The 260,104-nt window shown below is 37.5% G+C and overlaps 4 protein-coding genes across 13 annotated transcripts; 2 read left to right on the top strand and 2 right to left on the bottom strand.

Moving 5' to 3' along the window:
* Positions 1-76,570: 76,570 nt before the first annotated feature.
* NPHP3 (nephrocystin 3) lies at positions 76,571-120,405 on the top strand. 7 transcript variants are annotated; one of them, XM_057545892.1, is made up of 29 exons: positions 76,856-76,989; positions 77,215-77,274; positions 79,100-79,225; positions 79,802-79,952; positions 81,724-81,876; positions 83,274-83,407; positions 84,813-84,973; positions 86,997-87,153; positions 89,720-89,794; positions 91,115-91,288; positions 93,220-93,323; positions 94,301-94,415; positions 94,672-94,815; positions 95,297-95,394; positions 96,457-96,559; positions 96,988-97,070; positions 98,486-98,624; positions 100,694-100,858; positions 107,456-107,550; positions 108,131-108,253; positions 109,648-109,837; positions 109,990-110,231; positions 111,233-111,308; positions 112,522-112,649; positions 113,534-113,774; positions 116,605-116,730; positions 117,315-117,430; positions 118,011-118,187; positions 118,589-120,404. In XM_057545892.1, exons 2-29 carry the CDS (start codon positions 77,257-77,259, stop codon positions 118,635-118,637), a joined length of 3,663 nt encoding a protein of 1,220 aa, XP_057401875.1. In that variant the 5' UTR covers positions 76,856-76,989; positions 77,215-77,256; the 3' UTR covers positions 118,638-120,404. The 7 variants fall into 7 exon arrangements, with proteins under 7 accessions (XP_057401871.1, XP_057401870.1, XP_057401872.1 ...); XM_057545888.1 differs by lacking the exon at positions 77,215-77,274 and having other exon boundaries at positions 76,571-76,989; positions 118,592-120,405; XM_057545887.1 differs by lacking the exon at positions 77,215-77,274 and having other exon boundaries at positions 76,571-76,989; positions 118,589-120,405.
* Positions 120,406-121,834: 1,429 nt separating this feature from the next.
* Positions 121,835-143,497, bottom strand: UBA5 (ubiquitin like modifier activating enzyme 5). Of its 3 annotated transcripts, none has more exons than XM_007180923.2 (13): positions 143,034-143,496; positions 142,708-142,937; positions 137,125-137,170; positions 136,575-136,664; positions 132,888-132,997; positions 131,955-132,041; positions 131,200-131,284; positions 130,319-130,423; positions 130,003-130,130; positions 126,012-126,147; positions 124,730-124,805; positions 124,476-124,582; positions 121,835-123,919 (listed from the first exon to the last, which is right to left on the bottom strand). In XM_007180923.2, exons 1-13 carry the CDS (start codon positions 143,088-143,090, stop codon positions 123,836-123,838), a joined length of 1,341 nt encoding a protein of 446 aa, XP_007180985.1. In that variant the 5' UTR covers positions 143,091-143,496; the 3' UTR covers positions 121,835-123,835. The 3 variants fall into 3 exon arrangements, with proteins under 3 accessions (XP_007180985.1, XP_007180984.1, XP_007180986.1); XM_007180922.2 differs by having other exon boundaries at positions 142,708-142,940; positions 143,034-143,495; XM_007180924.3 differs by lacking the exon at positions 142,708-142,937 and having other exon boundaries at positions 143,034-143,497.
* A 65-nt stretch (positions 143,498-143,562) lies between these two features.
* ACAD11 (acyl-CoA dehydrogenase family member 11) lies at positions 143,563-239,359 on the top strand. Of its 2 annotated transcripts, XM_007180921.2 has the most exons (20): positions 143,566-143,844; positions 150,555-150,654; positions 158,923-159,048; positions 159,930-160,091; positions 161,706-161,870; positions 177,657-177,798; positions 178,387-178,508; positions 180,389-180,495; positions 181,827-181,953; positions 187,400-187,477; positions 188,115-188,253; positions 192,476-192,583; positions 194,664-194,762; positions 216,133-216,199; positions 216,827-216,912; positions 219,914-219,985; positions 220,884-221,038; positions 236,946-237,062; positions 237,955-238,064; positions 238,972-239,359. In XM_007180921.2, exons 1-20 carry the CDS (start codon positions 143,696-143,698, stop codon positions 239,084-239,086), a joined length of 2,346 nt encoding a protein of 781 aa, XP_007180983.2. In that variant the 5' UTR covers positions 143,566-143,695; the 3' UTR covers positions 239,087-239,359. The 2 variants fall into 2 exon arrangements, with proteins under 2 accessions (XP_057401876.1, XP_007180983.2); XM_057545893.1 differs by lacking the exons at positions 236,946-237,062; positions 237,955-238,064; positions 238,972-239,359 and adding an exon at positions 222,724-223,165 and having other exon boundaries at positions 143,563-143,844.
* ACKR4 (atypical chemokine receptor 4) lies at positions 194,284-199,446 on the bottom strand. Its single transcript, XM_007180920.3, has 2 exons — positions 199,181-199,446; positions 194,284-196,989 (listed from the first exon to the last, which is right to left on the bottom strand). Exon 2 carries the CDS (start codon positions 196,978-196,980, stop codon positions 195,928-195,930), a length of 1,053 nt encoding a protein of 350 aa, XP_007180982.1. The 5' UTR covers positions 196,981-196,989; positions 199,181-199,446; the 3' UTR covers positions 194,284-195,927.
* Positions 239,360-260,104: the final 20,745 nt, after the last annotated feature.

Raw genomic sequence — 260,104 nt, 5'->3', positions numbered from 1 at the left:
ACTTACGTCTCCCTGTCCAGAATTGTGTCAAATGCCTCCTTTGGCTTCAAGAGAGGTTGGGTATGGTATTTTTGTCTTTCAGCCTGTGAAATAGACATAGACCAGAAAGAAGGGGTTTGATATGAGAGTCAGGATTACTAACCTGAGGTGTTGGCCACCAAAGATTGAGGAGAGGTTTTAAAAAAGCTTTTCATTGAATTCTGCACCCACGAAAAATATTAGCAAATAAAGCAGTGATTTAGAATCCAAATGAAGCCACATCGCTTTCCTTCTCAATGTTGCATGGGAACCACCTCAGAGCCTCCTGATCCTGCCTCTCATGAGCATTAACTCTCCCCCAGCACTCACAGAGGCCTTGAGAGTCGGAGACACCAGCTAGAAAAACAAACCTAGTCTATTGCTGAAGGACAAGAGTGACATTGTGACCAGGCTACAGCATAGCTCTCTTTAATAAACTTTCAACGAAAGAATGTTGGAATTCAATGCATGTCCATGAATTGCCTGTTTCAGTCCCTGAATGGGGAAAACTTGGCATTTCTTCTTTTCTCTCATTCAGTAAATATCTATAGGGCTCCTATGTGCCAGGCACTGGGTGTTTTTTATTCTTCTTCCTTTTATTATTGTTCCCTGTCCTGTTTTCTTGGATTATTATTCTCTTCAAGTGTCTATGGGGATACATGTAAAAGTATACGACAATATGTCAAACCTGCAGAGTGCAGAGCACCGTCAGGGCCGTCAGAGCACTGCTCACACCCCTGAGAAGGAAAGCCTGAGAAGGCGTGAAAGAATCAGGTTGCAAGAGAATACCTGTGAGGAATGGTGTTTCTTACAATACTCATGTGCTTATTCACGCATTTATTTGTTCACTAAATATTTACTGAGTCCATTTGCTAGATTCTGGAGATATTCTGGTGAATATACAGATAAGGTCTCTATCTTCATTGAGCTTAAACTTGTCGTGGACAATATTTTTGAAATATGAACTAATGTTATTTCTCCCAATAGTTCACTTTTTCTTTCCCTGCTCCCAATCAAGTAGCTAGGCTATGCTCATTGCCTCAGGGGAGAGATGGAATAAGCAGAAAACAGAGGAAAAAAAAGGAGACTTCCTATACTTTAGGAGAATAGAAATGATATTAAGCATAAACAGTATGTTAGCATGAACGGACCACACCCACACAGACACCTCACTAGATGGCAAAGATTCATCTGAGCTGAAAGGGGGAAGAGAGATGGAGGGCAAGGGAATTGCCACAGAGGCCAGCGGGGAAAGGAAGGAGCACTCCAGACCTGAAAGGGCTGTGGATGAGCACAAGCTGTATCTCAGCCCAGGGCCAGAGTGAGGAGAATTTGTAGGCACCAAGGAACCAGATGGCAACCAGGCTGCATTTACCCAACACATAGGGAGCACCCACCACCCACACTGGGTCTATACCAACTATCCTTTCCCCAGGCATCCAAACTCCGTGCCCGCCTCTTCTTCCTGGGCACACAGTTATGCTCTATTTCCCAGCCTCCCTTGCAAAAAGATGAAGTCATATCATGAAGCAGGGAGTTCTGGCCAATGGTCTGTGGGAAGAAGTGATATACACCATTTCCTATCTTGTCCATAAATACTTCCAATGCAATCCCCATGCTCCCTCTTTCCTGTTCTGCCAGGTATAAATGACAGGTTACAAGGCCATAGGAAATGGCAGAGCCAAAAGATGGAAGGAGCCTGGGTCCCCAAGTCCCTTCTTGGAAGAGTCCCTGGGTTTCTGGCCCCACTCTGACCAGAAACATCTGTGTTATGTGAACCGAAGTTAATTTCTCTTGTTAAGCCACTAAAATGTTGAAGTTCGTTACAGAAATTTTAGCCTACTCTGACAAATATTCCAAGCAACACCCCCAGATCAAGTAACACTTTCCTGTCCCTGGACCTAGTTCACTCCTTACCCAAGTTAGTCCATGAGGACAGGCACCTCACTGCAAAATACCAGGACACGGTAAGCACCCTCCCCCAAAAGAAGGTGGGCCCCTCACAATCTACCATGTGGTACGATGATGAGAAAGGGAAAGGTCCTGCTCTTTTACTTGTGAAGCTAAACAGAACCTGCTTAAGATTTTCCCTGAGCTAGGAGATTAAGCACACAAGCATCACAGTATAGAAGGGGAAAGAAATATGCAACAAGCAAGTGTAGAGTTATATGCTGAGCTCTATGGAAGAAAAATACAAATAATCTGGAGAGAATAATAGGTGAGGATATAACTTATATTAGGGAGTGGGAATGAGTGAAGACTTCTCTGAAGAAGGAACAGTTGAACCAAAACCTAAAGGGGGAATCACAGCCAAGCAGGTTAAGAGCCAAGGGAATAGCATTCCAGGCAAAAGGAACAGAATGTGCAAAGGCCCTGAGAAAGGAAAGAGGTTGGCTTATGTGAGGATCTGAAATATGCCAGTATAGCTGTGACACAGAGAAGAGGAAAAGAGTATGATATGGGGATGGAGAAATAGGCAGAGGCAAATTCATACTGCCCCACGTAGACTTGGCTCTTGATTTTGCATTTTATTACAAGAGCCTGGGAAGGTGTTGAAAAATTTTAAGGAGGGATCATGTTCAGGACTGCATTTTTAAAATATCAAACTGGCCAAGATGGAGACTGCTTGGGAGGGAAGAAAAGAGGAAGGAAAGAGCCAATGTAGGAGGCTATTTCAGCAATCCAGGCAAGAGATTAATGGTGTGTTGAATTAGAGGGGTGGCAGCATGTATGTGGAGAGAATTGGATGAGTTTAAGATATGCTTGGGAAGCTGAATGGAGTGCAGCTCTTGCATTCAATATCTTTAAACTCTAGTGAGAGATGGGAGCAGGAATAAGTGGTACGAGACAGTTCTCAGCTGGGCCCTCTAAGGGTTGAGAGGATGTGGAAAATGACAGTAACAGCAGCTTCTCCTGTCTGAACCACCATAATTTGAGCAGGGTGGTTTGGAGGAGGTTGAGGCTGCAGGGAGAGCTGGGCTTGGAATCAGAAGGTTGTAGCCCAGTTGGGTAGGTGACTGTGTGCTCACTCAGTTGTGCTGTGCTGTCGTGCCAGAGGGATAGAGCCCAATTAGGTAAGCAACTTAGAAACCTAACAAATAAGGCCTCTGCCCGGACATGATCTAAACACTATGGAGGAGGGTGGCACTCAAATAATTTCACCCTTTACCCATTCTTGTTAGCTAATGATAATAATAATAAGAGGAAGAATAGCTAATATTATGGAGCTCTTTGTGCCAGGCCCTGTGCTAAGGAATGTGTTACATTCTCTCATTTCAGCTCACTAGAACTTTAGTAAGATAGCTATAATCATTACCACTGTTTACTAACACTAGTGCTTAGAGATTAGTACCTTGTCCAAGGCCATATCTTTAGTAACTACAGTAGCATATATTCAAACACAGTTCTGTCTTGACTCCAGAGTCAGGCTTCTACCTGTATCATCTAACATGTTGAGAAGGATTCTGAAGATGCATTTGGGTTCAATGGGGCAAAGTCAGGTAGATGCAGTCTGGTCAGTCATGTATTTGCCACCTCTGTACCAGTACTGAATGCCTCCAAAATATATCAATCCTATTTAAATAAAAGTATAATAGATGCTAGGATTAAACCTCTCTCCCCTAGCTGTCTTACTATAAAGTGAGTGCCTTATAACCATGCTGCCTTATTCTAAAAGATAAATCAATATGGATTGCATCCAACTTAGAATAATAAAAGAAAATTGTAATTATACTTTCTAACCTTATAGAATATCATATTCTAATATGTCTAATATGTCATTCTAATATGTCTAATGTCTGGTTATATTTTTCAGCCCAACTAACTAGAAAGAATATTATTTGAAGAATCCAATACACAGGGGCCTCTAGACACTTTAACACAACAATTCTAAAAACATTATGAAAGATTAAAAACCTGCTTTAAGATCCTCTTCTCTTTAGAGCTCAACTGGGGAGTCACATCAGGCTAGAAAATGGTTCTGGGGCAAAGCCAAGCTTTGAGCTGTCAGGGAAAAGCTGCATTGAAACAGAACTGCATCATCTCTAGGAACTCAATGTTAACTGGTAAAAACCAACATTGTTGTTCCTGAATGCTCTCATGAGAAAAGAGCATTTTAAACTACTAATGTGGTTTTCTTCTCCTTACCCCCTTTCCTACCCCCAGGGGAGAAAATGTTTATTCTTCTAATATAATTTCTTTCTTCTTTATGTCACCAACTGCCTCGTGATAGTATTACAGTTGACAGATCTCTTATTGAGAAGTTGCCAACAACCAAAAGATAATTAGCTTAGTTTTTCAGACATATAAAAATGCCAGAGAGCAGACCATGCACAATTAATTGTAAATAGTGTCTGACTGCTCATATCTCAATGAAATTTGCTGGGGTTGTAAACAATTTTGTATCTTAAAGAATGCTTTGTGCAATAGAATGTTTTGCTGAAAGGAGCCTTGTCCCTAACTTTTAGGGAATAGGATAGGGCAGGGAATCAGCAGACATTCATGAAATGTCTACTTAGTCGGGCACATTGCTAAACTCTGAGGATACACAGAAGAGAATTGACGGTGTAATAAAGAAGGGAGAGAAGATCTGTACAACACCTCTTAGAGTGAGCAAAAGAGATTAGTATAGATATTGGAGTAGTTCTCGAAGTTGTGATCCCCAGACAAATAGCATCAGCGAGGAGCTTGTTAGAAATGCAAATTCTCGGACCCTACATGAACCCTACCGTGAGGGTGGGCCTAGAAATCACCCTCCAGGTGATTTTAATGCACACTAATGTCTGGTAGCCACTGGTTTAGCAAAAGAGATGACAATAAAGTGTAATTGCTTAGATCTTGTATGGGTTACTAGTATCTAACCAATAAATAATGAACTTAGATGCTGGGGCCTTTCAGAGTGATGTAACTCAGCCCTTATGAGGCAGGTTTGAGGTTTCAGTCATGCCAACATCTAAGGCCATTGGGTGTCCCTCCAGCTTTGATTCTTGATACATTTCTGTATTAGTTTCCTATTGCTGATGTAACAGATTACCACAAATTTAGTGACATAAAACAACAAAATTTATTATCTTTCAGTTCTGGGGGTCAGAAGTCCAAATTCAGTCTCATTGGCCTGAAGTCAAGGTGTAGGCAAATCTGCTTCCTTCTGGAAGCTGAGGGAAAATCCATTTCCTTGTCTTTTCCAGCTTCAAGAGGCCACTTGCATTCCTTGCCTAATGGCCCTACATCACCTTGACCACTGCTTCCCTCATCACATCTCCTCTGACTCTGTTCTTCCCACCGTCTTCTTTATAAGGACCCTTGTGATTATACTGGGCCACCCACATAATCCAGGATAGTCTCCCCATCTCAAGATGCTTACTTTAACCACATCTGCGACGACCCTTTGGCCACGTGGGTGGCATACTCACAGTTTCCTGGGATTAGGACATGGACATCTTTGAGGGGCATTATTCAGCCTCCCACAACTTCCCCTTCAGTGTTGTTGGGAGAACAGGGAAGGGGGATGGGGCAGGAGGTATTGAGTTACAGAGTTTATAGGAGGATAGGATTAATAAGTTAGTTCATGTTAAATAAATAAATAAATAAAGTCTGTGGGTTCTGGAAAAAAAATAAGTTATTTCAGTTGTTAGGTTGTTTCACTGTGTTGGGTAGCCATTTCTCCAATAAAATCTCAGTCAAGCATGCGTGGCTTGGGGTACCCAAAAAAAGCAGAGTCAATATGGTCAGCAAGGCCCAGCCCTCCTGAGCAGGCCTGCTTATCCCTGTGTTCACCTGTCTACTGGACATCACTTGAGCAGACCCAGAACTAAACTCTTCATTCCTTGTCCCTATCCTGTCACCCCCACCCCAACCTGTTTTTCCTCCATGAGTCCCCAACCCAGAAATGTACACCATATCTTAGGTTCCTCTTTCTCTTTCACTCCCAAACACCCCCCCCCCACCACAGCCACCCCACATCAAATCAGCCACTGAGTTCTATCAATCCCATCTCCCAGATATCTCTCTTCATCTTCCACCACCCTAACCAGGCTTGTCTCAAGGGGCTCACCATTCCTTACCCTGAGTTTTTGCAAGAGCCTCCTAACTGGTTCCTCTGGCTCTGGTAGTGCCACCTTTATCACCACTACTGGGAGAGTATTTCCAAAACATAAATCTGTCACCCTTTTTCTATGCTGCTTAAAACTCCCCAATGTCATCTTAGAATAAAGACCAACCCCTTAACAAGGTGGTTAAGGCTCTTCAAGAGCACCCTTAACTTACCTGGTCAGCTTCATGTTAGCCATTCCCTCAACAAATTATTTACAGATCCCAGAATGTACCTTGATCCCTCACACCTCCTACCTTTTGGACAGACTCTTTTCTTTGCTGGAACATCCTCATTCAATTCTGTACCTGGCTGGAGTGACAAATCTTTAAGCCTTCCTCTAGGCATATTGCCCTAGCCTCTTACATCTAACTTAGCACCCACTACTCACCCTGGAAACACTTATTACCCTAAATTATAGTTAATGATTTAATTGTAATCATCTCTCAGACCATTAGACTGTGAGCTTCTTAAGTGTAAGGATTATTCCCAGGGCCCAGCACAGTGCAGGGCACATAGTAATTGTTCAATACATTTCTTAGTTGAATTGAGATATTACACTGGGAAATGCTAGCTAAGAAAACAAAAAGGAGTGGAAGTTAGGAGGATAGTTAGGGTAGAGTCCTAAGTGCCTAATAACTGGAGCAGATCAGAAAATTTTAGGGGACACCCATTGGGACATACACCCATGAGGACATAAAGAATAAAAAGAAAGGATTTTCAATAATGTCAGCTGTTCCTGAGGATCAAAGCCAGAGAATAGACAAGTAAGAAAGCCACCCATGCCATTCAAGACAGCAGCTTCAAGTGGAATATAGAAGGTACAGAAGAAGGTGAGGGAAGATGGTCTGGCTTACAGGGTGTCAAGCACTCTACTGTGCTTGAACTTTACTGTGCATCACAATCTGGGGAGACCTTATTCAAAATGCATATTCTGGTTCAATCAGTCTGGAGGTGGGGGCCCTCAGAATCTGCATTTTTAACAAGCGTTCTGACCAGTCACTTTGAGAAACACTTGAATATGTTGCAGTAAGATACTGACTATAAACTACATTCTAGAGAATGTTGAGATAAAAAAGGAAGAATGTGGGCAGTATATAATTTGAGGGTGTTAGGTAAAAATGTCAAGAGGTGTGTATCAGTAACAGCCAACCACTAGGAGATGTGTGTGTGCACACACACACACAGGGATTTTTTATGGGGATTTGACCTTATGGAATTATGGGAGCTGGACAAGCAGTCTCTGTGAGGCTGTCTTTGCGTCTGGAGCTGGAGTATGAAGTCCACAGGGTAAATAGAAGGGAAGATGGATGGAAAGTGGAGGAGATCAAGAGCAGTCCAGAACCCACAAACATGAGCTGGAGCCGCACAAGGATGGACTGAGACCCATGTCGTTTCTCGCTGCCTCTGCGTGGGGTGGTGTGGTTCCAACTTCACAACTTCAGAAGTTGGAACCTTCCTAATGGAGCTAAATTCATACAGGCTAAATTTCTAGGCCTGGCCTAGAAATGGGAGCACGGAAGGAGGGTCCAGGGGAAGGTAGGGCAGTTGCAGACCAGGCTGCTGCTTCACGGCAACCACGGCAACCGGTAAGTGGCAACGTGTGCAAGCTACAAAATGGCTGCTACTTCACTTCCACCCACCCAATCTCCCACAAGAATCTCACTTTGGCCCAGATAACTAAAAATATACATGGAGGAGAATTCTGGGAAATGCAGTTCAGCTTAGCCAAGTTAACACATTACAAACCCACCACAAGGGGGTGTGTGTGAAGAAAGGACAGGGATCACCAGATGGAAAGGCTGGGGAGTCAATTAAGAGGGATAATTGATGGAGCAATAGCCCAGCAAAATAAGGAAGGCAAGGGGTCTGGGCTTTGATGTTTGAAAGGAGGGACATCCTTCCTCTATCATAAATAGAAAGAAGCAGGGTAACAGGAAAAGGGAAGGCAGGGCTGGAGTGGGGAGGGCGTGGGGTATCTTGCACCAAAGCACAATTGTTAGAAGAAAAGGAAAGGAGGCAGACAACTTGAGACCCCATGTGGGGAGCACGGCCGTTCTCAAAGATAAAGAACAACTTGTGTCACTTTCATTCTGACGGTCCTCACATAAGAAAACTTTCAAGAGCAACCAACTCAAAGACAATCTGCAGTCTTCTGGTTGTGGATACAGGATGAACTGATGTTCTTCCAAAACCCAAACTGTGACATAATTTTGAAATATGGTTATTAAGCACATCACTATGAAGTTAAGGACGTTTACAGAGCTCACATCTTAGCATATGGTCTGCTTCTTCCTCGTTGAAGTTGTTGGCAGCATAGCTGCTCACAGCTTGGTGTGCTGTGCTAGCACCAGCATGAGAATTTAAGGAATGCCATGCCATGTCAGCCAGTCCATCTAAGATTTCTGGCAGAGAGAGGCCCCAAGGGGAACTTCATGGGGAAGGCAGAGCTCTTCTTTAAAACTTAAACCTACAAGTTAAGGATGTACCCAAACACCAACAAAACTTCCCTAATCTGAGTCTATTGTGAATGAATGGCCTAATTCACCTTCAGCCAATTTATTCTTTGTCTTCACTTCTTCTTGGGGTAGTGATTTGTCTTAGTTGACTTTCTATGCAAAATGGAACAGTTCCTCTTTTTATTAACTTTAACTCTTCTGGTTTCAGGCTTCAAAGAAGCCCCCCAGCTCTAATAGACAAGATTTGATGAACAAGACCCATTCAAACTCTCCTTACTTGAATATATGAACTTTTGTCATGTCTCCTTGACCTTTTACTTTCTCGACTAGAAAATGTTTTTTTTTTTTTTTCTCCTGAAAAGAATCCATTTGGAAAAAGAATTAGACTTGAATATAGATTATCTGGACTTCACTTGCAGTTTTCCTACTTGCTTGGGCAAATTAATCTCTGAATCAGTTTCTTCAACTTTAAATGGGGATATCAACAGATACCTCACATGTTAATTATAAGGATTAAATGAGAAAATACATGTATTAGGGCATAAGCTAAAAAGAACCTAAAATATAGAGGCTTAAGTAAGACAGAAATCTGTTTCTTATGTAGTATTCGGAATTAGTGGCTGGTAGTTGTCTCTACATTCTCAATATACAGCTCTCATTTATGGATGGGTCATCTCCCAGCCAGCGGTGTGAAGGACAGAGATAGTGGTGGCAAAGAGCTTCCTTTTTAAGGTGTGACCCAGAGACCACACACATCACGGTTGTTTATACCTCACTGGCCAGAATGTAGTCATGTGGTCACATCTAACAGCTAGGGGGGCTGGGAAATGTAGTCTCTATCTGGATGGACATATGCCCAGTTAAAATTGTAGGGAAGTGGTTTGTTATTAAAAGGAAGGATAGAATGGATATTGGGGGATAATGAGCAATTTATATTAGCTACCCTGTCACTATTACATAGATTTCTATTATGGTTTAAAAAAACATGACCTTCTATTTCTCATTCCCCTTCCTACTGACAAAGAATCCTATATAGCCAGCAACTTGAAGGAATAGAAGATGAGTTTTTTTTAAGGCAGAGAACCATGTCTTACTCATCTCTACATCTTCAGAACCTAACACAGAATTTTTCTTAATAAATGTTTATCAAAGTGAACAATCATAATCATTCCTAGAGCCCTCATCTGGGTTAAACCCTTTTTGTAACATGTGGATTGTAGACTTTCCAGCTGTAATGAGCTGTATATATGCCATATATATAACACTATTGGCTTCACCTACCATATGATCCAGTAGTTTGCATAGTGAAGCACTTAATATGTTCTTGGTGTGTTGTATTTTTGAGGAGAAAAGAGTAAAATCTAAAAAAAAAAAAAAAAAAAAAAAAAAAAACCTAGCTCCCAAAGCAAGGTCATGTTCTCTCAAGGTGACTATTTAAATCAAACATGAGGCCATTAACTTTAAAAATGTTTACTATTCATTTTCTTGGCAATCAGAGGAAACCTAACACAGGAACAGCCACTGGGAGCCATAATCTGGTGTACTTAGCTATGTGATAATATCCTGTAGACCCCCTTTCTTCATAACTAGTCCCAGAATGGAATTGTTTTGCCTGAGGTTGGGGAAACCAACTGTAAGTTTTCACAGAATCTCAAATCTTAGATTCTGCCAGTTATGTGTAGTTGCATAAGGTGAGTAGTCTGGGGAAAAACTGACTTAGCTACAAACAGGAAGGAAATATACCAGGAAAACAGAAAAGAATTTAACATTATTGGGCGTCTATCCCATATCTGACATTGTGCTAGAACGTTATTTAATTTAGTTCAGATAACAAGTTTAAATGAGATAGGCTTTGTTACAGGAAATTTAAGGTTAAATAAGTTAAATAACTTATAAAAGATCACTGTTGCACATTGGGTTTCTAGGAAGCAGACACTGAGACAGAGATTTGTGTTCAGAAAATTTATAGAGCGTATCCTCATGATTAATACCTAGAGAAGAAGGGAAGGAAGCAGGGTTGGACAGAGGGAGGAGTCTCAGTGAGGCCTCAGCTGATCCCATGGGGAGCCCTAGAGCTGTGATGGCCCTTAAGAGTTGTTCCAAGTTGGGGTGAGGGGGCCAGGATTTTATACTCCATGACAACAAGTTGGATGCAATCTATAGCACTTGCAGCAGCAGGAGAAAATAAATTCTTCAGTCCAGAATAGGGATCCGAGCAACACAACTCAAATTCCGCTATAGTTAAACAGCTTGGAAGTAAGTAACAAAGTCAGAATACAAACACAGCTCTGACACCAAAGCCCATACACTTTTCTACTGTGCTTGCTCCGGTAGGCAATCAGCTAGTTGGTTACTTATACATTCTACCATTTTAGAAAATGGTAAACAGGAAAATAATTTGCATCTGGTTCTGGAAATATGGACTTGGTGTCTTACATCATGAGATTTTCCCAAGTTTTATGTAAATAATTCAACCTTGGATCCACTGTTTTTTATGATTAACACCTTAACTAAGGTTATACACAAAAATTTCCTTACTCTTAAACTAGATCCAACCAAAACAATAAGTATGCTAAAGACTTAAAACATACTCTATCTAGGCTGATTCATTTGATAACTTCCAAATGCTTCATCTTAGAATTCTCTTAGAAATCGGGAATCATTGAGTAGCATAATTTGTGTCAGATGTGTGGCATTTGTTTCTAAATATACTTGATCACCTAAGGCCAAATGTTTAAGTTCAGATATTGGTTCAGAACTCCCAGGAGAAAAAAATGTACAAGGATTCAGAAAGACAATAAAATGCATATGCCTCTCACCTTGATGTGGAAGCCTGAAAAGTATAGCTAAAATTTATCAGCCATGTTCTTCAACTTGAAAGTTATCATGACTGAGCCAAAGTAAAACCCATGGTAGATAAAGCATTCATCCATTCAACAACATAGGTTCTCTATTTACAGAGAACCTATGGTATACAAGGATCAGTGTTAAGTACTCTAAGCACCCTGGCCATGACTTAGCTCTTTCAGAGAAAGCTGATCAGCTTTCCAGCTGCAACATAACAATATCTTCTTGCTGTCTTGTTTTAGAACAAACATTCTATGTAACAAGTGAAGCCAAATATCCTTGTCAAATGTTTTCATGTATATATAATTATATATAATGTTTCATATATATATTTTATATATGTAATTATATCTAATGTTTAGATGGTACAAAGTTCTGCAATTTGTGATTATGGAAATCAAAAGAACTGGCATGTTTGTTACAATCTCCCTTTCAAGCTAGCATAAGAAAAAGCAAGTCATGTATTTCAAAGTATACACTGAAAAAGGTTAAAATTAAGAACATCTGGAAAATTTTTCACTTGTATATGGCATTGTATTATAATTTGGTCCTGCTCTCCTCCACAGTATCCCTGCCCCAGACACTGAAATGTTTTCTTTCCTCTAGTACAGTGGTTCTCATAGTGAGGTCCCTGGACCTACAGGCATCAGCATCACCTGGGAACTTGTTAGAAATGCAAATTATTGGGTCCCTCCACACTCTCCTAAATCTGCAATTTGGGAGGTGGGGCTGAGCAATATGTGTGTTAATAAGCCCTCCAGGTGATTCTGGTACATGCTCATTTCAGAACCATGGTTGTAAGATTACACATTAAACTATGTTTTTCAATTTCCACTCAATAAATGTTTATTTGGAGTCATATAATAAGTGCTATACATTATTCAACCTTTGTCACTGGCACTTGTGCATCATGTCTCATTATTTTAAATACATATTTACATAATACTGCATATTCTGTATGTTGGACACAATTGTGTTTTCACAAGCTCTCCAGGCAATTCTGATGCATGCTCAAGTCTGAGAGGCACTGCTCTAACTCATTATCCTTTAGTTCTGCCCTAAACAGAAACCTGGCATGATCCACAGCAATAAATATAAACGGTGTACTCATCTTTAAAGAACAAGAGGCAAGCAAAGATCTAAGAATTCTTGGCAGCACAGAGCATAATTTTGCATTTCCAAGCAATGAAATGCATCAGCTAGAGTGGCAAATTCTGCATAAACATTTGGGTTTGAATCTCCATTCTTTAACCTCCTGTCTGTTGCTTCTCAGGAAATCATTTAATCTTTACGATAGTTTGTTTCCTTGGAGGGCTTTGCCTTGGGCATCTTTATGGTGCCCTCCAGCTCTTATGTTATGGGATTCGAAGCACCTCAATCAATATGTATATTATTATCATTTTTCAGAGATACCCATATTTTTCCATTTCATGTTGTTACTCAAAAGCATATCAAAACTCTTAGAACCCATAATAAGAATACAACCCAGTTAAAAAGTGAGCAAAGAATCTGAATAGATATTTCTCCAAAGAAGATACACAAATGGCCAATAAGCACATGAAAAGATGCTCGACATTTTTAGCCATCAGGGAAATGCAACTCAAAACCACAATGAGATACCACTTCACACATGGCTGTTGGGAATGTAAAATGGTGTAGCAGCTTTGGAAAACAGTTTAGCAGGTTCTCAAAAGACTAACATAGACTTCCCATATGACCCAGCAATTCTACTCCTAGGTACATACCAAGAGAATTGAAAACATGTCTACGCAAAAAGTTGTACGCAAATGTTTATAGCAGCATTATTCAGAATAGCCAAAAAGTGGAAACAATACAAACATCCATTGATGAATGGATAAATAAAATGTGATGTATCTATACAATGGAATATCCTCCAACAATAAAAAGGAATGAAGTAAGGATACATGTTACAGTATGGATGAAACTCAAAAATATTATATTAATTAAAAGAAGACAGTCACAAAAGACTACATATTGTATGATTTCATGCATATGACATTCCAGAATAGGCAAAACCATAAAAATCCGTAGATACAGAAAGTAGAGTCGTGGCTACCTAGGGCTGGCAATGCTGAGGGGAAATGGGGGAGGGAGGTGACTGTTAATGAAAAAAAAAAGTTCTGAAATTGATTGTAGTGTTGGTTGCACAGCCCTGTGAATATACTGAAAACCATTGAATTGTACTCTTTAAATGGGCAAGCTGTATGGTAGGTGAATTATATCTCAATAAATCTGTTACCAAAAAATAAAAGAATATCAGAATATTCTCTCCTGCTCAATTTCTCTCCTTGTCATATCAAATGGCCATCAGTGAGACTAAACTAATATCTTTATGAGTATAATAGTCTGGAATGAAGTACCATCCTACTGTTATTTAAGTCACTATTTGAATACTCAAGCAATGTATTAGATGCAATGTAGATTGGTCAACTCATGATAATTCTATGTTACTTTTAGTCAAACCTAAACTCCTAACAAAAGGCATTTACAAAGATAAATGCTAGAAGCCATCTCTTTTATTATTATACTGTAAATGACCACTGCAAATTAATGGCACGCTTTGAACTGGGCATAAACAGGACAGCTACAGAATGAGCAAACATTTCTCAACTCTTTCTTTAATCCTTGAATTCATTCAGTGTGAATTCTAAAAGTGGATGTGAGGGGGTTGCAAAAAGGAAACTTTATCTCTTCTGAAGCTCACTGCCTTTTTAAGTTACACACACACAAATGGTGCTTTGAAAACTTCAGCTAAATTATGCACATGAAAATAAACAACAATCTAGAAAGTAAATTCCTAAAAGACTACATTGATGAAGCTAATCACAATAACAAATTGGGCTTACAGAGCATGCTGAATGTCTGTGGCAATTATCCCTACCTGTTTTATTTGCTCAAGTTTCAGGTAGACCAAAAGACATTCCTTGTGAAAGTCTCCATGACTAATTTTTCCTTAATCAAATCAGGAATGCAAATTTCCTTTCCTAATAAGTAGCACAGAGCCAGAGGACATAATTTTCACGATCGAAAGGACTTTGGATACATGAGGACATTTCAGAAATCTGGGCCAAATGATATTTTAAGACTTTAAGAGCTAATAAGAATCTGTGTTATGTTTAACTGCACATTACAGTGAAACAAAATCTTTAAGCTGTGAGAACATAAATAGTTGATTGCTGCTGGTTAATTATGGCCTAGCCTATCAGACTGACAAAAAATCACATCTTCAGAGACTACTGTTTGTATAATTGTTAACATTTGAGGGAATGAGGAGCTGCTTTAAAAAGCTGAAATTTATACAGATTCTATCCTTATGAAAATGTAAGCAGGCATACATTTTTGCATATAACTTCATGAACATACCCCAAGAGGGTTCCACGAAACCCCCTTTCATGAGTTTAAGAACCCACGAAAACTTGAAAAAAGAACCAGAGATAGCACGACACACCCATAGCTATAACAAAAAAAAACGTTGGCAACACCAAATGTTAGCAAGGAAACGGAAAAATTGGAATTCTCACATACTTTGGGAAACCATTTGGCAGTTTCTTAAAAAGTTAAACATGCAACTACACTGTGATTCCACTCTTAAGTATTTACCCCAAAGAAATGAAAACATGTGTCTATACAAAGTCTTATATGAGACTGTCCTTAGTCCATTCTTGATAGCTAAAAACTAGAAACAACCCAATGGCCATTGACAGGAGCATGGATAAATAAATTATGTTATATTCATACAATGGAATCCTATACAGAAAAATATAAAAGAATGTGCTACTTATATCCACAACAATGTGGCTAAATTTCAAAAACATTATCCTGAATGAAAGAAGCCAAGCACAAGAAAGTATGAAGTTCTAGAACAGGCAAAACTAACACACTGCAATAGAAACCAGAATAATGGTTGTTTCTTAAGGGTGTGATGGACTAGAAGGGGGTACATAGGATCTTTATGGGTGTTGTAAATGTTCTATATCTTGATGGAAGTATGGGTTACATAGGTGTATGAATTTGTCAAAATTGATTGAACTGTATATTTAAGATCTATGTGTTTCAATTCATGGAACGTATACTTTAATAAAATATTTTTTAGAAACAGAGATGAATCAGGGATCTGTAAGTATAAGTAAGAGAATTCAGACTTTTTTACTACATACTTAGGCCAGTATTACTAAAAGCACTGGAAGAGATAGTACTGGAAAAGCACTGGAGAGAGAGTATTGCTTCTTTAAGTTGATTGCTCTAGTAGAAATATGACTGTATTTTGTAGAGTTTATTTAGCATTTTCCTACATCTTTCATTTGATTCTCATGGCAGCTCCATGGGGGAGGTAGTATGATCACCCTCCCCATTGTGCAGATGATAAAACTGAGGTTCAGAGAGGTTGAGGGTTCTATCCAAGGTCACACAGTCCATTTGCAGCAGAGTTAGGGCCAGAACCCCTATTTTCTAAAGGAGGTTTAGTGCTCATTTTACCTCTACACATTTAGAGAGAAGAAAGTTATGATAGCCAGAGAAATATCTGAGTTAGATTCTAGAACATGGATATTACTCAGTGAATTAAAAATCCAATGAATTTGACACACGTCATTAAGAGGTTCTAGCCCCCTGTTTTTAGGGTTTAATAATACTTAGTTCACTGAAAAAGCATGGCTGGACCATGACAACAACTCTCTGGGTTAGTGTGAGTTTCTCTGTTACTCACTATCAAGTTTCACTAATCATTTTAAGGATACATGCAATTAAGAGGCACAGGTGAAGCAGGGAGGAGTCCAGGATCTGGAGTGTGGTTCCCCAGGTCCTCTCTTCCTGCATCAGACATGTACTCTTTAGCCCATGGCAAAGAGATGTGTGGGTTACCTTACACAATAGGGAGACTTTAGGTTATGAATCATCTCCATTTTTACCCAGATCATTATGACTTAAATGGAATCCTCCAGGGAGCCATGATTCATAACTCAAAGACTCTAAATTAGTCTTCCATAAGCAATCCTAATCCAGGGTCGGTTTTGCTAAAAGTGTTCCATAAATGGTATGTCTCTTGCTAGTCAGTCTCATTAGTTTATTTATCAGGAGGCCGATTATCAGCATATTCATAAAGAGATTACATTGGGTCACTTGCTTTCTTTACCTCCCAGGAGTGTCCTCCTGGTTACACAAGATAAAGGATGGTAGGCTAGCTGCTTAACTTCTTCCCCCAGGACTGAAATCCAAGTGATACACCACAGACCACAGTCCACTGCTGCCACCACTTACTTCTCGAAATCTCGTATCATAAGGAGGCTTTTCATGAGGGGACTGGAGGGCAGAGAACTGGTGAGGCATATCTGAGCACAGCCATCCCAAGGACCAGGTAACTAGGCCATGACGCTGGAAGTGATTTAGAGGAGTGAGTGATGGGGGGACTAGTGCTATATCAATAAAAAAATTAAATGTTGGAGTCCACTTTTTTTTTAACATCTTTATTGGAGTATAATTGCCTTACAATGGTGTGTTAGTTTCTGCATTATAACAAAGTGAATCAGTTATACATATACATATGTTCCCATATCTCTTCCCTCTTACATCTCCCTCCCTCCCACCCTCCCTATCCCCTCCCCTCTCGGTGGTCACAAAGCACCAAGCTGACCTCCCTGTGCTATGCGGCTGCTTCCCACCACCTATCTATTTTACGTTTGGTAGTGTATATATGTCCATGCCACTCTCTCACTTTGTCACAGCTTACCCTTCCCCCTCCCTATATCCTCAAGTCCATTCTCTAGTAGGTCTGTGTCTTTATTCCCATCTTGCCCCTAGGTACTTCATGACCATTATTTTTCCCTAGATTCCATACATATGTGTTAGCATACGGTATTTGTTTTTCTCTTTCTGACACACTTCACTCTGTATGACAGACTGTAGGTCCATCTATCTCCCTACAAATAACTCAATTTCATTTCTTTTTATGGCTGAGTAATATTCCATTATATATATGTGCCACATCTTTATCCATTCATCTGCTGATGGACACTTAGGTTGCTTCCAAATCTTGGCTATTGTAAATAAAGCTGCAATGAATATTTTGGTACATAACTCTTTTTCAATTATGGTTTTCTCAGGGTATATGCCCAGTAGTGGGATTGCTGGGTCCTATGGTAGTTTTATTTTTAGTTTTTTAAGGAACCTCCATACTGTTCTCCATAGTGGCTGTATCAATTTACATTCCCACCAACAGTGCAAGAGGGTTCCCTTTTCTCCACACCCTCTCCAGCACTGTTTGTAGATTTTTTGATGATGTCCATTCTGCCCGGTGTGAGATGATATCTCATTGTAGTTTTGATTTGCATTTCTCTAATGATTAATGATGTTGAGCATTCTTTCATGTGTCTGTTGGCAATCTGTATACCTTCATTGGAGAAATGTCTTTTTAGGTCTCCTGCCCATTTTTGAATTGGGTTGTTTGTTTTTTTGATATTGAGCTGCATGAGCTGCTTGTAAATTTTGGAGATTAATCCTTTGTCACTTGTTTCATTAGCAAATATTTTCTCCCATTCTGAGGGTTGTCTTTTCGTCTTGTTTATGGTTTCCTTTGCTGTGCGAAAGCTCTGAAGTTTCATTAGGTCCCATTTGGTTATTTTTGTTTTTATTTCCATTTCTCTAGGAGCTGGGTCAAAAAGGATCTTGCGGGAGGAGGGGCAAGATGGCGGAAGAGTAAGACGCGGAGATCACCTTCCTTCCCACAGATACATTAGAAATACATCTACAGGTGGAACTGCTCCTACAGAACACCCACTGAACGCTGGCAGAAGACGTCAGACCTCCCAAAAGGCAAGAAAATCCCCACGTACTTCGGTAGGGCAAAAGAAAAAAGAAATAACAGAGACAAAAGAGTAGGGACGGGACCTGCACCAGTGGGAGGGAGCTGTGAAGGAGGAAAGGTTTCCACACACTAGGAAGTCCCTTCGTGGGCAGAGACTGCGGGTGGCAGAGGGGGGAAGCTTCAGAGCCACGGAGGAGAGCGCAGCCACAGAGGTGCGGAGGGCAAAGCGGAGAGATTCCCGCACAGAGGCTCGGCACCGAGCAGCACGCACCAGCCCGAGAGGCTTGTCTGCTCAGCTGCCGCGGCAGGCGGGGGCTGGGAGCTGAGGCTCGGGCTTCGGTGCTAGCCAGGAGGGAGTCCAGGAAAAAGTCTGCAGCTGCCGAAGAGGCAAGAGACTTTTTCTTGCCTCTTTGTTTCACGGCGCGCAAGGAGAGGGGATTCAGAGCGCTGCCTAAACGAACTCCAGAGATGGGCGCGAGCTGCGGCTAACAGCGGGGACCCCAGAGATGGGCGCGAGCCGCGGTTATCAGCGCGGACCCCAGAGACGGGCGTGAGACGCTAAGGCTGCTGCTGCCGCCACCAAGAAGCCTGTGTGCAAGCACAGGTAACTCTCCACACCGCCCCTCCCAGGAGCCTGTGCAGCCCGCCACGGCCAGGGTCCCGTGATCCAGGGACAACTTCCACGGGAGAACGCACGGCGCACCTCAGGCTGCTGCAACGTCACGCCGGCCTCTGCCGCCGCAGGCTCGCCCCGCATCCGTATCCCTCCCTCCCCCCGGCCTGAGTGAGCCAGAGCCCCCAAAGCAGCTGCTCCTTTAACCCGGTTCTGTCTGGGTGGGGAACAGATGCCCTAAGGTGACCTACATGCAGAGGCGGGTCCAAATCCAAAGCTGAACCCCGGGAGCTGTACGAACAGAGAAGAGAAAGGGAAATCTCTGCCAGCAGCCTCAGAAGCAGCGGATTAAAGCTCCACAAACAACTTGATGTGCCTGCATCTGTTGAATACCTGAATAGACAACGAATCATCCCAAATTCAAGAGGTGGACTTTGGGAGCAGGAGATATTAATTTTTCCCCTTTTCCTTTTTTTGTGAGTGTATATGTGTATGCTTCTGGGTGAGATTTTGTCTATATAGCTTTGCTTTCACCATTAGTCCTAGGGTTAGGTCCGTCTGTGTTTTTTGTTTGTTTGTTTGTTTTTACTTAAAAATTTTTTTTCCTAATAAATGTTTCCTTAATAATTTTTTCCTTATTTTCTATTTTTAGAAATTAAAAACAAATTTGTAATAAGTTTTTTCATATTTTTTATTTTAAAAAAATTTTTTCTTAATAAATTTTTTCTTAATAATTTTTTTCTTATTTTTTACTATAAAAAATTAATAAATCTAGTTTTAAAAATTAAAAAAAAAATTCTGAATACATTTTTTCTTACTAATTTTTTTTCTTATTTTTTATTATAATAGCTTTATTTTATTTTATTTTATCCTCTTTCTTTCTTTCTTTCTATTTTTTTCTCCCCTTTATTCTGAGCCGTGTGGATGAAAGGCTCTTGGTGGTCCAGCCAGGCATCAGGGCTGTGCCTCTGAGGTGGGGGAGCCAACTTCAGGACACTGGTCCACAAGAGACCTCCCAGCTCCACATAATACCAAACAGGGAAAAGCTCTCAGAGATCTCCATCTCAACATCAAGACCCAGCTTCACTCAAAGACCAGCAAGCTCCAGTGCTGGACACCCTATGCCAAACAACTAGCAAGACAGGAACACAGCCCCATCCATTAGTAGAGAGGCTGCCTAAAATCATAATGAGGCCACAGACACCCCAAAACACACCACCAGACGTGGACGTGCCCACCAGAAAGAAAAGATTCAACCTCATCCACCAGAACACAGGCACTAGTCCCCTCCACCAGGAAGCCTACACAACCCACTGAACCAACCTTAGCCACTGGGGACAGATACCAAAAACAACGGGAACTATGAACCTGCAGCCTGTGAAAAGGAGACCACAAACACAGTAAGATAAGCAAAATGAGAAGACAGAAAAACACACAGCAGATGAAGGAGCAGGGTCAAAACACACCAGAACTAACAAATCAAGAGGAAATAGGCAGTCTACCTGAAAAAGAATTCAGAATAATGATAGTAAAGATGATCCAAAATCTTGGAAATAGAATGGAGAAAATACAAGAAACGCTTAACAAGGATCTAGAAGAACTAAATTGCAAACAAACAGTGATGAACAACACAATAAATGAAATTAAAAATTCTCTGGAAGGGATCAATAGCAGAATAACTGAGGCAGAGGAACGGAAGAGTGACCTGGAAGACAAAAGAGTGGAAATAAATACTGCAGAGCAGAATAAAGAAAAAAGAATGAAAAGAACTGAGGACAGTCTCAGAGACCTCTGGGACAACATTAAACGCACCAACATTCGAATTATAGGGGTCCCAGAAGAAGAAGAGAAAAAGAAAGGGACTGAGAAAATATTTGAAGAGATTATAGTTGAAAACTTCCCTAATAAGGGAAAGAAAATAGTTAATCAAGTCCTGGAAGCACAGAGAGTCCAATACAGGATAAATCCAAGGAAAAACACGCCAAGACACATATTAATCAAACTATCAAAAATTAAATATAAAGAAAACATATTAAAAGCAGCAAGGGAAAAACAACAAATAACACACAAGGGAATCCCCATAAGATTAACAGCTGATCTTTCAGCAGAAACTTGGCAAGCCAGAAGGGAGTGGCAGGATATACTTAAAGTGATGAAGGAGAAAAACCTACAACCAAGGCTACTCTACCCAACAAGGATCTCATTCAGATTTGATGGAGAAATTAAAACCTTTACAGACAAGCAAAAGCTGAGAGAGTTCAGCACCACCAAACCAGCCTTACAACAAATGCTAAAGGAACTTCTCTAGGCAAGAAACACAAGAGAAGGAAAACACCTAAAATAGCGAACCCAAAATATTTAAGAAAATGGGAATAGGAACATACATATCGATAATTACCTTAAATGTAAATGGATTAAGTGCTCCCACCAAAAGACACAGACTGGCTGAATGGATACAAAAGCAAGACCCATATATATGCTGTCTACAAGAGACCCACTTCAGACCGAGAGACACATACAGACTGAAAGTGAGGGGATGGAAAAAGATATTCCATGCAAATGGAAATCAAAAGAAAGCTGGAGTAGCAATTCTCATATCAGACAAAATAGACTTTAAAATAAAGACTATTACAAGAGACAAAGAAGGACACTATATAATGATCAAAGGATCGATCCAAGAAGAAGAAATAACAATTGTAAATATTTATGCACCCAAAATAGGAGCACCTCAATATATAAGGCAAATACTAACAGCCATAAAAGGGGAAATCGACAGTAACACAATCATAGTAGGGGTCTTTAACACCCCACTTTCACCATTGGACAGATCATCCAAAATGAAAATAAATACAGAAACACAAGCTTTAAATGATACATTAAACAAGATGGACTTAATTGATATTTATAGGACATTCCACCCAAAAACAACAGAATACACATTTTTCTCAAGTGCTCATGGAACATTCTCCAGGATAGATCATATCTTGGGTCACAAATCAAGCCTTGGTAAATTTAAGAAAATTGAAATCGTATCAAGTATCTTTTCCGACCACAACGCTATGACACTAGATATCAATTACAGGAAAAGATCTGTAAAAAATACAAACACATGGAGGCTACACAATACACTACTTAATAACGAAGAGATCACTGAAGAAATCAAAGGGGAAATCACAAAATACCTAGAAAGAAATGACAATAGAGACACGACGACCCAAAACCTATGGGACGGAGCAAAAGCAGTGCTAAGAGGGAAGTTTATAGCAATACGAGCCTACCTCAAGAAACAGGAAACATCTCGAATAAACAACCTAACCTTGCACCTAAAGCAATTAGAGAAAGAAGAACAAAAAATCTCCAAAGCCAGCAGAAGGAAAGAAATCATAAAGATCAGGTCAGAAATAAATGAAAAAGAAATGAAGGAAACAATAGCAAAAATCAATGAAACTAAAAGCTGGTTCTTTGAGAAGATAAACAAAATTGATAAACCATTAGCCAGACTCATCAAGAGAAAAAGGGAGAAGACTCAGATCAATAGAATTAGAAATGAAAAAGGAGAAGTAACCACTGACACTGCAGAAATACAAAAGATCATGAGAGATTACTACAAGCAACTATATGCCAATAAAATGGACAACCTGGAAGAAATGGACAGATTCTTAGAAATGCACAAACTGCCGAGACTGAACCAGGAATAAATAGAAAATATGAACAGACCAATCACAAGCACTGAAATTGAAACTGTGATTAAAAATCTTCCAACAAACAAAAGCCCAGGACCAGATGGCTTCACAGGCGAATTCTATCAAACATTTAGAGAAGAGCTAACACCTATCCTTCTCAAACTCTTCCAAAATATTGCAGAGGGAGGAATACTCCCAAACTCATTCTACGAGGCCACCATCACCCTGATACCAAAACCAGACAAAGATGTCACAAAGAAAGAAAACTACAGGCCAATATCACTGATGAACATAGATGCAAAACTCCTCAACAAAATACTAGCAAACAGAATCCAACAGCACATTAAAAGGATCATACACCATGATCAAGTGGGGTTTATCCCAGGAATGCAAGGATTCTTCAATATATGCAAATCAATCAATGTGATACACCATATTAACAAATTGAAGGAGAAAAACCATATGATCATCTCAATAGATGCAGAGAAAGCTTTCGACAAAATTCAACACCCATTTATGATAAAAGCCCTGCAGAAAGTAGGCATAGAGGGAACTTTCCTCAACATAATAAAGGCCATATATGACAAACCCACAGCCAACATTGTCCTCAATGGTGAAAAACTGAAACCATTTCCACTAAGATCAGGAACAAGACAAGGTTGCCCACTCTCACCACTATTATTCAACATAGTTCTGGAAGTCCTAGCCACAGCAATCAGAGAAGACAAAGAAATAAAAGGAATCCAAATCGGAAAAGAAGAAGTAAAGCTGTCACTATTTGCAGATGACATGATACTATACATAGAGAATCCTAAAGATGCTACCAGAAAACTCCTAGAGCTAATCAATGAATTTGGTAAAGTAGCAGGATACAAAATTAATGCACAGAAATCTCTTGCATTTCTATACACTAATGACGAAAAATCTGAAAGTGAAATTAAGAAAACACTCCCATTTACCGTTGCAACAAAAAGAATAAAATATCTAGGAATAAACCTACCTAAGGAGACAAAAGACCTGTATGCAGAAAATTATAAGACACTGATGAAAGAAATTAAAGATGATACAAATAGATGGAGAGATATACCATGTTCTTGGATTGGAAGAATCAACATTGTGAAAATGACTCTGCTACCCCAAGCAATCTACAGATTCAATGCAATCCCTATCAAACTACCACTGGCATTTTTCACAGAACTAGAACAAAAAATTTCACAATTTGTATGGAAACACAAAAGACCCCGAAGAGCCAAAGCAATCTTGAGAACGAAAAATGGAGCTGGGGGAATCAGGCTCCCTGACTTCAGACTATATTACAAAGCTTCAGTAATCAAGACAGTTTGGTACTGGCACAAAAACAGAAATATAGATCAATGGAACAGGATAGAAAGCCCAGAGATAAACCCACACACATATGGTCACCTTATCTTTGATAAAGGAGGCAAGCATATACAGTGGAGAAAAGACAGCCTCTTCAATAAGTGGTGCTGGGAAAATTGGACAGGTACATGTAAAAGTATGAAATTAGAACACTCCCTGACACCATGCACAAAAATAAACTCAAAATGGATTAAAGACCTAAGTGTACAGGCAGACACTATCAAACTCTTAGAGGAAAACATAGGCAGAACACTCTATGACATACATCACAGCAAGATTCTTTTTGACCCAGCTCCCAGAGAAATGGGAATAAGAACACAAATAAACAAATGGGACCTAATGAAACTTAAAAGCTTTTGCACAGCAAAGGAAACCATAAACAAGACCAAAAGACAACCCTCAGAATGGGAGAAAATATTTGCAAATGAAGCAACTGACAAAGGATTAATCTCCAAGATTTACAAGCAGCTCATGCAGCTCAATAACAAAAAAACGAACAACCCAATCCAAAAATGGGCAGAAGATCTAAATAGACATTTCTCCAAAGGAGATATACAGATGGCCTACAGACACATGAAAGAATGCTCAACATCATTAATCATTAGAGAAATGCAAATCAAAACTACAATGAGATATCATCTCACACCGGTCAGAATGGCCATCATCAAAAAATCTAGAAACAATAAATGCTGGAGAGGGTGTGGAGGAAAGGGAACACTCTTGCACTGCTGGTGGGAATGTAAATTGATACAGCCACTATGGAGAACAGTATGGAGGTTCCTTAAAAAACTACAAATAGAACTACCATACGACCCAGCAATCCCACTACTGGGCATATACCCTGAGAAAACCATAGGTCAAAAAGAGTCATGTACCAAAATGTTCATTGCAGCTCTATTTACAATAGCCAGGACATGGAAGCAACCTAAATGTCCATCGACAGATGAATGGATAAAGAAGATGTGGCACATATATACAATGGAATATTACTCAGCCATAAAAAGAAATGAAATGGAGGTATTTGTAATGAGGTGGATGGAGTTAGAGTCTGTCATACAGAGTGAAGTAAGTCAGAAAGAGAAAAACAAATACAGTATGCTAACACATATATACGGAATCTAAGGGAAAAAAAAAAAAGGCCATGAAGAACCTAGTGGCAAGACGGGAATAAAGACACAGACCTACTACAGAATGGACTTGAGGATATGGGGAGGGTGTGGGGTGAGATGTGACAGGGTAAGAGAGTGTCATGGACATATATACACTACCAAATGTAAAATAGATAACTAGTGGGAAGCAGCCGCATAGCACAGGGAGATCAACTCGGTGCTTTGTGACCACCTAGAGGGGTGGGATGGGGAGGGTGGGAGGGAGGGAGATGCAAGAGGGAAGAGAAATGGGAACATATTGTATATGTATAACTGATTCACTTTGTTATAAAGCAGAAGCTAACACACTATTGTAAGGCAATTATACTTCAATAAAGATGTTTAAAAAAAAAAAAAACTACAATGAGGTATCATCTCACTCCGGTCAGAATGGCTATCATCAAAAAATCTACAGACAATAAATGCTGGAGAGGGTGTGGAGAAAAGGGAACACTCTTGCACTGTTGGTGGGAATGTAAATTGATACAGCCACTATGGAGAACAGTATGGAGGTTCCTTAAAAATCTAAAAATAGAACTACCATACGACCCAGCAATCCCACTACTGGGCATATACCCTGAGAAAACCATAATTCAAAAAGTGTCATGTACCAAAATGTTCATTGCAGCTCTATTTACAATAGCCAGGACATGGAAGCAACCTAAGTGTCCATCATCGGATGAATGGATAAAGAAGATGTGGCACATATATACAATGGAATATTACTCAGCCATAAAAAGAAACGAAATTGAGTTATTTGTAGTGAGGTGGATGGAGTTAGAGTCTGTCATACAGAGTGAAGTAAGTCAGAAAGAGAAAAAAACAAATACAGTATGCTAACACATATATATGGAATCTAAGGGAAAAAAATGTCATGAAGAACCTAGTGGCAAGATGGGAATAAAGACACAGACATACTAAAGAATGGACTTGAGGATATGGGGAGGGGGAGGGGTGAGATATGACAGGGTGAGAGAGTGTCATGGACATATATACACTACCAAATGTAAAATAGATAGCTAGTGGGAAGCAGCCGCATAGCACAGGGAGATCAGCTCGATGCTTTGTGACTGCCTGGGGGGGTGGGATGGGGAGGGTGGGAGGGAGGGAGATGCGGGAGGGAGGAGATATGGGAACGTGTGTATATGTGTAGCTGATTCACTTTGTTATAAAGCAGAAACTAACACACCACTGTGAAGCAATTATCCTTCAATAAAGATGTTTAAAAATAAAAGGATCTTGCTGTGATTTATGTCATAGAGTGTTCTGCCTATGTTTTCCTCTAAGAGTTTGATAGTGTCTGGCCTTACATTTAGGTCTTTAATCTATTTTGAGTTTATTTTTTTGCATGGTGTCAGGGAGTGTTCTAATTTCATTCTTTTACATGTACCTGTCCAGTTTTCCCAGCACCACATATTGCAGAGGCTGTCTTTTCTCCACTGTATATGCTTGCCTCCTTTATCAAAGATAAGGTCACCATATGTGCGTGGGTTTATCTCTGGGCTTTCAATCCTGTTCCATTGATCTATATTTCTGTTTTTGTGCCAGTACCATACTGTCTTGATTACTGTAGCTTTGTAGTATAGTCTGAAGTCAGGGAGCCTGATTCCTCCAGCTCCGTTTTTCTTTCTCAAGATTGCTTTGGCTCTTCGGGGTCTTTTGTGTTTCCATACAAATTGTGAAATTTTTTGTTCTAGTTCTGTGAAAAATGCCAGTGGTAGTTTGATAGGGATTGCATTGAATCTGTAGATTGCTTGGGGTAGCAGAGTCATTTTCACAATGTTGATTCTTCCAATCCAAGAACATGGTATATCTCTCCATCTGTTTGTATCACCTTTAATTTCTTTCATCAATGTCTTATAATTTCCTGCATACAAGTCTTTTGTCTCCTTAGGTAGGTTTATTCCTAGATATTTTATTCTTTTTGTTGCAATGGTAAATGGGAGTGTTTTCTTAATTTCACTTTCAGATTTTTCATCATTAGTGTGTAGGAATGCTAGAGATTTCTGTGCATTAATTTTGTATCCTGCTACTTTACCAAATTCATTGATTAGCTCTAGTAGTTTTCCAGTAGCATCTTTAGGATTCTCTATGTATAGGGTTTTGTCATCTGCGAACAGTGACAGCTGTACTTCTTCTTTTCTGATTCGGATTCCTTTTATTTCTTTTTCTTCTCTGATTGCTGTGGCTAAAGCTTCCAAAACTATGTTGAATAATAGTGGTGAGAGTGGGCAATCTTGTCTTGTTCCTGATCTTAGTGGAAATGGTTTCATTTTTTCACCATTGAGAACAATGTTGGCTGTGGGTTTGTCACCTACGGACTTTATTATGTTGAGGTAAGTTCACTCTATGCCTACTTTCTGGAGGGTTTTTATCATAAATCGGTGTTGAATTTTGTTGAAAACTTTTTCTGCATCTATTGAGATGATCATATGGTTTTGATACTTCAATCTGTTAATATGGTTTATCACATTGACTTGAGTATATTGAAGAATCCTTGCATTCCTGAGACAAACCCCACTTGATCAGGGTGTATGATCCTTTTAATGTGCTGTTGGATTCTGTTTGCTAGTAGTTTTTGAGGATTTTTGCATCTATGTTCATCAGTGTTACTGGTCTGTAGTTTTCTTTTTCTGTGACATTTTTGTTTGGCTTTGGTATCAGGGTAATGGTGGCCTCGTAGAATGAGTTTGGGAGTGTTCCTCCCTCTGCTATATTTTGGAAGAGTTTGAGAAGGATAGGATTTAGCTCTTCTCTAAATGTTTGATAGAATTCGCCTGTGAAGCCATCTGGTCCTGGGCTTTTGTTTGTTGGAAGACTTTTTTTTTTTTATTAATTTATTTATTTTTGGCTGTGTTGGGTCCTCGCTTTCTGTGCGAGGGCCCCCTCCAGCTGTGGCAAGTGGGGGCCAGTCTTCACCGCGGTGCGCGGGCCCCCCACCATTGCGGCCTCTCCCGCTGTGGAGCACAGGCTCCAGACACGCAGGCTCAGCAACCGTGGCCCACAGGCCCAATTGCTCCGCGGCACGCGGGATCCCCCCATACCAGGGCCCGAACCCGCGTCCCCCGCACCGGCAGGCAGACTCCCAACCACTGCGCCACCAGGGAAGCCCCTGTTGGAAGACTTTTAATCACAGTTTCAGTTTCAGTTCTTGTGATTGGTCTGTTTATATTTTTTATTTCTTCCTGGTTCAGTCTCAGAAGGGTGTGCTTTTCTAAAAATTTGTCCATTTCTTCCAGGTTGTCCATTTTACTGGCATATAGTTGCTTGTAGTAATCTCTGAAGATCCTCTGTATTTCTGCAGTGTCAGTTGTTACTTCTCCTTTTTCATTTCTAATTCTGTTGATTTCAGTCTTCTCTTTTTTTCTTGATGAGTCTGACTAATGGTTTATCAATATTGTTTATCTTCTCAAAGAACCAGCTTTTAGTTTTATTGATCTTTGCTATCATTTCCTTCATTTCTTTTTCATTTATTTCTGATCTGATCTTTATGATCATTTTCCTTCTGCTAACTTTGGGTTATTTTCGTTCTTCTTTCTCTAATTGCTTTAGGTGTAAGGTTACGTTGTTTATTTGAGATTTTTCTTGTTTCTTAAGGTAGGATTGTATTCCTATAAATTTTCCTCTTAGAACTGCTTTTGCTGCATCCCATAGGTTTTAGGTTGTCGTGTTTTCATTGTCATTTGTTTCTAGGTATATTTTGACTTCCTCTTTGATTTCTTCAGTGATCTCTTGGATATTAAGTATTGTATTGTTTAGCCTCCATCTGTTTGTATTTTTTACAGTTTTTTCCTGTAATTGATATCTAGTCTCATAGCATTGTGTTTGGAAAAGATACTTGATACAATTTTAATTTTCTTAAGGTTACCAAGGCTTGATTTGTGACGTAAGATATGAGCTATCCTGGAGAATGTTCCAGGAGCACTTGTGAAGAAAGGGTATTCTGGTTTTTTTGGATGGAATGTCCTATAAATATCAATTAAGTCCATCTTGGCTAATATGTCATTTAAAGCTCGTGTTTCCTTACTTATTTTCATTTTGTATGATCTGTCCATTGGTGAAAGTGGGGTATTAAAGTCCCCTACTATAATTGTGTTACTGTCAATTTCCCCTTTTATGGCTGTTAGCATTTGCCTTATGTATTAAGGTGCTCCTATGTTGGGTGCATAAATATTTACAATTGTTATATCATCTTCTTGGATTGATCCTTTGATCATTATGTAGTGTTCTTCTTTGTCTCTTGTAATAGTCTTTATTTTAAAGTCTATTTTGTCTCATATGAGAATTGCTACTCCAGCTTTCTTTTGATTTCCATTTTCATGGAATATCTTTTTCCATCCCCTCACTTTCAGTCTGTATGTGTCCCTAGGTGTGAAATGAGTCTCTTGTAGACAACATATATATGGGTCTTGTTTTTATATCCATTCAGCGAGCCTCTGTCTTTTGCTTGGAGCATTTAATCCATTTACATTTAAGGTAATTATCGATATGTATGTTCCTATGACCATTATCTTAATTGTTTTGGGTTTGTTATTGTAGGCCTTTTCCTTGTCTTGTGTTTCCTGTGTAGAGAAGTTCCTTTAGCATTTGTTGTAAAGCTGGTTTGGTGGCGCTGAATTCTCTTAGCTTTTGCTTGTCTGTAAAGGTTTTAATTTCTCCTTCAAACCTGAATGAGATCCTTGCTGGGTAGAGTGATCTTGGTTGTAGGTTTTTCCCTTTCATCACTTTAAATATGTCCTGCCACTCCCTTCTGTCTTGCTGAGTTTCTGCTGGAAGATCAGCTGTTAACCTTATGGGGATTCCCTTGTATGTTATTTGTTGCTTTTTCCTTGCTGCTTTTAATACTTTTTATTTGTATTTAATTTTTGATAGTTTGATTAATATGTGTTTTGGCATGTTTCTCCTTGGATTTATCCTGTATGGGACTCTCTGTGCTTCCTGGACTTGACTGACTATTTTCTTTCCCATATCAGGGAAGTTTTCCACTATAATCTCTTCAAATATTTTCTCAGTCAATTTTGTTTTTCTCTTCTTCTTCTGGGACCCTTATAATTCAAATGTTGTTGCATTTAATATTGCCCCAGAGGTCTCTGAGACTGTCCTCAATTCTTTTCATTCTTTTTTCTTTATTCTGCTCTGCGGTAGTTATTTCCACTATTTTATCTTCCAGGTGAGTTATCCGTTCTTCTGCCTCGGGTATTCTGCTTTTGATTCCTTCTAGAGAATTTTAAATTTCATTTATTGTGTAATTTATCATTGGTTGTTTGCTCTTTAGTTCTTCTAGGTCCTTGTTAAATGTTTCTTGTATTTTCTCCATTCTATTTCCAAGATTTTGGGTCATCTTTACTATCATTATTCTGAATTCTTTTTCAGGTAGACTGCCTATTTCCTCTTCATTTGTGTGGTGTGGTGGGTTTTTACCTTGCTCCTTCATCTGCTGTGTGTTTCTGTCTTCTCATTTTGTTTAACTTACTGTGTTTGTGGTCTCCTTTTCCCAGGCTACAGGTTCATAGTTTCCGTTGTTTTTGGTGTCTGCCCCCAGTGGGTAAATTTGGTTCAGTGGGTTGTGTAGGCTTCCTGGTGGAGGGGACCAGTGCCTGTGTTCTGGTGGATGAGGCTGGATCTTGTCTTTCTGGTGGGCAGGACCAAGTCCGGTGGTGTGTTTTAGGCTGCCTGTGAACTTATTATGATTTTAGGCAGCCTATCCGATAATGGGTGGGTTTGTGTTCCTGTCTTGCTAGTTGTTTGGCATAGGGTGTCCAGCACTGGAGCTTGCTGGTCATTGAGTGGAGCTTGGTCTCAACGTTGAGACAGAGATCTCTGGGAGAGCTTTTGCCATTTGATATTACATGTGGCTGGGAGGTCTCTAGTGGTCCAATGTCCTGAACTTGGCTGTCCCACCTCAGAGGCTCAGGCGTGACACTTGGCCGGGGCACCAAGACCCTGTCAGTGACACGGCTCAGAAAGAAAGGGAGAGAAAAAGGAAAGGAAAGGAAAGAAAGAAAGAAAGAAAAAGTTATTAAAATATAAAATAAAAAAATTATTATTAAAAGTAAAATAATTAAAAAGTACTGGACTGAATGTCAATATTATGACATAGTATGAGTGTGTTTCATGTTTGGTAATTGCAATCATTGTTGGTTTTGCTGTGGTCATCCATTTACAATGGTTGGTGTCAGTTTATTTAGCTCTTGTAAAAATAAAATACAGTGTGTGTTTGTGAAAAAAAAAGCATATAACTTGTTCTCCTTCCTGTGTTACATGCAAAGTCTAAAATAGAATAGTGTCCGGCTTATACAAATATCCACTTTTAAAGCATTATATGTTAGCCCATTATAAATGGGATAAATGTTCTAACAGCTAATATTTTATATGTATTGCCTTCTGAGAGAAATATATTTTGTATGTTGGAAATAATACATTAGTCCAAAATTTATGTTTTAATCAAACTAAATTATGTATGTGACATATATGTGCTATATATACTATGCCCAGTGTAAATAAAATTTTGAACATTAAAAAAAAATTAAAAAGTAATTTACAAAAGAAAGTAAGGAAGAAGAGAGCAACCAAACCAAAAAAACCAATCTACCAATGATAACAAGTGCTAAAAACTATACTAAAAAACAAACAAGCAAACAAAAAACAGACAGAACCCTAGGACAAACGGTAAAAGCAAAGCTATTCAGACAAACTCACACAAAGAAGCATACACATACACATTCACAAAAAGAGAAAAAGGAAAAATATATATACATTAAAAAAAAGTAAGAGAGCAACCAAATCAATAAACTAATCTACCAATGATAATAAGCTCTAAATATTAAACTAAATAAACATAAAACCAGAAACAAATTAGATGCAGAAAGCAAACCCCAAGTCTACAGTTGTTCCCAAAGTCCACCGCCTCAATTTTGGGATGATTTGTTGTCCATTCAGGTATTCCACAGATGTAGGGTACATCAAGTTAACTGTGGAGATTTAATCCACTGCTCCTGAGGCTGCTGGGAGAAATTTCCCTTTCTCTTCTTTGTTCGCACAGCTTCTGGGGTTCAGCTTTGGATTTGGCCCCGCCTCTGCATGTAGGTCGCCTGAGGGCATCTGTTCCCTGCCCAGACAGGATGGAGTTAAATGAGCGGCTGATTAGGGGGTTCTGGCTCACTCAGGCTGGGGGAAGGGAAGGGTACGGAAAGTGGGGTGAGCCTGCAGTGGCAGAGGCCAGCGTGACGTTGCAACAGCCTGAGGTGCACCGTGTGTTCTCCCAGGGAAGTTGTCCCTGAATCACGGGACCTTGGCAGTGGCGGGCTGCATAGGTTCCCAGGAGGGGAGGTGTGGATAGTGACCTGTGCTTGCACACAGGCTTCTTGGTGGCTGCTGCAGCAGCAACCTTAGCATCTCAATCCCGTCTCTGGGGTCCGTGCTGATAGCCACGGCCCTTGCCCACCTCTGGAGCTTGTTTAGGCAGCACTCTGAATCCCCTCTCCTCGCACACACCAAAACAATGGTCTCTTGCCTCTTCGGCAGCTCCAGACTTTTTCCTGGACTCCCTCCTGGCTAGCTGTGGCGCACTAGCCCTCTTCAGGCTGTGTTCATGCAGCCAACCCGTCCTCTCCCTGGGATCTGACCTCCGAAGCCCGAGCCTCAGCTCCCAGCCCCCACCCGTCCTGGCAGGTGAGCAGACAAGCCACTCAGGCTGGTGAGTGCTGGTCGGCACCGATCCTCTGTGCGGGAATCTCTCTGCTTTGCCCTCTGCTCCCCTGTTGCTGTGCTCTCCTCCATGGTCCGAAGCTTCCCCCACCACCACCCCCCATCTCTGCCAGTGAAGGGGCTTCCTAGTGTGTGGAAACTTTTCCTCCTTCACAGCTCCCCCCCAGAGGTGCAGGTCCCATCCCTATTCTTTTGTCTCTGTTTTCTTCTTTTTTCTTTTGCCCTACACAGGTACGTGGGGAGTTTCTTGCCTTTTGGGAAGTCTGAGGTCTTCTGTCAGCCTTCAGTAGGTATTCCATAGGAGTTGTTCCACATGTAGATGTATTTTTGATGTATTTGTGGGGAGGAAGGTGAACTCCACGTCTTACTCCTCTGCCACCTTGAAGGTCCCCAGAGGCTCTTTAAATAAAAGATGATGCTGTTGAAAAGTGGGCATCCATGAAGTGGAGTGGAAAGTAGCACATTTAGATCTTTATCATACCACTTTCCTCTTGAGTCTGTCCTTTGAATCACAGACAACTTCTCAGCCAATCCACATTAACTCTGATCTTCATGAATGGGATGCAATACTTGATAGCCAAGTTCTTTTGGGGGAGGAGACAACACTACCAGCAAAAAGTTCTGCCCCTGTGAAGTGTGACCTGACCCAACTGGAAGAATGCTGCTACCAATAAAACATGCCCAGTCAACGTAACCTGGAGTCCACTTATTGAAGACTCACTACCACAAACTTATAAGGGAATATTACCTTCATTTTACTGATGTGGAGCTGAGGCTCAGAGAGGTTAAGTAACTTGCCCAAGTTCACAAAACAAGTGAGAGGAAAAGCCAAGATTTAAATACAAAATTGCTCGAGGCCCAATCTCAACGTCACTGTCCCCCAACCCCTATATTCACCATGGTTTATAAGGCTGGAGCTTGGACTCTGCAAACCAACGTTGCAGTTTTTCCAGCTGCTCACTTTGAGGCAACGCCAATTGGGGGCACTAGAGGGAGACTGCAAAGTTGGTGGAGGGAGAAAGGATGTGCTTTCTCCTGTTTGCTTCCTGTTACTCTGTCACCCCAGAAATGCCTCCTCACCCCAACATTAGCAGATTCTTCCTGTGGCAATAGATGAATCTAGTTTGTAGTTTCTTTGGCATGTAAAACTAGCCTCAGTAACACCTGTGCCAGCCAGCCTGGGCCACCTCCTCAGAGGTCTGGGTCCCAGCCCCCAGGACCATCCTCTGAGTTTCCAAGTTTTAATAATTCTAACCTCTTCCACCTGTTTCCCCCAAACCTGGGGGGAGGGTGGCTGAATCCTGCAATTACTGTCTCTGATACCTCAGTGTTTTCTTTTTTACTTTTTCAATTATGTAGCTAACAATTCTTTAAATTTCACTCCCCACTCATGTCCTCCATTTGCCTCCATAAGGCAAAGTGAGTGGGACTGTCCCTTCCCCTTACTCAGATCCTACCAGACTAGCTTTCATTTTATTTGGAGTGTGGGGTCCTAGAAAGAAAACTGAAGTTTATTTAGTAGTGTCTGCTGGAACTTTTTGGTCACTGAGTATTCTTAATTTGATATATATTACCTTTCATCAACTCTATTGAAATATAATTTATGGAAAATAAACTGTATTCTTTCAAAGGATAAAATCTGACGCATTTTGACATATATATACACATGGGGAACCATTGACACAATCAAAATTCACCCCCAGCCAAGGTTTCCTCATGCCCTTTTTCAGTCCCTCCCTCTACCCGGGACCCCAGAAAACCAACCACTGATCTGCTTTCTGTAGCTATAAATTAGCTTGCATTTTCTAGGATTTTATATAAATGGAATCATACTAGTATGCAGGCTTTTGTGTCTGGCTTCTTTCACTCAATGTAATGATTTTGAGATTCATTCATGTTGCTGCATTTATCATTCAGTTCCTTTTATTGCTAAGTAATAATCTATTGCACAGATGTACCATAGTTTGTTTATCTATTCAAGTGTTGATTCACATGTGGGTAATTTCCAGTTTGGGGTTACTATGACTAAAGCCGCTATGGATATTTATGTATAAATCTCTGTATGGTAAGTACCTAGGCACAAAGATATGTTATTTTTAAATTGAGGTGTAACATACATAAAGTGCACAAATCATAAATATGCAGACTGACAATTTCTTATATTCATATGCACAGTGTAACACCACCCAGATTGATTTAGCACATTTTCAACATACAGAATGTCCCTCTGTGTCCTTCCCAGTCATCAGACTCCTGCAGAAGTCATCACTATTCTGACTTCTGTCTCCATTGATTGCTTTTTCTTGTTTTGGGACATCATATAAATGGAATTATAGAATATGTATGCACCCTTTGTGTCTGGCTTCTCTTGCTCAGCATGTCTGTGAGATTTAGTCATGATGTTAAGCATAATTGGAGTTTATTCTTTTCTTTGAAGTGCTGTGTTACATTGTATGAATATACACTTATTTATTCCCTTGTTGATGGATATAGGGTTATTCCCAGTTTTATTTCACTTATGAATATAGCTACTATGAACATCCTTGTACACACCCTTGGTGAACACATAATCTCATTTTTCTTGGCCCAGGAATGGAATTGTTGGATAATGGGGTAGGTGTATGTTTAGCTTTCCAAAGTGTTTTTATCAGTTTACACACCTACCACCAATGTATGACAATTTCAATTACTCCATATCTTCATCAATACTTGGCATTGAAATCTTTATAATTTTAGTCATTCTAGTAGATGTGTCATGGAATCTCATTGTGACTCTAATTTATATTTCCCTGATGAAAAATTATGTTGGGAACTTTTTCATGTACATATCGGTCATTTGGATATACTCTTTTGTGAAGTGTCTATTCAAGGCTTTTGTCCATTGTAATTGGGCTATTTATCTTTTTATTATTGATTTATAGGAGTTCTTTACATATTCTGAATATAAAGCCTTTGTTAGATTCATGTACAACAAATACATATATCCTAGTCTGTGGCTTATATTTTCATTCTCTTCAGTGTATTTTGATGAACAGAACTTATTTTAAAAGTTTAATGTATCAACTTTTATGAAAAGTGTTATTTGTGTCCTCTTTACAAAATCTTTGCCTATCCTAAGGTCACTTACCATCCATTTAAGATCATTTAGCTACATAAAATTTCAGGGTTTCAAGGGCCAGGGCTCACATACTGTGTGATAAATCTTGGGTCCTACACCCTAGTAGCCAGCCCTGACATCATACATGAGGGGTGAGTGGGAGCAAGAAGAGCAGTTTGCGGCAAGAAGATGGAAACAGATCTCAGGAGAGATGGAAAGGTTATGAAGGGAGATGCGGAGATGTGGAAAGACAAGATGGAGAGAAGCAGAGAGAGGAAAAGAGAAAGAGGGTGATGAGGGAAGGTATGTCTTCCCAGCCTGAGCAAAGTGTGCCTCTGTCTCAGGAATCCCAGCACTCTGGCAAAGCAGGGACCCACCAAGTGGGCAGGACTAGAGTCAGGGAAACAGAAACAAGATCAGAAGTTCCTTCCCCAGACCTCCCAACCCTCCCTTCTCTCTCTGTGCTCAGGCTAATAAGCACTTACCCTTGAAAAACACTTTTTAAAACATCGGCTGATTTTGTTATAAGAAATCTTCATTTCCCAAGGATGTGCTGAGATATCATTACATTAAGGTGTATCTGAAGCCACATCTAGGTTTCAACCAATATCCAGAAATTAACCCTGACAAAATGTGTAGTAATTATAAATGTGGACTTTGAAGTCATATAAACCTAGGTGCCTTTACTTACCCACTCCTGTCCTTGGGCAATTTCATAAACTTCCGTGAGTCTCAGTTTCCTCATCTATTAAATAAGCATTTATTTATTTATTCATTAGCAAATATTTATTGAGTACCTATTATGTGCTAGAGACTATTACTCTCCCATAAAAATTATTTACTCCCATGAAGCTTGCCTTCTAAGGGGAAGCAGACAATAAACACGATGAAATAGTATAATGTATCGTACGTTATACAGCGATAAGTAGGGAACAACTGGAAGAATGGAGTTGCTGTTACCTAGGATGGGGAAGGCTGCAGGAGGTGCCAGATGAGGGGAAATATCAGGGCCTCACCTTTGGGTACATTATGTTTTAGATGCCTAAGGAGATGTCAAGACAGTTGGATATACAAGTTCAGGGAAGAAGTGCAGATTAGAGATAGAGGTTTGGAAGTCACTAATGAATAAGTAGTATTCAGAGCCATAAAACTGGAGGAGATCATCCAAGGAGTGATTGTAAAGAAATAATATGAAAATGTTGCTCCACTCACAGGGTTGGTGGTGGTGGTAATGTGTGTGTGTGTCTGTGTGTGTGTGTGTGTGTGTGTGTGTGTGTATGAGGTTTAGTTGGATTAATACTAAGAGCTTTATTTATTGTGTGCTTAATATGTACCAGATGCTGTGCCAAGAGTTTTATGTCCCTTAACTCATTTAATTTTCTAGGAAGTAAGTGATATTATTTTCTCCATTTTAACGATGATGTTACTGAGAAAGTTTATATTTGCCCAAAGTCATGGAATTAGTAAGTGATAAAATAGGGATTTGAACCCAGAACGCATGTCCTTAATCCATATACTTCATCTCACATAATCTAATATAAAAAGCTAATACCCACTGGTCATTCTAATACGTTATAATCACTTAATTAAACGCCCCCTCCACTATATATCAGTTTGTGCCTTGGACGATAACTTGTCTGACTATGGTTTGAGATCCTCAGTTTCAAATGGGCATATTAATAATAATAATGACTCTTCTGCCCAACTAATAGAGCCACTGTGAGGGCCAAATGAGGTAATGTCTAAAGAATTGTATCTCCATACTTGTTACAGAACATCATCGCTATCACTGCAAAATAAGCCTGAGTTTTGTAAATATGATAAGAACGGATCAAATTAGTTCTGTTCATAAAATATACACTCCAGGTGCACAGAAGCATTACACTTTAGACAAATGCTATTCTTTGCATGATGTGTTTGACCTTGACTCGGGACTTCAGCAACTGGCAGCTCATAAACTGGAACATACACTGAAATATGTGCAGAAATAAAAACAGAAAATTTCCACAAGGGCAAGAATTTTTTTAAATCAATGTTTTGAATTGTTTTTTTCAGTTACACTATTGGAATGTCTCAACATTAAATTATCTTTTTAAGTTTCTGGACTAATGTAAAAGCATTTTAGTTGGGTAAGAATTATTTGCTTCCCTATTTCTTGATTTTAATGTTAGGAAATATTTCCATACATAATACACATTCCCATAGCTAGAAGGAATTTGACCTAGGACCTCAAATGCCCGCTTCATGCTTTTTAAGAAGCTAAAAAACAGGTAGACAAAGTGTGGAATTTGAAGTCAGAAGACGAGTGTTAAGTTCTTTTTTTTTAATTTATTTATTTTTTGGCTACTTTGGGTCTTCGTTGCTGCACACGGGCTTTCTCTAGCTGTGGTGAGTGGGGGCTACTCTTCGTTGCAGTGCATGGACTTCTCATTGCAGTGGCTTCTCTTATTGTGGAGCATGGGCTCTAGGTGCGAGGGCTCAGTAGTTGCGGCTCATAGGCTCTAGAGAGCAGGCTCAGTAGTTGTGGTGCACGGGCTTAGTTCCTCCGCAGCATGTGGGATTTTCCCGGACCAGGGACTGAACCCATGTCCCCTGCATTGGTAGGCAGATTCTTAACCACTGCCCCACCAGGGAAGTCCCGAGCATTAAGTTCTAATATGTTAGCTAAACCTATACATGACAAGTTTAAAATATTTTTTTCTTCTCTTCACAGTGCCTGCTCACAGATATGGCAGGATGTTAAGACTTGAGCAGGAGATCTCCTTGATCTTGGGTTATTTCACTGACCACCAATAAGCAGAGTTTTGTTAGGAACTTTTCACTCAAAACAATGTAAGATGGAAAATACAGAACTACAATTGACTAAACATCCATGGCCCCCCAGTTATATGCTTATCACTGTACCCCATACATTAAGGAGATAAAAAGAATAAAAGTTGTGGTCCTTGCTGTCTAACAGCCACAATCTGTGATCAAAACCACACATAGATGAAAAATAATTTTAAAGATTTATAAGCCATATTTGAACAAAAATAAACAATATGAGAATGACCATGATTCTTAGTGTATGGAGGAAACTCAAAATGAGGAAAAAGTATTATAAAATCATCAGGAAAGAGTTCATGGAGGTTGATTGGAGATAGCTATATCCATCTGCACCATTTTATTTCCTACCAGACAATTTATTAGTTTCTGCAACCACAGGCCTTGGGTGATTTTGATTGACATTTCATTGCTCTGTGACTTGGTTCTTCATTTATCAAACAGAAAATCAAGCTCCTCGTTTCTGATATAAATCTGAGGATGACAGTTGGAGAACACTGAGAAATACCTCATTTTATTATTGCAGATATATTTGAGATAAAATGCAGATAAATTAAATTATATGTCATAGACACTTGTAACTATGATAATTAAGAGATAGCCCAGTGAGTCTACTTACCTCTGCAGCCTAAACTTAAGATAGGTAAAAATAAGATCTTATGACAAGGTAGATACACAAAGAATTGTGAATGAAGCTTACAAGTTTTTAAACATTTCAATCAGCATTTTTAATGTACCAGGAGTGGGATGTTGAGAAATAAAGCAGTAAAGTGCTTCTAGCAAGGAAATAAGGGCTTTTTTTTTTTGAGAATAAACTTTTTTTAAAAAAATCGGGTCAAAATTAATTTATTGATGCCAGAAGCACCTGAACCATTTATTTTTCCTGTGTTAATTGGACAGCAGAGATTTCCCTGGTGAATTCCTTAGTGAAAGGTGTAGAAGAAATTCTTCCGGGGAGAGGAGAAGATGGCGAAGAGTAAGACGTGGAGATCACCTTCCTCCCCACAGATAAATCAGAAATACATCTACACGTGGAACTGCTCCTATAGAAAACCCACTGAACGCTGACAGGAGACGTCAGACATCCCAAAAGGCAAGAAACTTCCCACGTACATGGGTAGGGCAAAAGAAAAAAGAAATAACAGAGACAAAAGAACAGGGATGGGACCTGCACCAGTGGGAGGGAGCTGTGAAGGAGGAAAGGTTTCCACACATTAGGAAGCCCCTTCGCGGGCGGAGACTGCGGGTGGCGGAGGGGGTAGCTTCGGAGCCACAGAGGAGAGCGCAGCCACAGGGGTGCAGAGGGCAAAGCGGAGAGATTCCCGCACAGAGGATCGGTGCTGAGCAGCACTCACCAGCGCGAGAGGCTTGTCTGCTTACCGCCGGGGCGGGCGGAGCCTGGGAGCTGAGGCTCGGGTTTCGGTCTGATCGCAGGGAGATGACTGGGGTTGGCGGTGTAAACACAGACTGAAGGGGTTAGTGCACCACAGCTAGCCGGGACAGAGTCCGGGAAAAGGTCTGGAGCTGCCGAATAGGCAAGAGACTTTTTCTTGCCTCTTTGTTTCCTGGTGCGCGAGGAGAGGGGATTCAGAGCGCTGCCTAAACGAGCCCCAGAGATGGGCGCGAGGCGCAGCTATCAGTGCGGACCCCAAAGACAGGCAAGAGACGCTAAGGCTGCTGCTGCCACCACCAAGAAGCCTGTGTGCAAGCACAGGTCACTATCCACACCACCCCTCCTGGCAGCCTGTGCAGCCCGCCACTACCAGGGTCCCGTGACCCAGGGACAACTTCCCCGGGAGAATGCACAGCACGCCTCAGGCTGCTGCAACGTCACACTGGCCTCTCCTGCTGCAGGCTCGCCCCGCATCCATACCCTTACCTCCCCCCCGGCCTGAGTGAGCCAGAGCCCCCGAGTCAGCTGCTCCTTTAACCCTGTCCTGTCTGAGTGAAGAACAAACGCCCTCAGGCGACCTACACGCAGAGGCGGGTCCAAATCCAAAGCTGAAACCCGGGAGTTGTGCAAACAAAGAAGAGAAAGGGAAATTTCTCCCAGCAACCTCAGAAGGAGCGGATTAAAGCTCCACACACAACTTGATGTACCTACATCTGTGGAATAACTGAATAGACAACGACTCATCCCAGATTGAGAAGGTGGACTTAGGGAGCAAGATATATTATTTTTTCCCTTTTTCCACTTTTTGTGAGTGTGTATGTGTATGCTTCTGGGTGAGATTTTGTCTGTATAGCTTTGCTTTCACCATTTGTCCTACGGTTCTGTCCATCCGTTTTTTAGTGTTTTTTCTGTTTTTACTTAAAAAATTTTTTTTCTTAATAATTACTTTTTATTTTTTATTTTAATAACGTTATTTTACTTTATCATACTTTATTTTATCCTCTTTCTTTCTTTCTATTTTTTGTCCCTTTTATTCTGAGCCATGTGGATGAAAGGCTCTCGGTGCTAGAGACAGGCATCAGGGCTGTGCCTCTGAGGTGGGAGAGGCAACTTCAGGACACTGGTCAACAAGAGACCTGACAGCTCCACATAATACCAAACGGGGAAAATCTCCCAGAGATCTCCATCTGAACATCAAGACCCAGCTTCACTCAACGACCAGCAAGCTACAGTGCTGGACACCCTAAGCCAAACAACTAGCAAGACAGGAGCACAACCCCATCCATTGGCAGAGAGGCTGCCTAAAATCATAATAAGGCCACAGACACCACAAAATACACCACCAGACGTGGACGTGCCCACCAGAAAGACAAGATCTAGCCTCATCCACCAGAACTCAGGCACTAGTTCCCTCCACCAGGAAGCCTACACAACCCACTGAACCAACCTTAGCCACTGGGGACAGACACCAAGAACAACAGGAACTATGAACCTGCAGCCTGCGAAAAGGAGACCCCAAACACAGTAAGATAAGCAAAATGAGAAGACAGAAAAACACACAGCAGATGAAGGAGCAAGGTAAAAACACAGCAGACCTAACAAATGAAGAGGAAGTAGGCAGTCTACCTGAAAAAGAATTCAGAATAATGATAGTAAAGATGATCCAAAATCTTGGAAATAGAATAGACAAAATGCAAGAAACATTTAACAAGGAGCTAGAAGAACTAAAGAGGAACCAAGCAATGATGAAAAACACAATAAATGAAATTAAAAATAATCTAGAAGGGATCAATAGAGGAATAACTGTGGCACAAGAATGGATAAGTGACCTGGAAGATAAAATAGTGGAAATAACTACTGCAAAGCAGAATAAAGGAAACAAAATGAAAAGAACTGAGGACAGTCTCATAGACCTCTGGGACAACATTAAATGCACCAACAGTCGAATTATAAGGGTCCCAGAAGAAGAAGAAAAAAAGAAAGGGACTGAGAAAATATTTGAAGAGATTATAGTTGAAAACTTCCCTAATATGGGAAAGGAAATAGTTAATCAAGTCGTGAGCACAGAGAGTCCCATACAGGATAAATCCAAGGAAAAACATGCCAAGACACATATTAATTAAACTATCAAAAATTAAATATAAAGAAAACATATTAAAAGCAGCAAGGGAAAAACAACAAATAACACACAAAGGAATCCCCATAAGGTTAACAGATGATCTTTCAGCAGAAACTCTGCAAGCCAGAAGGGAGTGGCAGGACATATTTAAAGTGATGAAGGAGAAAAACCTACAACCAAGATTACTCTACCCAGCAAGGATCTCATTCAGATTTGATGGAGAAATTAAAACTTTTATAGACAAGCAAAAGCTGAGAGAGTTCAGCGCCACCAAACCAGCTTTACAACAAATGCTAAAGGAACTTCTCTAGGCAACAAACACAAGAGAAGGAAAACACGTACAATAAAAAACCCAAAACATTTAAGAAAATGGGAATAGGAACATACATATCGATAATTACCTTAAATGTAAATGGATTAAATGCTCCCAACAGAAGACACAGACTGGCTGAACAGATACAAAAAGAGGACCCGTATATATGCTGTCTACAAGAGACCCACTTCAGACCTACGGGCACTTACAAACTGAAAATGAGGGGATGGAAGAAGATATTCCATGCAAATGGAAATCAAAAGAAAGCTGGAGTAGCAATTCTCATATCAGACAAAATAGAGTTAAAAATAAAGACTATTACAAGAGACAAAGAAGGACACTACATAATGATCAAGGGATCGATCCAAGAAGAAGATATAACAATTGTAAATATTTATGCACCCAACATAGGAGCACCTCAATACATAAGGCAAATACTAACAGCCATAAAAGGGGAAATCGACAGCAACACAATCATAGTAGGAGACTTTAACACCCCACTTTCACCAATGGACAGATCTTCCAAAATGAAAATAAATAAGGAAACACAAGCTTTAAATGATACATTAAACAAGATGGACTTAATTGATATCTATAGGACATTCCACCCAAAAACAACAGAATACACATTTTTCTCAAGAACTCATGGAACATTCTCCAGGATAGATCATATCTTGGGTCACAAATCAAGCCTTGGTAAATTTAAGAAAATTGAAATCGTATCAAGTATCTTTTCCGACCACAACGCTATGACACTAGATATCAATTACAGGAAAAGATCTGTAAAAAATACAAACACATGGAGGCTACACAATACACTACTTAATAACGAAGTGATCACTGAAGAAATCAAAGGGGAAATCACAAAATACCTAGAAACAAATGACAATGGAGACACGACGACCCAAAACCTATGGGATGCAGCAAAGGCAGATCTAAGAGGGAAGTTTATAGCAATACAAGCCTACCTCAAGGAACAGGAAACATCTCAAATAAACAACCTAACCTTGCACCTAAAGCAACTAAAGAAAGAAAAATAAAAAAACCCCAAAGTTAGCAGAAGGAAAGAAATCATAAAGAACAGATCAGAAATAAATGAAAAAGAAATGAAGGAAACAATAGCAAAGATCAATAAAACTAAAAGCTGGTTCTTTGAGAAGATAAACAAAATTGATAAACCATTAGCCAGATTCATCAAGAAAAAAAGGGAGAAGACTGAAATCAACAGAATTAGAAATGAAAAAGGAGAAGTAACAACTGACACTGCAGAAATACAGAGGATCTTGAGAGATTACTACAAGGAACTCTATGCCAATAAAATGGACAACCTGGAAGAACTGGACAAATTCTTAGAAATGCACAACCTTCCGAGACTGAACCAGGAAGAAATAGAAAATATGAACAGACCAATCACAAGCACTAAAATTGAAACTGTGATTAAAAATCTTCCAACAAACAAAAGCCCAGGACCAGATGGCTTCACAGGCGAATTCTATCAAACATTTAGAGAAGAGCTAACACCTATCTTTCTCAAACTCTTCCAAAACATTGCAGAAGGAGCAACACTCCTCAACTCATTCTATGAGGCCACCATCACCCTGATACCAAAACCAGACAAAGATGTCACAAAGAAAGAAAACTACAGGCCAATATCACTGATGAACATAGATGCAAAAATCCTCAACAAAATACTAGCAAACAGAATCCAACAGCACATTAAAAGGATCATACACCATGATCAAGTGGGGTTTATTCCAGGAATGCAAGGATTCTTCAATATACGTAAATCAATCAACGTGATACACCATATTAACAAATTGAAGGAGAAAAACCATAAGATCATCTCAATAGATGCAGAGAAAGCTATCGACAAAATTCAACACCCATTTATGATAAAGGCCCTGCAGAAAGTAGGCATAGAGGGCCTCAATATAATAAAGGCCATATATGACAAACCCACAGCCAACATCGTCCTCAATGGTGAAAAACTGAAACCATTTCCACTAAGATCAGGAACAAGACAAGGTTGCCCACTCGCACCACTATTATTCTACATAGTTTTGGAAGTGTTAGCCACAGCAATCAGAGAAGAAAAAGAAATAAAAGGAATCCAAATCAGAAAGGAAGTAAAGTCATCACTGTTTGCAGATGACATGATACTATACATAGAGAATCCTAAAACTGGCAACAGAAAACTACTAGAGCTAATCAATGAATTTGGTAAAGTAGCAGGATACAAAATTAATGCACAGAAATCTCTTGCATTCCTATACACTAATGATGAAAAATCTGAAAGTGAAATTAAGAAAATACTCCCATTTACCACTGCAAGAAAAAGAATAAAATATCTAGGAATAAACCTACCTAAGGAGACAAAAGACCTGTATGCAGATAATTATAAGACACTGATGAAAGAAATTAAAGATGATACAAATGGATGGAGAGGCATACCATGTTCTTGGATTGGAAGAATCAACATTGTGAAAATGACTCTACTATCCAAAGCAATCTACAGATTCAATGCAATCCCTATCAAACTACCACTGGCATTTTTCACAGAACTAGAACAAAAGATTTCACAATTTGCATGGAGACACAGAAGACCCCGAATAGCCAAAACAATCTTGAGAATGAAAAATGGAGCTGGAGGAATCAGGGTCCCTGACTTCAGACTATACTACAAAGCTACAGTAATCAAGACAGTATGGTACTGGCACAAAAACAGAAATATAGATCAATGGAACAGAATAGAAAGCCCAGAGATAAACCCATGCACATATGGTGACCTTATCTTTGAGAAAGGAGGCAAGCATATACAGTGGAGAAAAGACAGCCTATTCAATTAGTGGTGCTGGGAAAACTAGACAGCTACATGTAAAAGTATGAAATTAGAACACTCCCTAATACCATACAGAAAAATAAACTCAAAATGGATTAAAGACCTAAATGTAAGGGCAGACACTATCAAACTCTTAGAGGAAAACATAGGAAGAACACTCTATGACATAAATCACAGCAAGATCCTTTTTGACCCAGCTCCTAGAGAAATGGAAATAAAAACAAAAGTAAACAAATGGGACCTAATGAAACTTAAAAGCTTTTGCACAGCAAAGGAAACTGTAAACAAGACCAAAAGACAACCCTCAGAATGGGAGAAAATATTTGCAAATGAAGCAACTGACAGAGGATTAATCTCCAAAATTTACAAGCAGCTCATGCAGCTCAATAACAAAAAAACGAACAACCCAATCCAAAAATGGGCAGAAGACCTAAAAAGACATTTCTCCAAAGAAGATATACAGATTGCCAACAAAGACATGAAAGAATGCTCAACATCACTAATCATTCGAGATATGCAAATCAAAACTACATTGAGATATCATCTCACACTGGTCAGAATGGCCATCATCGAAAAACCTGGAAACAATAAATGCTGGAGAGGGTGTGGAGAAAATGGAACACTCTTGCACTGTTGGTGGGAATGTAAATTGATACAGCCACTATGGAGAACAGTATGGAGGTTCCTTAAAAAACTACAAATAGAACTACCATACGACCCAGCAATCCCACTACTGGGCATATACCCTGAGAAAACCAAAATTCAAAAGGAGTCATGTACCAAAATGTTCATTGCAGCTCTATTTACAATAGCCAGGACATGGAAGCAACCTAAGTGTCCATCATCGGATGAATGGATAAAGAAGATGTGGCACATATATACAATGGAATATTACTCAGCCATAAAAAGAAACGAAATTGAGTTATTTGTAGTGAGGTGGATGGAGTTAGAGTCTGTCATACAGAGTGAAGTAAGTCAGAAAGAGAAAAACAAATACAGTATGCTAACCCATATATATGGAATCTAGGGGGAAAAAAAAAGGTCTTGAAGGGCCTAGTGGCAAGACGGGAATAAAGACACAGACCTACTAGAGAATGGACTTGGGGATATGGGGAGGGGGAAGGGTAAGCTGTGACAGGGGGAGAAAGTGGCATGGACATATGTACACTACCAAGCGTAGGGTAAAGAGCTGGTGGGAAGCGACCACATGGCACAGGGATATCAGCTCTGTGCCTTGTTCCCACCTAGAGAGGTGGGATGGAGAGGGTGGGAGGGAGGGAGATGCAGGAGGGAAGAGATATGTGAACATGTGTATATGTATAGCTGATTTACTTTGTTATAGAGCAGAAAGTAACACACCATTGTGAAGCAATTATACCCCAATAAAGATGTTTAAAAAAAAAGGAAATTCTTCCATCTAATTCAACCTGTGAGAAATGCCCCAGGAAATATTTGTCAAATAAATAAATCAATAAGTGAATGAATTAATCAGTCATTAAAAATAGATATTTATATGCTGAAAATGATCCTGCTCTTTTGAAGGAATGATCTGTACTTAATACTGTTTTTGTCAAGTATTTTTCTGTTCTAAAATTAAAGTCACAGGGAGTGTGGCCAAGATGGCAGAGCAGGAAGACCCTGAGTTCACCTCCTCCCACAAGCACACCAAAAATATAACTACTTAAAGAGCAAATATCTATGAGAATGACCTGATGACTAGCAGAAAAGGTTTTCCACAGTTAAAGATATAAAGAAGGAACAACCACAAGATTGGTAGGAGAAGTGAAGATGCAGTAGAGTCAAAACACACACTCCCAGGTAGGCAACTCACAAACAGGATAATCACAATTCCAGGGGTTTTCCCAAAGGAGTGAGGGGTCCAAGCCCCACATCTGGCTCCCCAACTCGGGGGTCCTGCATGGGGAAGAAGAGTCCCTTGAATGGCTGGCTTTGAAGGCCAGTGGGGCTTGTATACATGAGAGCCACAGGGTGTAGAAAACAGAGACTCCACTTAGAAAGGGTGCATGCAAAATCTCACATGCTCCAAGACCCATGGCAGAGGCAATGATTTGAAAGGAGCCTGGGGCAGACCCACCTGCTGATCTTGGAGAGCCTCCTGGAGAAGCAGGAGGCAATGAGAACTCCCCCTGGGGACACAGGTGCTGGCAGCAGCCATTTTGGGTATCTTGTCTACCATGAAGACACTGGTACTGACAAGCACCATTTGGAGTACTCTTGCTAGCCTAATAGTTCCCGGGGGCTTACCTGCCCACCAGCAGGCCAGCACCAGTCCTGGGACACCCCAGGCTGAGTAGACAGCTGCACAGGGACCTGGCTCCACACACCAGCAGATGGCAGCCACTGCACAAGGCAGGGCCTGGCAGCCAATTAGGCCAAGTCAGTCCCACCTATCAGCTCACCCACAGTAGTCGGCCCCACTACAACAGAAGGGCCCACACCCACACACCTCACAAAGGAAGCACCCCTAGAGCATATAGCTTTGGTGACCAAAGGGGAGTATGCTGCTGGGCCCCATAGGATGTATCCTACATAAGTTCATTTCTCCAAGATCAAGGAAATGACCTACCTAATACATAGAAATAGGCACAGAGAATTAAGCACAACGAGGACAGAGAGGAACAAGATCCAAATGAAGGAACAAGACAAAACTTCAGAAGAAGAACTAAGTGAAGTGGTGATAAGCAATATCTGATAAAGAGTTCAAGGTAATGATCATAAAGATGTACAACAAACTAAGAAGAATGGATGAACACAGTGAGAAGTTTAACAAAGAGTTCGAAAATATAAAGAAGAACCAAGCGAAACTAAAGGATACATAACTGAAATTTAAAATACACTAGAATGAATTAACAGTAGTTTAGATAATACAGAGGAATGGATCAGCAGACTACAAGACAAAGAAATGGAAATCACTCAAGCTGAACAGAAAAAAAAAGAAAAAAGGATTTTTAAAAATGAGAAGAGTTTAAGAGACCTCTTGGACCACATGAAGCATACTAACATTGCATTATAAGGATCCCAAAAGGAGAAGGAAAGGCAGAAACCTTATTTGAAGAGAAAATTGATGAAAACTTCCCTAGTGTGGGAAAGGAAACAGACATGCAGGTCCAGGAAACAGAGTCCCAAACAAGATGAACCCAGATAGGTCCACAACAAGATATATTGTAATTAAAGTGGCAAAAATTAGAAATAAAGAGAGAATTTTAAAAGCAGCAAGAGAAAAGCAACTAGTTACATACAAGTGAACTCCCCCCATAGGACTATCAACTAAGTATTCAGCAGAAACTTTGCAGGCCAGAAGGGGATGGCACAATATTTTCAAAGTGATGAAGAGGAAAACCTACAACCAAGAATACCCTACCTGGCAAATTTTATATACATATAATTTATATATATGTATATAACATATATGTAATATGTGTGTGTGTGTGTGTGTGTGTGTGTATACATACAGGCTGTTATATATGAAACTCATGGTAACCACAAACCAAAAATCTATAATACATACACACAAAAAATAGAGACAGGAATCCAAACATAACACTGAAGATAGGCATGAAATCACAAGAAAAGAGAGCAAAAGAAGAAGAAAGGAACAGAAAGAACTAAAAAACAACCAGAAAACAAAATGGCATTAAGTATATACCTGGCAATAGTTCCTTTAAATGTAATTGGACTAAATATTTCAATCAAAAGACAAAGAGTGGAGGAATGAATACAAAAGCAAGACCTATATATATGCTGCCTACAAGAGACTCACTTCAGATCTAAAGACACAGAGACTGAAAGTGAGAGGATAGAAAAATATATTCCATGCAAATGAAAAGAAAGCTAGGGTATCAAACTTATATGAGACAAAATAGCCTTTAAAACAAAGACTGTAATGAGACAAAGAAGGACATTACAAAATGTAAAGGGATCAATCCAAAAAGGAGATATGACAATTGTAAATATATATGCACCAACATAGGAGCACCTAAATACAAAATGCAAATGTTAACAGAAATAAAGGGAGAAATTGACAGTAACACAATAATAGTAGGGGGATTTAACACCCCACTTACATCAATGGATAGATCATCCAGACAGAAAATCAATAAGGAAACAGTGGCCTTAAATGACACATTAGACCAGATGAACTTAATAGATATATACAAAGGCAAAATACACATTCTTTTCAGGTGCACATGGAACATTCTGCAGGATAGATTACATGCTAGTCCACAAAACAGGTCTCAATAAATTTAAGAAGACTGAAATCATATCAAGCATCTTTTCCAATCACAATGGTATGAGACTAGAAATCAACTACAAGGAAAAAAACTGCAAAAAACACAAACGCATGGAGGCTAAACAATGTGCTACTAAACAACCAATGGGTCACTGAAGAAATAAAAAAATACCTAGAGACAAATGAAAATGGAAATGCAGCAATCCAAAATCTATGGGACGCAGCAAAAGCAGTTCTAAGAGAAAAGTTCACAGCAATTCAAACCTACCTCAGGAAATAAGAAAAAATCTCAAATAAATGATCTAATCTTACACCTAAAGGAAGTAGAAAAAGAAGAACAAACAAAACCCAAAGTTAGTAGAAGGAAAGAGATCATAAAGATCAGAGCAGAAATAAATGAAATAGAGACCAAAAAGAAAAAGAAAAGAAAAGATCAATGAAACTAAGATCTGGTTCTTTGAAAAGAAAAATAAAATTGATAAAACTTTATCCAAACTCATCAAGAAAAAAAAAAACGGCCCAAATAAACAAACATAGAAATGAAAGAGAAGTTACAACCAACATCACAGAAATACAAAGGATCACAAGAGATTACTACAAACAGTTATATGCCAATAAAATGGACAACCTAGAAGAAATGGATAAATTCCTAGCAATGTACAATGTCCCAAGACTGAATCAGGAAGAAATAGAAAATCTGAACAAACTGATTACTAGTAAAGAAATTGAATCAATAATTTTTAAAAATCTCCCAACAAACAAAAGTCCAGGACCATACAGCTTCACAGGTGAATTAAACCAAACATTTAAGGAAGAGTTAATGACTATACTTTTCAAACTATTCCAAAAAATTGAAGAGGAAGGAATGTTTCCAAACTCATTCTATAAGGCCAACATTCACCCTGATAACAAAACCAGACAAAAACACCACAAAAAACATTACAGGCCAATATCCCTGATGAACATGGATGTAAAAATCTTCAACAAAATATTAGCAAAAAGGATCAAACACCATAATCAAGTGGGATTTATCCCAGGGATGCAAGGATTGTTCAATATCTGCAAATCAATCAATGTGATAAAGCACATTAACAAACTGAAGAACAAAGATCATATGATCATCTCAGTAGATGCAGAAAAAGCTCTTGACAAAATTACACATCCAATCATTATAAAAGCTCAATAAAGTGAGGATAAAGGGAACATACCTCAACATAATAAAGGCCATATATGACAAGTCTACAGCCAACATCATATTCAGTGGTGAAAAGTTGAAAGCGTTCCCTCTAAAATAAGGAACAAGACAAAGATGCCCACTCATGCCACTTTTATTTAACCTAGTATTGGAAATTCTAGCCACAGCAATCAGACAAGAAAAAGAAATTTTAAAAATCCAAATATGGGGACTTCCCTGGTGGAGCAGTGGTTAAGAATCTGCTTGCCAATGCAGGGGACACGGGTTTGAGCCCTGGTCCGGGAAGATCCCACATGCCATGGAGCAATTAAGCCCATGAGCCACAACTACTGAGCCTGCGCTCTAGAGCCCACGTGCCACAACTACTGAAGCCCGTGTGCCTAGAGCCCATGCTCTGCAACAAGAAAAGCCACTTCAATGAGAGGCTTGTGCACTGCAATGAAGAGCAGCCCCCACTCGCTGAAACTAGAGAAAGCCTGCGCCCAGCAAAAAAGACCCAACACAGCCAAAAAAAAAAAAAAAAATCCGAATTGTAAAAGAAGTAAAACTGTCACTGTTTGCAGATGACATAATACTATATATAGAAAATCCTAAATACACCACCAAAAACCTATTAGAACTAATATTATCAAAAAGATAACAAATAACAAGTGTTGGTCAGGATGTGGAAAAAGAGAACTGTCATGCACTGTTGGTGGAGATGTAAATTGGTGCAGCCTCTATGGAGAATAGCATGGAGATTCCTCCAAAATTAAAAATAGAACTACCATATGATCCAGCAATGACTCTTCTGGGTATTTTTCTTAAAAAAAAAAAAGCCTAATTCAAAAAGATATATGCACCCTATGTTCATTGCAGCATTATTCACAATAGCCAAGATATGGAAGCAACCAAAGTATTCATCAATAGATGAGTGGACAAAGAAGATGTGGTATATGTATACAATTGAATATTACTCAGCCATAAAAAAGAACGAAATCTTGCCATTTGTGAAAACATGAGTGGATCTAGAGGGTATTATGCTAAATGAAATAAGTCAGCCAGAGAAAGACAAATTCTGTATAATTTCACTTATATGTGGAATCTAAAAAACAAAACAAATGAACAATCATAACATACAGCAACAGAGTCATAGATACAGAGAACAAACTGGTGGTTGCTGGTGAGGGGAATGAGTGAAATAGGTGGGGGAGATTAAGAGTTACAAACTTAGAGTTGTAAAATAAGCCACAGGGATGAAATATACAGCATGCAAAATATAGTCAATAATATTGTAATAACTTTGTAACGTGACAGATTTTGTATGGTAACTAGACTTATCATGGTGATCATTTTGTAATGTATAAAATTATGGATCACTATGTTGTACACCTAAAACTAATATAATATTTTTACGTCAGTTATACTTTTAAAAATAATTAATTAATAAAAATAAAATTGAAGTTACAGGATTCTAGAAATTCACTTTGAGGTAGTTACCTGAGGGACAAGTCCTCAAACAGAACTTAGGGTTATAAGCAAGCTCAAAATCTGTCAATATTCTCAGATCTGCCCATAAGCTGAGAACTTCCTGACATGAAACAGAAATTTACCATGAAGTTTACTAAGTAGCTCTAGCTGAAAAAGAATGAAACAAGAAGTCCGTGCTGGCGGCAGCTGAGAAGCAACAGAAAACTGTAAGGGCCCTTGGAATAGGGGGTTACCATTAAAGTCCTCTCAAACAATTAGGCTTACACCCATACATAAGTAGATAAATAGAACAGACCTAGACACATGCTGGTGAATGCTCAGACAGGTTGGATACGTTGGAAAGAAATGGACCAGAGGTGAGGACAGGACTTCCAGAAGTCATCTCTCCCTGTAGTAGCTCAAGGAAGAGTAAGGGAGATGATACTCCACCAGTGGGCTAAAGCTCAGGGCAGCTCCATGTGGGGAGGAATAGAGAGTCCTGTTGTAACAAAGGGGCCAGTGGAGCTTCAAGGAGGAATTTAGTGCAGCCCAGGGCCAGGGAATGCAACTCCAGGATCTAAATCCAAGGTAAGTTCCTACTAAAAGTTTGTTAAAGATATTAAAATGTTCCCCAAGAGGCCAGATGCAGTGGTAGCCCAGAGTGGGGGAAGCCCTGGATGGACTCCAATACCCAAAATCTTACTTGACAGCTCCTCTCAGGGCCCTCAAATGACCTTCAAACTCAACATATCAGAAACAAAAAACTTGTTACCTGAAAGCTAGGTCTCAGCCCTGCTGCCCCTTCCCTCACCCTCCATATCCAATTCTTTTTGTCTGACCATTTCTCTCCGTCTCCATCACGATGCTAGTTCAAGCCACTCCCTTTGTTTGTGTGGATTTAGAAGTAGCCTCCTAAAGAATATCTCCTGAACCACTTTTGTCTCCTATAGTAATCTGTTCTCACCCGCTACCAGAGAGGGCATCTTTTCAAAATGCAGATCTAGTCATGTCATACTGTTGGTCAAAACGCTTTAAAGGCTTCTCACTGCTTTGAAGATAAAGGAGAAACTCCTTATGACAGTCTACAAAGCCCGGAATGCTCTGGCTTCTACCCACCTCTCTATAGCCTTTCTAGCTCCACACTGCCCTCAGCCATCTGTTCTGGCCATTTTGTCCTTCTTTAAGCCCTCTGCACTCACTAGATTCTGTCTAGCCAAAGTGCCTCTCATCTAGGAATTCTACCTTATCCTTTCAGACTTTAGCTCAAACAGCTTCTCTCCAGGAAAGCTTTCTTGACCTCCCTGGCCAGGTTAACTCTCTCTTTTCTGGGTGACTCATACTGGGAATTGCTCTACAGTTGCAATTTAACATTGATTCACACAATTTGTTTTTATTACTATTTCTCTGTAGATTCTCTAAGCTCCATGAGTGCAAGGTGAGGGTCTGTTTATTTCTCACCACTAGACCTCAAGCTCTCAGAAAACAGCAAACAGGCCAAGCATTGTTGAAAAACAAAAATGAATGAATGGCACAGAAATGTAAGCCAGAAAGAGCCAGGGACCACCTGAGTGCCTTTCTTCCTGTTTCTGATCTCCCTTATATGTGACCAGTAATGGTTTTAAAACATAGTTTGTCACAAAATGCTCCCCTAGTCCAGGAACTCCTTGGTGAATGTCCTAAGACCTGACTGATGCAGAGTGAGATCCCTGGTTATAACTCCATCAAGGGACAAGGCTTTGGGCACTGTCAAGCCAGCATCTATAAGTCTTGTTGATGAAATTAGGATTTTTCTTCTTGCAATGTAAGTGTAATTTTAATGGCTGGTCATCTTTGAGGTGTATAGAGTGTAAAAATTGTGAAACCTAGGACAATGGGAAAATATTCTCATAATAGTGTTTAACATGTTATGCTAGAAATGAAAGAGAAAAGTTATTTTTGAAGACCTTATTAATGAGATAATCTAGAAGAATCATTGCTAGAAAAAGAATTTTTAATCAAATGTAACATCTACATGTATTTTCTGTTAGAGAAGAAACTCTCTTTCAAAGGCTTCCATATTAACAACTCATAAAAGATAGAACAAGTGAGGAATCATACCTTCTGGTTGTTTAATTCACTTCTATTCATATGTTTCAGACCAAGACTCTCTACTTCTTCCATCAAAGTTCTCATATTTGTATATTATTTTCAAATAATCCACAGTAAATATCCATAATATACTTCCTAGTATGACTTTAGTCATTTAAGAACTTTAGTTCTAAAGTCCACGTGTTTGTTTGTTGAATGAAAAGTCTGCTCTTAAGTGTTTTTAGAAATTCCAAAAGGCTCTGTTTTGAAGCACCAAGCCTACTGAAAAATAAACATGCTTTTACAGGCAAAACACACATACTCATGCACATGTGCACATAGATATACATAACATAAAAGTTTTAGAATATCATCAGTAATACTAACATAACTCATTTACTGAGTGCTTACTATGTGCCAGCAGTGGGTTGAACAATTTATAGATATTATCTCCTCCCACCCACTACAACTTTGTGAAGCAGACTATATTTCTGTTCCCATTTTATCATTTTAAAAATTCTGATAAAATACTAAGGCTATACTAAGAGTTAAACAAATTGCTTAAAGTTATATCCGTTAAGGGTAATAACCTTGGTTAAATAAAACAGTCTGAAATGGAACAATTAATACATAAACAAACTAAATTGTTGATTGTTAATTTTTGGCAGGGTTGCTGAGGGTCTGGCTTTCCCATACACACATCAGCATAACCTAAAATACCAAGGACTGAAAGAAGGCAATTACTACAGAACAAACAAGATGCTGATTAATATATCATCCTTTCCATCCCAAATAAAAATTTCATTTATCTCACTCACATAATTCAAAAGCTAAAAAAATAACCATGTAGAAAATACCAATTAATAGTTTGAGGTGAATAAATGTTGACTTTGTCTCTGATTAATGCTCTGGAAATAATTAGAATTGATTCCAATAAAGTGGTCTTTCCTGGTTGCTAAATTTCAAGGAGTGAAAATCAAAAGTTCAACATAAATAGACAAAATCTTCAGGAAATCGGGTGAGAGTCACCATTCTGAATGATTATTGTCATCCTGTTTGTGTTTCTATTTCTCACAGGAGTTTTAGTTAAAATCTTAAACAGTCTCATGCTTGAAAATTTTGTCTTTCCTGATTTAACAAGAAGCCCCATGCAGGGGCAAAATTTGCAAAGTAATTACCATGGAGTGGTCACATTATTTCAATATTTGTCAGGGACCATCTTTATCCCTGTAGAACATATGTGTCCTCATTCTACTCTACTGCTCTGTGCCCCCAAGACCCTCGATGCTGTTCTTGATGCAGTCAACATCATTCTTTTCTTTAAGCATTATAAAGCATATTCCTAAAAAATAATTCTGTGGAATCTACTCTACTGAACTGAGACACATGTCAAGTTAATGTCAAAGCTACATTGGCAATGCACTAGAATGTTAGAATAGAGTTCATTTCTTCACTCTAATCATTATTTAAGCAATCATAGTTCTGATTTTATAATTCTCTTTTGGGAGTTGTGATACATATTTCAAAAATCCCCTGAGAATTGGAATATTTCTCTCTTGACCTAGAAAAGGGAAACTATAATAGGTTTCCTGTTGAATTAACTCCCAAAAAAGAACTGTTTGGTAAATTTATTTAACAACATCTCTCTTTCCATTTGCATTAAGAAAAATGTGACAAAATGAAAACACCCAGTATTACCTTTGCCTAGTGTGCTACAAAAGGAACTCATTCTTAGCATTCAGTCATTGAGGGAGCTCTGGACCAGGTGTCAGGAATTGAATTCTAGATGCTGAGCACTCCGCCACTCACCTTTTCGACCTGCTAAGGGACTCATAGGTACTCTCCATCCAGAACCAAGCTTATTCATCTCTGAAATGGGCTCACAGTAAAAGGCCTACACCAACTCATTTATATCAGCTGCACAAAGAGTCACTGGTCCAAGTGTTCAAAAAACAAAAAATAGACACTTGATTCAATAAAATGTAAACCATAACTGCCAGTATTGGCACTGTAGTTTATTCTATGAGAATCTAATTAGAATACTTTAATGTTCTGTAGGAAAGTACAACGGGGGAAAATGGGCAATTTTGCTAAGCTAGCCTCACCGAGTTAAATCTATTGATGGTACTTTAATAATCCTGTATTTAATATCTTATTTCCTAATTAATTTTCAGAAAGATTCTCAAAAAACTTCAGACTTCCTTATTTTCCAATATGTCTATATGGATACTTATGTGTGGAAGAAAGATGTTTTCAGGGAAAGTAACTAAATTAATAGCATTTAGTTAGGTCCTTTTTTACTGATAACTAGTAGAACTATATTTTGTCCAAACAACAGTCCATCTAACTTAAAATAAATTTAGATAATAACAAGCTTTCTACACAGCCAACAGAAAGGAGCTTACTCCACAAAGGTCAGTGGATTGGTTCCATTTGTCATGCTCTGCAGTGGTTAACAAGAGTGTAGACAGGATGTTTATCATTGTTAACACTAGAATTTTTTATTTCATCATTTCAACCACTTACTTAGTTTGCCATAACAAAGCACTAGCTTAATATGCAGCAGTGAGCTTTCCTTCTGATTTAAAAGCTGTATGAATCTCTGACAGTTCTGAGCAATGCTTTTTATGGCTTTGTTTGCCTTTTTCTAAAATGAAATGACAATTCATTTTCCATAAATAAGCTGAACAGTCTTTGCAGCAGATATTTTTCCTTTGAAGTAAATTCAAAAGAGATTTTCAGATGTGTATATTTTTTTTTTTCTTAAGTTGCAAATGGAAAACACCTCCAAAAGTTTTGCCTTATGACATCTGGTAGAAAGCCTTGTAAAGCTGGATACACTCTACAGGCAAATGACAAACCCTCTGAAAGTCATAATTTACAATTCTTTTTGAACACATAATTTTCCACATGTTAAGATTTGGTGGCTTCTTTCCTGTTATATTAGAAACACAATAATAAAGCCATTGCTTTAGAACAAGAAAGCCTGTTGGCTCTTGGGCTAACAGATTTTATAAAAAGTACAAATTTTGAAGTGTCCTATTTTTCATTTGGAGGTAGCTGTGTTTTTTAAAATTTACTTACTTACTTCCTATACTCAATGTAGAGCTATGGAAAATCTCCAGAGTAGAAGGCAAGAACTTCAGGTACTGGTCTGGGCCTAGCATTAGTTTTTAAGAAACACTAGTTTTTGAGAAAAATAGTGAAACTCTTTGGGTCTCAGTTCTCACAACTATAAAACTAGGCAAGATAGTCTTCAAATCTTCCAGGTCTACAACTCTGTGAGTCTATGATTTCATAATCCAAAGGAGGGAATTTGATATAAGTAAGATGGCTTGAGTCCATAAGGAATATTTGTGAATTCTAGTATTAACTACCAAGGGGAGTAGCTGCCCATGTAAGGTTTTAGAAAGCACAGCTGTGTCTGATAGTAAAGGGAGTGTTTAGAATGCATCCTCTCCATTAATTAAGGCTTTTCTTTCTTCCTCAATTTTCCTAGGGTATTGTATACATTGGCAATTGAATCTGCTTTCAATGACATGTCTTTTCTCTTAAGGAGCTGTTTTTATTAAATATAATAAATTTATTTTTATCATAAATATAAAATGATACATGTATTTTATTACATTCTTATCTCCTACAAATATATAAAAAAGAAAGTGGATCTCTAGACAGCACACAATATGTAAGTTAAAATAGCTTATAGGCATAATATTTTGCATTTAATTATTCTATACTATCATCTAGGAGTTACATAAATTTTTAGCATTTATCCATAGGTATGTGGATTATCTGTATTTTATACATAGGGAAACAGGCAGAGGATAAACATGGGACCTACTCCTGAATGCATAGTAATCTCTGAGCAGGTCAAAGATGAAAGTCCTTACTCTCCCATCCCAGTGGAAGCTATTATGCTTAGCTCACCATTACTACCTTTCCCCTGCCTCTGGAATTTTATAATTCATATATTTCTAAATATCTTTATAGCACTGACAAAAAATTGACTAGAACCACTAACAACATCAAAAGTCATAAGCAAAAACCACAAGCAAAAACTGGCAATAATATGAGTATAAAATGAAACGAGACTAATACCTTTAATATATAAACTCGTGGAACAAACAGGAAATAAAGGTAGGATCCTTATTGATAAATCATGGACATGTGAGCATAATATATGATCTGGCTATTCAAAAATGAGGAAAACAAGTTTAATAAATCTAATTTAAAAGTACAAACTCATTAATAATAAAAGAAATACAAATTGACACTATAAGAAATATCTTCTTTAACATGCCAAAGGAAAAAATATTTACAGAGGGCTAATACTCATTGAGAGGATATGATGAGACCACTATTCTCATATGCTGCTAGAGGGAATTTAAGCTGTCACATTTACTGGAAAGTAATTTGGGGATGTAATGTGTATTAAGTGTCTTAAAGATGTTCCATATTTTGGGCCCAGTGATTCCCCTTCTAGGAATGCACCCAAAAGAAATAATCTAAAATGCACATATATATGCAAAAAACCCACCATTTTCACTGCAAATATTATTTATAACAGAAAACAACCTAAATGTCCCAAGATAAATAGTTAAATAAATTATGGCACATCCATAGCATAGAAAGTTATACAGTCCCTAATAATATTCATGAAGTATTTTCAGTGACATGTGGAAAGGTTGATGAAATAGAGGGGGAACAAATTACAAAGCTATATACATAGTGTATCTCAAGTATGTTAATATTTAAGGTAGATCATAGACCTAAACATAAAAATAAAACCATAAAGCCCTTCAAAGAAAAAATATGAGTTTATTTTCATAAACTGAGAGTGGGCAGAGATTTCTTACAATGTAGAAAGTGATAACCATAGGAGAAAAATTTGATAAATTAGATTTCATCAAAATTTAAAACTTGTGCTCATCAAAGGACAACATCAAGAAAAAGAATAGGCAAACCACATACTTACAGAAAATATCCACAAATCATGTCTGACAAAGGACTTATATCCGGAACATATAATGAATCACTATAACAACAACAACAATGACAGCATAATAATAATAATAAATTATTTAAAAATAAGCATACTCACAGCAGACACTTCACAAAGGAAAATATACAAATGGCCAATAAGCACATAAAAAAAGTGTTCCACATCATTCATCATTACGGAAATACAAGCTAAAATCCCACTACACATCCACTAGAATGGCTAAAATACCAAAGACTAAAAATACCAAATGTTGGCAAGGATGCAGAGCAACCAGACTCTTACACATACCTAGCTGGAATGTAAAATTGATACAACCACTTTAGGAAAAGGTTTGGTGGTTTCTTATGAAATTAAACATACACATATCCTTTGACCCAGCAATTCTACTCCTAAGCATTTATCTGAGAGAAATCAAAACTTATGTCCACAAAAAGGCTTGTACAAGAATGTAAATAGCAGCTCTAGTCACAATAGCCAAAAACTGAAGTCAACTCAAGTGTCCATCACTATGGGAACAGATAAATTGTGATGTGTTCATGCAACGGAATCCTACTGAACAATGAAAAGGAATTAACTACTTTTCATACAACAACATCGATGAGTCTCACAGATATAATACTGAGCAAAAGAAAGACAAAGACAACATACTGAGTCATTTCACGTATAGAAATTTCTTAAACAGGCAAAACAAATATAAGGTGTTACCATGTGATACTGCAATCCCAATCCTGGGCGTATATTCAGAGAAAACTCTAATTTGAAAAGATACATGCACCCTAATGTTCATTGCAGCACTATTTACAATAGCCAAGACATGGAAGCAAGTAAACTTCCACTAACAGATGAACGGATAAAGAAGGTGTGGTATATATACACAATGGGACATTAATCAGCCATAGAAAAGAGTGAAATAATGCCCTTTGCAGCAACATGGATGGACCTACAGATTATCATATTGCGTGAAGTAAGACAGAAAGACAAATATCATATGATATCACTTATATGTGGAATCTTAAAAACTGATATAAATGAACTTACTTATAAAACAAATAGACTCACAGACATAGAAAACAAACTTACGGTTACCAAAGGGGAGAGCGGGAGCTGGGGGGAGAGATAAATTAGGAGTTTGGGATTAACATATACACACTACTATATATAAAATAGATAAACTACAAGGACCTACTATATAGCATAGGGAACTATATTCAATATCTTACAATGATCTATAATGGAAAAGAATCTGGAAAAGAATATTATATATATATATAATCACTTTGCTGTACACCTGAAACTAACACAACATTGAAAATTAACTATACTTCAATTTAAAGAAACAAATGTAAGTTAAAGTAAAAAATGTTGTCTCAAGAATGAGAAGAAGAGCAAATAGGGACAGTCTGGAAAGAGACATGAGGGAATTTTCTGGGTAGGTTAAAATGTTCTCTATCATGGTAAGATATGTGTATTGGTCTGATAGGACTGCCATAAGAAAACACCACAGACTGGGAGGCTTAAACAACAGAAATTTATTTCTCACAATTCTAGGGACCGACAGTTCAAGATCAAGGTGCTGGCAGATTTAGTTTCATTCTGAAGCCTCTTCCCTTGGCTTGTAGGTGGCCATTATCTTGCTGTGTGCTCACGTGATCCTCTCTGGGTGCAGAGAGAGATCTCTGGTGTCTCTTCCTCTTCTTATAAGGACAGCAGTCCTATCAGATTAAGGACCCATCCTAATGACCTCACTTAACCTCATTATATGCCCTATCTCCAAATACAGGCACAATGGGGGTTAGGGCCTAAAATTATGAACTTTAGGGGGACATAATTCAGTCCATAACAGAACAGTTACATGAGTAGATCCACATGCCAACATTGCACAGTTATGATTTGTCTTTTCAATGTTCATAAATTCTACCTCAAAAATATTATAAATTGAGGGCTGGAGAGTGGATAAAGGAATAGATGAAACAATAATTACATGAAATAATAATTAGAATGTTGAACAATTTTGAACTTTGTTGATATGTATTCAGTATTCAGTATTCTATCTACTTTGTGTAAATCATTCTATTTACTTTGTATATGTTTTACAGTTTTTATAATAAAAAGTCTAATAAATAAAGGAAAATGACGTGTCAATGGAAGATACTTTGTAGAGATGACAACTCTGTGTGACATTCTCCTGAGTTGAGCTCCATCTTAGGTATGTTTGTATTGTGTTTCTTGGGCAGGTCATCTTCTGGGCTTGATTCACTCATCTAGAGAATGCACTCATAACATAGACTTATTGAGTGTTCATTAGGTGCAAGACACTAGGCACTATGGTGGGCTTACCTGACATTATCACCAAAGTCCTATTCAGCATTTAAATTCTAAAGTCCTATTCAGCATTTAAATTCTATCACCATTTTATGTCATCAATGCAGATCACCCTCTCTTTTGCTACATATAATTCTCATGACTTTTAACCTTTATATCTTGTGTTTATTTTTCCTTCCTGTAGAGATAAGATTCAATAGGCCAGTGCAGCAGTTATCTTTCAGCAGATTTGTTGTCTACTGAAATCTTTTGGTCTAGTGAGATTTCTGGAAGATACATTCAAGGAAATAGATGACACCCACAGCCAATATAATACTCAATGGTGAAAAGCTCAAAGACTTCCCACTAAAATCTGGAGCAAGACAAGGATGCCCACTCTCACCACTTCTATTCAACATAGTACTGGAGTCCTAGCCACAGCAATCAGACAAGACAAAGAAATAAAAGGTGTCCAAATTGGAAGGGAAGAGGTAAATCTGTCATTATGTGAATATGACCTGATACTCTATATAGAAAATCCTAAAGACTCTACACAAAAACTACTAGAACTGATAAACGAATTCAGCAAAGTAGCAGGATACAAGATTAACATACAGAAATTGGTTGCATTTCTTTACACTAACAATGAAATATCACAAAATGAATGTAAAAAAATCCTTTTTTAAAAATTCTATACCATTTATCATATTTTTAATTAATTTTTATTGGAGTAGGGTTGATTTACAATGTTGTGTTAGTTTCTGCTGTACAGCAAAGTGAATCAGTTATATATATACATATATCCACTCTTTTTAAGAATCTATTCCCATATAGAGTATTGAGTAGAGTTCCCTGTTCTATACAGTAAAACAATCCCTTTAAAAATCATATCCAGAAAAAAAAAATATGTAGGAATAAACCTGACCAAGGAGGTGAAAGATTTATATGCTGAGAACTATAAAACATTAATTAAGGAAACTGAAGGTGATCCAAAGAAATGGAAAGATATCTCATGCTCTTGGATTGGAAGAATTAATATTGTTAAAATGGCCATATTACCCAAAGCAATCTACAGATTGAATGCAATCCCTATCAAATTACCCAGGACATTTTTCACAGAACTAGAACAAATAATTCTAAAATTTATATGGAACCATAAAGACCCAGAATTGTCAAAGCAATCCTGAGGAAAAACAACAAAGCAGGAGGCATAACCCTCCCAGATTCAGACAATACTACAAAGCTACAGTAATCAAAACAGCATGGTATTGGCACAAAAGCAGACATATGGATCAATGGAACAGAATAGAGAGTGCTTAAATAAACCCACACACCTACTGTCAATTAATCTTTGACAAAGGAGGCAAGAATATACAATGGAGAAAAATTCTCTTTAGCAAATGGTATTGGGAAAGTTGGAAAATGCATGTAAATCAGTGAAACTAGAACACATCCTCATGCCATACACAAAAATAAACTCGAAATGGCTTAAAGAGTTAAATGTAAGACAGGACACCATAAAACTCCTAGAAGAGAACATAGGCAAAATATTCTCTGACATAAATTGTAGCAATACTTTCTTAGGTCAGTCTTCCAAGGCAATAGAAATAAAAGCAATAATAAACAAATGGGACCTAATCAAACTTAGAAGCTTTTCTACAGTTAAAGGAAACCATAAACAAAATGAAACGACAAATTACAGACTGGGAGAAAACATTTGCAAATGATGAGACCAACAAGGGCTTAATTCCCAAAATATACAAACAGCTCATACAACTCAATAACAAAAAACAACCAACCCAATCAATAAATGGGCAGAAGACTTAGACATTTCTCCATAGAGTCATAGACGTAGAGAATGGACATGTGGACACAGAGGGGGAAGGGGAGGGTGGGACGAATTGGGAGATTTGGTTTGACATAGATACACTACCATCTGTAAAATGGATGGCTAGTGGGAACCTGCTGTATAGCACAGGGAGTTCAGCTCAGTGCTCTGTGACAACCTAGATGGGTGGGATGCGGGGGTGGGAGGGAGGTCCAAGAGGGAGGGGATATAGGTATACATATAGCTGATTCATTTCATTGTACAGCAGAAACTAACACAACATTGTAGAGCAATTATACTCCAATAAAAAAAAAAGAAGACATACAGATGGCCAAGAGGCACTTGAAAAGATGCTCAAAATTGCGAATTATTATAGAAATGTAAATCAAAACTACAATGAGGTGCCACCTCACACTAGTCAGAATGGCCATCACCAAAAAGTCTATAGGACTTCCCTGGTGGCACAGTGGTTAAGAATCCGCCTGCCAATGCAGGGGGCACGGGTTCAAGCCCTGGTCTGGGAAGATCCCACATGCCACGGAGTAACTAAGCGTGTGCGCCACAACTACTGAGCCTGCGCTCTAGAGCCCATGAGCCACAACTACTGAGCCCGTGTGCCACAACTACTGAAGCCCGTGCGCCTACAGCCCGTGCTCCACAACAAGAGAAGCCATGACAATGAGAAGTCCGCTCACTGCAACGAAGAGTAGTCCCCGCTCGCCGCAACTAGAGAAAGCCTGCACGCAGCAACGAAGACCCAACACAGCCAAAAATAAATAAAATAAACAAATTTTTTTTAAAAAAGTCTATAAATAACAAATGCTGGATTGGGTGTGGAGAAAAGGGAACCCTCCTACACTGTTGGTGGGATGTAAGTTGGTGCAGCCACTATGGAAAACAGTATGGAGGTTCCTAAAAAAAAAACAAATAAAAATAGAGTTACCATATGATCCAGCAATCCCACTCTTGGGCATATATCCAGACAAAACTATAATTCAAAGAGATACATGCATCCCTATGTTCATTGCAGCCCTGTTTACAATAGCAAGACATGGAAACAACCTAAATGTCCACCGACAGATGAATGGAAAAAGAAGATGTGGTACATATACACAATGGAATGTTACTCAGCTATAAAAAAGAGTGAAATAATGCCATTTGCAACAACATGGATGGACCTAGAGATTATCATACTAAGTGAAGTAAGTCAGAAAGAGAAAGACAAACACCATATGATATCACTTATATGTGGAATCTAAAATATGATACAAAAGAACTTATCTATGAAAGAGAAACAGACTCACAGACCTAGAGAACAGACTTGTGTTGCCATGGGGGAGGGGAGGTGGGGAAGGGATGGATTAGGAGTTAGGGGTTAGCAGATGCAAACTATTATATATAGAATGGATAAAGAACAAGGTCCTATCATATAGCACAGGGAACTATATTCAATATCCTGTGATAAACCATAACGGAAAAGAATATAGAAAAGAATGTATGTGTATGTGTGTGTGTGTGTGTATAACTGAATCACTCTGCTGTACAGCAGAAATTAACACAACACTGTAAATCAATTATACTTCAATTAAAAATATATAAAAAATAAAAATTAAAAAATAGTAGAATAACCAAAAAAAGAAAATAGATGACAATATGGAGAATTTTATGAAAGAACTGAACTCTTTTCAAGGAATTAAACTAAAATTCTAGTATAAATAAGCAAATATAGCTAAATGAATAAATATGAGAATTAAATAGATGATTCCAAAGGCAGATTAAAGTCAGTATAAGTGAGGATTAGTGAAACTGAAGATAGTTAGTATAAAACATCCAGACTGAAGTATGAGAATAAAATAATAGAAAATGTAGAAAACAGATAAGAGACATATAATGTAAAGTGAAAAAGTCAAACACACATTTAATCAAAGAACCAGAATAGGAAGAGAGAGATTTGGGCAAAAACATTATTTGAGTCAAAGAGATTGGCTAGGATTTGTAAAAATTATCAACCTAAGATATCAAGCCTTCAGCTCAAGAAACTAAAATCCCAACCAGGATGCAAAAATCATAGTCAAACTGCTGAAAATGAAAGATAAAGAGCAGATCAAAAAGCAGGCATGGAAGGCAGGGGTAGGGGGGGACACTATCTTCAAGGTCTCAGTAATAAGACTTATAGCTGAATGTGGAACATAGTAATGAAAGCTAGAAATCAATGGAATGACACATTTAAAATTTTAAAAAGCTGCCAGTCTAGAATTCTATATTCAGCAAAAACATCCTTCAAAAAAGAAAGTGAAATAAAGATGTTTTAACACAAACAGAAACGGAGAGTGTTTGTCACCAGCAGACTTTTCCTAAAAGAAGATTACTAAGGGAATTTTCAAGTGACCCCAGATGGAAGCAGGAGAATGCAGCAAGGAATGAAAAGCAACAGAAAGGGTAAAAAGGGCATAAATATGAATAAGCATCAACTATATAAAAAGAATTGTCTTATAGGATTTTAAATATATATATGAATAAAATGCATGACAACAAAAGCACAAAAGTTAAGGAGAGTATATAGAGTTTAAGTTTTTAAATTCTTGCATTATATGAGAAATGCTAAAAGTTCTAATTCGTAATAAACTCTAATAAACCACGGATACATGTTGAAATGTTTATAGCAACCATGAAAAGATTAATACATAAATGTATAACTAGCAAGCAAATATGGAGAGATGGAATAATATTTTTAAATACTTGAATCTAAATGAAGGTAAGATATAATTTTTTTCCTTTTAAATGGAAGTAGAACTCCAGAATCTGTTGGATCTAAGTCTTTGATTTATTTTGAGGAAAAAAGTTTTTAAAAGAAGAGGAAAAAATAAAAAATTAAGTCATGAGTATTGACAATAAATATTGTCAATTTATATGTGGCTTCTGTAAGTATTGCATTTAAGTCCACGAAGTTACTAACGAAAAATTACCCAGGACCGGAACTTCGCCACAGAGTTCAGTCATATACAGAAATTACTTCTAAGGAAAGAAAAGTAATTTCAAAAACATAGGTAGTTCTGGGAAAGCCAGTTTACTCTAAGAAGTTGAAACATTCAAGATAATTTAATGTGGAGGAAAGAGAGACAAAAATTACTTTTTAGGAGATGATGAGATGCCTGATATTTTATTTCTTAAGGTAAAGAAGGATATAATTTACTCAAAGGATGTTTGCTCATAATCCAAGGAAATAGTATTTGATAGATGTGGTTTTATCCTCTGAGACCTCACTGCAGCAATGTTCTGTGAAACCATATTAGAATTAAGAATTTTTATTCTTTTAGTAACTGGGTAAATCTCCCAATGTAGAGTTCAAAGAGGATATTTTTACATGAATATATTATCTTTATAGCAAAATCTTTTAAAAGAATTAATTATATGTGTGTATGTACACACACATGCACACACAGAGGCATGAGTGGAAGTAACTGACATCCACAGTTATTCTATAAACTGAAATTTCAAGATAACTTAAATTTCTTGATGAAGGGCCACCAACATCTTTTTTAAGGAAATATATTAACTACTTACATATTACCTACTTTTTAAAAAATGGAAATTAAAAAAGTATTACATACTTTCCAATATACTTAAAACAACTAAAAACATAAAATACATACTTTTATTGAAAATTAAGGTATAATTATTATTGGCATAGATTATTATACTATCTTACAATGTTCAAAGGGACAACAGGAATGCTAAACTCCTTTTTTAAAAATTCTACACTACCCCCTTTAAAAAAAAAATTCTCCTAATTTTTACAGTTTCCCTGCTTCCTCCTTGACTTCAGGCCACAGCTGCTGTTTTCACTACTGCAGTGTTCCTGCCCTGTAAATTTGGGAGCCAATATCTAACATAATAGTGCATAGGACCTTCATGGCAACCTCAGATCCTCTCCGGTGAATTAGGTGAATGTTGGCCACAGAAAGTGCAAGGACTTTTACAGACATCACTTTTCTCCTTTTCCATTTGTGGCTTTTGGGTGGAATTTCCCATCGGTGAGGTTTCCCTATAAGTGAACTACAAGGAAGTGACAGCCATATGTTCATTGACTTTTATTAATGATGCATATAATGTCAGACCTACTTCCATCTGAACATCAACCTTTTAACTTATTCAGGAAATTGGTTCTATTTAGTTCCCAGATGCAAGTGGGTAGGGTTGGGTGGGAGGTGAGGGAACAAGGAGCTACTATCGACTGAGAAGGGATCATGCGAGATAAAGCTCAGTCACCCTGTGATATCAAATATAATTCTTACAGCCGGTCTATGACGCACCTATTGACAACTCCATTTTACTATTAAGGAAAAAAAAAAGACTTGCAGAAAAAAGGCAAAGGTAAAGTGACTTGCCAAAAGTCACATTGCTAGAAAATAGCAGAGCTGGGATTAAAACCCTGGTGTGTTTCAGCGCCTCCTTTTTTTCCCTTCCACTACACCAAAGCTTTGGAAAATCTCAGGGATTAACTGGAAAGGATGAATGCTGGAGAATGTTCTATGGTGAAAACATAGCTCCAACGTGCTGAGCAATATTGTTGTGGCTCTAAAACTGCACAGAGATGAAAAAGATGGCATCAAAATCTAAAATCCTCTAAAGAAAAAGTGAACAATACTTTTTAATTTTTTAAGCATAAATTTCCTTTATTAAAATATAGTAGACATTCAGAAAAATGCAAAAATCATAAGTTTAAATCTCAGTTAGTTTTTATAAAGCGAACAACTCATGTTACTACCTCCCAGATCAAAGAATAGAACGTATGGCACCCTAGAAGGCCCCAGGCTCTCTCTCATACACAAAGAAACTACTACTCTGACCTCTATCATCATAAATTATTTCTGTCTGCTTTGGAACATGCTATGAATGACATCATGAAACATGAATTCTTTTGTGTCTGCTTATTTCACTCTACATTTGTGAAATGTAATTATGTTGTTGCCTGTTGAAGTAATTTATTCATTTTCATTATTGTGTAGTATTCCTCTGTGATTATACCACCACATATTCATCCACTTTACTGTTGATGAGAACCTGGGTAGTTATGATACTACTTTTCAAATTCTGGTACATGTCTTTTGGCAAACATATGTATGCATCTCTGCAAGGTTTGTGCCTAGGACCAGACTTTAAGAGATACTAGGCGACAATTTTCCAAAGTGCTCATGTCAATTTACATTCCCTCAGAGTAGAAAAGTTCCAGTTGCTCCAAATCCTTGTCCTTGCAGACACTTAAAATTGTCTGTCTTTTTCATTTTATTTTAGTTATTTGGATGGGTATGTAGTGGAGTCACATTTTTTCCCAGTTTTATTGAGATATGATTGAAAATAGCATTGCGTATTTAAGGTATACAAAGTGACAATTTGATATATATATATATTGTGAAGTGATTACCACAATATGGTTAGTTTACACATCCATCAGTTCATATGTTACCATTCTTTTGTGTGTGTGGTGAGAACATTTAAGATCTACTCTCTTAGCAAACTTCAAGTATACAATATTTTAACTACAGTCATCATGCAATACATTAGATCCCCAGAACTTATTCACCTTATAACTGATATTTTGACTGATATCTCTCCATTTTCCCTACCTCCCCCACCTCTGGTAATCACTATTCTACCCTCTGCTACGAATTCAACTTCTTTAGATTCCACATACAAGTGAAATCTAAAAGTGTCTTTCTGTGTCTGGCTTATTTCACTTAGCATAATGCCTTCCAGGTTCATACACATTATTGCAAATGGCAAAATTTCCTTCTTTCTTAGGGCTGAATAATACTCCATTGTGTATGTGTACCACAGTTTCTTTATGCATTCATCCATCAATGGACATTTAAGTTGTTCCCATGTCTTGGCTATTGTGAATAATGCTGCAGTGAATATAGGGTGCATGTATCTCTTTGAGATAGTGATTTAATTTCCTTTGGATATATACCCAGAAGTGGGATTGCTGGATCATATAATTGTTCCATTTTTAATTTTTTGAGGAAGCTCCAGATTGTTTTCTATAATGGCTGTATTGATTTACAGTCCCACCAACAGTGGGGCATAATTGTTCCCTTTTCTTCATACTTTCACCAACAACTATCTTTTGTCTTTTTGATAATAGCAATTCTCATAGGTGTGAGGTGGTATCTCATTAAGGTTTTGATTTGCATTTCCCTAATGATTAGTGATGTTGAACACCTTTTCGTGTACCTGTTGGTCATTTGTATGTCTTCTTCAGAAAAATGTCTATTCAGGTCCTTTGCCCATTTTTTAATTGGATTATTTAATTTTTTGCCATTGAGTTGTATGAGTTCTTTATATATTTTGGATATTAACCCTTTATCAGATATATGGTTTAAAAATATTTTCTCCCATTCCACAGTTCACCTTTCATTTTGTTGATTGTTTTTTGCTTGTTGTTGCTATACAGAAGCATTTTAACTTGATGTGATCCACTCATTTATTTTTGCTTCTGCTGCCAAGACCAATGTCAAGGAGCTTTTCCTCTATGTTTTCTTTGAGTCTTCTTTCCTTTTTTCTTAGCCCAACTCCAGTTTTATCAGTTATGTTTATCTTTTCAAAAAAACAACTCAGTTTTGTTTATCTTTTCTATTGTTTTCCTATTCTCTGTTTCATTTACTTCTATGCTACTCTTTATCATTTCCTTCTGTAGGTGTCCTCTTCATAGTGTTTAACAGGCCACAAACATGAACAGGGGTGATATCTAAGATTTCATAACCTGAGGATCGATGTATTCCTAGAAAATCCGAGTTAATATGTTAAGAGCATGGTTCCAGAGAATACAAAATACAATGGTATTTGAGTTGTTTTTATTCTGCACTAAGCATAAATAGTATTCTGTGTGCTGAGCTGAAACAATACCACCTGATCTAACATTGTTTCTTGAGAAAATATGGTTCAAATACTAAATACTATCCATATATTTCTTATGAAGAAATATAGTTCTTTCTTGCAACAACAGATCTCAGCTGACTCCCCAGTGTCTGACGTAAGTCAGAAAAGGCATATCCTTTCTCAATTTTATACAGTAGTGAAGAAGACTACATTTTTTCTCTGTAGGAGCTGGTTAAATCTGGCTCCTTGACTGCTTCCTGCCATGCGGGTCATAAGTGTGGGTAAGAAGTGATGTCACTAATGACAGTCTTAAGTGGACATTGGGTACCAGATTTGGGATGTGTGGTTCCATAAAAGAAATTAAGGTTACATTTAACTGTACAGCTGAATGTGAGTAGGGATGGGAGGAGTGGGGAGAACAGTCCTGAACTTCAGAAACAAAGGGACATGCCTCAGCAAGCAAGCAAGAAATGGCTTCTTGCATCTCAGAGGCTGCTTCTGCCCCAGAAAAATAGACCTATTTTATTTGTTAAACAAATGTCCAAAATGTGCAGTATGCTTTAGAACCACAAGTAAATATCTTTGATAGCATATTCTTAACAAGACCCACTGCAGCTCTTTTCAAAGCATGGCCTTCTATATACCCATACATTTCCTTAGTCCAAGGCAAAACGGCCCAGGACAACCCTATCTTTAGAGAACATACTTCATGAGGAATGGATACTCCATATTTAAAATATTCTTATCCAACTTCCCTTCCACTGCAACTGTGTGTGTTGCCTTTGTTTCACCCTTGTACTCACCTAGGCATTAAACCCCTCGCCTTCACCAATTTCTGCAAAAAAAAAAAAAAAAAAAAAATCAAAAAATCAAAAATCCAATCACAGCAAGTTTTTTGTGAGAGTGGAAGTTTATTGAAGATTTGGGACATTTTGGGGAAGTACTATACAACATTCCACCATCTCTCTACATTCTTCCTTCCCCTTTTTCCATGTCTTCTATCTCTTCCCCTTCCCAGTTCAAAGTAATTCAGTATGGCCCTCTATCAGTCAGGACAGGCTGGGATGTGCTGTGGTACAAAACAACCCCCAAACCAGTCACTTAATACAAACATTTATATGGGAATGAGACCTTCATTGATGTGCTTTGAAAGTACCCACAGAGATAATCTGAGTCTAAGCTCTACGTTTATATCTTTTGCACCATGGATAGTTACTCGGATATTGAAAATATTACAATATGCTGAGGAGGACCTTATAGTTCCCTAAAAGGGGAACTTTATTTTGGCCTAATGATTGCTAAATAAGAATTTACTTCAGAATCATGTGGGGATTTTAAAAAATTCAGATGCCTGGGCCCCATCCACAGATATTTTGATTCAGTAGATTTGATGTGTGGTCCAGGACTCAATTTTTAACAAGCTCCCCAAGTACTTCTGAAAATTATCCAGGTTTGAAAACTACCCCTCTAGTACAGGGGTCAGCAAACTACAGCCCTCAAGCTAAAGCAAACCCTGCCATCTGTTTTTGTAAATAAAGTTTAATAGGAATGCAGACATGCCCATTCATTTATGTATTGTGTATGGCTGTTTTGTGCTATAATGGCAGAGTTGAGTAACTGAGACAGAGACCATATGGCCCACAAAATGTAAAATATTTACTATCTGGTCCTTTATAGAAAAAGTTTGCAAACCCTTACTCTTGTCTATTTCATGACTAATTTCCAGAGTCATGTGATTACTTGTGATGGGAACTAAGTAAGGCAATGCAGATGATCACTACTGAAAACAATAATACCTGGACTGAATTCTTTACAATCTTTATCTTCATATGAGAAAAATGATTGTTTTTTATATACAAATTACCAGCCAAATTTTTTCCTGAGTTATACTGTCCCCTAATGGTAGAAATGTTAAATCACAGATGTTTAATCAGATTAGATGTTCCCCATTGTTAATCAATTCCTGAAATCAGTCACTATAGACTTTGTAGCAAGGGACTTTAGGAATCAGTTCAGGTGGTAGAACTGAGTAGGACTAAATGGGCTCAGAGAAGGTTGGCAATTTTAATGAGAATTAGAATCCCTTCCCTCTGTAAAATTCCTTTCTCTTCAAAGTCTATTACTCTTTGCATATCCAATTAGATAGTCATTTATCCCAAGGTGATACATTTCTTGGGGACATTTCGGCCATTTGTGATGCCATGCACATCTCCAAAATTGAAGCACAATACTATCAATATGGTCAAAATCACATGTGCACTCACTATGATGAACTATGATGAAAGGAAAGAAAGCTTAAACAGGAATCTGGACGCATATACATATATGCCAAGATGGTTACCAAGAGGGATTGCACACATGTTGGCAATAATGAGTCAGCAGAGGATGAAACCATTGGTTTTCCCCTTGACTAATGATTAAAATCCTCTGAGTCGCTTTTAAAACATGATGATGGCCAAATCCTGCCCCCCGTCAGAATCACTTGGGACATCTGTTAAGGTGATGCTGGACATTTGTAAGGTGGACCACACTTTGCGTAGGAATGAATTAGATCATCCCTAGCCACTAGCCACAATTTTCATGCAAACTCAGTGGTTCTGAGATCTTAAAGTATGTAAGTATCACTTGGAAGCTAACTAAACATGCAAATTTGCAAGCTCCAGTCTCACAAATTAAAACTCAGTGGATCTCAATTTCTAACAAATGTTCCAAGAGATTTGAGAGTCACAGTCTGAGACCAAACATACACTAACCTACACAAATGATATTTATTCTACAAATTACATTTTTTTTAAAGGCAGCAGCATTGTTTATTAATTTTACAAGCTACCTGACCAAATGTGGGGAAATTTTTCTCATGTTCCAGGTGTGAGAAGAAATTACCATCAAATTCATTGGCTTAAACTAACAATTTTATTACATTTCATGATTTTGTGGGTCAAGATTTGGGCAGAGGTCAGCTGGATGATTCTTCTGTTCTCCTTGTGGTACTGATTCAAGTCACTTAGTGGTACCCAAGGAGCAAATAGTTTGGCCTGAAGAGTCCAAGATGGCTTCACTTCACATGCCTTGGCTGGAAGGCTGGGCCAACTGGGACTGTTGCCTGGAATGCCTACACACACAACCTCTCCAGTCTGGCAGCCTTGGCTGGAGTAGTAGGTCTCCTTACATGGCAGCTCAAGGCTCCCAGAGAGAGTGTACCAAGACACAGAAAGTGGAACAGAGTCATTTCTGCCATAGTCTACTGGTCAAAGCAGTTCCAGGGCTCAACCAGATTCAAGAGGAGGAGTCATAAACAGACTGGAGTCATGGGTGTGTGACCCTTTGAAAAACCTCAAGTGCAGCTGCATAGGAACCTGAACTCAAAAGGACTCCACGCTTGGTTTATTGCTGTCTTGAAATTCTTTATAATTTTTGAACAAAGGGCACTACATTTTCATTTTGCACTGGGTTCCACAAATTATGTAGCCTGTCCTCATCATAAACCTCACCTTTCAATGGATAGAGTATTACAAAATTTGTAGCCATCTTTAACGGGTCATAAGCTGCCTGCCAGAGACTTCATGCCTCACCATAGTTCTGTATTCAAAATTATCCTTTCAAAATGAAGACTGATGTTTGTGGGTTAAATTCAGCACAAAGAAGGGAAACAAATTATGAGGTTGGAAACGAACAAATTCTGTGATAAGTTTAGGATTAAGAAATATGTTGGAAACCAACAACACTGAGTATCTGCTAGCACCCTGTAACTGGTCACCTCTGGGTTCACTCACTCAGTTATGTCACTTAGGCATTAACCAACAGTTATCCAAGGTCAGTATGTGTGCTGAATTTATACATATTGTCCTTGATGAGAAAGACAGCCAGTAATCACTATATAGAAAGGAGTCTCCATGGTCTCAGCAAACCTGGATTTGTTTTGGGGGGCATCTGCAAAACTATGTGAAGGTTATTAGGGAAGGCAGTGACAACTCCTATGCTTTTTGAGAACCCCAGCCACATCTGACATCTTTTTGGGTCATCAGTCATTTGCACTACATTATGTTCTCAGCAGGAGTTCAATACGATTGCTGGTGATGAATCTAAGCAACAAATGGCATCATAACAATAACAACTACCAAAAACCAAGATGAATAGAATGGGGACACAATTAATGGAGAACAAGGTCAGGAAAAGTTAAGTACAGTATTTTGCACAAAGGCAAAGATTATTGAATTGAAAATATTGATATGATAAACCCTTGAAAGGTATGATTATTCAGGGAAAGTTTCTTAGAGAAAGAAGCTAGACTTTGAAAGAAATGAGGGTTGGCAGAGTACTGAAAGGAAACAGAAACTACGTTGGTATAAGGACAAGAAGAAAATCAGCCCGACTAGGGTGGAAGAACGCGGGTAGAGGGATGTTACTGGATAAATCAGAGGTGAGGAAAGGAGAGTCATTGCTCCAGGGCACTGGTCCTAGGCTGCAGAATCTGAATTTACTCCATAAACTATGGGAAGTTATTGTTTGCTATTGGTTTGGAGGGAATGAGTGATGGCTTTTTATTTTAGTGTGCAAGCATAATAGTGGAAGTCTCCAGCTGATGCACATTCCAAAGGAGGTACAAGACTAAGATGCAGAATTTTTCAAAGGAGGTGGTCAGAAACCTAGTGAATGATTTCCTGAACCACTGATCCATATTGAGGGTACAAGTATTAGAAGCTGGAGATCAGAAAGGACTTTAAAAGGGAGGAGTTCTTGAGATACTTGATGGTGGGAATGTTTCCCCTTATCTCAGGAGACTATTTGAAGAAGTTAATATGTATCTCTTGGAGTTTGAAGAACACAGTGGCCTGGTATCTAATTCCCTCCTGAAGAAAATTTAAAGGGGAAAAGAAAGGATGACTAGCTACTTTGATGGAGGGAGTGAGAATTGGCCTGCATTCCCAGAGTTCTTTGAGGTGAAAATGTGTTTCCTGTTGTGGTAGATGTTGTGATGCCTAAAAGACTTGTTCCTCCAGCCACTGGAAGTGATGCCAGCAGACAGTCCTCAACTGTCAGTCTCCCAGGGGATTGCTTTGGCTGAAGAAAGCTGATGACTGGCTGGTATGGGGGTACAAAGTCCCAGCCCCCCACCGCAATTTAGAACAACTCTGCAGAGCTATCCCAGGATCAGAACTCCCTGTAGATTGGCTAAGGCCTCTGTTGAGGCGCAGCAAAGCTCAGCTTCTCCCACTGACCAGTTTTGCTTCTTTCCCTTCCTTTCTACAGGTGTTGATCCCAAGGACACTCCCAAACAAACATCTTGCATGGCTATCTCCATTTCAGAATCTGTTTCCCAGGAAACCTGACCTGTAACACCTGTAGATCAGATGTGGACCCCACCAGCAAGTGAACTAGCATGGATTATCTTGGGTCTGTCCAAGTGGGACCCTGTAGGGAGGAATAAACATCAGCAGACAGGATCCTTAAAGTATCACTGAATTCCTTACAGCTGGGGAAGCAGTGAGCACCAGCTGGAATATAGCTGCACCAGCCCAGGTCAAGAAAACCGAAGATTAAAGATTTCCAGTTATGAGGGGGAGGGAGTCTTTGAAGAACTTACAAAACTATCTCTGAGAAGGGCCAGTTTTAACCTTTTGCCAAGTCCAAAGAGCACAAACATCCAGTTCACAGCAGTGTCAATTAAATAAAGCCTTTCCCTCCCCTCTCCTGTCCTCCTTCCCAGGGCTCCAAACCTGGAGAGGTTAGAAACGCGGCGGAGGGGCAAGAACACAAGATAGCGTAAGAGCGAAGATGCCAACCCCACGCTTTTCTTGACTTAAAAGTTTAAAACTGTTTTCCCATCTCTCTCCATTTTTCATGATATCCCTCAAATTCTGTCATGGTCTATCCTTTCCTTTACTTGGTGAGATGCCCCATATTCCTCTAAAGTGCTGTCTGCAGTGTCCCTTGTTGCAAAAAGTCGAAACCTCACCTTGTCCGTAGGCCCTGACGTAGCGCAGTGGTGGACCTGCGCGACCGCCACGCTACTCGCTCCGCCCCGCGCGCTCCGCTGTCATTCCCAGCCCAGCCCTGCTGCCCCGCCCCATCCGTTCCGCTCCTCTGGCCCCGCCTAGCCACCCTGCCCCGCCCCGTAGTACCCGGCTGCCCCGCCCCGTCCTTCTCGTCCGCCCACTGGCCCTCCTCTTCTCGATGCTCTCGCCCCGCCCCTTCCTGCTGCCCCGCCCCAAATCACTCGTTTGGTCCCGCCCCCTCCTGGTAGCCTGGTGGCAAGGAGCGGCGGCCGCCAGCGCCATGGGGACTGCCTCGTCGCTCGTGAGCCCCGCCGGCGGGGAGGTGATCGAGGACACGTACGGGGCGGGCGGCGGCGAGGCCTGCGAGATCCCGGTGGAGGTGAAGCCCAAGGCTCGCCTGCTGCGCAGCTCGTTCCGCCGGGGCGCGGGGGCGGCGGCGGGGGCCGGGCCGGGTTCGCTGCCCCGCGGGGCGGGCGGCGGCGGGCTGCTGGGGGCCAGCTTCAAGTCCACTGGCTCGTCGGTGCCCGAGCTGGAGTACGCGGCGGCCGAGTACGAGCGGCTGAAGAAGGAGTACGAGATCTTCCGGGTCAGCAAGAACCAGGAGTTGTTATCCATGGGCCGCCGCGAGGCCAAGCTGGACACGGAGAACAAGCGGCTGCGGGCAGAGCTGCAGGTAACGCCGGGCCCGGGCGCTCACCGGGGACGGCCGCGACACCCGGGAAACTGAGGCCCGGGGCCGCCTGCCCACCGCCCCGCAGCCTCTTGGCCGCACTGCCAGCTGGACCCTGGACGCCTGACTGCTCTGCATTTTAATTTGAGGGGACATACTGTCTTGGGGTCTAAACTGATTCCTTAACTAACCGCTCCCCCCTTTTCTATTTCTGGTCCATTCATTCAGATGCCTTGAAGCAGTTAGCCTGGAAGTGTCCTGAAGCAGCAAATGCTAATCTCCAGAGAAGTAGGTCCACACGGAGCACACATATACACAAAAGATTTTGGTGACATCTGTTGAGGCAACTCATCAAACCCTTCCTAGGAGTTTTTAACCACGCCTCGCCCTCCCACCCCCCACTCCCCTACCCCCCACCCCCCTACCCCCCCACAAATTTACATAACTCGGAGGTGGGGCTTCTGTCTCGGTTTCTTTTTTTTTTTTAATTTTTTTTAAATTTATTTTTATTCTTTTTTAAAATATATTTTTATATTTATTTATTCTTGGTTTTTTTTGGCTGCGTTGGGCCTTCCTTGCTGCAGGCGGGCTTTCTCTAGTTGAGGCGAGGGTGGGGGCTACTCTTCAAAACCGTGCGCTGGCTTCTCACTGCTGTGGCTTCTTACTGCTGTGGCTGCTCTTGTTGTGAAGCACGGGCTCTAGGCACACGGGCTTCAGTTGTTGTGGTGCACGGGCTTAGTTGTTCCGCAGCAGGTGGGATCTTCCTGGACCAGGGCTTGAACCCATGTCCCCTGCATTGGCAAGTGGATTCTTAACCACTGCGCCACCAGGAAGCCCCTGTTTTCGTTTCTTTGTGAAGTTCCATGGCTGTTGGATTTCAGTGACCTTGAAGTGAATTTTTCTGGCAGCCCCTGATTTTCACCACCTTAACTGCTGTGGTTGAAAACGTTCCCTAGGTATAGTCAAATTTCCTTAATCCATTTGATTAAATTACTCAAAAAACAATTATTACATGCCCTCCCTGTAAAAGATCTATTTTAACTGATTATTAGGAAAGCTATTTTTTTGTGAGCAAAGTCGTGAGACTTTGTGTCATCAGTTTGGGGCCCCTCTGAGGGTTGTAGTTTGTTTACTCTACTTTTCTTTACTATGGAAGAGACTTCTGGACAGCCCAAGTGTTCCTGAGCTCATTACAGTAGGAATAGAATAAATACCTCAGACCTGATTTTTCTAGAAGGAAGAAGCCTTCTTCCTTCTAGACTAGTCCTTCTAGTCAATCCCTCTCCACCCCCACCCCACCCCCATTAGCTGTTGTATAATTAGCACTGTTATCTGGGAAGACATAAGCAGTTTTATCTGTTGTCTTACAGATTTTCTACTGGGCAGTCTTAATGCACTTGCATATATGAAATGGACTTACGCATTTCAGATATCTGATTGCATGCATCCAAGCCATTGTCTTGGATTCACTGCATATTGCAAAAGACTGAGGTGGAGGTAGAAAAGAAAGCCAGACCAACCAAGGTAGAGTGCACTAAGTGTTGACAAATGTCACAGTCCCAGGTTATTCCTGTTACCAATCCTGATTCCTTATGTAACCCTTTTGATTCCTTTCTCACATATCTAGACATTTTTTAGAAACCTTCTGTATTTATTTAATCCATTCAGTCAGACATTTACTGGAAGCCTGCCGTGTATCAGGCACTGCAAGTGCTTGGGGCTAGCAAGAGGAGTAAGACATGGAGCCAAGGAGTGCACAGTCTCACAGAAGTAATTATCCTTCAGGTTAAGCCTTACAAGTTGTACTTTTTGTTCTCTTAAAGATGGGAAAGCTGAGGTGTAGTGAAGATTAAGAACTAGTGCAGTATTTCAAAGAAAAGCATAAATTTCCATTGAAAGCTTAATATCGAATATCTTCATTTATAATTCAAGCATATTTGCGTGTTTTTTTTCCATTATGTGTCTGAATAGAATGGCAATATGCCATTCTTGATAACTGGTGAAAAAGTAAGTAGATTTTTAAAACTCTAAGATATTTAATATGTATATAAGATAATGTAAAATTTGGGAGGCATGCTATTTTTGTTAGAAATAACAAGGTAAATTATTCCAGGCACTTCAGAAAACTTACCAGAAGATACTTCGGGAAAAGGAAAGTGCTTTAGAAGCAAAATATCAAGCAATGGAGAGAGCAGCTACTTTTGAACATGACAGAGATAAAGTTAAGAGGCAATTTAAGGTAAATTTCATACATCTTTATCCCCAAAGTGATATGGAATAAAAGCAGTATATTTTAAAAGTTCATATAATACTGCGATGAATAACCAGAAGTAAATGATGTAGGAACCATGAAAGTTATAAGAACTAAACTAAAGCACTTTTTACATTTTTGAGTTGGACGAGGTAAACTTAAGGTAGTTTCAAAGAAAAGGTATAAAAGTGAACATTTTAATAGGAATTTGGGGGGGGGCGCGGGAAGGAAAGTGTTTCTATTAGGGGAAAGCATTTAGAATGTTTGGGGATGTTTTCTATGGGTGAGCATTACTGGCATTAAATGGGAGGGGGACAAATTTGCTAAACATCAGGTAGCACACGAGGCAGCTCCACACTACAGACACACATCCTGCTGGAATTCCAGTGGGTTCCAGTTACAAAACAGTGATGTAGAGGTACTCAGATTATTCATTCTACAAAAGGGGAGATCAAGGACCAAATGAATATTGATTTTATGAAAGAAAGAATTTTCCCTTAAAAGTTTATGATACAATTTTTGATTATGGAAAAAGGTTTCAAAATTAAAATCCTTCTTTTAAAGATTTTTAGGGAGACCAAGGAAAATGAAATTCAGGATTTATTGAGGGCCAAGCGAGAGTTGGAGAGTAAACTTCAGAGGCTACACGTTCAGGGGATCCATGTATTTGATCCTGGAGAGTCTGATTCAGATGACAACTGTACAGATGTTACTGGTAAATTTATTTCCTATTTATAATATTTTGAGATTTCAATATAGGTATAATGATTATAGAGCCAACTTTGAATCCTTTTACTTATAAGTAATTGCTGTTACAAATAGAGTTGCACTTTCTCTTTCTCAGTTGTTATGACAGCTCTTTTCTATGAAGTCCATGATGTAGAGGCTGAGGTTCCTTCTGTCTCATTTCTCTACCAACCTTAACCCATAGCTTTTCTCTCTCTGGTCTAAGATAGCCCCTCTAAGTCCCAACATCACATCTACAATTTAGCCAGGGGGAGGGAGGGAATACCTTACTTTCCTTGAAAGCACAATCTGAAAGATATACAGATAACTCCTACTCAAATCCCATTGGCCAGAACTCTACCTAGGAGGATGGGAAAGTGTAATCATTAGGGGGAGAGCCATGTGTCCACATAAAGTTTGGGGTTGTGTCACTAAAGGAAGAAGGGGAGAATGGATGTTGGAGGACAGTTAGTAGTCTCTGTCACATTATTTTTCCACATAATTGATATATTCTTTACAGCTATCAGAATATCTGCATAATATTTCATTGAGTGGTTTCCAATGCAGTTTTGTGAAATACTTTTAGAGTTTTTGTTTTACAATTAAACATAGAAAGTGTTTTTTCTAGAAATAAAGAAAAACTGGAATCATAGAATGAAAGGGTCCACTGTGTTCCAAGGAAATAATAATGAAGTGTGATTGATTTTGAGAAATATTCTATTATAAATGCGGTGGAAAAATGCAGTCACTCTCCCATTTATTAAAAAAAAACTATAATTACATTCTTACAAACTGATGTATTTTGGAGTGAAATATGGCAACTGATAATTCCCTCTTAATTTTCATTTTAGTACCATTGGAATTTGACTAGCATCCTGGGACTTTTATTACTAACTTTTGAGAAAAAAAGTGAAGTGATTCTTAATGGCATTAGTCCTAGTGATTATTTCAGTATTGACATATGTTAAAATGTACAGGGTTTCAAAACTATTATATTCTAATTCTCTTAGCAAGTTAATAAAAATGAGTTAATATTTCCTCATGGGTCTTTCTTCCTATTTCGATATAAACATGAAGAAGGAATGCTTGAGGGAATGTCACTCATTATTTGTCACCCACAAATAATAATCTCAGTTTTGCCAGAGATTTAGCCCAAATACCAGTTTACTTATGTTTAGTCAAGGATGCCATGAATTATTATTTATTAAAAAAAATCAACGTGTTCATAAGTACCTATTGATTCAGAAATTAATTTTTTTGCTCTGGGAGGTTAAAGAAGATGTGCTCTTTACATCCTTAGCTTACATACTAATGAATTACCAATATTAATTACTGGTGTGCCAGTAATAGTCTTCCTTTGAAATTCTTTCCTTCACATTTTACACTGATACCTAAATCATAAAGTTAGGAATGTTTTTTAGAATTTTTTTGTTGGGGGGTGTTTTTAACTCCTCTCTGTTATTATAATTCTTTTGGTTATTGTATTCCTAATTTCTTTTCATCTTTCTCTTTTTAATCCCCTTTTTAAGTTTGAGATGATAACCAGAATTATGTTAACCACCACCTTAGAACTTGCCAGAAGTTGGTGGCAAAGTACTTTCAAAATCATTGTTTTGATTTCAAAATCAAAGTTTGAATATCTGTTGTATTTATAATATTGTAGTATTTTTTGCATTAGAAATCCATTGAATATATATGATAAGTTTTTGAAATTTCAGTGTAATTTGGTTTTCATTAGATGAAATCTCTTGCTTTTACAGCTGCTGGACCCCAGTGCGAGTATTGGACTGGTGGAGCCTTGGGAAGTGAGCCCTCCATAGGGAGTATGATTCAGCTTCAGCAGTCTTTCCGGGGCCCTGAGTTTGCCCATAGTTCTATAGATATAGAAGGACCCTTTGCTAACGTCAACAGAGGTAACACACACCATTTGCCAATTACCTTGGTTAATGGTAGTGACAGTTTGTGTACTATAATCTTGTGCTGGGAAAACTGCCATCAGCAGAGCATGAGACTTGTGTTCTGGGTGTCTTCCACTGTCAAACCATCATGTACTGGTGCTTGTCACTGACCAGGAGTGATGAAGTTACATAATTCACATCAGGATCAGATGGTGCCTCCCAGCCAGACTGGCCAATAGGTTCTAATAACTGAATTTCTGGTCTGAGTTCTCGGATATTTTAGTTGAGCGGTGAGAGCCTAATGTAGATTAACTGAAAAACAGTAGTGTTTAGTCTTTCCCTCTGCATCTTTGATGGTGTTGAAGATTAGAGAAGTTGTGGAGTAGAGTACAAAACTTCAGTTATATAATATAGTATTCTTATTCATTATCTTTTATATAATTTGGTATCCAAAACAGCTCTTAAGATCTGTTCAGAATTTCAATACCACCTCAGATCTGAAATGTTATAAGTAGCTCCACTCTTTTCTTAAAACTTTGAAATATAGGGACTTCCCTGGTGGCACAGTGGTTGGGAGTCCACCTGCCAATGCAGGGGACACGGGTTTAAGCCCTGGTCAGGGAGGATCCCACCTGCCGTGGAGCAACTAAAGCCATGGCTGCTGAGCCTGCGCTCTAGAGCCCGCGAGCCACAGCTACTGAGCCCACGTGCTACAACTACTGAGGCCCACGCGCCTGGAGCCCATGCTCCATGACAGAGACAGGCCACTGCAGTGAGAAGCCCGCGCACCACAACAAAGAGTGGCCCCTGCTCGCTGCAACTAGAGAGAGCCTTGCGTAGTGGCGAAGACACAATGCAGCCAAAGATAAATAAATGAATAAATAAATTTTAAAAAAACAAACAGAAAAACCTGAAATTATTTATCTATTAGCAAAATGAAGATTATTTTTTTAATTATGCATTTTGAAGTAGTCAAATATGTCTTAAAATATTCATTCTCACTAACTATCTTTTGGTTATTTTTTGTTTTGTACCATTCTTGAACTTTCATTTTGACTCAGTGTATTTCAAGAATAATAAGTAGATAAAACTATAGGCCAGCCTGGGAATGTAGGCTCTCCTCAAGTAGCAAACTAATTGAACAGCCCATGTTGCCTAGTTCCCTGACATTTGATTGGAGCCACGGGTACCCCAGCAAAGACCACTGGTGGCATTGATTGCTTTAATCCCCAGGATAGAATTTGAGGTTAGAGAACTGATTGCCTTCTAATATCTTATTCTAGAAGCTTTGTCGGTATTACAAGTGAGATCAGATGATGCCTGTTGTTTTCTTTCAGACTTTTGGGGAATCATCTTGTCAAATGTTTTCTAGTAATCTTTTTTCAGTAACTTATGAGAAATTTTATTTTCAGATGACTGGGATATTGCTGTAGCTAGTTTATTACAAGTTACCCCCTTGTTTTCACATTCTCTGTGGAGTAACACTGTCAGATGTTACCTCATTTATACAGATGAAACCCAGCCCGAAATTGATCTTTTCCTTAAGGTGAGGACATTTATAAATTCTGTATTCACTGATTTAAAATAAAGTTAATATTGTGTCCTGGTTATGATACTATTGATTGCCTGAACCAAGTAGTTTACTACCTACTAGATTATGTCTTAAAGAGTTGGAAGCATCTTGGGCTTTTCTTAAGAAAACGTCTTACTCAGTATTATCAGTATATTCAAATTAAGACCTTGGAACTTTATGCTTTTGAATGCTTCATTACACGTTCTCCACAGTGTTTATGGCCCTTACTGATGGTGCCTGCTATAGTTAATACCTGCCAGCTCTATTCTTGAATCTGTTTCAGATTATGGCAAAATTTAATCCTTGTCATGGTTTTAAATTTTTCAAGGCAGCCATTGGGGTTAATCTAAGGCAGGGGTCACCAAACTACAGCCTGTGGGCCAAATCTGGCCTGCAGTCTGTCTGTGTATGACCTAGAGCTAAGATTGGTTTTTACAGTTTTAAACGGTTGAAAAAAATCAAAAGAAGAATAATATTTTGACATGAAAATTATATGAAATTCAAATTTTGGTGTCTATAAATAAAGTTATATTGGAACACAGCCACGTGCAATGTATTGTCTCAGGTTGCTTCTCACTAATGGCAGAATAAATTATGATGGAGACTAAATGGACCACAAAAACCTCTGCCAAAACAGCCAAGTTCTTAAGCTGTTATTAATTTGCCATCTTGCCCTTTACAGAAAAGTTTACCAACTACTGTTCTAACTGAATTTTAAATAAATATGCATATCACATGCTATACCTGCTATATTAACATCATCCAGATTGTTGATTAATAAGTTCATTTAGCTTTCCTTTTTGATAATAATCAATTTTGGTAAAAAGACAAAGTATTTTGAAAACCAAAGCTTCTACTCAGTATAGGCTGTTCCCAAACACATGTTGAGGGAATTACTAATTTATTGCGTAATAATAATCATCATTACTAAGTACCTTAATTTGTTATAGACCAACATATTTTTATATCTGTTTGCTTTAGTGTTCTAATATATCACGGTGGACACTTTTTACTATATAAATCTATGGATTTACATTTTTCACCCTATAACAATAAACAGAAGTCATTTGTAATAATAAAAATAAATAACTACCAAAGCAAAATAGCCTAATACTTTACTCCTGTTGTTTTAAGTTTATTATGAGATAAATCATTTTCTGAGCTAGGAAACAGGAAAGTTGCTAAGCTATTACTATTTTTATTTTATAGAGAAACTTGCCTTTTCTCTTAAAGGTTTTCTTTAAGATGTGATCATATATTTTTTAAAGTTTTAAATCAGAGAATATCCAACATAACCTTTTTGATTTTAAGTAGTATAAAGCTGACTAGATCTTTAGTTAAATAAACTGTGCTTTCTTATGTTTTAACTTGTTTTTAGGACTATTCACCTAAACTTAAAAGAATGTGTGAGACAATGGGATACTTTTTCCATACTGTGTATTTTCCAATTGATATTGAAAATCAGTACCTCACTGTAAGAAAATGGGAAATTGAGAAGAGTTCATTAGTTATCTTATTCATTCATTTAACCTTACCAAGGTAAGATGAAAATTTTATAATTTATTATAGAAGTTAAACTCATAAATAGAATTGAGATTACCAGATGAACTTGAAAGATAAGTTCTAATTGCACTCTTATAATCAAAAACAATCCATGAAATTCAATAAATTCTATGACTTTTAATACGTGAATAAAATAAAAAATTAAAAGTTTCACACTGTTAAGCTTGTTTAATAGGTTATAAGATTAACATCATTCATATAAAGATCATTTTAATCAGGGGTCAGCAACCTATGGCCCTCAAGTCAAATCCTGTCAGCCACCTGTTTTTATAAATAAAGTTTTATTGGAGCACAGGTATGTTCATTCATTTATGTATTGTCTACAGCTGCTTTCACACTACAACAGCAGAGCTGAGTATTTCAGCAGAGACTGTATGGCCCGCAAAGCCCAAAATGTTTACTAGCTGACCCTTTACAGAAGAAGGTGGTCACCCCTGATTTCAATAATCAGCATTAACCTTCTTTATTTTCTTTCTTCAGATACAGATTGAGAGGCACTTGAACACTTGCATAGGTGTTAAATCATATTTTTAATTCTCTGAGGAGCTAACTACTTAAATCCAGTAAAGTGAGCAGTTTTCTTATAATGTGAAATATAATCACACCAATGAATCTAGTCTGCAAATGAAGCTTTTTTTTTTTTTACCAGTTAGATATATAGCTAGAAGACAAAATAAGATAGATAGGAGGTTAAATGAGAAGTTAATTTTTCATTCTATATTTTCTGTCTCATTGGATTTAATCCTTCCAAAGCATTTTTCTCTTTTTATTGAGGACCAACTCTGACTTTAACTGTGTTTGGAAGTGTTTGGAGCCCTAAACTTTATGAGAGTCCCTGCAGTATAACCTATCATTGATCCTTAAGACTCTACCCAGAGGCCAGGTGGCCAGGGAGCTACGTGGTCAAGGAACCTTTTCCCAAAATAAGTTTAAGGATTCCTTCAACTTGATTTCCTTTAGTTGGAGTCCTTTACCTCCCCTTCCCTCTTTTATTTTCCTGTTTTGTTTTTATATTAAGAATATATCCTGTTTTATTCTTTAATATCTAGGTAGTATTTTATCTTAGGTGATAGTATATGTCATTTGTTGTTTTTCTCTTGTTAATTCTTTAATCGTTAAAACCATGCTGTTTTTTCTTTCTGTTTTCTTCTTTTTGCTTTTTTTTCTGTTTCGTATTGGGGCAGGTATTTTAGTTTTTTATGCAAATTCTGAATCATATAATGGCTTTCCCCTGTATACACACACTAATTTGCCTTTCTAGACAAACTTTCATTTAATGCTTTTTAGAAAGGGAAATTGTTTAGTTTTCCTTGTGATGTAGAAAACACTAGTAGGTTATTTGAAGATTTTTCTGGAATTTAAATAGGAATAGTACAAACTGTAGTTAGGGTACATAGTTAGAATTTTTTTTTAACCTTTACCACAGTCAAGATTTTAATAGCTATCTAACCTTCCCCATCTGCCTCTGGATCTTTCTTACAGTGTATCTGGGGTATAAGGGTTCAGATCATTTATTGAATGAGTAAAGGCTAAAGGACTAGAGAAGAGAAAAATCTTGAAACCTTGAGGCTGATGATATTTGTGTTTTAACTTGAAATTATATAATTGTGAATAGAATTAGGTTTTCCATTTATTTGCAAAGTCTCATGAGTATGGACCATTATTTTGAGCAGTGTTTAACAGTATTTTTGACAAGTTTTTTTTAAATTAGATTTTAAAAAATTAAAATTATGTATGCTTTAAAATTTAATTTATTGTACAGTTGATTGTACCTACTCTCATTGTCTGCTAGTGAATATATTATACTTTAATATTGACACTTAGCTAGAATAGAGCTATAAAAACATCCATTTTTGGAAAGTTTCACTTATTCTGCAGCGGGGCCTTTTCTGGCCACTTGTCATTGTAGTAAATCCCCCTTCTTGGCACTTAGGTTAATTGACTAACTGTGTGCTGCCACAGTGCAGTGTAGCACAAGAAATACTGATTTCCAATCTAGCCTGTTATTGGAAGACTGTGAAGAAGCTTTTCTGAAAAACCCTGAAGGCAAACCACGATTACTTTATCATCGTTTGGAAGATGGGAAAGTCAGTTCTGACTCTGTCCAGCACCTGATTGATCAAGTTTCTAACCTGAACAAGACCAACAAAGCCAAGGTAAAATTCATAGGTTGTTTTTAAGAACATGCTTGGCAGAGAGAGGTGCTGGCGTGTTTGGGGAGAGGAAGGAAGCCAGCGGGGCTGGAGCAGAGCGAGTGAGGGGATATGAGTAGGAGCAGTCACGGGGGCCGATGCTGAAAAACCTTGTTTTTTTTACTTAGAGTGAGGTGGGGAGCCATTGAAGGATTTAACCAAAGAGGAAGAAATGCTATTCTGACAAGACTCTCCTGGGCTGCTGTGTTGAGAACTGACTGTGGTTTGGAGGGAAGGTAGCGGGGTAGGGCAGAGGTGGAGAGCTGTTGCCGTCATCCAAGTGAGAGATGCTGGTGGCTTAGACCAGGGTGGTGGTAGAGGATGTGATAAAAAGCAGTAGGATTCTGGATAAATTTTGACAGAGCCAATAGATTTCCTAACAGATTAGTTGTGGACTATGAGAGAAAGAGAGGCATCAACAGCAATATGTGCCTAAAAAGTGTATGATCTGTAAGTGGATAAATCAAAATCTTTACTGTGCTTTTTTCCCAAGCACAGAGTCCTTCTATCTATTGTTGATCAAGGATTAGTGTAAGGAGGAGCCTTTTCATAGTAACCTTTCCTGAAAGCATTGGGAAAAGCCAAAAACTGATGACTAGTAGAAGGATTTGATCATCCCTATATGCGTGGTGGGATATATTTTAGAATAGAGATTACAGGCTTTGCATTACTGCATGCTGAGATAACTTGGTAAATGTTTATAGTTAGTGTTAAGAATACAATCAAAAACAACTCTAGGATTTTGACGAAGTTTCTGTTTCTCTATGCCTAGCCAGAAAATAAGATCAAATATGAATACAAGCATTTTTCTTGAGGCCAGCATAACATAATGAAGAGTCTAAGACAAGAGTACATTTTTATTACAGTTAATCTCCAGAGCCATTTCATTCTTTGTTTGAATTATTTTAGTACCAGCCTAGTTCACTAGGTGCCACGACGAAAGATATTAATCTTTATCTTTTTTCTATTTTTTCTATAAATATTGCTTTTAAAAATTAGTATACTAGAGGATGAATTTTTTTATATAGGAGTCAAATAAGATCTCTCTATTATGATTATAAATTTAAATGTAGGATAAACTTCTTTGCTTTATTGGCATAAAGATGGATTTTGAAGGTTATGTGTATTGAATGGTACAGAAATACATAAGATGAAATTAAAGTAGCTGTTTAACTCATGTGTGTGTGTCAATGTGTAGGCATGCATACGTGTGTGTACACACATGTACGTGTGTATATGTGTATGTGTGTTTACAAAAAAAAAAATGACCTTTATTCAGGACATCAAGAGAAGGGACACTCAGCAGAGTGATTAAAACAATAAAGGCCGGTGTTGGTTTTCCCAGCTTTGGAATGCTCATACCCAAAAAGGTGAATTGATTAGCAAGGTATCCACAAGTTCTTACCTGAAGCAGAAATGTGAGAATTCAGCCATTGGAATTTTCCTGAAAAAAGACCATTCCTTTCACCTTGGGCCAAGCCCCCCAGCCAAGCAGGGGAGGAACTGAGAGTGACAGTTGTGGGGCGGGGGGTGCCTTGTCCTCTGTACCGGCTCCCCAACCTGTCCCCCAAGTGAAGGTCGTGGAGCTGCCCTCAGCCTTGGCACATGGCCCCTCCCCCCCCCCCACTCCTCTGGATCATTCCATAAGTAACCCACAGATTTGCTGAGCACCTACTGTGTGCCAGGCCCCGGCCCACAGGGGAAGGCAGAGGGGGCCCCATTGTCTCCCACGAATGAAAGGTTAGTTCCCTCTGACCACTACAGCCTGGGACCCCAACCCTTCCATGTTTCCTCAGGTTACCCTGGTTACCCTTCTGAAACAAACAGGCAGAAAGCAAACACTATTCAGGGAGGGCTTTTATATGAACCTACGTGTTCAGGTTATAGGACAAGAAGAAAAAAACAAAAACTATTTCCCCCAAGGCTGTGAGCTGAAAAGAATCAAGCCAAATTTAGGAATATTTTCCACACTCTCTGCTCCACATGATAAAATTTACTTCTGTTTGCATCCAAGTGCTGGCAGGGACAGAGGCTCCATGGCCTCACTACACACCATGGGGGCGCAGATGCTGCTACCAAGGCCCCAGCACACACCATCCCACCTGTCTGGTTCCTTAACAGGTTCCTGCTGTCACATGTCAAAATGTGCAGGTGTGTGCATCATCCAGACCAAAGTGGACTTTCAGTGGTGATACCAGGTCCTGGACAGAGTTTTGGTATCACCAACTCCAGTCACTTTCTCAGATGGACACATAAGCAAAAAAGAAAGCATACTTTTTGTTTTATTTGCAACACTGTTCACGCTAAATCCCTTGTGTGACCTTAGATGAGTTTTTTAACTTGCCTCAGTTTCCTCTTCTATGAAATGGAGAGAATAACAGTGTCTCCCTCATAGGGTTGTGAGGGTAAATGAGCTAATATACACAAAGTACTTAGAACAGTTCCTAACATATAAGCACTCTAAAAGTGTTTACCGCCCCCTCCTCCTCCTGTTATTTTCTTGTTGTTAAACTTCTTTTTTTCCCCCCAGATCATTGATCACTCAGGAGATCCTGCAGAAGGAGTCTATAAAACCTATATTTATGTAGAAAAGATTATTAAACAGGTAAATGTGCATTCCCTGTAAGATTTCTTCTCAAATATCTTAAGAGTGATTTCAATAAAATTGGGTTTTCCAGAGAAAATCACTTGTTTGGTTGTTTTTGAAAACAATACCAGGGTAAAGTGCCCTCGTTTCTGGCAAGAGTCCATCTGGTGGTATTATTGTGTTATTCCCAGTACCATGTATCTGTATCTCTCAGTTGTCTCACAAACGATTTGATGTTTTAATATCCGTTAAGTATAAAATGGATTACAAAAGTGGTAGGTAAAAAGGAAGTATATGAGGGATAATGTTCATCCTATTCAACAGAGAGTCTCCTTAGATTCTGTGTGCACCTTGAGTTTTTGTATATTAGAAAAATCTGTCTTGAATTTTTCCACCACGTTATCCCGCTAGCAATAGAGAGGGGTGAAAACACACCTCTAGGTGTCTGAGATCATGGATCACAGAGGTGTCTCAAACTGAAAGTTTCTATGATGTCTCAGTATTATCTTGAAACTTTATGTGAATTATATATTCTGCTTGATGTTTACCTATCTTTTTTTAATATTAAAAATCATTTAAAATTATGTATCAGCAAAAATTCTAATAATGATAAGAAAAAGAAAAAGAATTCCCTATCTTCAAGTAAAATGGGCACCAGATGTTTAGCTTGCGTTTATCCTTACCTGCTGGCCCCTCCCTCAGGGTACCGGGGACCCTATTTGAGAAGTAAGGGACTAAATTACTTTTTAAAATTAACTTGTGTTACAAGTATGCAGATTTGTTATCAGAGAAAAAGAGTGAGCCCCAAAATAAGATGAATTGAACAGAGTAAATGGCAGTAAGTGAAAACGGACATATTGACCAACTTTACCATTTGTACGACAACATATTTTCAGTGATTAATATAAAGACTAGACATCATAGCAGAGATATTTGATATCAAGAAACCCCATCTTAGTAATTAAATGCTTGTAAAAATGTAAAGCAGCATATTTCTTAGGCATTAGCATGGTCTTTAAAATTGTTCGCCAGCCAGATATAGCCAAAGATATTGTGTAACATCTTTCAGAAACCAGATTCCCTCTAACTTTATTTTTAATGAATGAGAGTGGTGTTTGTTTTTATTATTTTAATATTTCTTTACTTCTTTTCTTTATTTTTAAACTATTGCTTATTTTTATAGTTATAAATTGATCCCTGGAGGTACCATACAAAGGCCATAGGTTTGGGCTTGCCCTCCGAGGTAGGTGAGGGCCATCTTAGGCCTGTGTGCTGACAATACTGTACAAGGTCTTCACTTCCTTTGTTTGCTTTTGTGTGCTTGCTCTTGGTGTTCAGGACATCCTGGGCTTTGAAAATACAGACCTGGAAACTAAGGATTTGGGCAGTGAAGATTCTATTCCAGAAGAAGATGATTTTGGTGATGTTCTGTGGGACATACATGATGAACAAGAGCAAATGGAAGCTTTTCAGCAGGCTTCAAATTCAGCCCATGAGTTGGGATTCGAGAAAGTAAGCATTTGGAGTATTGTTCCAACAAAGATCAGTTGCTGCTTAAAGCCTGTGTCATAATTGTGGTTTCATCTAATTATAGTCAAGGTTAAGGATTGTGCTAGTATCTGCCCTCATGGCTTAATTATCCATGTTGAGACATGTGCTTAGGTTTGTATCATATGAAAGATGTGTGAGATTCAAATATACTTATGAATATCAAACATGTTTAGTTACAGATTAGGATTTATCAACTACATGTTTATTATGCTACCATCTGCAATTCACCAGACCAAGTTTAGGATACCTAGGAAACTTGATGAAAATAGTAAGGCTCTCTATTGTTCCAATTCTTGGAGGAATCAAAATATCAAACATTCAGAAAACAAAGCAGAGTAGTTAATGCAGTAGGCAGGTCAGTCCTTCAGCATCCTTAAATATCTAAGCAAATAAACAAAACTAGAAGTGCACAAAGAATCTGTGTTCAAGTTCAAAAATACTTAATAATATTTAAAAATTAATATAAGAACTAATATCTTAAAGAATATTACAGTAGCTGTCACTAACAGCTGTATTTTTATAGGATTTTTAATGACTTTCATAATTTAGACTCTCAGTGTTTATGTCCTGGTTCCACCATTTCCTCACTATGGATTTTGATCAAGTTACTTAGCTCTAAACTTTGACTTTCTTGTCTGTAAAATGAGGGTAACTAATAACACCTGTCTCACACGGTTGTTTGGGGGACTAAATCAGGTCATGCACATAAAGCACTTGGCACGGTACCTGGCATATGGTAAATGTTAAATTGTTGTCATTTTATAAGAGAGGCATTGCTATCACTATTTTATTATATAAATGAAGAACCTAAGGTCCAGATTATAGTTTGCCTAAGAGCATACAGGGTGTAGATTGCAGATGTGAGATTTTAACCTAGGTCTTCTGGCTCCAAATCCTATGCTTTCTTCTATGGCAAGGGGTCTTAATGTGGGAAACATGGGTCTATAAATGGGCTTTAGTTGGGACCATGAACTAAATTGTTAGGATTTACAAGGTCATAAATCAATTAAGCCCTTTTCTTCTTGAGAAGTATCATTTCTATGAGAAATATTTGAGTTCCTGGGGAATATGATATGACAAACAGAAAAATTGATTGAAAAACTATACCAAGTAATTATTTATTGTAGTTGCTGGAAATTTCTGCTACCCTAAAGCTCGCATAAACTACTTATTTATTACACATTCTTTTGATTCCTCATCAGCTATCATTTAGACCACTGGTACACTTAATAAACATCCTAACCCCCAAGATGACTTTGGAAACTCCTTTATAACGACTGAGATATTTCAGTTTTCTGAGTGTGTCCTTTTCAGCTCTGAACGAGGTTTTCCTATCTGAGGAAAGCCTAGGAAATAGGAGTTCTTGGACTTTGCATGGAACACATGCAGTTTCAGAAAGATCTCAGGTGTCCTAGCTTGGTTCTCAGTAGCATGTTGGGAGACTGCAAGACCCCCTCTTGTTTCTCTGGAAACTGAGATGGTCTCCAGGACAGGTGTTTTTCTGACCAGGAGATGTAGGATGCCTGCTGGTGCCCTCAAGGCCATCTGTGGTACTTTCCATGGTTCAGGAACTTAAAGTAATGCAGTAGTCTCCCTGCAGCGTTTTGCAGGACATCTGAATGGTGCAAAGCCCCATGGGGATCTGAAAGGTTGCCCCTCATCCATTAATACTCTGGTAGGAGAAATTGGGGCCCATTCTTAGTTTACTACTTTGGACATATTTAACTGGCCATAAAAATAAGCAATTATGAGGGTGCTATTGATTAAAAGTAGATTTCATTTTTTCATGCAGCTTTTCTCCACTGATTTCAGAGGATAATCAGAAATTGACTCTATTTAGTATTCTAAGAGGCATGTTCTTCTTCACAATTTAAATTCATTTTTATTTCTAGTATTACCAACGCCTTAATGATCTAGTGGCAGCACCAGCACCAATTCCACCCCTTCTTGTATCTGGAGGACCAGGCTCTGGAAAGTCCCTTCTTTTATCAAAGTGGTATGATTCAGTGCAATTAAATTGTTATCGTTGTCATCATTTGAATTACTGAACTCGTTCAACAAAATGAATTATTGAATGTCTACCTTGCTGCAGGGCCTGTACTGAACATTAAAAAAGCAAAAGGAGTAATATAACAGACTCATGCCCTGAGATAGATACAATTTGAAAGTTAGAGAGAAGATACAGAACGAGAAAGGAATAGGAAATGTGAGCATTTGTGATTGTGTACATAAATTATGTAGGTCAGAGCTAAGGGAGTGGTCACTGTGGCATGGAGTTAGGTGAATTATAGAGGGCATGTGCCTTTATTTTCAATTACTGGCTTTGTCTTAAAAGTTTCATTGGGATTTTAAATATTTGAAACAAGACAAAGACTGACTATTTAGAGTAGAATAAATCATAAAGAATATCAAAATAAAGGATAATCTTTACTGCGAATGCAAACTAGTTCTTCAAATTATGGACTAAGGTTCATATAAGCTAATAAACTCTTAGTTTTATTTTAGTGCATCATATTATTGAAAAACAAGTGGTAAGACCATTTTCTTTCACGCTTAGTTATTATTTACATTGAGGAGTTAGTGTATGTTGTTTCCTTTTTATTGCTCTTTGATTCAGAGTTATGTTTGGAAATACTATTTTTATACTTAACAAAGAAACTTCCTTTTTCCTTTAATAACATACTTGTAATTAAAGGTTAATGCTCATTTTACTAATACTTTAACCTCAAATGTATAGTGTTTTGGTTTACGTTAGTAACACCAATTTGTAATTAAAATGAAGCTATAATTTTTAATGGTTTATTTAAAAGAATCTAAAAGTGGTGTAAAAATGGAAGTTTCCCATATTAATTCAAAATTGACTGACCACGTAATTACTAACAGGTAGCATTTGATGCTTAGTGCATTGTGAATTCTTTTCTTGTTGACCGTAAAGGAGCTTCATCAGTCTTATAAAAGGTCTTTTTCTTTCAGGATCCAGTTACAACAGAAGAATTCCCCTAACACACTAATTCTTTCTCATTTTGTGGGGAGGCCCATGTCAACCAGCTCAGAGTCTTCCTTGATTATTAAACGACTGACTCTAAAGGTAGAAAAATATACCGTCTTTTGGAGTTATCAGAATTTTTATTTAGATTCAGAAGTTGTCAGGCCTGAGTACCTGATGATAAACCAATTTTCAGTATTACACATTTGTTTTGGTTTTGCATAAGGTTAAAAATTGTAGTCAATGCAGTTGGGTCCTTTTGGTGACAATTTTGGCTTAAAATGCAGAGACAGAAATACTTCTCACCAGTTGTGATACAGTGTAGCTACTTTAATTTGCATGTGTTCTCACCTTGTAGTTGATGCAACATTCTTGGTCAGTATCTGCTCTGACACTGGATCCTGCTAAGCTTCTGGAAGAATTTCCACATTGGCTGGAAAAACTCTCTGCCCGTCATCAAGGCAGCATCATCATCATTATTGATTCTATAGATCAAATTCAGGTATGTTTTCACTTTGTAACCTATTGATATACTCAGAAAGAGACAAAAATATTAGTAGTGACTATAGCAGACGTTTAAATCATATGTTTGTGAGAAGAAAATGTTGATGTTGTTTCTTTTATTTCTGCTTAATTTCTAGAGAGGAAGCATTTGGATAAAAAAAATATATATATATATGCCAGTAGATGCTAGTATCTTATTGGGAAGGACCAACTGTATTTTCACAATTAGCAAATATTGTTCATTTTGACATGGTTTTAGGGCCTTGACATTTCCTTACATGCCCAGAATTCAGATCAGTGATAGTAGTGTTTTGCCACTTGTTCTTCTAATATTCTGAGATAAATCATCCAAAAAATAAGATTTTATCCTTAATAATAATGAGAAATTTAATGAGAGTTTCATTTTACTTGGGGAGCTGTTATTGGGTTGCTTTTGAAATATTTTGAATTAATAGATGGAATTTTGTTTTATTTTTAAGCAAGTTGAAAAACACATGAAATGGCTGATAGATCCACTGCCAGTGAATGTAAGAGTAATTGTTTCTGTGAATGTGGAAACATGCCCTCCAGCATGGAGGTAAGTGCTAAATTTAATTCTTTCAGATTACATGAAATTTTTAAAGTATAAACAAAGAGAGGTTTTTGATATGTGTATTTCTCATATTTTTCATATGATGTCAGTGAGAATGGGGAGAAGTGGACAAATTCAAGAAAAGGATGCAATCTATAGGATTTGGTGGGAGGTTAGATCAGAAATGTGAGGAAGAAAGCTAGGATAGCTCCCAGGTTTCTGGCTTGAGAAATTAAGTAAACTGTGGTTCCATGAACTGAGATGGGAAACACAAAGGATGGGCAGGTTTGTGGAGCAAAGGTCATGACTTTTGTCTTTGGACATGGTTTGTTTGAGTTGCCCATTGTAGCTCCAATTGGTGATGTCTAGTAGGCAGCTAAATTTATGGGTGAGGAAAACGGGGAAGGCCGGGCTAGGAAAAATAGACCAGAGACCTGTGGTCCTGAAATGCAAGCTCACCTTAACGGTCCTCAAAAAGGGATGCAGTGGCTGAGTTCTGTAAGGCAGTGTTTCTTGACCTATTTTTGCCTCCCCACCCTAGGAGCCCTTTAGTGATTTTCTTCCTGATCACCTGCCAAGAAATGTTAATACTGTACATACATCATATATCGATTCATGAATATAAACAGATATGTGTGTATATTTGTGCTTTATGCATAAAGAGAGTAAGATTTCCCCTCCCCAACAAACAATTTTCACCACCCCATTGAGAATGGATGTTGTAGGGTGTAAATTCTAATTGGATTACAAGTAATCTGTGGACGAAGACTGTCTGATACTATTCCTCACAGGCACTAATACCTATGTTGTTTTACTGATGGTATAGAACATAGAACTGGAGATGTTATACACTTCGTGTATAAGCTATTTATAACAGTGTTTGTTGTGATTAATTGCTAAAAAATGAAATAATATTACTTAATATGATTAACAGATTAAATTTTTTATTTTATGAAGGCAGTATAAAAATTTAATTCTTGTAATAGACTTTGACTTGTCTTGTGGGTAGATTACAGCTTTGTTGTATTATTAAAAGAGAATTTCATTTTTCTTTTCTTTAAATAAAAGGTTGTGGCCTACACTTCATCTTGACCCTTTAAATCCGAAAGATGCAAAATCTATTATAATCGCAGAATGCCACTCTGTAGACATTAAATTGAGTAAAGAGCAGGTAAGTATTTTTAATTTTGCTGCTTTCTTTTACTCTCTATAGCTTTCCTTCTAAAAACACCTCATATGAGACTTAAAATTCAATATACGTACTCTATATGGTTCTAAGGAAAATTGGAACTTAGTAATAATTACCTTCTTAAATGCATTTACTCTTAAACTAATAACAGATATAGAAGAAGCAATAAAAAAGACTTTGGTCTTAAGGTTTACTTTACTATATTATATTAAGCAGTATTTTAAAAGCAAAAAAGCATTTGTATGTTGACGGCATCTGTGGTCCAGTACCACACGGCAGTGATGCCGCTGATGAGGTGGCAGGAACCGTGTTATTTCTGCAGGGATATTTGTTGATGGCTTGGTTGTAAAGACCGCTTAATTCCAGGGTGGTTTTGTATTTCTGTTTTGTTTTTTGGTAAACTGGTGCAGGAGAAGAAGCTAGAACGACACTGTCGTTCTGCTACAACCTGCAATGCCCTTTATGTCACTCTTTTCGGCAAAATGATTGCGTGGTAAGTGGTGGTTATTTTATGTCATCTTCAGCATGTTTCTGTTTGCTGCAGAACGCTTCTTCACCGTGTGAAACTGAAAACTGATCATTATGACAATCTCTTGGGCCACTAAGATTCTGTTTATTCTAACAGTGATACTAACAACCGTGAGAATGTGACTTATGACTGAAGATTGCTGCTAGTCCTTGAATATCAGACCTTGTTGGATATATCTGTCTGGTTTTCATCACAATAACTTTCTCCTGACTGGAGGTTGCAAAAGAAGGCCATCTTTGGTCTCAATTTGGGGCCCACCCAGGAGTGCTCATTGTCGCCTCCTTGAGGCCCCTAGCTCTGAGAAAGTGAGGAGACAACTGAGGCATAAAAATGTTATTTCAGGTGTCTTTCACTATCAGTAGGTAGGTATGTAGGTAGGAATTTTTGATTGTCTCTGTTCCCACGTCCTGATAAACCTTTCATCTTACGATAGGTCTTCTATTTTAGAAATCCATTCATAATTTGCCTTTAGATAAGCAGTAGAGAGTTTTACTACTTTTACTTCTTCATCAGTACAGCCTCACCTACTTTGTCTGTTCACAACCAGAGGTAAAAAAGATCAACACTTGTTTTGGTATTCATCACAGTAGGTTGTAATCCTAGCACAACTCATATTCTAGACACTAAATCTAGTACTCTTGTCTCTTAATTCCACATTCTCACCTGAAGCACCAAATTTGAAACAAAAAAAATCTTCTGAAACTTTGAATTGTCCATGATATTTTCGCTGTCCCCAGAGTTGTGGCGGTACATCTGTGAACATCAGTGGCTTGCATAAGTACAGTTCAAGAGTCATGCATTTCATAATAGTTATTGAAATTATCTCTTTTAAGAGGGACTGTGGAACCATTTTTTTTGTTTTTCCCTATTCTTTGCATATCTTTATATTTAAAAAAGAAACTACTGGTAAATATTGTGTAATATTTTAAAATAAACCCCATTTACTGATTTTCTTTAGCCTGATGTTTTCCAAATTCTGGTTCTATTTTTTTTAATTTAATTTGCATGGCTAACTAATAATACTTATTTTTAATTATTTTCCTGCTTCCTGTATGTAGGCGGCAGGCCTCTAGGTGATAAGAACCATGTCTCACTCATTTTTATGTTCCATAATGTATAGTAATTACTTGACACATAGTTAAGTCCCAGCATATGTTTATTGAATTGAATTAAATGGTAATACACTAAAATAACTGTGATGACTCTAGCAACCCCATAAAACTAATGTTTTCCTGTGTCATGTTTTATTGAATTCCTGTTGTTATCAGTTAAACAGTACAAAACATAGAGGTAAAATAGAGCATTGTTTTTATTTACCCCAAATTTTTCACAGATGTTGGCAGACTGTAAGAAATTAAATCTGTTCTCAATTCCAACAGTGCTGGGAGAGCAGGCAATTTAGATAAAATCCTTCTTCAGTGTTTCCAGTGTCAAGATACTGTTTCATTATATAGACTTGTTCTTCGATCTATCCAGGAGTCCATGACAAATGATACAGATAAAGAACTAATGAAACAGGTAAAGTGTAATAAACTAATAAAGGGAAGATTATTTTGCCTTGTTTGTATTTGTGTGTGAATTGAAGTAAACAGTAAATCCTTGTAATGCTAAATATGTTTCGAGCATATACTATACCCACTACCATAGTGTGCTGTGGCCAGAAGTGATATCTCAGGGAATTTGCATTTTCCTGATTATCATGGAGATTTTTTATCTTTTCATGCTTCTTGGTTATTCTTGTTTCCTCTTAGGTGAATTGCTTGTTCAAGTCCTTTACTCAATTTTTAACGGAGTTGACTTTTTCTTGTTGATCTGTTAGGAGTTTTTAAATGTTCTACATATTGAATACAAATCCTTTGTTATAGAGTTTGCAAATCAGTGTCTTTTTCCTGTTCTTGTCTTTTAACTTTATGGTGTCATTATACAAAGTTTTATTTTAATGAAGTCAGATTTATCAACAGTTTCTTTCATGGCTTATGCCTGTTGTATCTTATTTTTTTTAATCTTTTGCTATCATAAAATTATTCTTATATTTTTTTCCCTTCAAAATATTTTATAATTTTGTTCTTCATGTGTGAGTCCTTAACTCATATGATATATTTTAATTTATTTTGTGAGGAAGGAATCTACGTCTTTTTTTTTTTTTTTTTTGCTATACTACTTGCGGGATCTTAATTCCCCGACCAGGGATTGAACCTGGGCCACGGCAGGGAATTCCTAGGAACCTACTTCTCAATCTTTTAAAATACAGCTAGTTAATTGTTCATTTTATTTAATACATCTTTTCTACTGATTTGGAATGCCATCTGTCAAGTATCAAGCTCACATATAATCATGAGTCTGTTTCTAGGCTCTTCTGTTCCAATTTACTATTCCTTGTCAATACCACTGTCTTAACTATTAGAACTTTAAAGTAAGCTTTGATATTTGGTTAGGCAAACCCCCTCTTAATATTTTCCGCAGTTGTCTTGGCTCATTTCCCACATGTATTTTTAGAATTGGCTCAGCAAGTGCCATGGAAACTCAATATGCAATTTTAATTGTAGTTGCACTGGATTTAGAGGCTAAGTTGGGGGAAATTATCGTATAAGTCTTCTTCATGGAAAGCTAAATAGCTCTCCATTTATTTAGTCATCTTCTTGAATGATGATTTTCAATAACATTTTGTCTTTTTCCCCATAAAAGTCTTAAACATCTTTTGTTAAAATTTGTTTCTAAGGACAAAATTTGTTTCTGTAGTTAAAATAGCATTTTACAATTGTTTGTTGCTGGTTATTCAATTTAATTTTTGGAAATTTACTAGCAACCTTGCGGAACTCTTATAGTTTTAACCTGGATCCATTTTTATGTCGATTTCTCAGGTTGGGGGTTCCCCTGGGTTTGACTTTTCATTCTGCCTCTAAGCCCACAGTCTTCTGTCTGTTGGCTGTTTCCCTCAGGCACTCCGTCACTAGGGACAGCCTTGGAAAGGTCCCTGTGTTGGCAAGCATTCTATCATAGTTCCAGCTCCTTGCTTCACAGAGCTTAAAGGCTCCCCTTCCATCCTGACTGTGGGTGTGAAAACCCAAGCTAAATTACGGGACTGCTGCTTATCCTCTCTCCCCACTTCATCCAGGGACAGCAGCTCCAGCACTTAGCCCTCTAATTTTCAGTTTCCTATTTATTTGGGATACTTGGGGGATTTCCCTTTCTTTTCTGCAGGTTCAGCTGTACTTTTGGAAATGTTTTGTTATGTGTTATCTGACATTAACAGGCATTTGTAGTAGGAGAACTGTTTTCTTCCACCATCTTCCCAGAATCAGAACTTTGTCATTAGTTTTAATAAGACATTTCCTGCAGTTTTAATTTTCACTAAATTTTTCTATATGTGTGTTATCTTTGGTGTGCTAGACTTTATATGTACACTATCTTATTAGTGCCTTTTGGAAAGTGTGTTTTATTTTAAGAAATCTGTTTCTTGTTTTATTAAATCACTTGAATGATAAATTCAAATAAGTTTAAGTTTAAAAGAATTGTGGAAATTTTAATGGCTGTTAGTTACTAATAGAGGTGCTTTATAATCATTGTTAATTCGTTTTTCTACCTAGATTCTCTGCCTTGTAAATGTTAGTCACAATGGTGTGAGTGAATCAGAATTGATGGAACTCTATCCTGAGCTGTCCTGGGCTGTCTTGACCTCCCTTATTCACAGTTTACATAAAATGTGTTTGTTGACTTATGGTTGTGGTTTGCTCAAGTTTCAACATCTACAGGTAAATGTTATCTTAATAAGGTTTTTTTCACTTATTGAAATGTCCACATATCATCGCATATGTATTATGCTATATAATACCACATCATTTCAAATATTTCAATTACAAGACAAAATTGAAATCTCGAATTTGGCATTACAAAAATGTTTTCCAGTGATTTTAGGTTAGACACAAAATTTGGCTAATATTATTCTTATGAAGTAAGTACCTTTGTGAAATGGCTATTACTTTAAAAGGTAGTTTTTTCAATTTTATGTTTCATTGAATTGCTGGTATATTATATATGTTTTAAGAACTTTGGCTCTGTAAGTCACTCTGCCTCAATTCACAGCCCAGCTCTTCACAGCTTAATGTAACCTTGGGCAAGTTCTCTGAGCCTTGGGCAGATGTTTGCAGCTTACCTCAGGGGTTGTAAAGATAATTAATTGAGGTGGTGAATAATTAATTGATCCTGATGAGGTCCTAGGCATGATGTCTAGCACATAGTAAATAATGACTAATATAACTTTTTTTTTCCATATACTAGTTTGCATCTGCTAATACCAAACTCCCGATCCTTCCCTCCCCCACCCCCCTTCCCCTTGGAAACCACAAATCTGTTTTCTATGTCTGTGAATCTGTTTCAGTTTCACAGAAATGTTCATTTTTGTCATATTTTAGATTCCACATACAGTATTTGTCTTTCTCTTTCTGACTTACTTCACTTAGTATGATAATCACTAGGCCCTTCCATGCTGCAAATGGCATTATTTCATTCTTTTTCATGAATGTCCATCTGTCAATGGACATTTAGATTTTTTCCATGTCTTGGCTATTGTAAATAGTGCTATTGTGAACATAGGGGTGCATATATCTTTTTGAATTATAGTTTTGTCTAGAAATTTGCCTAGGAGTGAGATTGCTGGATCATATGATAATTCTATTTTTAGTTTTTTAAGGAGCCTCCATACTGTTTTCCATAGTAGCTGCACCAACTTACATTCTCACCAATAGTGTAGGAGGGTTCCCTTTTCTCCACACCCTCTCCAGCATTTGTTATTTGTAGACTTTTTAATGACGGCCATCTGACTCATGTGAAGTGGTACCTCATTGTAGTTTTGATTTGCATTTCTCTAATAATTAACGATGATGAGCTAATTTCATGTGCCTATTGGCTATCTGTATGTCTTCTTTGGAGAAATATCTATTTAGGTCTTCCACCCATTTTTTGATTCAGTTTTTTGTTTTTTTGTTATTGAGTTGTATGAGCTGTTTGTATATTTTGGAAATTAAGCCCTTGTTGGTCGCATCATTAGCAAATATTTTCCCCAGTCTATAGGTTGTCTTTTTGGTTTTTTTATGGTTTTCTTTGCTGTACAGAAGCTTGTAAGTTTGATTAGGTCCTGTTTGTTTATTTTTGCTTTTATTTCTATTGCCTTGGAAGACTGACCTAAGAAAACATTGGTACGATTTATGTCAAAGAAGGTCTTGCCTATGTTCTCTTCCAGGAGTTTTATGGTGTCATGTCTTTTATATTTAAATCTTTAAGCCATTTTGAGTTTATTTTTGTGTATGGTGTGAGGGTGTGTTCTAACTTCACTGACTTACATGTGGCTGTCCAACTTTTACAACACCACTTGCTGAAGAGACTGTCTTTTCCCCATTGTATGTTCTTGCCTCCTTTGTTGAAGATTAATTGACAGTGGGTGTCTGGATTTGCTTCTGGGCTCTCTATTCTGTTCCAATGATCCATATGTCTGTTTTTGTGCCAATACCATGCTTTTGATTGCTATAGCTTCATAGTATTGTCTGATGTCTGGGAGGGTTTGTTCTTTTTCCTAAGGATTGCTTTGGCAATTCTGGTTCTTTTATGGTTCCATATACATTTTAGGATTACTTGTTCTAGTTCTTTGAAAACTGTCATGGGTAATTTGATAAGGATCACATTAAATCTGTAGATTGCTTTCGGTAGTATGGCCATTTTGACAATATTAATTCTTCCAATCCAAGAGCATGAGATATCTTTCCATTTCTTTGAATCATCTTCAGTTTCCTTTATTAATGTTTTGTAGTTCTCAGCATAAATGTCTTTCACCTCCTGGGTCAGGTTTATTCCTCTGTATTTTATTTTTTTGGATGTGATTTTAAAAAGGATTGTTTTGGTTTTTTTTTTTTTTTTTTACATTCCCTTTCTGATGTTTCATTATTAGTGTAAAGAAATGCAATGGATTTCTGTATGTTAATCTTGTATCCTGCTACCTTACTGAATTTGTTCATCAGTTCTAGTAGTTTTTGTTTGGAGTCTTTAAGGTTTTCTATATGTAGTATCATGTCATCTGCATATAATGACAATTTTAACTCTTCCCTACCAATTTGAATGTCTTTTGCTTTTTTTCTTGTCTGACTTCTGTGGCTAGGACTTCCAATACTATGTTGAAGAGAACTGGTGAGAGTGGTCATCCTTGTATTTGTCCAGATTTTAGCGGGAAAGCTTTTATCTTTTCACCATTGAGTATTATATTGGCTGTTGGTTTGTCATATATAGCTTTTATTATGTTGAAATATGTTCCCTCTATACCCACTTTGGTAAGAGTTTTAATCATGATTGGATATTGAATTTTCTCAAATGCTTTTTCTGCATCTATTGAGATGATCATGTGATATTTGTCTTTTCTTTTGTTGATGTGCTGTATCATATTGATTGATTTGCGTATGTTGAACCATCCTTGTGACGCTGGGATGAATCCAACTTGATTGTGGTATATGATCTTTTTTATGTGTTGTTGGATTCAGTTTGTTAATACTTTGTTGAGAATTTTTGCATCTATATTCATCAAAGATATTGACCTGTAATTTTCTTTTTTGGTAGTATCTTTGTCTGGTTTTCATTTCAGGGTGATGGTGGCTTCACAGAGTGTCTTTGGGAGTGCTCCTTCCTCTTCAATCTTTTAGAAGAGTTTAAGAAGGATAGGTATAAGTTCTTCTTTGTACTTTCAATAGAATGCCCCTGTGAAGCCATCTGGCCCTGGACTTTTGTTTGTAGGGAGTTTTTAAATTACAGATTCTTTTTCACTTCTAGTTATCAGTCTGTTCAAGTTACCTATTTCTTCTTGATTCAGTTTTAGTGGGTTGTATGTTTCTAGAAAGTTGTCCATTTCTTCTAGGTTGTTGAATTTGTTGGCATGTAACACACAGCCTACTCAGGGATGCTGCCATATAAAAATAGCCCTCCAAGACCACAGTAGATAATTGTTTCTCCTAAACTCATAGAGCAAGAGAAATATAAGTAAAATGAATCAGAGGAACCACTCCCAATTAAAAGATCAAGAGAATTCCTCTGAAAGAACAAACAATGAAACAGACCTCTTCAGTCTAATAGACACTGAGTTCAAAAAAGAGATAATGAAAATACTGAAGGAATTAAGAAGGACTATTGATAGAAATACAGATTACTGTAAAAAGGAACTAGAAACTATAAGAAAGAGCCAAGAAAAATTAGAAAATTCACTTGCTGAAATGAAAACTGAGCTAAAGACAATGAATAGCATAATGAATAATGCAGAAGAATGAATAAGTGATCTGGAAGATAGAATAATGGAAATTACCCTATCAGAACAGTAGACAGAAAGCCAAGTGAAAAAAAAAATGAAAGCAATATAAGAGACCTATGGGATAATATAAAGCATGCCAATCTATGCATAATAGGGATCACAGAAGGAGAAGAAAGAGAAAAGGGGATTGAAAATGTATTTGAAGAAATTATGGCTGAAAACTTCCCAAACCTAAAGAAGGAAACAGATATCCAGGTTCAGGAAGCACAGAGGGTCCCAAACAAGATAAACCCAAACAGACCTACACCGAGACATATTATATTAAAAATGGCAAAAGTTAAACATAAAGAGAGGATTCTAAAGGCAGCAAGAGAAAAACAAAGAGTTGATTACAAGGGAACCCCCATAAGGCTATCAGCTGATTTCTCTACAGGAGTGTTGCAGGCCAGAAGGGAGTGACAAGATATATTCAAAGTTCTGAAAGGGAAAAACCTGCAACCTAGGAAATTCTACCCACCAAGATTATCATTTAGAATAGAAGGAGAGATAAAGAATTTTTCAGACAAGCAAAAACTAAACCTATACTAAAGGAAATATTGAAAGATCTTATCTAAATAGAAAAGAAGTAAGAATCTAGGGAAGAGAAAACCACAATTGGAAAATAAATCACTTAAATAAGCCAGTACACAGATTAAAAAAAAAAATTTCTGTGAAAGTGATGATTCACAGAATCACACATGAACCACAATGAACAGCAAAAGGACAAACATGAAGATGTAAAAGAGGACATCAAAATCATAAAATGTGGGAGAAGAGCATAAGAAAATGTAGATTTTTTTTCTAGAATGTGTTTGAGCCTATGTAACTACCAGTCTAAGGCAAGTAGGTATAGGAAGGGGTTAACATACTTGAAAAACAGGGTAACCATAAATCAAAAACATACAATAGATTCACAGAAACCAAAAAGAAGAGAACATAAGCATAATACAAAAGAAAATCATCAAACCATGAAAGGAAAAACAAAAAGAAAAAGAAAGGGACAAAGAAGAGATATAAAATCAATGGGAAAACAAGGTTTAAAATGGCAATAAATACATACCTATCAATAATTACCTCAGCTGTCAATGGACTAGATGCTCCAGTCAAAAGACACAGTGGCAGATCGGAGAAAAAAACAAGAGCTGACAATATGCTGCCTACAAGAGACCCACTTTAGAGCAAAGGACACACATAGATTGAAAGTGAGGGGATGGAAAAAGATATTTCATGCAAATGGAAATGACAAGAAAGTGGGGATTGCAATACTCATATCAGACAAAATAGACTTTAAAACAAAGGCTATAAAGAAAGATAAAGAAGGACACTATATAATGATATAAGGATCAATACAAGGAGAGGGTATTACACTCATCGACATATATGCACCCAATATAGGAACACCCAAATACATAAAATAAATACTAACAGACATAAAGGGAGAAATTGATGGGAATACAATAATGGTAGGAGATTTTAACACCCTACTCACATCAATGGACAGATCTTTGAGACAGAAAATCAATAAGGCAACAGAGATCCTAAATGATTCAATAGAACAGTTAGACTTACTTGATATTTTCAAGACATTACATCCCAGATAAAGCAGAATACACATTCTTTTCAAGTGCACATGGAACATTCTCTAGGATTGACCACATACTAGGGCACAAAACAAGTCTCAACAAATTTAAAAGTATAGAAATTATTTCAAGCATCTTTTCTGACCACAATGGCATGAAACTAGAAATCAACCACAGAAAAAGAAACTAGAAAAAAAAACAATTACATGGAGACTAAGCAACATACTACGGAAAAACCAGTGGGTCAATAATGAAATCAAAGAAGAAATTTAAAAATACCTTGAGGCAAATGACAATTAAAACACAACCATACAAAATTTATGGGATGCAGCAAAAGCAGTTCTTAGAGGGAAGTTCATAGAGATAAGAAAAATCTCAAATAAACAACCTAACCCACCATCTAAAAGAATGAGAAGTAGAACAAACAAACCTAAAGTCAGCAGAAGGAAGGAGATAATAAAGATCAGAGAGGAAATAAATAGAGATTTTTAAAACAATAGAAAAAATCAATAATACCAAGAGCTGCTTCTTTGAAAGAGTAAACAAAATTGACAAACCTCGGGACTTCCCTGGTGGCGCAGTGGTTAAGAATCCGCCTGCCAATGCAGGGGACACAGGTTCAAGCCCTGGTCCGGGGAGATCCCACGTGCCACAGAACAACTAAACCCCTGTGCCACAGTGACTGAGCCTGCACTCTAGAGCCCGTGAGCCACAACTACTGAGCCCACGTGCCACAACTACTGAAGCCTGTGCACCTAGAACCCGTGCTCTGCAACAAGAGAAGCCACCGCAATGAGAAGCCCATGCACCGCAACGAAGAGTAGCCCCCACTCACCACAACTAGAGAAAGCTTACGTGGAGCAATGAACACCCAATGCAGCCAAAAATAATAATTAATTAATTTAAAACATTGGCAAACCTCTGGCCAGAGTCACCAAGAAGAAAAGAGAGAAGACCCAAATAAACAAAACAAGAAATGAAAGAGGAGAAATCACAACACATACCACAGAAATACCAATATAATTCTTATCATCTGCAATGTCATGGTTGATTTATACATGTAAACAAATGTAAATGAAGTCTTTCATTTGAGTATGCTGTGTTATATATGCAGGTGTGGAATGTTTGTAATTTCACAGGCTTATCTTTCTCCTTTATTGTATATCACTTAAATATAATTTGCTCTTTTTAGTACTTTTGCAAAACACATTTCAGATTTTTAATGTATTCACTAAACGTTTGAATTGAATTATATTTTGAGTTCTTACAGAAATTTTCATGTCAGTTTATCACATAAATATATACCAAATATTAAAGTATTCTAATGCTCTTTCTATTATACAACTATAAAATTGAAATAATTGTAAATTTCTTTTTACAAATTCATTGTTAGATTGTACAGTGACTTACAGAAAATAGACTGTAATGTTTTTTCTTTTTCTCCATAGGCTTGGGAAACAGTGAGGCTAGAGTACATGGAAGGTCCCACCATTATTTCTTCACATAGGCAAAAGCTAACCAACTATTTCACCATGCAGCTAAGGTATTGTAAATGTCCATGTTGTTTTTCTGTAGCTTCTGCAACACGCTCTACCTCTGTGTCCTTATTTCTCTTTCTTGCGTAACTTAATGTATAAAAATTTCCTTATGATTTTAAAAGGTTAAGCCCTCTCCTATTCTGTTAATGCCAAAAGAACAAAAGATGATTATGTAAGTCAGTCTTTTAATATTATGCTGAAGATTTAAACTTAAGTGATATCAATGCAGGATCATTTTATTATTTTTATTTTATTCTAGTTAAATAGTTTAAGTAGTTTAAAAATATGTGTGTGTCTGTTTATATCTGTGTGTGTATATTTGTGTCTATTGATTTTTTTTTTAATAGTTCAATTTTAGGAAAATAAACTTTAGAGTTTGGTTAGTGGTCCTGAATATCACTTTATTTTCATAGTTAGATTGGTCAAGTTTCTGACTTTGACCTAGTTTTCTCAGCATTAGATTATACTCAGAGTCAGGGATATATCTCAAATGTCTCTCTTCTCCTTTAGCATTTGTCTGTAGCCTTTTGAAGTGATCTCATTGTAGCAATGTATTATTGAATGTTGTCCCTTCTCTTCTAATAGTCAGGACCGAGTGACTTGGAGGAGTGCAGATGAATTGCCTTGGCTATTCCAGCAGCAGGGAAGTAAACAGAAGCTGCACGATTGCCTTCTTAACCTCTTTGTGTCTCAAAACCTCTATAAAAGGTAAGAAACTTATTTGTAGGACATCTATTCCCAGAAAAACAGATTTAAACAGTTGTTCAGTGTAACAAAGAAAAATGGCATTCTTCATTTAAAAATTAGTCCAGTTTCAGTGGTAACTGAAGTATAAAGCGGTGTGGGAGAAATTTTAATACAATTTGCAAATTGCCACAACATCTACTTTTTCCAAGAGGTAAACAAGAAAGATAGAGTATTGCAGTTTTCATAAAATCAGACCTGGAACGCTCTTGAGATAGCTTTGTATCTTAATCTTTCACTGAAGCAGGTTTAAATCCAGACCACCCAGAGAGGCGGTTCATGATGTCTGCCTCTCAGGGTATTCAAATATTTCAAAGTATAGCCTTCAAAACAGACTTTGCTCTACAGAGGATCTGGCTGGTGTCAGAATTTAAAGAAAGGATTACCCTTTTTCATAAATGTCTTTTTTTTTTTAAGTAAGTTTTTATTTTGTCTTTTTGTCTTTGCCCTGTGGCATGTGGGATCTTATTTCCCCGACCAGGGATTGAACCTATGCCCCCTGCGGTGGAAGCACCGAGTCTTAACCACTGGACCGCCAGGGAAGTCCTTCATAAATGTCTTATTGTCTCTTCTGGTGTGTTTGAATTTTCCTCTGGCAGAACCACCTTTTTATGAGACAACCTTCTGACCTCTAAGCCCTACGACGGGGTTTTTCTGTCTCACCTGGAAATTTACTCACTTCTCATAATTTAGATGCATAATTTGTTTTGCTTCTTAGTGAACGCTCTCAAATTTCTTTGTTGCACCTTATAGATTATTTCTGATCTCCATCCCAGTTTTTCATGATTTTATTTGAAATCAGCTTCATCCTTTAGTTTACCAGCTCTCCCATCCTACTTAATACCATCAACAGATGAATAAGCTTACTTTTATCATTCAATTCCTTGATGAAAATACAAAGCAGATATTCTGACAGTTTGCCTGTGTTTCATTAGTTTCTTCTGTTCTGATTTCTATCATTTAAAATAATTTTTGGGTGAACTCAGCAGTTGACTGCATATCATGAAATGTCTAAACAGGATTATGATAGGTTTCCATTGGTGAATAACCATAATGATATTAATGGTAGCAGCCAACACTATGGAGTACTTGCTACAGGCCATAATCTCCTTACAGTAACACCTAAAGCAGGTGGTGTCGGTGTGCCCCTTCTGCAGATGAGGATGATGAGGTGTAAGAGAGCACACAGCTAGGCTGCTGTGGACTCAGATGGCAGTCCCAGTCTACACCCTTACTTCACTACACTGGACTAGCCTACTAATAAACTATCAATAGCTTGATATGAATTGTGGCATCTTCACTCAATAGTGGGGTTTAAAGTTTCTTTTTCATTAAATTACTGTTATTTGTTGCAACAGAGGACACTTTGCTGAGTTGCTGAGTTACTGGCAGTTTGTTGGCAAAGACAAAAGCGCGATGGCAGCAGAATACTTTGATTCATTGAAGCAGTATGAGAAAAACTGTGACGGCGAGGAGAGCATGATTTGCTTAGCTGACCTTTATGAAACCCTGGGGCGATTTCTCAAGGATCTAGGCCTTCTCAGCCAGGTAACTTCAGCAGGTAGTTAGAGACTGTGTGGGTTTTCATGTTTACTCTTCTCTCCTTCCTAGGAGTTAATGCAGCTTTTATTTGTTGTGCTAATCAGATCTTACAGCATTTCACTCACTTTAATTGGCCTTTAACCTTTTTCTTCCCCCAGGCTGTGGTGCCTTTGCAGAGGTCTCTAGAAATTCGAGAAACAGCTTTAGATCCAGATCACCCACGAGTAGCTCAGTCCCTCCACCAACTAGCGAGTGTGTACGTGCAGTGGAAGAAGTTTGGCAATGCTGAACAGCTATATAAACAGGCATTGGAAATCTCAGAAAATGCCTATGGTGCGGACCATCCACATATTGCTCGCGAACTTGAAGCACTTGCAACTTTGTACCAGAAACAAAATAAGTAAGATTTCAATTGGTAATTCTCTGGTTTTATGACAGGGAGTTACAGTTCTTAATGTACTTGTGTGGGAGGCTTTGTTTTGTGGCTGTGTATTTTTCCTTGTCCCATATTTTCCTTATCCTATATTCTTTTGAATCCACCATGTTCAAATATTATTCTTGGTCTGGGGGGTGAACAAAAAAGTAGAACTACAAGATTCATCTCTATTTCAAGATGTGCAAAGGATAGAGCATGGACTTTGGAGTCATATAGTTGGGTTTGCAACCGGGCTTCTTCGCTAACTCTGTAATATTGAGTGTACTACTAATACAGGGGGCAGCAAACTGTCGCCCACATGCCAAGTCCAGAAGGTCCCCTGTTTGGGACGTAGAGTTGTAGTGTAATACAGCCATATTTTTTTCATTTACATATTGTCTGTGGTTGCTTCCATGCTTCAACAGCAGTTTTGTAGTTGCAACAGTGACCACGGGACCCACAAAGCCTAAAATGTTTACTATCTAGCCCTTTACAGAAGAAGTTTGCTGATCCCTAGTATAATAAGCCCTCTGAATGATATCTCTTCCTCTCTCTGAAATCATTTGTTTTGCTCAATCATAAGTGATACATATTGGAATTTTTTCTTTTAACTTCTAGAAGTATTTCACACAGATTTTGTGTGATTTTCACATTTCTGTTTGACAAAAAATTAACCTGTGTGGAAGCTGATATAGCAAACTAGAGTTTTGGATTTTCATTTAGTTAGATCACCCTTTAGAGATTCAAAATGAGTTTAATCAGTTAAAAACAGTTAAATGTCAGCTACTTGGAGGACTAGATTTGTTTTGTTAGATTTTGTTTTATGAAAGTTTTTGTTAAAGATTTTTAATTCCATATGACTATCACTTCTAGAAGTAATGCTGTATTTAATTAGCCAAAAAACTTTACACTGTTGGTTTCATTTCACTGAAGTATGACACTTTGGACATATGTTTCTTTCGTTTGACTTTTTTTTTTTTTTTAAGATATGAACAAGCTGAACATTTTAGAAAAAAATCTTTTAAAATTCGTCAGAAAGCTACAAGGAGAAAAGGCAACTTGGTAATGAGAGATTTCTTTTGTGTTGTGTTTTGAACGAAAAGGAAAAGAACATCTCTGAATATCATAATGTAGATGCATAAACCTCACATATTTAAGAACTTTAGATTTTAAAGTGACTTCTACGGAAGTACTCATTAACATTTTCTTATTTATAATACATGTTTAAATATTAGTATCACTGAGAAGTACAAATTAGTAGACTTTTAAAAAGTGGAACTATGTATTGTGGTAATCGTTTTACACTACAAACGTATCATGTTTTACACTTTAAACTTACACAATGTTATACGTCAATTATATCTCAATAAATCTGGGGAATTTTTTTTTTAATTTTTAAAAAGTAGAACTATTCAGTTCATTTAAAGGTTAGATTTTAGAAGATGGACTTAAAAGCTGTTTCAATTCTTTAAAGGGTTGGAAAACAGAATAAAAGAAATTTAGTAAACATTTTATGTTAGATTCAAATGCCAAGAAATTATTACCCTTGAGTGCAAAAAATTTTTCATTTTTCTAAGCTGCTAATAAAATCTAAATATAGCATATTTGTTTGTTTTAACGTAAAATGCTATGTGCAATTTTTTAAATTGAAATATATTTGACATCTAACATTGTATAAATTTAAGATGTACAACATGTTTATCTGATGCATTTATATATTATAATATGATTATTACCATAGCGTTATCTAACACCTCTATCACATCACATAATTATCATTTCTTTTTTGTGGTGGGAATAATTAAGCTCTAGTCTCTTAGCAAGTTTGATGATTTTAATACAGTATTTTTGCTTATATTCGCTATGCTGTACATTTGAGCTCCAGGACTTACTTGTCTTCTAGTTGCAAGTGCTATGTGCAGTTTTAAGTACCTGATATTTAAATGTTTAGTAATAGGGTTAATAAATATATGCATATTAATTCTGTTTCCTAATATTTTTGAAGCACTTTGGGATTCAGTTCATTTTGCTAAAATAATCTCATAATTATTTTCACAAAATAGTTTTTTAATGAATTTAAGAATGTGACGCTACATGGAAGTATATATATTTTCATAAATCATTAGATTAATTCAGTATGATACTTAAAGTAATTGTAATCTACTTTAAAGGGAAAAAAAGGAGAAAGGGTTTTTTCAGAACCCTAGTATATTGCTTCAGAATCAAAGATTGCACTTACTTGGTGATTGTTGTGAATTTCTTGTGTTTGCTCCAGTATGGATTTGCCCTTTTACGTAGACGGGCCCTACAGTTAGAAGAGCTCACGTTAGGTAAGGATACACCTGACAATGCTCGGACCCTCAATGAACTGGGTGTGCTCTACTATCTTCAGAACAACCTGGAGTGAGTACCATGGTGTTAATAATGAAAACAGGTATCCATTTTGTCTCTTAGATACAAAGCTGTTTTACATTTCTATCAAGCTAAGCTAGAAAAAATTGATAGAAACCATGCCAAATTTCATGTATGATATGTTATGAACATGGCCACACTTAACAAGGACCATGACATTTTCTCTACTGTTTCCTTTCACATTGTTTCTTTAGTAACTAAAAAGTTATTCTCTAGCTTCCCTAGTATGTTTTATACGTTTATGAAAAGTGAGTTTGTGTAGATATTGTACATAAGATCTCACATAAGAACAAACTTGGGAGTAAAGAATGTAGGTGGCTGCTAGTTTTATTCTTCAGTTTATTTGAGCATAAAGACTCACAAAGGCATTAATATTTATGAAAAAGAGGTGTTTTTGGACTTCTTTGTATGTCAGAAAAATATAACAAATTTGACACTTTGGATACCAGAAAAACACAACAAATATTTAGCCCACTTCACAAAGGGTTCTTTTATTAAAAATTATTTAGTACTACAAAGGGAGAAAGAAAGAATACCAAAATGTTTTGAGTTTGGCCTAGTAATTTTTAAGATATAAAAAATTTGTTTTGGAAACTATTTATGGGTTTGTCTTTTAGAAGTGAAGTGGAGGATTGAGACAATCGTCCAGATACTTTAGGCTTTCACACTATCAGGAAAGCATTTTTCGTTTTTGGAAAAGGGCAGGAAGAGATGAGGGGGTGGGAAAGAGGGGGAGAGTATTTTGAGCTGAATCCTTCATTTTAACTATCTTGGATTTAAGAATAAAAGTGCTTCAGTTCTCCACCTAACTATGGCTAGGGATTCTCACTTCTAGAGAATAAATTGTTTAAACCATTTGTGGCTTTTGTTCATAGAACAGCTGACCAGTTTCTGAAGCGTTCCTTGGAGATGAGGGAGCGAGTTCTAGGACCAGATCACCCTGACTGTGCCCAGTCTTTGAATAATCTAGCGGCTCTATGCAATGAAAAGAAACAGTATGATAAAGCAGAAGAACTTTATGAAAGAGCCTTAGACATTCGGAGACGAGCATTAGCTCCTGATCACCCTTCTTTGGCTTATACAGTGAAGCATCTTGCAGTCTTGTATAAGAAAATGGTAAGTAATCCTTGGCATGCCTACATGTGTTTTATAATATACCAATTAAGCCATAATTGCTATTAGCAAAATAATTTATCTTCTGATGGATAGATTATTTCTATGAGCTTTTGAATCATAGTGATTTAGTTTTTCAACAAGTAACTGAGTAGAACATTTAAAAATATTATTTCATCAAAGATGACACAAACAGATGGAGAGATATACCATGTACTTGGATTGGAAGAATCAATATCGTGAAAATGACTATACTACCCAAAGCAATCTACAGATTCAGTGCAATCCCTGTCAAATTACCAATGGCATTTTCACAGAATTAGAACAAAAATTTTACAATTTGTATGGAGACACAAAGGACCCCAAATAACCAAAGCAATCTTGAGAAAGAAAACTGGAGCTGGAGAAATCAGGCTCCCTGACTTCAGACTATACTACAAAGCTACAGTAATCAGGACAGTATGATACTGGCACAAAAACAGAAATATAGATCAATGGAACAGGATAGAAAGCCCAGAGATAAACCCACACACCTACGGTCACCTAATCTATGACAAAGGAGGCAAGAATATACAATGGAGAAAAGACAGCCTCTTCAATAAGTGGTGCTGGGAAAACTGGACAGCTACCTGTAAAAGAATGAAATTAGAACACTCCCTTACACCATACACAAAGATAAACTCAAAATGGGTTAAAGACCTAAATGTAAGGCCGGACACTATAAAACTCTTAGAGGAAAACATAGAACATTCTTTGACATAAATTGCAGCAAGATCTTTTATGATCCACCTCCTAGATTAATGAAAATAAAAACAAAAATAAACAAATGGGACCTGATTAAACTTAAAAGCTTTTGCACAGCAAAGGAAACCATAACAAAACAAAAAGACAACCCTCAGAATGGGAGAAAATATTTGCAAACAAAGCAAATGACAAGGGATTAATCTCCAAAATATACAGATAGCTCATGCAGCTCAATATCAAAAAAACAAACAACCCAATCAAAAAATGGACAGAAGACCTAAGTAGACATTTCTCCAAAGAAGACATACAGATGGTCAACAAACACATGAAAAGATGCTCAACATCACTAATTATTAGAGAAATGCATATCAAAACTACAATGAGGCATCACCTCACACAGGTCAGAATGGCCATCATCAAAAAGTCTACAAACAACAAATGCTGGAGAGGGTGTGGAGAAAAGGGAACCCTCTTGCACTGTTGGTGGGAATGTAAATTGGTACAGCCACTATGGAGAACAGTATGGAGGTTCCTTAAAAAACTAAAAATACAACTACCATATGACCCAGCAATCCCACTCCTGGGCATATATCCAGAGCAAACAATAATTCGAAAGGAGGCATGCACCCCAATGTTCATTGCAGCACTATTTACAATAGCCAGGACACGGAAGCAACCTAAATGCCCATCGACAGAGGAATGGGTAAAGAAGATGTGGTACATATATATAATGGAATATTACTCAGCCACAAAAAGGAATGAAATAGTGCCATTTGTAGAGATGTGGATGGACCTAGAGATTGTCATACAGAGTGAAGTAAGTTGGAAAGAGAAAAACAAATATCGTGTAATACCACTTTTATGTGGAATCTAGAAAAATGGTACAGATGAACTTACTGGCAAAGCAGAAATAGAGGCACAGATGTAGAGAATAAACTTACAGTTACCAAGGGGGGAAGGGGAGGGTGGGACAAATTGGGAGATTGGGATTGACATATATACACTACTATGTATAAAATAGGTAACTAATGAGAACCTACTGTTTAGCACAGGGAACCCTACTCAGTGATCTGTGGTGACCTAAATGGGAAGGAAGTCTAAAAAAGAGGGGATATATGTATATGTATAACTGATTCACTTTGCTGTACAGCAGAAACTAACACAACATTGTAAAGCACCTATACTCCAATAAAAATTAATTTAAAAAAATAAATAAAAATAATATTTCAGACTTAACTGGTTTAGTTTTTAAAAATACATTCTAAATACAAATGCATTTGTCAGCACTCTAATTGGAACTTATTCTTCTATTACATTTCAGAAGTTCTAAAATTCAACCAGGATTAGGTTTGCTGTGTTAAGCTACCAGAAACATAACGAATCACCCAATTGTTAGGGCTGAAGGAGGAGTCTCTTGTAGCTGGTTAAATGACCATTTTAATTTCATTCTTTCTTTTCTTTGCTTGCAATTAAATGTAACCATTCTTTACCATAGGGTTCTAGCCTGAGTGATATTTGGAGTGTTTATAGCTGTTCTCAAAAAAAAAAAAAAAAAAAGGGAGAAGAAAGAGAAGCAGAGGAGTCTGCTTTCATTTAGCACAGTTACAGAGTTAGACTGTATTTAGACTTTGTTTGTAGGACCCTTGCTGGTCCTTCTGGTACTGAAGTTGATGTTTTAGTATGAAGGATCCATACTTGCTATTTCTGCCTAACTTTCAAGTAAAAAAGAAATAATTAGAATAATCTGGAAAGGATTTGGTAGAAAACAAGTTTTTATTTTGATGCTATCTCTAAATTATGTATAGTAGCAAACATACTTTTTACTTCATCAGAAATAGTAATAATGGATGATACTAAAGGACTTTCTGAGTTATCAAAGAAAATGTTTTCATATTCAATGTAGCTGTGCTTACATGTTCTATTAGATGTCAGTTATCTATAAACTTAACCATTAAACTGGGAGGAAATGCTTCTGAACTTTTTTCCTCAAAATTACTTTTTAATATAAAATTGTATTTATGGAACAAGCTCTGATCAGAAAGTATTTATTGCTTTAATATTTTTGTTAGATTTCACTTTTGTTTTTTAGGGGAAACTTGACAAAGCTGTACCTTTGTATGAGCTGGCTGTTGAAATCCGGCAGAAATCCTTTGGCCCAAAGCACCCTAGTGTAGCTACTGCCTTGGTGAACTTAGCTGTTCTTTATAGCCAAATGGTAAGTTCCCACACTGTAATTCTTTATAAGTGAATGGTTTTAACGTATGAAATATAGGTAAACATGTATTAGATATGGCACAGTAAAAATAATTAAAGGACATTTAAGGTTATCTACTAATGCTCCCTTTAATACTTGAGAAATTATTGAAGTTACATTTGTAAGATAGTCCCTTCCTCTTAGTGTAAAACACTGAGTGTTTAGTTCATTGCATAGGCTTAGTTTTTTTTAAATTCTGGAGACTCCCGACATCTCTATATCTAATATTGTTCTTAAGCTCTATCATTTGCCTGTGATGAGTGAAAAACAGGTATGGTACCCTGTGGGCAAAAACAGGTTTGTGCTTATATAATTGGATTAATGTCATTGGTTACCAAGCCGAGTCTAAAACTGAAGTTTCTGACTTTTTATTATACTGCTTCTCCCATTATTATTCCTAAATTAATCTGTTTATCCACATCTTGTAGGAGGATATTAACTTTTTAAAAGTGCTTACCCAAGTAGGTCAGCTTAGTCTAGAATACCTTAATAGTAATTTCAGAAACGCAGTGTGTTCAAGTGAGCATTGTTTCTTTTTTAATAAGAAAAAACACATTGAGGCCTTGCCGTTATATGAAAGAGCATTAAAGATTTATGAGGACAGCCTGGGTCGGATGCATCCTCGAGTTGGAGAAACATTAAAAAATTTAGCTGTGCTTAGGTAAGAATTTTTCACTTTCCTCATGCAGCCAAAATCCCTTTTAAAACATCTTTGACTCATCATAGAGCACAAAATATTTATTGCTGATATGCTTTTTCTTGTAGTGGGAGGGGTTGTTTTGGGTTGATCTATATACTTCAAGAGATACTGAAGTAATATCCAGAGTGGAATGAAGGTGACATGATCTATTTTGTAGAGGAGTGTATCATGGCAAATAGTGAAGGACAGTTTACATTTGCATCTAACTGGTTCTAGGGTAATCTGGGCAATTTGCTGTCCTCAAAGCTGATTTACCATTAAGTACATGTTGATTTTTGCATTGTGTTTATCTCAGGATGCTAACTTCCCTTAGCAGTTTCACTGCATACATTACAACATAGTCTTAATGGTGCCCCTATGAGACACTTAACAGCACAAGACAGAAAGGAGAAGAGTTTGGGTATTCTGTTTTATTGGCCTGCCTGAATGAATGCACTGGAAAAAATGAGCAATTATTCACTTGTTTTTCTGTATCCTATAAGGTCATCTAGAATTGTTAAAAGGTTATATTCTCATTTTGAGAATTTTTTTTGTCTCAAAGCTATGAAGAAGGGGATTTCGAAAAAGCTGCTGAACTATACAGAAGGGCAATGGAAATAAAAGAAGCAGAAACGTCTCTTTTGGGTGGAAAAGCTCCCTCCCGACATTCATCAAGTGGAGATACGGTTAGCTTAAAAACAACCCATTCTCCTAATGTTTTCCTTCATCAAGGACAAAGGTAATAGCAGCAACTGCAATTCATTGCAAATGCAACTTAGGATAAAATAATTAAGAAACATTTGGAACATTAGAATTTAAAACTTATAAAAATAGTTTTTAAGAAAACTTATTTTTGTGTGATTTAACTGATATTTGTATGAAATTGTATTGGACTACATTGAAGTTTGAGTCATGATTGTTTTTAGTTGTTTAAAAGAATTAATTTTCCTATTGTGTGGGAACCAAGGATGTAGACACATTAGAATCCTAAGATGACGTGAAGAGTTGATCATGGAGAGTAGACTGGTCTCTGTTCTACAAGAGCTGGCAAAGCAGCTAAGACAAGGGGTTCAAGAATTGCGTGATTCTTCTCCTCTCTCAAGTTACTTTAGCCTTATCGTTCCTCATCTTGCTTTTCAGCAGCAGTCTGGCCCAGTTCTCTACCTCAAAGAAAAGTTTCAAGGAGTAAAGGGATAATGTTGACGGAAAGTATGAATTGTCTTCTGTAAAACGAACTAGTAATAGGAATCTCTGACTGCTACATTTTTTTTATTCTACCTTTTCATTCAGCAGATTGGGCCAAGCCCTCTGCTTTCCGTGCTCTCTACACTGTATATTGTTTTTACTGTGTAGAATGTACCTGCACAATCTGAAGTCATTAATGCAGTAACAGGTCAAGCTCTTTGGCCTTCTTTGACCTTTCCCAAAATATGGACATGACCTTCTTTCTTAAATGGCCTAAATCTGTCGTCTCTTCATTTATCTTGGACTCAACTTAGTTGGCCATTTTATACTGAAAATTAAATATTTTTATAGATTTTATAAATATTGCCAATTTGGGGTAATGTTTTGTACCATTTATGTATTTATATATAAATAAAATCTTCAATATTAATACTTGTAAGATTCCAACATGTATTAATTGTAAAGGTGAAAGATGTAATAACCATATTTTACTGTTTTAGAATAAAAGTGGAATTTCAAGTTCTCTTTTTCCCACTCCAGTTTATATTGGGTTGGCCAAAAGTTTCGTTTGTTTTTTTCCATAAGATGGATCTAATAGCACTTAGTTGTCTTTAACTTCATTCGAAACAATGTTGTTAGATTGTATGTGACAGCTATCATATCATCAGTGTGCATTTTTAAAAAGATTTATCAAAATTGGTGAATTTTTGTGTAGCCATTTTAATATTGAAGATGGAAGAAAAAAAGTAACATTTTCAGCATATTATGCTTTATTATTTCAAGAAAGGTAAAAATGCAACCAAAACGCAAAAAAGGATTTGTGCAGTGTATGGAGAAGGTGCTGTGACTGTCTGAATGTGTCAAAGTGATTTGCGAAGTTTCATGCTGGAGATTTCTCGGTGGACTATGCTTCATGGTTGGGTGGACTATGCTCCACGGTCGGGTAGACCAGTTGAAGTTGATAAGGATCAAATCGAGACATTAACTGAGAACAATCAATCACATTATACCACGCGGGAGATAGCTGACATACTCAAAATATCCAAATCACTGAAAATCATTTGCACCAGCTTGGTTATGTTAATTGCTTTGATGTTTAGGTTCCACATAAGTTAAGTGAAAAAAACCTTCTTGACCACATTTTCGCATGTGATTCTCTACTTAAACGTAATGAAAACGTTCCATTTTTAAAACAAATTGTGACAGGCGATGAAAAGTGGATACTGTACAATAATGTGGAATGGAAGAGATTGTGAGGCAAGTGAAATGAACCACCACCAACCACACCAAAGGCCAATCTTCATCCAAAGAAGGTGATGTTGTGTACATGGTGAGATTGGAAGGGAGTTCTCTATTATGAGCTCCTTCCAGAAAACCAAACAATTAATTCCAACAAGTACTGCTCCCAATTAGACCAACTGAAAGCAGCACTTCATCAAAAACGTCCAGAATTAGTCAACAGAAAACACATTATCTTCTATCAGAATAACACAAGACTGCATGTTTCTTTGATGACCAGGCAAAAACTGTTATAGCTTGGCTGGGAAGTTCTGATTCATCCACCGTATTCGCCAGACATTGCACCTTCGGATTTCCATTTATTTCAGTCTACAAAATTCTTGTAATGGAAAAAATTTCAATTCCCTGGAAGACTGTAGAAGGCACCTGGAACAGTTCTTTCCTCAAAAAGATAAAAAGTTTTGGGAAGATGGAATTATGAAGTTGCCTGAAAAATGGCAGAAGGTAGTGAAACAAAAGGGTGAATATGTTGTTCAATAAAGTTCTTGGTGAAAATGAATAATGTGTCTTTTTTTATAATATAATAATACAAGAGGATTATATTTATATAATTAAGAAAAATGTTGAACATTACAAAAAATACTAGAATGTTGTCAATATTCACTGAGTAGTTTGCTCAACTTGAGCTTCAGTGACTCCGTAGGATTTTGGTTAATGTTCTCTAAGGCTTGGCTACTCAAGGTGGTCTGTGAACCAGGATCATCAGTGCCACCTGGGAGCTTATTAATTCAGACAGCCTCTCCCCAGATTCATATGCACATATGTTTGAGAAACAGTGGTCTAATTCTAAGGCACTAGAGTGGTGACTTAAAAGAAATTAGGTAGGATCTTACAAAATGAGCATCATTCTTCCCCCTTCTGGGAGAAATTCAAGAGGGAAAAAAGAAGATAAATACAACCATAACACATCTTTCTGGTTATGGCCAGCTGTGAAAGGCACAAAGTAATTGAATTTACAAATATACCAGCTGTGAAAAGAACAAAGTAACTGAATTCAAATATACCAGACATTGATTTTAGAATTAATCTTTTAGAGTTTAAAATTTGGTTATTTAGTGGTATAAGAAATTTAACACACTATAAGTAATATATTAAATTTAAATGCCGTAAACTTTAGGAAATAATCTGAGATTAATATTTTAGAAAAACCCTGAAAAAAGGAAAAACTAGCAAAAGAATAATATGCATTTTTTTCTTTGTTCCTATAAAATTTGGACTTGAAAAATATACAAAAAGTGAAAACTTATATTATTCTAAGTGACTTTATGGTAAGTTTGTTGGGGGATGATGACTACTTCAAAAGGTTTAAGTTTAAATATAATTTTTAAGACTATATTTTAAAAAAAGGACTATATTTTGATCTTACTAATTATACTATCAACTCAAATGTTTTCATGTAGAATGCCTAGTTAAAAAGATAAAAATAGCTGAGACAGTCATTTCTTTGTATTTGAGGTACTCAAATAGGATAATTATGTGCGCATTAATATACACCTTTCACAATGAAAAATGTAGCTTTCAGACAATTATAAATCGGAATTGGTAGGCTCCAAACTATGGTAGTTATAATTAATTTTCATTCATTAATACTTTACAGAAAGAAAAATATTAAAAAAACGTTGATGGGGGTGGTCAAAGCTTCATTAATATTGTTAAATGTTTATTACCTTTTTATAGGTATTCAGGGAGTAATTTTACATAAAGAAACCCATACTACATTATTTTTTTTTTTTACTATTTACATAAAACATTTGAGTAGTACCACAAATTAACTTCCCACTAACAATTAAAAAGGGATTAAAGTTGAACATATTGTTTGTTTTACTGTAATTTAGAGCCTTTGTGCTAAGGCAATTTTGGGAGTGTTTCCATCTTTCACACTAGAAACAATAGTGTTATAAATCTGGTCAAGCACTATGGGTTTATTTAGTAATGTAAAATCCAGTGATGATTAATTTTTCATAGCTGCCTACATATACAAGTTTTCATGGCATACAGATTGTCAAGACAGCTCTCTAGGTTACAAAAGATATTTGTTATCAGATTTTTTCTGCTAAAATAATAACTTTAATGGAAGATATAAGACAAAAAAATTAGATAAGATTTGGTACAGTATAAGACACCAGCAGGGTACAGTGCCAAATTAAGAACAGAAAAAAGGTCTTTAGAAGATAGCAGGTTCTAATATATATATATGTATAACTGTTTCAATTTGTGTACACCTGAAACTAACACATATTGTAAATCAACTATACTCCAATAAAAATTTAAAAAAAAAAGGATTTATCAAACTAACTAGCTATTTATCAAACTATATAAACTTATAAGTAAAGCATTACCAAATTAGTGTACCAGAGGTACCAAATTAGTGTACCAGAGGTACCAAATTAGTATACCAAAGGAATGGGACTTAGAAAGACTGCATTTCTTTTTTGAAATTCAAAGCATCTCTAGGAACTAGAAAAGTTATTTTACAGATGACTACACTAAAATTTTAAACAACAACAAATGACCTACTAAGGCAACGTAAATATGTTTCAAGGCTAGAGAAACTATCCCCATACTTTCCTGGCATCACTCTAAACATAAGAATCGCAGTATGCTAAAATCTCAAAGCTAATATATTAAACATATTCGATATTTGGGGCTTTCTGAAATTATTTTTAGAATTTTACTTTACAAGTGGGAAATGCACTTTTAATTTTTTAATGACATTTTCCTCCTAGAGATAGAATTTAGACATTTATATCTTTTCAGAGCAAAAAAAGTCATCAGAATAGGAGACTAGCATAGTACCAGCCTACAGATAATGGTTACACATGCATGTGTCTTTATTACTCTCCAAACCATTAGGAATTTATTTCAAACAAGGTTCTCTAAGCCTTCATTATTTGTATGCAAAATCCAGAGAAAACCAGTTTATCAAATTACGATTTAGTGGTCACGATCAGGGAGAATGATACTCTTCCCTGTGAAGAAATACATGTCAATCGTTGCATAGGCAATTTTGACCTCTTTTATTGTCTGTTATCCAGGACAAGCCTTTGCCAATATCTAATTACCCACGGAATCAAATTTAAATAAAATAAAGTATTAGAAGGTAGCCCATATGATGGGTATAATTTAGATGATCGTAGCCTAAATTTATCTTTTGCTCCTCAATAAAGCACACTGACTCAGATATATGTTCCACAGATGATATGCTTTTTCTTAATCAGTGCAGAAATATAATTTGTACATCCTGAAAATATCTTTATCTGTCTATCCATGAAGAAAGCTTCCTCTTATTTGACTCTGTCTTGTTTTGAATATATAATTCAGAGGTTTACAAACTTTTCCAATGACTGTATTTCAGCTTGTGTTTCATCAGGAAACATTTGAAAGGATGTTTTTATTTTATAGGTTTACGATTTGAAATTCATTGTTGCTCAAGTTAGTAGTAGTGGGCAGTTTTCCTGTAGAGAGCAATTCCAAACACAATGAGTAGATGCCTGCTGGCTCTAATCAATAGGTTGTACCTCTTGTCCTTTCCCTATACTTGACCACACACTATTCTGTTGTCCATGGCCTCAGGCAAATCAAATTGGTCCTTTCTTCCCACCCCTCCCAAAAGGCCAAAACAGTTCAATGGCTAAGTTTTAAATAAGATTTATAACTGCCTGCAATAATCCTTTGAACTTTTCTTACTAGAATGAAACATAAGTTTTAGGAGAGTTTCTGATTTAGTTGTGGGGGGGAGAGTAACAAGCAATAGTCACAGTATTTTTAAACAGTATAACAATTCAGTGAAGATTATACATCAACTGATGTTGCCCTAAGTTTTCTCAGTTTTAAATGATTTTCTTTTTAATTGCTAGGGAACAGGTTTAGACACAGGAAATAAAATACAGGCCAGTCCATTATTTACATGTTCTTCATCTTGGCCATGAGGTCTTCCAAGCTTTCACCAGAATCTTCCACTGTTACTTCAGGTACAGAATCTTCTTGCTATCCATAAATGAGGGAAACATGGTGAAAAAATAACCAATTAAAGTTCTTAATGCTTAGGAACATATAATCAGCAAGCCTTAACCATGTTCAACAAGTTTACAAAGTAAACTTTCTTTAATAAATATGCCTTCTAATTTTTAGGAGGGACAAAATCCTTTATTTTCCCCACCAGTCTTTTGATTTGCAAGGCAGTAATCTCAATGTTCTTGAGATCTCTACTGAAATGGTATTTTTAAATGATATTGTGGCTAAAACTTATCAATATACAAAAAAAAATGGTATTGTCATTTAATCAAAATCTATTTCACTTGATCCACCAATGAGTGAACAAAACTATTTTACATCTATGTTTACAAACAGTATAAACTGTGCTGTGCCTGTATTTCCGTATTAACACTGAATACCTCTCTCTTTCACAAATCTTAATGCCTATAATGTAAAACACCTAAAATAGGAAATACTGCATTGGCATTATAAAATAGGTTGAAGATGAAAGAAGATAAATAGACATTTTCTCTTATATTTACTTATGGTAAACAGATTTTAGATGTACCTTTTGGGGAACTGTATATGCCACTGTAATTCCTTCAGGTAAGTCAGGAATTGGACCTGAAGAATTTTTCAGTTCCTCTTCTGAAACCTCAGATACCAACTCAATACCTGTAAGGTTAAACTTGATCTTAAAACAGTTGTTAGGACCTTAATGAGCAATAATCATTCAAAACTTGTATATCTTAATTATAATCAGTTTCCCTCCCATAAAAGATTGTTTTATGCTGCCATTTCAATTTATGAAACAATTCTTACCCCACTCATTGTCGTCATGTATTATCTCTTCCTCTTCTTGAACAACCTCCTGTGTGGGCAGTGCTGCTACCTTTTTCTGTAGAAATCAAACAGTATCAGTGTTTTTACTCATTTTCAGTTCTCTGAAGCATCAGTCAGAATTGATCAGAACCAAGAATTCAGATAGGCTTTTTTCTAAGGAAGACATACAGATAGTCAACAGACACATATCACTAATCATCAGGGAAATGCAAATCAAAACCAAAATGAGATAACACCTGTCAGAATGACTATTATCAAAAAGACAACAAATAACAAGTGTTGGCGAGGATATGGAGAAAAGGGAAACCTTGTGCACTGTTGCTGGGATTGTAAATTGTTGCAGCCACTAAAGAAAACAGTATGGAGGTGCCTCAAAAAATTAAAAATACAACTACCATATGATCCAGCAATTTCACTTCCGGGTATTTTTTTTTAAGAAAACAAAAACACTAACTCAAAAGATATATGCACTCCAATGTTCACTGCAGCACTATTTACAACAGCCAAGACATGGAAGCAACCTAAATGTCCATCAACAGATAAATGGATAAAGAAAATGTGGTACATATATACAATGGAATATTATTCAGCCATAAAAAAGAATCTTTACTATTTGCGACAACATGGATGGAACTAGAAGGTATTATGCTAAATGAAATAAGTCAGACAAAGACAAATACCATATAATCTCACTTAAATGTGGGATCTAAAAACAAAACAAAATGAAAAGAGACTCACAGATACAGAAAACAAATGATGTTGCCATAGGGGAGGTGGGGGGTGAAATAGGTGAAGGGGATAAAGAGGTATAAACCTATAATTATATAATAAATAAGTCATAGAGATATAATTTACAGCATAAGGAATATGGTCAATAATATTGTAATAACTTTGTATGGGGACTGATGATAACTGGACTTATCATGGTGCTTATTTCATAATGTATGCAAATGTCAAATCACTATGTGGTACACCTGAAACTACATAATATTGTATCAATCCATCAAGTATATTTTAGTTTAAAAAAATTAAAATTAAAAAAAAATTTTTTTAATGAATTCAGACAGGTTTTTTATCTTACCAAAAGCAAGAAAGGACTTTGAACAGAATTTTCATGTTAAAGCATGGTGAATAAATTAAACCTTTAAAAATCCAGAATCCATTTACCTTGTATTCCAAATCTAAATAATTTTTTCTTCTTTTTTAAGTTATTGTCCTATGCAATATGACCTCTCATGCATTGTGACACATTGACATATACCTTATATTCTTCCTGTTGCTTCCTACAATTTCTGTCATCACACTGAGGATTTGGCTTCATGGACATAGTAGGGAAAAAATCCTGCATTGCATTGTATCCAAGGTAAAAACTAACAGTACCAAAATTTAACAGAAACCTAGAAAAACAAATCAAAGTAGACTTAAATAAAGAAATAAAACCATAAAAGTATTAGAAAAAAGTAACTGACTTTTTAAAAAATGACTTTGAAGAAGGTAATGATTTTTGTAACAAGCAACCCAGAAAACAAATTTCTTATCTTGTTTACAGGACCTGGCTTATAGTAGATTTTGTTGAATGAATGAAGTCAAGAAAGGCTACTCCATTTCATCAACCATAGAATGCACTATTATTTTTTGAACATGTAATAAAGATAAAATGCTGCCAATTAAACTATGACATGTCAACAACTTTAAGAAGCATATTAATTTCACAAAGTTAAAATGTGGCAGAAGTGTATCTTAAAAATCCCTGAGATATGGTACTAAATCTAATTTTTTTAAGTTTTTTATATATAACTTGCTGCAAAGTTTACAATCTTAAATTTGTATTAAATCTCAATAAAATTTTACAGAAGTATTCACCCATGTAATATTCACTACCAGATCAAAATATAGTTGGCACTCAGTATCTGTGGGGGATTGGTTCCAGAACACGCCCCACCCACAGGATACCAAAATTAAGCCCCTTATATAAAGTGGTATAGTATTTGCATATAAGCTGTGCACATCCTCCCATATACTTTAAATCGTCTCTAGATTACTTATAATACCTAATACAATGTAAGTGCTATGTAAATAGTTGTAAATACAATGCAGATGCTATATAAACAGTTGCAAGCTTGTGGCAAATTCAAGTTTTGCTTTTGGAACTTTCTGGAATTTTTTTTTTTTTTTAATATTTTTGATCCACAGTTGGTTGAATCCACAAATGCAGAACCCAAGGAAATGGTGGGCAGACTGTATAGTGCATTTCCAGTAGGCCATAAAGCTCCCTGTGCTCCCTTCCAGTCAAATCTGATTCCTTTTAGAAGCTTATAGAAAAGCTGAAAAATCATGTACAAAAGATAAACAACAAAAGGAAAAAATCTGCAAATGCATGTTCTTAATATACAACAAGGAAAGACAAAAAAACTGAGCAAAGGATGTGAGAAGACAATTCACAGAAAAATATAAGTGCTCAACCCTTTTCACAACTGGAAATTAAAATGAGATACCCATTTTTCACCTATCAAATTGACAAAGATAAAAGAGTTTGATGACTCTAACACCATATACAAAAATAAACTCAAAATGGATTAAAGACCTAAATGTAAAACTGGGTACTATAAAACTCCTAGAGGAAAACATAAGCAGAACACTCTTTGACATAAATCACAGAAATATTTTTTTGGATCTGTCTCCTAGAGTGATGGAAATAAAAACAAAAATAAACAAATGGGACCTAATTAAACTTAAAAGCTTTTGCACAGTGAAGGAAACCATAAAAAAAATTTTAAAACAACCTACGGACTGGGAGAAAATATTTGCAAACAATGCTACCAACAAGGGATTAATTTCCAAATATACAAACAGCTCATATAGCTCAATATCAAAAAGACAAACAACCCAATCAAAAAATGGGCAGAGGGCTTCCCTGGTGGTGCAGTGGTTGAGAATCTGCCTGCCAATGCAGGGCACACGGGTTCAAGCCCTGGTCTGGGAAGATCCCACATGCCGCGGAGCAACTGGGCCCGTGAGCCACAACTACTGAGCCTGCACGTCTGGAGCCTGCGCTCCGCAACAAGAGAGGCCGCGATAGAGGCCCGCGCACTGCGATGAAGAGTGGTCCCCGCTCGCCGCAACTAGAGAAAGCTCTCGCACAGAAACAAAGACCCAACACAGCCAAAAATAAATAAATAAATAATAAATAAATTAATTAAAAAAAAAAAAAATGGGCAGAAGACCTAAACAGACATTTCTCCAAAGAAGACATGCAGATGGCCAACAGGCACATGAAAAAATGCTCAATATCATTAATCATTAGAGAAATGCAAATCAAAACTACAATGAGGCATCACCTCACACTGGTCAGAATGGCCTTCATCAAAAAGTCTACAAATAATAAATGCTGGAGAGGGTGTGGAGAAAAAGGACCCCTCCTACACTGTTGGGGAGAACAGTGCAGCCACTATGCAGAACAGTATGGAAGTTCTTTAAAAAACTAAAAATAGAGTTATCATATGATGCAGCAATCCCACTCCTGGGCATCTATCCAGAGAAAACTCTAATTCAAAAAGATACATGCACCCCAATGTTCACAGCAGCACTATTTACAATAGCCAAGACATGGAAGCAACGTTGTCCATCAACAGATGAATGGATAAAGATGTGGTATATATATACAATGGACTATTACTCAGCCATAAAAAAGAATGAAATAATGCCCTTTGCAGCAACATGGATGGACCTAGAGATTATTGGACTAAGTGAAGTAAGTCAGACAAAGACAAATATCATATGATATCACTTATATGTGGAATCTAAAAAATTGATACAAATGAACTTATTTACAAAACATAAAGACTCAGACATAGAAAACAAAGGGGATAGTGGGGGGGGGGTGTGAGGAGGGAGGAGGATAAGTTAGGAGTTTGGGATATACACACTACTGTATATAAAATAGGTTAACAACAAGGACCTAATGTATAGCACAGGGAACTATACTCAGTATCTTGTAATAACCTATAATGGAAAAGAATCTGAAAAAGAATATATATCACTTTGCTGTATACTTGAAACTAACACAACATTGTAAATTAACTATACTTCAAAAAAAAAAAAAGTTTGATGATACCCAATGGTACCAAAGGTGTGGACAAACCAGGTACTCCCACACTGTCATGGAAATGTACCATCCTTTTGAAGGAGAAATTTAGTAATATCTGTCAAAATAAGTATTGCATAAACTTAGAAATTCCACTTCTAAAAATTCACACTGTACAAAAATCTACTCTACAAAGATATATGCAAGATGCTTTTTGCAGCACTGTTAATAATAGCAAAAAAATCTGTAAGTAGCTTAAATGTCCATCAGTAGAGGGCTGGCTAGATATGACACATCGGTAAGAGAATACTTTGTAGCCATGATTTTTTTTCCCTTCTTCATAACATACTGTAAAATGTTGTGTTTAGATTAAGACCTACTGAAATTTGACAGGCTATTTGTCTCATCTGAAACAGCCCTAGACAGTTGCCTTGAGAGTTCTTATGTATGCCGGTATTTCTTTGCTGATGGCTGATAAATGATATTAGAGTGCCTCCCTGTATCATGTTGCAATTTGTTCTTATTATATTGGATGCTTAAGAAACATAACTAAGCTTATTAACACTGTAAAGTGAGGGAAAAAAATGGCCTGATCAAGGCACAACTAAAGCAGTTCTGCTTTTCATAAAGTATGAGTTGGTTCAAAAACTCTATGACATTAATTTTAGCTTCAAAGAAATGTTTGTCTTTATTAGTTATAGTTTAGATGGTGTGGTTGCTGGGTATCTGTTTATGGATAGCAGAGATATTACCCTAGTTAATGTTTAATCACATTCATATTATTTTTAGAAATGTTAAACCAAGATAGTGGAAGCGAGTGTGTTTATGCCTAAGTCTTCACCCTTTGGCCAGATGTGCAGAAATTTAAATCATTTGGTTAATGCTTCATAAATAAATATACCAGTACCACTGTACCATTTAACAAGAACTATGCCAAATGGAGAGTAACACAAATATGTGTGTGTTGATATATGTAGTATTAATTAATATATATTTAAATTAAATATATTTATATATAAAAGTATACACATACATATATAAAATTTTAAAATATGTGTATTTAAAACTAAATTAAAAAAACAAATTAAGTACTTAGCTAGTCATTCCAATATTTGAAATGTTTGTCAAAAGCAAACAAGACTATTCAGAAAAATTATCCTTCACTCACTTTAACACATTTTGTACCAAGATCCCAGCAACCACTCCCATAGTGGTAGGAAGACTGGCTGCACAAACACCTTCTCGTTTCAGAGTCTTCTCATCAATATTTGCAGCAACTACAAGCGGTGGAGCACACTACATGAAAAAGAATAAAAGAAAATATATTTCAAAAGAAAGGGAAAAAAGTATAAGATATTCCAAATAGTATTCCATCACATTCATTCAAAGTTTGGTTTTTCTTCGAATTGTAAACATCTTCAATGCCCCTAGGAACTCCACTACCTAACAGTGAAAAATAATAACCCAAAATGAATCATGCATACCGCAAAACAAGCAGATTCTCCAGGAATTATGAGCTGTATATGCCCTGAAACTGCATTTTCACTGACCCCAGACTCCATCCATGTTTGTCCAAGCTCATTACAAGCCTTAACAGAAATAGGTGAAAACACAAGAAAGAACATAAAAAAGCAAGAAGTAATTTACCATAAGTTCTTTTCATGAAAAACTGGAGTTTAAATGAATTACAAAGGGTTTTTAAAAATTAATTTTCAGAAACATAGAAGAAAGTTGTAAATAATAGAATTCCTTAGCGATTGCCACTCTCCTTAAAAAAGAAACTGACAGCATTCAGGTAAGCAGTCAATATAAATATCTAATTAAATTGACCCATAGTTTATTGGATTTCTTATTAGATTAATGTAAAACTTCATTTTTCTAAAATAATTTCAGCAACAAAAAAATGCAAAATGTCATTTGCAAAGTTGAAAACACAGTAATTCAAAAGAAAAAGAATTCAGTTTTATTTTTGAGAAATCATGTGTGTAGGCAATTTATACACATTTATACATTTACTTAAAATAAATCAACAAAAGTAAAAACAAATGCCGACCAAGAATAAGACAGTATTATAAGATATTCATTCATTTTAAAAATTGTACATCAAAATTATCTGCTGTTTTAGTTTGCTCTATTGGCATGAGAGAGTAGGATACTGAAACATATGCCACACCAACAAGGCTAGACAGGTCCCATTAGAATAAATTTCAAAAACAGGATGAGAGAACATTAAAAACAAATAAAACACATTATCAAAGGGTTTAAATGCAGAACTATTTTCAGAATGCGGAATATATACTGACAGAATATACAGGAAAATAGATAAATCCATGAATATAACACATTATACAATAGGAATACTCACTGTATTTATTGTCATTCGAGCTTCAAAATTGTCCACACAGCTAAGAACTAGGTCAACAGGTTTTCCTTCTTCTAACCCACCATTACTAGGCAAAGAAAATAAATTTTATTTGAAAAAAATCAGGACACAAAATACACTCTAATTAGACTTTATTTGTTCAGTCAATACATTTAGTCTTTCAGTAAATGTTTGAGTATAATTATAACATAGCATTTAATATTAAAGACCCAGTATACATTGAGTACTCACTATTACGAATATAATATCAATGATATTACAGTATTTCTTATATAAGATGTACAAGGGTGCGAGAAATATAAAATCTGTTCACAAAAGTTACCATTTCCCTATCAGCTTTCACAGACTTTTACTCATGTTTCACTACAAATGTAAATGTAATAAAGTTAACTGAATACAATTGAATATTTCAATGGTGTTAGTCTGCAGAAAACCACTTTCAGATAGAAATATAATCTATAACACAGAACTTATAATTGAGGACCCCTTGTTATATCATTATAATAACAGGCTTTTTTAGACTTTTTATTTTGTTGTTACTATAGTTTTTTGGACAATATATGCTTTTTACTGAGCTCCCAATACATAAAAATTACACAAAAAATTTTAAAACTATTTTAAAAACAAAATATATATCAACCTACCAACTCAATGAATTAATCAATCATTGACAGATTTTCTAATAATACTTAAAATGAGCTGGACATTGTGCAAAATATTCATAAATAAAATTTTACCTTATTCTATTCATGAAACGTTCAAAGTTTTCTACTGTGGTTATATTGTAGTTGTGTACTTCAAAAAGAACATCAGGATTAATGTTCCTAAGAGGGAAAAACGGAATGATTATACAAACTACTAGTAAAACAGTAAGAGAAAGCAAGATAAAGAACTAAAAGAGCTAAAAATCATTTAACAGACGTTAGAGAAATGGAATTCAAGCCATTCAAAGAAAATCCAAAGTCCTCTTCTACCTCTTTTGTCCCACTTCAAGGACCAGGTTCAAAACATGTAGACTGTCAGAAGGATTACAAAAATATTCCCACAATCTATGTGCTGGGAATTAAGCCTTTATTACGTCTGTTAGCTACAGTTCAGCCTGACAGAAGAGCTTCTTTGTTACTTATCCAATTCAGTGCAAATATGTTTAGGACCACAAAGAAACGTCCTAGAGTAAGGGTTGGCAAACTCTGGCTCTTGGGCCAAATCTGACTACCACCCTGCCACCTTTTTTTTTTTGTAAGTTCTGCAAGCTAAGAATAGTTTCTACACTTTTAAATGGTTGCAAGAAAAGAAAAAAGTCAAAAGAAGAACAATATTTCATGATGTGAAATTTTATATGAAATTTAAATTTCAGAGTCCATAAATAAAGTTTTTATTGGAGCAGTTGTGCTCATTCACTTTTATTGATATATTGCCTACAGCTACTACAACTGCAAAGTTGAGCAGTTTTGACAGAAACCAAATGGCCCTCAAACCATAAAATATTTACTATCAAAAAAGAGGCTGTCAACCCAGATCAAAGAGGTAAGAAAATTCTTTCTGTATAAGTGAAACCTGCATTTTTATAAAGGAAAATTCAGGTGCATTTATATGTTAGTTTAACTCATACCAAATACACACCGGAAGATTTCACCAATTTCACTGCCTTCAACTGCTATTCCATTTACCTCAAAGTATGTTCTGCTGCTTGAACTTTACTTAATCCTGCTTGATGAGGTTGGAAGAAAAGTCTATTCATATTGGCCAGTTCCACCTTGTCATAGTCAAAGAGCAGCAACTAAAATGAAAATAGTGGTATTCTGATGAAAAACGTACCAAAAAACAAACTAAAAATAACAAACTAGTCAGCTTTCCACCTGATGGGTTTAACTGTTTGACAGTAATAATATTAACTAATTCCGAAATACTAGGTGCCATATATTAACTCATTTAGTGACCATACAATATATAAGTACTCGTATCCTCATTTTAGAAATAAGACAACTAGGGTACTTGCCCAAAAGCCACTCAGCTAATATGCAGTGAAAATAGGATTCAAATTCAGGCATTCTCAATCCAGCATCTGTACCCTAAACACAACGCTGTACTGCCTCTCTAAATGATTATCTCAAAAATTAATGTTCATTCCATTTCACTGCAATTTTTACAAACTGTGCCAAAATCCTACTTCGTTCCAATGTTTGGCTAAAAACCAAGAACCCATTAGATAAATGAAATTTTTAAATAAGATAAAAACAAATGCTGTAGCTTAAAACCATAGTATAACACAATTCCTTTCATGAATAAGGCACTATATATACTCATGCCATGGCTAAAACATTATTCCAAACAGAATTATTAACCAATCAGTTAATTGCTGTTTCCTGCTATATATTTAGGCATGACAGCATTTGTCAAACACACTCACACAACTTTAAAATGGCCGAAAGGTCCATTTCTTATCAGTAAGAACAGGTTGAACCCAAGTATATCCGAAGTCCCTTTTTTATTTTTTAAATTATCTAAAATTAAATCTTTATTGGATGAGACTAACAGTAGATTAGACGTTGCAGGGGGGAAAGAGGATCAATGAACTTGAAAGCAAAGCAATGCAATTTATCCAAAGTGAAGGAAAAAAGAACCAAAAAAAACAAAAAACAAAAAACTGAGCCTCTAGACCTATGGAGTAATTCAAAGCAGTGTAAAAATGATATACAGTTCCCAAAGTCCCTCCTTCTTTATCTAAAATTCCGTGACTTTGTAATGTAATTCTCAGCATCCTAAATCTAACAATAATAACAAAAATGGGATTTTCTTCTTCTCCATACAGAAACTAAAAGAAGTTAACCCAGCCCAAAAAAACAACACGTAGGTAACTCTCAGTATCTTGCTAGAAAAGATATCACTTATACTCTCTATGAAACTTTCTAACCCTATTTAGAGTCTCCAAAATTTGGTTTATTTAAGCTCAGTCAACAATATTTATTAGGTCAGGCCAAGTTTTAAATCTGAGTTTCAGCCTCATAGCTGGTTTATGAGTAAGTTGTAGGAAGTCCTAAATTTGGGGACAGGAGGTGTGAGCAGTAACTGTGTCACTAATTAGCTCTGCTTCTGGGTAAGTCACTTTCACTGTTTAGGACTGTATCCTTATCTGTAAAATAAGGCAGTTAATCTAGATCTGGTGATTCAGTGTGCCCCAGGAATTCCAGAACTTTCAGGAATAAAAAGTGGGCTCTGGATCTCCAATCCTCCGCTTCCCTACTTAACCCCATGAAACAGCTTCTTGTTTCTCTGTTTTACATATTGAAGAAAAGAGTTCTGAAACTTACCTAAGTAGATCCTTAGCTTACAAACTTGAGTTTACATTGGAACCACTGTATTTAAAAAATACAAATGTGTAGGTCTCATCCCCAGAGGTTCTGATTAACCTATTATGTGGTGCAGTCTGAACATAAGAATTTTTTTAAACATCCAAGGTGATTCTAATTACAGCAATATTTGCTAACTGTTCTAGACCCTTGCTACTCAAAATGTGGCCTGGGATAACCCCGTCAGCATCACATGAAGCTTGTTAGAAATACTGGAGTACTTCCTCAACTTTAATATGCCTACAAATCATCTGGAGTTCTTGTTAAAATATAGATTCTGATTCAGCATGTCTTGGGTGGGGCCTGGGAATCTTCACGTATAACAAGCTCCCAGGTGATGCTGTTCTTAAAGCATAGTCCCCGGAACAACATCATCAGAACCACCTGGGAACTTGTTAGAAATGCACATTCTTAGGTCCACCTGAAACCTATAGAATCAAAACCACTGGGGTAAAGTCCGGCAATCTGTGTTTTAATAAGCCTTCCAAGTGATTCTAGTGCACACTCAAACCTGCGACCAGCAAATCTCCATGATCTCTACCACCCTTGATCAATCAGCCAAGGCATGTATGTCAGGTATAAGCAATTATTGGCTAGCTTTTATAAACTTCTTGAAAGGCTTTAAAATGTTAAACATTTTTAGTATTTTGGTGTTGTCTTTTCTATATTGATAAATAAGTGCCAACTTTGAAACCACTTTCTTTTAAGAATTTGGGGCATGGAGTGGACCAACATATTAAAAAGCACTGATAAAGCAAACATTTTTCCACAAAGTTTAGCAAAATGATATACAACTGTGGAAAACTTATGTATTCAACCACTATCTATCTAACATCATGGACTCTGGCTTTATAAATCTAAGATTGGTAGGCTGATTTCTGGTACAAAGTTAACTTCTCCTTCCTACCCAATCAAATCAATTTTAGAAAAAAGTATGGGACTTCCCTGGGAGTCCAGTGGTTAGGACTCAGTGCTTTCACTGCCATGGCCCCGGCAGTTCAATCCCTGGTCAGGGAACTAAGATCCTGCAAGCCACGCAGTACAGCGAAAAAAAAAAAAAATTTTAGAAAAAAGTAAAAAAAAAAAGAAATGTATGGGTTAAAAAAAATCTGGAGCATTCACTAGTTCAAATTCAAGAGGAAGAAAGGTAGATGCTTTCTAGTTTGTCTTGTATAAAAACTGTGTTTAAAAAATTTTTTTGGATGTTTCAGTGTTTCACTACACACTTTATCAATTTAACAGCCTTCTTTCCTAAACTTGTATGTCTAAAACACTTAAATCCAAACAAAAAAGTTCCTGAACACAATCAGGTAGTCCTTGTTTAATTAGTAATAATATTAGCTTCCTTTTGGGTGGGTTTATGTCTTAACCCCATCCACTGGGGTAGAAAAAACAACCTGAATAAATACACCACAAATCATGGACCTAGAGTCTGTCATACAGAGTGAAGTAAGAAAGAGAAAAACAAATATCGTATATTAACGCATATATGTGGCATCTAGAAAAATGGTACAGATGAACCTAATTGCATGGCAGGAATAGAGACACAGACATAGAGAACAGACATGCGGATGTGGCGGTGGGGGGTTAGGGAGGTGGGATGAATAGGGAGATTGGGATTGAGCTATATACACTACTATGTGGAAAACTGCTAGTAGGAACCTGCTGTATAGCACTGGGAGCTCAGCTCGGTGCTCTGTGGTGACCTAGATGGGTGGGATGTGGGGGTGTGGGGGGGTAAGGGGGGTGGGAAGGAGGTGCAAGAAGGAGGGGATATACGTATACATATACTGATTCACTTCGTTGACACCAGAAACTAACACAACACTGTAAAGCAACTATACCCCAATTTAAAAAAAAAAAAAAACCTGGGATAGAAAATAAATAAATAAATACAGCACAAATCAATAAGCCATTAGTAAGGAGAAAAAAAATTCTAATTTGTACCTGATTTACTCCAGAAGTGATTGGGTTCCCTAAATGATAGACAAAGAGAGATGTTTTTACCTTACCAATGCCACATCTTGTCAGCATTTCAGCAGTCACACTGCCAACTCCACCAACACCTACTATTGCTACAGCAAAGGTACGGATTTTCTGTAAAATGCAAAATTATATATGTGTTGGTTAATAATTCTTCATCGGGGCTTCCCTGGTGGCACAGTGGTTAAGAATCTGCCTGCCAAAGCAGGGGACACAGGTTCAAGCCCTGGTCTGGGAAGATCCCACATGCCGCGGAGCAACTAAACCCATGAGCCACAACTACTGAGCCTGTGCTCTAGAGCCCGTAAGCCACAACTACTGAAGCCCACGCACCTAGAGCCCGTGCTCTGCAACAAGAGAAGCCACCGCAATGAGAAGACTGCACACCGCAACGAAGAGTAGCCCCTGCTCGCCGCAACTAGAGAAAGCCTGCGCGCAGCAACAAAGACCCAATGCAGCCAAAAATAAATAAATAAATAAATAAATAAATAAATAATTCTTTGTTGGAAATGTCATCCAAAGTTATTTTCATTTATTGAAATCGTCTTCAAAAACTTGGAAGGGTTTATCTTACCTCATAGTCACTTACAATTCCCATTCGTTTCAATGCCATCAGGCGGCTTAAAACAAAGGAAAAAAATATTTTAAGGCTTACAATCTTTTAATTAATAGTGATATAGGTAAACATACATCATCACAGAAAATAAACTGTGAGAGAGGAAACAGTGAGTGTGAGAGAGAGATAGAGAAATCTTTCAGCTAATTTTTACCAGATGAAACTAAATCACTTCAGCACTGATGCCTGAATACCCTCCCTCCAAGATCTAGCCTGTGCAACAAGATTTTTTAAAAGTTCCTCATACATTCTAATGTGCAGTCAAGATTGAGACCTATTGACTCAAATGTTAAGTTTCCAGAGAATGGTCAAAGTGAAATTTCAACATTTTCCTATGCTTATTAGTATATGTAAATATTTAGTGTTTAACTCAGACTTAATGTTTAATGTTTAACATCAGAATAATCTCATGGCTGGAATTCTATTCACTTGTTGCCTCTGCCCACAATGGATAATGTCTACTTTCAGTAAGCACCTCTTATACCAAGGACTCTAAGAGATATTTACCTAGTCACTGCTAGTCTGTTATCTTCTTCAGTATTTTAGGTTTTTTTAAATACATATACTTTAAAACTATACACATATACATATAATCCCCATTAGTTTACACTTTAGTAAGAGTCAAATAGTTCTATTAGGCTTGTTAGGAAACTCAGCAGTGTTCTGGCCTGCTCCCCCATTTTCCTCTCCTCACTCATTTTTAACTCTGTTACCAACATATCTCTAAATAACATGCTAACATTGTTATTTCTTGATTTTCAGGTTTAGGTACTATCTGAAGATTTCACTCTTTATCATTAAACACAAATATTTCCCATCTCACCAGCCTCTTGATACTGTTATATGGTCATTTTGGTTAGATGTTAATACTGCTCACAACTGGACAATGTAGTATATTAGAATTTACCCTTTCCTGTATGATCCCCACCCTTGAAGTTAATAATTGTGTTTGTTCTTATGTTTACTTTTCTATGTATTTTCACAAATTCAACCCCAGTTGTCTAAAATTCCTCTAGATACAGTGATATACATGAGGTGTTCTAGCAATTTCTTCTTAAAGATATACTAGAATCTTCTGACATGTCCCCATGTGCACATTTACTGCACATACAGCTCCCATCCTGCGTTCTCCCTTCATCATATTACAAATTCTCTTCATTTCTTCATCCTGTATTAATCTCCTGCTTCTGGTACCTTAGAGCTCAATGGTTCTAAAGTGTGGCCTATGGATCAGTGGCCTATGGAATTTGCTAGAAATATCATTTCTTGAGTCCCCACCCTATAATCACCAAGCGAATCAAACTTTGAATGTGGGGCCTAAACAATCTGTGTTTTAACAAGCTCCCCAATTGTGATGCACACTAAAGTTTGAGAGCCTCTGCTGTAGATTATTTCTTAATTTATTCTCTTGCTATGGTTGGAAGAACATCTTCTCATAGCTTTGTAAAAGGTACAAGGAAGGTAAATTTTGAGAACGTGTATGTCTGAAAATGTTATTTACCAAACTTCTTAAAAATGTTTTATCAAAATTCTATTTTTAGAAATGTATTATAAAAATGACAAATTGAAGGGTATATAATCGTTGAAAGCTACACCTACACACACACACGCACACTTAGTCGATAGTTAAACTTGGTATAGAATTCTATGTTAGAAACATTTTCCTTCAAAATTTCTAAGGTGTCTTCTAGCTTCTGAAATCTCATGATGTCCCTTAGAGTGAATCTATTCTCATCAATTGTGCTGAGTACTTGTTGGACTCTTTCAAATAGGAAACATGTTTTTTCAGCTCTGGGAAATTTCCTTGAATAATGTGATGATGCCCTTGTTTGGTTGGTTTGTTTTTCCTGGACTTTCTAAAACTTCTATTATTTGGAAGTTGGACCTCTTGGACTAGTCCTCTACTCTTAATTTCTTTCTCCTATTGTCCACCATTTTAGTTTTCTGCTCTGTTCTCTGGATTTCTTTCAACATTATTTTCCAAATCTTCTATTGAGATGTTCACTTTTGTTATCATTCTCCATTTGCAAGAATTCTTTTCAATTATCTGAATGATTTCTTTTTGTAGTAACTTGTCCTGTTTCATTTTTACAATATCTTTCCTTTCTGAAGATACTAATAATAATATTTGGGTTGTGTTCTCCTTACATAGTCTATTCAAGTAACTAATTTTATTTTCTTTCTTTCACATTAGGAGCTTCTCTCATCCTTTATTCTGCTCATATTTAAGAGCCAGACACTAATAAAGGCAAGGATGTGGGCATTGCTTGTTTGACTTCGGGCTTCACTGTAGGGTGATCTGGCTGGGTTGTTTAGTTGAGAAACCCACAATGTCAGTGTCTTTCAGTCTCTCTTCTTGGTGCTCTCAGATTCCCTAGAGAAGAATCTTTCAATTTCCAACCTGAAAAGTCTTTATGCCCATAAGTTTGGGGGTGTTAAATGGAAGAACAAGGTTGGGAGTCCTAGCATTCAGTATGTAAACATTTAGTTAATCCCCTTTCTTCAGGTATGAAGACTTGCTTCAATTATTAATATAAATCATCTATTCTACTCTCCAATGAGTAAATCTCTAGTCTTCTCTCCTGATAGAGAAGAAGTATTTGCCCAGCTACCCAAAGTGAAGTAGTGAACCTGGGTTGTTTCTTCAACAGATTTTCAGCCATATCTTTCTTAGCCCTACCTTAAGCCCTTCTAGAAATACTATGCCTATTCTTGAGCTTTTGGGGAATTCTGTTGTATAAACTGGGTTGCAGCCTTTAGAGTCAATTTCTTTGGATCCTTTAAATCAGTTATCAGTCATCCATCCCTTTTCTAGATTCTAAAACTGTCTAACTATAATCTTTTAAGTACAGGGACTCACCCATCCCCCAATTACTTATAGAAACCCTCTGTTTTTTCAGTGGAGGTTTATTCCTTTTTAAAAACTCCTTTACTTTCATTTTAGTGGGATTGGGTAGACAGTGATAATATATGCCTTTGATCAATCTGCCATCTTTACCTTGATGCTCTCTTTAATCTTTATATATAACGCTGAGAAGAATGCAACCTCCTTTTACGAATGGGGAAAAAGATTCAGGTTAATTAACTTGCCCAAGATTAGCTAAATGGCAAACAATTATTCAGAGTTGGGTTTTTGAGCCAGTATTTAAAACCAGGTTTTCTAATTTCAAAGCCTCTGCTCACCTCTTCATTTAGTCAACATGCTTCTAATTATATTACATACCACATAATTTTACAGTTACTTGTGTTGATCATTATTCTACAACCACTGAATCTCCCAAACTAAAGCAAAAGGTCTTTGAGGGTCAGGGGCTTTATATTATATTTCTATTGTATCACTTGATGCAATTAAAATGATGTAGGAGACCTACAAATCCCTCTCCTATATTTTTTCTGATAACCATGTATCAATACTTTATCATATTTCTTACCACTCATATTGTAATCCCATGTTTACTTTTCTATCTATCTCACACTCACCTGGTAACCTCTGGAGAGAAATGACCATGTCTACTTTGTATTCCCAGTGTCTATGCATAATAATAAGTGGTAGATAACATTATCCAGGACGGCTGGAGATGAAAAGGTGCTAACTAAATATTTGCTGAATGAACAACAATTCAAAAACTTAAGGCTGATCTTTATCAGATTTCCATGTACTAGTGCAGAGATTTGGGAGACAACTGCCATCTCCTAAGTAGCAGTTTTAATAAAGACAAATGGTGCAAATAATATAGAAAATACTAAATGTTTAAATTTGAGTTCTGAATGTTAGGTTTGTGGTCATTACAATGTCAAGGAATCATCTCACATTAAAATGATGTCTGAAAGATGATTCTAAATATATGATCGGACTTCCCTAGTGACGCAGTGGTTAAGAATCCACCTGCCAATGCAGGGGACACAGGTTCGAGCCCTGGTCCGGGAAGATCCCACATGCCACAGAGCAACTAAGCCCGTGCACCACAACTACTGAGCCTGCGCTCTAGAGCCCGTGAGCCACAACTACTGAGGCCCACGTGCCACAAATACTAAGGCTCACGTGCCACAACTACTGAAGCCCACACACCTAGAGCTTGTGCTCCACAACAAGAGAAGCCATCAAAGCAATAAGAAGCCCGCGCACTGCAACAAAGAGTAGTCCCCGCTCAACTAGAGAAAGCCCGCGCGCAGCAACAAAGACCCAACGCAGCCATAAATAAATAAACAAATTTGTTTTAAAAAATAAAGATATGATCCACATTCCTTTGCTTTTCTTGGAGGGAATATTTCAAAATTTTCATTTGTAAAATTGAAAAATGTTTAAGAATGCCAAATGGAATTGTTTCCACTCATTCTAATTAGAGATGTCAATTCATGCTTATTCAACCTCTAAAAATTTTGGATGGTTAACCCTTCATATGTGTCAAGTAAAATACATGCACCCTGTCAATTATATCTCAAAACTGAAAGAAAAAAAATTTTTTTTAAACGTAGTAAGATAAATGAGAGAAAAGCAAGAATCTGGCATGATTTCACTTAATTTGGGTTAAAATGAACTCTTTTGTAATTATGGAACAATTATAATTTTGGTCAGGTTTTTCTATTACAAATAAAATAGTAATTAACATCTTTGTGCCTAAATACTGGTCTGCATTTTAGGTTGTAAAAAAAAAAAAAAAAAAATGAAAATGCACCCTAAGACTTCCACTGAGGCTTTATATGTCATAAATAAAACCCTTCTTTAAAATCCAAACTCTCCTGCTCTTTGAAGAGAAAGAGCAACAATAATATCTTTCCTGTTTCACCTACTCTAAAACTATCCAGTTTTTAGCCACACTACTTAATGGCTTATTTATTTTTACTGGGGAGACAGTTCCATGTGAACTTTGGAGTAAGACAAACCTAATGCCAGTCCAGGCCTTTTTAGCTACTGTTAGCTCTATGACCTGTGGCAGGTCACAGCAGCTCTCTAAGCCTCATTTTTCTCACTTATAAAATGGGGATAAAATAATAGCAGCAATCTCCTAGGGTTGTGGTGAAGAGGAAAAGTGACAGTGCACGCCCGCTGAATTAACAAATCTTAGGAAAAGAAGAAAGGAGAGGAGCAGACAGGCCTGGGGAAGTCCAATGGTTTTAGAGCTAATCCAGCTCTCTCCACCATGCCCCCAATTTAAGAAACACTGAGAAGACTTTATGAAGCTCCCAAGTTTAGGCTTAGCGGGTTTTACATCTGGCGTCTTCTGAAAGTTTTTACTCTCAGTTTTACGCAGAGCGAGGAAGACTAATAGAGGCAGGGGCGGTAGTTAACTGGATACGTGTCCTCAGCAAGCACAGGAGCAGCACCATATGGCTGATTCAGTTGGGTTTTTTAAAAAGAGGAAGAACACGTTTCACCAGTGCTAAGACTTGGTCTTGTCCGTTTGGGAACAGGACCCCAGAACAAGAAAAGGGAGGTGCGAGGCCGTGTGAGCTGGAGAGCAGCGGGGAGCGCCTCACTCCTGACCACCTGGGGACGGTGACCTCGCCCCTCTCCCCGCCCCGACCCGCCACGCAGGTCACCTGTAGGGGTTGGAATCCACCACCTCGGGGCTCATCTTTTCGATGCGGGCCCGACCGCCTCCTCCATCGCCGCCCCCCAGGGCCCGGCGACTTCTCTCCTGGGCCAGTTCCCGCTCCAGCTCCTCGACCCGCTGCTGCAGCCGCTCCACAGACTCGGCCATGGCTGGGACCCCGGCCGCCAGCGCTCCCAGCCCCGGCCGTCGACGTCGCCGCCGCCCCACGCTGTTCGCCTGCTGGGCCCGTGAGGGGTATGTGAGGAGGCACCTTGCGGCGGCCTTCCTAGCCCACAACCCTGAGGAAGCCCTCCCAGCGTCTCCCGGACTTACTGTCTCCGCCGCTCCCGCGGGCCTCTCAGCGCGCCGTTTCCGGTGCGTTGCAGTCATCGTTCCCCCTCAAGGAAAAACCAGCCCTTTCAGTTTCCCTCTTCGCCCGGGCCGAAGCAGGGCCCGGGCCGAAGCAGGGCCCGGGTCATCAGGGTCCAGAGCCGGCGGCCTGCGATGTTGCCTTTCCAACCGTGCGGCCAGGAGAATCCCCAGGATCTTTTATTCCTGGGCTCGAGGTCCTGACGGGCCCTTTTCTGAACCGGACCCTATAGGTCTTCCGCCTGCCGGTGCATTAAATTTGGAGGTGGAGGAGGCTTCGGCGTTTGTATTTACCCGTAGTGACTAAAGTGGTTTTGCTTTCTTTAGAATTGAGGCCTGCAACCCTGAGGCTGACTGAAAATTTTAAATCCAAACACAGGAGGCCCTTTTGGCATTTCCTGACACAGCCCAGGTCCTGGGCCAGTGCTGCCCAGCAGCGGCACCTGGCGGGGGTGGGGGGTGGGGGTGGGGGTGGGGGTGTGATTGGCTGGAGCCGCGGGCCCGCCTCCGCGCGGTCGTCTCGGACTCGCCCCAGGCTGTGGAGCGGCGCTCCCCTGCCAGAGGTATCCGAGCCGTGGAGACTTGTGGTTTCTCTGACTTTGTGGTCTGAGGCGGCAGCACTGATCATGGAGACCGGTGCCTCCCGCGAGCCCGAGACGGCCGAAGTGCTGCCCCAGCACAAGTTCGACTGCAGGTCTCTGGAGGCCTACCTACACCAGCACTTGCCCGGCTTTGGGGTCGAGCCCGAGGCCAAGCTGACCGTTGCCCAATACAGGTATCGACGCCAGCCTTCTCCGCCAGCAAAAACAGATCTGTGCCTTGTGTTTTTCTTCCTCTGGCCTTGGGTGGGTTCCCAGTTTCCCCCATCCTGTTTGTTTTTCCGCAATGAAGCACTCTGCAGGCGAGAGCTGCCGTCACCGGTCCCTTGCATTACATTCTGAATATTTCCACTTCAAGGGCAGTGATGGAAGCACGATAACATTCACGATTCCAACTACAAGAAGGAATCTTTGTTAACAGCTATATTCACTGAGGCAATTAAGGTTAGAAGGTCTGTGGGATATAAAGAGGCCTTCGCTCAACGTTTGTCCTATAACCTTTTTTTCTGAGAAGCGGATGTAATTCCGTTCACATTGGCATATTCCTGGAGGCTGAGTTAATGGTACCAGTTGGGGGTTCCGAATTCTTATCCTAGATCTTCCATTTAACAAATCACAGCACCACTTTGGGCTTTAGTTCTTTCTGAAGTAGGGGAATAGAACTGGGTGACCGTTCGAAGAGCACTGTTCCCCACCGTGAATCTGGCTCTAGTCTGATGTTGTATAATAGAAAATAATTTTCAAATAGACTTTATTCTAAAAATAGTATTTTGATAAACAGAGCTATAGAAGCAGTCCTGGCTTCCAGAAAACTAGACGTGCCACTTACTGACTGGGAATTTAAATACTATGGTACATGAACTCTCTGAGAACTAGTTTCATAATCTGTAATAAATATCTGCCTGTTCTGCGTGATGCTGATAATTAAATGAAGTAATACAGGTGAAATGGCTTAACACTGTAACAGAACTGTATACCAGTGGCATTTATCACTGACATTTATATTCCTTGACTACTGATTTCAGAGAAATTAAAAATAGTGGAAAGGAGATGGATCAGAGAGGGTTTGGGGGTGTGGAATTAAAAGGCACCCTGTGGGAATTCCCTGGTGGTCCACTGGTTAGGACTCGCGCTTTCACTGCCCGGGGCCGTGCGGTGCCGCTGCCAAATTAAAAACAACAACAAAAAATAAAAATAAAAGGCACCATGTCACAATAGATATTGTAGGATGAAGGAGAAGGTGGAATAAAAAATGGCTGCGCTTTCTAGCCTAGAAGCCTTGTGTTATAAACAAACTAACAGTTCAAAGTTCAAATTTGCTATGGGAATCTGAACAAGTTATTTAACTCTTTTGAGCATTGAATCCTCCTTTGGCAAAATGGGGATAGTAATATTTCTCTCCTAGAGTTGTTGAATTATCTAACTGAGAGTTAATTCTGAATTAAGTTGAATGTTAAATAAACCAGAATTGTGCTTGATAAATGGAATTAGTTGTGGCGTAAATAGTATATACGTGTGGAACTATCTCCACAAAGAATACACATTTATTTCCAAGACACATGAAAAAGTTTATGAAAATTGAAGACATGTTAGGCCACAAAGGAAGTTTCAGAAATTCTAAAGCGTCATTCTTAAAAAAAAAATTCAGAATATAAATGCCAAAAGTTTAGAAATCAAGAGAAGGTAGCTAATAAATACATTTTAGAAACTAATTGAAATACAGATTAAAGAGCCAATAATCTACAGAAAATAATGGAGTTTATCAAAGTTCAGTATGCAAAAATCAATTGCATTTCTTGACTTTAGCAACAAAAATGTAAAAATATAATTTTCAGAAAGATAAAATTAATAAGAGCAACAAATATAAATTTCTCAAATATTAATCGAATAAAGTATGTGCAAGACCTTTGTAAAGGAAATTATAAAACTGTATTAGGACCTTAAAAAGAACTAAATAAATTGAGAGATGCCATGTTCACAAATAGGAGAATTCAGAATTGTACGTTTCTCTTTTTTCCCAACTGATCTATAGATTCAGTGCAATGACGATCAAAATCTTAATTTTTTCCCTAACTTGAAAAATTACTCCTAAATTTTATGTACAACAGCAAAGGGCTAAGAATAAGCAAAAACACTCCTGAAGAAGAACAAAGTAGGAAATTTGAATTAAGATGGCATATTATTAGCACAGAGATAGACAAACATCAATAAAATAGAGTCCACAAAAAGACCCACATGTTTATAGAACTTTGACATATGACAGTGGTGGCACAGAGAATCAGTGTGTGTGGGGTTGGAGGGAGAAAAGATTTTTCAGTAAATTATACAGCAATAATTATTATCTGTATGAAAAAATTGAAATTAGACCTGTCCCTTACTCTACCTCACACAGTTCCAGGTGGACTACAGACTTGAATGGTAAAGGCAAAACTGTAAACATTTGGAAGACATATAGAAGATCTTTATGACTTTGGAGTAGAGGATAAAATCTTTAAAAAGACAAAAGCACAAACCATGAAAGAAATGATTGATAAATTTTTAGTGAAAGAATCCTTAAAGTGAAAGAACAAAAGAAAATATTTTCAGTGTATATAATGGATAAAAGATTAATATCCAGAACATATAAAGAACTACAATAGCCCAACAGAAAAATGGGCAAAAGACTTGAAGATACTTAACCTCATTACACTGTAATAATTGGGGAAATGCAAATTAAAATGACAAGATACCATTTCACACCATCATATTCACTTTTTTTTTTTTAATCTGACAATATCAAGCAGGATATGAGATAACAGGGACTCATCCACTATTGGTGAGGGTGTGAATTAGTATAACTACCTTGGAAAACAATTTGGCACAGTTTTGTAAAGATGAAGCTGGGAAGACAAAGCCCTATGACAAAGCAATTCTATTCCTAGTTTTATACTCCTGAGGAATTCTTGTACCAGGGTATCAGGAGATAATCTACAAAAATGTTCATTGCACTGTTTGTAATAACAAAAATACAGGAATAAAACACAATGTTCATCAATAGTAGAATGGATGAATAAATTGTAGTATATTCACGTGATGGAACACCACACAGCAGTGAACATGATTCAGCTGCAGCTATACACAACAACACAATCAAAAACTGGACAAATAAGCAGTATATTGTTTAAGGAGATAAACTTAAAGGGAATGATATATTTAAAAATCAAGACAGTAGTTACTCTGAAGGGAGGGACAGGGAATGCCCTGGTGGTCCAGTGGTTAGGACTCAGCGCTTTCACTGCAGTGGCCCAGGGTCAATCCCTGGTGGGGGAACTAAGATCCCTCAAGCAGCACGGCACAGCCAAAAAATAAAAAATAAAAAAATGAAGGGAGGGACACAAAGAGAGCTTCAGAGATACAGTAACTTTTTTCTTTCTTAAACTGGGTAGTGAGAACACTGGTGTTTGTTGTGTTATTCTTTATGCTTTACAAATTTTGTAAGTATTTTTTATCTATGCAAAATTTATTTTTAGAATTTGCAAAAATTAAATCATATTAGAAATAAAAATATTTAGATTTAAACAATAATGAAGGCATTGTATAACTTGATAGAACAAAACTTATGATTTCCAGCTATGTGCATAATATGTGCCTGGCACTGCTCCAACCACTGGGGATATAACAAACAAAAAAATCTTGCCTTTTTGGAACTTCCATTCTATTTGGAGAAGATAGATGATAAATAAAATCACTTTCTAAATATTACAGTGTAGGAAAAGGTGATGTGTATCATGGAGAGAAACAAAGGAGAATAGGAAATGTTTAGGAGGAGGGAGAAGAAAGGCCTCAGTGAGAAGGTGACATTCAGCAAAGAGAGACGGGGATGTAAGCCATGTAGCTATCTGGGGAAAGAGTATTCCAGACAGAGGGAACAGCAAGAGCAAGGGCTCTCCCGTGGGTGGAGAGACTACAAGCCAATGTGCCTGGAGTTGTGTAAGCAAGGGCAACAGGAATTCTGTTGGCTGTTATAAGGGCTTTGGCCTTTACGTTAGTCGAAATGGTGAGAGATTAGGGATTTGGGGGCAGAGGAGCGAAGTGATTTGTCTTTTTAAACAGAATCTCTTTGCCTATTGTGTTTGACTGAAAGAGGCAAATACAAGGAGACCAGTTTGGAGTGTATTGCAATGACCCAGTACAGCGCGATTAGTGGTATGGATCAGGGTAGTAGTGTAGGATAGGTGCAAAGTGCTCATATTCTGGATTTATTTTGAAGAATTTACTGACTGATCAGATGTGGGGTATGAAAGAAAAAGAAGAGGAGACAAATACTGTTCCATTTTTGTCTTGGCAACCGGAAGGATGGAGTTATCATGAAATGAAGTAGAGATGACTGTAGACAATCAGACTGGAAGGGAAATATCAGGAACTCAGTTTTGCAATGTTAAGTTTCAAGATGCCTTTTGGAGTGGATATGTGTAGTAAGCAGGCAGATATATGGGTCCAGAGGTCAGGGCAGAGATCTAAACTAGACATTTACATTTGGGAGTCATTGAGATAGAGAGGGTATTTAAAGCTATGAGATCTTACCTAGATGATGAGTCTACATGAAGATACAGAAGGTCTATGAACTTATTCCCAGGCATCCCAATATAAGAAGTTGAAGAATTAAGGCGGAACCTACAAAGGCGTCTCAGAAGGAGTGGCCAGAGAGATGGGGAGAAACATGGTCTGATACCATAGCAGTATTAGTGACCTTGAAAAAGTAATTTCAGTGGAAAGATAGGAATGAAAGCTTGATTGAAATGGGTTCAAGAGAAAATAGGAGGAGAGGAATTGGAGCAAGGAATATAAACAACTCTTGAATTTTTCTGCAAAGGCGGAAATAAATGTCTTATGTAGAGGGGGAAGTGGGGTCAAGAGAAGTCTTTAAAAAAAAAAAAAGGCAGCGTGTTTATATGCTGATGGCAGTGATCCAGAACAGACAGAAAAATTTGTGTAGGACAGAGGGCTAGAACGAAGTCCTTGAGTAGACAAGAGTAGGATGGGATCTAATTCACAAGAGAAGGGATTGTCCTTAGATAGGAATGTAGACATTCTTCAACAGACTCTGTAGGGAAGAAGAGTATATGGTACAGGTGCTTCTATGCAGTAGATATGGTAGTGTAAGCTTGTGGAAGTTCTCACCTGACTGCTCCTATTTTCTCTGTGAAATAGGAAGCTAGGTAATCAGCTGAGAGTGAAGACGGTGGGGAAAGTGCTGGAGGCTTGAAGAAAGAGGAGGAATTGTGAAATAGTCATCCAAGAGCATGGGAGAATGAACAGGCCAAGGAAGTATATTATGATTGCTGGCAGCGTTCACTCTGAGGTTCATAGTCATGAATTTGAAGCAAGAGTAATTATTTTAGTAGATATTGTTGATACTTTGCCCAGATTCTCTTGGATTCCTTTTTACTGTTTCCATGCACACCCTCGTTTGGTGGCTTCTGCTTCCAGTAGCCAGCACCTATGGCTCTTTTATAGACTGTTCTTGCCTACTGGAGCCTCTTTTGCCCTGAATGTTGTAGTGCCTAAGATGGCACTGGAATGGAGGTACTAGTGGGAATGAAAGAAAGGAAATTATGATCAGAGATAGAAATGCTTAAAAAATAGGATAATGCAGTGCTTGAGTTGTTATTGATAAGGTATAGGGTGTGTCCCATAGAATGAGTGACAGTTCTCTTGGATATATACCTAGGAGTGAAATTGCTAGATCATATGGCAGCTGTATCTTCAATAAGTAGCTTTTAGTTTTCCTTTTATATTTCACCTGGGTCATTTACCATCATAAAATGCCAGTGCCTCATATATGACTGCATTATCAAAAATGCATCCAATCAGACATTTGGCATTAAAAAATGTCTTTGTAAGGTTCATTGCAACTTGACGCTTTGGAGCATCACAAATAAATTGTCCCATGTCAAGACAGACAACACAGCTTGAAGTGGTCCCATTTCCTGACCATTGTGGCAATGATCTCCACTTTCCTATGCTAAAAGGCACCCCCCACCCAGGATTAGGTGGTGCCAAGATGATTGCTGGGGAGGATGGGTCTGGCTTATCAGAGTTAGAAGTAGACACTGGACGTACTGCTGCAGTCAATCTGGACTGCTCTTGTTCTTTGCAGATGGAGGCTGGAGGCCTAGGGAGAAACTTCAGAAAAAAAATGTTTTTAACTTTCCCCTATTACCTGTTACCTCAGGGATTAATTCGTCGGTTTTTTTTACTTTAAGGCCTCTCTTTCATGCTGTTGAATTATTTAAAAGCTGTGTAAATGAAGGTATAGATTGAATAATTTTGGTAGCTGGAGTGTATTTCCTTAGTTCACGTGAGAATTTCTGTTCACAAGGCAGAGAAAGCCAGTGCCCTGGTGTCTGTGAGTCACCTGGGGCACTGTTGCACTTCCTGGCCCAGATATCCACTCTAGGACCTTGCTTATCAGAATTCCCACTTTAGAGAGCTGTACTTGGAGTTCTCTCTCCAATGGCAGATGAGGGAATACCAATCCAGCTGTTCCAGCATCCTTTAATTAATTTTCTGACTGATTACCTACAATCTCTTCTCCCAGCCTTTCTTTGCTTAGATCTAGACATTGTTCTAGGGACGCTTCTGATAAAACTCATGATTTGCAGGTAGGAAGTGTGGTCTTCTCTTCTACCTGTGTAGGTTGTAGATTCTCCAGCTGCCACTGTGTTACCATCTGCTGTATATCATCCAAAAACTCATGTTCTTAGCTGCTGATAGCACCCCTCTTGGCTTTCCAGCATTGAAATGGGTTTATTTTCATTTTGTGTTTTCTTTTGAAATTTCAGCAGGATTTGGGGAAAAGGAAAAGTATATCTTTGTTATTGACCTTTTCTCTACTCTTATCTAGATCAGGACAGTCCAATCCAACCTTTTATCTCCAGAAGGGCTTCCAAGCATATGTACTCAGAAAAAAACCACCTGGTTCACTTCTTCCTAAAGCACATAAGGTATGGTATACAAACGCAATGATAAATTCCTTGTTGACTAATAAATGCATTTTATACACACAAAACAACTTAAATTGCTTTTAAAAATAATCTCACAATTATTAAATATAGAAAATACATTTTATTTCTTAGATGAAAATTTCACTTGAATTGTATCCCCCCCCCTTTTAGTTTTTATTAAGTATTTGAGTTTGAAATCTGAGTCTGTGTTTAGGCTGTTAATCCTGAGCAATATCCAGTCCTCTTATGGATTTGATTCCTTCCTATACAATTAGCTAGAAATACAGTCACCCAGTAAATATTTTCAGTGCTACTCATTTATAGATATTTTGTACTTTGGTTAAATTATGTTTTAAAAAGCACATTATTATATCTTATAACAATATATATACTCACTGAATACTTTAATATATTTGATATGACAATTCCCTGATCTTTTGGTGATAAAAAGAAATATTTAAATAATCATTTTTATAGTATTCTCTAAATTGACAGTGAGAATTATAAGAGATTTTTGTTGAAAACTGACTCTGTTTTCAGAAAAACGGATATTATCTATAGATTTTTAGAGAAGAGAACATTAAAAGCATGATGCATATTTTGAGTATTATTATAATCATGTATAACAGGTGCTTCCCAGGCCCAGCTGACTAGAGATGGGCCATTGAAGGGTGGGTTTAATATCACAGTAATGGAAAATGCAGATTCTGACCTTCTTGGTCCCGTATCATATTCCCAGAAAATGAAGTGACTTGGATGCTTAAGATAGAAAAAGTTTGGTAACTTTTATTAAGCCTCAACATGGCATGGCTGAAGGAAAATCCCCACTTGTAGGGGGAGATTTATGCCCCAATAAACAGCTGGGTTTGTCTCCTCTTGATAACGACCTAGATGTCTAGAAGACATCAGAACATAACATAATGCTTTCAGCCCAAGGATCTGGAGTACTTTTGTTTCGACTTCCTTCATTTTTCCCAAATCTGCATTGGAAAAAAGCAGTGTTCCCACACTACCATCCACTTTATGACCAGCCTCCACCACCCCACCCCACCCCACCCCCCTTTCCCAGCACTAGGTGGTTATAAACACTTCTTTCTATAGCCATTGGCACCACTGGCTGCTCTCACCTTGGTTATGGGTTTAGTCACTTCCCTGCTGTAGTTATTGCAGCAGTAGCTGCTTTATCCCTGTTGTGAAAGTGAGCTGCATTGTTTCTTTTCCTTAGAAGTGGTCAGCCACCACTGCCTGAGTCTGGGGAAGTGGACTTTGCAGGCAGATGAGTTGGCATCAGAGTTCTGCAGTAAGCTGTGTCCCTGGGTCCTGAGTGATAAGCCTGTACATCTGTCCTGGTTAAGGAAGCCCTTTTCTTCTCCTGTCTTATTTGGGCTCCTGCTTCAGTACCAGCTTGCTTCTCATTGCCTTCTTACCCAGTAGTTATCTTGAGCTCCACAGCAGCCCTGGGTACCAGGAAGGATCCCCACACCCCTGCCTTGGAAACAAGTTCCTCCATTGATCTCCCTAAGGAGTGGGTGCATTTCCTTTCTACCGGCACCCACTGGCCTTCCCCAGCACTCTGTAGTTGACTGTGCCCAGAGGGTTGGAATAGAGAACCCCCATAGGAAACTGGAGTTGGGGGAGTAGGGAGCAAAAGCAAGAGTGAGCCAGCAAGCAGGGAACTGATAAGAAAAAAAAGGGATGTTTTTATGATGATACATGCGAAATATTGTGGTCAGGAAATGTCACCTTCATATTATCAGAGTTAGGAATAAGCTCCATACATGTGCCTATCCTTTTAGCCTAATTAAATGATCAATTTTTAGCGCTGGCCTAATTTATAATTGTAATAATCACACTAAGACTATTTTTTTAAAGCAATTATTATATTTTTTTGAATTTTATTTTATTTATTGTTTTATACAGCAGGTTCTTATTAGTCATCCATTTTATACACATCAATGTATACATATCAATCCCAATCTCCCAATTCATCACACCCCCACCCCCACCGCCCACTGCTTTCCCCCCTTGGTGTCCATACGTTTGTTCTCTACATCTGCGTCTCTATTTCTGCCCTGCAAACCGGTTCCTCTGTACCATTTTTCTAGGTTCCACATATATGCATTAATATACGATATTTGTTTTTCTCTTTCTGACTTACTTCACTCTGTATGACAGTCTCTAGATTCATCCACGTGTCTACAAATGACCCAATTTCGTTCCTTTTTATGGCTCAGTAATATTCCATTACATATATGTACCACATTTTCTTTATCCATTCGTCTGTCGATGGGCATTTAGGTTGCTTCCATGACCTGGCTATTGTAAATACCGCAGCAATGAACATTAGGGTGCATGTGTCTTTTTCAATTATGGTTTTCTCCAGGTATATGCCCAGTAGTGGGATTGCTGGGTCATATGGTAATTCTATTTTTAGTTTCTTAAGGAACCTCCATACTTTTCTCCATAGTGGCTGTATCAATTTACATTCCCACCAACAGTGCAGGAGGGTCCCCTTTTCTCCACACCCTCTCCAGCATTTGTTGTTTGTAGATTTTCTGATGATGCCCGCTCTAACTGGTGTGAGGTGATACCTCATTGTAGTTTTGATTTGCATTTCTCTAATAATTAGTGATGTTGAGAAGCTTTTCATGTGCTTCGTGGCCGTCTGTATGTCTTCTTTGGAGAAATGTCTATTTAGGTCTTCTGCCCATTTTTGGATTGGGGTGTTTGTTTCTTTAATATTGAGCTGAATGAGCTGTTTATATATTTTGGAGATTAATCCTTTGTCTGTTGATTCATTTGCAAATATTTTCTCCCATTCTGAGGGTTGTCTTTCCGTCTTGTTTGTAGTTTCCTTTGCTTTGCAAAAGTTTTTAAGTTTCATTAGGTCCCATTTGTTTATTTTTGTTTTTATTTCCATTACTCTAGGAGGTGGATCAAAAAAGATCTTGCTGTGATTTATGTCAAAGACTCTTCTTCCTATGTTTTCCTCTAAGAGTTTTATAGTGTCTGGTCTTACATTTAGGTCTCTAATCCATTTTGTGTTTATTTTTGTGTATGGTGTTAGGGAGTGTTCTAATTTCATTCTTTTACATGCAGTTGTCTACTTTTCCCAGCACCACTTATTGAAGAGACTGTCTTTTCTCCACTGTATATCCTTGCCTCCTTTGTCATAGATTAGTTGACCATAGCTGCATGGGTTTATCTCTGGGCTTTCTATCCTATTCCATTGATCTATATTTCTGTTTTTGTGCCAGTACCATATTGTCTTCATTACTGTAGCTTTGTACTATAGTCTGAAGTCACAGAGTCTGATTCTTCCAGCTCCGTTTCTTTCCCTCAAGACTGCTTTGGCTATTTGGGGTCTTTTGTGTCTCCATACAAATTGTGAGATTTTTTGTTCTAGTTCTGTAAAAAATGCCATTGGTAATTTGATAGGGATTGCACTGAATCTGTAGATTGCTTTGAGTAGTATAGTCATTTTCACAATGTTGGTTCTTCCAATCCAAGAACATGGTATATCTCTCTATCTGTTGGTATCATCTTTAATTTCTTTCACAAGTGTCTTATAGTTTTCTGCCTACAGGTCTTTTGTCTCCCTAGGTAGGTTTATTCCTAGGTATTTTATTCTCTTTGTTGCAATGGTAAATGGGAGTGTTTCCTTAATTTCTCTTTCAGATTTTTCATCATTAGTGTATAGGAATGCAAGAGATTTCTGTGCATTAATTTTGTATCCTGCAACTTTACCAAATTCATTGATTAGCTCTAGTAGTTTTCTGGTAGCATCTTTAGGATTCGCTATGTATAGTATCATGTCATCTGCAAACAGTGACAGTTTTACTTCTTCTTTTCCAATTTATATTTCTGTTATTTCTTTTTCTTCTCTGATTGCCGTGGCTAGGACTTCCAAAACTATGTTGAATAATAGTGGTGAGAGTGGACATCCTTGTCTTGTTCCTGATCTTAGAGGAAATGCTTTCAGTTTCTCACCATTGATGTTTGCTGTGGGTTTGTTGTATATGGCCTTTATTATGTAGAGGTAGTTTCCCTCTATGCCCACTTTCTGGAGAGTTTTTATCATAAATGGGTGTTGAATTTTGTCAAAAGCTTTTTCTGCATCTATTGAGATGATCACATGGTTTTTCTTCTTCAATTTGTTAATATGGTGTATCACATTGATTCATTTGTGTATATTGAAGAATCATTGCATCCCTGGGATAAATCCCTCTTGATCATGGTGTATGTACCTTTTAATGTGTTGTTGGATTCTGTTTGCTAGCATTTTGTTGAGGATTTTTGCATCTATTTTCATCATGATATTGGTCTGTAGTTTTCTTTTTTTGTAGTATCTTTGTCTGGTTTTGGTATCAGGGTGATGGTGGCCTCATAGAATGAGTTTTGGGAGTGTTCCTTCCTCTGCAATTTTTTGGAAGAGTTTGAGAAGGATGGGTGTTAGCTCTTCTCTAAATATTTGATAGAATTCACTGTGAAGCCATCTGGTTGTGGACTTTTGTTTGTTGGAAGATTTTTAATCACAGTTTCAATTTCATTACATGTGATTGGTCTGTTCATATTTTCTATTTCTTCCTGGTTCAGTCTTGGAAGGTTATACCTTTCTAAGAATTTGTCCATTTCCTCCAGGTTGTCAGTTTTATTGGCATAGAGTTGCTTGTAGTAGTCTCTTAGGATGCTTTGTATTTCTGCGGTGTCTGTTGTAACTTCTCCTTTTTCATTTCTCATTTTATTGATTTGAGTCCTCTCCCTCTTTCTCTTGATGAGTCTGGCTAATGGCTAATCAATTTTGTTAATCTTCTCAAAGAACCAGCTTTTAGTTTTATTGATCTTTGCTATCATTTCCTTCATTTCTTTTTCATTTATTTCTGCTCTGATCTTTATGATTTCTTTCCTTCTGCTAACTTTGGGTTTTGTTTCTTCTTCTTTCTCTAGTTCCTTTAAGTGTAAGGTTAGATTGTTTATTTGAGATTTTTCTTGTTTCTTGAGGTAGGCTTCTATTGCTATAAACTTCCCTCTTAGAACTGCTTTTGCTGCATCCCATAGGTTTTGGATCGTCATGTTTTCATTGTCATTTGTCTCTAGGTATTTTTTGATTTCCTCTTTGATTTCTTCAGTGATCTCTTGGTTATTTAGTAACGTATTGTTTAGGCTCCATGTGTTTGTGCTTTTTATGTTTTTCTCCCTGTAATTGATTTCTAATCTCATAACGTTGTGGTCAGAAAAGATGCTTGATATGATTTCAATTTTCTTAAATTTACTGAGGCTTGATTTGTGACCCAAGATGTGATCTATCCTGGAGAATGTTCCGTGTGCACTTGAGAAGAAAGTGTAATCTGCTTTTTTGGATGGAATGTCCTATAAATATCAATTAAATCTCTCTGGTCTATTGTGTCCTTTAAAGCTTGTGTTTCCTTATTAATTTTCTGTTTGGATGATCTGTCCATTGGTGTAAGTGAGGTGCTGAAGTCCCCCACTATTATTGTGTTACTGTCAATTTCCTCTTTTAGAGCTGTTAGCAGTTGCCTTATGTATTGAGGTGCTCCTTTGTTGGGTGTATAAATATTTACAATTGTTATATCTTCTTCTTGAACTGATCCCTTGATCATTATGTAATGTCCTTCCTTGTCTCTTGTAACATTCTTTATTTTAAAGTCTCTTTTATCTGATATGAGTATTGTTACTCCAGCTTTCTTTTGATTTCCATGTGCATGGAATATCTTTTTCCATCCCCTCACTTTCAGGCTGTATGTGTCCCTAGGTCTGAAGTGGGTCTCTTGTACACAGCATATATACGGGTCTTGTTTTTGTATCCATTCAGCGAGCCTCTGTCTTTTGGTTGGAGCATTTAATCCATTCACGTTTAAGATAATTATCTATATGTATATTCTTATTACCATTTTCTTAATTATTTTGGGTTTGTTTTTGTAGGTCCTTTTCTTCTCTTGTGTTTCCCAGTTAGAGAAGTTCCCTTAGCATTTGTTGTAGAGCTAGTTTGGTGGTGCAGAATTCTCTTAGTTTTGCTTGTCTGTAAAGCTTTTGATTTCTCCATCGAATCTGAATGAGATCCCTTCTGGGTAGAGCAATCTTGGCTGTAGGTTCTTCCCTTTCATCACTTTAAGTATATCATGCCACTCCCTTCCGGCTTGTAGAGTTTCTGCTGAGAAATCAGCTGCTAACCTTATGGGAGTTCCCTTGTATGTTATTTGTCATTTTTCCCTTGCTGCTTTCAATAATTTTTCTTTGTCTTTAATTTTTGCCAATTTAATTACTATGTGTCTTGGTGTGTTTCTCCTTGGGTTTATCCTCTATTGGACTCTCTGCACTTCCTGGACTTGGGTGGCTATTTCCTTTCCCATGTTAGGGAAGTTTTTGACTATAATCTCTTCACATATTTTCTCTGGTCCTTTCTTTCTCTCTTCTCCTTCTGGGACCCCTATAATGCGAATGTTGTTGCGTTTAATGTTGTCTCAGAGGTCTCTTAAACTGTCTTCATTTCTTTTCATTCTTTTTTTTTTTTTTTTTAAGAATTTCACTTTTTTTATTTATTTATTTATTTATTTATTTTTGGCTGTGTTGGGTCTTCCTTTCTGTGTGAGGACTTTCTTTAGTTGTGGCAAGCAGGGGCCGCTCTTCATCGCGGTGCACGGGCCTCTCACTATCGCGGCCTCTCTTATTGCGGAGCACAGGCTCCAGACACGCAGGCTCAGTAGCTGTGGCACACGGGCTTAGTTGCTCCGCGGCATGTGGGATCTTCCCCGACTAGGGCTCGAACCCGTGTCCCCTGCATTGCCAGGCAGATTCTCAACCACTGCACCACCAGGGAAGCCTCATTCTTTTTCTTTATTCTGTTCCACAGCAGTGAATTCCTCCATTCTGTCTTCCAGGTCACTTATCCGTTCTTCTGCCTCAGTTATTCTGCTATTGATTCCTTCTAGTATATTTTTCATTTCATTTATTGTGTTTCATCTCTGTTTGTTTGTTCTTTAATTCTTCTAGATCTTTGTTAAACATTTCTTGCAATTTCTCAATCTTTGCCTCCATTCTTTTTCCGAGGTCCTGGATCATCCTCACTATCATTATTCTGAATTCTTTTTCTGGAAGGTTGCCTATCTCCACTTCATTTAGTTGTTTTTCTAGGATTTTATCTTGTTCCTTCATCTGGTACATAGCCCTCTGCCTTTTCATCTTGTCTATCTTTCTGTGAATGTGGTTTTTGTTCTCCAGGCTGCAGGACTGTAGTTCTTCTTACTTCGGCTGTCTGCCCTCTGGTGGATGAAGCTATCTAAGAGGCTTGTGCAAGTTTCCTGATTGGAGGGACTGGTGGTGGGTAGAGCTGGGTGTTGCTCTGGTGGGCAGAGCTCAGTAAAACTTTAATCCACTTGTCTGCTGATGGGTGGGACTCGGTTCCCTCCCTATTGGTTGTTTGGCCTGAGGCGACTGAACACTGGAGCCTACCCAGGCTCTTTGGTGGGGCTAATGGCAGACTCTGGGAGGGCTCACGCCAAAGAGTACTTCCCAGAACTTCTGTTTCCAGTGTTCTTGTCCTCACGGTGCCACACAGCCACCTCCCGCCTCTGCAGGAGACCCTCCAGCACTAGCAAGCTGGTCTGGTTCAGTCTCCTATGGGGTCACAGTTCCTTCTCCTGGGTCCCGATGAGCACACTACTTTGTGTGTGCCCTCCAAGAGTGGAGTCTCTGTTTCCCCCAGTCCTGTCAAAGTCCTGCAATCAAATCCCACTAGACTTCAAAGTCTGATTTTCTAGGAATTCCTCCTCCCATTGCCGGACCCCCAGATTGGGAAGCCTGACATGGGTCTCAGAACCTTCACTCCAGTGGGCGGACTTCTGTGGTATAAGTGTTCTCCAGTTTGTGAGTCACCCACCCAGCAGTTATGGGATTTGATTTTATCGTGATTGTGCCCCTCCTACCATCTCATTGTGGCTTCTCCTTTGTCTTTGGATGTGGGGTATCTTTTTTGGTGAGTTCCAATATCTTACTGTCAATGATTGTTCAGCAGTTAGTTGTGATTCTGGTGTTCTTGTAAGCGGGAGTGGGAGCACGTCCTTCTACTCCACCATCTTGAACCAATCTCTCACACTAAGACTACTTTTAAGGAAAATACTAAGGAAATCATTATCCTCTGGGTTATTTGTTGATACTGTTTTAAAATTAATTTCTAGCCTTAATGTTAGCTCTCAAGTAATTATTAAATTTCTGTATTTCTGATTTTTAATTATCTATCATCCTATTTAGATTGATAGAGAATTTAAAGTCCAGAAAACTTTGTTTTCAATTGGATTCCCCGTTCCCAAACCTTTATTGTACTGCAGTGATGCTTGTGTCATTGGAACAGAATTTTATGTGATGGAACATGTACAGGTAAATTAACACTTAATTGTACTTTTTGTTGCTTTTATTTTTAATTGTGAAATTAGGTGTTAATAAATGATAGTATATTAGTCTACATTGTAGGTAGTTAGTTTGCTTTGCAATGGCTTAAACTTTTTTCTTTTTCTTAAAACAACAGAAATTTATTCTCTCAGTTCTGGAGGCTAGAAGTTTGAAGCCAAGGTGTCAGCAAGATTGGTTCTCTATGGAAGTTTTGTTTTGTTTTGGTTTCGGTTTTGTTTTTTTAAATTATTTTTTATTGAGATATAGTTGATGCACAATATTATATAAGTTACAGGTGTATTACATAGTGAGTCACAATTTTTAAAGGTTATACTCCACTTACAGTTATTATAAAATACTGGCTCTATTCCCTGTGTTGTATTAAACTTTCATTTTATTTTGAGCACACACAGTTTGAGCGGGATGAAGTAAACTAGGAACAAGTTTAGTAATTAGGGCATATTGGCTTAGTCTTCCTCTAGGTGTCAGTAAAGAGCTATATGTAATGGCAATACATAAACCATCCAAATAGTAGGGGAAAAAACTATTTCAAATAGGACATCAATCCATTAAAAATAAATCCAAATTGTTTTAAGGTTTTTTTTTTTATAAGATGTTACTTGAGATTAGTTTTTGTCCTTTAAGTTCATCTTGGTGTATCCTTGTATTTTCCCTTTGGCATGTACACTCTTATGTTAAACATGTTTCACAAATGACAGTTTTTCTAGCGCATTCTACAAAGAATTGGTTTTGGTTGTAAAACTGTATCCTGATCTTTTTTGTAGGCAACAGGGGATGATGACACAGCAAATAATTGGTTTGAAAAGATTTATTTTGTTTTATATTATCTGTTGTAATTGCTCCCATAGGGCCGAATCTTTCGTGATTTCACAATTCCTGGAGTTAGCCCAGCAGAACGCTCAGCCATATATGTGGCCATGATAGAAACCTTGGCTCAGTTACATTCCTTGAATATACAGTCACTGCAGCTGGAAGGATATGGTAGAGGTGCTGGGTACTGCAAAAGACAGGTAATGCATCCACACAAAGAGCTCCTTTTCTCAAGTTGTTGGAAATAATATTAGTTAAAATAAAAACCTATTATTTTATACTTTTCTGAAACTTGGCTATAACTTTTAATATCAGCTGTCAGATTGACTTGTTTTAAACATAAAATAATTTTATATTTTTAGATCAGATTTTGTTCAGCAAAAGCTTCTGTAACAGCATGTACATAAATACAGATTTAAAGCTGTTTCTATCTCTTCACTTAATTTACCAATATATTTTCTATACAATTTTCCCTTTTTAAATTAGTTTAACAGATATTTATTAAGCATGAATGTATGTTTAATATGTGCTGAATACTGTGTTAAATATCAGGAAAATAGAAATAAGTTCTTCCCCTAAAGGAACTTACGGTCATTTTTGAGACATCTATACCTGAATCTCATTTACATGAGACTTGAAAATGGTGTAAAAGAGTATGTAATCTGGTAGTAAATTATTTGGTACTCATCATGAAAGCTGTTCCATTCAGAGGATAGATATCAGTATGCCCTTGCTTAGGTTGGGGAAAGCTTCCCGGGAAAGATATGTCTTGTACTGTGTATTTAAGGAAGGATACAATCTAGAGCAATAGGGAAGAGATGGTGAGCATTTCAAATCAAAGGAACAGCAAGACCAGATATTTATGGGGCTGTTTCCCTTTGTACGTATGTCTTTTTGAGGGGGCAGAAGGGAGAGAAACAGGAACTAAGGTTTAGGGAATACTCGTTATGTGCCAGCTCCCATGCTAGGTGAGTTGTTAGACCTAGTGTTTTTTAATCTCTGTAACAACCCTAATACATAGGTATTACTACCCCCATTTTGCAGATGAGGAAACTGAGGCTTGCAGGTATTAAGTAATATACAAATAAGTGGCTTAGACATAATTTAAACCCAACCCTCTGTGATTCCAAAGATGAAGATCTTTACTGTACTAAATTGAACAGAGATACCTTAGAAAGTGGAGAGAGAGATATAAGTAGATAAATAATATTATTTCAGTTGATGGAGGACTTTGAGAATAGGTTGTCTTATTTGCATTCAATTCTAAGAACAATAAAAAAAATCTTTGCATTTTTCATATCTGTAATATATTTTTGAAGATTCTTTAGAAGATTCTATGGGTAATAAGAAAGGGGATTAAAATGAAAAATAAAGATCTCCCTTCTTCTTCTAGTCCCCATATTACATTTTTCAAGGATTACTTATTTCTTGTGACCCTTCCAGAAATTTTCCATGTCTATTTTTTTGGTATGTTCGTATGTGTGTTTGTGTGTGTTCTTTTTTTTTTTTTCTCCTTCCACAAAATAGTTGCTGAATAAAGACTAGAACCCACGTCTCTTGATTCCTAGGCCAGTATTTTTTTTCCTGATAAAAGTCAAGGTAAGTAAAATGGAACTAGATGGAAGAGAAACTTAAATGTTGAAGTTTTCAGGCTGATATGAGTGTTTAGGCTAATATGAGTATCACGGCATTTGTCCTGAGCATTTAACACTAAAACAAAATTTGATATAATTGAATTTTGTTTTAATTTTAGAATTGCTGAATCTTATATTCCACTTTCAGCTCTGTCATTTTTTAAATTTATATATCTTTAGGTATCAACCTGGACAAAGCAATATCAAGCTGCAGCTCATCAGGACATCCCTGCCATGAACCAACTATCTGACTGGCTAATGAAAAACTTGCCAGACAATGACAATGAAGAAAATTTGATTCATGGAGATTTCAAACTAGATAACATAGTTTTCCACCCTAAAGAGGTATTGGAAGCCCTGTTTATAAAAAATTGAGTATGTCTGATTTGGGATACACATACTAAGTAGATGTTCTCCCAGAGCACTGAAGGAGCCCACCCCATCCCCATTCTTCCCCTATATTCAAAACTAACTTTACCACTCACAACTTTTAGAAATAAGTCCTGCAGATATTCTGGCATAGGTATCTGCCCACCTTAAAAGGCTGGGTCTAATCATCTGATTTACTACTTTAAAAGGATTTGGGAATTTACATGCATGTTGCTGTTTTCTTCAAAGAAATTTTTCAGCCAGTAAATATATTTAGCTTATCCACGTTCTTGCTCTTTCTTCTGGTTCATTTTCATTTTTTTCCCTATCTGATAAAGAATTTTTAATTTGATTATTATAAGCTCAGAGAGGACAGAATTCCAAAAGACTCTTTTGAGGCTTCAAAAGAATTTTTATGAGGTTAATGTAACCTTGCCCTGTGTAAATGTACACAGTGTAATCTTTATAAAGAGTACAAACAAATCAGAACTATAACCCTCCTCCACTGAGCATAGTGAGGCATAAGATTGGAGGAGTGTGGTGGGAATGAAGAAAGTACTTCAGTTCTCCTCTCTTTACCTGTATGCCTTTGGACAAGACATTTATTTGGCCCTTAGTATTCTGATATTGATGTGAATGATTTACAGTTCCCTGAATCTTCCTTCTTAGGAGAAAATTTTCTGGGTTCATTAGTTTTCTCAGAATGGTAAGATGTTTTAGGGCAGGAAGAGCTGTTCTAAATTCATGTGCTAAGCTTCTGGGTTTCATGTTCGTTTCATACAGGAAGAGGACAGGACGAAAATAACATTATAAATTGCATTGCTGTCGTAATTCAAAGTACTACTATATCAATTGAAAGTTCAAATATAATATAAAGACATACGAGCACATTCACCATCAAGACAGAAAATTTTTCACAGAAAAGTCAGTTTGGGTATTTAAATTATGTATATGTAATTATACGTATGTGTGCATATGTAACTTATTGTTAATGGTATGGATGAATTCTGAATTATAACTGTTAAATATAGAATAGGAAAATTAAAGATTGCTAATTTATAACCTGGAAAAATTAGAAAAGCATATACCTTAAAACAGCAGGATCTGGTCTATATTTTATCTATTTCATTTGGTTCATTAATATTTTTGGAGCCTATCTTTGAATAAGTCAGCATTCTTTATGTGTTCTATCAATATAACTACAGTACTTTTACATTCATTACTTAAGCAAGGAAGGAAAAATTCAGACCTAAATCTCCTTAGTTATGTGTTGTCTACCAAAATGTTTAAATATGCTGAAATTAAATATTAAATATGCTGAAAGTAATGGCAGGTAAGTTCCAAATAGTTATTCCCTTTTTATATTTAATCTCATGTCAGAAAACCATTTTTTATAGGATTAAAGTTGCCAAACAGGAATCATCTAACTTAAGTTCTGTGGAGGCAATGCTAATTTGTTACATATATCATTATCTTTTATGTTTTAGGGTTATATAGTAGCTAGTAAAATGTCTTCTACTTTATACCCAGTAATCCCATAATTATTAGTTAAATCAAAGTTAATCAATTTCTGTCTCATATAAATATGCGTAGCTAATTGTTTTTTTTTTAATAGCTACTTTATTTATTTATTTATTTATTTATTTATTTTTGGCTGTGTTGGGTCTTCCTTTTGTTGGAGGGCTTTCTCTAGTTGCGGCAAGCGGGGGCCGCTCTTCACCGCGGTGCGCGGGCCTTTCACTATCGCGGCCCCTCCTGTTGCGGGGCACAGGCTCCAGACGTGCAGGCTCAGTAGTTGTGGCTCACGGGCCGAGTTGCTCCACAGCATGTGGGATCTTCCCAGACCAGGGCTCGAACCCGTGTTCCCTGCATTAGCAGGCAGATTCTCAACCACTGCGCCACCAGGGAAGCCCTGTGTAGCTAATTTTTTATGGAAGTAACATACAGTTGACAAAGTACAAGTCAACTGGCATTTATTTATTACCAACTATGTGCTCTGAAACATGGGGTTAGAAGGAAAAACAGCTCTTAATGAGCTCAAAATACAGATGGAGAGAAAAGATACTCGGGTAACAGCAGAGAACAATATGTACCCAAATGCTAAAGTATATCATACAATAAAACTAAGAGAGTAGTCAAAGAAGGAAAACATTCCCACTGTGGACTGGCATTAACAGCTATGAAACTTTAGAATTTAATTCTAGTCAATAGTTTAATTCTAGTCAATAGTTCCATCTCATTTTTTAAATTTCATAAATAAGTAGAAAATTAGACTATGTTTGTTTTTTCATGAAGGCACTTCACAAATTGGAAAATCAGTCCCTGGATGTGTATAGGTATGTGCTCAACTGTATGTATTCCTAGGGATATGATTGAAAGCTTTTTATTTTTCCTTTGAGGGTAAGGATTATACCTTTAATTAATTTTTTTCTTACCTTTGTTTCTAGAGTCTATATGGTAGATGCTCAATAAATGAGGACCTTCTAGACTAAGAGCTCCTATAAAGCAGTAAATGCATCTTATTCATTTCTGCAGGTAGTTACATGTTTCTGAATGAATCTATGTTAAAAGAATTGATTTTAATTAATCACTAAGGTACTATTTCCATCTCATTTATTTATGCTTAATTTTTATTCTCTACCAGTATGACCTTAACCCCTTTCTGTGCCTCAGTTTTTATTGTAACTTTTTATTTTGAAATCATTAAAGACTCACAAGAAGTTGTAAAAATAGTAGAGGGCCCTGTGTATCCATCATCCAGATTCCCCAAAGAGATCTCACACAACTAGAGTATATTATCTAAGCCAGGAAATTGACATTGTGTGACTTGCGTGCCTTTTGGATTGGGGGAAAAAAAATTTCAGGGTTCCCAAGGAGCTGAAATGAGGTAATTGATATGGAGCAACTAGCTGGTACCTGGCACAACTGGTGCTCAACTTATTTCAATTCTCTTCTTCTTTTCCATTCTTTTCCCCTCTGTTTTTCTAAGATTGCCTATCAAGGTCTATTCTTTAGAAAAAATTGGGGTAAAAGCAAATCTTTACTTTTAGTAGATATGTACTAAAACCTAAACAGTAGTTATAGGGGATGAAATTATAGGAGATTTATAAGTTGTACATTTCTGTAATGTTTAAGGTTTGAGGTTTTATTGGGTTTTTTTCCCCCAAACAACAACATATTTTATTTTTGTCGTCAGAAAACACAACAATTAAGAAAGAAAACAAAAACAATTTTAAATGATAAACCATCTAGGAATGTGTGTGGTAAACCAGTAAAGAATTACTAAAGGGAATAACAAAACTAAAATATATCATTCAATTTCACAATCCCTAGTTATTTCTAGTTACTGATATGTAAAGTATTTGAAGAATGTTTGAGCAAGTGTTTCAGTAGTACAAAATGCTCACTGCAATGTTTAAAAGAAATCCAGTTTTCCTGGAAAATATCATTAATTTTCCAAATATAAATCTTACCCATCTGGCAGAGAAATGTTTAAGACTTTGGAGTTTAATGTACATATTACCATTTCAACTTGAAAAATAAATATATTTAATAAACCCATAGATATTTTATCTGCATTCATTAATTAGTAGTCAGATGTATTTACGATAAATATAAGGACACTTTCTTCTGAAGTCATCTGCCTTGCAGCCTTTTATATGTTCTCTTATGAAAAAAAAATTTGTTATGCAAAACAAAACTTGTGTTTTTAATGGATTTTTCTTTTTAATTCCCCCACTATTTCTAAGATGTCAGTGTAGTTAGAGAAAAGCTTAGTTATAAAACTTAATTTTATTGCTAGAAAAGACAGGGGGATTGGGTTTTTTTCCAATCTTTTTACTTTTCAGATGTTTTTAAATACCCTTAATATGCTCTTTGGTCATAAAGCCAGATTTTGAACTCAGACCTACTGACTTCCAATTCCATATGATTCCTTCCACACTGTACTGCTGCTTATCTCTGTTGGAACTGGTCAGCGTTGGTAATCTAGAAACTGAAACCCTTGTCTTTGACCACAGCCTCACTACCTTCTACTTCTTTTATTTCTTTATACCTCATGTGAGATGCTACAAATTTGATTGCTCTTACTTTAGAATCCATGAACCCCTTATGACTTCATTTGACTTCTCACCTTGCCTGGCCCAGGTGGGCATGATCAATCATTTCAAGAACTACCTTCTTTATTATCAATGAATTAATAATTTTTTTGACTGGATGTGTGTGCAAGTAATGTAAGAATTATAAAGTTTCCTGACCTTATATTGTTATTCCAGAATCTTCTCACCTCTTGACTTTATATATAATCTCCAACCCTGATCTTGGTTCATTGTATTTTTGCTACAGAATGAAGTCGTAAAGTCACGTTAATGGGGTCTGGGACATATCTATGCTGCATAATTTCATCTAGGGTGGAACTTCATCTCTTTGTAAAATCTGTGACATTTTTTTAAATGGCTTTTTCAAATCTTTTCTATTCTTCTCGAACTATCAAGTTGCCTTTTACATCTAGACTCCCACTCTCACATTTAGACTTGATTCGTTTTTGTCCTTTTAGTCACTTTTCAGCACAAGCTACTTTCTAGGGATTACATACCCCTGGAAGTTTTCTTGATGTTGTTGAAGACATTTCAGTCCACTACACAATGTTTCCTTCATGCAGACTGATGGGTGACATTTTTCTTAAGCCATTGCCAGGAAAAATTGTTACTTTTTAAAAATTAAAGTATAGTCGATATATAGTATTATGTAAGTTACAGGTGTACAGTATAGTGATTCACAAATTTTAAAGGTTATACTCCATTTATAGTTATTATAAAATATTGGCTATATTCCCTGTGTCCTTATAGCTTATTTTATACATAATACTTTGTACCTCTAAATTGCCCCTCCCTCCTTCCCTCTCCCCATTGGTAACCACTAGTTTGTTCTCTAAGTCTATAAGTCTGTTTCTTTTTTGTTATATTTACTAGTTTATTTTTTACATTCCACATATAAGTGATATCATGCAGCATTTGTCTTTCTCTGTCCAACTTATTTCACTTAGCATAATACCATCCAAGTCCATGCACGTTGTTGCAAATGGCAAAATTTCCCTCTTTTTTATGCCTGAGTAGCATTCCACTGTGTGTGTGTGTATATATATATATATATATATATATATATATATATATATATATATATATATATATATATATATATGTCTTCTATATCCATTCATCTGTTGATGGACACTTAGGTTGCTTCCATATCTTGACTATTGTAAATAATGCTGGTATGAACACTGGATACATGTAACTTTTCAAATTAGTGTTGTTGTTTTCTTCAGATATATACCCAGGAGTGGAATTGCTGAGTCATATTATAGTTCTATTTTTAGTATTTTGCAAAACCTCCATACTGTTTTGCACAGTGGCTGCACGAATTCACATTCCCACCAACATTGTATGAGGGTTCCCTTTTCTCCACATCCTCACTAGCATTTGCTATTTGTGTTCTTTTTGATGATGGCCATTGTGACAGGTGTGAGGTGATATCTCATTGTGGTTTTGATTTCATTTCCCTAATGATTAGCGATGTTGAACATCTTTTCATGTGCCTGTTGACCATCTGCATTTCCTCTTTGGAAAAAAGTCTATTCAGGTCTTATGCCCATTTTTTAATCAGGTTTTTTTTTTTTTAAAATATTGAGTTGTATGAGCTGTTTATATATTTGGGATATTAATCCCTTATTGGTCATATCATTTGCAGATATTTTCTCCCATTCAGTAGGTTGTCTTCTTATTTTGTTGATGGTTTCCTTTGCTGTGCAAAAGCTTTTAAGTTTAATTAGGCCCCATTTGTTTATTTTTGCTTTTATTTCCTTTGCTTTAGGAGATAAATCTAAAAACATATGGCTACAATTTATATCAAAGAGTGTGGTCTGTTTTCATCTAGGAGTTTCATTTCTAGTCTTACATTTAGGTCTTTAATCCATTTTGAATTTATTTTTGTATGTAGTATGAGAAAATGTTCTTATATCATGCTTTTACATGTAGCTGTCCAGTTTTCTCAGAACCAGTTTTGAAGAGACTGTCTTCTCCATTATATATTCTTGCCTCCTTTGTCATAGATTAATTGACCATAAGTGCATGGATTTATTTCTGCATTCTCTGTTATATTCCATTGATCTTTGTGTCTGTTTTTGTGCCAATACCATACTGTTTTTTTTTTTAATTAATTAATTTTATTTAGTTATTTATGGCTGTGTTGGGTCTTCGTTTCTGTGCGAGGGCTTCCTCTAGTTGTGGCAAGCGGGGGCTACTCTTCATCGCGGTGCGCGGGCCTCTCACTCTCACGGCCTCTCTTGTTGCGGAGCACAGGCTCCAGACACGCAGGCTCAGTAATTATGGCTCACGGGCCCAGCTGCTCTGTGGCATGTGGGATCTTCCCAGACCAGGGCCCGAACCCGTGTCCCCTGCATTGGCAGGCAAATTCTCAACCACTGCGCCACCAGGGAAGCCCAACCATACTGTTTTAATGACTGTAGCTGTGTAGTATAATCTGAAGTCTGGGAGCATGATTCCTCCACTTCTGTTCTTTCTCAAGATTGTTTTCGCTATTCAGGGTCTTTTGTGTTTCCATAAAACTTTAAATTTTTTTTGGCCACACTGCACGCCTCATGGGATCTTAGTTCCCCTACCAGGGATTGAACTCGGGCCCTTGGCAGTGAAAGCACAGAGTCCTAACCACTGGATCTCCAGGGAATTCCCTCCATATAAATTTAAGAATTATTTGTTCTAGTTCTGTGAAAAATGCCATTGGTATTTTGATAGGGATTGCATTGAATCTGTAGATTGCCTTGGGTAGTATGGTCATTTTAAGAATATTAATTCTTCCAGTCCAAGAACATGGTATATCTTTCCGTCTGTTTGTGTCATCTTCATTTTCTTTTGTCAGTATCTTATAGTTTTCCAACTGCAGGTCTTTTACCTCCTTAGGTAGGTTTATTCCTAGGTATCTTGTTCTTTTTGATGCAATGGTAAATGGGATTCTTTCCTTAATTTCTTTTTCTGATAGTTCTTTGTTAGTGTATAGAAATGCAACAGATTTCTGTACATTAATTTTGTATCCTGCAACTTTGCCAAATTCATTGATGAGCTCTAGTAGTTTTCTGGTGGTGTCTTTAGGATTTTCTATGTATAGTACCATGTGATCTACAAAGAGTGACAGTTTTACTTTTTCCTTTCAAATTTGGATTCCTTTTATTTCTTTTTCTTGTCTGACTGCTGTGATTAGGACTTCCAATACTATATTGAATAAAAATGGCAAGAGTGGGCATCCCTGTCTTGTACCTGATCTTAGAGGAAATCCTTTCAGCTTTTCACTGTTGAGTATGATGTTAACTGTGGGTTTGTCATGAATGACCTTCATTATGTTGAGATATGTTCCCTACTCTATGCCCACTCTCTTGAGAAAAATACCATAAATGGATGTTGAATTTTGTCAAAAGCTTTTCCTGCATCTATTGAGATGATCATATGATTTTTATTCTTCAGTTTATTAATGTGGTGTATCACATTGATTAATTTGCAGATATTGAAAAGTCCTTCCATCCCTGGGGTAAATCCCACTTTATCATGGTGTATGATCCTTTTAATGTGTTGTTGTATTTGGTTTGCTAGTATTTGGTTGAGGATTTTTGCATCTATGTTCATCAGTGATATTGGCCTGTAACTTTCTTTTTTTGTCATATCTTTGTCTGGTTTTGATATCAGTGTGATGCTTGCCTCATAGAATGGGTTCAGAAGTGTTACTTCCTCTGCAATTTTTTGGAATAGTTTTAAAAGGATAGGCATTAACTCTTCTGTAAATGTTTGGTAGAATTTACCCATGAAGCCATCTGGTTCTGGACTTCTGTTTCTTGGGAGTTTTTAAATTACTGATTCAATTTCATTACTGGTAATTGATCTGTTCATATTTTCTATTTCTTCCTGGTTCAGTCTGGGAAGATTGTGCCTTTCTAAAAATGTGTCTGTTTCTTCGAGGTTGTTGATTTCATTGGCATATAGTTGTTCATTGTAGTCTCTCATGATTCTTTATATTTCTGTGATGTCAGTTGTAACTTCTTTTTCATTTCTGATTTTATTGATTTGATACCTCTCCCTTTTTTTCTTGATAAGTCTGACTAAAGGTTTATCAGTGTTGCTTATCTTCATAGAGAACCAGCTTTTAGTTTCATTTATCTTTTCTATTGATTTTTTTAGTCTCTATTTCATTTATTTCTGCTCTGATCTTTACGATTTCTTTTCTCCTACTGACTTTGGGTTTTGTTTGTTCTTCTTTTTCTAGTTCCTTTAGGTGTAAGTTTAAGTTGTTTATTTGAGATTTTTCTTTTTTCTGAGGTAAGCTTGTATCACTATAAGCTTCCCTCTTAGAACTGCTTTTGCTGCATCTCATAAATTTTGGATCATCACGTTTTCATTTTCATTTGTCTTTAGGTAAGTTTTTATTTCCTTGTTGACTTCCTCAGTGTTCCATTTGTTGTTTAGTAACATATTGTTTAGCATCTTGTGTTTTTTGCAGTTTTTTTCTAGTAGTTGATTTCTAGTCTCTTAGCGTTGTGGTTGGAAAAGATGCTTCATATGATTTCATTTTTCTTAAATTTACTGAGGATTGTTTTGTGGTCTAGCATGTGATCTATCCTGAAGAATGGTCCATGTGCACTTGAAAAGAATGTGTATTCCGCTGCTTTCGGATAGAGTATTCTATATATATCAACTAAGTCCATCTGTTCTAATGTGTCATTTAAGGCTTATTGATTTTCTGTCTGGGTGATCTGTCCATTAATGTAAGTGGGGTGTTAAAGTCCCCCACTAGTATTATGTTACTGTCGATATCTCCGTTTATGTCTGCTAATATTTGCTTTATGTATTTAGGTGCTCCTATGTTGGGTGCATATGTATTTACAATTGTTATATATTCTTCTTGGATTGATCCCTTGATCATTATGTGTAGTGTCTTTGTCTCTTGTAACAGTCTTTATTTTAAAGTCTATTTTGTCTGATATAACTTTTACTACCCCAGCTTTCTTTTGATTTCCATTTACATAGAATACCTTTTTCCATCCTCTCACTTTCAGTCTTTGTGTGTCTTTAGATCTCAAGTGAGCTTCTTGTAGGCAGCATCTATACAGGTCTTGTCTTTGTATCCATTCAGCCACTCTGTGTCTTTTGATTGGAGCATTTATTTCACTTACATTTGAGGTAATTACTGATATGTAAGTTCTTATTGCCATTTTGTTAATTGTTTTAGAATTGTTTTGTGGGTCTTTTTTTCCCCTTTCTTATTCTTTTGTTCTCTTGTCATGTGATGTGATGAGTATCTTTAGAGTTATGTTTGGATTCCTTTTTCTTTTTTGTATGTATATCTATTATAGATTTTTGGTTTGTGGTTATGATGAGGTAGGTGGGTATACATACATACATATATATATATATATATATATATATATATATATATATATATATATATATATGATTGTTCTAAGTTGCTGACTGCTTAATTTCAAATGCATTTTAACAACCCTGCATTTGTACTCTCTTCCTCTCATGATTACTGTTTTTGATATCATATTTTACATATAATTGGTTGTGTATTCCTTACCTGCTTATTGTGGATATTAATGATTTTACTACTTTTGTCTTTTAATCTTCCTACTAGCTTTGTACATGGATAATTTCCTACCTTTACTTATGTTTGCCTTTACCAATGAACTTTTTCATTTCATAATTTTCTTGTGTCTAGTTGTGGCCTTTTCTTTTTTGCTTAGAGAAGTTTCTTTAACGTTTCTTATAAACCTAGTTTGGTGATGCTGAACTCTTTTAGCTTTTGTCTGTCTGTAAAACTTTTGATCTCTTCATCAAATCTGAATAAGAGCCTTGCTGGGTAGAATATTCCTGGTTGTAGGGTTTCCCTTTCATCAGTTTATTCTTTTTTTTTAAATTTATTTCTTTAATTTATTTATTTTTAGCTGTGTTGGGTTTTCTTTGCTGTGCACTGGCTTTCTCTAGTTGTGGCGAGTGGAAGCTACTCTTTGTAGTGATGTGTGGGCTTCTCATTTTGGTGGCTTCTCTTGTTGCAGAGCATGGGCTCTAGGCACGTGGGCTTCAGTAGTTGTGGCGTGTGGGCTCAGTAGTTGTGGCTCGCAGGCTCTAGAGTGCAGGCTCAGTAGCTGTGGTGCACAGGCTTAGTTGCTTCATGGCATGTGGGATCTTCCCGGACCAGGGCTCGAACCTGTGTCCCCTGCATTGGCAGATGGATTCTTAACCACTGCACCACTAGGGAAGCCCCCCTTTCACCACTTTAAAGGTATTGTACCACTCCCTTCTGGCCTGTAGAGTTTCTGCTGAAAAGTCAGCTGATAACCTTATGGGAGTTCCCTTATATGTTATTTTTTGCTTTTCCCTTGTTGCTTTTAATAGTCTCTCTTTATCTTTGCTTTTTGCCATTTTAATTAAAATGTGTCTTGGCATGTTCCCCTTGGGGTTAATCCTTTATGGGACTCTACACTTATGGGACTTGGATGTCTATTGCCTTTCCCAGGTTAGGGAAGTTTTTAGCTATTATGTCTTCAAATATGTTCTCATCCCCTTTCTCTCTCTCTTCTCCTTGTAGGACCTCTATAATGCAAATGTTATTGTGCTTGATGTTGTCCCAGAGGTCTCTTAAACTGTCCTCATTTCTTTTCATTATTTTTTCTTTCTTCTGTTCCACATCAGTGATTTGCACTACTCTGTCTTCCAGCTCACTGATCCATTCCTCTGTATCATTTAGTCTACCGTTGATTACTTCTAGTATATTTTTTCATGTCATTTATTGTATTCTTCATCTCTGTTCAGTTGTTCTGCATATTTTTTGACTCTTTGTTAAGAACTTCTAACTTCTCGCTCTGTGTATCCATTCTTCTCCTGGGTTTTTTCATCATCTTTACCATCACTACCCTGAACTCTTTCTTAAGTAGGTTTCCTGTCTCCACTTCACTTAGTTCTTTTTCTGGGGTTTTGTCTTATTTCTTCATCTGGAGCATGTTCCTCTGTCACCTCATTTTGCCTAAGTTGCTGTTTGTATTTTTATGTATCTGCTAAGTTAGTTACATTTCCCGACCTTGGAGAAGTGACCTTCTGTAGCAGATGTCCTATGCATCCCAGCAGTGCACTTCTTTCTCATCTCCCAAGCTATATGCTCTAGGGGTTCCCCCTATGAGGGCTACCTGGGACCTTCTCTTGTGGCCAGCTGAATATGTGGGCAGTCTGGTAGGTTTGGTTAGCCCCCAGTCCGGTTGGTTGCTATGCTCTGCCTTATGTGAAGGCTGCCGGCTGCTGGTTGGCGGGGCTGGGTCACAAGGCCGCTGACTGAAGAACTAGCCCAGGGGGGCCCCAGGGCTAGTGCTGGCTCACTGGTTGGCAGAGTCAGGGTCCAGAAGACTCCAGGGTTGTTGCCCACCTTCCTAGTGGGTGAAGCCAGGTCCTGGGGTTATTTCCAGACTACTGGCAGGCAGAGGAGGTCCTGGAGTCAGTTGCAGGGTCCAAGGATTCCAGAGATGGTATCAGATTGCTGCTGGTGGGGGTTGGGTTTCTGACACAGGGTCGGGGGTGTCCAGAAGCTTGAATTAGCCTGCTAGTGAACAGGGCTGGGGCCAAGCTTGTCCCAGGGCAGGGTCTCTGGCCTGTTGGTAGATGGGCTGGGTCTGCAGGCTGCCAGATTGTGGTTTTCTTCCATCTGGTCCCTGCCCACTGGTGGCTGGAGCTAGGTCCTGGGCCCTCTGGTAGGCAGGGCCATGTCCAGAGGCAGCTGTGGGCTTAGGGGGTCTTAAGGCAGCCTGTCTGCTGATGGGTGGGGCTGTGTCCTTGCCCAGTGGGTTGCTTGGCTTGAGGCGCCCCAGCACTGGCGACTACAGGCTGTTGGGCCAGGGCAGGGCTGGGTCCTGGGGGTAATAAGCCAGAGGGAGGATTCCACAATGGTGCCTGCCAACACCAATGTCCACATGGTAGAAGGAGCTCCCAAGAATGGCTGCCACCAGTGTCTGTGGCCCCAAGGTGAGCTGCAGTTGCCTCCTGCCTCTCTGGGAGACTCTCCAAGACCAACAGGTAGGTCTGTCCCAGGCTCCTATCAAGTTATGGCTTTTATTTTGGGTCCTGGAGTGTGTGAGATTTTTTGTGCACTGTTTAAGAGTGAAGTCTCTGTTTTCCCCAATCCTCTGGGACTCCCATAATTAAGCACCACTAGCCTTCAAAGCCAAATGCACTGGGGGCTCATCTTCCTGATGCAGGACCCCCAGAATGGGGAGCCCAACGTGGGGCTCAGACCTCTCACTCCTGTGGGAAAACCTCTGCAGTGTAATTATTCTCCAGTTTGTGGGTCATCCAACTGGGGTTATGGGACTTGACTATATTGTGAGTCCACCTGTCCTACCCACCCCATTGTGGTTCCTTCTTTATGTTTTTAGTTGTAGAAGATCTTTTCTGGTAGGTTCTGGTCTTTTTCATTGATGGTTGTTCTGCTTATAGTTGACTGATCTCTTGACTGATCTCTCCATGAAAATTGTCACTCTTGAGCAGCTGGGTTTTTTTTGCTTTGTTTTGAAGTACAGTTGATTTGTAATATAATGTTAGTTTCAGTTTCAGATGTAAAGCATTGTCATTCAGTGTTTTTGCAGATTATACTCCATTATAGGTTATTATAAGATGATGAGTATAATTCCCTGTGCAATACAATATATCCTTGATGCTTATCTGTTTTGTATATAGTAGTTTGTATCTGTTAATCCCATACCCCTAATTTGTCCCTCTCCCCTCCCCTTTCACCTTTGTAACCACAAGTTTGTTTTCTATATCTGTGAGTCTGTTTCTGTTTTGCCTATGCATTCATTTGTATTGTATTTTAGATTCCACATGTAAATGATATCATACAGTATTTATCTTTCTCTGTCTGACTTATTTCACTAAGCATAATATTCTCTAGGTCCATCCATGTTGCTGCAAATGGCAATATTTCATTCTTTAGTATGGCTGAGTAATATTCCATTGTGTATATTACCACATCCTCTTAACCCAATCATCTGTTGATGGGCACTTGGAAGCAACCCAAGTGCAGCTGGTTTGTTTTTAATCTACATGCACTATAAACATTGTGACTGATTATGCTTCATACTTTATTTTGTCCATAGAAAACTCAGAGCAAATTTTGCTGTCAACACTAAAAACTATATATCAATATGACCTGTGACATTTAATTTTGTGTAATAACCTACTCTTAGCTTTATCACTTTATTAAAAATTATTATCTTTTTTCCTACCTCCTTCATCTATTGTCAGTCCTACTGTATTGCATGTGTTTCTTTTGTTTTGAAAAGGTAATATACATACATATTAATAAAATTCAAGGGACTTCCCTGGTGGAGCAGTGGTTAAGATTCCGCCTGCCAATGCAGGGGACACAGGTTCGATCCCTGGTCCAGGAAGATCCCACGTGCCGCGGAGCAACTAAGCCTGTGCACCACAACTACTGAGTCTGTGCTCTAGAGCCCGCGAGCCACAACTACTGAGCCTCTGCACCACAACTACTAAAACCCGTGTGCTCTAGGGCCTGCATGCCACAACTACTGAAACCTGTGTGTCTAGAGCCCGTGCTCCACAACAAGAGAAGCCACTGCGATGAGAAGCCCGCACACCACAGTGAAGAGTAGCCCCTGCTCGCCGCAACTAGAGAAAGGCCGCGTGCAGCAACGAAGACCCAACACAGCCAAAAATAAATTAAAAATTAAAAAAAAAATTCAATATGGCAAAAAGCATACCTAGAAAATAAAACTCAATGTAGAAGATAATCAACAAAATGAAAAGCTTCAGTTGTGCTGAGGTTTCAGAAAAACTCTCAGAAATCATTTTAAGTTCTTTAGCAGCAAAGTGAATTAGTAAATGTTCACCTCATCCACTAGAAGTTATGCTATGCTTTTTATAGCTCTGTACACAAACAGGAATAGACAGGATTCTAATAAACCATTGCTAATTAATTTATACTAATTGATGATTTGATGAACCATCAGTTTTTCTCACTGGCTATTGTTTTATAGCTTTTTGGGTAATTACTTTTAAAATGTTTCAAATTTCTTGAAACTTAACTCCGGGGAAAATTCCCAATTTTCAATTTAAAAAAGGTAAACATTTATAGCATAATTAAGTATATCATCTTCTTTTCTTTGGACATCAAGAGCACAGAAACAAACAGAATGGTATAGAGAAGAATGCGTCCAATCCTTTTTTTAAGCAAATTTAACAAATCTAGCTAACATGGTAACATAATTCAATATAACCACAACCATAAAAAGTCTTATGAAGTCAAACCATAGAGGAAGCAGTGATCAATTTTTCCCATAGTCATAATGGTAAGTTTTTTATTGCCTGCTATATGCCAGGCTCTGTACTTATTCATTGAATAAATACATTTTGGCCACCTACTGTATGTCAGGTACTTCGCAGCTAGACACTGGTAAACAAAATAGACATGTTACCTGCTCTTATTTCATCTTGACACTAACTCTATGCAAGAGGTATATGTTATGGCTGCAAAAATTGAGAATCAGAAAGGTTAACTAGCTTGTCCAGAATTACACAGCCAGTAAATGGTGGAGCTAGGACTTGAATACAGGTCTGTGATTCCAAAGACCACATTTTTCCTTAAAGCTACAATAATGTGTTCAAGTGTGTGAGAGAAGCAAGGGAGTGCAAGCACACACAAAGTTACATAAAGGCATGAAACCCAGTAACTTGCACTGCCTAAGTGAGCTTTGCTGTTTTATCTGGCTTAGATAACCTTGTCTAGATTATTGCTGCAGCCTCCTCATTGCCTCCCCTACAGTCTATTCAAAATATAGCAGCAAGAGTGACCTTAAAATACAAATCCTATCATGTCACTCCTCCCATAAAGAACCCTCCAATGGAGTGTCTCCTCCCATATCCCATCCCTCCTGCCTCAGTCCCATGAAGTAACCATAGCCATTGCTATCAGTTTGGTGTATATTCTTTCAACTTTGCATATTCATTTGTACCCTTTTTATTTAAACAAATAGGATCATACTATGCATATTATTTTACAAATTGCCTTTTCCCCTTGTATTTGCAGTTGAATGTCCTGTGTTCTTAACATAAAGCTATATAGTCCCTTGATACATATTGTTACAAAATACAATGAGGAAAACTTTCTGTGTTATTGGTTCCAAATTACACAACTCTTTTATCATGTTGCTATATAATGGTGGATTTTGTATTCATAAAACAAACAGCATCTTTTATAACAATTATAGTTTTATATCTACAGCATGAAATAACTTACTTTAAAAAATTACTATTGTCATAGGAGTGTAATATTTGTTATGTTGTAAGATTCATTACCAGAGCATAGATTCTTAAATTATAAGTAATTGTTAGAATTTCTTCTTTACTATAGTTACTCCCAGTTGAAACTTTTCAACTGCTTTTGCCTCCGTTCATTAGTAGACATGTTAAGGCTGTGTAAAGTAAAATGCAGAGCTGTTGGCCAGTAATGGAACCAGGGGACTTGGCTCTATTTGATAAATGAAATGTGCCACTGTGGGTAAAGACTGCAAACTACAGCCTCACATTTGCTTTTGATGGAAAATATGATTTTCAATATATTCTATTTCATTCATCTCTTTATTTTAGTTGTTTTGGATTTAATATATTAAAACCTTTTTATTTTTAATTACAGTCTCGAGTTGTAGCTGTACTAGATTGGGAGCTTTCAACCATTGGTCATCCTCTGTCAGACTTGGCTCATCTCTCTGTGTTCTACTTTTGGCCAAGGACCATTCCATTGTTAAGTCAAAGTCCTCATTTGCAAGAAAATATAGGTATGAAAACATAATGTTGCCTAAATTGCTATTAATATAAAATTATATATATTTTCTTCATAATTAAAAAAAGGATTATATTGCAATCTTAGATAAATAGCTTTTGTTTCTTGAAATGTTTTTAAATCATTTTATTCTATCGATTTTTTTGAATATATCATTCCACTTCTAGTAATTTGTTACAAAATATAATCATTTGCATATAATGTTCTTTTGGAAATCAACATTTAGAGCATGTTTTGTTTTATGGGTTATAATTATATGGATCATAATGTTTTAATTATAATATATTTTATTATTATACATAATTAATAATATAAATAATAATATAATATATTATTTATATTATAGAATATAATTTATACTATAATATAATATAAGTAATAATATATTATAAGTTATTATATCATATTATAATTAATATTTTAATTATAATATTATATAGATTATAATGTTTTGTTATATGGATTAATGTTTTGTTATATGGGTTAATTTTATATTCAGTTTTATATTTATATGCAATATGACATTTTAAAATATTCACCATGACATTCTTATTAAAGTTTATAGTATGTACTGTTTTTATAGGGATACCATCAATGGAAGAACTGATTTCAATATATTGCCGCTGCAGAGGAATTAATTCTAATCTTCCTAACTGGAATTTCTTTCTTGCCCTTTCATATTTTAAAATTGCTGGAATAGCACAGGTAATTAATTTTTTAACATGTGTTTCACCATTACTTATTGATGTACTGTTGACAATATTTTTGGTCTTTGGGGCTTTTATATTCCTTTTTTTGTTTTTTTTTTTTTTTCTTTTTGGCCACATCATGTCTCTGCTTGTGGGATCTTAGTTCCCCTACCAAGGATTGAACCCGGGCCCCCGACACTGAAAACACAGAGTCCTAACCACTGGACCACCAGGGTATTCCCTTATATTCTTATCTTTAGATCAATTTAGTTTCCATAATAACAAATATCAGACATGGATAAAACATAAATCCAGAGTTTACAGAAGAGGAATTTGGCAAGGGAAAAAGTTGAGTAGCAAAATGTGGTATCACTTTTTGGTATAATAAACCAAAAAGATGGAAGAAGGGAGAGAGAAAGACATAATGACAAAAAGAGAAAAAGCATTTGAGAATTGGTTATTTCCTGAATATCCAATATAAGAAAGAGTTAAACTCCATATATGATATCTGATTCAGATTATAAAACCCTATTAATCAGGGCTGATGAGGAGGAAGGAATTATCATTGTATTTCCCAAAGCCAGCACAGTACCTAACATACAGAAGCCTCTTAATTATGTTTTTGAGTGAGCAGATAAGCTAAATTGTCCATTTTCCATTTTCTAATAATATGATAGTTATGTGATAAATTTTGAGAGAAAACTGAACATAAATTCAGTTTTTTAAATTTACAGTTTAGACAAATGCATTCTTCATTATACTAACTCAGCTCCCTTATACTTTGAGTCTTAGTTTATTTAAGAAATTGAGATGCTTCTTCTCTGGCAAGGGGTTAGGGCTTGGAGGAAGAACAAGTAAATAAGAGATTTTAGAAACAAAAAAGAATGGGAAAAGAAGGATTAACGAAAATTATGGTTATTTTTCCCTGTCCTCAGAGTTCATGCTGTCCTCCAATAACTGAAATGTCTAGGAAATAGTTGTCTTACATCTCATCCTGTAGTTTAGAATCATATTAATCATATTAATCATGTTGATTGGATGCATTTCTCAAAATAGGTTTATGGTATTTTTCTATATCTGTCAATTTCCAAAGTGAGATAACAGATAGGCTTTGAATTTAAAATGTATTTTCATTTCAAATAAAAGCTTGACATGGTTTATGATTGAAATTAATATGTATGTCATAAACTATGTAGTTAGTAGCCTTAGAGATGATCATAAACATTCCATTCTAACTAGAAATGTGAAATTGGAAATGATGGAAAGACTGCTACAGTGTTTTATTGTACAAAGAATTATATAAAGAAATAAACTAATGAAATTCAGTTGATTGTGTTTGGGACAGGGAACAGGAGAGTATACTATGTTGGAAACACAGAACATGGAGAATTAAGAAAGAAAAACAGATGAGCATTCAACTAACACTGTTCAAAAGAGAATAGTTTCACCTAAATTAGGGGTCCAAAAAATGAGATAAAATATTCTTAGAAGTCTCTCATTGCCTTCTCTTTGGTTTTATAGTTTTTAATTTTATTTTGGTTTCTTTAGATTTTTTTTTTTCTCCACTGTGAAGGGAGAGCAATGATCTTTAGAGGTGGTATAACTTGCCAATTTGATATCTTTAGTAATTGCTAAACTCATTTTAAAGTTTGGTTTGTTTTCCAGTTATAATTCTGTTATGATGAGAGTATGTTAATTAAATGATACAAGTGTAATTCTTTAATTTGGAGTGGTATAATTATTCCTGCATGTAAATTAATAGAACTGATAGTCTGATTTATATCTTAGTACCTTGTAAGTTTAGTGATTCACGTAGCCGGGAAACTGTGGAAAGACTGGATAGTTGAAGAATAGTTTTCCATGAATTTTAATCACTTTGTATTAATTTACTTATAGGGAGTATATAGTAGATATCTTCTGGGAAATAATGCATCTGAAAGTAGCTTTCAGTTTGCCAATATTGTGCAACCTCTGGCAGAAACTGGATTACAACTCTCAAAAAGGTAAGCAAAATATAGATTCTGTGGCTAACTCAAATTAGAGCCTTTATTAGGTATGTGAAGGTCATAAACTTTAAGGGGATAGGGATTGTTTTTATTGCTTACAACACCAGAATTGCTGCTGCCAATCATGGTAAATTTTTTTTAGTAAATCTCTTTTATGCTTGAAAATAAATTGACCTTAGATTTAAAGAAAATACCCATTTAATGATTTACAGGGTTTTTTTTTTTTGCCAATTTGAATGTATAAACCTTTAAGATATTGATAAAATTCTCAAATGTTTCCTTCTAATGTTTAAGTTACTTACATATACCTGTTTAAAGTTATGTATTATATAAGATGATTTATTAAGTTTAGAAATGTTGCTCTCTTCCACCATGACATTGCATGAAACTGTATTCAGACATTTCATAAGAGTATTTGAAATTCATATCTCCATTAGTGGAGCACTTTTGAACATCTAATACACTTTTTCCAAACACACTCCCATCTAACAGGTGTGATGGAGGGGAGAAATAAATTAGGGGGTTGAGATTAACATATGCACACTACTATATATAAAATAGATAATGATAATCAACAAGGACCTACCATATAACACAGGGAACTCTACTCAGTACTCTGTAATAACCTATATGGGAAAAGAATCTGAAAAAGAATAGCTATATGTATATGTATAACTGAATTCACTTTGCTGTATACCTGAAACATTGTAAATGTTGTAAATCAACTGTCCTCCAATATAAAGCAAAATTTAAAACAAACAAACAAAAAAAACAGTGTGATATATAGCACTTACTGAATGCACAGATGATGCTGTCCCTGGAAATTCTGCCCAAGCCACAAGTATCCATGGCATATCATTAGGACAGTTGTGTTTTACAGTTCATCTCATACATGAATATTTGTTATCTCCACAACATAACAAATGATGATACTGCTCTTCATAATGATCTTTAAAGTCTTGTTTATAATGATATCCAGCAGTTGTATTTGTGAGGCATATACTAAGAGTAATTATTAAATTTGTATTCAATTTCTTTGCCTTCTTGTTTAGAGATTCTGATATGTGGCTTCAATAAAGATTTTAAACTCCCACTGATTGAGGTCATGCCAGGCTTATGTTTTCTCCAAAAAGTGCTTTAAGCACTAAAGTTTAATGTTCAAAATAAAGTGATTCTGCATTCCTTCCATAACATGAAAGACAAAAAACTCCAAAATATGGAAACTTCTTCTGAGAGATGTTTTTGGGAAACTGGGGGAAGACTTTACATTCTATTCAGAAATCTATAATAATGGTTTTGCACATCTTTGTAACTTTTTTTTTATAAAGAACTTTCAGTACTGCACTTCCACAGACTGATACTACCAGACAATTGTTTGTACAGACTAGGACAGGCCAGGAAGTTCTTACTAGGGTGAAGCAGTTCATGAAACAACACATCCTCCCAGCTGAAAAGGTAAGTATTCTATAAACAAACAGAATGTATTTGTGCTCCAAGACTATTGATGAATTACTCCTGTTATCTCTGCTTCTAGGAGTACCGTGGTATCATTTCTTTGCAGTCAATCCTTACCTAGATGCCCCTCCTCACCTTAGCACTGAACTGCTACAGAACCTGATCCTGAGAAATTCCAAGCTTCTAAAATATGCCAAGGGAATGCCACAGATAAATCTGTGGAGTTAAAATTAAGTCAGAGGGAATTAGCAGTTTACAAAGTTGAGATCTTCAAATATTTTAGAGTAAAATGCTACTTTGGGGGTCTTTTCTTAAGGCAGTGACTTTCAGCCTTTTTTTTTTTTCTTTAATGGGCCCCTTTGAAAATTGAGAACTGTAGGCTAAACAAGAGAGGCATACCCAGAAAATTTTGTATATCATTTCAAGCTGTTCACAGATACTACCATCACTTCCCCCACAAGCTACTATTTTAAGGTGTTAAGTTTCAGTAAATTCACTGAGAGTAGGCAAGTTATGTGACACATTCATTCATTCAGTTAACAAATAATTATTAGGTACCTAGTAATGGGTTAGGCCATTGAAAGTAAAAAGAAGACCAAGAAGACAGGGCTTATGCTTCTACAGAGCTTATACTTTAGGATGAAAGAAAGACATTAAGTAAGAGATGATAAATGCTGTGAAGAAAAGATAAAAATTATTATAAAAATTTATATATATAAAATATACTATATATAAAATAGATAATCAACAAGGACCTACTGTATAGCACATGGTACTCTACTCAGTACTCTGTAATAACCAATATGGGAAAGGAATCTGAAAAAGAATATATATATGTATAACTGAATCACTTTGCTGTATACCTGAAGCTGCCACAACATTGTAAATCAACTATACTCCAGTATAAAATTAAAATATTTTTAAAAAATAAAATTCTGAACTCTTGGGTGTTAAAAAGAAAATGCAACACTTTGAGTTCAAGATGGCAGACTGAAATCAGCATTTACCTCCCCTCACACAAATAAAATCCTCTTGAATTAACAATAAAGAAATTTTTAAAAAATGGAATTGGTAAAGGCACAAAAACAGGAGAAGTACACATCACAGGACTAAAGGTTTTGAAAAGAGAATGGAAGAGGATTTGGGAAGCAGAGTGGATCATACCAAAGAATAAACCTTAACACATCTCAGAAGAATTTCGAAGTAAGAGAGGACTGTAACTCAGGTGGTAATGATTTTTTTTTAAAACAATGGAATCCCCTATGATTGCCTGTTGTGGAGAGCAAGAGTGAGAAGAGGAAGAGAAATCAAGATGTTTGATTAAGAATTAACCTGTAATAGGTGGGCTGCTTGAGTTGGTTTCTAACACTCCTGGGTAGCAATGGTGTTTGCCCCAGACAAAAAACTGCCAGAGTACTCTAAAAAAGCATATGATGTGTTTCAAAGAAGCCAGGGTTTCGAATGACGGTTAGTGCTCCTCCATTTTTTTTTTTTTTTTTCCAATGGCGGGTTTGGTGTAGACCCCAGCTTTCCTATCAGCCTTCCTGATTTATTCAAAGGAGACTCAAATTGGGAGAGGAAACCAAGTAGCCATGTTCTTTCATTCATAAATGTAAATGAGCGATCCAGGGAAGCATGTAGCACAGAAGAGGTGTTACAAATTGGGTTGTGATGCATCTGCTGAACCTCATATCATGCAGCTGCTAAAATATTTACAAAGAATTTGCAATAAAGGAAAATGTTTTATGATAAATTTAAAAAGCACTCTAGTTTTAAAGGAAAGATTATCAACATTTTGTGTGGCAAGGAAAGCCATAATCATTTTGTGTCTGCAGATCTTTCAAATCTGGAATATATCTACATTTAATAATGTGAGCTTTTTCTTTCTTTAAAAACTTGTACTAACATCCGTAAAAACATTTTATCCTGTAGAATGATTCTGGACTGTACTAATCCTGGTTTATGAACATACACATTTGAAAAGTAATTAGCTTTTTCAAAATAGAAGGGGGGAAAGCCTATAAAATTCTATCCAATATGATTATAACTACATTTATAAAAACTAAAACAGTCATATCTAGAAAATAAGATTGTATCATATGATACACTAACATCTTGATAGTACATATCTTTAGCTAGTAAGACTCTTGATGACTTTTTCTTAATACTTTACATATTTTTCCAATTTTCTATAATGGGAAAAAATAAGATCCGTTTATGCTATTCTAATGACCTTTTGAAACTCCTTGGATATCATAAAGTAAGAACATCAGAACCCATCATCCATTTAAATGTTAAAAGGCAATTCTTCCTGGGAGGAGGAGGGGAAATTGGTTGAAGGTAGTCAAAAGGTGTAAACTTTCAGTTATAAGATAGCTAACTAGGGATGTAATATACAACATGATAAATATAATTAACATTGCTGTATGTTATATATGAAATATGAGTTCTCATCACAAGAAAAAATGTTTTCTATTTCTTTAATTTTGTATCTATATGAGATGATGTGTGTTCACTAAACTTATTGTGATAATCATTTCATGATGTATGTAAGTCAAATTATTATGCCATATACCTTAAACATATACAGTGCTATATGTCAATTATATCTTAATAAAACTGGAAGAAAAAAAGAAATTAAAAAAAGGGCAATTCTTGCTATTTAAAATGGAGTCCTAATAAAGTAGCATGTAAAACAGGAACTAGCAACATGACATATTTGAGAACACACTTTTAACATAATGATAACATTAGTCATATTTTCCTACTGAGTTTAATAATATACTAGGGAGGAACTGTTGCTTCTTTTTTTCTAACGGACTTAAGTTTAAAGTAAAAAACATATTATATTGCAAAATTATTTGTAGGCTCAGATTTAAGATTCTGAACCAACATAATACAAAGCAGTACCTCAATCAGTGAATGAGAAAGTTAGATGTTAAAGGTGATATTTGGGGAGAATTGATCAGGCACCAAGCATATTTTCTGCTTTCTTTTTTCATCAGTAAACTCTTTTTCATACTTAAAGAATTAAAGAAAGCTTCTTTGTAATGAGATACTTTATTTTAATTCTGACTCCTACCATACCACAAATAGATTTTGCAAATCTCCAAATCGATAGACTTTAAAACAGGAAGTATTAAATAATACAAATTTTTAAATAATTATATAAATGGCATAATTTAATTTCTCAGAACTGTAGTGTCATAGAGAGGTAGTCACAGATGGGGAATTTGTACATGTATTACATAACATATATCTTATCAAACACAATTGCATTGACTATTTCCATAGTAATGTGAGGGATGTAAATAATAAACAACACTAAACAGGAAATCTTCCAACTTAACTGACTTCCTGACAGAATGACAAGTGCTATTCATCCTGGTGCCTGTGAAAGAGCCATCCTTTGTCTTCTTGAAGTTTTAACTAAATATAACTGTATTCTAGACTAGCCATGCTTCAATAAAAGGAACATTTTAACACATTACTTATATGACTGTAAATTGGTGGAACAATTTTAGAAAATAATTTTGTAATTTGGAGTTTTGGCCAATGTTCATAGCCTTTAATTCAGTAATTCTACTAGCCTATGTGTAGAAAATAAGTACAGAGATGCTTTAATAGCAAAATATTGGAGAAGGCCCTTATAGTCCAATATTTTAGTTCATCTTGATTTAGTTGCACAAATTAGAGATTATTGTTATTGTTTTTTATGTGGCTAGTTTTTAAATATCCATTTACCCATGTATTTATCACCTTATTTACTATTCCTTCTTAGAAGTCAGATGTTTCTTCTTGGATCAAGTTCCTTTAATGAGAATCTGCTAATAAACTTTTACCTTTTTTTTTTTCCTTTTATTTTCCTTTTTTTGCCTGAGAAAAGGGAAGTAATGATTCTCTCTGTATCATCATATCTTTTAACCACTCATATTTTCCTTCTATTGAATTTCTGTGCTTCATTCAAGAAAGGAATAGTTTCTTCAGATCCTTCTTTCAATTTATTATTATTATTTTTTGGCTGCATCTAATCTACTTTTCAACCTTGCATAGAGCAGTGTGTCTCATTATTTGGATTGTGTCAGAATTGCCTAGAGAGCTAGTTAAGATTACAGAAGTAGGAATACAGAAGTAGACTCACTGAAGTAGGATAGGGCCTGTGTTCTTGTGTTTTACCAAGTGATTCTGATGTCACCAAAGTTTGAGAACCACTGCCATTGAATTTTTAAGTTTAATTACTATGGTTTTTCTTTGCTTCAAGTTGCATTCAGTTCTTTTTCAAATTTGTCTGGCCAAGTTTGATAGTCCTTTGTCATCCTTTTAATTCCTTCCTTTATTCTTGAAATCTACTGGACACAAATACTTTATATTCTGTGTTTGATCTTTATTCTATCTGTGGCCTTTGCAGGTGTGATTCTGTTGTGTTGAACTATTGTTTTTGTTAATTCTTGCTAATGGTGACTTGTTACCTTGAGTGTTTAGTATTTTTTCATTCTGAACTCATGTTCTTTGGAATGGAATTTTCTCTGCAGGGATTAGTTAAGGCTTTTTATAAAAGCTCTTTTCCTCCAGAGTGAATTTGCTTTTGCTTCTGCCAGGTGCTTTCAAGCATTGTCACCAGGAACGCTGTAAACTTAATTTTTGACTCAAAATTTTAGGGCCCCATAGGTCTGTGAATTAAGATCTCAAACTTGGCTGAAGACAGGCTCAGGTTAGAAATGTTTCTTTTTTCTGTTCCATCCTGTGAATGGCCTTTATTCCCTTGGTCTACCACTGAGGGGTGGGTTTTTGGTTTTGTTTTCTATTTTTTTCCAGTTAGGTTTTGCTGATCAGGCATCCTGGCTTTGGTGGAGGGAAGTGGTGATCTCTGATCCTCCCTCTTGCCTTGTTTGGGGCATTTGGTTTCACCTCCTGACCCCTGCCTATGTGGCCCACTGCAAACTAGGGCCCAGGCGAACATAGATCAGCCTACATCCCCCAGACGAAGTTGGTTCCAGTGCTCACTCACACCTGAAGAGTCAGGCTTTTGTATTCCTGGCCTCTGAGGAATTTCCTTATTTTCTTTCCAGCACAGCTATGTATTATTACTACATGTATTTTTTTAAATTATTTTTAATATTTTACCCAGCATTTTTAGTTGTATTATCCTGGGAGGGGATTCTATGACCATCTAGTATGCCATATTGCTGAAAATGGAACACTCAAATCTTGGTACAGTATTTTGAAAGTTAATCCTCTAATATAGAGGCAGCATAATTTTGTGAGGAGCAAACATCTAGAATTTTTTATACTTCTGTGTCTGGTTTTAGAAAGAAATTTTACTGATTCAGTAGCAGCTGAAAAAGCTTCTTCACCTAAACATGTTTACTTTGGATATTAGCAGTTTATGGCATTATTTACTTTTCTAACTTTAACTAATGAACTTTTTTTCCTTTTATACTTTAAGGAGGTAATTGAGTTCTATGTTCAAAATGAAAATTCAGTAGACAAGTGGAAAAAACCTTTAGTGATTGATAAACTCAAGGTAAGAAAAATAAGAGAACCTTAAAAGTGGAAAATTTATATACAGGCATTTTTTGAGACCTTAGTTTGTTGTTGCTTCTGTTGTTATATATGTAGAGGATAATTGTATCAATTATAACTTTTTAAAAAGAAAGTTAAAAATAGAATCTGTAATATACAAATTAGGTTACGTAGTGTGTGTGTGTATGGTATGTGATGAAGACAGCCTCTTAACAGCTGTTCAAATTAAAAATACAATCAACACTACTCATTTGAGACTGAAGTTGAGGCAGGGTATTCTTCCCACATGGGCTTAATCCAAATTTCATGTTTTCAAATTTTAACACATGTTAGGAATTGAAATGGACAAAATAGTATATTTGGCATAATTATGCTCAGATGTAGGAGATTTTATAATCGCTGTGATTCGATAAGAAGTACTCAAGGAAGCAAATTTAGTTTTTCAGCCAAATCTAAGGAAGCTTAACTGTTAAGAAATTGTTGATTTATAGTGAATTAATAACTACTTGCATTGTAAGATACAATGAAATAAATAATTTCATAAGTTCAAAAGGCGTAAATACCAGTATCTTTTAAAAACAAATAATTTTAGGTCATGATAAATTATGATAACTCTGGCATATTCATCACCTTGACAGGAAATGGCCAAAGCAGAAGGCCTCTGGAACTTGTTTTTGCCAGCTGTAAGCGGTCTCAGCCAAGTAGACTATGCCTTGATTGCTGAAGAAACAGGAAAATGCTTTTTTGCTCCAGATGCCTTTAACTGCCAAGCACCAGGTTACTACATTATTTAAAAACAGAACTTTTCTCAGATATTTTGAGCAGTGTTTAAAATTTCTCTATTTTTTGACAAGGAAGTTTTTCTACACAAAGTCATTGATCTATAAATTTGTCTATAATTTTACTTTCAGTTACTTTTATTTAAATATTTTTAAAAATGGACCTAAAGTTCTCATTGGATTATTCTTTTATTAAACATCATTACATTAAGAGTATTAGTGAATAGAAGTCACCACCAAAGGGATTGGCCATATAAGGTTTCCAGTTTTCTAACTGGGTATTAAACATATCTATGGTTAGTTAGAATGGATAGAGTTTTAAATCTTTTGGTTAGTCTCACTATCTCTCCATTTACTCACCAATTATTTGTCAATTGCCTACTATATGCCAAGCAGTATTTTAGGAACTATCATGAAATAAAATACACAAAGATTCCTGCCTCATGGAGCTGGCATTCTAATAGACAGAGACAAAAATAAACAATAGCTAGATTAAATAAGTAATTATATAGTAAGTTTGAAGATGAAAAGTGCTTTGGGGAAAAAAACCAGCAAGGTAGGGGAGCTCTGGAATGCTGAGGGACAGGTAATGTGCATAACAATTTAAGATGAAAGGCTCAGAATAGGCCTTATTAAGAAAATGACATTCAGTAAAGACTTAAAGAAGGTGAGAGGGTTAATCATGCTGAGATCTGGGGGAAGAGTTTTCATAGCATAGAGAACATAAAATGCAAAGGCCCTAAAGCAAGAGTGTGATTGGTGTATTTCAAGAATAGCCAAGGAGGTCAGTGTGGCTGGGAAAGAATAGCAAAAGATATCAGAGAGGAAAGAGCCTTGTATGTTGGGACTTATAGGGCAGGTGAGTGCTTATACTTTCAGTGAAATGGGGATTTGAGCAGAGGAGTGACAAGATGTCACTTCAGTTTTAAAAGGATCCCTTTGGCTGCTATGTTGAGAATTAACAAAAGGAGAGAAGGAAGTAAGCAGGGAGTCTTGTTGTGATGGTCTTGGTGAGAGATGATGGGAATTTATTCAAGGGAGTAGCAGTGGAAAGAGTGAGAAGTGGAAAGATTCTAAATATATTTTGAGGGCAGAGCCAAGAGGATTTCCTGATTGGTTATGAAGTATTAATGGGGGAGTCAAGGATGCCTTCAAGGACTTTGGCATGAAAAATTGGAAGGATGAGGGAGGGAGGCCAACTTTTCTTTAAAAAGGTAATATGGAAGGAATAAACCAGGAATGTAGTCTTCAGAAGGTGTTTTCAAACTCAATTTGCAGAAGGAACCCCCTAAGAAGCTTTTAAAAAATCCGGATTCACAGGCTTCATCCCTGGAGATTCTCGCAGTAGGTCTAGGGTAGACCCTTGATATGTCTTTTGTCTTTTTTCCCCCAAGTTACTGTGGTTATTTTTGATGCTTCCAGTCAAGGACTGGCATTTGATTTGTAGTAGAAGGATAATTGTATAATATCCTATAGTGTCCCTGCACAAGTTAGGCCTCAGTTTTGCCTTTTGTGCTTATTGTATGGCCCTGGTACTGAAGCCTCCCAAAAAGAGTTAGTGAAGTGGGGAAGTGCCCAAAAGAGGTATGTTGGATGTCAGAGAAAACACAATCTAGTTGCTTCTCGAAGTGTTTCCACACTGGACTTTGACTCTCATTTCTTAGGAATTATTAAGATAGTCCATAAACCTCTGATAATGGTTGAACTTGTCCCAGATATGGTTTTCTCTCTTCAGAACACTGATTTGTCTATTTACTGCTGACTACATTTTAATCCAATAATGAGGCTACTGTAAAAGTAAATAAATCTATTCACAGAGTTTCTATAGATTTGATCTCTTTATGTGTAGCTATTATATCATGCTACATAGGTAGCATAATTTTGTGGAAAGAGAACTGGTAGTCTTTTGTTTAAAACTTTTTTTATTGCCACTCATAGTAAGAAATATATTTTATATTGTGACCCAATATGTAGCGTATGAAGCTCTATGTGTGTGTTCATGGATGGATAGATTTATGGAAATGAGGAGGGGAGAGACATATATTACTGAAAAAAGGCTTCATGAAACAAGTTTCCCTTACTACATGAATTCATATATTTTCCACTGAGTCTAGTCTAATGTATTCTATTTTGATCTATTTTCATTTCTCAGAGAATGCTAGTCATATTCCATTGAATTAATTTTATGACACACTAATGGGTCATAATATGAAAAATAATGCTATAGAAGGCATCCATTGCAGATGCAGCTCTGCCGCTATTTTTCCATTTGACCTATGAACTTTTCACTAGGTGGTCATAGACTTTTTTCTAGTATTAAAATTTCACTAGTCTATCGGTTGTAATAAGATACCACCAAACTGCTGAAATTTTAAAATTCGCAAGAGAAATACATTTTCTTTGACCAAAGTATGATAAGCAACTGTCCTCAGCAAACAAGATGTGTAAAACCATAGGTAGAAAACTAGGCATTTTCTCTTTGTAGTGGAGATATATTCATGAAGGCCTTTGGGCTATTGTGTTTTAGAGCATTGTGTTTTGCTTTATACAAAGCAGATAAAGAAGGGAATATAATTGATGTCGATTAAATACTTAAGAGTTTTCTTAAGTGTATATGAGATGAATTTCTACTCAAGATACCCAAATTATTTCCCAAATAGTTATAAAATATTATGGTACACATACGTAGTCTTCTGATTTGCCTTTTGTTTTGTTTTGGTTTGGTTTCTTTGCCCATCAATAAGTCATACAATATTATATATTGGAATGTTGAAAATAGTCATTTTAATTCTAAAGCCGTTACTAGAAAATTTGGGGACCTTTAGGCTAATTTGGGGGAAATTTTTTCTTTTTGTACAAGTAATTTATCTAGGCTTTTTTTTTTTTTTTTAACGAACCTATAAATGGTAACTTTGGTTTGTCACATTCTCAGAATAAACTAATTTTTGGAAAGTTTTTATTCAATATTTACCTCATTCGAACTACAAGAAACACTGGATTCAAAACAAGCAAAGAAAACAATGAACTTCATTAATTATAATTCAAGACTCATTTTCTCCCTCAGTTGAAAAGAATTTTAAGCTTGTGTTAATCTACTAGGAATTGTGTGCATTTTAATATAACTTGGGCCCTGTTAGGAGTGCCTGAACAGAGTACAAACATGTTTTGAGAGACTTAACTTAGACTTAGCTCAATTTTCATAGGCATTTCAATAGCTGTCCTTAATATCATTGTAAGAGACGATATTGAAAAATTCTTCCTCAAAATCTTATAAGTAATCAGCATTCAAGAGAAAGGTTTTAGAGAGTATTTTTAGAAATTTGATGGGAATGAAAATCAGAGAAAGGCATCTAGAGCATTTTGCTCCACAGCAGACATGAAGCATTCTTTTTCACCTGAGAGTGATACTGCAGTGTATCATGTATTGCACAATGCCCTCTGAGGGCTGGAGAGGGTCTTTGAAGTTATCTATTGTCATTTTCTATCCAGGGCAGGGATTCCATGTTTAGCATCCTTGAGATATTACCTAGTACTTTTCTAGGTGGTATGGGATTACAAAAGTAAGAGCAGTGTTAGCGGTAAAAAGACAATAATTACTATGTGAGGTCAAAGGAAGGAGATATTTCTGATTGGGTAGCTGGAGAGTCTTCACAATGGAGATGGCTCAGAAGCAGAAGTTTACTTAGGAGTGACAGGTAGAATTTCACCGGAGAGAAGGCCTGGCCCAAGCAAACAGGTGGAAGTTAAAAAGCACAGGGTGTGTTTGAGGAACAGGAGTCTCAGTAATAGTAATGTTAATTGTTCTCTAAGAGCATTGCAGTCACTCCAAGCAGAGTATATTTGCAAGATAGCAGGCAAAGGTTAGACCAGTAAATTATTTTCCTCAGTCCTAATTGAGTTAAAACTCATTAGAGCCATGCTTCATTGGGATGAAGTAGACAAGTGTCTGTGATTCAGAACAAGTTGAATAAATAGGCACCAAATGCCATGTACTTGTAACTACTTATGGCATACCTTCCTTGTAAATTGTATTTACTATTATGTTTAGTCTACGGCCATGCGACCCTGAATGCACCCAATCTCGTCTGTTATGTTTCAAAATATATTTGTTAGTAAATATTTGCTCTAAAAAGATTCATGTCTGTTATCTATATAAAGTTTGGATTTCACATTGATAAATTTTTAAATGCAAAACAAGTGCTTTTCCTTATTACGTGTAGACACAGGGAACATGGAGGTGCTTCACCTATATGGAAGTGAGAAACAGAAGCAGCAGTGGCTTGAGCCTCTTCTTCAAGGGAGCATTGCCTCTTGCTTCTGTATGACAGGTAAGAGCAAATCAGTCACATTCTCCCATTGTGCAGCCACTTTTCCCGGTTATTATGGAGGAACTGAAGAAATGTGGGATGTGGCTCTGTGTTTCAGGCAAATTTGCCTGTGACCAGAAATGTCAACATATTTGTTGTGAGCCCAATTTTAATTTTTGGCATTTTTAAATGTGCAGAATAAAATTGTCCTCCCCTTTGGGAGGACACCAGATGATGTTTTCTGGTAGCCTGCTTTAGGCATTAGCAGCAGAGTAAATTTAGTTTCATAACCTTTTGACTTGCATCTAAAATTGCCATCTGTGGGTGTTTAAGATCTTTTTTACCCTAGTGTATGAAATATTGACCTTTGTGATAATTTTATATTGACACTTAAAAACTACTCAACTCGGGCTTCCCTGGTGGTGCAGTGGTTGAGAATCCGCCTGCCAATATAGGGGACTCGGGTTCGAGCCCTGGCCTGGGAAGATCCCACATGCCGCAGAGCAACTGGGCCCGTGAGCCACAATTACTGAGCCTGCGCGTCTGGAGCCTGTGCTCCACAACAAGAGAGGCCGCGATAGTGAGAGGTCCGCGCACCGCGATGAAGAGTGGCCCCCGCTCGCCGCAACTAGAGAAAGCCCTGGCACAGAAACGAAGACCCAACACAGCCAAAAATAAATAAATTAAAAAAAAAAAAAAAAAAAAAAACTACTCAACTCTGCCATAAACCCAGAAAAATAGAACTTTCACCAGTGTTGGTCATATAGCTCAAATTATAATCATGTGGGGTAATTAAACTAGGAGCATGTTAATAAAAATGGGTTTTGGTACATTTGTACATAGGAAACAGTAATTAAGAACTCTTCAAAGGACAAAATCATTGTTTCATATTTGAGTTTAAAATTAAACTCAATTTCATCTGGCCATAATTTTGGGCAGATTTTATTGTCCTTTTATAACATTGCATACATTTATAATAGCAAAACTGATCTCCATTTAAACCAGTAAGAGGCATTTATTGAACACCTGCTGTATGCTGTGTTGTCTACAAAGCTCTAATTAATTACAAAATAAGTAGAGTACACACCTCCTTTTCTAAAGAAAGAGGGTCTCTAGTTTCAGAAAGAGAACACATAAAATATCTTAAGGATCCATTCAAAAGAGCAGCACATTAACAAGTGCAGATTACTATGATTGAGAGCTAGCCTGTAAGTTCTAAAATGCAATGCAGTAAAGCAGTCTTGTAAAAGTGTCCTGTGGAAAACTTTCTGAAGACATTAAGTGTTGAGCAAGCTTTATAGAATGCAAAATAAATAGATTGGTGAAAGCATTCCTGATGGAATTTGCAAGGCACAGTTAGAAGTTGTTTAAGATACTACAGAAATAGAGTCACAGATGTCAAAAACAAATGTATGGTTACCGAGGGGGAAAGTGGGGGAGGGAGGGGGGAGATAAATTGGGAGATTAGGATTAACATATACACACTACTATATATAAAACAGATAACTGCTGAGAACCTACTGTATAGCACAGGGAACTCTACTCAATACTCTGTAATGACCTATATGGGAAAAGAATCTAAAAGAGTGGATATATGATTCACTTTTCTGTACAGCAGAAACTAACACAACATTGTAAATCAACTATACTCCAATAAAAATTAATTTAAAAAAAAAAAGAAAAAAAGTTGTTTAAGATACTAAACCTATGGTGGGGAAAGCTGGCTTGCAAATATGTAGTACAGATTTTCATTGTGGGAAGTAAAGAACGATATTTTTAATGCACGTTTGATGATTGGAGAAAAGATTGAGTTGTATCCCAAGTCATATATCACTGAGAATGCCAAGAACATAATTCGCATAGTTGATCTATCTGAGTTGTTCTAAATACTTCATTTATGCATTCATTCTTCCAATGCACATTTATCGAATACCTACTATGTGTAGGTTGTAGGAGAACCAGGGGGAATGGGGGAAGGGTAGGAAGATGAAAAAGACAAAGATGCCTCTGTCCTCAAAGAGTTCACATTTCTTTAACTAAGTGTCTTTTGTAAACTAATGGTATCTGCCTGCCTGTAAATTCAGCCTTTGCTTATTTATAGAGCCCGATGTAGCTTCAAGTGATGCCACAAATATTGAATGTAGCATCCAGCAAGATGGAGATAGCTATGTAATTAACGGCAAGAAATGGTGGTGCAGTGGTGAGTATTCTATTGATTCTTCATGCCAGATGCTGTGCTAGAATAATAAGATACATAGTTATTCATTTCATGACCACAGTTCTTTAAATTCTGCCTTTGAAAGCATTTTCAAATTTACAAATACTTGATAAAAAGAAAAGTAATTTTAAAACAACGTCTTGACTAGGCGATGTTTATTTAAGAGCAGAAAACGTCTTTTTTTTACAGTTTGTGAGAAAAAATTTATATTAGTGCACACTATTTTTGACCATTGTTATTTCTATCAAAATTAAATTTTAATAGGGGCATATTACATGGACTATAATAATTTATATATAATTGTTTTTAAAGAGATAAGCAGTCCAAATTATTAAAAATAATTTATTGTGGTACATATTTTCATTGTTTAAAAATACAAGTATTTAAGTGAAAAATAAGAGTCTTTAGACATAGAAAAATATATTATTTAGTCAACCCTCAGTAATAGACTCACGTAAATGGATGAGCCCTTTAGGCAGTTATAAAAATTGAAACCTAGATAAATGTGATTGTCTGAGGATTGCTTCTAGAGTATAAATGATAAATCTAACAGGATAACCAGCTTATAACTAAAGAAAGTTGACATCATAAAAGCAAATTACATGTTTAGAAACTTACCAGTAATATAGTACAATAGCCAGAAAAGCTTTTTATGTTTTTGTTTTTGTTTTTTGATTGCCAATTGTTATTTTTTCTGGAGTTTTATGAAATCTCTTACAAATTAAGAAACAAGAAAAAGAAAAAGACATTAAATTTTGCTGTATAGCTATTCAAGTACTAAAATTATGCAGGGAAATTGTTCTTATATTAAAATTTAGATAATTTAAAATAATTATAAATGCCCCTTAATTTAAATTTCTTTAATAATCTGTTTTAGATGACCTAACTTATAGTGTTTTTCTTATGTATGACTGTTACTACTATTTTCCTATATTGTTAATTTTAATTTCCATGTTTTATGCATTTACTTTTTGTTTCCTCTTTTTCTTGGCTTCTACCCCACTCCCCTTCCCCACTCTAACCTCTTCTTTGTTATAAGTTGCCACCACAGTGTTTGAGATTTGAATTTCAGAAAAATGCAGATGTTTTATCTGAGGGAGAAGCCTCATTCATGTGTATCGAAGCAAGAGACAGAGCAGTTTTATATTTAAATGCTGAAAGTACTGGTTGGCTCTGTAACATCTTCAGAATCGAAAGGAATCTCCTCCACATTTTGTCTTTGTCTTCTCCAGGACCCATATTTCTTGGCAACTTTCATGATGTAGTTTTTAAAAGAGTTTCCCATAAAAACATACAGGACCGGGTTGAGGCAGCTGTGAAAGAGTGCAATGCTCTCTGTGATTTGGATGGCAACATCCATACGTTTGCTCATGTCGCAGTTGGTGATCAGGGAGTAGATGACATCTATGGCTTGGCAAAACTTGACAATGTTATAAGGCAGCTGAGTGACAAGGAAAACTATGACCACTGTGAGCAGAACTTTGAGGGGCCGAGATTTTGTAATGTTTGGCATCTTGATGAGTGTCTTTGCCGTGATGAAGTAGCACACTGCCATAATAAGAAAGGGTATTACAAATCCAACGCAGATTTCCAGCATTTGAATTGATGCTTTCATTGATGTTCCTAGGTGGTGTGGAAAGATGGGAATGCACCTAGCCTTGTGATTTACTGTATAAAAAACCAGCTGAGGTATACTCAGCAAGATGGCAGCCATCCAGACACAGAAACAGATGAGCCGGCATTGTTTTCGCACTCCCAATTGACTGGGGGCTTTAGTTACTGCCCAATATCTGTCTATGCTGATACAAGCCAGAAACTGCATTCCAGAGACAAAGTTGACCGTGTACAAGGCTGAAGTGACTTTGCACATGATTTTCCCTAAAACCCACCCATGAACTGCATTAACTGCCCAAAAAGGCAGAGTGAATAGAAGGAGTAAATCTGCCACTGCCAAATTCAGGATGTACACATCTGTTTTGGTTCGCCGCTTTTTGTAATGGGCATAAATCGCCACTATTATGGAATTGCCTGCAAGTCCAATGATGAAAGCTATTGTGAAGAAGGCAGGCAGGAAAACTTTTGCAAATTTTCTGACCTCTTCTTTTATACAGATCACTTCATACTGACTATAGTCATGAGTGTCATTCATTTCATTTTCCTCATAATAGTAATCTGTTGACTGGTTGTGTTCCAAAGCCATGGCTCCAATCTAAATGGCAAAAAGAATACAGGATATTTATTTTAATATTGCTTAAGTGGAAACGCTTTTGACCTAGCATATGTTTTATTCTTTTATTAGAGAACAGATTGTTGCCATAACATATGTGAGCCTGAATCTGCCACTCTTTGAAACTCTTTATTGGAAGCCACGTTGGAATATAACCCCAAGAGTAGTTTTTCATCCCTTGTTTTTACAAGTCTGTGTACAGGAGCTGGGATTTACAGAGGGAAGATAAAAATAATACCCTGGGGAATTTTATTAATCATTAAACCCTGTAACTTTTACATATACAACTTTGTGATTCTTACACAGTATATTGACAATAAATTTTAAAATTAAAGTAATTTTATTTATTTAAAATAAATATTATTTTTATTTATTTATGAATTTATTTTAAAATAAGTTAAATATATTATCTCAGCATTTTACTTAATTTTACTGGTTGGCTTTTATAAAACAAAGTCTCCTCTAGTTAGCTTCCCTCCAAAACCTGTCACTACATGCTGATTGTAAACTATTTGGTAGCACTGTTGTTCCACTAGTCACCTAAGCCTTCAGCCTGTACCATCCTTGATTTATCTCTTATCTTCATCCCTGATTTCCAGTCAGCCCCTAAATTCTGATTTTACCTCCCCAATAGGTCTCAAATCTGTCTCTTCCTTTTAATCTGTGCTCCTTGACACATCCACACAATTCGACCATCATTATTACCTGGCCTATTACAATATCTTCCCAACTGGCATCCTACTGTTCTTATTCCTCCTTACCACCTCCTTGTCAAAACATTTTTCTTACTGCCATCAGAGTGCTCTCTCTCTAAAATGTCAATCCATCACTGCTGCTCCTCACCTGAAAGACACATCTCTTCATCTGAAAGATACAATCTAAGCTCCTTACCATGACACCCAAGGCTCCTTCCATAATGTTGTCCTACCCATGGTTCCTGCTGCATCCCTATACTGTGCACCCTGCACGGTAGACAGTAACAATACTGATTTGCCAGAGATTTTCTGGCACACACCATGCTGCAGCACATGTCTACATCATTACTCATTCTGTTCTTTTATCTGATGGACTATTTCCTGCCCTTCCCTTGAAGGGCCAGTTCCTACCCAGTTAACTTAGATGTCACCTCTCCAGAAGACTTTCCCAATCCAATAACTGTATCTGCATATCTCTCAGAGAACTGACCCCCTCCTATGGAAGACATGTTTCTCAGACTACCTTTTCCCTCTGTGCTCTAAGTTCCCTAAGACTATGACCTCTTGGATTTATGTTTATAATTAATACCCAAAGAGAGTGCCTGGCACACTCTAGGTGCCCAGCAAATATTTGTCAAACTAAAGGTTTTACCAATAGGTATAAAGCTATTACTCTAGAATGGAAAGATGATACGCCAGGAATCTCATGTCTCTTCATTAAGTTATTCTACTCTACTGGCTATTAACACCCTGTAGTATTAAGATAAGCTTGCACAGAATTCACAAGTTTTAAAATATATGTAATAATAACTTTCAGTGTTTTTATTATAATGCTGAGTTTTGTTATGCTTTTTCCTTAGACCTTCTGTCTCCCTTTATCCTTAAAGTTATTTGAAAAGTTCCAATCTGGAAGACTACTCTAGTCTTCGTTTTCTTATATGTTAATTATTAATACGGTAGGAACTTTGTTCTTTCCTTCTCTTTTATCACACAAATCTTGAACCTGGTGATAAGGTATAATATGGCCAAACAGTATAAGATATTAAGGAAAGATATTTTAAAAGAATTAATCATACTAAAAATATGAGTAAATAAGAGTAGGAATGGAAACTATTTGCAGAAGTGATCCTTCTGGCAGAAACATAGAAACACATTTAAATGCCTTTGTAATTATCATAAGAATAAAAAAATTCAACAATAAAACAAAGCAGGAAAAAATGATATAGCAAAACCTATTATTAACAAAGTTTTATAAGCAAGTAATGGTATTAAAATAATATTTTCTTCCTGCTATATTCATATTTTTGTTTTAAGGTTAACATGTATAACTGTTTCAACATGTTTTCAAATAGCTCTTTTTTGCACATGTAAACTTTTATGCATCAAGACTCCCTCTATATACATAAATATACCAAACCTTTGGGCTTAAAAAAAAATCATATAAAAGTCTGAATGAAAAAAGAAAGAAAAAAACCAACCTGTTTCTGTCGGCAGACAGGAGCAGTCTTGAGTGCAGAGAGTAAGATAGAATGACCTCTCTAACTCAGCATACTTTTATTTTCGTTTTATACCCCGCCTTTGTCTTACATCCAGTAAGGCTTTCGGGAAATTTAACCTTGTGAGCACTTGATCTTTTATTTTATGTATAACCATCCTGTGAACTCAAATCCAAGTTCTTAAGTGTCCTAGGTTACAAACTTGAAGGAATTCAATCTCGTTTCAAAAACTACAGACCTTTCGAAGTTTCCACTTAGCCAAAGGGAACAGGAACGTGCCTGCAGCTGAGGTACTGACTGCCAAACCAAAAGAATTCACCAGAGCGCCTCAGGGCAGCTAACAAGTATTTACTTGTAGGTAGCATCTAGACAAATACTCTCTAAAATTATTTTGTCTAGGAAAGAAAACAAAAATGATTGTAACCTAGAAAGTTATCTTTTTGAAGACTAAATTATCAAAAACTAAATTCTAAGTAATCATTAGGCATTTATAGTAGAATTAAAATTTTTATACCACATCATTTTGTATTTTGCTTAAGCTATGAGACTCCCCTTGGCCTCACTGTACTCCTTATCTGTCCTTGACCCCAGAGTATGCCTTTCCCCACGACTTTAAATTCTTGTGCCTTCCTGTAATCTTCTTCAATGACCAGCTACAAACTTTCAAAATCCTTCTGTCTGAAAAGGCTATCTCCGGCTATCTCCCCCTCCCCCTACTTCCAAACAAATGAAAGTTAGAGAAAGAAGAGAAATGTATGCAGATTTAACCCTTGGCCTTGACTCTCCTCACATTTGCATAACAGTTCCCTTATTTACTTTCTCTAGGCTCAGTCTCCCCCTTCAGAAGTTATTTCAGACCAATGCCTTTTTTTCTCCAAGCAATTGATCTAACTTTCCTGTTGATTCACAGAAAAGAGACTCTAGAGCACTGGGGCCTTCATCTTCCCACAGTATGTGTCTGGGGGTACAGCCAACTTCTCCTCCTTGTTATCCACCAGTCTTTGAGAAGAGTTATTTGCATGCCGCTAAACCACCTCACCAAGAAAAAAGTGCCTGACCAAATGTAAAATAGATAGCTAGTGGGAAGCAGCCACATAGCACAGGAAGATCAGCTCAGTGCTTTGTGACCACCTAGAGGGGTGGGATAGGGAGGGTGGGAGGGAGGGAGACTCAAGAAGGAAGAGATATGGGGATATATGTATATGTATAAGTGATTCACTTTGTTATACAGCAGAAACTAACACACCATTGTAAAGCAATTATACTCCAATAAAGATGTTAAATAAATAAATAAATAAAACACTTGCAAATTGCAAAAAAAAAAGAAAAAAGTGCCTGGATTTGTAGTGTTAGACATTTTCCATGGTGTAAACACTCCCACCATGGCCAATTTCAGCTACCAATGTGAAGTAACTGAGGGCAAAGTTGCTGAGAGATGAGCATATCAGCCTTCCTTAGCAGATTCTAGCGCAATGCTTCCAAAAGAGGCATCTCTTCTCCTTACCATGGCTGATCATTACTCTGATCTCTTACTGCTTTCTGAGGGATACTGCTCTTAAATTTATCCCTGCCCTCTCTAGACTCTCTGGTCTTTTGCCTTCTCTTACCTCTTATTCTTCTTTATCTTATGTATTTTGGGGGCAGGAGGAAGCAAACAAGCAACCTTCCACTAAATTCTTAGAATGGCCTACCCTCCATCCCTCATTGCCTCTCTGACTTATTTCCTTCTCCTCCCCTTTGCTTGCTTATTCTGCCACACCAACCTCCTTGCTGTTTTGAAATGTGCTAAGCACATTCCTTCTTAGGGCTTTTGTACTGGCTCTTGTATCTGCCTGGAATGTGCTTCCTTTTAATACTTGCAAGGCTCACTCCCTCATGTATTTCGAGTCTTTGTCCAATTACCACCTCCTCACTGAGGCAACCCGTGACTATTATATTTAAAATATCCTTCACAAACAAAACAAATGAACAAACATAACAAAACAGAAACAGAGTTATAGATACAGAGAACAAACCGATGGTTGCCAGGTGGGAGTGGGATGGGGGAGGAAAGAAATAGGTAAGGGAGATTAAAAGATTACAAACTCTTAAAAAGAGATTACAGGGCTTCCCCGGTGGTGCAGTGGTTAAGAATCTGCCTGCCAATGTAGGAGACACGGGTTCAAGCCCAGGTCTGGGAAGAACCCATATGCCTCGGAGCAACTAAGCCCACATGCCTCGGAGCAGCTAAGCCCACATGCCACAACTACTGAGCCTGTGCTCTAGAGCCGGAGCTCTGCAACAAGAAAAGCCACAGCAATGAGAAGCCCGTGGGCACCGCAACGAAGAGTAGCCCCTGCTTGCCCGAAGACCCAATGCAGCCAAAAATAAATAAATAAAATAAATAAATGTATAAAAAAAATACATCTTTGTTGATATGTATACATTTAATACATTATTCCATAGCGTGCACCAAATTTTCAAAAAAAAAAAAAAAAAGGACTACAAACTTCCAGTTGCAAAGTAAATGAGTCATGGGGATGAAATGTATAGTGTGAGGAATATAGCCAATAACTAAGTAATATCTTTGTATGTTGACATATCATAACTAGATTTATCATAGTGGTCAGTTTAAAATGTTTAGAAATGTCCAGTCACTGTGTCGTGTAACAGGAACTAACATAGTGTTGTACGTCAATTGTACTTCAAAAACAAAACATAAAAAAAAGAGATCAGGGGCTTCCCTGGTGGCGCAGTGGTTGAGAATCTGCCTGCTAATGCAGGGGACACGGGTTCGAGCCCTGGTCTGGGAAGATCCCACATGCCACGGAGCAGCTGGGCCCGTGAGCCACAACTACTGAGCCTGCGCGTCTGGAGCCTGTGCCCCGCAACGGGAGGGGCCGCGATAGTGAAAGGCCCGCGCACCGCGATGAAGAGCGGTCCCCGCACCGCGATGAAGAGTGGCCCCCACTTGCCGCAACTAGAGAAAGCCCTCGCACGAACCGAAGACCCAACACAGCCAAAAATAAATAAATAAATAAATAAAAGTAGCTATACAATTAAAAAAAAAAAAAAAAAAAAGCACATATTTATGAAAAAAAAAAAAAAAAGAGATCAGATATGTGGTTGCAAGAGGCAGGTGGAAGGGGAAGGGAATTGGATGAAGGTGGTCAAAAAAGGTACAAACTTCCAGTTATAAGATAAATAAGTAGTAGGGATGTAATGTACAACATAATAAGTAGAATTAACACTGATGTATGTTATATATGGAAGGTGTTAAGAGAGTAAACCCTAAGAGTTCTCATCACAAGGAAGAAAATATTTTTCTATTTCTTTCATTTTGTATCTGTGTGAGATGATGGATGTTCACCAAACTTATTGTGATAATCATTTCATGTGTATGTAAGTCAAACTTATACAGAGCTGTATGTCAATTATATCTCAATAAAACAGAAGGCAAAAATTAAATAAATTAATTAAACTAAGTACCCTTCACCTGCCTATACTCCCAATCAACCTTACCCATAGCACTTTTCATGTGCTAATGTACCATATCATTTATATTGTGCTTGGTGTCTAATGTATCTCGCCCTGTATTAGAATATAAGCTTCATCAGATTAGGTACTTTTGTATGATTTGTTCATATATAAATATATAGAATAGTGCCTGACACAAAGTAGATACTCAATAAATATTTTGAATTAATAAATAATCCTACTTTCCCTTCTGATTATTGTCCCATTTTACTTGCCCTTGATGCTGTAGTTCTTTAATGACTAATTAAATTTATGAATGAATGAATCAGTCAATCAATCAACCAATCAATCAGTGCTTAAGTAACATCTTCCACAGACTTATAAATTTAGCAATGCAGCTGGAATTTTATTTTATTTTATTTATTTATTTTTAAATACATTTATTTATTTATTTATTTTTGGCTGTGTTGGGTCTTCGTTTCTGTGCAAGGGCTCTCTTCAGTTGCAGCGAGCGGGAACCACTCTTCATTGCGGTGCGCGGGCCTCTCACTATCGCGGCCTCTGTTGTTGCGGAGCACAGGATCCAGACGCGCAGGCTCAGTAGTTGTGGCTCACGGGCCCAGTCGCCCCGCGGCACGTGGGATCCTCCCAGACCAGGGCTCGAACCCATGTCCCCTGCATTGGCAGGCATTGGCTGGAATTTTAGATCCAGATCTTTAGTCTTAGACAATTTCTACTTTTTCATACTATCTCTTATGCATATGTATAATTCCATGATGTCATCTATTATAGAATTTTGATACATATTTATAGATATTTAAAAGTATCCGTCCTTTTCCTTCATTTCCTCCCCCATGTACTTTCAACCACGTACTTTCTTGTAAATAGGATTCCCTTCTTGTAAATCAGTTGTAAAGCTATAATCTGTACATCTTTTCAATTCGGTCATTATTTTTGCTAATTCAAACACATACCCAGCCCTTGGGGCATAAAGGATCTCAGGATCAAGCTTCTTCTGGTAGTATATAGTGAGTCACACCTGTGTATGAAACATGGTGAAACTAGCTCACTGACTGACCTTTTCCTATATTTTCCTCCTCAACAGAACTAGAAGAAGTGTTTTAATAGGGAATACTTGACAACATTTGGAAGTCAATCATAAAGCTTGGAGGATAGGGAAAGGCATCACTTACCTTAGGCAACTTTTCAGAGTATTTACTCGATGCTTCTTTAGCGCCTTTTTTTTTTGTACCTCTCTTCCACCATAAGTTGATTCCAACTGGCTTCTCACCATATATTGTCTCTCACCCTTCCTCACCGGTCCTAACATAGCAATGTCCCTTGTTCCTGTAGAATCTCTCTCTCCACACCCATTTCTCATCTTCCTCTTCTAGTGCCATTTTTCTCAGTATTAGGTGCTTGGGAAGCAATCTGACTAAACTATATTTTACATTTTCACTGAAAATGTCTTTGATATTGAGATATAAATTGAGCATTATTTAATAATCTTATGATTACTCTTTAGTGTCCATACTACATATTGAATTCATATTGTATATGAGTTTCTTATTTAGCATATTTGCTTAAGCATTTTCATGTTACTCAAACTCACTATAAATGACATTTTTCATAGCTAAATAATATTTTATGTGGATTATCATAATTTGACTTACCATTCAACTGCTATAGGACTTTTTGAATGTTCCAGTGTTTTGCTATTACAAATAATGTTATAGAGAGCATCTTTGTAGATATGGTAGGAAACTGCACTTAATCTAATCTTACTGAGGGATGTTGAAGAATGGGAGTAACCATGTATAACTATCCGTTTTCTTATTACACTAAAGATAGCATTCTGTAGAGTAATCTTAGAGTTCTTTCAGTTAAGTGCATAGAAATCTTCCTTATTCTTTTTAGAAGGGTTCCATTATGTGGACATACCATATAATAGTCTCCTATTGATGGATATTGATTTATGCCCAATTCTTTGCAAGTATAAACAAACTGCTACAGTTAATAATCTACATCTGTCAGTTCATTCAGAAGCAGCTATATCTGTAGGATAAATCCCAGAAGTTGAATTGGTGGATCAAAGGATAAACGAATCTGTAATTTTGATGGATATTGCCAAATTGTACTCCATAGGGATGGTATTACTTTGCACTTTCACCAATAATATATGGAAGTGTCTATTTCCCTAGAACATTGCCAGTTGAATGTGTTATTCCACTACCATTTTGCTGTCTTAAATGACTTGTAACAGATTCAGTACCCTTCCCCTGCCCTTGCCAGCTATGTGTGAGATATTTTCCCTAAATTGTTTTTTGCTTTAATTTTGTTTCTTACTGTACAATAATTTTATACAGATAAACCAGTCAATCTTTTTCCTTTGATTTCTTTTTTTTTTTTTTTTTTGGCTGCGTGCAGGGATTGAAGCCAGGACCTTGGCAGTGAGAGCTCAGATTCCTAACCGCTGGACTGCCAGGGAATTCCCACATTTATTATTTCTGAGGCTTAAAATTTCTTTCCCATCCAGAGATTTCATAGATACTAAATTGTTTTTTCTTCTAGTTTTTTTAATGTCTTTTTATATAAATACATTTATTTATTTATTTATTTTTGGCTGGGTTGGGTCTTCGTTGCTGTGCGTGGGCTTCTCACTGCGGTGGCTTCTCTTTTTAGCACGGGCTCTAAGCATGTGGGCTTCAGTAGTTGTAGTGCGTGGGCTTCAGTAGTTGTGGCTCGCGGTCTTTAGAGCACAGGCTCAGTAGTTGCGGCGCAAAGGCTTTGTTGCTCTGCAGCATGTAGGATCTTCCTGGACCAGGGTTTGAACCCATGTCCCATGCATTGGCAGGCGGATTCTTAACCACTGCACCACCGGGGAAGCCCTTTAATGTCTTGATTATTTAAATTATTTTTGAATTTTCAATTCTGATCAATTTGGACCTGATTTTGATCCAACTATATTTTGTAATAGTGACAGCATGTAACATTTATTGAATACTTATTAAATGTAAACCTTCCTAGCAGTAGAGTAAGTGAATTTCAAAGGTTGTTTCCCCTATTAATAATAGCACATATTACAAGGGCACACATGAGATTTTTTTTTTCTTAACCGAATGATAAACTTTTTCTTTTTTTAACAAGTGGAAATTTCATTGTAAAATGTTACTTAACTCATATTGGTTTTTTATTCATATTTGAATTAAAGCTAAGTATTAATATTAATGCTAAGACCAAATGAAGTTTAAGTATTTCACCTCAGAAGTTCAATGTTGGTAGAAGAAATAACCTTGAGACTTTGTACATGGCTAACTGCACTTCATATTATATTATTGTTTATATCACTTTTTTTATTGTTACAGACCATATCCATATCCAATAGTCGTGTTTTTCTCCACCTGTCATCTTTCCTTGTGTTAGAGAATGATTTTGTTTGATTGATAACCATGTGGTTGTAAGAGCCTGTGAAATTAAAACTCATCAGCAAATATCAGTAAAATGTCCTTTTCAGCCTGACTTAATCCTGGCATTTGAACAGTCTTGAAATACCACAGAGGCTGGATTAAAAACAAAATTATTTTATCTATGCCATCTGTTTTCATTCATGAAGGCCTGTGACACAGCAGATATATTTAGATGTTTTCTGGTCTATTCAGATTTCCTTTAATATATTTAATTTATGACATTTGGTATCCTGTTCATTAACTAAAATAACATGAGAGCATAAACTTCCTTTAGAAGAAGGACATTTCTGTTGCTGCACCTGCCAAATTATGCTTGTAGCTAAGATGAGATGATATATTTGTGAGAGAGTTTTCCCATTTTCTGAAACATCAAGGTTAAATCAAAATATTTCAAAATTTACAGCTTATATATTCACCCTTACTTTCTCTACTTAATGACCCCAAAAAGGAGAGCCAATTTAGAAGATTTATCTTTTTAGAATCTGAATTGTTTTCCATATTAGATTGAGCAAAGCAGAATTAAAGAATTATTTGCCTCGTTTCTTGAATTTCTTCAAAATTTACCTGATATCTGAAATCTGTTGGGCACTTACATAAAGCTGTGGCAACAATTTTTTATGATAGAAAGAGCAAGACAAGAAATACTTTTGGGAAATATTAGAGAGAAATATAGAATTGGAAAAAGATGGCTTTTGGTTAGGTTTTGAGGGAATTGTAGAGAAGATTTTACTTTTGAAGGATTCAGCTTCTGTTTATCTAGAATTAAAATCCATGAAACCTTAAAAGATTTACCCAAAATATTCTTGATTACCAGGATAGAAAGTAAACACAGAAAAGATCTGTAATGAAAATGAACCCCAAGTCATACCATTTTGTCCTAATCTGATTTTCAGAAGTATACCCACCAAGGAAACAATGTGTTATATGGGGCAAGTGGCCTGGCTCTTCAACCTAAGGGCCTCAAGTCTTCCTATGAGTAAAAGCTCAAAAACCCCAAGTAGAAAAATATCCAGTTGAAAAATTAAAAGTAAGCCTTTCTGGAAAAGACTCTTTTCTCAATAATTTCTAGCTAAGAATCAAAGCATGATTACATATTATTGCAGAGCCAGGACCAATCAAGGGTAAAAAAAATTCCCCCAGCCCAGTGTTTTCAGATAAGATCCACAGTGTAATTTAAGTATTATCATCTACCATTTGAATCATCCTAATGATCTTCGGGTTGATCCTCAGATTTGTGGAATTCATTTTATATGTATTAACACCTATAAAAATCAGAAGGACACACTGTTGTAAAAGTAACTAAACACAATTTGGAAAGTCAGACATGGTTCAATAAATGAGGATAGTCAAGTGGGCTCAATATCAAGAGTATAACATCTTAGATTTTTAGAACAATTTTGAAATATGTGAATGGGGAAATCTTTTCTCATTAAAATCTGGAAGATGTAGCAGCTGAAACATCCTTCTTATAAAAAGTTCTTTCAGAACTGATTGAAAAGTAGATTCCATTAAATTTGGAGAAACCCAAATTAGAGCATTGGTTTTAAAACAATTGCATTTTAATCTTTTTTCTTTTTGCCCTGAATATCAATTTCTTTATTCGTCCAATAATTTGTTTTCCAATACCTCTTATATATATATATATCATTTCACACAAGTGAAACTCTGTTGGATAAATTTTTTAAAGTGGGAATTGACACATATATTTTTAAAATTTTTATTGGAGTATAGTTGTCTTACAATATTGTGTTAGTTTCTATTGTACAACAAAGTGAATCAGCTATACATATACATATATACCCTCTTTTTTGGATTTCCTTCCCATTTAGGTCACCACAGAGCATTGAGTAGAATTCCCTGTGCTATACAGTAGGTTCTCATTAGTTATCTATGCATTTTAATCTTAACTGTATTTTACTTTACATGTGTACTTCACAATACAGAATAATTGAGGGGAATAGAATTGTTAGCTCTTGGTTTTATTGGTTTAAAATTTTTAGAGCTTCTAAGATTCCTAATTCTGCTTCCTAAATCATATTTTGAGGTGATCATTGCATTTCTTTTTTTTTTTTAACATCTTTATTGGAGTATAATTGCTTTACAATGGTGTATTAATTTCTGCTTTATAACAAAGTGAATCAGTTATACATATACATATATCCCCATATCTCTTCCCTCTTGTGTCTCCCTCCTTCCCACCCTCCCTATCCCACCCATCTAGGTGGTCACAAAGCACAGACCTGATCTCCCTGTGCTATGCAGCTTCTTCCCACTAGCTATCTATTTTACATTTGGTAGTGTATATAGACCATTGCATTTCTAAAACTTCAACTGATACTAATGATAGGTACATGATGCAAAAAACCATCACACTGGATAAGTGAAGACCTGGTTTTGGCAAAGTTTAAAGGAGAGAACTCTAGGGGAGTACCACATCTAGTGTGATGGAAAAAGCACCTAAAATTCACCTTCTCACAGATAACAAATAAAAAGCTACAAAAAATAACTACCGGGGCTTCCCTGGTGGCGCAGTGGTTGAGAATCTGCCTACCAATGCAGGGAACACGGGTTTGAGCCCTGGTCTGGGAAGATCCCACATGCCGTGGAGCAACTGGGCCCGTGAGCCACAACTACTGAGCCTGCGCATCTGGAGCCTCTGCTCTGAAACAAGAGAGGCCGCGATAGTGAGAGGCCCGCGCACCGCAATGAAGAGTGGCCCCCGCTCGCGGCAACTAGAGAAAGCCCTTGCATAGAAACGAAGACCCAACACAGCCAAAAATAAATAAATTAATTAATTAAAAAAAAAAAAAAAACTACCTGAAGAGTCTGGGGAGTGACCAAAGATAGGCTGATTTTGTAGCAGAGTCAGAATTTGGAAGACGAGACAGGAGCTAGCTCTCATTTTAAGGCTTTGGCCTAGGGACTTCCCTGGTGGTGCAGTGGTTAAGAATCCACCTGCCAATGCAGGGAACACGGGTTCAAGCCCTGGTCTGGGAAGATCCCACATGCCGTGGAGCAACTAAGCCCATGCACCACAACTACTGAGCCTGTGCTCTAGAGCCCACGAGCCACAACTACTGAATCCCGTGCACCTAGAGCCCATGCTCCACAACAAGAGAAGCCACCGCAAAGCGAAGCCTGCACACTGCAATGAAGAGTAGCCCCCGCTTGCTGCAACTAGAGAAGGCCCACGTGCAGCACACGAAGACCCAATGCGGCCAAAAAAAAAAGGCTTTGGCCTAAGTACACAATGTGGTGTGAGAATGCTGAAGCTTCTCTAGATAACTCGGGTCTTTGTGTACTAAGGAACCAGAGGAGAGTGTCTGGGGCAGCCATCACTCCCAGAAAATGATAGAATAGGGTGGGATTCCAGGAAAGGAGAAACCTGGAAAAAGCGAGCTCTATTTCATGTGTAAACTTTGCCCAAGTCTCTGGCTTACTCGTGAACCAAAGTGATTCACAGGGCAGACTCAAAGCACCTTGCAGCTAAATAAAAAGAGCTAAACTGAAATGTGACCTCCCATTCACCTTAATTGAGACAGACTCTGAAGTTTGACTCTACTTAAGTTAATTGCGCTATAAAACAAAAAACATTAATGCTTTTTGAGAGATAGAACAGAATCTAGAGTCTTCAAAACAAAGGAATCATAATGCCCAGAATACAATCTAAAATTACTCATGAAATGAAGAACCAGGAAAACATGATCCACTTTCAAGGGGAAAGCCCAGCCCTCCAAATGACTCAGATGTTGGAATTATCAGGCAAGGACTTAAGACAGCTATTATAAATTTGCTCAGTGTGGTTAAGAAAAATAAAAAGAAAATATCAGAAGATAAATAGAAAACATGAAAAAGAACCAATTAGAAATATTAGAATTGAAAAGTAAAATATCTGAAAAAAATTCACTGAATGGGCTTAATAGCATAATGGAGATGACAGAGGAAAGAGTTAATGAACTTGAAGACTGACCATTAGGAATTATCCAATTTGAAGAAAAGATGGAAAGAAATGAACAGTCTTAGGAAACTGCGGGACAATATCAAAAGGTCTAAACTATGTGTACTTGGAGTTCCAGAAGAAGAGGCAAGAAGGAGAGATGGTCATTTAAAAGAAGAACATCTGTATAATGGAATATTATCCAGTGCTAAAAAGAAAGGAGCTACCAAGCCATGAAAAGACATGGAGAAACTTTAAATGCCTATTATTAAGTGAAAAGGCTATAATTCCAACTATATGACATTCTGGAAAAGACAGAACTCTCTGGAGACAGTAAGAAGATCAGTCGTTGCCAGGGTTGGGGGTGGGGAGGGATGAGTAGGTGGAGCACAGAGGATTTTTAGGACAGTGAGATATATAATGATGGGTACATGTCATTATACCTTTGCCCAAACCCATAGAATGTACAACATCAAAAATGATCAGTAATGTGTATACAGGTCTATGAAAATACTGTGGAATAAGCCCAGGAAGGATGGATAGTGTTGCAACGGGTCCTTCTGTAAGTAAAAACAATCAGAAAGCAGGCTTTAAATTCTCAAAGTGTGATGGGAACTTTTATCAAGTAACAGTCAATAGAAAGTTAAGAATCAGTCTTAGAGATTTATTCAATGCTAGTTCTTGCCATCATGTTTTTTCTGTTTTGTTTTGTTTTTGTTTTTGTTTTTTTGGCTGCACTGTGCAATTTGTGGGATCACAGTTCCCCGACCAGGGATTGAACCCAGGCCACTGGCAGTGAAAGCCCAGAATCCTAACCATTAGGCCACCAGGGAACTCCCTTCTTGCCATCATTTTGAAATTGTTAGATTGGGCATAGTTCAGAAAGCAAACCTGATGCCTTTATGGGAGATGGAGCTACATTCGTGCTCTGCGTGGGTTCACCGCTGCAGGAGAACGTTATGTTTTCTCTTAAAGGCAAAATGCTTGTAGTTTTGCCTCTTTACTTTGTATTTACTTTTAAAGTTGCATTTGTTCACCTACCAGTGTATACAAAATCCTATATTTGGGATACTTTTTCTATAATAAAATGTTATCATTTTTAAAAAAAATAATGAACTATAATGTAAACTATGAACTTTGGGTGGTTATGAAGGCCAATGTAGGTTCATCACTTGTAAAAAGCATACCACTCTGGTGGGCAGTATTGATAATGGGGGAAGCTATGTATTGAGGTGGGAAGGGGGATATGGGAAATCTCTGTAACTTCCCCTCAATTTTGCTATGAACCTAAAACTGCTCTAAAATTATATATATGTATATATATATAATATATATATTATATACAAAATTCTAGAAATCCTATAACTGCCATTTATTATTGGTTGGTATATAATAAGTATGTTTAACCTGAATTAAAGGCCTTTGTTATCTAATATCAATACACATACCACAGACTTTTCAAAGCATTGTAAAGTGTTCTACTTGGACAACATTAAATTTCTGTTGTATTTGTGAAGATGCTTATGTTTTTCTTTTAACAAAAAGCAGATTTATTTCTTTTCAATATAAAACTTTTCTATTGAATTTTCTTTGAAGCAACTGGTAATAAGATTATGATGCAAAAGCACAGAAGGGTGGAGAAAATGGTCTTGCCCGTTATCTTATATATAATATGTCATATTTGTCTTAGTCCCAGGATAAGGTAATAAGTCATATATTTGGGAAAAAATAGGAGACAATTTTGCTTAACATATTTATTATGTGATTACAGTGTTGCATCAAATGGCCAATTTAATGCTGTTTTTTAAAAAATGTTCTGCTCCTGTCAGTTAAAAGTCTTCCTTCCCTTCCTTTCTAGTCATAGATAAATTCATATATGTATATATGATTGCAAGTTCTGACAATTCCTTTGGCTTTGGCCATGGAGAAAGCAGTCTTGTAATTCAAGCTCTAAATCAGTTTAAGGTGTTTCCTTATTCCACTACCAGCCTGGGGATGAACAGAATCACCCATTTTAGGCACACTGCCTCCCTCCCTTCCCCTCCTTTTCCCAGATGAAATCTATTTTTAGTGTTTTTATCATTTTAGGCATTTCATAAGGCAGAGGTGTGCATGTAGGATTTCTGGAGTTATGTATTATCACTTAGAAGAAGTGGGGAAATGCCACACTATATGCAGGAAATGGCTCCTCCACAGTCCAAAGATAAAACGTTCAGATTAAAGGGAGATTAGGAAAGAGAAAAAAACATATTGCAGTTTATTCAGCAGGTCTCTCAGTTTCCTTCTCCGAATTAGAATCTACAGATTTATTCACAAGATAATAGGCTGTTTTTTTTTTTTAATTTTTTAAAAAAGTGGTAGTAGTTATTGTTATTCGATTATAAATGGTAACAAATCTGAAAATATTTAAGAACATACTGTTTCCCATCCCTTCACACAACCATACCATACCCTAGAGAAGACTCCAGGTTTCTGTTTTTAGTTCTCTGGTTTCTGCTATAATTTTAGGTAAAATGTTTTTTTCTCTCTCCCAGTTTATTCATTTTAGACACTACTTATTGATTCCCCAATTTTATTAAGAACAGTTTCACTCATATGTATTATAACTTTCTGCCCTTTCATAATGTAGACATTTATTATTTCAATTTTTTGATTGATTACTTTTTACACTTTAGATGATACCTCTAAATTTCTCCTCTGCATCCCCATTCCACAGAATCTCTTCAAGCTCCTCTTTATAACCTAAAGATACGTGAGTGCACCTACCCCTTTCTCTACCTTTTATTCTTCCCTTCCATATTTTACCTTATGTCAGCCACAGCTTCTACTTTTACATTGTCAGAATTACTAAAATTTATTTCTGTCTTGCAACCATAATCACTGTTGACCACAGAATGACTCTAAACTTTGAAAACCAACACTTACCTTATAGGACTATGCTAATATTGTTCAATGCTGGTCTGAGTAGTGTATTAGATAGATTTCATGTCCTTCTCTAACTGATTCAATATAATATCACCTTGGCCAGTGTAAGGAGAGTGTTTCTAAGCATCAACATCAGTTAAAATAGTTTTATACTCTATGTATTACTTAAATTCATGCCATACTGTAGTTTCTTTTATATTTAGACCATGGTTCACTTGTACATTTACAAATTATTTTCCTGCAGTTTCTAATTGCCATTTTTCTTTCATTTCATTATTTGCTTTTATATCTCCTTCCCCTTATCCATCACACACACACGCATGTGCACACACACAGACACACACCTTTAAATTGTAACTTTAATTCTATTGAGTTCTTTCTTTTCTGGAGACCTCTCTCCTGGAGTCTTTAGTCTTCCTATTCCAATCAGTTTTACAGTTTCTTTATTTTGGTCAGTCATTCTCTTTAATGCTGCAGACTCTTCACATACTACAGATCCTTGTTTTTCTATTCATACTTAAGAAAAAAGGAAGAGTAGCTGGTTGAGGTTTCCTTTGTTTTAACAGCTCTTTTCCAGCCATTTTTCTCTCCTGAGTAGCAGTTCCGCAAGGAAACTTTTGGTGGAGCTGGGCGGGGACTCACTTTAGAGTCTGCTGATGGGAAGCTAGCTTTCAAGCTACAGGCCCCCAGGTCTCAGAATGACTTTATTCAGTTTTTTTGTAACATACTCTATACTTTTCTCCCTCAGACTAAGTGTCAGATACCTGCCTGTGAGAATGCCACCTGTTACATTTGCCCAACTATAAATACTGGACTAATCCCCCTTTGGTAGCCTCATTTCTCAGTCATAACTTCTGACTCCAGAGTCAGAATCCTCTCCCTTTGCAGTTCCTTACATCATTTGCTAGGCTCTGACTTCTCTGTGCATTTCATTGGTCAACTTGCCTCTATCTGTTCCCCAGATATTTATTGAAAGCTCTCATTTGTTGGTGACCACCAACACCCCTAATCCTGTTGCCTCACATTCCTTCCTTTTCTGTTATGGTTATGCCTTCATTACACTTTTAGGTTTTTACTTCAGTTAGATCTCAGGAGCGATGGGAGATAAACACATATTTCTGCTATCTTGAATCTCTCCAAGTTGGTTTTAGAAAAGCTATCAATTCAGTTTCCGTTCTAAACTCTAGGAAATATTAGATTGTTTCCACTCTATAGTTTTCTCTGTTTATTTAGTATCTCCTCATATAGACTGAAAACACTGCAAGAGCTGTAGTTGTGCATTCTGTTTCATCCATTTCTTCTATAGAGCCAGAGATTCAATTGTAAGGCGTTTCAAAATTTCAGATGTAAGTGCCAATGTTTAAAGTAGACCCCTTTTCTCTAGTTTTTCTATTCATTTTTACCCTCTCTTCTCTTTCTTTACCTCTGCTTGCCTTGGTCTCTGTTTCTCAACTAATCATCTTTCTTCTAGTGCTGCTTCTTCACTATGTCCTTTTCCCAATCCCCTCAATCTATAGAGTTAAGGCATCTCTTTCCTCTGGGCCCTACCCTCCTTTACTCCTCATGTTCACTATTATGTGACCTATTTGCAGACATTTCAGTGTACCACCCATGTTTCTCCTTTATATCTTTGCTACATATTTAGGTCTCCCAGGAATACTCTGAATAGCTTTGCAACTCAGCAGTGTCCAACTCATGGCCAACCTTGCTTCATCCCTACTCTCATTCCCTCCTCTCCCTATATTATTTTGAAATAAATCCCAGACATCACATTAGTTCTTTCACAAACATTTCAGTGTGTATCTCAATATGGGTGCTTTTAAAAATGTAACCACAAAACCATTAGCACACCTAAAATTACTTAATATCATTACATATCATTACATATTCAAATTTCTAATGTTTCATAATTGTGATTAATGCTTTTTAGTTTAATTGAATTAGGATCCAAATAAGGTCTAAAAATTCCTGTTGGTTGATACTCTTTTTAAGTCTCTTTTCATCTCTTTTTATCTGTAAGCTCCCTTCCTTTTTTCCCTATCCCTCTTTTTTCCTTTTTACTGCAATTTAATTGTTGAAGAAACTGGATTATGTGTCTTGTAGATTTCCCACCATCTGGATCTCACTGATTACATCCTTGCAGTGGCCTTTAATATGTCCCATAGAGTTTATCCTTTAAATCCTGGGATTTTATGGTGTTATTCTACTATTTGACATAATTCCTAACATTTCACATTTAATCTTCATATGATTTCACATCTCCTAAAACCACTTTTTATAAGAAGTTATGTGTTTAACTTAATCTGACCCAGTTGCTTGCAGTCTTATAATTAGAACACCAGTTAAATGGTAGTTTCCCTGAGGGACTAGGTGCTTAGACTGGTGAAAATGAAACTTACTTTTTGCGAGAAGGCCCCTTTGGGGAATTGATATAGACCTTAAACTGTAGTTAAATAAAAGTTTACATTAAAATGAGAATAGCTTTATATTTTCAAATTTTAACCCTTAATAAATCAATGAATGAGAACCTAGGCTTACTGAAGGTGGAATCAGAGCCTCATATATGTGGACAGCTCCAAGTAAACCACCTTCAGCTACTCCATAGCATAACTAGGGCAAATGATGTAATCTGGGATAGGTACTGAAATCCTCAGACTCACCCTCACCCAGCCCCATGGCTGGGGAAATTAGGTCTTTCTCAGTCACTGGTTGGGGAGTAAATATCATGAGTTTTAGTACTTCTTGTCCATATGTCAGAAAATATGGGATCTAAACAGGAGGAAATAAGCTAGAAGAAGTTCACAACCTTTCTAGCATGCTGATGTCTGAAATGGTATGATGGGAGAGCTGTCATTTTGTCTTAAGGGCTGCAGCTCTTTCTTTCACGGCTTCTTTGACTTCTGGTTATTTTCATGCAGCAGCTCTCATTGCGAAATCCATTCTTGGCCTTGGCTAGTGATTTTTCTTGGGTGATATACAGTTTTGTACATAGCATTATTTTTTTAAATGAATTAAGGGTTTTCTTCCTGTATGTTTGTTTGTTTGTTTTCCCAGAGGTAAACTTAGAAAGATTAGAACTTTTAGGGTGAAATGTCAGACTAAAAATTTCTTTTTATGATATATTGTTCTCATTTTCTCTCTGGTTTTAGGAGCTGGGAATCCAAAGTGCAAAATTGCAATTGTTATGGGAAAAACTAACAATAACTGTGTAACCAGGTAATAAAACAATAGTGATTGAGAAATCTATGAGGAATAAGAGTCGGTCTTTCTCTGTATCTACTTAATTTACTTAAAACGTACCATTTGGGCTCACAAATCATAATAATATAAAATATATTATGACATTAAATGTCACATGTTTGTATTTCACAATTATTTTGCTAAAAGATATATTTAGAAAACATTTTAGGGAGTGTTGCTGTACATTCTTCACTGTGGAATTTCCTGTATTAAAAATGTTGCTGAATCCTCAAAGCTGTTTGGATCAGATTATAAGATATATAAAATTTTTCAAAACTGTTTGTAAGTTAGACATTTAGATCCAAGGCAATAGTCTTGAAATGTTTAATGTATTGAATATCAGTTGCCAGTTACCACTTTGAGCAATGAGAAGCCTCAGTTAAATAATTTTCACATATTTTAAAATCATCATTGTTCCAGATCACAGCCTGCATCTGAATGTACTTAATGTACGTTTTTTACACAGTTCCCATTCCAGACATCATTGCTTACATAATTACATGATAACAACAATGAAAAAGTGACAGTTGAGACTCTGCCTAACATCTGTTTTATTTTTCCACTTAGCACACTTTTCCTAACATCTGTTTTTCTTTTGACCAGACACAAACAACACAGCATGATTCTTGTTCCCATCAACACACCTGGATTAGAAGTAGTAAGGCCCTTGTCTGTTTTTGGCTACCTGGGTAAGTACTCAATCAACCTGTCCGTGTATTTGCAAGCAGGAAGACTAGAATATGCAGTAACACTGAAGGGACTAGACAGCTTTTTTTTAAAAAAAATGTATTTATTTATTTGGCTGCATCAGGTCTTAGTTGTGGCACACAGGATCTTCATTGCGGCATGTGGGATCTTTCGTTGCAGCGGGCAGGCTCTCTAGTCGTGGTACGCAGGCCCTAGAAAGCGCGGGCTTAGTAGTTGCGGCACGTGGGCTTAGTTGCCCCACAGCATGTGGGATCTTAGTTCCCTGACCAGAGATCAAACCCACGTCCCCTGCATTGGAAGGTGGATTCTTAACCACTGGACCACCAGGGAAGTCCCTAGATAGCATTTTAATGCACAAGATGGGTTCTTAGAAATCTTTTGACGTTTAATAAAAATACGAGTGGAGTTCAGAACAGAACAACTAAAAAGAGAGGTGGTGCAGCATTCTACCATGTTTTGTCTGCTTTTGGGAAAGGGCAGACTGGTATTCAAGGAATAACGACTCTGTCTGCCAGCCTTCTCTTCATCATCCAGGAGAATAGATTAATGAAATACACCTGGAAATTAAATCTAGGTAACCCACAGTAACATTCATTTTTGTTTTCAAGTTTAGCTTTCTTAGTCAATCAACCTCAAGAGCTATTAATAAGCAATGGGTTTTGACTGATTTGAATGCAAAACTTTTCCTTCCTTCTGTCCTTGGGTGGAATTTCTAAGAAGCAAGGATACTTTTGCTCAGGCTCATGTTCACTGTTTCCTTGCCAATCAGGTTGCTCATTCAGCAAGTATTTGTTGAATTCCAGGTACTTAGAATGCATTAGTGAACACAGTAGACCAAGATCTCTGCCCTTGTGGAGCTTACATGCTGGGGGAAGGAGACAGAGAGTAAATACAAACATGGAAATAAGAAGTTATATAGCTGTCAGCCGGTGATAAATGTTATGAAAAAGTTTACTGAACTTCAGGTTTTGTGGTGACCCTGGCTTTCTGTTTATTGTTGAAAGTGGCTAATGAAAATATTCAAGTAGTGGATATAAGACTTGCAGTTTTATGGAACATTTGACATCATCATTTTCTGTAGGCTGCAGCTGGAGAATGCACCCACAGGTTAAGTGTGTTGGCAAACATGAAAAGATGCTCAACAACACTGATTATTAGAGAAATGCAAATCAAAACTACAATGAGGTATCACCTCACACTGGTCAGAATGGCCACCATCAAAATATCTACAAACAGTAAATGCTGGAGAGGGTGTGGAGCAAAGGGAACCCCTCCTGCACTGTTGGTGGGAATGTAAATTGATACAGCCACTAAGGAGAACAGTATGGAGGTTGCTTAAGAAACTAAAACTATAACTACCATATGACACAGCAATCCCACTCCTGGGCATATACTATGAGGAAACCATAATTCAAAAAGGCACATGCACCCCAGTGTTCATTGCAGCACTATTTACAATAGCCAGGACATGGAAGCAACCTAAATGTCCATCTACAGATGAATGGATAAAAAAGATGTGGTACATATATACAATGGAATATTACTCGGCCATTAAAAGGAATGAAATTGGGTCATTTGTAGAGATGTGGATGGACCTAGAGAGTGTCATACAGAGTGAAGTAAGTCAGAAAAGCAAATATTGTATATTAATGCATATATGTGGAATCTAGAAAAATGGTATAGATGATCTTATTTGCAAAGCAGAAATGGAGACACAGACATAGAGAACAAATGTATGGATACCAAGGGAGGGGGGAGGGGGGAGGGGGGAAGAATTGGGAGATTGGGATTGACACATATACACTATTGATACTATGTATAAAATAGACAACTAATGAGAACATATTGTATAGCCCAGGGAAATCTGCTTAATGCACGTGGTAACCTAAGTGGCAAGGAAATCCAAAAAAGAGGAGATATGTGTAGCTGACTAATTTTGCTGTACAGCAGAAACTAATACAACATTGTAAAGCAACTATACTCCAATAAAAATTAACTTTAAAAAAAAAGGATTGAATTATAAAGAAAAGAAAAGTGTGTTGGCAAATGGGGATGAACAAGCTCACTGGAGCAAACTGTGTATGGGAAGTTGTCGGGTTGCAGAGCAACAGCCTGAAAGACCACCAAAATGAGTTTATAATGTTGGTTCGCTACAAATACCCTCCATTGTAGAGCCTATGTTTGAAATTTCAGTATGACAATTTCACCAGCACCTCTCCAACTCCCTATGCCAAGGCCAAAAGAAACAGTGTGGACATAGTTGATTATTAATGTCTATTCTGACTGGGAAAGGGTGTGGAGTTAGCATGAGATTATCTGCAGAATTTGGCAGGGAGGAGGGGTGATGTAAAGACAAAATGTGAATGTGTTTCCAATCTCAGTCACATGCCAGCATTTTCAAGAGGCAAACACACAGTGAACAAGCCTAGACTGGGAGCAAACATACCTGAAGACCCAGACTCAGCTTTGTCTCTAACGCTGAACCTGCTCTGTCCCTTCAAGCAGGTTCGTCACATCATCAGGCATTGGTTTCCACAATGGTCAAATCAGAAATTTGAATTACATTATTCACTTTCAATTTTTGAACAATTGGAACTTTTTTTTTCCAAGCAAAATTTTCTTTGGAAGCCCGTATATAAAAAATTTCAAAGAAGAAGCAATAATAAAACAATAATAAAATAGTCTGATCAGAGCTGTGGAGCCGTCTTCCTTTTTCATAGCTCTACAACTTCAGAGAATGAGCTCAGAAACCTCTTGATGAAATGATATCTAAAATCTCTTAAAATTTCTAAAACAGTTGATAAGTTTTCTGGGCTACACAGTGCTGGGGGTTCAGGGCTCTGGTCTACCTAGGAATGTATGACATATGAGGCCTTTAAATTCCACTATCTCTGAGTAATTATATTTCAGTAGATTAATTATCTGTGACTGTTTTTTGGTCAATTCATTTTGCTTTTTAAAATTTTATTCTCTATTTTATAGATAATTTCCATGGAGGACATTTTGAGATCCATTTTAATCAAGTGCGAGTTCCTGCCACCAACTTAATACTAGGTGAGATAAGTTTGGAAAAATGATTCTCTATTATTTTGTTTTAAAATAATTTCAGGGCTAAATCTGGAAAATATACGAAGTATACCATATTTTAGATACTTTCCCCTCTTATTTACTCCATTTATAAAGGAAAATTTTTTCCTTTGGTGGATTTTTCTTACATGGAATAATAAGGTTTTATTTAAGTATTTGATGTGGTATCACATCAGTTGAAAACACAGCTAAATACAAAAATTATACAATTCAGAGCAACACACTTTTTCCTGAAACATGATCTTCAAACCTCTACTTGTTTTACTAAAACCTCACTACTTTCTGAATTCAAGTCATATACACATTAGAAGCATAAATAACTTTGAACACTGTATGCCTGGAATGACTCCATCCTCTTGCTTGTTGGAATCCTACTCAACCTTCAGGGAACACCTCTGATGCCACCTCTTTCAGGAAGGTTCTTGTGTTCCTCATCTCATCCACTCAACAAGCCCCTGATCCTGCCAGGCCCTAAGATTACCATGATGAACAGACAGCATCTCCCTCCTTTGCCTTTCTTGTCCCTCTCCATATCCCTTATCCCTAGCATCCTTGCCCCTCTTCTAGGTTCTAAACTCGGGTCTGTGTCTTATCTACCATTGTAACCATTGCAGCACTAACAAAACAACTTATGCAGAGTAGGTACTCAAAAGACAGTTCTTAAATTTGATCCACGTTTTTGTTGATGGTGGTTTAAAATACATAGAAATCAAAGTTCCATAAAGGTATAGTGAACCTTTTTACAGAACTGACTTTTTTCCTACCGGAATGCCATTTTTATTGAGGGCAGCTCATTAGTTTCTCAGGATTTATGTAAATAACAAAAGAAATAGGCTGTGGTCATGTTATCCTTTCTTTCTCACAGGTGAAGGTAGGGGATTTGAAATTGCCCAAGGCCGCCTTGGACCTGGCAGAATCCACCACTGTATGAGAACAATAGGTTTGGCTGAACGTGCTTTACAGATCATGTGTGAACGGGCAAAACAAAGGGTGGCCTTTAAGAAGAAACTGTATTCACATGTAAGGATAATTACTTATTTGAATTTATTGTAGCCCAATGCACTACACTAACCTTGAACCAAAACAGCATTATTTGATCAGCAAGAGATTTCCTCTGCATAAACAAGGAGAAAATATGTTTTCCACAAAACATATTTATGTCTGAATTTAAATATAGTCTGACCAGAGGTAGTTATCTTTGTGAAAGATTAAATAACTCTTTAAGTGCTGCAACACCTCAGCACACAGAGTGTGGACAATTCCTTCAACTTTCCCAGACTCTCATTCTCTAGAGAACCTCGTACAGTAGCCCTCTCTGTGGACATGAGAAGGCTGTTGTAAGGAGGAAGGAAGCCTTGTCCTTTGGCTTTCTGGAAGGAATTAGGACAGATAAGTGGAGAGATATAGGAAAATAGCCTAAAACTCAGTGAAATAAGAGAGATATAAAAATGGAATGGACTGCTTTAAAAAAGAAGTGAGCTTCCTGTCAATGGAGAAATGCAAGTAGAAATGGAATCAACATTTGGTGGGATGTTCATGATATTTTGAATTCTCATCTCTAAATTATGTACTACTGAGTCTGTTGTTTACAAAGTACAGTAAACAATATAGTTACATCCTTACATCCAGGCACTATAATCCAAATTCGAGAATATTTATCAAGAGAAAAAGAGACGGTACTTCCCTGGTAGGGCAGTGGTTAAGAATCTGCACGCCAATGCAGGGGACACAGGTTCGAACCCTGGTCCAGGAAGATCCCACACGCCATGGAGCAACTAAGCCCGTGCGCCACAACTACTGAGCCTGTGCTCTAGAGCCCACGAGCCACAACTACTGATCCTGTGAGCCACAACTACTGAAGCCCGTGCACCTAGAGCCTGTGCTCTAAAACAAGAAAAGCCACTGCAATGAGAAGCCTGTGTGCTACAATGAAGAGTAGCCCCACTCGCCGCAACTAGAGAAAAACCTGCACACAGCAACGAAGACCCAATGCAGCCAAAAATAAATAAATAAATTTATTAAAAAAAAAAAAAAAGAGGAAAAGACGCTATCATTTCAGACTTCCTTGCTTACAAGAAATGTTGAAGGGAGCTTTTAAGCTGAAATAGAAAAATTTTAAGAGAAATGAGATATCCAAATCATCTCCCCAAAAGCCCTTCTAAATTTTAAGGAGGCAAGAAAAATTATTATTAAATAATTAATACTTATGATTGCTAACATGTAGTGTTAGGTCACACTTGTAGTGATAAAATTGTATTCTAGAGAACCTCGCTCGACATGTTTGCTGGACATGTGTATTTTGGTACATTTTATAAGATTGTCACAAATGTACTTTACAACCCCTTGTAAAGTACATTTGTGACAATCATAAAAATTTTGCAGTATATTTTTTAACTTGAATTCCTATAGGCCATGATTGCTTTTTTTTGAGATATTATTCAGCATATCTATGATTTAGTTGTAACATTGTTCTTATGGAAAAATAACAGCCTGCTTTATGGCACATACCTAGGAATAATTTGTGGAAGAACCCCTTTAGTTAACATTGAGGGCAAGGGTTCAGCTGTTAGATGGGCACTGTTGGAAAAGGTAAGAAGATGTGAATGTTTGAGGCCATGGATACAACTCCACAATGCTGATGGAGTAGGAGCTAAAGAGTTGCTCACGGCATCAACTGTCACTTCTTACACTTTTCTCTTTTCAAGATTGCCTGGGAGGAGCTTCAAGATGGCAGAAGAGTAAGACATGGAGATCACCTTCCTCCCCACAAATATATCAGAAATACATCTACATGTGGACCAACCCCTACAGAACACCTACTAAATGCTGGCAGAAGACCTCAGACCTCCCAAAAGGCCAAAAACTCCCCACGTACCTGGGTAGGGCAAAAGAAAAAAGAAAAAACAGAGACAAAAGAATAGGGATGGGACCTGCACCAGTGGGAGGCAGCTGTGAAGGAGGAAAGGTTTCCACACACTAGGAAGCCCTTTCAAGGGCGGAGACTGCAGGTGTCAGAGGGGGAAACTTCGGAGCCACAGAGGAGAGCGCAGCAACAGGGGTGCAGAGGGCAAAGCGGAGAGATTCCCGCACGGAGGATCGGTGCCGACCAGCACTCACCAGCCCTAGAGGCTTCTCTGCTCACCCGCCGGGGCAGGTGGGGGCTGGGAGCTGAGGCTCGGGCTTCAGAGGTCAGATCCCAGGGAGAGGACTGGGGCTGGCTGCGTGAACACAGCCTGAAGGGGCTAGTGCGCCACAGCTAGCCAGGAGGGAGTCCAGGAAAAAGTCTGGAGCTGCCGCAGAGGCAAGAGACTTATTCTTGCCTCTTTGTTTCGCGGTGCACGAGGAGAGGGGATTCAGAGCACCGACTAAATGAGCTCCAGAAATGGGTGCATCAGCACAGACACCAGGAATGGGCATGAGATGCTAAGGCTGCTGCTGCAGCCACCAAGAAGCCCGTGTGCAAGCACAGGTCACTATCCACACCTCCCCTCCTGGGAACCTGTGCAGCCCGCCACTGCCAGGGTCCCGTGATCCAGGGACAACTTCCCCAGGAGAACACACGGCGCACCTCAGGCTGTTGAAACGTCATGCCAGCCTCTGCCGCCACAGGCTCACCCTGCATTCCGTACCCCTCCCTCCCCCCAGCCTGAGTGAGCCACAGCCCCCTAATCAGCTGCGTCTTTAACCCCATCCCGTCTGAGAGAAGAACAGATGCCCTCAGGCGACCTACACGCAGAGGCGGGGCCAAATCCAAAGCTAAACCCCAGGAGCTGTGCGAACAAAGAAGAGAAAGGGAAATTTCTCCCAGCAGCCTGAAAAGCAGCGGATTAAAGCTCCACAAACAACTTGGTGTACCCTACATCTGTGGAATACCTGAATAGACAACAAATCTTCCCAAAATTGAGGTGGTGGACTTTGGGAGCAATAATATATATATATTTTTTCCGTTTTCTCTTTTTGGGAGTGTGTATGTATATGTTTCTGTGTGTGATTTTGTCTGTATAGCTTTGCTTTTACCATTTGTCCTAGGGTTCTGTCTCTCCGTTTTTGTTTTTGTTTTTTTTTTGGGGGGGTATAGTTTTTAGCACTTATCATTGGTGGATTTGTTTTTTGGTTTAGTTGCTCTCTCTTTTTTTTTTATTACTTAAATTTTTTTTCAATAATTATTTTTTATTTTATTAATTTTATTTTATTTATTTATTTATTTTTCTTTCTTTCTTTCCTTTTTTCTCCCTTTAATTCTGAGCCATGTGGATGACAGGGTCTTGGTGCTCCAGCCAGGCATCAGGCCTGTGCCTCTGAGGTGGGAGAGCCAAGTTCAGGACATTGGTCCACCAGAGACCTCCCAGCTCCACGTGATATCAAATGGTGAAAATCTCCCAGAGATCTCCATCTCAATGCCAAGACCCAGCTCCACTCAACGACCCGCAAGCTACAGTGTTGGACACCCTATGCCAAACAACTAGCAAGACAGGAACACAACCCCACCCATTAGCAGAGAGGCTGCCTAAAATCATGATAAGGTCACAGACACCCCAAAACACACCACCAGAGGCAGACCTGCCCACCAGAAAGACAAAATCCACCCTCATCCACCAGAACACAGGCAATAGTCCCCTCCACCAGGAGGCTGACACAACCCACTGAACCAATCTTGGCCACTGGGGGCAGACAGCAAAAACAACAGGAACTACAAACATGCAGCCTGTAAAAAGGAGACCCCAAACACAGTAAGATAAGCAAAATGAGAAGACAGAGAAATACACAGCAGATGAAGGAGCAAGGTAAAAATCCACCAGACCAAACAAATGAAGAGGAAATAGGCAGTCTACCTGAAAAAGAATTCAGAATAATGATAGTAAAGATGATCCAAAATCTTGGAAATGGAATGGAGAAAATACAAGAAACATTTAACAAGGAACTAGAAGAACTAAAGAGCAAACAAACCATGATGAACAACACAACAAATGAAATTTAAAATTCTCTAGAAGGAATCAAGAGCAGATTAACTGAGGCAGAAGAACGGATAAGTGACCTGGAAGATAATATAGTGGAAATAACTACTGCAGAGCAGAATAAAGAAAAAAGAATGAAAAGAATTGAGGACAGTCTCAGAGACCTCTGGGGACAACATTAAATGCACCAACATTTGAATTATAGGAGTCCCAGAAGAAGAAGGGAAAAAGAAAGGGACTGAGAAAATATTTGAAGAGATTATAGTTGAAAACTTCCCTAATATGGGAAAGGAAATAGTTAATCAAATCCAGGAAAGGCAGAGAGTCCCATACAGGATAAATCCAAGGAGAAACACGCCAAGACACATATTAACAAAACTATCAAATATTAGATACAAAGAAAAAATATTAAAAGCATCAAGGGAAAAACAACAAATAACATAAAAGGGAATCCCCATAAGGTTAACAGCTGATCTTTCAGCAGAAACTCTGCAAGCCAGAAGGGAGTGGCAGTACATATTTAAAGTGATGAAAGGGAAAAACCTAAAACCAAGATACTCTACCCAGCAAGGATCTCATTCAGATTCAACAGAGAAACTAAAACTTTTACTGACAAGCAAAAGCTAACAGAATTCAGCACCACCAAACCAGCTTTACAACAAATGCTAAAGGAACTTCTCTAGGCAAGAAACACAAGAGAAGGAAAGGACCTACAATAACAAACCCAAAACAATTAAGAAAATGGTAATAGGAACATACATATAGATAATTACCTTAAATGTAAACGGATTAAATGCTCCAACCAGAAGACCTACACTGGCTGAAAGGATACAAAAACAAAACCCGTATATATGCTGTCTACAAGAGACCCACTTCAGACCTAGGGACACATACAGACTGAAAGTGAGGGGATAGAAAAAGATATTCCATGCAAATGAAAATCAACAGAAAGCTGGAGTAGCAATTCTAATATCAGACAAAATGGACTTTAAAATAAAGACTATTACAAGAGACAAAGAAGGACACTATATAATGATCAAGGGATCAATCCAAGAAGAAGGTATAACAATTGTAAGTATTTATGCACCCAACGTAGGAGCACCTCAATACATAAGGCAAATACTAACAGCCATAAAAGGGGAAATCGACAGTAACACAATCATAGTAGGGGACTTTAACACCCCACTTTCACCAATGGACAGATCATCCAATATGAAAATAAATAAGGAAACACAAACTTTAAATGATACATTAAACAAGATGGACTTAATTGATATTTATAGGACATTCCAGCCAAAAAGAACAGAATACACTTTCTTCTCAGGTTCTCATGGAATATTCTCCAGGATGGATCATATCTTGTGTCACAAATCAAGCCTCAGTAAATTTAAGAAAATTGAAATCGTATCAAGTATCTTTTCCTACTACAACGCTATGAGACTAGCTATCAATTACAGGAAAAAAGCTGTAAAAAAATACAAACACGTGGAGGCTAAACAATACACTACTTAATAACCAAGAGATCACTGAAACAATCAGAAAGGAAATCAAAAAATACCTAGAAACAAATGAAAATGAAAACAGATGACCCAAAACCTATACGATGCAGCACAAGCATTTCTAAGAGGGAAGTTTATAGCAATACAATCCTACCTTAAGAAACAAGAAACATCTCAAATAAACAGCCTAACCTTACACCTAAAGCAATTAGAGAAAGAAGAACAAAAAACCCCAAAGTTAGGAGGAGGAAAGAAATCATAAAGATCAGATCAGAAATAAATGAAAAAGAAATGAAGGAAACAATAGCAAAGATCAATAAAACTAAAAGCTGTTTCTTTGAGAAGATAAACAAAATTGATAAACCATTAGCCAGACTCATCAAGAAAAAGAGGGAGAGGACTCAAATCAATAGAATTAGAAATGAAAAAGGAGAAGTAACTACTGACACTGCAGACACTGCAAAGGATCATAATTGATTACTACAAGCAAATCTATGCCAAAAAATGGACAACCTGGAAGAAATGGAAAAATTCTTAGAAAAGCACAACTTTCTGAGACTGAACGAGGAAGAAATAGAAAATATAAACAGACCAATCACAAGCACTGAAATTGAAACTGTGATGAAAAATCTTCCAACAAACAAAAGCCCAGGACCAGATGGCTTCACAGGCGAATTCTATCAAACATTTAGAGAAGAGCTAACACCTATCCTTCTCAACTCTTCCAAACTATAACAGAGGGAGGAACACTCCCAAACTCCTTCTACGAGGTCACCATCACCCTGATACCAAAACCAGACAAAGATGTCACAAAGAAAGAAAACTACAGGCCAATATCACTGATGAACATAGATGCAAAAATCCTCAACAAAATACTAGCAAACAGAATCCAACAGCACATTAAAAGGATCATACACCATGATCAAGTGGGGTTTATCCCAGGAATGCAAGGATTCTTCAATATATGCAAATCAATCAATGTGATACACCATATTAACAAACTGAAGAAGAAAAACCATATGATCATCTCAATAGATGCAGAAAAAGCTTTTGACAAAATTCAATACCCATTTATGATAAAAACCCTCCAGGAAGTAGGCATAGAGACAACTTACCTGAACCTAATAAAGGCCATATATAACAAACCCACAGCCAACATCGTCCTCAATGGTGAAAAACTGAAACCATTTCCACTAAGATCAGGAACAAGACAAGGTTGCCCACTCCCACCACTATTATTCAACATTGTTTTGGAAGTTTTAGCCACAGCAATCAGAGAAGGAAAAGAAATAAAAGGAATCCAAATCAGAAAAGAAGAACTAACGCTGTCACTGTTTGCAGATGACATGATACTATACATAGAGAATCCTAAAGATGCTACCAGAAAACTACTAGAACTGATCAATGAATCTGGTAAAGTAGCAGGATACAAAATTAATGTACAGAAATCTCTTGCATTCCTATGCACTAATGATGAAAAATCTGAAAGTGAAATTAAGGAAACACTCCCATTTACCACTGCAACAAAAACAATAAAATACCTAGGAATAAACCTACCTAGGAAACAAAAGACCTGTATGCAGAAAAATATAAGACACTGATGAAAGAAATTAAAGATGATACAAATAGATGGAGAGATATACCATGTTCTTGGATTAGAAGAATTAGCATTGTGAAAATGACTCTACTACCCAAAGCAATCTACAGATTCAGTGCAATCCCTATCAAATCACCACTGGCATTTTTCACAGAACTAGAACAAAAAATTTCACAATTTGTATGGAAACACAAAAGACCCCAAATAGCCAAAGCAATCTTGAGAAAGAAAAATGGAGCTGGAGGAATCAGGCTCCCTGACTTCAGATTATACCACAAAGCTACAGTAATCAAGACAGTATGGTACTGGCACAAAAACAGAAATATAGATCAATGGAACAGGATCCAAAGCTCAGAGATAAACCCATGCACATATGGTCACCTTATTTTTGATAAATGAAGCAAGAATATTCAATGGAGAAAAGACAGCCTCTTCAATAAGTGGTGCTGGGAAAACTGGACAGCTACAGGTAAAAGAATGAAATTAGGACACTCCCTAACACCACACACAAAAATAAACTCAAAATGGATTAAAGACCTAAATATAAGGCCGGATACTATAAAACTCTTAGAGGAAAACATAGGCAGAACACTATGACATAAATCACAGCAAGATCCTTTTTGACCCACCTCCTAGCAAAATGGAAATAAAAGCAAAAATAAAGAAATGGGACCTAATGAAACTTAAAATCTTTTGCACAGTAAAGGAAATCATAAACAAGACGAAAAGACAACCCTCAGAATGGGAGAAAATATTTGCAAATGAAGCAACTGGCAAAGGATTAACCTCCAATTTTAGAAGCAGCTCATGCAACTCAGTATCAAAAAAACAAACAACCCCATCCAAAAATGGCCAGAAGACAGAAATAGACCTTTCTCCAAAGAAGACATACAGATGGCCAAGAAGCACATGAAAAGCTTCTCAACATCACTAATTATTAGAGAAATGCATATCAGAACTACAATTAGGTATCACCTCACACCAGCTAGAATGGGCGTCATCAGAAAATCTACAAACAGCAAATGCTGGAGAGGGTGTGGAGAAAAGGGAACCCTCTGGCCCTGTTGGTGGGAATGTAAATTGATACAGCCACTATGGAGAACAGTATGGAGGTTCTTTAAAAAACTAAAAATAGAATTTCCATATGATCCAGCAATCCCTCTACTGGGCATATACCCAGAGAAAACCATGATTCAAAAAGACACATACACCCCAATGTTCATTGCAGCACTATTTACAATAGCCAGGTCATGGAAACAACCTAAATGCCCATCGACAGACGAATGGATAAAGAAGATTTGGTACATGTATACAATGGAATATTACTCAGCCATAAAAAGGAATGAAATTGGTCATTTGTTGAGACGTGAATGGATTTAGAGACTGTCATACAGAGTGAAGTAAGTCAGAAAGAGAAAAACAAATATCGTATATTAACGCATGTATGTGCAACCTAGAAAAATGGTACAGATGAACCGGTTTGCAGGGCAGAAGTTGAGACACAGATGTAGAGAACTAATGTATGGACACCAAGGGGGTGAAAGTGGCGGGGGGCTGGGGGTGGGTGTGTGATGAATTGGGTGATTGGGATTGACATATATACACTGATATGTATAAAATAGATGACTAATAAGAACCTGCTATATAAAAAATAAATAAAATAAAATTTTAAAAAAAGAAATAATACAGATAGAAACCTTGTACCTTTGACCCAGTTTCCCCCAATTGCAACATCTTATCAAACTATAATACATAATCAGAACCAAGATATTGTCATCAATACAGTCAAGATACATAACATTTCCATTACCACAAAGAGCCCTCATGTTGTCCTTTTATAGCTGCACCCATTTCACTCTCACCCCTCCTCCCTCCTTAACTCCTGGCAACCACTAATCTGTTCTTCATCTTTATAATTTTGTCATTTCAGGAAAGAAATTATACAGTCTTTAAACTTTTGTGGTTGGTTTTTTTCATTCAGCATAATTCTTTGGAGATTCATCCAGGTTATATGTATCAGTAGCTGGCTTCTTTTTATTGTTGAGTAGTATTCCTTGGTGTGGATTATCACAGTTTAACTATTCACCTGTTGAGGGATATTTGGGTTCTTTCCAGTTTTGAGCTGTTACAAATAAAGCTGCTATAAACATTCAAGTATAGGTTTTAGCATCAACTTAATTCTTTATTTCTCTGGTATAAATGCCTAAAAACTCAGTTGCTGGGTCATACAGTAGTTGCATGTTTAGTTTTTTAAGAAACCACCAAACTGTCTTCCAGAATGACTATGCCATTTTTCATTCTCACCAGCTGTGTATAAGTGATCCAGTTTCTTAGGAGAACATTATGTGTAATGTTGGCTGTAGATTTTTTGTAGATGTTCTTTGTTAAGTTGAATTCCCCTCTACAATTAGTTTTCTGAGAGTTTTTATCATGAATGAATGTTGAATTTTGTCAAATGATTTTTCTGCATTAATTTGTATGACCATGTGATTTTTTTTTCATCTTGTTAATATGATGGAGTACATTGATGGATTTTCAATACTATACTAGCTTTGCATCCTTAGAATAAACCCTACTTTGTCATTATGTATAATTCTTTTTATTTTTTTGGAAAGTTTTGGTTTTTTAAAAATTTACTATTTATTTATTTATTTTGGCTGTGCCAGGTCTTAGTTGCAGCATGTGTGATCTTTAGTTGCAGCATGTGGACTTAGTTGTGGCACGTGGGTTCTTAGTTGAAGTATGCAGACTTCTTAGTTGTGGCATGTGAACTCTTAGTTGCTGCATGCATGCAGGATCTAGTTTCCCGACCAGGGATTGATCACGGGCCCCCTGCATTCGGAGCACAGAGTCTAACCCACTGGCCCACCAGGGAAGTCCCGAGAGTTATGTTTTATTTGGTGGAAATTTTTAGGACTTCAAGCCTGAGAGGCAGCATCTCAAGTAACCCGGAGAGAACTGTTCCTAGGAGGGAGCCAGGATATATAGGAGTTTTGCAACAAAGGGCAGGTAGTCTGAACGTCAAAGATTATTGTTAATTAAAGAAAACCAGATTGTCTAGATTTATGTTAATTCTTCTTTAAACATTTGGTAGAGTTCTCCAATGAAACAATTTGGGCCTGGAGATTTGGTCTGGGGTTAGTTTTTAATTTACAATTCAGTTTCCTTAATAGCTATAGGGTTATTCACATTATCTATTTTATATTGAATGAATTGTGGTGGTTTGTATTTTTTGAGGAAGTGATCCATTTTGTCTAAGCTGTCAATTTTATGTGTTTAGAGTTGTTCATAATATTCTCCCGTTATCCTATTGATGTCTGCAGGGTCTTCAGTGATATTCCGTTTCATTACTGAAATTGGTTATTTGTGCCTTCCTTTTCCTTTGTCTGTCTTGTTAAAGGTCTGTCAATTTTACTGGTCTTTTCAAAGAATATATATTAATTATTAATATATAAAATTATACAATATAATAATTGATATGACAACATTAACAAGATCTTTGTTTCATTGATTTTCTCTATTTTTTTGGTTTTGTTTTCAATTTTATTGATTTCTGCTATTTATCATATCCTTTCTTTTGCTTTCTTCAGACTTATTTTGCTCTTTTTTTATAGGTTCTTGGTGCGGTAGCAAGGAGTATTGATGTGAGATTTTTCCTATTTTCTAATCTATGTGTTTAGTGCTGTAAATTTTCCTCTCAACACTGCTTTACCTGTATTCCACAAATTTTTATGTATTGTATTTTTATATTAATCCCAAGTGTATTTTTCAATTTTCCTTGAGATCCTCTTTTTAAAAATTTTTTAATTAATTAATTTGTTTATTTTAATGCTATTCTTTAAAAAAATTTTTTTGGTCTATTTTCTCTCTGTGGTTCAGATTGGGCAATTGCTATTGTCCTGTCTTCCAGTTCACTGATTTGTTCCTTTGTCCCCTCCATTCTGCTGTTGAGCCCATCCACTGAGCTTTTTATTTAAATGGTTATATTTTTCAGTTACAAAATATCCATTTTTTTCTTCTTTATTTCTTCTTAGTAATTTCATTACTAAGACTTAAGTTCCTTTGCTGAGGCTTTCTATTTTCTCATTTGTTTCAGTTGTGTTTCTATTTACTGATTGAAGCATTTTTATCATAGTTGCTTTAAAATCTTTGTCAGAAATTATAACATTTCTGTCATCTCAGAGTTGTCATCATCATAAATTTTGAGACTTCCTGGGTTTTGGCATAACAAATAATTTTTTATTAAAACCTAGACATTTTCATATTATGTTATGAGATTCTGGATCTTATTTAAACTTTCTATTTTAGCTGGGTTTCTCTGACACTGCTCTGTTAGAGGAAGGGGTTGCACCTCATTACTGCCAGGCAGAGGTAGGTAGAAGTCCAGCTTCCTGCTCAGCCTCCACTGGTAGCTGAGGAAAGGGGTGCATTCTCATCACCGGGTGGTCCCCAATGACATCATAGAGGGGAGGGAACTTGTTCCTGGTGTTGCTCCTTACTTGACACTCTCTGTCTGATACCACCCTGGCAGGAGTGTTGAGGTACCTCATCTCGCACTCACAAGGGTGGAAGTCTGTGCTGGCATGAGTAGGAGTGGGGCCAGTGCTTTTTTCTTTAGTATTGGCTTGGGTAGAGTGGTTATTCTCTAAGTTTTCTGTCTTTCTAGCTGCCCCTTCCCAATCCTTCAGCTAAAGACAGTATTTGTTGAGGCTGTTTTTTGTTTGATTTTTGTCTGTGCTCATTGGTATTTCCAGGTTGCTGGCTTCTTCAGCTCCAAGTCTGGGATATATGAGACAAAGAGGAAATGGAGGGAACTTACTACCATGTTGTTCTTCTGTTCCCAAAGTCCCTGGCCAGTCTGGCTTCTTCTCTCTACCTTTCAGAGTCTTCTTGTGTTTGTTCTTTGGATGATGCCCAAGATTTTAGTTGTACTTTGCAGGAGGAATAGGGAAAAGTACATCTATTCCATCTTCCTGGAAATAGAAGTCTTTGGAAATACCAATTTCATAATTTGTGCAAGTATTCTATAAACCACAATGTGGAGCACTCTGGGAAAACCTGAACTGGAGAATAGGGACTGGTGCTGAAGCTGAGGTAGTCTGCTCCACTCTAGATCTGGCGCTTGGGAAACACACACTCAGACATGTATGCAGAGCACATAAATTTAGCAACTTAGATGAAATGGATCAATTCCTCAAAAGCCACAAAATACCAAAACTCACTGAATGTGAAATAGATAACCTGAATGGTTCTACAACTATTAAAGAAGCTGAATACACAGTTTAAAATATCCTGAGAAAAGAAATTTTCAGGCCCAAATGGTATCACTGGTAAATTCTGCTAAACAGTTAAAGAAGAAATAACACAAATTCTACACAATCTCTTCCAGAAAAATGAAGAGGAGGAAGCACTTGCCAACTCATTTATGAGACCAGAATTACACTAATCCAAAACCAGACAAGAACAAACTACAGACCAGTATAGATGCAAAAACCTAGCAAATGTAATCCAGCAATATGTAAAAAGAACAACCAAGTGAGGTTTATCCCAGGAATGCAAGGCTGATGCATATTCAAATATCAATCATTAAGAAAATTAGTCATTGTAATGTGCCATATTAACAGCCTAGAAAAGAAAAACCACATGATCATATCGATTGATAGAAAAAGGCACTTGACAAAATTCAGCATCTATTCATGATAAACCTCTCAACATACTAGAAATAGAAAGGAATTTATTTAACCTAATGCGGAGCATCTAAAAATTCTACAGCTAACATCGTACTTAATAATGAAAGACTGAATGTTTTCATTCCCAAGATTGGGAACAAAGCAAGGATGTTTACTCTCACCACTGCTCTTTTTTTTTTTTAACACTTTTTAAAATTTTATTTATTTATTTATTTTTAGCTGTGTTGGGTCTTCATTGCTGCACGCAGTCTTTCTCTAGTTGGGGCGAGGGGGGGTTACTCTTCATTGCAGTGCGCAGACTTCTCATTGTGGTGGCTTCTCTTGTTGCAGAGCATGGGCTCTAGGTGCGCAAGCTTCAGTAGTTGTGGAACGTGGGCTCAGTAGTTGTGGCTCATGGGCTCTAGAGCATAAGCTCAGTAGTTTTGGCACACAGGCTTAGTTGCTCTGTGACATGTGGGATCTTCCCGGACCAGGGCTCGAACCCATGTCCCCTGCATTGGCAGGCGTATTCTTAACCACTGTGCCACCAGGGAAGTCCCATCACCACTGCTCTTTATCATCATAGAGGAAGTCTTAGCCATTGTGGTGAGACAAGAAAAAGAAATAAAGTGTATAGTTGGGGGAAAGAATAGATAAAACTGCCCCTCTTTGCAGACAACATGATTGTGTAGAAAATCCTTAGGAATCTACCAAACAGAACAAAACAATCCTCCTAGAACTAATAATAAGTGAGTTTAGCAAAGTCATAGGATTGAATCAACACATAAAATTAATTTTATTTCTGTATACTAGCAATGAACAATTTTATTTCTGTATACTAGCAGTGAACAATCGGAAGCTGAAATTTTTAAAATACCATTTACAATAGACTAAGAAAGGAAATAGGTACAAATCTAACAAAACATGTATAGAATCTACATGCTAAAAATTATAAAAGTGTAAAAGAAACCAAAAGAAGCCTAAATAAATACAGAGAAATACTGTGTTCATGGATTGGAAGGCTAACATAGTAAAGATGTGAGCTATTCTCAAATTGATCTATAGATTTAATGTAATTCCAATCAGAATCCCAGCAGAACATTTTTGTAGATATAAACAAGTTGATCCTAGAATTTATATGGAAATGCAGAGAAACTAAAATAATAAAACAGTTTGAAAAAGAAGAGTAAAGTTGGAGGAATCACAGTATCTGATTGAAGACTTACCGTAAGCTACGACAAGACAATGTGGTATAAGGAGAGACACATAGGTCTTTGGAACAGAATAGCAGGTCTAGAAATAGACTCATAAAAACATGGGTCAATTGACTTTTATATATAGGTGAAAATATCACGAAGATAAAAGTCTCCTGACCTGGTATTAGGCAAAATGTTCTTAGACATGCACCAAAAACATGACACATAAGGGAAAAAAATTGACAAATTGGACTTCATTAAAATTGAGCACTTTGGCACTATGAAAGTCACTATTAAGAGAATGAAAAAAGCTATGGACTGGGAGAAAATGTTTGCAAATTGCCTATCTAACAAATGACTGAATAATGAACTCTCTAAGCCCAGCTCTCTAAGCCCAATTAAAAAATGGGCAAATGACTTGAACAGACTTGTCACCAAACAATTTATAAATGGCAAATAAACACATCAAGAGGTGACCAATATCATCAGCAATTAGGGAAATGCAAATTAAAACCACCATGAGATATCTCTGCACATTGTTAAAATGGCTAAAATTTAAAAATACTGATGATAGCGAGTGCTGATGGTTTGGAGAGTAACTGGAACTCATATACTGCTGGTGGGAATGCAAAATTGTACAGTCACTCTGGAAAACTTCGACGGCTTCTTATAAGTATTTACCACATGACCTAACAATTCCACTCCTGGTATTTGCTTTAAAAAGTGAAAAGGTGTGTTCACACAGAAACCCATATACAGATATTTACAGAAGCTCTGTTAATAATTCACCAAAAACTGGAAACAACCCAAATGTCCTTCAACAGGTGAATGGAAAAACAAATCGTGGTACATCCCTACAATGGAATACTACTCAGTGATAAAGAGGCATGGACAGTTGATACACAGAACAATTCGGATGAAATTCAAAGGAATTATGCTGAGTGAAGGAAGCCGGTCTCTAAAGAATACATGCTAAATGATTCCATTTATATGACATTCTGGAAAAGGCAACAGTATAATAACTGAGAACCATTCAGTTGTTGCTAGAGGGCAGAAGTAGGGCTAAAAAGGGGCAGCGTGAGGGAGTTTTTTGGGGGAGATGAAAGTGTTCTGTATCGTGTTTGTGGTTATACCAGTATATACATGTGTTAAAATTCATAGAACTGTTCACCAAAGAAAAAGTTCATGTTTACTAAATAAATAATAGTAATAACACAACAAAAGATGCTGGACCATTCTCACACTGAAATATCTTAGGAATTATCTAGATTGTCAATAAGCAGGTCCACCACCTTACATTTAACCAAGTTTCAATGGGAGTGTGCAGTTAGCATTCAGAAGGGCCAGTAAGGAGTGTCCTGGCAATAAAACAATTGCTCAGTGAGACCATCTTGACTTTAGACACCAGGATATCCAAAATAAATTATTTTTCTGAGCAAATAAAGTTTTTTTCTAAAATCCGCCAATGTTACCTGCAGCATTCCATGGGTATGTGGCTGGCTGGTTATTTCAAACAAATTAACTCTTCCATTTAAAAATATATAGAGGATTTGCCCGGTGGCACAGTGGTTAAGAATCTGCCTGCCAATTCAGGGAACACAGGTTCGAGCCCTGGTCCGGGAAGATCCCACATGTCGTGGAGCAACTAAGCCCATGCGCCACAACTACTGAGCCTGCGTGCCACAACTACTGAAGCCCGCATGCCTAGAGCCTGTGCTCTGCAACAAGAGAGGCCACCACAATGAGAAGCCCACGCACCACAACGAAGAGTAGACCCCACTCACTGCAACTAGAGAAAGCCCGCATGCAGCAACTAAGACCCAACGCAGCCAAAGATAAAATAAATAAATATATTAAAAATATATAATAAAAATAAAAATATATAGAGTAAGGCTTGAGAACAGTCCTTGGCGTAGAGGATGTTTTCACCAAACTACCAGTCTGTGTTACATGTGGACCTCTGACACCAGCTTATCTCCTCCTTCTTCTGCTGCCCTTTGCTCCCCTGCAGGAGGTGGTGGCTCACTGGATCGCTGAAAGCCGCATTGCCATTGAGGAGATCCGCTTGTTGACCTTGAAAGCTGCCCACAGCATTGATACTCTGGGCAGCTCTGGTGCTAAGAAGGAGGTGAGGCCCCTTGGACCACCATCTGCCAAGCCTTCTCCAAGAAGTTTGTCCCACTCTTGGGGCATTCCAGGTTTCATGGTGCCTTGAGGGCACTCAGAATATCGGAAGCTTCCATGTGATTTCGGTTTAAAAATTATAAATGTATAATTTATACACTTATACAATCACCCTTGCTAGTTTTCCTTTCACTGGGCTGCTTTAGGGAATGATTTTCAGGATGCAGAATATCTTCAGCTTTCTTGAGATGCAGCAACAGAAGGTAGAGAAGGTAAATACCAAACTTTATACTGACTTGGAATTGTACCCGGTATGTTACTTTCTGCTAACCTCTTGACCTTGGGCAAAGTATCTGACCTGTCTGCCTATGGCCTAGGGTTCTAGCGAAGACTGACCAAGTTGATACAGAATGCAGAGCACTGTGCTGCCAACTAGAAATGTTTCATAGAAGACACCTCTCGTCCCCTGCCTTCTTATGTTTCTGGCTTATTTGGAATAAGAACATGATTGTTTAATTATAAAAGCAATGAAATTGCCAAGGGAAAACTGATTAGCGAAGACTTTTTAACTCTTTATGATCCCTAAGGTGATGAATGTCACTTATCAGTTGCCTGAAATCCTTTCAGAAACAAGACAATGCAAGTAATAAATAAGTTAATAAAATGTGATTTGGAAGAGATATCTCTTTCCAAAAGGTCTGTGTTGACTGAAATATGTCCGTTAGCTGCATTAGTGGATCTCTGTTGGCTTTCATCAAAGATCGTGTTTCAGTGGTGTGTGTATGTGGGAAAGTTCCCTTGTTTCTTTTCACAAAGAAAATACAGATTATATCAAATTTTATCACATTGTGTATTGTCTAAGAAAGGAACATTCTTTTTATATCTTGTTTATGTAGATTGCAATGATTAAAGTGGCTGCCCCTCGGGCCGTCTGCAAAATTGTTGACCAGGCCATCCAAGTGTGTGGAGGTGCCGGTGTTTCCCACGAATACCCTCTGGCTAACATGTGAGTAGATGTCATTTAATCACCATCTACATTTGATGGGCTTGGAGTTAAAAATCTACAGATGGCTTGATACTAACTGTTTATGAAGAAAATAAAGATAACTAACTTACTTTAAAGCATAATTGAAGGCTAACTGAGGCAATATAGGTATTTTACTATAGAGCTCAGTACCAATAAATAGTTTTATGATTACAATTGTCATTTCACTCAACCATGTTCACTTTTACACTGAGAAGATGCACTGAGGGTTCCTGGGCTGTAAATAACTCATGGGGGTTCACCCTGGAACAGGAAGGAGAGGAGGGGAGCAGAGCAAGGCTTAGGTATGCACTTAGGACACTTTACCACCCACACCCGGAGGCCGTGGCCAGACTGCGGCAGTGCATGCCAGCCACCATCGCATGTCCACATGTGCTTGCTGGGATCAAGAAGGAATACTCTCCACTGCCCATCACCACCAGGCATGGTGCCACCTTCTCTCTCACGCTGGAGATAAGAGGCTGGTGCCCCATCAGTTTATCCCCCATCAATTTTTAATAAGAAAGAACTAAATATATAGTACTATATACTTATAGTATATAAATGTTATATATTCTTCATGGCCTGTGGATTACTTAAGATATCTCCTAGTTCTAGCAAATACTAGTACCTACAGCAAACCAAGACTGAGATTAAGCCCACTGCACTGTGCCATTTAAGATTCCACTCCCAAGATGAGGACTTGAAAATGGCATTTCACAAGCCCTTGGGCTGACTTTCCTTGATTTTCCCTGTGCAATTTTCTTATCACTGCCTTGGCGAGATTTCAAACAATAATAATCTTGGCTTAGAATCAGAGTGACTGATGTTAAAGCATCAGGTTCCTCTTTGATAAGTCCTGCCATCCCTGCTCTTTGTGTTTTTGCAGGTATGCCCTAACGCGAACTTTGCGCTTAGCAGATGGGCCCGATGAAGTTCACCTCTCGGCAGTCGCAAAAATGGAGCTGTGGGACCAAGCCAGAAGCCTGAGGGCCAAGGTGTAGAATTCATTGGCTCCAGCATTTGTATCTCATTCAGATTTTGCAGCAGTTTAAGCACAGGATTAATTACTCACTTTGGTAAAGATTTGAGCATCTGTTTTAATCAGTGGGTTTTGTCATTTCAAGGGTCACACTTAAAATCTTATAATTTCAAGGGTTTCAGTGAAAAGGGAAATTTCATAGCTGTTGTCATTCAGTCTAACACCTAAGTGTATAGCATTTATTTTTTAAACGCTCCTCTTGTAAAGAAATCATGAAATAAATTGGCAAACTAAAGCATAGCGTAAAAATATTTTCACTTTTTTACTTTCAGGAATTGTTCCATTTAAATAAATAGTCAAGGAATATTTAATCACTACTTTGTAAAAAATATTGTGGGATCCCCTTTTTAACATTGGTTTTAGGGGCTGGTTTAACACTTTGTGGTAATGTTTGCCCTGGAGAAGGATGGATGACTGGGTCATTTTAGAGTTTGTATTGCTATAAGCCTCTTCATAATTCAACAGGAAGCATTTATACATAAAATCCGATTGTTACTAGAGGACATGGCATCTTATGAGAAAATATAATTAAGAAAAATTTTAATTATGTATAAAATGTTGATGCTAACAGTGGATAGTTTAACCTACAAGAAAGTTACGCAGTTTTGAGAGGAGATTAAAGACAGTGTTCTCTGAACACCATTCTGTTAATAGCAACACCCTAAGCCAACATCATTGGGGCACTTTAAGTCAGCGCTGCCGAGGACTGCAGCCCGGGCAATGTTGTAAGTCTTGAGCACCTGAATTGTGGTCAGCATAACTGAGGAACTGAATTTTTGATTTTTTAAAAATTTAATTAATCTAAATATAGATTCTCAACTCAGTTACTGGAAAACTTTTAAGTATGCTTGGAATAACTTGTGTATGTGAATTGTCTTTTGCAAATATAAATTTTATGAAATCTAAATACGGAGCAAGTATTTTGAATGAAAATTTAACATCCAAATTAAGAAAGTATATAATATATACCAGATTTTGAAGACTCAGTACGAAAAAAAAATTAGATGTCTCATTAATACTTTTTTAATATTGATTACATGCTGAAATGGTAATATTTTGGATATATTGAGTTAAATAAAATATATTATTTAAATTAATTTTACCTGTTTCTCGTTACGTTTTTAGTTTGTGGAATTGGAATAGTTACTGGCAAATTTTTTTTAATTTTCAAATGAAAGTATTTTGAGTTTGGAAAGCTTTAAAACTGTTTTATTAGAAAGTATACACATCACATGAATTTATTGATGCATAGAGATTATTTCAATCATTATTTAAATGTCATCTTGGAGTGGGGTTAGGGCCAGACATTTATGAAGCCCATGTCATGTGGGCTTTGTAAACATTTGCCTTTGAGCCTTAACCTCGCTGCACCTCGTATTTCTTTTTGTATGTTGGGATTAACTTTTAAACCTAGAGGACCCTTATCTACTGAGGGCTTGTGTGGGAATCACTGAAGCCATATAGAAGCACTTTGATACTTGTGAACCACAATAAAGTACTTTATAAGGCATCCTTATTTAAAGTGGATAAAATCTTATAACCCAAGCTGGTCAAGCTTATTACTAGTTTTAAAAGCTGCGACTTAGGAGAAATCAGGATTGTTTCTGAACAATTAGAATTAAAAGTTATATCTGGTAGTTGTAATTTTGTGATGATTTTTTCTTCTTTGAGAAGAACTGGCTATATTGGTGGTTGATTCATTTCAGTTGATCTGTTTTTATCTATGTCTGTCACATCCACAGCCATCCCCCAATGTGATCCATATTCACCTCTCTCACCTACCTTTAATTTATTCAGATAAAATCATGTTAAAAAAGAGTAGTAAAAGTTGTTGAAACAGAAAATTCCAGTCTCCAAAGGATAAAGTAAGACCAAGGGAACTATGCCTCAGTCACAGTGAGTGAATGACTGACTGTAAACATGGGAGTGGCAGGGCCATTTCTGGGGTCTCCTCAGGCTGTCACTGTGGGTCACTCTGAGCAGTCCACCCAGGACAGTCAGCCAGGTTTGCCAGGAATTTGAACCCACACAGCTGTAAAATGAGAAGTAGCCCTTCAGGGTGACCCCACACAGGAAGGCAGGAAGAAGGGGAGAGCTCACCAGTCAGGGCTTTAACCAAGATTTGCGGTGTGGGCAGCAGCAGGGGAGGAGGGGCTGTGGCTGCCCGACAGGAAGTCGCCATAAAGCTCTACACATAAGCAGTCACAGAAGGTGTGGCAGTGCTTATCCAAAGGAGCAGCCAGTTAAGGATCTCTGGGAGTTGATGTTCTAACCTCTTAACAACACACAAGAGAAATTTCAGCTGATCACGGGGGAGCTGATTTCCTCACCAACCTGTTTACAAGGCTTCCCCCAGGTCCACGTCACTCCAGCTCTTCCCACAACTCTGGTCTACTTACATGTCATAGGCATGTGTGCATTTTGTCGAAGAAAATAAAGTGGGTGACAGCAGCAAAACCAATAGTAGCATGTAGGTGATTCAATAGATAGGCTGCATAAGGCTTGCAGACAAATACATCTCCCGTTTTTCTTGAATTAAGCTACAACAGTTGCTGGGAAATTCAGAAGAAGGCACTTCTCACCCAGGCTTCTGAAGGATTTAAATTAGTAAAGTTCTTAAATAAAGGATATTATAAAATGAAATGTATTTAAGAAAATGACTGCTATGAACAAATGCTTGATTTCAGTCAAGCCAGGTAGCCTCAGCCAGACCTCTCTTTTTCCCAGGTGCCTGATGATCCCTCCCCAAGAAGCAGAATGGAAGGGGTGCAGGCCAAGCAGTGGGCCTCCCGTTAGCACTTGGGACCAATGTTTGTCTGTTGCACCTATTTCCCCACTCTCCCTTTGCCTGGATTACTGTGGTAGTCTTCTAACTGGGCTTCAGATCTGTTCTCATAGCGGCCAGCCTGAACCTCTCAAAATGCTGCAGTGGCTTTCCATCTCACTAGGAATAAAACCCTAACCCTCACCTTGGCTGACAAGGATCCACCTGAGCTTGTCCCCAGTACCTCTCTGCGCTCACCCACCTGCCTCCCTCCAAAGAGCCTCTGGACTGTGCTTCCAACAGACCAGACCACCACAGCTGGGCCTCGGAGTCTTGGCTCTCACTCTTTTCTCTGCCTGGGAAGACCTACCCTGAGATTACCAGATGCCTGCTCCAAAGTCACCTGGTTGAAAGGTCCTTTCTTGAACACTTGTTCTGAACTAGCACCACCTGCTAGCACCACTCTCTAGCCTCTTTACCTGCCATTCTTTTCACAGCACTTATCACTTGACGTATCTACTTATTTATGGTCTGTCTTCTCACTAGAGTCCACTTTTTTTGTGTACTGGAACCATGCCTGGCTGGTATGCACTCAAAAAAAAGTATGAATGAATGAATTCATGTGCATGGATGCTCTCCTTGTCCCTGATTTGCAGTTGTTGAGAGGGCAAATCATTTACTTATAGGTCTGCAAACAGAACAGAGCAGAAGCCTGAGCACCAGCCCACGAACACAGTGGTTGGACAACAGACCCAGAGTGGGTTACGGGTAACTGGAGAAACACTGGGGCTGAAAAGGGATATTAGTGCCCCAGCAGTGTGGGGCGCACAGCAGTTTGGACAGATCAGTTGATGAAATAGGTGTTTAATGAGTATTTTAACAATTCAGAGAATGCATGTTTACTTTTTAAAATTTTCTTGATGTGGCATGCAGCCTAAGCAGCCAGAGTGCTGTGATCAGCTTGAGGTACAGAGGGAAGTCAGAGTAACTAAGAAAAACAAAGTCACATTCAGTAATTGTTAGAATTTTCCAAATAAACAGTATTCTGGGAAGTGTCCTCACTTAATTCAGGGCATCCAAAGAGCATTCAGGGTTTATGATCCTGACAATATTTTTATTTCTTTTTTTGTTATCTCTTTCTCATTGTGATTATGTGATTATCATGAAGAAAATCCACAAACATTCTAGCGTAAGAGTGTGGTTGCGATAAGCTCTGTGAAACAAGGGCTTTTATCTGCCTTATCTTCACCCCAAAGTATGTGAAGAAACAAAGGGTGATTGTCCTGAGCAGTGCCTTTCTGGGGCCCGCCTGACTGTCAGGTGGAGAATGGCATGTGGCCAGAAGCGCCTTTGCCCGCTGCGTCGATGGTTGTTACCAGCTGGTGGAAAGTCTCGTTTCACTCTTTTTTTTTTTTTTTAAACATCTTTATTGAAGTATAATTGCCTTACAATGGTGTGTTAGCTTCTGCTTTATAACAAAGTGAATCAGTTATACACATACAATATGTTCCCATATCTCTTCCCTCTTGCATCTCCCTCCCTCCCACCCTCCCCATCCCACCCCTCTAGGTGGTCACAAAGCACCGAGCTGATCTCCCTGTGCTATGTGGCTGCTTCCCACTAGCTATCTATTTTACATTTGGTAGTGTATATATGTCCATGACACTCTCTTACCCTGTCACATCTCACCCCACCCCCTCCCCATATCCTCAAGTCCATTCTCTAGTAGGTCTGTGTCTTTATTCCCGTCTTGCCACTAGGTTCTTCATGGCTTTTTTTTTTTTCCCTTAGATTCCGCATATATGTGTTAGCATACTGTATTTGTTTTTCTCTTTCTGACTTACTTCACTCTGTATGACAGACTCTAACTCCATCCACCTCATTACAAATACCTCCTTTTCATTTCTTTTTATGGCTGAGTAATATTCCATTGTATATATGTGCCACATCTTCTTTATCCATTCATCTGTCGATGGACATTTAGGTTGCTTCCATGTCCTGGCTATTGTAAATAGAGCTGCAATGAACATTTTGGTACATGACTCTTTTTGAACTATGGTTTTCTCAGGGTATATGCCCAGTAGTGGGATTGCTGGGTCATATGGTAGTTCTATTTGTAGTATTTTAAGGAACCTCCATACTGTTCTCCATAGTGGCTGTATCAATTTACATTCCCACCAACAGTGCAAGAGTGTTCCCTTTCCTCCACACCCTCTCCAGCATTTATTGTTTCTAGATTTTTTGATGATGGCCATTCTGATCGGTGTGAGATGATATCTCATTGTAGTTTCGATTTGCATTTCTCTAATGATTAATGATGTTGAGCATTCTTTCATGTGTCTGTTGGCAATCTGTATATCTTCTTTGGAGAAATGTCTATTTAGGTCTTCTGCCCATTTTTGGATTGGGTTGTTCGTTTTTTTGTTATTGAGCTGCATGAGCTGCTTGTAAATCTTGGAGATTAATCCTTTGTCAGTTGCTTCATTTGCAAATATTTTCTCTCATTCTGAGGGTTGTCTTTTGGTCTTGTTTATGGTTTCCTTTGCTGTGCAAAAGCTTTTAAGTTTCATTAGGTCCCATTTGTTTATTTGTGTTCTTATTCCCATTTCTCTGGGAGCTGGGTCAAAAAGAATCTTGCTGTGATGTATGTCATAGAGTGTTCTGCCTATGTTTTCCTCTAAGAGTTTGATAGTGTCTGGCCTTACACTTAGGTCTTTAATCCATTTTTAGTTTATTTTTGTGCATGGTGTCAGGGAGTGTTCTAATTTCATACTTTTACATGTATCTGTCCAATTTTCCCAGCACCACTTATTGAAGAGGCTGTCTTTTCTCCACTGTATATTCTTGCCTCCTTTATCAAAGATAAGGTGACCATATGTGTGTGGGTTTATCTCTGGGCTTTCTATCCTGTTCCATTGATCTATATTTCTATTTTTGTGCCAGTACCAAACTGTGTTGATTACTGTAGCTTTGTAATATAGTCTGAAGTCAGGGAGCCTGATTCCCCCAGCTCCATTTTTTGTTCTCAAGATTGCTTTGGCTATTGGGGGTCTTTTGTGTTTCCATACAAATTGTGAAATTTTTTGTTCTAGTTCTGTGAAAAATGCCTGTGGTAGTTTGATAGGGATTGCATTGAATCTGTAGATTGCTTTGGGTAGTAGAGTCATTTTCACAATGTTGATTCTTCCAATCCAGGAACATGGTATATCTCTCCATCTATTTGTATCATCTTTAATTTTTTCATCAGTGTCTTATAATTTTCTGCATACAGGTCTTTTGTCTCCTTAGGTAGGTTTATTCCTAGATATTTTATTCTTTTTGTTGCAATGGTAAACGGGAGTGTTTTCTTAATTTCACTTTCAGATTTTCCGTCATTAGTGTATAGAAATGCAAGAGATTTCTGTGCATTAATTTTGTATCCTGCTACTTTACCAAATTCATTGATTAGCTCTAGGAGTTTTCTGGTAGCATCTTTAGGATTCTCTATGTATAGTATCATGTCATCTGCAAATAGTGACAGCTTTACTTCTTCTTTTCCGATTTGGATTCGTTTCACTCTTTTAAACGAGTGAAAGTGGAGGCTGCAGATGACTCCTCGCCCCCCTGCCCTGGCCTCTCTGACTTCCTTTTCTACTGGTTTTTCCTTACTGCATACCAGCCATACTGGCCTTCTGCTGTTCCTCAGATGCCCCAGATTTTTTAAAAAATTAGAAACGATATATATTGTTTCCTGTTAAAATAGGGCACTCTTATGAGAAACAAATGTGCAAAAAGAACATTCCTGTGTTTTCTCACTTATCCCAACAGACCTGGACTATTGATTCCAAACCTTCCTCACTCTGTACAGAGGAAGGCTCTCCACCTACTCCCAGGAAATTAGGCTACTCTAGTTTTAACTTTGATTACTCGCATGCATGAAAAACAGATCAAAACCCAACTGTTAAAAGGCTACCTGTCCCTAGGCACACAGGCCCAGTCCACTTGGACAGACAGACAGACGTGAGCCTCAAGTCCACATCCTCCTGTGCAGGCCAGGATTAGAGGTACCCTGGTAGTCAAGTGGGTGCTGCTGGCTAGGGACTGAAGAAGACCCCAGCTCCTGGTCAGCTGGCTGAAAACATGCAGCCTCCAGTGAGAGGCTGAGATCCCTCCTTTTTTTTTTTTTTTTAAATAAATTTTATGTATTTATTTATTTTTGGCTGCGTTGGGTCTTTGTTGCTGCTCATGGGTTTTCTCTAGTTGCGGCAAGTGGGGGCTACTCTGTTGCGGTGCACGGGCTTCTCATTTTGGTGGCTTCTCTTGTTGCGGAGCACGGGCTCTAGGCCTGCAGGCTTCAGTAGTTGTGGTGTGTGGGCTCAGGTGTTGTAGCTCACGGGCTCTAGAGCGCAGGTCAGTATTTGTGGTACACGGGGTTAGTTGCTCCGCAGCATGTGGGATCTTCCTGGACCAGGGCTTGAACCCATGTCCCCTGCTTTGGCAGGTGGATTCTTAACCAAAGCAGTCTCTCTGACCGCTTTGCTTGAAGTTAGATTTAAATTCCAAATCCATTTGAAACCTCTTTGCAAGAAGTCTCCTGCCAACCCATCAAGACAGCTGGACCAAATCCCAAAGGAGTAAATAATTTGACAGGCAAGCGCATAATATGTTGTGACCCTCACGTAGGGAAGCCCTGAAGTCCCTTCTTAGCAAGGAATATTTTGGGTGAAGTAGGGCACCCACCTGGCCACAAACGGTATCTGGTCTAGAAGCTACGTAAATTCTTTTGTGATCCCTTAAACTGACAAAAGTGAATTCAAGTTTCAGTTATACAAAGTAGAGAATGTCATTAAGGCAAGGGTCTCATCATGTCCTCACACAGACTCTGACTCCCCCTCCCCCTCCCCTCCCCATCAGGACCACTGCTCCTTGTGGGCAACAGCTTCCAGCGTCCAGAAGCCTTGAGCAGCCTTCAGCCTCACAAGTTGGGGGTGGCCCAACACCACATTCTCAAGGCTTGCTCCCTTCCTGTAAATGTAACATTCTAGGTGTTCCCTCTGTGATTACCCTATCTAAATGTCTCTGCCCTTCTAACACACACACACACACACATACACACACACATGCACACACTCCTTACCCCCTTCCCTGGTTTGGCTTTCTCCTGAGAATGTCCATCTTGTAACATACTATGTATCTTTCTTTTTTATTTGGCTTATTATCCCCCCATTTCCCAATAAGAAGTATACTTGTGTGTTTGTCTCACTGCTACACACTTAGTGTCTAGAACAATGCCCAGGGAGTGCTTAATAAATCCTCACTAAACATCTGTTGACTGCTGGAGTGCAGGGATCCCAGGAACTTTGCTTTCCTTTCCATCAGAAGTATGGTAGCACAAGCTCCTGTTTACTCACTGGCCATGCAGTTTCTTAAAAGAAGATGCTCTAAAGCCATGCTTCTCAGTCCTGGCTGAGCATCAGAATCCCCTGAGGAGTTTGAGCTGCCCCAGCCCAGCCCCAACCCAGTGCTGGTGATGGTGACTTCAGTGGTAACTGATGCACCAGGGATTCTGGAGAAATGAGGGCCTAGAGACTCACTCCCTTCAAATTCTGGTCAGATCTGTTTTCGGGTGTCTGGCTGAAAACCCCGGGAAGAGACTGGCTAACGTGTGTTAAAGGGAATCTGCTAGTTGGGCATGGAAGCAGAAGACCAAGAAAGCCTGGAGGGTCTCACCAGGAAAGGACACAGGGAGGGAGAGTGACCGACAAGCAGGGCTGACCTCCCTTGGCGTCCCCCAACTCAGTCTGCGCCTCGCCCGCTGCCTCACCCGATCAGGTTCTGAGGAGCGGCTGGTTGGCCAAGCTCAGCTCACAGGCCACTGGGGCCTGTCTTGGAACAGGGAGAGAAAAGAGAAATATAGTGCCTGCCACATGTGTGATTTTAAATTGTCTAGTGCCACATTTAAAGAAGTACAAAGAAACGTGAGAAATTAATTTTAGCAATATATTTTATTTAACCTAATATACCCAAATATTATCATTTCAACATGTAAACAATATAAAAAATTACCAGTAAGATATTTTGCACTTTTCCCCCCAAAATCCAGAGTATATTTTACATTTACAACACATCTCAATTTGGAAGCTAACTTTTCAATGGAAATACTTGAACTGTAAAAAGTTAACTCTCTGTGGGTTTCATAAAATTTATAGTTGAAAAAGTAGATCCACATACTTGAATTGTTCCAAACACATTTATAAGTTTTCAAAAACTGAATTGAGCATCAGTTTTTAAACTTAAACAAATTAATTAAAATGAAATTAAAAATTTAGTTTCTCAGATACATTTCAAGTGCTCAGTAGTCACACGTGGCCAGTGGCTACTGTCCTGGCCAGGAGGTTACTGAGACACCGACCAGCCAATCACACGCAGTGCAGGAAAGGCCTTGAGGCATTAGATACAGAGAACAGATGCTCAGCAGCCAAAACCACCGTTTACTACTGTAGCTAAGGGAAGGTAGTGTTTTTATATCTTCTATGCTTTTGTCTGGTGCAGGAAAAAGTTAACTCCAGTGCATTTCCTGTAGTTCGAAAAAAACAAACAAACAAAACAAACTCATCATGACAGGAACTGCTAAGCATCTCTAGTTTACCAAGGGTCCTGTGGTAAACCATTCCTGAAGATCATGTGAGGGAAAATTGCTGTTTGTTCAGGGCAGTTAGGGTTTCCAAGTAGGAAAAACGCTTGGCTCTAATACACGGAAATAGAAGGGTGTAAACTCAGTCTCTTGAGGTCACACAGTTGATTTGTGTGCAGAGTCCACCCCACTTGGTGGAAATTAATGATGATCTTGTCATGGGAAATGGAGACAATACTTTTTATAGAATTCAAGCTGTGATCATCAATTATTCTCTCCCAACCCATCTTCTGCAAATTGTTTATGATGAGGCTTTTGGCTTGAGGGGAGATGGCCCCCAAATGGATTACTTGCTGCATTTCATTCCATTTAGTCCATCACAACTCCTGTTATCTGTCTCCAAGATGCTAAACAAACTTTCTGCTACTCACGGACTAAGCCGTGAATGCAGCTGGAGGGACGGCCCACTCATCAGGTGTGGATGTTCAGTGCCTACAAGGGCAGGCTCCCTTCTCCAAGTGCTGACAGCACACAAGCCTCCATTCACAGCCAGCTCTCACACGTGACCTCAGGCCAGACCCACCCAGACCTGTGGACCCTGGCAGTCTCTCTGACCGCTTTGCTTGAAGTTAGATTTAAATTCCAAATCCATTTGAAACCTCTTTGCAAGAAGTCTCCTGTCAATCCATCAAGACAGCTGGACCAAATCCCAAAGGAGTAAATAATTTGACAGGCAAGCGCATAATATGTTGTGACCCTCACGTAATTAGTTAATGATTTTATTTGTTCTTTTTAACCTCTCTTTTGCTGACAAAGTTTGAAAAGCCATCCAGAAGAAAAGAGAGGCAGAAGCCACCAGTCACAGAAACTTTGCCATTTGCTCCAAGTGGAGCATGAGTGCTGAGGGACTTAAAATAGTTCCTTCCTATTCAGTGTTGCTGCCTCATGATTCTTTAAAGTATTAAATCAAAAGGACTTTGTATTTCTATCTAGGTGAAGCAACACGACATTAGACCAACTGGAATTGAGAGAACACCAGATTAATTTTAGAGCCGAGGCAGAGAACACCCTGGTCCCAGGCAATTCCCCCAGTCCTTCCTGAGTGCCTCTGGGGATGCACTTGCCCACAGACCCATGTTGTCCTTGTCCTCAGGAGGTCTTTCCGTCAGCTGACAACTCCCTTAACCTAAAACTCCCACCCATTTCTACAAGAAAATGCCAGGTTTTCATCAATCACACATCTTGAGAAAATAAACTGGTACTTACGTGGAAAATGATGGAAAATATTTTTAGAATTTCTAAGACCCCATTTCCACTGTAGAAAGTCGAGGACAGTGCACAAGATGAGTCTGAAGCAACTTCAGCTGAAGGACCTAGAAGCAGGAAGCAAAGGAGGATCACAGGTGGGATTTCTCCTCATTTGGGACCTCTAGTCCCAGCCCCAAACCTCAGGGGATCAGATTCTGAGCAGCTGGCATTGTTGAAAATATTGGGTTGGCCAAAAAGTTCGTTTGGTTTTTTCTGTAACATCTTATGGAAAAAACCCCAAAAAACTTTTTGGCCAACCCAATACCTAGACGTCAGAAGAGACTGCCCTGGAACAGGAATTTGTAATTTTGTAAACAGCCCACGCAGCACTGGCTCAGACCCAGCCTGGGGCTCTATTAATGCCAATTGGTAAAAGTTGCTGTTTGCTGTTACCGTCAATTTTATACCATGTGAATTTGGTTGTTTTTTTTTTTTAATTATGAAAAACGGATTTATACAAGCACAGTTCAATTCATTCATCAAGTACTTATGGCATGCCTGTTATGTTCTAGATATAATACTAAATTCTGGGGGATCTAAGATGGACAAGACAGACATGATCCCGGCACACACAAAACTTACTTCTTATGGGGAGATGGTCAAGTAAATACAATTATTTCATTAGTGGAGTCCATGATATCAGGGGATCACTGGAGGTTCCCAGACCTTAAGAACAAGAGGTGTGGGAGAAATATTCTGGGTGGAACAGTATATGGGAAGGTTTTGGGGAAAAGGCTGGCAAGCTCTAGAAACTGAGAAGTTCACTATTTTTGGAATGATACAGAGATAGTAGGAGAGATGATGCCAGAGAGAGAAGGGGCTGGAGTATGAAGGGCTGCAGGGCCAAAGACGAGCCACTGGACTTGGTCCTGAGAGAAGTGAGGAGTCATGGAAGGGCATTGAACATGGGATCAAAAAGGTCATACCTGGTTTTAGAATTGTTGCTCCATGAAAAATGGATTGGACTCGAACCATGTTAGAAGTCAGATACCAGGTAGGATCCTGTTGCCCTGAACCAAGGCAACTTGTTGGAGGGCTTCACAATGGGGAGACAGACTGGAGATAGATTCTAGAGATATTTAAGGTGTAGAAGAAACAAAACGCAGTTAATTGAAAGCAACGTGGTGAGAAAGAGGCTGAAATCAAGGACGATGCTCATGGCTTGGTGTGGCAACTGGCTAGGATTGAAGATTCACTCTTTTATTTAATGGATTTTATAAGTTTTATTTTTCACTTTAAACGTTTGACATAGCTGGGATATACGTGCATGTAAGTAAATGAGGTAGGGCCACTCTGTGGATCCTTTCTTATGGGAGGAGGTATCTATACGAAGGCTAGCCAGTTGCTTGATTAATCCATTTCTCCTCTCTCAACCCCCCCCCCCCACACATGTCTAGTGGACAGGCCATCTTTACCACACGTTGTCTATCATGTACTTGGACTGATAGTTTGTTTGCTTCTGTTGACCTTTTGTTTACAATGCCTATGCCACACAGTTTTAATTTTCTGTAGCTTTTTAATATATTTTAAAATCTGGTTGAGCAATTCGTTATCCAATTTCTTTCTTGTAGTTCTATAGTATTCTCACAAGTGAGCCATAAAATCATTTTGTTGGGATTTTGACTGAGATTGCATTGAGTTTACTTTAGGGACAACTGACACCTCTACAATATCGAATCATCCTCCCCAGGAATAAGACATGTCTACCTGTTCCATAATTCCTCTATGTCCCTCTGTAGAGGGCTAGTCTTCATAGAAATCTTGCACATTTCATGTTAAAGTTATTCCTAAATATTTTGTTCCTTTAGTTGTTGTGAATAATATTTTTCTATTGTCTTTCCCACACAGTTTGAATGTACAAAATCTTCTTTTTTACCTTTTTTAAAAATTGAAGTATAGTTGATTTACAATGTTGTGTTAATTTCTGCTGTACAGCAAAGTGACTCAGTTATACATATATATATTCTATTTTCATATTCTTTTCCATTACAGTTTATTATAAGATATTGAATATAGTTCCCTGTGCTTTACAGTAGGTCCTTGTTGATTATATATTTTATAGATAGTAGTGTGTATAAGTTAATCCCAAATTTCTAATTTATTCCTCCCTTGCCCCTTTCCCCCTCAGTAACCATAAGTTTGTTTTCTATGTTTGTGAGTCTATTTCTGTTTTGCAAATAAGTTCATTTGTATCATATTTTAGATTCCACATATAAGTGATATTTTTATTTGTAAATAAGTTCATTTGTATCATATTTATTTATTTTAAGATTTTTTTTTTGATGTGAACACTTTTAAAGTCTTTATTGAATTTCTTACAATACTGCTTCTGTTTTATGTTTTTGGTTGTTTTTTTTTTTTTTTTTTTTGGCTGTGAGGCATGTGGGATCTTAGCTCCCTGACCAGGGATTGAACCCACACCCCCTGCACTGGAAGGCAAAGTCATAACCACTGGACCACTAGGGAAGTCCCTATCATATTTTAGATTCCATATATGTGATATCATATGATATTTGTCTTTCTCTGACTTACTTCACTTCGTGTGATAATCTCTAGGTTCACCCATGTTGCTGCAAATGGCATTATTTCATTCTTTTCTATGGCTGAGTAGTATTCCATTGTAGGTATAGATATGTACCCCATTTTCTTTATCCATTCATCTGTAGATGGACATTTAGGTTGGTACTATGTCTTGGCTATTGTAAATAGTGCTGCTATGAACATTGGGGTGCATGTATCATTTCGAATTAGAGTTTTCTCCAGATATATGCCTAGGAGTGGGACTGCCATATTGTATGGTAGCTCCATTTTTTAGATTTTTAAGGAATATCCATACAATTCTCCACAGTGGCTGCACCAATTTACATTCCCACCAACAGTGCAAGATGGTTCCCTTTTCTCCACACCCTCTCCAGCATGTATTGTTTATAGACTTTTTGATGATGGCCATTCTGACCAGTGTGAGGTGGTACCTCATTGTAGTTTTGATTTGCAATTCTCTAATAATTATCGATGTGGAGCATCTTTTCAAGTGTCTGTTGGCCATCTGTATGTCTTCTTTGGAGAAATGTCTATTTAAGTCTTCTGTCCATTTCTTGATTGGGTCATTTGTTTCTTCGATATTGAGTTGTATGAGCTGTTTTTATATTTTGGAAATTAATCCCTTGTCAGTTGCATCATTTGCAAATATTTTCTCCCAGTCCGTAGGTTGTCTTTTCATTTTGTTTATGGTTTCCTTTGCTGTTCAAAAGCTTATAACTTTGATTAAGTTCCATTTGTTTATTTTTGCTTTTATTTCTATTGCCTTAGGAGACTGACCTAAGAAAACATTTGTACAATTTATGTCAGAGAATGTTTTGCCTATGAGTTTTATGGTGACATGTCGTATATTTAAGTCTTTCTAGGAGTTTTATGGTGACATGTCGTAAGCCATTTTGAGTTTATTTTTTTGTATGATTTGAGGGAGTGTTCTAACTTCATTGATTTACATAAGGCTGTCCAGCTTCCCCAATACCACTTGCTGAAGAGACTGTCTTTTCTCTATTGTACAGTCTTGTCTCCTTTGTCTAAGATTGATTGACAATAGGTGTGTGGGTTTATTTCTGGGGCTCTCTAGTCTGTTCCATTGATCCATATGTCTGTTTTTATGCCAATACCACATTGTTTTGATTACTGTAGCTTTGTAACTGTCTGAAGTCTGAGAGTGTTTTGCCTTCAGCTTTGTTCATTTTCCTCAGGATTGCTTTGGCAATTCTGGGTCTTTCGTGGTTCCATATAAATTTTAGGATTATTTGTTCTAGTTCTGTGAAAAATGTCCTGGGTAATTTGATAGGGATTGCATTAAATCTGTAGATTGCTTTGGGTAGTATGGCCATTTTAACAATATTAATTCTTCCAGACCAAGAGCATGGGATATCTTTCCATGCTTTCCATAAAAAAGCTGCTTTTTAAAAGTTTTGGTTTTACTGATTTTTAATTTCCCTTTAATATGTATTGATTTGTTAATTTAGTATTTATTTTTAATCAAAGGTGTACATGTCTGAGTTCAACAGTCAAATCACTGTTCAAAGCTAGTCATGAAAACATCAGTGGTTCCTCCTTCCCACCCTTCCAACATGCTAACTTCCCATTCCCGTAGGCAAACACTTTAAAACTTTTAAGCTAATTGATAAACATGGCTATCTGCTTCTAAATAATGCAAGTATGCTACTACTCATCTCCCAGTTTTTATTTTGAAAAATTTCAAACCTTCAGAAAAGTTGCAGGAAGAGTAAAATGAACACCCAAATATCCTTATCTAGATCCACATTCCTTTCTCTTTCTCTCCCTCTCTCTGTGCTATTTGACAGTTAGTTGCAGACATCATGTCATTTATCCATAATACAATGACCACACTTGGGGAATTTGATCTGGATAAAATACTGTTATTCATATATGCTCTGGTATATTGCTAATCCTTGATTTTTTTTCTAGTTTAGCCATTATTCAGTTGTCTTTCATCTTCTCCCCTACCAAACTTACACTCCCACACACATCCTTCCTGCATTTCTATTCTCCCAATATAATCATGGTGGCATTATAATTATGTAAGTACCAGTCAGAATCTTACAGGTCATATGTACAATGTTATTTTGCTGTCCAGCTCTTCTAAACTTTTCCTCAGGTACATCAACCTCCTTCCTCTTACAATGTTCAAACACGTAGGTTGTCTATCAGTTTCATCTTCTTGAAGAATTTGTTCCCTGAGCCTCTGGTCTGCTCTGGCCTGTTCCAGTCTGGTCATGCTCTAAGTCAGCTGCAAGCTGTTGCCTTACTTTAGGATCTCTTTTCACCACCATTTGGAGAATCCCACCTTGCTTTATTGGTTACCCAACTTTGGTGGAAAACATCCTTCAGGAGCTTCTTACAAAACATTCATGGGAGACCCTGTGTATTTGGAAATGTCTTAATCCCCCCCCCCCCCTTCATTTAATTGGTAGTGTGGCTGGATCTAGAATCTTAGGCTGGGAAATCATTTTCCTTTAGGCTTTTGAAGGCATCACCTCCTTGTCTTCTAACATTCAGTATTATTGAGAAATCCAGGCTATTCTGATTCTTGTTCCTTTCTGAGAAATGTTCTCCCCTTCTCCTGCCACACCCTGGAAGCTTATAGGAACTTCTTGTTTCCATATTGTAAAATTTCACAATGACATGAATGTGTCAGGGTTTATTTTCATCCATTGGGCTGGGCACTGGGAAAGTCTGACTTTTTGATTTTGTTCTCTGCTCATTTTAGTCAGCTCGGGCTGCTATAACAAAACACCATATACTGAGTGGCTTAAACATACTTTATTTCTCACAGTTATGTAAGCTGGAAGTCCAAGATCAAGGCACGGACAGATTCAGCATCTGTTGAGGGTTGTTTCTGGTTTCCAAATGCTGCATTCTCACTATGTTCTCACTTGGCAGAAAAAGCTCTCTGGGGTCCCTTTTATAAGAGCACTAATCACATTCATGAGGGCTCCACCCTAATTCCATCATCTTGAAGATTAGGATTTCAACATAAGAATTTGGCGGGGGTGGGGGTATGGGGGGTGGGGGGATGGGGAAACGACATAAATTCAGTCCATAACATCTACTTTAAAAAACTAGTATCTCTTTCTGGATCTAAGTTTTTTGGATAATGGGCCTCCTGGGCTGGGCCTCTTGCTTAACTTTTATTCCTGTTTTTCTATCTCCATCTTTTTACTCTGTTTCTTAAGGAAATTTCCTCAACTTTATCTCTCAAGGTCAACTTTGTCTCTCATGGTTTTTCATTTCTGCTATTTTAATTTTTTAAAATGTACAAGACCTGGTTTTAATTCTCTGAATAAAAGTATTTTTTAAAGTGGCATCCTGCTGTTTTGTGGATGCAATATTTATCTCTGAGGGTATTAACTAACAATAGTTTTCTTTTCCAATGTTTTCTTCTTCCTTGTTTTCCCCAAATCGCCTTTTTTCCCCCTGTTTTGGTCTCTTCCATGCTTCTACACTCCTGCCTGGAGGTGTGCATTTGTCAGTATTCAATGTAATAAGGTCTGACTGCAAAGGTTTTCTACCATGCCAAGCTGTTCTAGGACAGTCCTGGTCACATGAAGAGTGTGGTATCATCCAGCTCTGTAGCAAATGATAAAGTTTTCTGCTCTAAACTCAAGAGGGGCATAAATACCCTGAACTCATCTTGCTTGTTTTAGAGCTAACAAGATTGTCTCTGGCCAACTCTTGCATTTAAAGCCAGAGGATATGCTCCATTTCTTGTCTTGGAATGCTGGGACACCAAACAGATGCATACAAGGGGCTGTTTGGAGTCCTGTACAATATCAGTGTGTAAGGGTGGGGTTTGAGCTTAAGTATCTAAATTTATGCACAACCAAATATTTGTAGAATTACTTGCATATGACCTTTTTTTCTGAAGACAAATGACTCATTTCTTCAATGACTCAAGCCACACAGCTTCATAAGCCTTTCCCTGAAATAAAGAGATTGAGGACATGGGGTTCCTCTTCTCCTGTTCACAGACATTGCCACACTTGACAGGGGCCAGGGAATGAGGCAAATATTCCCTCACAGATATTGAATTTTATTATATGTCATTGGAGAGTAACTGAAAATTGTCAAAAATTTATACACAGTAATCACATAACATTGTTATGAAAGCCATACACCTTTTCAGTGTTGAAAAATATAGGCATATGGGACTTCCCTGGTGGTCCAGTGATGATAAAGAATCCGCCTTCCAATGCAGGGGACACAGGTTCGATCCCTGGTCAGGGAACTAAGATCCCACATGCCATGGGGCAAATAAGCCCAGGCGCCACAACTACTGAGCTCTCACGCCTCAACTAGAGAGGCTGCGTGATGCAAACTAGAGCCCTCGCGCCCTGGAACCCACACACCACAACTAGAGAGAGAAAACCCGTGTGCCACAACTAGAAAGAAGCCCATGCGCCACAATGAAAGATTCCCTGTGCCACAACTGACCCGACGCAGCCAAAAATAAATAAATAAGTAACAAAAGAAATCTTTAAAAATATATAGGCATAAACATTCTTTGTATGTATAACTGAGACTTTCCATTAACAGTTCTGGGGCCTTTATCTACTCTTACAAAGTCATTTCCCTAAGCTGGGCTAAAATGATGGAAATGTACACATTTTCTTTTGTAAGCCATATGGAAAAACAAACTTTTTAAACTGGCCATCCTACGTCCTGTATTCGTGGGGCCCTGGAGCCCACAGTAACCCAGCCTCATCTTTTACTCCCTGAATTTGGAAGTTATGGATGGTCCAGATGTGAAATTCTTTGCTCTAAATGCTAGATGATATATTAAACAACGTATGCAGTAAACACTAGCAATAGGAAAGTGCTGATGAGCAGGATAGAGTCCTGGATGTTCCCACTACGGTGGAGGATAGAAAGAGTCTGTTTCATGATAAGTCCAGTTATTTGTGAGACAACAGTAGCAAAATTCTTAGAAGTCATCTAGCACTGGGGTTAGAGAGGGACTGAGTTCTCTTATATAAAATATGTGCCTTTATACATTTTTGCATAGATTGCTTATCTTTTTTGTTTTCTTTTTAAAATTTTATTTATTTTAATATTTATCTTTATTTATTTGGTTGCACCAGGTCTTAGTTGTGGTTCGCCAGCTGCTTAGTTTTGGCATGCGAACTCTTAGTTGCAGCATGCATGTGGGATATAGTTCCCTGACCAGGGATCGAACCCGGCCCCCCTGCATTGGGAGCGCAGAGTCTTAACCACTGGGCCCCCAGGGAAGTCCCGGCTTATAGTATCTTTTATGAGATTCTTAACAGTGAAATATTACCTGACCAGACCAACATAGGCATTTTAGAGAAGAAATCTATGCCCAAGATCAGAATCCCAAGCAGGGCAGATTCTACCTGTTAAGGCAGTGTTTTCTCCCCCTTGACCACCTCACCGTCTAGGAGGCTGGCACTGTCTAGGACGTGTTAGGTGTTTATGTCGATTATCTCTGATCTACAGAACAGAGGGAGGTGTTAATGAGCCCCATTTGAAGATGAGAGGTCACACGGTGAGGGCCAGAACCGCAGCCTGGATGGCCCCAACTCCAGGGCCTATGCTGGTTCCAGGACAAATTGCTGCCTCTCTCTTGCTCTCAATTAAACAGACTGGGTGACACAAGACCACAGGGAGACACAGAATTCAACCCAAAGTCCACACAACCACTTGGGGTTGATGTGAATGAGGATGGACTATTTAGGATGAACACCTAGGTCCTTGGGCATCCAGTAGTGATTCTGATATAATCTGGATACTCAAAATTTAACACATTAAAAAATCAACAAAACGGGAAACACACATTTGGTCCCAGGAGCCAACCAGTTACCTACTTCTAACCCAGTGCCCATTCCAAACTTTGGTGTGTGCTGTAGACCAGCCTTGGAGGTTTGCCTTCCCAACTTCCGGACAGGCTATCTGTTCTTTACAAAGGTACTGAAGCTGAATTTATACCAAGTGCAACCAATGCTCAGGTGGCTCTGGTTCTGATCAGCCCTTATCCTGCTAATCTATGAGCAAACTCTCCTCTCCCTTCTGCTACTGGTCCTCCAGCCAGCACCAGTGTATCAGTCAGCTCAGGCTGCCATAACAAAATACCAGACTGGGTGGCTTAAACAACAGACATTTATTTCTCACAGTTCTGGAGGCTGGGGAGTCTGAGATCAAGGTTCTGGCAAGGTAGGTTTCATCTGAGGCCTCTCTTGTTGGCTTATAAGCAGCTGCCATCTCACTGTATGCTCTTATGACTTTTTTCTGTGCACACAAGGAGAGAGAGAGCAAGCTCTCTGGTGTCTCTTCTTATAAGGGCACTAACCCCATCATGAGGGCTGCACCCTCATGACCTCATCTAACCCTAATCACCTGCCAAAGGCCCTACTTCCAAAGACATTGGGGGTTAGGGATTCAACATATGAGTTTGTGGGGGCGGGGCACAAACATTCAGTCTATAATGACAGCTTCGCTGAAGTCTTGTCCTCTTCCCTCTCTTCATGAAAGCAGCATGAGTTCACCTGATGGTGAAACTACCCCATACTGCAATAGCAGTTCAGTCATTTAAAAATACAGCTGACTTAATTAACTCATTAGACAGAAAGCACATTCATCCAACTCCGTGTAACCCCTATTTTCGATCTCAAGAGGACTGAACACCCTTGGGTCAAATCTAATCTGCAGGTACTTTTTGTATGGCCCACTTGGTTTTAAAAACTTTGAATGGGTTGCCCATATTTTAAAAGTCAACTTCACATGGAAATCCAGACTTGATCCTATCTTCCTGAGCATGGGAACATTTAGCACACTGCGACTGCTCTTCCCCCAGAAGGTCTCAGTGGAGCCAAGCAGAGGCTGCTCTCCAATTGGCACAGCTGCCATCCCTCTGCACCCGCCAACCAGACCTTTGCAGGCCAAGGTTTTAGCCCTGGTCTCTTCATAGGGTAATGGAAACTGGAGGCTGGTTGCTGTTGTCCAGGTATCCCTGCCTGCTAGAAATCAGCTTTCCAAGGAATTCTGTATTCTCTAGCTTTTTCTAATCCACCAACTCCAACCTCTGAATTCTACATTTCATATTATAGTGAGACTCATTTGACTGTGTAAACAGTCTGTGTTTTAGTTTTAGGACGGAACTCTTCATTCAACTCAGTTGTTAAGCGTCCTCAATTTGGAAGTAAATTTAAGTCATTCTCTGGGCCTTGCCTCTTGGACCTTATCTGATGGTAAACAGGCAGCAGCTTAAGGGAAAAGATGTTTTAGTGTGTAGGAAACAGATGGTCTTGCTGACCAAAGATTATGGCATCTCTGATTTTGGAGCCAAGATAATGACTTTTTAGTTAGCGATTACATAGCAACATGACTATTTTAAAAACTAACAAAAAATTACAAATCACTTTATGTTGACCTAAAGTGTCCTTGGAATTTGTTTTACCCTATTCCTGATCCCAAGTATGAAGACAATGAGAAAAGTTGCTATTGATACAACAACTCATCATTATTATCACTCTTCTTAGGTCTCACAGTTCTCAACACCCTCTCACAGACGTATTTAATCCTCACAACTGCCCTGAGAAGGATGGGTTAAGAATGATCATTATTTTATGGAAAAGGGAACAAATGCAAGGGAGCCTTTGCATTCCTTGCTTACAGCCCCTCTGGCCACTAAAAGGGAAGTGCTTATACCATATAGGGGGCCGTGCATTCCAAGCTGGTAGTTAAATTCCTAGTCAACAGTTTGCCAGAAACAG

This window comes from Balaenoptera acutorostrata, chromosome 4 (assembly GCF_949987535.1).
Source record: "Balaenoptera acutorostrata chromosome 4, mBalAcu1.1, whole genome shotgun sequence".
Classification (NCBI taxonomy): Eukaryota; Metazoa; Chordata; class Mammalia; order Artiodactyla; family Balaenopteridae; genus Balaenoptera; species Balaenoptera acutorostrata.
The sequence above is the reverse complement of the archived record's forward strand: the minus strand, read 5'-3'. Positions and strand labels throughout refer to the sequence as shown.

What these genes read in the sequence shown, in the direction of transcription:
- ACAD11 (XM_007180921.2), top strand. Translation starts at nt 143,696, where the DNA reads ATGGAGACCGGTGCCTCCCGCGAGCCCGAGACGGCCGAAGTGCTGCCC. An exon ending in TCATTTGCAAGAAAATATAG is followed by an intron (nt 177,799 to 178,386) that starts GTATGAAAACAT and finishes CTGTTTTTATAG; the next exon opens with GGATACCATCAATGGAAGAA. An exon ending in GCTCTGGTGCTAAGAAGGAG is followed by an intron (nt 237,063 to 237,954) that starts GTGAGGCCCCTT and finishes TTGTTTATGTAG; the next exon opens with ATTGCAATGATTAAAGTGGC.
- ACKR4 (XM_007180920.3), bottom strand. Translation starts at nt 196,980, where the DNA reads ATGGCTTTGGAACACAACCAGTCAACAGATTACTATTATGAGGAAAAT.
- NPHP3 (XM_057545887.1), top strand. Translation starts at nt 76,597, where the DNA reads ATGGGGACTGCCTCGTCGCTCGTGAGCCCCGCCGGCGGGGAGGTGATC. An exon ending in CAACTGTACAGATGTTACTG is followed by an intron (nt 79,953 to 81,723) that starts GTAAATTTATTT and finishes TTGCTTTTACAG; the next exon opens with CTGCTGGACCCCAGTGCGAG. An exon ending in CAGTCTTGTATAAGAAAATG is followed by an intron (nt 113,775 to 116,604) that starts GTAAGTAATCCT and finishes TTTGTTTTTTAG; the next exon opens with GGGAAACTTGACAAAGCTGT.
- UBA5 (XM_007180922.2), bottom strand. Translation starts at nt 143,090, where the DNA reads ATGACTGCAACGCACCGGAAACGGCGCGCTGAGAGGCCCGCGGGAGCG. An exon ending in GAATTGTAAGTGACTATGAG is followed by an intron (nt 136,665 to 137,124) that starts GTAAGATAAACC and finishes TGCATTTTACAG; the next exon opens with AAAATCCGTACCTTTGCTGT. An exon ending in CGTTTCATGAATAGAATAAG is followed by an intron (nt 131,285 to 131,954) that starts GTAAAATTTTAT and finishes TTCTTTGCCTAG; the next exon opens with TAATGGTGGGTTAGAAGAAG.